This window comes from Pan paniscus, chromosome 18 (assembly GCF_029289425.2).
Source record: "Pan paniscus chromosome 18, NHGRI_mPanPan1-v2.0_pri, whole genome shotgun sequence".
In the NCBI taxonomy this organism is placed as follows: domain Eukaryota; kingdom Metazoa; phylum Chordata; class Mammalia; order Primates; family Hominidae; genus Pan; species Pan paniscus.
This window is the reverse complement of record NC_073267.2, coordinates 38,043,019-38,331,376: the sequence shown is the minus strand read 5'-3', so window position 1 is coordinate 38,331,376 and position 288,358 is coordinate 38,043,019. Positions and strand designations below refer to the sequence as shown.

At 42.2% G+C, this 288,358-nt stretch overlaps 3 protein-coding genes, 3 pseudogenes and 1 gene segment (V, D, J or C); 5 read left to right on the top strand and 2 right to left on the bottom strand.

Annotated features, from left to right (window-relative positions):
- Nucleotides 1-7,762: 7,762 nt before the first annotated feature.
- LOC117974249 (sodium- and chloride-dependent creatine transporter 1) lies at nucleotides 7,763-15,379 on the top strand. The gene is given in 14 exon segments (XM_055100216.2): nucleotides 7,763-7,954; nucleotides 7,956-8,058; nucleotides 9,596-9,727; nucleotides 10,518-10,767; nucleotides 11,211-11,343; nucleotides 12,280-12,414; nucleotides 12,502-12,605; nucleotides 12,726-12,820; nucleotides 13,139-13,248; nucleotides 13,361-13,501; nucleotides 13,578-13,680; nucleotides 13,767-13,867; nucleotides 13,953-14,123; nucleotides 14,305-15,379. Coding segments are annotated over 14 exon segments (2,031 nt in total). The 5' UTR covers nucleotides 7,763-7,792; the 3' UTR covers nucleotides 14,596-15,379.
- A 29,652-nt stretch (nucleotides 15,380-45,031) lies between these two features.
- LOC117978178 (immunoglobulin heavy variable 2-26-like) lies at nucleotides 45,032-45,608 on the bottom strand. The segment is given in 2 exon segments: nucleotides 45,032-45,476; nucleotides 45,563-45,608. Coding segments are annotated over 2 exon segments (456 nt in total).
- An 82,077-nt stretch (nucleotides 45,609-127,685) lies between these two features.
- On the top strand, nucleotides 127,686-131,172 carry LOC129394104 (ATP-binding cassette sub-family D member 1-like; annotated as a pseudogene).
- Nucleotides 131,173-160,699: 29,527 nt separating this feature from the next.
- LOC117978419 (polyadenylate-binding protein 1-like) lies at nucleotides 160,700-166,860 on the top strand (annotated as a pseudogene).
- Nucleotides 166,861-169,534: 2,674 nt separating this feature from the next.
- Nucleotides 169,535-242,057, bottom strand: LOC129393047 (sodium/hydrogen exchanger 9B1-like). 4 transcript variants are annotated; one of them, XM_063597972.1, is made up of 13 exons: nucleotides 241,770-242,057; nucleotides 241,119-241,256; nucleotides 240,536-240,651; nucleotides 239,443-239,527; nucleotides 220,918-221,035; nucleotides 217,460-217,630; nucleotides 214,818-214,960; nucleotides 213,578-213,705; nucleotides 200,590-200,765; nucleotides 179,862-179,968; nucleotides 178,881-179,030; nucleotides 173,937-174,074; nucleotides 169,535-169,767 (listed from the first exon to the last, which is right to left on the bottom strand). In XM_063597972.1, the coding sequence occupies exons 6-13, from the start codon at nucleotides 217,602-217,604 to the stop codon at nucleotides 169,552-169,554; spliced, it is 1,203 nt and encodes a 400-aa protein (XP_063454042.1). In that variant the 5' UTR covers nucleotides 217,605-217,630; nucleotides 220,918-221,035; nucleotides 239,443-239,527; nucleotides 240,536-240,651; nucleotides 241,119-241,256; nucleotides 241,770-242,057; the 3' UTR covers nucleotides 169,535-169,551. The 4 variants fall into 4 exon arrangements, 3 of the variants coding, with proteins under 3 accessions (XP_063454042.1, XP_063454043.1, XP_063454044.1); XM_063597973.1 differs by having other exon boundaries at nucleotides 241,946-242,051; XM_063597974.1 differs by lacking the exons at nucleotides 169,535-169,767; nucleotides 173,937-174,074; nucleotides 220,918-221,035 and having other exon boundaries at nucleotides 178,720-179,030; nucleotides 241,770-242,039.
- Nucleotides 225,457-230,121, top strand: LOC117980019 (actin-related protein 3B-like; annotated as a pseudogene).
- A 24,321-nt stretch (nucleotides 242,058-266,378) lies between the features above and the next one.
- Nucleotides 266,379-275,137, top strand: LOC117978609 (uncharacterized). Its single transcript, XM_055099309.2, has 3 exons — nucleotides 266,379-266,775; nucleotides 266,823-267,035; nucleotides 272,175-275,137. Exons 1-3 carry the CDS (start codon nucleotides 266,379-266,381, stop codon nucleotides 273,113-273,115), a joined length of 1,551 nt encoding a protein of 516 aa, XP_054955284.2. The 3' UTR covers nucleotides 273,116-275,137.
- The last annotated feature ends 13,221 nt before the right edge of the window (nucleotides 275,138-288,358 follow it).

The following is a 288,358-nucleotide window of genomic DNA, read 5'->3' as shown; positions in this document are numbered from 1 at the left end:
ATATTTTAGAATCTGGAGGTTTCTGGAGAGAAAGTCCAGAAACCTTAGAAGTATAAGACCCTCTGGAATGGTCACATTTACCGAGTCCACATTTGTCTTTCAGACGTCTATAGTGGTTACCATGTAAGTGCCCTCAACAGCTTGTGGCTTCTGCAGCTTCTGCAGTTTCTGCACCAGTTAAGCAAGTGCTAACTGCAATTCTGGACATGCCCATCTCTCCAGTTTTTGGAGTGGGTAATATTTCTTGCAATTTCAGTTATTTAGTAGATTCCAAAATGTATTGACATTCAGATTATGCAGATTTATTTTGACATAAAATATGACAGTGATGAAATTTATAATCAATATTTTGGAGCATAAACCAAAAGTACAATCAAAGGTCACCTTTGATGTGTTACTGGAGGCAGAATTCTGACCTTATTACATATAGGTGGCACATCTGACATAAATAAACAGGCAAGAAAACAGAGAAAGGACATGGCACAACACTGTGCCATGGCACAACTCTGGTTGCCCTTAAAACTTTCTCCTTCATTTCAACCTTGGTGAATCTGACAATTATGTGTCTTAGGGTTGCTCTTCTCAGCGAGCATCTTTGTGGTGTTCTCTGTATTTCCGGAATTTGAATGTTTACTTTCCTTGCTAGGTTGCAGAGGTTCTCCTGGATACTATCATGAAGAGTGTTTTCCAACTTGGTTGCATTCTCCCTATCACTTTCAGGTATACCAATCAAACTTAGATTTTTCTTTTCACATAGTACCATATTCCTTGGAGGCTTTGTTCGTTCTTCTTACTCTTTTTTTGTCTAAACTTGTCTTCTATTTTTATTTCATTAATTTGATCTTCAATCACTGATATCCTTTCTTCCACTTGATCAAATCAGCTGTTGAAGCTCATGCATGCATCACAAAATTATTGTGCCATAGTTTTCAGCTCCCTCAGGTCATTTAAAGTCTTCTCTACACTGTTTATTATAGTTAGCCATTCATCTAACCTTTTTTCAAGGTTTTAGCTTGCTCGTGATGGATTAGAACATGCTCCTTTAGCTTGGAGAAATTTGTTATTACTGACCTTCTGAAGCCTACTTCTATCAACTCGTCAAAGTCATTCCCATCCAGCTTTGTTCTGTTGCTGGTGAGGAGTTGTGATCCTTTGGAGGAGAAGAGATGCTCTGTTTTTTAGAATTTTCAGCATTTCTGCTCTGGTTTCTCCCCATCTTTGTGGTTTTATCTAAGCTTTGTCTTTGATGATGGTGACCTACAGATGGGGTTTTGGTATGGATGTCCTTTTTGTTGATGTTGATGCTATTCCTTTCTTTCTTTCTTTCTTTTTTTTTTTTTTTTTTTTTTGAGACAGAGTCTTGCTCTTGCCCAGGCTGGAGTGCAGTGGCGCGATCTTGGCTCACTGCAAGCTCCGCTTCCCAGGTTCACGCCATTCTCCTGCCTCAGCCTCCCGAGTAGCTGGGACTACAGGCACCCGCCACCACGCCTGGCTAATTGTTTTTTGTATTTTTAGTAGAGATGGGGTTTCACTGTGTTAGCCAGGATGATCTCGATCTCCTGACCTTGTGATCCGCTTGCCTCGGCCTCCCAAAGTGCTGGGATTACAGGCATGAGCCACCGTGCCTGGCCATGCTATTCCTTTGTATTTGTTCATTTTCCTTCTAACAGTCAGGTCCCTCAGCTGCAGGTCTGTTGGAGTTTGCTGGAGGTCCACTCCAGACCCTGTTTGCCTGGGTATCACCAGCAGAGGCTGCAGAACAGCAAATATTGCAGAACAGCAAATATTGTTGCCTGATCCTTCCTCTGGGAGCTTTGTCCCAGAGGGGCACCCGCCTGTATGAGGTGTCTGTTGGCCCCTACTGGGAGGTGTTTCCCAGTTAGGCTACACGGTGGTCAGGGACCCACTTGAGGAGGCAGTCTGTCCATTTTCAGAGCTCAAATGCCATGCTGGCAGAACCACTGCTCTGTTCAGAGTTGTTGGACAGGGACGTTTAAGTCTGCAGAAGTTTCTGCTGCCTTTTGTTCAGCTATGACCTGCCCACAGAGCTGGAGTCTGTAGAGAGAGTAGGCCTTGCTGAGCTGAGGTGGGCTCTGCCCAGTTCGAGCTTCCCAATGCAGTGGCTCATGCCTGTAATCCCAGCAATTTGGGAGGCCAAGGCCCGGGTAACAACAGTGAAACTCTGTCAAAAAAAAAAAAAAGCTGAGGGGATTGAGGGGATTTCTATGCAAAGTGTGGATGGTGTGTTTTAATTTCTCCTTGCTTAATATAGTATAATGTGAGAGGAGATTGATAAAGAGGAAACTATTGGAAAATGTGGAATCAGGTATTTTATAAATAAAGAAGGTTCTCCCATCTTCTGGAAACCCCATAATCTTTTTAAAAATGAAGGAATTTTAAGATTTATTTCTACATTCTAGATACATGCCTAATATAAACTTGGATTTAAGTGCAAACAGAGATACATAGAAGATGAAAATTCTGCAGCAGATCATTTGCCAAATAGGCAGTTTTATACCAGTTTGTAATTTTACCTAAGATTCAAAAGATAAATGACAGAGAGATCCAAATAATAAATGATAACATTTCAATGCTAGACAACTGGTTGAGAGGCACTTGAACTGACATTATTCTGATGAATCATACCTCAATAATAAAACTGTATTGAATGGTGCACTGGTTCAAGAGGCTGCTTGAGTAAATAGTTTCTACCTCCCCTACTTAGGAGTCCTGCCACAACCCAACATGCTCTAAAACCTGGGGGCCACTAAGAACAAAGACAGAAGTTTGAATATTATGAAGTTATTATGAAGTTTTTGAGAGATCCACAATCACTGATGGGGTGATTGGTGAGGGTTTTCTCTAAGGGCCTAGGCTTGGAAGAGTATGGCTCTTTGTTATGATGAACAAAGAGCTGTTTTTTTTGATGAGTAGATGGCAGCAAAGACCATCAAGGAATATGAAGAAATGGGGAAATATGGTCCAAATAGAGGGACAACATAAAGGTCCAGAAACTGGCATCAATGAATATAAAAGCATATGGATTTCTTGGCAGAAAATTTAAACATTACAATCTTGTTTAATAAGCTAGTGGCAGCATGCTAGAACACTGTGAGAATTTTAAGAGATAAAAAAATTTAAAAGAGAACTAAAAAAAATTGGTGTTGAAGAATACAATAAGTCAGCCAAAAATTTTTAGCCAGCACACTGTAGGAGAGGCTCAGGCTTTCCTTTCCCCTACAGGAGGTAGCCCTGCAATTTCCTTAGACGTGAATCACTGTTTCCTCCCACCCACCTTCTAGATTCTCCTCAGAGATTCTCCCGACTCCAGAGCTCATGTTCTCACATGTTGTGCGACTTTGGGTTAAAACACACCTGAAACATTTAATGGCTGTTGTCCTTGATCATTTGATCATCATCTGCATTTTAGTTGATGTGATTTTTTTTAAACCTCAGTTTGAAGGAAAGAAAAAAAAATCTATAGACTCTATCTAGGCCAGAATTACTTCTCTTTCCCTTGGTAGCTGCGAATGTAGCCCCAAATATGATAGGAATCAATAAACACTGCAGCTGTTAACAACACTTTCTTGGTCAGCTGTTCCAACAGTATGAGAACCACGGCAGCACAATTATTTTATGGGACTAATTCTGTTCCTACTGGAGACACATTTATTCTTATGTACCAAGACCTCCAGTCCATCGCAGCCTATGATTATGGAGAAGGAAAGAAACATTCTTCAAATTTTCATCATACATGTGGCAAGAGAAACCGATATTTCTGTCCACTGCTTTCTAGACCCAGGTATTGTAGCTCCTGGCCATGGGACACTGTAGTGCTCTCTGTCTGGGGGCATTTAAGCATCCTAGAGAATAGTATTATCCCCAAAATGGCCCTTCTTTATTAAATTTCCTACTATAAAACGGAAGCATAAACTACCTGCTGTTTATCTCACATCAGACTGTGGAGACCTAAGTCAATGTTTCCATTGTTCTGCTGGGGCCTTGTTTCTGGTCAACTGTGAGGGAGAAAGAACTGCTGGATCACAGACTCTTGTTCCCGTGATCACATCTCCTGTCCCTTAACTATATCTACAACCCCTCGTGTCAGAACACATTGTGCAGTGTCTCATTCTAGGAATAAGATATTCAGTAACTTGGACAGTGACTCTAGTAGCTTCTCTATGATTAAGAAAAATACATGTGAAGATAAGAGTTAATTCTTCTAAGTATAAATGACTACCTATCAGGTTTGGGCTTTGACTAAATTTTTTAAATTGTCTCCTTATGACTGGTGGGTATCCTTACAGGGTGTAATGATTTTGTTAGACAAATGTGATATCTATCACTATCAGCTCAGGCACTCGGTGAGAGGTGCTGGTCAGTCTGGTTGGCGGTATCTGTGCTCAGTCTTTATTGTACGTTAGGGAATGTGCTGATATAAAGAGAGAGGATGCTATCACTTGTGTGGCAATAATGATTAAACTGCAGAAAATCATCGTATTATGAGGTCTCCATACCCTCCTATGCAGCAGAAGAGATTTCCCTTGCTTTCAGCTGCTGGTTTCCTTACATTAAAATTTATTGCATTTCCTTTTACTGCACATTTTTTTTTAATTCTAAGATATTGTCTGCTTATTTAATTAAAGTAAGCACCAATAAATTTTAAAATTATCAATTACCTGTATAAGAAACATAAAATGGGTGTGGCGAAGATGCCGAGTAGAGATACCAGAAAACAAAACTAATAAAGAAACACATTGTGTAAGTTTAGAGTCATCACTGAGCACTGAAACCATGAGGAGCTTGTGTTGACTTTTATATTATTGAAAGTCTATTATATTTGACATCCAGAAGGCTGATCACACCAGTGAGAAAAATCTGTAGAGTGGTCCACACAGATCAGAAATTAGAAAGTGATAAAGTCACAAACTTGCACAACCTGCAGACATTCAGTGTATTCAGCATTCAGCTCTTCCCATTTCTTCAGTAAAATAGATGGGTTACATCTGCATGGAAAATGGGACAAGTATTTTGTAAGTTGATTCTCCTGGGAAGTTGCTAATGAAATCAGTCAAGTGATGCTCTGACACAGGATTGTGAAGAGGACGTTGACCCCTGGTGGTCGCTGTCATCAACACGGGATGCTCAACGCTGGTGGGTGTCTTTGTTACTGTTTTGTTCACAAGAGATTTTAAGCTGTCATGTGCTGCATGCAGGTGAGTTTTTAAGCCTCAGATGAGGAAAATAACATGACCACACAGTAGATGAGAAAATTGAAGACCTCACTTCATCAACCACATTCCACTGATGAGAACTGTTCACACAGAAAGCCAGGGATGAGCTGGGAAGAGGAAGGGGCTGGGGAAGATCATCCATAGATGGACCCATCCAGCCTGCTTGAACTCCCTGTGGAAGGAGGGTGTAAATGTTTGTCCTCAACTGATAGCGAGTATTTCAAGACCTTCACAAGCTTTCAGAAAAACAGTTTTCATGAACAAGTGCCCATACATTACTCAGAGATGTACTTGTCATCATTTATCCTTCCTCTCTAGGCAGCACCACAGTAGCATGTTCTCAGAATTCTCCCTGATCCTCTGTGAGTTCCTGGTGCAGCTCCTGGAGGAAAAGCCTGCATGAGGGAGGGAGCCCTCCTCAATTGCAGCCCTGAGGCTGTCCCCAAAGTGCCATCAGCTCTCCTACATCCCTCTCCAGCCTCTGCTCTCTCTCCCTTCCACCCCCACCCCTTGGACAAGCAACATCTGAAAGTCTTCCCTGCCCTCGGCTCCCAGAGCTCTCTGGCGGTGGCCTGCACTCTCCCTCAAAGCGGCCCTCCCCCAGGTCACTGTCCTCCCTTCGATGACATCACACGCCCACCCTGCGCTCCTGCTGGGCTGAGGCCCTCGGAGCCTACTTCACCGGGTCCTCTTCTCTCTTCTCTCAAAGGCCATGGGGTTTGCCTGCGGTCCAGCTGGGTTGGCCCTCTTCCCTCTGTCCTGGGTCCTTGAGTGGCCCCGCTTCTTTAGGCCATCTATGAGTCACTTCTCTAACGCCCCTGTCTCCAGACCAGCTTCAGTCAAAGGCTGGGCCAGAGAAGACCCTAGTGAGAAACTTCTGATGAGCAGTGTGACCTTGCCACCTCAAGGGTACCCGCCCACCGCCCCTGGTCTAAGCACAGGTGACACCGCCTGTCTCCCCCAACCACACACACCCCTTGGGGCTCCTCCTCCAAGCCTGGGTAGGGACACTGCCCCTCCCTCACCCAGGAAGCTCAGTCTGGCTTGGGCCAGAACTGCTTTTCTTCCTAAAGCTGGAGGGATGGCCGAGGGCTTAGCTTAACGGGATGAGCCATCTGGGGACTGCAGTGTCCACGATCAGATCAGGGAGCTTGAAGTTGAGGGGGGCACACTTTACCTCCCAGGCCAGGAGAATGACCACTTCCTTCCCCACCCCACCCCCAGGCTACTCTTGCCCTAGAAAATTCTAACCAAGCTGCTCAGCTGGTGGCGGAGAGGCAGCCCAACAAGCTGGCTCTTGCTGGGTAGGCCTGGGGGGTCCTGGGGAGAGGAACACGGGGTGGGTGGGGGGCGGGCAGCCAGGACCTCAGGCCTGAGGCCTTTGGGGAAGGGTCTGTGCACCCGCCAGGCACCAGGGGGCAGCCTTGCCTTATTCCCGCTCCAGTCCCCTCAAGTCCGAAGCCCCTACCCACTCTCATGCCAGGCAGGGGTGGGGGCCACCGGGGTCATTTACCCGGGCCCCTTCTCTGCCTTGGTGACAAAGTGGAGACTTGCTCATCAGTCAGGCAGGCTCCCCTCTGGCCACTGTGGTGACACAGAGGCCTGTCACCTGAAGAGCTGGTCCCAGCCTCCAGCTTCCAGGGTAGCCGGGAAGCTCTAGCCCCCAGTGGGCAGCGGTGGACAGAGCTCAAGGAAGGAGCGAGCACCGGGAGGAGACGGCTGCAGCCTGCCAGGAGCGGGGAGAAAGGGAGAGAAGGGGAGGCGGAGGGCTGAGGGGGCCCGGGGGACGTCTTCCTAAGGCTGGGAGGGGCAGGCCGGGAAGCCTGGGCCACACTAGGAGCGGGCGACCCTGGGGCGAGGGGCGGCCCGGAGCCCTGCGGGAGGAGCTGGCGGCCGCCCCAGGTAGCAACCATCCTGCCTCCCGCTGGAGCGGCGTCTCCTCCCCGGGAGGAGGGCAGGGACGAGGTGGGCGGACTGTGACGAGGAGGGCGGGAGGGAGAGGGGGGCCGGCCAGCCGTGGGGGTGGGGCGATAGTGACATCACCCGGGAGTCGGTTTTTAAGCGGCTGCCGGCCGGGAACCGGGAAGAGAGGGACGCCACCGGAGTCTCGGGTGAGCCGGGCAGCCGCCGCGGGCCCCGGCCGGGGCCGGGGGCGCGGGCCGCAGGCCCCTGCTCCAGCCGCCGCTTGCAGACTGCGGGCGCCGATATCGCCCGCGCCCCGCTAGGCTGAGCCTCGGGTCGGGTGAGGAGCCGTGGCAGCCGCCACCGCCGGAGCCGCGGGCAAGAGCCTCCAGAACCGCTGCCGCCGACGCCCGGCCGGGCCCCGCCGACGCCCGCGCGCCCCCGGGCCCCTGACACACAGGAGATTCTTCAGGCTCACTTTCAAGTGCTTCGTGGACTGCTTCTGACTGCGCCGCCTGTGACCCGCACCCTGCCGCCCGGCCCCCGGCCGGCCCGCGCCCGCGGGGCCCTCCCCGGTGCCGCCGGTGCCCCGCGCCTGACCGCAGCCCCCCGCAGGGTGCCGCGACCCCAGCCCGGCCGTGAGGCCCGCTGGGGCCATGGCGAAGAAGAGCGCCGAGAACGGCATCTATAGCGTGTCCAGCGACCAGAAGAAGGGCCCCCTCATCGCGCCCGGGCCCGACGGGGTCCCGGCCAAGGGCGACGGCCCCGCGGGCCTGGGGACACCCGGCGGCGGCCTGGCCGTGCCGCCGCGCGAGATAGACCTGGACGCGCCAGATGGACTTCATCATGTCGTGCGTGGGCTTCGCCGTGGGCCTGGGCAACGTGTGGCGCTTCCCCTACCTGTGCTACAAGAACGGCGGAGGTGAGCTCCCCCGCCCCCCGCGGCCCCCTCCCCCAGCAGGCCGCCGGCCCCCGACGCCCGACCCCCAACCCCTGGAGCCGCCGCGGAGGGGTGAAGTCCGGGCAGCGGTTGGCCCCTGGGCACGCGGGGTCGGGGCCGCCCCTGGTCCACCGCTGCTGCTCGGTGGCTGGGCCGGGCGCCTCCACCCCTCTCGCAGTCATGTGCCTGGCAGGGTGAGGGGCGGGGGCCGGCGATGCCCACGAGGCTGCCCCCCAGACTCCTGGGCTGGAAGGAGCGATTGGCCGCCGAGGTGGGAAAGCAGGCCTGCGCCTTGGGGTCTCCTCGAGGTAAGGAGCCCTGGCTGCCCCTGCGGGTCGGGCACACAAGCGGCACATTGTGTGGGCCCCCCACGTGTGCACACACACGAACACACACACACACACACACAATGGGCCACTCTGTCCCTCTCCCTGCCCTCCCCTCCCCTCGCGGCCCTCCCGCCCCTCCCGTCTGGCCCGGGCCTGGAACACTGGGTACCTGAGCCAGGCTTGGGAAGCCTGCGGCCTGGCCCGCCTGGTGCCGCCACGGACACACTGCATGCACGTCCCATACCTGCCCGCCTGCCCGGGCCCAGCTTAGCAAGAGCGATGGGCACGCGTGTGTCCTGTGACTACAAAACAGCACTGGGGTTTCTGGAAGCCGAAGTGACCCGGTGATGGGTGGGAAACAGAGGTCCAGAGCAAAGGCCTTTGCCCAAGGTTAGGAGAAGGATGCTGGGACCTGGAGTCAGGCAAGTTGTAGCCAAGCTCGGCCTCTGAGTAGTGGAGCGAGCCCAGCCAGGGCAAGGGTAGGAGGCCCAGAGAGGAGAAGGGGGTAGTGGCACCCAGCTCTCCCTGCCCTTTTGCCACCCCCACCCCAGCCTGCTGGCCAGGGCCTGTGTCATGCCCTGCCTATCTCCTGTAGAGCCTGACTCCCTGGGCTTGCTAAGGCCGGCCTGGCCCCTCTTCCCGCACCTGTATCCCTCTGTCCTTGCACGTGGCCATCCCACCAGCAGGGGACTGTGACCCACCCGCCCTCTGCCTTGGACCTCACACTTGCAGGCAAGCGTCCAAGTGCAGGACAGTCGCGCTCCCTGCCTTTGGATGAGGCCCTCAGGCCTGATCACCCAGCCTTGGCGCACATGCACACACGCACGTGCCCTCACTGTGCTGCCTGAAACAGGGAATTGCAGCACTAGGGACAGGCTGCATGTCTGAGTGTGCGTGTCCTCCATGGCCGTCACCCCAAGTGACCGTGGGGGTGGAAGCCCTGTGGGCCTAGCGCCTCTCTGCCACCCAGGGAATAGGGCTTCAATGGCCCAGGGGCTACCGTAGCACGTCTTCAACACACTGAACCCAGCCCCTCAAGACCCTACGTGGGGCCCGAGTCAGTGGCCACCCCTACACTGACTCACCCAGTGGGAAGTTGTGATGGGGCCTTTGGAGTCTGGGCTGGCCCGCTGGGCCTGGGCAGCCTGGCTGGGGGCCACCCTGAGTCTACCCTGTGCCTCCACCCCCAGGTGTGTTCCTTATTCCCTGCATCCTGATAGCCCTGGTCAGAGGAATCCCCATTTTCTTCTTGGAGATTTCGCTGGGCCAGTTCATGAAGGCCGGCAGCATCAATGTCTGGAACGTCTGTCCCCTGTTCAAAGGTGAGCAGCCGTTGGCCAGCCTCAGGGACTGCCCCCTTTTCCCAGCTGGCTCCCACTTGAGAAATCTTTTCCTGTCCTGAGCACCAGGCCTGGGGCCACGTGATGGCGTCCCAGTCTCGAGGGGGGAGCCTGGAGGAGATGTTCAGGCCACACAGTGAACTTGGGGAAGCAGGGACTAGAGGGGGCATAGGCAGCTCCACAAGGCAAGGACAGGACAGGCATAGCCGGGCTGGGGATGGGACCTGCCCAGCACACTTGGTTCTCTAGGTAGGTCCTACTATTACTGTCCCCAAGGACGCTGGGGCACAGACAGGTGGAGCGACGTACTGAGGTTGCCCACTACGGGGGCAACTGTCTCCAACATTACCTCAGGCTACTAGAAACTCCCCCCCTCCCCACCACCACCACCACCAGCTGCTGAGGACTGGAGCTACTGGGTGGCCAGGTGGAGGCTTGGACCTCCTGGAACCGCCATGGTGGCAGTGGGACCCACAGAAGGGGCCAGGTGTGTAAGGCTGGAGACTCAACAGCACTTGGTCAGATGGGGACAGGAGGAGAGGGGCTCGCTCTGCCTTGGGTCTAGGGGGCAGCTGGAGGAGAGGAGAGAGGCTGGGGAGTCAGCCCAGTGTTGGGGCTCACACAAGGGGAAGTCCAGGGGAGTCAGGAGCACCACAAACAAGGCTCCAGAAGGACAGATGGTGGGAGCACTGCCAGCCTGGGTGGGGAGATAAAGGGGTGGCGGGGAGGTGGCCAGGAAAGAATCTACATGGCAAGGACTTCCCGGCCCCAGGCCTGGGCTATGCCTCCATGGTGATCGTCTTCTACTGCAACACCTACTACATCATGGTGCTGGCCTGGGGCTTCTATTACCTGGTCAAGTCCTTTACCACCACGCTGCCCTGGGCCACATGTGGCCACACCTGGAACACTCCCGACTGTGTGGAGATCTTCCGCCATGAAGACTGTGCCAGTGCCAGCCTGGCCAACCTCACCTGTGACCAGCTTGCTGACCGCCGGTCCCGTGTCATCGAGTTCTGGGAGTGAGTCCAGCACCTCTGGGCCAAGCCCATCCCATCCCCCAGGTCTCCCTCATGTTGCCCGGCTCCAGGGGAATGTCCCTGAGAGGGGACCAGGGTGTTTCTTGGCAGTCCCTCCTGGACCCTGCCTGCCCTTGTCTGCCCTCGGAGAGTCCTGGGGCCAGCCCCAGGGGCTGCGCCAGGTCAGCCTTGCTCCTGGGTTCGGCAGCCTATCACTGTCCTGGTCACTCCCGCCTGATGGGGGAGCTGGGGCTGCATGTGGGGTGGGATGGGAGTGGCCTCCCAAAGGCCAGGGGCTCGTGGGCTCCAGGCCCAGCCCAGATGGACAAGAGGGCCCGCTGAACCCTGGGCTGTGGGAGAGAAGGGAGCCACGACTCCTGGGGGTGGACCCTGTGGCTCCATCCTCTGCTGGCACAGGCCTCATGGGACCTCCCTCCCTCCCCTAGGAACAAAGTCTTGAGGCTGTCTGGGGGACTGGAGGTGCCAGGGGCCCTCAACTGGGAGGTGACCCTTTGTCTGCTGGCCTGCTGGGTGCTGGTCTACTTCTGTGTCTGAAAGGGGGTCAAATCCATGGGAAAGGTACCACTAGAGGCATGCAGGGGGGAGGGTGGCTCAGCCCTGGGAGCTGGATGTCTGTGCCAGGCACACCCATGGCAACGGGAGGTGACCAGACAGAGTCTAGCCCTAGGGAAGGGGGAGGTACTGAAAGCCAAGCAACACTCCCCACCCTGCAAATCCAGGGCCCAGCAGCCTTTGCTCCTGTGGGGAGAGGCCCCGGCAGGCACTGTCCCTTCCCTGTGCCCATCACCCCCACCGGTGCCCTCCTGCCAGTCTCTGACTCTTGTGACAGTCTGCTGGACCTGGTCTGGCCATCTGTTACCTGCCTATCTTGCCTTGGGGACACAGAGTAGAGTCTGGCCACATCTCTTGGGGGCTCCTGGTCAGGCTGGGGAGTCACCTGAACAAAGAAGACAATGTCCAGAGCTGTGGGACATGGCCAGTTCCCTGGGGGACAAGGTCCCCAGAGCAGCATGTGGGAAGAGGGGGCAGACAGTGTGGCAGCCGCGTCTTGCCTGCCTCTGCCTGGCCCAGTTCCACTCTCCACCTGCTCAGCCCCGACCTCTCTCCAGAAGAGGAGGGGGACCCGGCCCTGATCCAATATCCCGCTCCCTGCCTGGGCCTCCCACGCGTGCACTGCCCACACACTCACACAACTCTCACTCTCCACATGCTCCACGCCTCCTGTCCCCACCGAGGAGAGCTCCCAGAGGCTCGCCTGCTCCCCACTGACATGCGTCCCTGCAGACAAACGAGGCGCCCAGAGAGCTTCCCCACTGCACTTGCCAGGGCTGCCGGGGCCCAGCCTTGCCCCTAGCTTCCTCTGGCAGGAGCCATGGCTCGGAGGAGAATGGGGACTTCTGAACATACCTGCCCGCAAGGGGGACCGGAGGTGCTTGGAGTGGGCTTGTGAGGGAGGTGGTGCCACAGCCCCCGCTGAGCAGCCTGGCCCCCCAGATCGTGTACTTCACTGCTACATTCCCCTACGTGGTCCTGGTCTTGCTGCTGGTGCTTGGAGTGCTGCTGCCTGGCGCCCTGGACAGCATCATTTACTATCTCAAGCCTGACTGGTCAAAGCTGGGGTCCCCTCAGGTGAGGTGGAGGTGGGGAGGCTGCAGCAGGGCGTTGTGGGGGAGCCCTGCAGGCCCCTCATGCCTGCGCTCTCTGGCCCTCCTCTAGGTATGGATAGATGTGGGGACCCAGATTTTCTTTTCTTATGCCGTTGGCCTGGGGGCCCTCACAGCCCTGGGCAGCTACAACCGCTTCAACAACAACTGCTACAAGTAAGCACTGCTGCCCTGCCACCCGTGCCCTGTCCCGCCCTGCCCTGCCCAGCAGCCTAACCCATCCACTCTGGCCCCTCCACCCCTCCGGGACGCCATCATCCTGGCTCTCATCAACAGTGGGACCAGCTTCTTTGCTGGCTTCGTGGGCTTCTCCATCCTGGGCTTCATGGCTGCAGAGCAGGGCATGCACATCTCCAAGGTGGCAGAGTCAGGTAGGGCCCTACCCCCAGCCCCGCCTCCAGAGCAGCAACTGCCACCCAGATGCATGATGTACAAGAACACACAATAGAAATGCTGAAAAGTGACGAGGATTCAAACAGAACTTGTCAGATTGTGGGCCTGTGGGGGCAGGTCCTGGGATTTTTCAGTGTTGACAGAGACAGGACCTCCCAGCCCCTGCTGCATGACCCAGGGTTGACAGCACCTCAGAGGCAGGCGTGGGCATGGGCGCGAGTGTTGCAGGCAGGGCTCAGGGTGCGCGCAGGGCAGGACATCGGCTGCAAGGTCTAGAGCCTGCACCTTTCCCACAGGGCCGGGCCTGGCCTTCATCGCCTACCCACAGGCTGTCACACTGATGCCAATGGCCCCACTCTGGGCTGCCCTGTTCTTCTTCATGCTGTTGCTGCTTGGTCTCGACAGCCAGATTTGCATGGGGCTCTGGGACAGGGAGCCAGGAGAGGGGCGGAGTGAGGGCTGCGGGCAAGGAAAGGGGTGGAGGGTGGTGCGGGGCTCGGCCTGAGCTGGCCTGGCCACAGTTTGTAGGTGTGGAGGGCTTCATCATCGGCCTCCTCGACCTCCTCCCAGCCTCCTACTACTTCTGTTTCCAAAGGGAGATCTCTGTGGCCCTCTGTTGTGCCCTCCGCTTTGTCATTGATCTCTCCATGGTGACTGATGTGAATGGGGTGGGGGGTCTGCCTGTGACCTCTGGTGGCCGTCCGCCATCCTCCCTGACTGGGCTCTGTCCCCCAGGGTGGGATGTATGTCTTCCAGCTGTTTGACTACTACTCAGCCAGCGGCACCACCCTGCTCTGGAAGGCCTTTTGGGAGTGCGTGGTGGTAGCCTGGGTGTATGGTAGGTCATGGCTGAGGGCTGGGCTGGGGCACGGTGGCGGGGAAGGCAGGTCTCCAGCTTGGCCCTCCCGCCTCGCCTTGCCACAGGAGCTGACCACTTCATGGACGACATTGCCTGTATGATCAGGTACTGACCTTGCCCCTGGATGAAATGGTGCTGGTCCTTCTTCACCCCGCTGGTCTGCATGGTAAGGGCTGGGGGAGGTGGGGCTGGGTAGCGGGGGAGGCGGGGCGGGGTGGGGGCCCCATTAACCACGGCATTCTGGTCTGTAGGGCATCTTCATCTTCAGCGTTGTGTACTACGAGCCGCTGGTCTACAACAACACCAACGTGTACCCGTGGTGGGGTGAGGCCATGGGCTGGGCCTTCGTGCTGTCCTCCATGCTGTGCATGCCACTGCACCTCCTGGGCTGCCTCCTCAGGGCCAAGGGCACCATGGCTGAGGTAAGGCTCCCTCCCGGCCTGCCCTCCCCTCCCCTGCTGTGAACATTCAACCCAGCCTGCTTCCTAGCCAAGGAGTGGCCCTGACTAGGGTGGCAGGGAGTGGGAGCTGGAGAGAGGCAGAGGAAGTCACCGTGGGGACGAGCAGGTGACCCTGGGGGCTTCAACATGTCCTCTCCTGCAGTGCTGGCAGCACCTGACCCAGCCCATCTGGGGCCTCCACCACTTGGAGTACCGAGCTCAGGATGCAGATGTCAGGGGCCTGACCACCCTGACCCCAGTGTCCGAGAGCAGCAAGGTCGTCATGGTGGAGAGTGTCATGGGACAGCTCAGCTCACATCACCAGCTCACCTCTGGTAGCCATAGCAGCCCCTGCTTCATCCCCACCCCACCCCTCCAGGGGGCCTGCCTTTCCCTGACACTTTTGGGGTCTGCCTGGGAGAGGAGGGGAGAAAGCACCATGAGTGCTCACTAAAACAACTTTTTCCATTTTTAATGAAATGCCAAAAATATCACAACCCACCAAAAATAGATGCCTCTCCCCCTCCAGTCCTAGCCCAGCTGGTCCTAGGCCCCGCCTAGTGCCCCACCCCCACCCACAGTGCTGCACTCCTCCTGCCCCTGCCACGCCCACTCCCTGCCCACCTCTCCAGGCTCTGCTCTGTAGCACACCCTTGGGTGACCCCTCACCCCAGAAGCAGCAGTGGCAGCTTGGGAAATGTGAGGAAGGGAAGGAGGGAGAGACGGGAGGGAGGAGAGAGAGGAGAAGGGAGGCAAGGGAGGGGCAGCAGAACCAAGACAAATATTTCAGCTGGGCTATACCCCTCTCCCCATCCCTGTTATAGAAGCTTAGAGAGCCAGCCAGCAGTGGAACCTTCTGGTTCCTGCGCCAATCACCACCAATATCAATTGTGTGAGCTTGGGTGCGAGTGCACACGTGCGTGAGCACGTAGAGTATATATAGATCTCTATCTCTTAGCAAAGGTGAATACCAGATGTAAATGGTGCCTCTGGGCAAAGGAGGCTTGTATTTTGCACATTTTATAAAAACTTGAGAGAATGAGATTTCTGCTTGTATATTTCTAAAAAGAGGAAGGAGCCCAAACCATCCTCTCCTTACCACTCCCATCCCTGTCAGCCCTACCTTACCCCTCTGCCCCTAGCCTAGGAGTGTGAATTTATAGATCTAACTTTCAGAGGCAAAACAAAAGCTTCGAGCTGTTGCGTGTGCGAGTCTGTTGTGTGGATGTGTGTGTGTGGTCCCCAGACCCAGAATGGATTGGAAAAGTGCATGGTGGGGGCCTCGGGGCTGTCCCCACGCTGTCCCTTTGCCCACAGGTCTGTGGGGCAAGAGGCTGCAATATTCCATCCTGGGTGTCTGGGCTGCTAACCTGGCCTGCTCAGGCTTCCCACCCTGTGCCCTGGGCTGGGCACACCCCCGGGAAGGGACCCCGGACACGGCTCCCATGTCCAGACTTAAGGCGGATGCACTTCCTGCACCTCCAGTCTTCTGTGTAGCGGCTTTAACCCATGTATGTCTGTCACGTCCAGTCCCGAGACGGCTGAATGACCCCAAGAAAGGCTTCTCTGACACCCGGACAGAGGCTGGAGGGCTGGGGCTGGGTGAGGGTGGTGGGCCTGCGGGGACATTCTTACTGTGCTAAAAAGCCACTGCAAACATAGCAATAAAAACCTGTCATTTTCCAAAGCAGGCCTCTGCTTCTGCCTCTGCTGCTCTAAGGGGTCGAGGTGCAGGAAATAGGGGGAACCTCCTCCAGCTGGAGCTGCTGCAGTGGGCAAGGCTCTACTCTGGAGGCCTCTGAAGCCGGCACCCTTCTGGGGACTGGGAAGGGAGCAGGGAAGGCAGCAGCCCAGGGAAAACCTTGTCACCCTGGAGCCGAGGCACCTGGGGAGAGCAGGATGAGAGAGCTGGAGAGCAGCCACACCCGCGGGGAAGGGTGGGTGTAAAACCATGGGTGCTGAAATTTTCAAAATGTTACCCCAAGAATTTGTCACTGAACAGGTGCCTTGTGTCACTTGGGCCAGGCTGATAGCAGCAGAGGGGATAACTCTTTGCATCAGGGATCAATTTTGAAGGTGGAGCCAGTAGGGGTTGTGCATGACCAGGATGCAGGGCTCAAAGAGGAGTTAAGGACAACAGATTTGGCCTGAGCAAGAGGAAGGATGGAGCTGCCAGGTCCTGCAATGGGGAGGCAAGGAGAGAATGGTCCAGAGTCAGCCTTGGGTGTGTCATGCAGGAAGTGTCATCCAAGTGGAGATGTCTAGTTGGCAGGTGGACACAGGAGTTCCAGAAAGTACTGGAGATGGAACTTTGCAAGTTCTTACCACATAGAGATGACACTGAAAGCCCTGAACCTGGGTGAGCTCACAGGGACGCTGCAAGTCCCGGGACACAATGAGAGGGGCAGAGGGAAGATGCGGCAGCAATGGGGGAGGATGCCTGAGAGCTCCTGGTGGGGTCCTGCAACCTGAGCCAGTGAGGACCCCTCACAGGTCAGGGAGGAGCAGTGGCTGGCTCCATCTGTCCAGTGCTGCTGCTGCTGCTGCTGCTGCTGCTGCTGCTGCTGGTGAAGGACAGTGACCTGCAAATGCTCACTGAGTCTGGCAAGGGTCACAGGGGCCTGGTGAGGGTGGCTTGCATGAGGGGTTGCGTGTGAAAGGCTGGTTGGTGTGCGATTGAGAAAAGGAGTGGCGGCAGCCCATTGTCATCTGCAGACGAAGGGAGAGACAACAACGTAGTTTACCCAGACAAGGAAATATGAGCCGGCCTGGAAAGGGAAGGCACTCCAACACATGACACAACATGGCTGACCCCTGGAGGGCATTTCTGTGAAATGAGCCATCATAAAGAGACACTTGCTATAGGGTTCTGCTCCTGTGAGAGAGACAGGGCCTTACATGAGAGGAGGGAGATCCACAGAGACAGAGGGCAAGGGTGGGTGCCAGGGGCTGGGGACAGGGTGGGGAGTATTGAGTGGGGACAGAGTGTCAGTTTGAGAAAATAAATTCTAGAGGTGGACGGAAGTGGTGGCTGCGCACACTGTGACTGCACTTAATGCAGTCACACTTAACGATGGTGAAAATGGCTCATTACATATGCATTGATGACACTATATATATGTGTGATATACATGTGTTTTACCATGAGAAGAGGCGGAGAGGAATTGAAGACAGTGAGTACAGACAGGTCCTTCAAGGGGCGGGACCCGTGCACAAGATGAGCATGTGGCACCCCACCCTGAAAGGGCTGGGCACCATGGCAGGGCACAGCAGGCAATGCAGTGGGTGGCTCAGGCAAGCACAGAGAGCATCAGGGATCGGAGCCTCTGAAGGGGGAGCAGGTGACCCCTCAGAGCAAAGTGACAGCTTGGGCTGCTCCCTTTGCGTCCTGCCCAGGACTGCTATCGTGCTATGGGAGAACCCCCAGAGGCCCTGCTCCTCAGCAGGCAGCACCCCTTATGGAGGGGCTTTACCCCTAAACTTCTGGAGCCAGGAGAGGGACCTGGCTTAGAATATGGCCAACCAAGAGCCTGGGTGAGAAATACATGGACCAGACAGGGAGCAGAGAAAGGAGTGGCAGCGCAGTCCCACCCTAGCTCAGCTGGGGGCTCTGGAGCCTGTCCTGCGGTCCCTGGCCCCCATCTCTTCGGCAACCACTGTTTCTAGTTTTCTTTTTCTCCCCGAGAAGCCTGTCCTCTCACCATGCCTGCACCTTCAAGAACCCCACCTGGCTGGCAGCTCCCAGATCTCCAGCCTGGCCCTCCTTAGCTGCAAAGGTGCTTCCCAATGTCGGCAAGACCTCTCCCCAGGGTGCCCCAGGCCTTCACACAGCCCCTGTCCCCAACCGACTCCAACTGTCCTGCAGCCCACGGTCACTCTCAGGACCCCTGAGCTCAGGCCAACTGCTTTATACACTGTCAGCCAGGTCTCTGCCTGGATGACAATCACCCTCTGCTAATTGTTCTCCACACCTCCAGGCCAAATGCCCTCCAAGCCACCTCATGCACCACAATGACACCAAACACACAGAAAAAAGACATTGAAAAAAGGAAACTTCACAGAAGCATGTCATTTAAAGTGGGTTCTGAAATGGAGACACCATTACCTCAGGACTTAGCTCCCGCATGAGGGGTTAGGACACAGAGATCAACAAGCAGCAGGCTTTGCCCTCAAGCAGCTCACAGTCTAGTGGAAGATGGGTAAGAAAACAGATCAGGATGCCCACGGGTGCAGATGCCCTGGAACAGAAGCTGATTCAGGAAAGCACGAGCCTGCAGGCCGCCCTCCAGTCTAGGCTGGGCAAGTGCCTCAATTTTCATCTCTAAGAGCCTGTGCCCACACCCCCTGCCCCAATGTTGTTCCATCACTCCACTAGAAAGGGCGCTCCAGAAGCTGGCCTTGTGCAGCTTTCTGTCTGCTGCTAGCCTAGGCAGAGCAGCGGAAGAAGCCATCAGGGCTGGTGAAGGAAGCACCCATTTGGACTTTAGCCTTTCAAAGCTCAGAGAAGGGTGAGCTCAGGGAGGCCCAAGGTAGCCGAGAACACTTCCTGGAGAAGTGGTATCAGCCTTCGGCCTTGACACAGCAACCAGAGGGTATTGCCCACGTGTCCCCTACTCCCTCAGACACCACCTCTCAGACCGCCTGGAAAGGGACAGAACTTGTCACGAGGCGGCTGTGCTCTGAGCACAAGGGAAGGGCGACAGGATGCTAGAGAAGGGAACCACTGGCCTGGGCCTGGGCAGGGCAGGCAGAAGCAAGCATGCACAGCAGGCCATCAGCTACCCTGCCAGCATCAACATCCTTCAGGGGTCCCCCCAGTTCCAGGAGACACACCTCTAACCTGCTCCCCTGACCCTTCCGCCCAGTCCTCATGCAGACACCAGGCATGGCAGAGGCCCTGCAGGGTGGGAGCACTGTGCTGCGGGCGGGGACTGCCTTCCTCATGTGCTACTGGAGAGCAGCACAGTGCAGGGGCCTGGGCACTGGCGCCAGGCAGGAAGCCTCGGTTCTGGCCTGGCTTGCTGTGGGCCTGGAAGACACAGCTTTGAGGGAGCCACGGGAGGGACGCCCTGGAGCCAGCACCAGCACAGCGCTCTGGTGGCAGTCACACACCCAGCACGTTCTCAGGGCCAAGGGCCCCAGCCCCTTTCTGCCTAGCTCTGCCCTGGGCCAGCTCCAGGTCACTGCCAAGGACAAGTCTCCTCTCCCAGCTGGCATTAGTCAGAGGTCATCCTGCAAACCTTCAGGATGGGGTGGGGCAGGGAGTGACTAGTGGCATTCTGCCACGTTCTGTCTGTCCCAAATGTGATGAACAGGAACCCAGAGAAGGCAAGCGAGTCCTCTACCCAGAAGCCCTGCCGGTTTACTGAGCCTCCCAAGCTGCCCACACCCAGGGAGGCAGACAGGACACACACTCGGTGGGTGGCCCTGAAGCGAGGCCTGGCCCAGCCCGGGGAGCAAGAGGACAGAGAGGGCAGGGCCTTCGAGAACAGGTGTGAGCCTGGCCTTCAGTGGGGGAAACAGGTTGAAGGCCTGTGGCCCCTTGGGGGCTCCAGGCAGGAGAGAAAGCAGAGCCCTCTCCATGGCCACAGTCACACACCGCACCACATACACACCATGACAACTTTTATTGCCCTCAAGAGAAACTCCAGTCCACCTGCTCCACCCACCCTCCTGCGGGACCAAAGAAAACACCCAGAGGGCAAAACAAAAAGGGGCTCAAACCAACAGGAAGTCAGCACCACCGCAAGCCAGACTACAACTAACTCGTGCCCTCCACGCTCAGGCGTGGAAGCCAGGGCCTTGCCAGGCCTGGCCAGGCCAAGCAGGATGACAGCAAACGCATTCTGAACGTGTAGCAATCAGGTACCCTGTAATGTGCTTGGAGAGTGTGGACAAGGGCCGAGATGACGAGCTATGAGCTGTGGAAGGGAATGGGGGAAGCGAAGGGCACAAACAGAAGTACTGGAGGGAGAGGCTGGGCTCTCAGGAAGCAGCAGGCACGTGCCGGGTGGAAGCCAGCTGCAGGCAGGAGAGGAAGGAGGCCCTTACTCTTTCTTCTTGTCCATGGGACCAACTACTGTAGCCTGGAAAGGGACAGAAATCCCACAGCAGTAGGTTGGCCAGGTCCACTCCTCCCCTGCCATCTCCAGCCCCATGCCCCAGAGGTCCAGCTCGGTTCCCCTCTCCCCTAATGAGAGCTATTCAAGTGAGCAAGGGGCCCCCTCCCCGGCTGCACCCAAAGGCCTGCCAGGGTGGGAGCATCAGCCCTGGCCCACGCTCTAAGGAAAGCCCTGGACCTAACGCCAGCCAGGGAGGACTGCCAGGACCTCACTGGGGGCTGAGTCCTGGCTGCAGGGAACAGCAAGGTATCCAGTACCCTTCAAGACCTGATCAGGCCCTTCCCAACTCTGCACACCTTTGACAGGTGCCCTCGAAGCCCAAGTCCCGTCTGCCAAGCCTGCCCTATACAGAGGGCATGGGTGCCCTCTTTGAGGCTGGACCCTTCCTCCCCACCTGCTGTGGTGCCCAAACTTGGGCCACCAAGCACTGAGGCCAGCTGTCCAAAGTTAGGAGTATTTATGTGGCCCTCACTCCCAACGTCAAGACCGCCTGGCTTCCAAATGCGGCCTGGTGCACCCAAGCTAGTCTGAGGACTCGGATCAGGCCTAGGGCATCAGGTGATGGCCACAACTAGTGCCTGCTAGGGGAGGTGCCTTTTTGACACCTTGTGCCCTTACTTGCCCAGGGATCTTTGCCCTATGTCACCCCCCAGCACTCTAGGAAAGAAGGCCAGCAGTGGGTCCCAGAGTTTCACCTGCTTCTTTGTTCTTGACTGGGCCCCAAACCATGGAATGAGCCTGAGCACGAAGGTAGGAAGGCTTAGAGCCTAGTGAGCCAGTGCCACTCCTGAGGGCTGCCTCGGCAAGTGCCTACATCTGCTGCCAGGCCACCCCTCTCCTGCCCGGTGAATGGTCCCACTCGGTAGGGCAGAGGTGGCCAGGGGGAGTGGGGGAGAGGGCAGCCGGCCCCTGGGCCCCTGGAAGGTTCCCTCCGCACCCGCAGGGGCTGCCTCATCCTGCTCTGCTTTCCTGCACTGGGCGCAGCGATACGTGAGGGCTGACCTGCAGCTTTGCGTGCTCCTCCAGCAAGCGGTCGTACTCCTTGGTGAGGCCCTCAGACTGCTTCTGCATGGCCAGAACCTGGTTTTCAGCTTTCTCTAGTTCTTGAAATGATGTAAATGACCAAGAAAACAGAAATGAAAAGACAGGAATCGGGGGTAAAAACCCAGCTTCTACAGACACCAGAAACTGGCCCAAATCTATCTCAAACGAGGTTATACAGGAGCCTACTTCTCAAAATAAAGACCCTCTGCTTTTGCAGGCCCCCAAAGTAGAGGGAAGGGCTGACAAAAAAGCTCAAGATAAAGCAAAAGAAATACAGAGGACATCCCCCAGTCCCTTTAATGGAGGGGAACTCTAGTGGCTCTCGGCAAGGGTAACCTCCAGGGAGGCTGAGAGTGGGAGACAGGGAACAAGATCCCAGCCTGAAAGCGAGACCCAATGACAACCATGCCTTGCAGACAGCAGCAGCAGGCAAGGCCTGTGGTATTGTGGGAAAACGCCCCAGACTTAAGTCTATGCATGGGAGACCAAAGACAGGCAGGCCGCCTGGGAGCTGCCCACTCCCCTCCTGAACACCACTCCCACACTCCCCTCATTCTAAGCCCCCAGGCAGGCTGGGGCTACCGTGCCACACTCTGGATGGGAAAGCCCCAGTGTGCACTGCTCTAGCGCAGGGCAATCGAGTCCCACCAACTGCAGCCTGGTTCCTCCTGAGCCCCATTCAAACCACTTAGCCTCACTGGCCTGCCGGCTAAGCATGGCTGCATTGGGGTTGGAGGCATAGGGTGCTATTTGTTTGTTTTCACGCAGCCCTCGAGCATGCGTGCAAGGCTTGTTACTAATACTTTGGCACAAAATGGGCAGCAGCAGGCAGAGGACGCTCCTCTGGACTTCCCTGCGGGGAAGGACATGAGGTCAAGCCTCACTTTGCTTAGTGCTGGCCAGCTCGTCCTTTAGCTTCCGCAGCTCAGCCTTCAGGCTCCTGTTCTCTTCCTCCAACTTCACCTCAGCATTCCCGACATCCAACTTGCCTCCGTCAACAGCAGCTCACTGGGAAAAGTGCCAAAGGTCAGGGTTACTCAGGAGGGAGGGAGGGAGAGGTTCCAGCCCCATCCTCCCCACCGAGCTGCGGTTCCTCAAGCTGCCCTGGCCACTCGCCCCTTCGGAAATGTCAATACGGAACAGAGCCACCACTTGCTCCCAGCTCCTAGGCAAAGGCCAGGGCGTGGCTGCCCGCCGAGGGGAAGAGAAGCGCCAGTGGGGCCACCCGCTGCAGCTCGCCGGGCACGCCTTGCCTGCCCTGGCCCCTGGCCCTGCCTCCTTCCCGAGCAGCAGGGCTCAGCAGCTCCATGGTGCTCACCAACCCCTCCGCGGATGGCGGTGCCTTGTGCTCTCTACACGGTGCCGCTCACTGCAGTCAGGAGCCCCCAGTCGGCCTGGCCAGCTCTATCCCACCTCTGCATCCACATCCCTCCGAGCTTGCCTTGCAGCTCACCTCCTGACAGGACTTCTAAGACTGGCCAACTACCCTGGCCCCACCTCCTCTCCAGCACTGAGGGATGCCACAGACCCCGAGTTCCAGAGGGGGTGCGGCAATCTTGCAGGGAACAAGGGCCTAGCTGAGGGCTTTCAGTTCACAGCAGAGGGCCTGGCCCACTGAGGGGCCATTTTTCTCAGGGAAGGGTCTGACTGGAAGCAATGGATGGAAACGTGAGCAGCAACACCCTCCTCCTCACCAGGACCCCCACACACAGGCGCCTCCATCAGGCATACTGTCCCCACTGAGCACTTCCCCTCTGTGCCTCCACCCAACTCTGGCTTTTCAGGCACATTTCCCAGGGTGATAGGCTAGCAGTGGCCACTGAGGCCCTAAAGAATATGGCTCCTGCAGTATAACACCAGGACGCCCCATGGTGGGTTGAGAAACTGGACTCACCTTCTTGAGCTGGTCATTCTCCATGTACTTCTTGGCCGCCTCACTAGCACTCTCCACCTGCTTTTTAAAGGCTTCATTGGAGGCCAGCAGTGTGGCCTGCTGCGAGATGAGAGTCACCAGGCATCTAAGCAGGCGTGATTATTTACAAAAAGGAGGGAAAAGTGAGAAAAAGTGCATGAAGGGCTGGCAGGAGCACCTCCTGGTTGCTCCCACTCAACACCTGGCTCCAGCCTGGACCTGCCCTCTTGCCAAGGCAGCTGAGCGAGAAGCCGCCAACCTGGTGCTGGCAGCGTGAGGGAAAAGGTGGAGCCCAGGAGCTGTCCTCTGCCGCTGTGCCCAATGGCCACCCTCAGCTCTGGGAGGGGCTGGAAGCAGGAGCCTGGGGGCTGGGAAGAGCCTCGATACAGCATGAGGTCCCGGAACGTGGCACTTTCCGGGTCGGGGCCTAGACGTGCCAGACAAGCCACAGCACCACCTTCCTCCCCTCTAGCCTGTGCTTGCCTTGGTAAGGTAACGAGAGAAGCTAATCAATCTGAGCACTTCCAACATGCCAGGCCGCATCCTCACATCTACCTGATGAGGAAGTTACTATCACTGCCCCAGCTTATAGAGAAGGAAACTGAAGTTCAGCAGCATAAATCAATGTACCCAAGGCCAAAACCAGAAACGGACATGGCTGGAATTCCAAATTATGTCTGCCTGACTCCAGAACCTGAGCTTGGAACCACTCTACTCTATAAACTAACAGGGAACGGCTCCCAGGTCCCAACGTAAGATAGAACTCTCTTCTCTGGCCAGCCTCCTTCCCAACCCATCATTCAGGCTGCACTGGAACACATCCGTTATGTAACAGCACCCCAAATGAGGTCTTCTTGGGCTGGAGGGTGTACAGGAATCAGGACACAGGCACACGCTGCCTATCTGAAGAAGCCAGGAGAGACAGGCAAACACGTGGCAGCTGGAGGCAGATGCTAGTCCCCAAACAGAGATTGGAATGGCCACTTCATTTCCCTTGGTTCACCCTTGCCCCGAGATGTTAGCTGGCAGGAAGAGAGGAGGGAAGTACTCGTTCAAACAGCCAAAACAAGGCAGAGGTTCCTTTCTCACACACCTCAGAAGGCAAGGGTCACACAGGGCCTGGGGGAAGGAAGAGACAAATCTGCTTAGTCTAGGGTGCTTCAACAACAGCTTACTCAGAAGAGTCGAAGTGGCCTCCTGCCCCAGCCAGGCCTTCATACTTCGCAGCCTCTGCTCATGGCCAGGGGCAGCCCGGAAGGGCTGGAGAAAGTAGAGAGCAGACAAAGTGAGCTACCTCCCTGGCCCAAGCCATGGCTGTCCAGGGCCTCGGAAGAGCCCCTTTCAAGATGTACTCAGGACAGAAAGTACCCACCCAGGCCAGGAGACATCCCTGAGGTTCCCGGTTTGGGGAGAGGCTCCCAGGGGCCCCTGGCAGCACCAGGAGAGCCAGGCCATTGATTCTTGGCAGAGGAGGAGAGTTTCCAGTGACATGTGCTTTCTAAAATTAGCGGCCCAGGACCTCGTGGCCTAGGGCTCAAGTTTCCCTGCCTCAGCCCCCAGCTGCCCACCAGCCTGCCCCCGACTGGGCTACAGCCTGAAGGTGGAGGAAGCTACTGAGCACCCTAGGAGCCAGAGAGAAACAACGCATCTGACTCACATCGGCGTGGCCAGAAGTCACTGGAGAGGCCTAGAAAGAAAGGCAAGTCTAAGACCCAACCCCTGGCAAGGAGCTGCCCAGCCCCAGAGCAGATCCCAGTGATGTAGAGAGGAAGAGGACCACTACTCCTAGCTGGAATTGAGGGGTGGGGGTCATGCCACCTGGTGGTAGAGAGAGGACCAAGCAAGACTGAAGGCTATACTCCCCGCCACCAGGCCAGGCAAGCGGCTGCTGGTGAGTGCCCATGGCTGTCACCCCAGTACCCAGGGAAATAGCTAACACAAATGCTTCCATGGCAGTGCAGCAGAGGCCCAGCTCTTTTCGGACTGTTCCAGGCCTTTCCCGGCTATTGAGAACCAGGGCTTCTAAGATAGGCCAGGGCATACACAAAGTCCAGCACAAGATCCACGCCGTGTCTGTCTGAAAGCCTGACCCTGCTCAGCCCCAGCCCAGGCCTTTAGTTCCCAGCCTTGAGACAGTCTGGGGCTCCCCTCTGCCAGGCCCTGGTTCCCCTTCCTCTTGCCAACCCTCACAGGCGCTCCCCACCCCCACAGCACCCTAGGCATACTCCTCCCACTGCACCCCCAGCCCGATAGTTCTTTTTCACACCTTCTAGGTCCTCTCTCTTCCTGCTGGATGACCCGGGATCATTCTCCCCCCAGGAACCTCACCTTCAACTGCTTCCTTCCTGGAAAGCCCTGCCCAAGCCCCTGGTCTTTTCCCTCACATGTATTCCTCAATCTAGGCTGGTCAAAGCCTGCCCTTCCAAGCCAGCAGCAGGGCCACCAGTGGCCTCCTAACCACCCAGGCAGGCGGTCACCCTGAGCTCCTTGCTCTGCTGCTAAGTTACCCTCCTGAGGTCCCCTCACAACACCCTCCTCCCGCTGTTATTCTGCTCCCTCTGGGATCTGCACTCTTCAGCTGACACCCTATACCTTCTTCCCAGCCACTCTTATCCCTGAAAGGGTTTTCTCTGCGGCCCAGACTCATACCTAACCTCCTGCTAAACATTGGCTCCTGGATGTCCCCAGAGACATTCTAGACTCAGCTTGTCCAAAATGGGCCTTCCCTTGTCCTGCCTGACCTGACCACCTCGTGTAGCCCCTGCTTTAGTCGTAGGCAGGCAAACCACCTTAGAGTCGGCCCTCTTGGCCCCCTAGCCCAGGCCGCAACCCAGCGCTTTCCATGTCAACTGCAAACATGCCCGCCATCATCCCCACTGCTGGTGCCTCCTCCCTATCTGCCACCATACGGCTTTCCCATCCACCTGCCAGAGCAAGGCAAATCCGACCACGTCAGCCCTCTGCTTAAGCCACCTGCTGCCAGCACGCATGCCCTCAGTGAGCTCTCCTCCCTCACTAACCACGTGGCCCCCTTCTCTAGTAACACCTAACCCCTCACCATTCCTGGAACACACCTGGCTCTGTGTGGCAGTCCTCCAGGCTGGAATGTCCTCTCGACCCAGCTCAATCCTCACCTCCCCCCCAGAAACCCTTTCGGATCTCCCACCCCATCAGAGGGATGCCTTCTGGGGGCTCCTGCAGCAGCCCCTTAGGCACCTGCATGTAACTACCTCATTCTCGGTTCTCTGCGTGGCTGCCATCCATTTATATGGCTGCCCTACCAGGCTATGAAGGTCTTTAGGCTGGGCACTGTGCCTTCATCTCTGCACTCCCATACCTGGCACACTGAAAAGGTGTCTTGCGCCCACTCCAGCAAGTATAGCTAAAAAAAGGGGGGTGGGGGGCGGGACTGGGCTTCCAGATGACCGGATCCCACTCCCAGGAGAGGAAGTGCTCCCTGATAGGTGAGGGGACAGATTTGAGGCTGCACGTAAGGCTGGACAGAATCTCCCTGGGCCTAGATTGCACCTGTGTTCACCTGGGAGCCTGGCACCAAGAGTGGCAGAGACAGACACAGAGCTGCTCAGTCTAGCAACAGAGGAGACAGAAGACAGGGGTGGGAAGGCGCCATCTCAGACCCGTGCTGATGGGCAAGCCAGGCTCATGGCTGCAGGGAGAAAAAACATTCAATGCCACGACCTGAAGGCACAACCCAGAGCTCCAGCCTCTGCATCCTCACACCCTCAGACCCCACCCAGGGCCCAAGCAATGCAGACCAGGTCCTCTCTGATCACTGGCATTTTTCAGCCTGGGAGCCAGCCTTCTAGAACATTTTCCTGCTCCCTCACATTGGGTCACTCAGGCACATTAACTTGCGCTTCTGTCTGTTCCCTTGCAGCTTCCCAGGCCCCCAGGACAGTGCACGGAACATGGTCTTTAGCTTCTGCCTCTGCTGGATCTCCCAAGTAATCTTACCCGAATCACTGTTCTTAGCTATTCATTTCCAGAAAACAGGAAAGAACCTAAGAGCCAAAGGCATCTCCTACAGATACAGGGTGGTCACCAATAGAATGGCCTGGGGTCCAAAAAAAGGCCAGTGAATGAAACTTAACAGAATCCAGATGTGGCCTTGGCAGACACACGGCAGCCCCAAATGCCTCAATCTGACTGGGCTTCCTTGATAGAATGTTGTTGGACACTGAGCAGGGCTGTCGTGCTTTTATAAAGGGTTGAGTAAACCAGAGAAGGCAGGAGAAACAGATCCTCTCCACAGACTCTAGAGAAACAGGGCCAACCATATCAAGTGGGGAAAGCCACGGCTCATAAGCACTTTTCGGCAGCCCTGTCTTCCCCCATGAGCAAGGGGAAGAGGACATGGGCTTAATAGGAAATGGGGAAGAAGCAAGTCCCGACCAAAAGATTCCATGCTGTGGCCACCCCCGGCCCGCCCTGCTGACCTGACGGGTTTCAGGTGAGTCAAGTCATTCAACCCCCAGCCCCTGTATATACATGGCATTCACACAAGCTCACTCCTCTGCCCCCAGCCAGCAGAAAGCTGGTGTCCAAGCACCACCTGCTGACTTTCCAGGCCTACCGCAGGGTGGCCAGTGGACTCTGTGTGAACATGCCCCAACTGTGGAAGAGAAAAATGAGGCAGCGCCCAGGCAAGGAAGCAAGTCAGGTGACGCCTCAGGAAGGCTTCAGTGAAGAATGACTAACACCAGGGCTTCCACTGCCCTGAGCGACTCTTACCCACCAGTCTGGAATCAGGAAAACAGGTTACAACTGGGAGAGTCACCTAGAGCAGACCCGAGAAGGCTGCCCCAAAGGGCTGCTCCAAGTCCATTTTGGTACAGCTGCGTTGCCTTCCTTGTAGCCTCCCAGCACACAGACACTGGAGAAGATGGGAAGAGGAGGGCTAGAGCTGGGGGAAATGGAGGCCGTTTCAAATGAGAACATGCCTTGTGGCAGCTCCAGCCCACGACCCAGATGGAGCTCGCCCATCCTGAGGACAGTGCAGTAAGCACAGGGCAAAGGGGCAGGTGTGGGTCTCACCTGTCCTCCCTTCTTCTTGAGAACAAGTGACATAGACCAGCTGGGTTTCTGGGGTTTTGCTGTGTATCTTTTTTAAAACCAGCTATCTGAGCAGTTTGGGGTAAGCTGGAGGGTAGAGAGCAACCGAGTGAGGTAAGACAACTTAGGCAAAGGTAGTCTGTGATTAGATGACTCCACCTAAAAAAGAAGAAAAAGCAGCTCAGCAGACAAGCACGGGCAGCTCCATCTGGGCTAATGACAGCGATGGGATTCTACCCTGGAGGGGTAAGGAGGAAACAAAAGATGCCTGTGGATCAAGTTCAGATCAGCAAAAATTCAGGGGGCTTCCACACAAACAGGGGCCCTCCTGTGACTGGCTGCTAACCAGCACTTTGGGCCTAACCTTGACCACCATTTAAGCTGAGTAAGGCAGAGAAGGCAGTGCAGGTCCTCTGAACACACAAACCCCAGCCCAGAGGGAGCTGCTGTCCCCAACACACTCCAAGACTCAAGAGGGCCTCTCGCTAGCTGTGCCCCTGAAGTGCAAGGTTGGCAGGAAGGGAAGAGGAGCGACTGCCAGAGTTTTCCACAAGCGGAAACCAGTGGCTCATCCAGTGTGGTCCCCTGGAGGTGGCCCCGATGCATCCATCTTCACAAACTCTCATAGCTCCTAAGACCTGAAAAGCTGGACTGCTTGTCTAAAAAGCCCGACAAGTTCAACCCAGACATGCACCTAAAGCTGTCGCCGTCAGCCTGGGACAGCCCATTCATCACCAAAGGTTTCAGCGGCCCTTCATATGTGCCAGGCCCTTGGCACTGAGCTTAACAGTCTAAAGGGGAAGAGCTCAGGTTTTCCATGATGGGCAACCCTGCCAAGTGCCACGCCTCAGAGCTGCATATGCAGGCTGCCCTGAGACCCAAGGACAGCACTATGGGTCAGCCAGGGACATGGTGTGGGCCCCTCGGAACAGGCTCCACAGGGAAGCCTCAGAGATTCATGAAGAGGAGGTTCTGGCTGGGCCGGCAGCTGGAGGGGGTGTTCCGCACAGAGACCCCCAAAATGCTCAGAGAACTGAGTTGGGGGAGAGCATGTATTACGTGAGGCTCTCCCATGAGACCCACATGGCTGCTTCGTGACAGGGGGAGGCCGAAGCAGAGACTGTGGGGGAGCCGCGTCCTGGAGGATCCATGTGATAGCAAGCCACTGGAAGTGGGGTGCACAAGCCAAAGGGGGGAAGGCAGGTGGCAGGGAGCCCACTTGGTCTATATGGGATGGTGGTGGCCCCACCACAGCAGTGGTCCCAAGGGTTGTGAGAGAGAGGCTTAGGAGGTGACATCTACAGGCTGTTTCATGGGTGGAGTCCAGCTCTGCAGGCTGAAGACTTCTGGAGGTTGGCTACCTGAAAACGTGAAAGTGCCTCACCCTGCTAGGCCACACACTGAGAAATGGCCACGATGGTTGGGCAGTCACATGGGACAAGAAGAAAGGGCAGATCAGCCCCAGGCTTCTGGGTCAAGTGATAGGACTGAGATAGTAGTGGCAGAGGCAGGACAAAAGCTCAGAAGGCTTTGGCTGGGAAGCTGGGACTCTCCCACTGCTATGCCAGGCAGCAGCAGCAGATTATGGGGGCCAAGGGTACTGGCTTGCTTCTAGGTGTGATGTTTCCTTTCAGGCCAGGCCCCCTTTCCCAATTACAAGGGCTACTCAGGGGTTCTCAGGCTAACCTCCTATGTGTCCTAAGCCCAGTCCCGCTGAAAACTAGTGCTAAGCACCAGGCTTTCTCCGGAACATGCTCCCCTCCTTGGCCACTAACCTGCTCACATCCTCCTTCTTGATCTTGCTTCCCTCTTCCTTCTGCTCCCCGATCTTCTATCGCTCTGCTGGAGGCTGGAATCCATCCTGTCATCACATTCCCTCTGTCCCAGCCTCAATACCTCTGTGAAGCCAGCAACCCAAGCTCAACTGCCCGGAAGCACCCTATCCTGATCATCTGCCAGGCCTCCCCTGCTCAACCCTGCTCTCCCTGTCCCCTCCTTTCCTTGCTGTCCCCAGGCCTGGCCAGAAGTCCCACTCTGCAACCAGCCCTCACACCTAGCACGATAGTGTTACTCCATGGGCAGCCAGAGCTCCCTTTCCAGCAGGGGGCTGCGTCCTCGCATTCCGAAAGTCCAGAGCAGAACCAAGATCATCTCAGACTCCCAGAGACTGGAAAAGCCTGCTGATTCAACTCCACGTGGGCCTCTCAGCTCTGCCCCCTCAACCCCACTTCTGCTACCACTGCCCCAGTTCAGGTTCCCAGCAAGTCTCACTGACAACCTCCAACTTGGTCTCCCCACTTCAGGCTCTCCTGCTCCACTCCATCCCATACACCCTTGCAAAATATTAATCCACACAGGTGACTGCATCCCAGGAGTACTGGAATACCCACTAGGCAGGCTCTCTACCACTCAGAAAAGTTGCATACGAAGTCTGGAGCCCTTAACTCCTAACCATCTAACCTGCTCAGGCCATGAGTACCTGCTCACGCCATGAGTACCTGCTCGCGTTCAAGAACTGAGCCTCTCCGTGGGACATAAAGAACGTGGAAAGAAAGGGGGTGGGTGTGGTGGCTCATGCCTGTACTCTCAGCACTTTGGGAGGCTGAGGTGGGCGGATCACATGAGGACAGGAGTAGGAGACGACCAGCCTGGCCAACATGGCGAAACCCTCTCTCTACTAAAAATACAAAAATTAGCCAGGCGTGGTGGCATGTGACTGTAGTCCCAGCTACTTGGGAGGCTGAGACATGAGAACTGCTTGAACCCAGGAAGTGGAGGCTGCAGTAAGCCGAGATTGTGCCACTGCCCTCCGGCCTCGGCGACACAGAGAGACTGTGTCTCAAAAAAAAAAAAAAGAAAAAGAAAAAAGAAAAAAAATCAACAACAACGACAAAGAAACAGACAGATAATAGGAGTGGCACGGGTGCTCCAAGAGGATCAGGAGGCCCAAAGAAAATGGACTAGCTGAGGCCACTGTTTATGACGTCAGAAACAGAGCTGCAGTCTCGACGTCCACCATTGAGGAATTGGGTAGACACTCAGGAACACTCAAGAACGCTGGAGAGGCCAGGCACAGTGGCTCATGCCTGTAATCCTAGCACTTTGGGAGGATGAGGTGGGAGGATTTCTTGAGCCCAGCAGTTTGAGATCAGCTTGGGCAACAGAGCAAGACTCTGTCTCTACAAAAAATTTAAAAATTAGGACGTGGTGGCACGTGCCTATAGTCCCAGCTACTCGGGAGGCTGAGGCAAAAGGGCAGGGCTGCAGTGAGCCATGATCACACCAATGCACTCCAGCCTGGGTGATGGAGCGAGAACTTGTCTCGAAAATAAGTAAATAAATAAATAAATAAATATGCTGGAAACAGGTCAGTTGTCCCAGAAAAACATTCATGATAAACTGAGTAGAACATTCAAGTCACCAAGGCGCATTTAAAGCATGTGGTGCTTTAAAGCCCCATGGTTAACTTTTTTTAAACACGGGAATGTTTTTGAAAAGCATGTGGAGGCTGGGCGTGGTGGCTCAGGTGCCGCATCCTCCTGTGTTCCCATCCAGTAGCCTGATCCAAAAAAGCCATGAGGTTGGTCTTGCGTGACTTCTTAGAAAAGGAAATGGTGATCCCAGGGATCAGTGTGGATTCACCAGTTGCCCATAAGCGATCTAGTTAATAATTTCTGGAATTTTGCCAGAAATATATACTCCTTGCTAGTCTAAGAGTTAAGGCTAGAACCAAGACAGGGGCAGAGGCCGGGGCAGATCTAGGGCACAAGAAGGGCAGGCTAGGGCAGGGCAATGGCAAGACCAGGCCATGGCAGGGCCAGCCCAGGATAGAACAGGGCACAGGCAGGGCAGGGCCAGGGCCACGGCTGGGGCAGGACAAGGACCAGGATTGGGGTCCAGGCCAGGGCAAGGGTATGGCCAGGGCAGAGGTAGGGCCAGAACCAGGGTCTGGGCAGGACCAAGGCAGGTCCATTGCAGGGCCAGGGTTTAGACCAGGGCCAGAGCAGGGCTGGGACAAGGCCAGGGCCAGGACCAGGAAAGGGCAATGTCAGGACAAGGGCAATGGCAGGACCAGCAACGGGGCTAGGGCCAGGACAGGGACAGGGACAGGGTCAGGGCTAGGGCCAGAATAGCATGCCAGGGTAGAGCCAGGCCAAAGTAGGGCCAGGACAGGGTCAGGACCAGGGCTGGGACAGGGTATGGCCTTAAGTAGCAAAGGGCCAGGGCCAGGGTCCATGCCAGTGCCAGCGCCAGTCCAGGGCAGAGGCAGGGCCATGGCCAGGTCTAGGACAAGACTAGGGCAGGGCCAAGGTCTGGGTCAGGGTCAGCATGAGACCAGGACAGAGCCAAGGGAGGGACAGGGCCATGGTAGGGCCAGGTTAAATCAAGGACAACACACCTGCAAATCCACTTCAGGGCCAGGGTCAGGGCAGGGCCAGTTCAGGGCCAGGGCCAAGACAGGGCCAGGGCCAGAGCTGTCAGGGTCATTGGCAGGGCCAGAGCCATGGCAGGACCAGGGTCAGGAGCAGGGGTCAATGCCAGGCCAAGGCCACAGATAGGACCAGGCCTGTGCTAGGGCCAGTGTGAGGGCCAAGGCGGGGTCAGGGCAGGGCCAAAGGGAGGGCAGGGCCAGGGCAGGGTGGAGCAGGCCCAGGGTAGCACAGGGTTAAGGTAGGGCACGACCAACCAGGGCAGGTCTATGGCTGGGGCAGGGGCAGGGCCAGGGCCGGGGCAGGGCCAGAGCCAGGGCAGGGCCAAGACAGTGGCAGCTCCAGGGCAGGGCCAGGGTTACGACCATGGACATGTCCAAGGCCAGTGCCAGGGCAAGGGCAAGGGCAGGGGCAGGGCCAGGGTCATCTAAGAACCAGGGATAAAGCCAGGCCCAGAGTAGGGCCAGGACAGGTACCTGGCAGGGCTAGGGTCTGGGACAGGGTCATGGCAGGGCCAGGACCAAAACCAGGTCTGTGTTATGGCCAGGTCCAACACAGTGCCCAGGTAAGGCTAGGATGAAGGCCAAGGTAGGGCCAGGGCAGGGTCAAAACCAGCCTAGGGCCAAGGCAGGGCCAGGGCCGGCAAGGCAGGGCCAGGAAAGAATAGGGCCAAGGCAGGGCAGGGCCAGGCCAGTGCCAGGACCTGGGCAGGGCCAGGGAACAGCCAGGGCAGGGCCAGGGCCAGGGCCATGGCCATGGCCTGGGCAGGACCAGGTTCAGGGCAGGAGCAAAACAAGGGCAAGGACAGTGCAGGTTCTTGGCACAGCCAGGGTCCAGGACAGTGTCAGGGCATGGCCAAGGCAGGGTCTGGGCCATGGTAAGACCAGCAACAGGGCTGGGGCTAGGCCAGTGACAGGACCAGAGTCAGGGCAAGTGCCAGAGCAGTGCAAGGCCAGGGTAGAGCCAGGCATTTCAGGGTCAGGGCCAGAGGAGAAACAGGGCAAGGTCTCAAGCAGAGAAGGGCCAGGGCCAGGACAGGTCCAGGGCAGGGCCATGACAGGGCCAGGGGCTGCGTTAGGGCAAGGGCAGGGCCAGAGCAAGGTAAGGGTCATGGCCAAGGCCAGGGTAGGGACAAAGCAAGAAATATGGCAGGAACAGGGGCAATGCCAAGGCCAAGGCTGGGCCAGGGCTGAGTCAGGGCTGAGTCAGGGCAGGGCAGGAGAGGGCATGGTATGGCCATTGCAGGACAGGACAAGAGCCGGTCCACAGTGAGAGCAGGGCTGATGCCAAGAAAGAGCCAGGCTAGTGCCAAGGCTGAGGCAGTGTCAGAGCATGTCCAGGGCAGGGCTGGGGCCAGGGCCAGAACCAAGCCAGGGCACAGCCAAGGCAGGGTAGGGCAGGGAAATATTATGGCCGGGTCAGTACTGGGACAGGGCAGAGCAGGGCAAGGTGATGGTAGGGGCAGGGCAGGGACAGACCAATGCAGAGCCATGTTACACCGGGGCCAGGACACCTCCAAGTCCACTTCAGGCCCAGAGCTATGGCAGGACAAAGACCAGGGCCAGGGTCAGGGCCAGGTCTGTGCTAGGGCCAGCTCCAGAGCAGGGCCTAGCGAAGACTAGGGTGAGGGCCAAGGTAAGGCCAGGGCAGGGTCAAAGGCAGAGTAGGGCCAGGGCAGGGTCAAAGGCAGAGTAGGGCCAGGGCAGGGTGATGACACATCCAGAGCACAGCAGGGCAGGGTGATGGCAAGACCAGGGGCAGACCACTCTCAGCTCAGGGCCAGGGAAAGGCCAGTGCAGAGCCAGGAAAGGGACTGGGTCTGGGTCAGGGCCAGGAAAAAGGCAGAGGAGGGCCAGGGCCATGGCAGAGTCAGGGCAGGTCCTTGACAGGACCAGGTTCCAGGCCAGAGCCAGGGCAGCAGCAGGGGCAGGGCCTGGATAAGGGCAGGGCCAGGGATATGGCAGGACCAGGGCTAGGACCAGGGCCAGGCCATAGTGAGGGCAGGGCAAAAGCCAAGGCAGGGTCAGGGCAGGTCCAGGGAGCGGCCAGCACCAAGTGGGGCCAAGGCACAACCAGCGCAGGGTAAGGCAGGGCAATGGCACCACTGGGCCATGACAGGGCAAGGTCAGTGTCAGGAGAGGGCAGAACAGGAAGGCCCATGGTGGGGCCAGGGCAGGGACGGGCCAAAGCAGGGCCAGGACATGTCCAAGACCAGGTCAGGGCCAGAACAGGAGCAGGACCATGACCATTGGCAGGGCCAGCGCCATGACAGGACCAGGGTCAGGACAAGGGGCAGGGCCAGAGCCAGGGCCAGAGCCAAGGTCAGGCCAGTGCAGGTTCAGGGCAGGGCCAGTGCCAGGGCAAGACCAGGGCAGGGACAGGGTAGCACAGGGTCAAGACAGGGTCAGGATGGGACCAGAGCAGGACAGGGCCTAGAGTCCAGGTAACAGTAGGGCAGGTACAGGGCAAGGCAGGGCAGTACAGGGCCAGATCCACGGCAGGGGCAGGGCAAAGACAGGCCCATTGCCAATGCACCAGCCTTCCCTACAAAGCTCCTACCGCCTGGCCACTGCTGCAGCCCATCCATCGCTGTAAGGCTGACCCCCAACCCTGGCTGCAGCCGCCTGCCCTCCTAGCGCGGCCACTCTCCTACCGCTCTGGCGCACTGCAGTCTCCGTCGCTGCCACCCACCCGCAGTGAGGCAAGTCGTGGTGTCGCAGGCTCTAGGTGTCTCCTCCTCCTCCTGGCACGGAGCAGCTGGGCAGGCAAAGCCAGAAAAGCCTAGAGGAAGATGTGAGGGGTGGGAGGGTTAGAGCCTCAACTTGTCATGCTGGCCACTGGGTGGCAGGGGCCAGTTTCAGCAAAGGCACTCACATCCACCCTCCAAAGTCCAGCCTCTCCTTTTGGCCCAAGCTGGCTGGGAACGGGGGTCTGGGGTGGGTGCTGGAGACACCACAGCACCCAGCTCCCCACTCCACAGAAACCAATGGGCCCACCGGGTCTGCACTCCTTGGGGAGCAGGAGAAGCAGAAAAATTCAGACCCAGCCAGCCCTCCACACGCAGGTGCCAATTCCTGTTCTGGACGCCTCCACACACAGGGCCCTGTCTCCTGTGGTGTCCCCAGGGGTGCCTGGCAGCCTCTGAGGCACAGACCCAGAGTGCACAGGCCCAGGAACCACGGTGGGTGTGGGGGCTCTGCTGTGCTCAGGATTCCCATGCAAACGCTGTGTGCCTGCCGCACTCCAGTATGACCAAGTGTGGGTCACCCTCTGGAGTGTGGAGTCAGGGAGAGGAGAACCACTCCTTCCTTGGATGCCAACTCTGCTGACCTCTGCCAGCAGTACAGCCCCTGATAGCACCAAGCTCACCCCCCCACAGCTAGTCCTGCCCTCAGTAGCACCCCCCACCTCCGTCCCCCAATGCCACCAGTAGCGTATATCAAATAGTGCCCTAACCTGTCCTCCTCCACGGGCATTGCAGCCCCAGAAAACACCCATAACCCACCCTCTCTGCCGTGGGCAGTGCAGCCCTGTACAGTGCTACCAACCAGTACCCCTAATGCAGGCAATGACACCCTGGATAGCGTGCCCAACCCACCCCACACTGTGACCTAAGGTGCAGCCCTGGATAGCCCCTGTCCTGCCACTCTGGTCGTGCTGCACATCAGCCATCCAAGAGTGAGATGCTAATGCTCCAAGTCCTAATCTCACTTGAGGAAATGCATGCCCTGCTCCACTTCCAAACACTTTGTAGACAGAGGTCCTTTCACTGAAGAACAAGCACCCACAGGACATGCTCCTCACAGTGAACCCACATTTGATTAGCATGGAGACAATTGGGATCATTTCTGGGACCATTACTGTCTATGACACTGAGCAGATGCCTTTGCCTCATCCTGGTTTCATCAGGCACTAGCACAGCCCACTGGGGGCTCTGATGAAGTGACCGCTGGATGTCCCCTGTGAGTATCCAGCAGGCCCCATGGACAAGCTCTGAGATCTGCAGGGTGCTACTGAGACAGTGTCTTCAGCATCTGCCTGAGATCCTAAGATCTTCAATAGAAGACTCTTGGTTTACTGATTTGGCTTGTGATGTGTGATTGGTGCTGATTTTCTCATAGACTGACAATGGCAATGAGGTGTTGGAATAATAATTTGGAGTTCTTCATGAACTCCCAGCTCTCAAAATAATTTCCAAGGAATTGGTGTTTTGAGTAAGTTTGGGTTTTATTTCTCATTCTATTTAAAATAATTTTGTGACATATTTATATCAGGAAACACAAGACACTCCAATGAGAAAGCTGTTTTTATGTGAGGTACAAAGCACTGGAGAGATGGAGGTGTCCTTGAATTCTCAGAATTGCTAGAACTTGAATACCAAGGTCACCTCTGAAAGGCAGTAGTCTGTCTGTGAGGACATCAATCAGCTCTGCCTTTAGGAATTTTTGAATGTGTGGACAAGATCAAGAGTGTGATTTATTTTTATCCATCCTGGTTAGAGGGAAACTTCCAGTCCCAGGAAGTGGGTGATTTTAACTGAAGCACCTGAGAGCTGCCATTCTGAGCAGTTTTGAACCCTGAGATCTATTGAAGATCTTCAGAGAAAGCAGTGGGGCCTATCTGCATTCTCCTCAACGTGTGATCCTGAGGATGTGGCCTAATTTCTGTACACTTTCATGTTAAAAGATGTAGATGGCAGACTGAAGTGACAATTTCATATGTAAACTCTATAATAGGTCATAACTGGAGAATAGTCTCATCACCAAGATTACTTCACTTACTTTCCTGGGAACCAGGGAGAACCTCCGTGAGCCCTCCCATCTGAGCACACAAAGAACTCTGCTCCTGCCCTGACAGATCACACCTGTGACACGGGTACTTGAGGACAACAAGAATCAAGTCTATTGTCCTCATTCATATATTGACCAATCTAGCTTGATCCTTCTGTCTCTGAAAGGCCTCTCCTCCACTGAATTGCATGAACATACCTTCTGGTGAGGGGCATTGCAACTTTGGTATTTGATATTAGTTTAGTGAATTACATAATAAATATGCATCCATGGATTTTGGTAACAGGATAGTCATCAGAAGCTGGGTGAGTCATATAATCAGGACAAACCTGGGCTCTCTTCTTAGTACCTGGAAAGAGTGGGCTGACCTTCTGTGGGGCAACAGAGGGGAAGAGACAGACCAAACATCCAGAACCAGGTGAGCTCCTCACTTTCCAGGTGGTCTCTGAGCCTTTTGTTTGAACCCATGCAGAAGGACCTGTCCTCACCTTCAGTGAAATGGCAAAGTTGCAGAAAAGATCACAGTGACCAATAATTTTTATTTACAGAGATAAAAGTGTCATAGACCTGTAAACATCAATGTGGGTGTGTATACGGTTTGCTAGGGTGTTCTCATACACCCACAAAAAATGAAATTATATTTTCTGGAAAGAAAACCAAAGGGCTTCTGAATTTGTAGGTTTTGTTATTCTCATATATGCCAGCTCCCATTTTAGGATGCTGCTCCCTAGGAACCAGGACATTGGCCCTCTGACCCTGCTGAGAGAACGAGCTGCTGAGGCTCAGTTTTGGACAAGAGCTACTGATAAGAGACTCACTTCCTCCACACAGCCCCACTCATGGCTGGAGGCTCTTCCCTGGGTGCAGCACCACGGAGGACATTGGGTCCCTGGTTCACAGCCCTGCTCCTGTGGCAGAGTCCACCCCAGCAAGAACTGCTTGCTGATAAAGTGGGAAACTTCTCCCCAACCCTCCGCTGAGCAGTCAGAGCGTATGCTGAGGGAGGAAAAAGCTCATCTGTCTCCATCTGCAGAAACTTACTTAGGAGCTCTGTCCCAGGAAAGAGGGGCTGCTGTAATTTAGCCACAATATAGAATCTTGAATCTGGTCTTTACCTACATTCATTTACAATAGAATGTGGAAAAGTTCAAAGCTTGAGTGTGCTCTCCAAAATATTGGAGGCTGTGGTGAAAGGAAGGTCCTTGGAAAGAAACAGGTGGATGCATGGGAGACAATGGCTAAACTGCAGGCCTGCTGGCTGGCTGGCTGGAGAAAACCAAGGAGGGAGAGACCTGGAGTTCTTCTGGGGTCAGAACAAATATCAGACACTCTTCAAACGAGCCCAGTTTTGTCTGTATTAGTCTGTGATGCAATTCAAACCTTAGTGCTTTGTTGAAAAGAACAGAATTTTCAATCTGCAAGTAGTGGAATTCAACATCTGGGCCTGGTCAGGAAAGAGACAGAGAAAGCTCAGCCCATACAACTGATATCTGAGAATGGCAGTGTTTCTTACAACTATGTCCCTTTGGTCGTTGAGACTGGCTTCTCTCAATTAGCGTAATGTCTGGAGTTCACTTGTAATAGTTTGTGTATCGGTCATTTGTTAGTTTTTATGCTGATGGTATTCAATGTATAGATGGTGCCTACCTTCTTTGCCCATTCGAATTTTCATACATTCATGTTATTTTTAGTTTCTAACACACACACACACACACACACACACACACACACACTATGTTGAATATTTGCGTAGAGGTTTTGTTTGAATATAAAATTATATTTCTCTGAAGCAAATATTCAGGAGGGGGATTTTTAGGTAATGTGTTAAGGGCATATATAATTTTCAAGAAACTAAAACTTATTTTCCTGTGTAGCTGTTTCTATTTCCATTCCCATTAGCAATGTTTTAGACTCTAGAAACCTGGTATGCTCACCAGCATTGGTGTGATCCATCTTTCTTCTTAATTTCAGCCATTCTAAAAAGGGTGTTTGGGTATCTTATAGTGGTCTTGATTTGAATTTCTCTGATGAAAAATCCTGTTGAGATCCTGTTTATATGCCTATGTGTAATCTGTACATCTTCTTTAATGAAATGCCTGCACAAAACTTTGCCTATTTTATCCATGGGTTGCCTCTTCTTTTATTCACTGTTGAGTTTTGAAGTTTCTTACTATAATTACACAGGTGGTGATATGATTTGCAAATCTTCTCATCTAAAACTTGACATTCATTCTCTTAAAATCACTTGAGTACAAAAGGATTTTAAGTTAAATAAAGTTCAACTGATATTAATTTCATTTGTTGATCATGATTTAAACTTTAATTTTCAAGATCTTTGGTCAACTATTTTTTATTTATTTATTTATTTATTTATTTTTATTATTATACTTTAAGTTTTAGGGTACATGTGCACATTGTGCAGGTTAGTTACATACGTATACATGTGCCATGCTGGTGCGCTGCACCATCTTGTCATCTAGCATTAGGTATATCTCCCAATGCTTAATAATTTTATATTTTCAATTGTAATTGCTTTTATCTTTATTTGTATAAATTTAAGGGCTACGGGTGCAACTTTGTTACATGGAAATATTACAGTGGTATTGGCTTTAGTGTACCCAACACCCAAGTAACGTACATTGTACCCATTAGGTGATTTTTCATCATGCTCCCAACTCCTACCCTCCCATTCTGCTAAGTCTCCAATGTCCATAATCCCTCTCTCCATATCCTTGTGTACACACTGTTTTCCTCCCACTTATAAGTAATAATGTGTGATATGTGGCTTTCTGTTTGTGAGTTAGTTCACTAATTATAATGTCCCCCAGTTCTAGGCATCTTGCTGCAAAAGACACAGTTTCATTCCTTATTGTGGCTGACTAGTATTAAATTGTGCATATATGCTATATTCTTTTATAAAATCATCTGTCGGTGGACACTCAGGTTGTCATATATGCTATTGAGAATAGATTTGTGGTAAACATAGAAGTGTGGGTATCTTTTTGAAATAATGATTTCTTTGTCTTTGGGTAGTTACCCAGTAGTGGGATTGGTAGAATAAAGGCCCGTACTGTTTCTCATTTTTTGGAAAGTCTCCATACTGTTTCCTCTCTCTCTCTCTCTCTTTTTTCTTTTTTTAACTATACTTTAAGTTCTGGGATACATGTGCAGAATGTGCAGGTTTGTCACATAGGTATACATAGGCCATAGTGGTTTGCTGCACCCACCAACCCATCATCTACAATAGGTATTTCTCCTAATGCTAACCCCTCCAGCCCCCCACTCCCCAACAGTCTCCGGTGTGTGATGTTTGTTCCCCTCCCTGTGTCCTTGTGTTCTCATTGTTCAACTCCCACTTGTGAGTGAGAACATGTGGTGTTTGGTTTTATGTTCCTGAGATAGTTTGCTGAGAATGATGGTTTCCAGCTTCATCCATGTCCATGCAAAGCACATGAACTCATCCTTTTTATGGCTGCATAGTATTCCATGGTGTATATGTGCCACATTTTCTTTATCCAGTCTATCATTGATGGGCATTTAGGTTGGTTCCAAGTCTTTGCTATTGTTAACAGTGCTGCAATAAAAATATGTGTGCATGTGTCTTTATAGCAGAATGATTTATAATCCTTTGGTATATACCAAATAATGAGATTGCTGGGACAAATGGTATTTCTAGTTCTATCTAGATCCTTGAATAATCACCACACTGTCTTCCACAATGGTTGAAGTAATTTACACTACCAACCACAGTGTAAAAACGTTCCTATTTCTCCACATCCTCTCCAGCAGCTTTTGTTTCCTGACTTTTTGGTCATCACCATTCTAACTGGCATGGGATGGCATCTCTTTGTGGTTTTGATTTGCATTTCTCGAATGACCAATGATGATGAACTTTATTTTATATGTTTGTTGGCTGAATAAACATCTTCTTTTGAGATGTGTCTGTTCATAACCTTCCCTCAATTTTTGATGGGGTTGTTTGTTTTTTTATTGTAAGTTTGTTTAAGTTCCTTGTAGATTCTAGATATTGGCCTTTTGTCAGATGGATAGATTGCAAACAATTGCTCCCATTCTGTAGGCTGCCCATTCACTCTGAAGATAGTTTCTTTTGCTGTGCAGAAGGTCTTTAGTTTACTTAGATCTCATTTGTCAATTTTGACTTTTGTTGCAATTGCTTTTGGTGTTTTAGTCATGAAGTCCTTGCACATGCCTATGTACTGAATGGTATTGCCTAGGTTTTCTTCTAGGGCTTTTATGGTTTTAGGTCTCACATTTAAGTCTTTAACCCACCATGAGTTAATTTTTGTATAAGGTGTAAGGAAGGGATCTAGTTTCAGTTTTCTGAATATGGTTAGCTAGTTTTCCCAACACCATTTATTAAATAGGGGATCATTTTCCCCATTGCTTCTGTCAGGTTTTTCAAAGATCAGATGAGTGTAGATGTGTGGCATTATTTCTGGGACCTCTATTCTGTTCCATTGGTCTATATATCTGTTTTGGTACCAGTACCATGCTGTTTTGGTTACTGTAGCCTTGTAGTATAGTTTGAAGTCAGGTAGCATGATGCCTCCAGCTTTGTTCTTTTTCCTTAGGATTGTCTAGGCTATATGGGCTCTTTTTTGGTTCCATATGAAATTTAAGGTAGTTTTTTTCTAATTCTGTGAAGGAAGTCACTGGTAGCTTGATGGGGATAGCATTGAATCTATAAATTACTTCGGGCAATATGGCCATTTTCATGATATTAATTCTTCCTATCTATGAACATGGAATGTTTTTCCATTTGTTTGTGCCCTCTCTTATTTCCTTGGGCAGTGGTTTGTAGTTCTCTTGAAGAGGTCCTTCACATCCTTTGTAAGTTGTATTCCTAGGTATTTTATTTTCTTTGTAGCAATTGTAAATGAGAGTTCACTCATGATTTGGCTCTCTGTCTTTCTATTATTGGTGTATAGGAATGTTTGTGATTTTTCCACATTGATTTTGTATCCTTAGACTTTGCTGAAGTTGCTTATCAGCTTAAGGAGATTTGGGGCTGAGATGATGGGGTTTTCTAAATATATAATCATGTCATCTACAAACAGAGACAGTTTGACTTCCTCTTTTCCTATTTGAATACCCTTTATTTATTTCTCTTGCCTGATTTCCCTGGCCAGAACTTCCAATACTATGTTGAATGGGAGTGGTGAGACAGGGCATCCTTGTCTTGTGCCGGTTTCCAAATCCACCATGAACAAGTTGGCTTCATACCTGGGATGCAAGGCTGGTTCAACATATGCAAATCAATAAACATAATCCATCACATAAACAGAACCAATGGAAAAAAAACACATGATTATCTCAATAGATGCAGAAAAGGCCTTCAATAGAATTCAACACCCATTCATACTAAAAACGCTCATTAACTAGGTATTGATGGAATGTATCTCAAAATAATAAGAGCTGTTTATGAGAAATGCATAGTCAATATCATACTGAATCCATACTGTTTTCTATAGAGGTCGTACTCATCCACATTCTCATCAACAGTGTCTAAGAGTTCACTTTACATTTCATCCTCTCCAACATCTGTTATTTTTGACTTTTTAATAATAGCCATTGTGAATGGTATGATATCTCACTACAGTTTTAATTTGCATTTCCCTGATGATTAGTGATGCTGAGCATTTTTTATGTATCTATTGTCCATTTTTATGTGTTATTTGCAAAAATGTCTACTCAAGTTGTTTGCTCATTTTAATGGGGTTATTTGGTTCTTGTTTTCTTTCGTAGTTGTTTGAGTTTCTTGTTAATTCTGCATATTAGTACTCCGTCAGAGGCACAGTGTGCAAATATTTTGTATCATTCTGCACTTTGTCTGTTCACTCTGTTGCTGTGAAGAAACTTGTTAGATTCATTAAGTCCCATTTGTCTATTATTTGCTTTTTGCCTTTTGGTTTTTGGCTTGTGCTTTTGAGTTCTTAGTCATAAATTATTTACCTAGGCCAGTGTCCAGAAGAGTTGTCCTGGTGTTTTATTTGAATACGTTTACAGTTTGAGGTCTTACATTTAAACCTTTAATCTATTTTGTGTTAATTATTTACATGTTGAGGGTGGGTGTCCAGTTTAATTCATGTGCATATAGCTATCCAATTTCCCCAGCACCCTTTATTGAATGGGGTGTCCTTTCCCTGGTGTATACGTTGGTTAATTTTTGTTAACTTTGTCAAAGATCACTTGGCCATAGATTATGTGGCTCAATTCTGGGTTCTGTAAAATGTACCCAAGAGCCTTGATTTTCCTGGGGCCTCAATACTGATCTGCTCACTGCTTGAACTCCGTTGACTCAGTGATGCTCCTATCATTGTAGTGGTTTGTTGTCATGCAATGGCTTTCCTAAAATTGTGGACAATTTTGTTTTCTTTTTTTTTTAATTATTATACTTTAAGTTTTAGGGTACATGTGTACAATGTGCAGGTTAGTTACATATGTATCCATGTGCCATGTTGGTGTGCTGCACCCATTAACTCATCATTTAGCATTAGGTATATCTCCTAATGCTGTCCCTCCCCCCTGCCCCCACCCCACAACAGTCCCCAGAGTGTGATCCCCTTCCTGTGTCCATGTGTTCTCATTGTTCAATTCCCACCTATGAGTGAGAACATGTGGTGTTCGGTTTTTTGTCCTTGTGATAGTTTACTTAGAATGATGGTTTCCAGTTTCATCCATGTCTCTACAAAGGACATGAACTCATCATTTTTTATGGCTGCATAGTATTCCATGGTGTATATGTGCCACATTTTCTTAATCCAGTCTATTGTGGTTGGACATTTGGGTTGGTTCCAAGTCTTTGGTATTGTGAATAGTGCCGCAATAAACATATGTGTGCATGTGTCTTTATAGCAGCATGATTTATAGTCCGGTTCAAACATGAGCTAGGAATTTCATAAGAAAAGTGTTGTCGAATTTTTCATTTCTTTTCCACATTGCTCCTCAGACTTACTGAGATGGGTTTCTGATGTCAAGCTGAGGCATTTTACTTTCCAAGTGTTGGATTTTATACTTACCTGGGTATTTAATCACCCCCTGTGTGGAAATCAGCCTCATCTATCACACCTTCCCTATAAAATTTCTAGAAATTTATTTGTGCACTGCAAGTGTGACACTCCATGATGACACATTCCATCTTTCTTGTTGTTTCATAAAATTACTTTATTAGTGTAAATTTGTCTCTGCAAGAAAAGATGGTATCTGGATTTTAATTAATCATCCTGCTCTTTTATCTCCACATTCTTCTCCAACACTATTTCCTGCAGTTTAAGAATGTCATATGTTATAGATATTTGTATTCAGCCCCTTGGAAGGATATGAGCTCAAGAAATAAGTGGCCACATATCAGTGATGCATGTGGCCGAGGTAATGGGACTCTTAGATGCTCAATCTTTGTCAAACAGGATACAGCCTCTGCTTACATGGATCACTAACAGGGAGCATGCCATTTAATAATACAGAATAGGAAAACAGACAGGGCTCTGAGTCTGGTTGGTATAGGAAACACAAGCCCTGGCAGGAAATGGCATCTCAGTCACACTTTCCTGTTCTGCAGAGGTAGGGAGGGAGCACCACTGAGACGCAGCCTGGGTTCTTGTACAGGAGGCATCCTGGGCTGTGTCTCTGTGCTCTCCATGCACAGTAATACGTGGCTGTGTCCACAGGGTCCATGTTGGTCATGGTAAGGACCACCTGGCTTTTGGAGGTGTCCTTGGAGATGATGAGCCTGTTCTTCAGAGACGTGCTGTAGGATTTTTTGTCATTCGAAAAAATGTGAGCAAGCCACTCCAGGGCCTTCCCTGGGGGCTGACGGATCCAGCTCATACCCATTCCAGAAGTGCTGAGTGAGAACCCAGAGAGAGTGCAGGTCAGCGTGAGGGTCTCTGTGGGTTTCACCAGCGCAGGACCAGACTCCTTCAAGGTGACCTGGGACAAGACCCCTGTGGAGAAGACATAAGAAGATGAAGCCCACAAAGGAGAGAACTGATGTTTCACTTCTGAGGAAGTCCCTGACCACAACACTCACAGGAAGGGGTGGTCAGCAGCAGGAGTGTGGAGCAAAACGTGTCCATAGTGGGGCACAGGAGTCACTGAGCGAGGCCCCATTCTCGGCTTTTGAACCCAGAGGAGGGTGGAGCTGGTGGAGATTTGCATCCCCTCATCTGAGTCCTACTCTATGGGGTGCACTCAGGTCTCAGGACTCAGTAGGGGAGTGCATCTGTGGTGAGGAGCAGTGAGCCCTCAGGTGTGGACTTCCACGTGTGCTCTCCATGGGGGACTCCATCTCATTTCAGGACCATGCCTCTCAGCCAAGGCTCTGAGATTCCTGCTCCTACAGACAGGGTCTTCTCTAAGTCTCACCCAGGCAGCATGCAGCTTTCTGGTTTTAGTCCTAGAGGATGAGAGGAGAAATCAATAGAGATGGTTTTCTTTCTTCCTTCAGGAGAAATGAGAGTGGGAATCTGGTAGAGCAAGGGGCTTCCCATAAGTTTCTGATAAAAATCCTCTTTGTTTAGGGGGAAAGTGATGATTTTTTTAAATGATAGAGAATACATCAACAAAACATTTAAAAATGTGTAAAGAAGTGTAAATAGCATCTCAGCCATTTACACACTGCAAGACACACTGCTTATTAGTGTGTCTGCACATAGGTGCATTCCTGTAGGAATGTTCCATGGATAATCAATCTTGTCTTTATGCCCTGTCAGCCCTTTAGGAAGAGTAGACTGCATCTCTGACATCCCTCTTCCAGCGCATGAGTGAGCAGAGGCTTTAAACAGGGTAATTGGAGGAATCCCAGGGGAGCAGCGGGCTTTTTAATCCCGACTCCACGGCTTTTTGTGGCTTTTGGCCGCCGCCGCAGGTTTTTGCCGCCGCCGCCGCAGGTTTCTCCCGCCGCGGCTTTCTGCCCCCCGCCGACGAAGCTTTTTGCCGCTGCGGCTTTTTGCCCCCGCCGCCGCGGCTTTCTCTGCCGCGGCTTTTTGACCTCGTCGCCGCGGCTCTTTGCCCCTGCCGCCGAGGCTTTCGGCCTCGTCGCCGCGGCTTTCTGCCCCCGCCACCGTTGCTTTTTGCTCCCGCCGGCACGGCTTTTTGCCTCCGCCACCGCGGCTTTTTGCCCCCGAAGCCACGGCTTTTTGCGGCTTTTTGCCCCCGCCGCCACGACTTTTTGCCCCCGCCGCTGCGACTTTTTGCCCTGCCACAGCGGCTTTTTGTGGCTTTTGGCCCCCGCCGCCGCGGCTTTTTGCCCCCGCCGCCACAGGTTGTTCCCACCGCGGCTTTTTGCCTCCGCCGCCTCGGCTTTCTACACCCGCCGCCGCAGCATTTTGCCTTTGCGGCTTTTTGCACCCGCCCCCCCATGCCACTTTTTTGCCCCCGCCGCCGCGGCTCTGACTGCGGGATCCGCCAACTAGGCTGCCAGCTCTACCGGCGTCCTGGCTTGGGCAGCGCCGAGGGGCGCTCCTCGTCCAGCTCTCCCGGCTCAGGGGTTCCTTGCCTAGACGCCCGCGCCCCTAGCTCCCCGCCTTGACCGCTGCAGCCTGCATAGAATGGCGCTGCGCCTGGCTGCGATGGGAGAGAAGAAGGAGGGCGGTGGCGGGGGTGATGCGGTGGCGCAGAGGGAGGCGCAGGGGCCGCCGCTAGCCGGGTGCTGCAGTAGTGCGGGCAGCTCCAGAAGTTCATAGGCATCTCCATCGGCAGCCTGCTCGGGCTGCGCACCCAGTGCGCTGTGTCCAACGACCTCACCCAGCAGGAAATACGGACGATGGAGGTAAGGGGGTCCGGGATCCCGGCTGGGCTCGAGGAGCGGCCTGGACACCTCCCTTGGGGCCCCTGTTCACTCCTGGCCGAGTTGCATCCTTGAGCCCGCGTGGCCCCTTTGGAGGCTTCTCCTCCCTCCTGCACTAGGTGATGCGGCAGCCAGAGGACCCCGGACCAGCCCTCACCTTGGGCAGGATTTGTGGGGCGGGTGCGTGGTGGGAATTTGGATGGAGGCTCGAGGGGCCCGTGGGCAGGGTGGGCTGCACACAGACATCCCCTTACAACCCGAATTTCCATCTGGTCCAGCCCTCTCGTCTTGTAGGTGAGGAAACCGAAGGCCTGAGGGAGAACTGACTTGCCAGGAACCTCTCTTAAAGAGAATTAACAAAGTGTGGTTATTAAAGGAGAACTGAGTTGGGAGTCAGACCTGGAAGACCACACCCTTGGTTAAGACATTATACCACCTTGAGTCTGGCCTGTTGACTGAGGGTGAGCCACTCCATCCTCGTCTGATTGTGGGGTCTTGACCTCAAGGGGTTTCCTGCAGGAAGAAGCAGATGGGTTTGCTTTCCTAGCTCTGTCCACTACCTTAGGGACCCTGAGGACTGGAGAGATTCTTGGAGAGCTATCTAGTGTATGTTATGGGTGGGCCTTTTTTGAAGGTCAGTCTGCCCAGTGGGCTGGCTCAGCCCGAATGAACTGTCTTGAATCTTTGGAGTTGTCTGTGTACTTTTAAGGGCTTCTCATCCTTGCACCAAAAGATCCCCTGGAAATTAGGTGGGAAAACCTTAACTTTCATGGGGCCATTTTCATGCACATGGCCAGATGTGGTGGCTCACACCTGTTATCCTGTCCTGGATCCCTTGAGTCAAGGAGTTTGAGACCAACCTGGACAATATAGTGAGACCATGTCTCTACAAAAAATAAAATGTTAGCCAGGAGTGGTTGTGCGCATCTGTAGTCCCAGCTACCACTGTGGCTGAGGCAGGCGGAGCACTTGAGCCTGCACTGAGCTGTGATCTCACCAGTGTACTCCAGCCTGGGCCACTGAGCAAGACCTTGACTCAAAAAAAAAACAAAAAAACAAAAAAACAAAAAATATTCTTGAAGATTTTGCATTCTGTCCCACTATCCATTGGTTTTCATGTCTAGATAATGTCAGAAATTCTTTACAATTGCTTCCAGAAGGAGTAGCCTTTTGATCTAGTCCACAGGTGTCCAGTCTTTTGGCTTCTCAGGGCCACATTGGAAGAAGAATTCTCCTGGACCACACATAAAATACACTATTGCTAACGATAGCTGATGAGCTTATAAAAAAAAAAAAAGGTTTGTGCATAATTTTCATGATACCCAACACCACAGATAGGCGGAAAAGTCCTTTTAGTCAAAGGGTTGGACACGGCTGATCTAGTGTCTTGTCATCTGTTTTGGCTTTCTCCCTGAATCTAGAATGCAGGTAGAGATGTAGAGACGTGCTCTCAGGACAGCTGTTGAGATAAAAAAATTCGTTGTCATTTATTCCCAAGCACACCTGTTTGTCATTTGCATTAAAAAAGTCTCCATTCAAACTGCTGTCACATATAAAACCTGTTTATATAAGTCTGTATTTTTCTGTTGTCTTGACATTTGTGGGCAGTAGTGTGTTTTAACCGAGCAAACTGTCCTTCAAATAATGAAGCCGAAGTCAGCTTACCTGCTTGCCATGTTTCTTCCCCTTCCATTTTTCTAACCTCAGGATAATTGTAAGAATGAATTAAGATTTGTGTTTAAGGCCAGGCACAGTGTCTCAGGCCTGTAGTCTTAGCACTTTGGGAGGGGGAGACAGATGTATCGCTTGAGCTCAGGAGTTGAAGACCAGCCTGGGCAACATGCTAAGACTCCGTTTTGTCCAATTAAATTAAAATTTAAAAAAAGAAGAGGAAAAGACTTGTGTTTCAAATTTTAAAAAAGTGGGGGGAAGTGTAATGCAAAATGTGGACTATGCCAGCTATGATTAGGAAAAATAATTTTTCCTACAGCATTATCTGTAGACTTGTATTAGCAGCATACTGGTCATAAGCGTTTTGCTTTCCTCAAATATGATGAGGTAAGCTACTTTAAAGTGTGGTGGGGCTTTCTTCTGCGTGGCTCCTGGAGGTGTTCAGTCCCAATTTAGCCAATTAATTTGGGTTTAGTTTTGATATGGATAAGGGAGACGAGCTTCATTCGTGGTGCACACACAGTTTTGCCAATAAGGAAAAAAAAAGCAACCTGAATGTTCCTACTCATTAGATGCTATCTGGAGAGCTCCTACCCCACCCCCACCAAGGCCTGGGCCCTTAAAAAGACTCAATGCAGCCTTTCTGTATCTCATACTGTATTCTGCAAGATGCTCCTGTGAAAGAAAGTTGTGCTGCATCAGCCATCTCCCTCCTGAAGATCCCTGCGGATGAGGATCTGCGTTTAAAAGGTTCTGAGAACTTCTGCAACAACAGTTCTCAAACTTATTTGTCCAGGGGATCTTTTCTTCCACTGAACATAGTTGGGGAGACATGGCCTTAAGCCTTGAGCAGAGAAAGAGACAAGAAACAGTTGGCTCACTTACAACCAAGTGTTGTGTTTATGTTTTAGGTTTTTATGAAACTGAGGTGCTGTTTGAAGTTCTAAATGAAATTGGGTGGTTGAAGAGAGGCTGGTATCCCTGTAGACTTAGCCAGCCATGTGAGGTTGCCTTTTGTTGAAGGAGGTGTTTTACAAAGGGAAATAGGGTGTCTCCTGGGCATCACATTAGCACTTAAATGCATGTATCACTGAAATGAAATGAAATGATTAAATGATTAAATGAAATGAAATGATGAAATGAAATGATGAAACGAAATGAAGAAATGAAACGATGAAATGATGAAATGATAAAATGATGAAATGAAATGATGAGATGAAATGAAATGGTGAAATGTTGAAATGAAATGATGACATGAAATTAAATGATGAAATGATGCAATGAAGTGATGCAATGATGAAATGGAATGATGAAATGAAATGATGAAATGATGAAATGAAATGAGGAAATGAAATGATGAAATGAAATGATGAAGTGAAATGATGAAATGAAATGATGAAATGAAAAGATGAAATGATGAAATGAACAAATGGGATGAAATGATGAGATGAAATGAAATGATGAAATGAAGTGAAATGATGAAATGATGAAATGATGAAATAATGAAATGAGGGGTGGAGCCAAGATGGCTGAACAGGAACAGCTCTGGTCTACAGCTCCCAGCGTGAGCAACTCAGAAGACAGGCGATTTCTGCATTTCCATCTGAGGTACCGCGTTCATCTCACTAGGGAGTGCCCAACAGTGGGTGCAGGACAGTGGGTGCAGCACACCGTGTGCAAGCTGAAGTACAGCGAGGCATTGCCTCACTCAGGAAGTGCAAAGGGTCAGGGAGTTCTCTTTCCTAGTCAAAGAAAGGGGTGACAGACGGCACCTGGAAAATCAGGTCACTCTGACCCTAATACTGTGCTTTTCCAATGGGCTTGGAAAACAGCACACCAGGAGATTGTGTTCCACACCTGGCTCAGAGGGTCCTACGCCCACAGAGTCTCTCAGATTGCTAGCACAGCAGTCTAATATCAAACTGCAAGGCAGCAGTGAGGCTGGGGGAGGGGTGCCCACCATTGCCCAGGCTTGCTTAGGTAAACAAAGCAGTCAGGCAGCTGGAACTGGGTGGAGCCCACCACAGCTCCAGGAGGTCTGCCTGCCTCTGTAGGCTCCACCTCTGGGGGCAGGGCACAGACAAACAAAAAGTCAGCAGAAACCTCTGCAGACTTAAATGTCCCTGTCTGACAGCTTTGAAGAGAGTAGTGGTTCTCCCAGCACGCAGCTGGAGATCTGAGAATGGGCAGACTGCCTCCTATAGTGGGTCAGTGACCCCCGAGCAGCCTAACTGGGAGGCACCCCTCAGTAGGGAGAGACTGACACCTCACTCGGCCGGGTAGTCCTCTGAGACCAAACTTCCAGAGGAACGATCAGACAGCTGAATTTGTGGTTCACGAAAATCTGCTGTTCTGCAGCCACCGCTGCTGATACCCAGGCAAACAGGGTCTGGAGTGGACCTCTAGGAAACTCCAACAGATCTGCAGCTAAGGGTCCTGTCTTTTAGAAGGAAAACTAACAAACAGAAGGACACCCACACCAAAAGCCCATCTGTACATCACCATCATCAAAGACCAAAAGTTGATAAAACCACAAAGATAGGGAGAAAACAGAGCAGAAAAACTGGAAACTCTAAAAAGCAGAGCGCCTCTCCTTCTCCAAAGGAACACAGTTCCTCACCAGCAATGGAACCAAGCTGGATGGAGAATGACTTTGACGAGCTGAGAGAAGAAGGCTTCAGACGATCAAACTACTCCGAGCTACAGGAGGAAATTCAAACCAATAGCAAAGAAGTTATAAACTTTGAAAAACAATTAGATGAATGTATAACTGGAATAATCAATGCAGAGAAGTGCTTAAAGGAGCTGATGGAGCTGAAAGCCAAGGCTCAAGAACTACATGAAGAATGCAGAAGCCTCAGGAGCAGATGCAATCAACTGGAAGAAAGAGTACCAGCAATGGAAGATGAAATGAATGAAATGAAGCAAGAAGGGAAGTTTAGAGAAAAAAGAAAAGAAATGAACGAAGCCTCCAAGAAATATGGGACTATGTGAAAAGACCAAATCTATGTCTGATTGGTGTACCTGAAAGTGACGGGGAGAATGGAACCAAGTTGGAAAACACTCTGCAAGATATTATCCAGGAGAACTTCCCCAATCTAGCAAGGCAGGCCAACATTCAGATTCAGAAAATATAGAGAATGCCACAAAGATACTCCTCAAGAAGAGCAACTCCAAGACGCATAATAGTCAGATTCACCAAAGTTGAAATGAAGGAAAAAATGTTAAGGGCAGCCAGAGAGAAAGGTCGGGTTACCCACAAAGGGAAGCCCATCAGACTAAGAGCTGATCTCTCAGCAGAAACTCTACAAGCCAGAAGAGAGTGGGGGCCAATATTCAACATTCTTAAAGAAAAGAATTTTCAACCCAGAATTTCATATCCAGCCAAACTAAGCTTCATAAGTGAAGGAGAAATAAAATACTTTACAGACAAACAAATGCTGAGAGATTTTGTCACCACCAGGCCTGCCCTAAAAGAGCTCTTGAAGGAAGCACTAAACATGGAAAGGAACAACCAGTACCAGCCACTGCAAAACATGCCAAATTGTAAAGACCATCGAGGCTAGGAAGAAACTGCATCAACTAACGAGCAAAATAACCAGCAAACATCATAATGACAGGATCAAATTCACACATAACAATATTAACTTTCAATGTAAATGGACTAAATGCTCCAATTAAAAGACACAGACTGGCAAATTGGATAAGGATTCAAGACCCATCATTGTGCTGTATTCGGGAAACCCATCTCATGTGCAGAGACACACATAGACTCAAAATAAAGGGATGGAGGAAGATCTACCAAGCAAATGGAAAACAAAAAAAGGCAAGGGTTGCAATCCTAGTCTCTGATAAAATAGACGTTAAACCAACAAAGATCAAAAGAGACAAAGAAGGCCATTACATAATGGTAAAGGGATCAATTCAACAAGAAGAGATAACTATCCTAAATATATATGTACCCAATACAGGAGCACCCAGATTCATAACGCAAGTCCTGGGTAACATACAAAGAGACTTATACTCCCACACAATAATAATGGGAGATTTTAACACCCCACTGTCAACATTAGACAGATCAACGAGACAGAAAGTTAACAAGGAACCCCAGGAATTGAACTCAGCTCTGCACCAAGTGGACCTAATAGACATCTACAGAACTCTCCACCACAAATCAAAAGAATATACATTTTTTTCAGCGCCACACCACACCCATTCCAAAATTGATCACATAGTTGGAAGTAAAGGTCTCCTCAGCAAATGTAAAACAACAGAAATGATAACAAACTGTCTCTCAGACCAGAGTGCAATCAAACTAGAACTCAGGATTAAGAAACTCACTCAAAACCGCTCAACTACATGGAAAATGAACAACCTCCTCTGGAATGACTACTGGGTACATAATGAAATGAAGGCAGAATTAAAGATGTTCTTTGAAACCAACGAGAACAAAGACATGACATACCAGAATCTCTGCGACACATTCAAAGCAGTGTATAGAGGGAAATTTATAGCACTAAATGCCCACAAGAGAAAGCAGGAAAGATCCAAAATTGACACCCTAACACCACAATTAAAATAACTAGAAAAGCAAGAGCAAACATATTCAAAAGCTAGCAGAAAGTAAGAAATAACTAAAATCACAGCATAACTGAAGGAAATAGAGACACAAAAAGCCCTTCAAAAAATTAATGAATCCAGGAGCTGGTTTTTTGAAAATATCAACAAAATTGATAGACCGCTAGCAAGACTAATAAAGAAGAAAAGAGAGAAGAATCAAATAGATGCAATAAAAAATGATAAAGGGGATGTCACCACCGATCCCACAGAAATACAATCTGCCATCAGAGAATACTACAATCGCCTCTATGCAAATAAACTTGGAAATTTAGAAGAAATGGATAAATTCCGCAACACATACACTCTCCCAAGACTAAACCAGGAAGAAGTTGAATCTCTGAATAGACCAATAACAGGCTCTGAAATTGTGGCAATAATCAATAGCTTACCAACCAAAAAGAGTCCAGGACCAGATGGATTCACAGCTGAATTCTACCAGAGGTACAAGGAGGAATGGTACCATTCCTTCTGAAACTATTCCAATCAATAGAAAAAGAGGGGATCCTCCCTAACTCATTTTATGAGGCCAGCATCATCCTGATACCAAAGCCTGGCAGAGACACAACCAAAAAAGAGAATTTTAGACCAATATCCTTGATGAACATTGATGCAAAAATCCTCAATAAAATACTGGCAAACCGAATCCAGCAGCATAGCAAAAAGCTTATCCACCATGATCAAGTGGGCTTCATCCCTTGGATGCAAGGCTGGTTCAGCATACGCAAATCAATAAATGTAATCCAGCATTTAAACCTAACCAAAGACAAAAACCACATGATTATCCGAATAGATGCAGAACAGGCCTTTGACAAAATTCAACAACGCTTCATGCTAAAAAATCTCAATAAATTAGGTATTGATGGGACGTATCTCAAAATAATAAGAGCTTGTATGACAAACCCACAGCCAATATCATACTGAATGAGCAAAAACTGGAAGCATTCCCTTGGAAAACTGGCACAAGACAGGGATGCCCTCCCTCACCACTCCTATTCAACATAGTGTTGGAAGTTCTGGCCAGGGCAATCAGTGAGGAGAAGGAAACAAATGATATTCAATTAGGAAAACAGGAAGTCAAATTGTCCCTGTTTGCAGATGACATGATTGTATATCTAGAAAAACCCATTTTCTCAGCCCAAAATCTCCTTAAGCTGATAAGCAACTTCAGCAAAGTCTCAGGATACAAAATCAATGTACAAAAATCACAAGCCTTCTTGTACACAAATAACAGACAGAGAGCCAAATCATGAATGAATTCCCATTCACAATTTCTTCAAAGAGAATAAAATACCTAGGAATCCAACTTACAGGGGATGTGAAGGATCTCTTCAAGGAGAACTAGATTCAATGCCATCCCCATCAAGCTACCAATGACTTTGTTCACAGAATTGGAAAAAACGACTTTAAAGTAAGTATGGAACCAAAAAAGAGCCTGCATCGCCAAGTCAATCCTAAGCCAAAAGAACAAAGCTGGAGGCATCGCACTACCTGACTTCAAACTATACTACAAGGCTACAGTAAGCAAAACAGCATGATGCTAGTACCAAAACAGAGATATAGATCAATGGAACAGAACAGAGCCCTCAGAAATAATGCCGCATATCTACAGCTATCTGATCTTTGACAAACCTGAGAAAAACAAGCAATGGGGAAAGGATTCCCTATTTAATAAATGGTGCTGGGATAACTGGCTAGCCATATGTAGAAAGCTGAAACTGGATCCCTTCCTTACAGCTTATACAAAAATCAATTCAAGATGGATTAAATACTTAAACGTTAGACCTAAAGCCATAAAAACCCTAGAAGAAAACCTAGGCTTTACCATTCAGGACATAGGCATGGGCAAGGACTTCATGTCTAAAACACGAAAAGCAATGGCAACAAAAGCCAAAATTGACAAATGGGATCTAATTAAACTAAGGAGCTTCTGCACAGCAAAAGAAATTACCATCAGAGTGAACAGGCAACCTAACCTACTCATCTGACAAAGGGCTAATATCCAGAATCTACAATGAACTCAAACAAATTTACAAGAAAAAAACAAACAACCCCATCAAAAAGTGGGCAAAGGACATGAACAGACACTTCTCAAAAGAAGACATTTATGCAGCCAAAAAACACATGAAAAAATGCTCATCATCACTGGTCATCAGAGAAATGCAAATCAAAAGCACAATGAGATACCATCTCACACCAGTTAGAATGGCGATCATTAAAAAGTCAGGAAACAACAGGTGCTGGAGAGGATGTGGAGAAATAGGAACACTTTTACACTGTTGGTGGGACTGTAAACTAGTTCAACCATTGTGGAAGTCAGTGTGGCGATTCCTCAGGGATCTAGAACTAGAAATACCATTTGACCCAGCCATCCCATTACTGGGTATATACCCAAAGGACTATAAATCATGCTGCTATAAAGACACATGGACACGTATGTTTATTGCGGCACTATTCACAATAGCAAAGACTTGGAACTAACCTAAATGTCCAAAAACGATAGACTGGATTAAGAAAATGTGGCACATATACACCATGGAATATATGCAGCCACAAAAAATGATGAGTTCATGTCCTTTGTAGGGACATGGATGAAACTGGAAATCATCATTCTCAGTAAACTATCGCAAGGACAAAAAACCAAACAACGCATGTTCTCATTCACAGGTGGCAATTGAACAATGAGAACACATGGACACAGGAAGGGGAACATCACACTTTGGGGACTGTTGTGGGGTGGGGGAGGGGGGAGGGATAGCATTAGGAGATATACCTAATGCTAAATGACGAGTTAATGGGTGCAACACACCTACATGGCACATGAATACTTATGTTACAAACCTGCATATTGTGCACATGTATCCTAAAACTTAAAGAATAATAATAAAATAAAATAAAATAAAATAAAATAAATATATACACTAATACAGATTAACGAACTAAAAAAAAAGTAGAGAAAGGTCATTTAAAAATATAAAGGATACAGTAGTAATCTAACACGTTGAAATCTAAGAGGGAGAAAAAACTGGTCTGAACAGCATTTTAAGTGGCAATGTTAGAGGTTTTATCAAAATCGATCAATAATATTCAACCACAGGTTCAGGAGGCTTTGCAAACCAAAGGAAAACACACACAGAGGACACACCTAGAAACATAGTGGGACAATTTCTAAAAAGTAAAAGAAAAATGTAAGGAGCACTTGATAAAAAAATTGGGCTAACTACAAACAGAAAGAGTTGACTGATAACCTCAAATGAAACAATGAAAGCCAACAAGTGAGGTATTGATATCTTTCAAGTCCTGAAATAAAATAAGTGCCAACCTAGAACTGTCTACTTGGTGGACATATCCATCAAAAGCGAAGATACAATAAAGAATTTCTCCCAAGCAGACCCACAGGAAAGGAAATACTAAAGATTATTCTTCAGGTAGAAGAGTCATGATCCTTGATGAAAGTTTGCAGTTAGAAGAACGATTTTTTTAATGAAAGAAATAAACATAGAGAGAAATTTAATTGGATATCGGCTGTATAACAGAATGCTATCTCATAAAGTTTAAAATGTATCTTCCATACAATAGCAGAAGCACATAAGTTGTGAGTTGGATAAATTAATTTTAAAATATTAAGTATTTTTTTTGCAAATAGACAAGTGTACCAATTATATTAGACCCTGAAGTCAAGAATGCACTTTGTAATAAACCAGTTAAAACATAATCAGACCAGATTTTTTTAAATGGACTCTCTTAAAGTTTTTATAATTTATATTTATATTTTACATATGTTGAAAGTAAATAATGGAAAAGCACGCAATGCGAATATTAACCAAAATATAGTTTTCGTTGTACTTATATTCACATTTCAAAAGTTGGACACAGTTAAGTCTCAGTGATTTTTTTACACAACGGAGGCAAGCTGTGCAGTTATAACTAGTATTATATTATGCTCTTGGCCTGATTACAGAAGGGAAAGAGGCGATCATACCAGACAATGGCAGAATGAAGCAACAAGGAGTAGAGTTACAGAACATGATGCTGTAACTGGGACTGGAGTTACTCTTTTAGAGTTAAAGAATAGTAAACTGGACAAAATATATGAAACTTTTTTTGAAGTACTGAACATCAGGCAGCACAGGACTGTGCTCTGCAAGAGAAGAGAAGGAGCCAGAATGAGTCCTGCTTTATTCCCAGGTTCTGCATGACAGCAGTAGAGAGGAATCACAGAGAGAGCAGACATTGTCATTGCACTGAGGAACCAGATAAAAATCAAAAAAGGTTGAGCAGCTGGAATGTGTAGTAGAAGAGAAAGTTTACAGAAAAAGGAACCAAGAATAAGCCTAAGGTTTCTCCCAAGTCCCTAAGCGAAATGTACACAGGATGAAATTCTAAGGAGCTCAGCAAAGGACTCTACCAAGGAGTTGGAAGAAGAACAGTTCCCTGGCATCACATGACAGGAAGACATGTTAGCTCTGACCAGCCAGAGAAGGGAATCCCCTCTGTATATCCAGGGTATTCAGTAAAGACCACTGGAGGTTCATGCCCTAGTGACAGTGCTCATTTAGCTTCAAATTACAGATGGCTCTAGACTAACTCAACAAAGTTTAAAGAGAAGATTTAAAACAACAACAGAAAATCAATCATCCTGAAGTTACTGAACTGCCTGCCACAACATTGTTCAAAGGTAGCCAATAAAATCTAGATATTCAATAGCATAACATCAAAATACCCCCCCAAAAAAACTCTGACATGCAAAGAAGCCGGAAGATATATATTATTAAGATATATGTTAACAGGATAAATATAAGTCATTTATAAATGACAGAGAAGAAGGAATTTTCAAGGTCCTTAAAGTAATATATTTTATAAATACATATAGATAAATACATATATATGTCAAATTACTTAAATGAAAATTGAACATAGGAGAAAATAGAAGTTATAAAATGAAAAATGTGACATGTATAGATGAAAAATAAATATTTGAAATAAAAATTCCACGAGATAGAATAAGTAATTGATTTTACCCTAACATCAGAAAATTTATAGAAAAAAATAGAAGCTTTACAAACTAAAGGACAAAGGGTAAACTAAAATAAGAAAGCCAGAATCTCACTGATACATGAGACAATATGCAGCAGTGTAACATACATGTAATTAATATCTCAAAAAGGATGGGTGGGGCAATTATAGTTGAATAAAGAATGGTACACTCATTCCTGAGGGCACCAAGGAGGGAGGATAGCTTGAGATTCCTAAGGGAGGGTATTATCCATTCATGAAAGTCCATCCCCATGACCCAACACCTCCCAGTAAGCCCCACCTGCAACATTGGGGATCAAATTTTAACATGAGATTTGGAAGGGGCAAGCATTCAAACCATAGCAAGAGTTAAATTTCCTTTTAAAAAAATCACTGATATGATTCCATTTCACCGTAGATAAAAAGTAGTATTTCAGCCTACCATTGAGTGTACTTATAGGTCACCAAAAGGGCACTCTGTCTCGGAAATACAGATTTGCCTAGAGGTATCCTATTGCAGTCAAAGAAACAGCAATGAGGGATAGAAAAGGTTAGTGATGGAGACACCAACGCTGCATTTTACAACAAACAATGTAAAAACTTTACGGATTGCTTCTGCTAACTTACTACAGTTTACATTCCTCTCAGGTGGGAGAATTGTTGAGTTTTTTCTTAAGATAGAAAAGCAATTCAGATAATCTGAAATCTCCACAAGAAGGATAAGAAGAACAGCAGAAACTATTCTAGGCAGGAAGTCAATCCTTTCAACTGTCTGTGATCCATAGAAACCATTGTCTGCACTGGGAGTCATATGAGGTACAGACAACAGCCAGACCTCTGATCCTCTCATTAGTGATTTCAGAAGAAATTACCAGTCAACTGAGTAATTCACTGAGTAAAGTAAACATTTGGCACTGAAAGAGATTAGACGGATAACTATTTGTATCACCATGTCCATGAAGCTGGAATATTTTCCATTACTGGTATCACATCCGAATGGAAGTTGTTAAAAGGTCTCTCATCTTGTAAGATGGATATGAAATAACATTTTCTGTGAAATGAAATTATTAACACACCTACGAGGTGGATGGAAAAGAAAAATAGAATAATCAGCTTGAGTTCTTCTTCTTGATAAGACAACTTACTAAAAACATAAAGAGAAAAATACAAGTTTAAAATAATTAACCAGAAGAAGAAAACTCTAGATTTTTTAAATTGCTGATAAGATTTTAATTTGCTCTAAGTTGAAAATAACTATATTGCTTGTGTTTTAGGGCACATAATGAGCAATTATATCACACATGATAGATTCAGCATTAAAATATTATCCGTTAACAGCTGGAACTCATAAAAGCATAGCACAATGTGAAGATGGAATTTGCTAAAATAAACCATCTGCTGAAAAATACTATTGTGCAAATTTAAAAATAAAGTTTAAATTTTATTTGTCTTATTTAATAGGTCTGTGAAAAAAATGCAATATTTGAAAAGTAGATGCTACCTTAATTGGTTCTTTATGTTAGACAGCTGGTTACAGTAATGCACAGTAAGGCGCTACATACAAATATTGCTAAATTTTCTGCATATACCATGCATTTAGCTTAAATTATTTGAAATTTTATAGTTAAAGTAACAAATGTATATTTAAATGTTTTGACACAAATTGCAAATATATCTTTAAAAAGCATCTTACACACTACATATTATTTGTCACATATATATTTTTCTTTTCTCTATAGGAAAGTTTAAATTTTTCCCTTGAAGCTTTAATTTTATGAGTCTATAAAACAAACTGATAATGTACAAATTAACAGGAAAAAAGGTTTACAGATATAATTATGTGCACAAGTATGCACTTGGACTTTACATAATATATAAATATATATACAAATATTTGTATATTATAAATAGATATACAAATATATACTATATATATAAAAACTCCAGGAAAAGCAAGGTAGTCAACATGCCTATGCTGTCTTGAGATTACAGAAAACACAGAGCTCTAGGTTGGTAAATCAGGCTTTGCGGAAGAGAGGTGATGACAAGGAAGAAAGAGGAGCCTGGCAGCAGAGGTGGTCTTGTTACATAGATGAAACCTCACAGGGAGCAGCCCTCCTCTTGGGAAGTATAGATAGGAAATGGTTTTTACAAATGTAAACGTGCCAGACTCAGTTAATCTTTCCTAAACCCAGACAAGGGAGTATCTCAGGGAAAGCCTGTCTATATCAATGCAGATTTTCTGTACAAATGCAAATCTCCCCAACAAACGCAGCTTTTCAGCTATTCTTGTAGAAGAAGCTATTTCCAGTCTTCTGAGTAGCCATCTTGAAATATGTCAAAAAGTTGGCCAGGCGCATGCCTGTAATCCCAGCACTTTGGGAGGCTGAAGTGTGTAGATCACCTGAAGTCAGGAGTTCGAGACCAGCCTGACCAACATGGTGAAACCCCGTCTCTACTAAATACAAAAAATTAGCCAGTGTGGTGGCGCATGCCTGTAATCTCAGCTACTTGGGAGGCTGAGCTAGGAGAATAACTTGACCCTGGGAGGCTGAAGTTGCAGTGAGCCAAAATTGTGCCATTGCACTCCAGCCTGGGCAATAAAAGCAAAACTCCATCTCGAAAAAAAAAATGTATTTTAGGATAATATTTTGAGTATCTTTACCTCCATATGTACAATAAATATTATTGTGATTTTTAATCTTTAGTCTCTGTGAAGAAAACACAGGTGTGATTTCTAGTGTAGCTGAACATCACGTTTATTTGACAATATTGCATTTGTGTGTGGGTGTATGTGTGTGTAGCTACTCTTTACCTTTGTTCTCACTTAATGATTAGATATTAACAATTAATTCAGTAAAATGTATGTTTTGCAATATTTCTCCGTGTTATTATGCTTTAAATTAGTTTAATCATGACCCTATAATGTGTACATTTTAACCTTTTACTATAGGTCTCAATCTTACTTTGGTTCCTGTATTTGAATTTATGCTAATAAAGTCCTACAGCTAAAAAGGATTATATAAACATCTACATTTTTACTAGTATTCTGGTGTCATTTTAAATTATGTAATTAAATCAAATTTTAATTTGTATTATTATCTGAGTTCAGGATTTAATTTTTAATTTTCTTATAAATATTACGTAATTATTTCTGAACCATATATTGACTAATCTGCCCTTTATATGATGTGCATTATAGGAGCTTGGGATTGATTCATTTGCAAAGATGAATGCTTGAGAAGTAGATATTTAATCATAACATTTCAAAATCTACTGGATAACCTAGAATTGAGAAATAGCCTATAGGTTGAAAAACTCCTGTAGTGAAGAAAGAAGATAACTAATATACATTGACAATATAAATATTATAAGTATTTATTTTATTATCACCCTGAAATTTGATAATACAAACATGTAATATCTACGTATCATCCATATATCAGCTCATAAAAAATCAATACATTCTTCAAAAATTTAGCATAACAGAGAATGCACTCTCTCTCCTTGAGGGAATTAAGTTACAAATAAAAGTAAAACTAAGTAGATAAGTACATGGAAGTAGATGTTTAAAAACAGAGAAAAATATTTCTTTTGGATAACATAAAAACTCAATTGACAATTCCAATATTTCAAGAAGTTTGGCTGTGAACTGGGTTAGAGTTTTCCCCAGGAGACATTTGTCAATGTCTAGGGTTATTTTGGAGGTGTCAAGACTAGTGGAGGTGTGAAATTTAGAGGTCAAACGAAACACCTAGCATTGCTAGGGCAGCCTCCCACAACAAAGAATTCTCCGGTCCTAAAGGTAAGTTGCACCAAGGTTGAGAAACCATAATCTTTAAAGTAAACACTATGTAGCTATTCCAAGTGCTCAGGAAAACACATCAATGCTCTCGTAGGGAAAAGTGCAAACAGTTTAATTGCTGTACATGGTGACACAAATCCATGTTGTTAATCTAAGTGGAAGAGGCTGAAGCACAAAACGTAATTCAAAGAGTTTACTTGAGCCACAATGAGGACAGCTGCCTGGAAGAAACAGACCCAAGTATCCTTGGATATGAACTCCCTTTGGAGCTTTCCAACAAGCAGTTTCTTAAAGGCAAAAAAGGGACAAGAAGTGGGATGATGCAAAGAGGTTTGTCACAAATTCTCATTGTCTTATGGAAATAACATTTATTAGTGACTGGCTATACACTGTTAACACTATTATTGGGCGTGGATTATAGTGTCTGGTGTGGCATTATTGGTTAATTTATAGCTACTGTGGCAACAGCAAGCGGCCTAGATGAACACACAGCTCAAAGAGGAGCAGGACAGAACTGCTGTCTCATTTGAATATCTCTCTGGGCCTGATTATTTAAAAGGACTTGCGTTTCTCACATGAAAGTTATTTTCTTTTCTCAATGTCAATAAATGAGAATAAATAGACATAAAACACATCTTTTCGAGGATGAAGTAAATGGAATAAAAAACAAAACCCAAGCTGAGCAGAAATCATAGAGGGAAGAAAAGGTTATAAATGTATGGATTTTTCAAAGTGATTTTAGGCTATTAGGAATCAGTTAAATGTTGCGGGATTTTGTCTGGGTATGGGCTAAAAGAGAATGTCCCTTTTGCCTTCTGAAGTTTCCCTGAAAATCACTAATAGGAGGCAGATAAATAGTAGAAAAGTCATACAGGTTTCTGCAATGTGTGTACACTGGAGCCCTTAGAATGAAGACCCAGACACACGATGGGTGCAGAAGCTTATCTACCACATGAAGTTTACAGAAAGAATGGGGTCTTGGATCACAGGGGGGGAAAAAAAAGAAAAGTTATGTGAGAAAAGGACCCTGGCTAGCAGCAGTGGACTTATTACGTAGGTGAAACCTCACTGGGAGCAGTCCTCAGAGAGACGAGACAGAAAATGTTTCTTTCAGAGACCTCAGACTCTCAGTTAACGTTTCCTAGATCCAGACAAGGGGACAGACTTCAGAGAAAGTCTGGCTGCCTCAAGGCAGATTCTCTACCAATGCAAATCTCCTCAAGACAGCTTTGCAGCTATGTTTGCATTTCCAGCCCTTCTGAATAGCCATTTTGAAATATATCAAGGAAATATATTTTGGGGTAAAATATATTAGTTTCCTTCATACAGGTATAAAACGTACAGGAATAATTTTTGTCAATGTCTACTACAAATCCAATATAGCTGTAATTATAAAACCCACAAAATATTGAAGAAAAAATATGTAGAGTACATCACTTACAAATATTGATACTAAAATGCCAAATAAAAATAATATCCAACAACATTTGAAACAGTAAGACAAGAAATTGGCAAAAAATAAAACAAATATCCACCTTGGGGATGAAAGTGTGATTCCAAATTTGGTAATCCAATAATATTAATAATCATATTGATTAGCCCAAATAAAAAATAAATAGGGGATTCTCAGTACATGCTAAAGTATATTTGTTAAAAGGTAATATTCATGTCTTTAAAGATTTTAAATGCTATAAAGAGTCTGATATTCTATATGCAAACATGTGTATGTCCATTAGAAGAAGAGAGGCCTGATTTTAATGTTACTACATAGAGATAGAGAAGTGGATAGATTAATTTGCATATGCATAGAGAAAGCATAAAATAGAAATTTACTACCATACTTAAAGGAATTTAAATTCAACAATAAAATAATTCAAAGGTAAAATTTTATATATTTTTCACAGGTACATTAATATTAGATAATATTTATAATAATTGTGAAAATATTCAATGCTAAAATAAGATAGAATGTCTAAACCTCAGTGTTAAAACTAGTATAAATATTTGCTTGTTTATACAAAGGAAATTCAAGCTCGACCTAAAATTATATAGGAAATAAAATAAAAATTTTAAGGGAGCTCTTTAATAACACAAACATATATATATACACACACACATATAACATGTATATATGTTATATGGGATAGATATAGATTTAACATATTATATCTATGTTTGTATCCATCTGTAACTACAGCTGTATGTATGTACATTTCTATATATTTACTCAGTGATATAAATATAGACTGGAAGAAATATAAAGGCACATATGATTCTTGGATTAAAAGGATTTAGTATCATAAAGACAAATTCTTTCCAAATTCACCTATGAATTCACAACAATATACAGTTTCATTTGTATAATTTAAACTTTTTAAATAAATTCCAAGACTCATTTAAAGGAATATACATGTAAACCAGCAGTAAAGAAAGAAGCAAGAGTGCACTAAACTAACTTGCTATTAAAATACATTTTTAAACTTAGTAACTAAAACTGAGCAGTACTGACTTGGAGTACTGGAATTTAGGTATATGGGATCTCAAAAGCATAGAGCTCAAAGGAGACCCCTGTATGCACGAGAGCTTAGGATGTGCTTTAGAAGGCATTACCAAACTACGGGCAAAGTTACTTTAGTGTCTCAGTCTTACTAGGTTTGAAAAGCCAGAGAAAAGACTCAAGGCCACCATATAAGAGCAAAACAAAAGGACAGGGAGAGAATGTGAAGACACTGAAACATTTTACATAAAGTTGTATAAAACATACTTTAAAGAAAATGTAAAGTTTAGGATATACATCAAAATTAGCAGAACCACTAAATAAATAAATAGGCATTGTAAAATAGCAAGAGAAAATTTAAATGGATTTCTAAAAAATATTTACACCAATGATTTTTAAAATATGTTTAAGAAATTCCGTATTTCACAGGGCAGCCTTTCACAACACAGATATGTTAAGACATAAAGGTCCTTCTGTTTTGAATTTACTAGTGTTTTTAGGGTTATAAATTCTTCTACCCTTGTCTTTTGTCTGATGGTGCAAAAAATTTTCATGAGCATGTAATTCTGAATGCCTGATGGATTGACATATATAATATGCTGCTAGTATTAAAATATGTGACGGAAAACGCATCCAATCTTCTCACTGTTTACATAAATTCTAGGTTTCTCCTATTTACCTCAAGCACGTATGGAGCAACTTCTTACCTTTTAATATTGCCATGGCATTCACATTGAACGTAAGTTGAACTCTCTCATATGGTAGCTGGGTTCAGATTCCCTTGACAATTTCCAGTTCTAACCCTCACTGTTCCTCAGTGTGGCTGGCCCAGATATTGACCCTACACAGTTGCCTCCTCCTGGTGACTACCCGCTATGGAACCGTTGGATACAACCTACATGACTCACCCCACAGACCTCACAGCCCACATGGACAGTCCTCACATGCCAGAGTGACCTGCTCAGTTGCAGCGGGAGCCAAGAAATGTGCCTGCTAGCACTCACCCCACCGACTAGAGCCCCGTGGAAAGCTTATTTGGGTAAAGTTCTGGGCCAAATAAAGGCTGGAGTCCCACAGACCCCTTTTCTCTCTCTTGCTCACCACTCATCTTCCCCATTTTGTTCAGCCCTATGAGGTGTGCTACTGTATTAGTCCATTTTCACACCGCCGGTAAAGACATGCCCAAGACTGGGTAATTTCCAGAAGAAAGAGGTTTAATAGACACACAGTTCCACATGGGTGGGTAGGCCTCACAATCATGGCACAAGGTGAAAGGCACGTCTCACATGGCAGCAGACAAGACAATAGAGCTTGTGCAGGGAAACTCCCCTTTATAAAACCATCAGATCATGTGAGACTTATTCACTATCAGAAGAACAGCATGGGAAGGACCTGCCTCCATGATTCAAATACCTCCCACCTGTTCCCTCCCACAACATGTGGGAATTCAAGATGAGATTTGGCTGGGGACGCAGCTAAACCCTCTTCTCAGCTACCCTCTTCTCAGCTACCCTCTTCTCTCTGGATCTGTGAGTAATAAACCTACTTCTGTGATTTCCCATGTTTGGTTCTGTGGCCTCCATGTGTCTGAGCTGACCTACACTGGAACCTAACTCTCCTCCTGGCCAGGGTCTCTCGGAGTGGCTCTTGTCAGAAATACACAGGACACAGGTCAGGCAACAGTGACCAGGCAACTCCTAGTCTCAACAGATGTTCTGTGAGAGGGAGGCCTGGTCTTGGGATGCACACCTGGCCACTGCTGGGCTAAGGAAGTGTCCTGTGAAAGGCACATGTTAAGCATCCACAACCCACTGCCTAGAACCCCAGAAAGGCAGGGCTCCAATTGACAGTCACTCTCCAGAGACAAACCTCAAGCCCTAACTGGAGGAAAATAAAACAATGTAAAAATTTGAATTTATCTTACTACTTCAATGATCCAGTAAGACATTCTATGCCTGTACACCACATATTTTCTTCGATTGTGGATATATTTTAGATAGAATTTTATGTCTGGCTTTCACTTTAGCCTGGTCCCTACCTCAAGCATAAGGTAAAGATTTTCCATGTGTTCTTTTCTGGTACTACTACCGGCCAGTGTGGGGTCATGTCCTAGTCTATCTTGAGGGAACCCCCCTATTCATTATTGTCAGAGTGAGACTGTTAAGTCTTGATTTCCCTGGACAACTTCACTGCATGACTTTTAATATGATTTTTAAATATACCCTTTACTGGACAATAAATTATATCCTTATATGAGTAAGAGATATGGTCAGGAAGAGGCATTGCCTTATTGAGCTTTTCTGTTTGGTGAACTCTCATATGTTCTCCTCACCCACCCGTCACCTCTAAACCGTATTGTTCCAAGACAACAAACAACTCGAGTGTGTATCTTTCACCACTGGATTTGTCTTTGCTCCATAAAGCTTAATGCTTAATAGGGTTTCTGTTAGCATTTTCTCTATTTATTTTCCCATAAAATATCACAGGCCTTCTTAATATGGAATTATGGGTGATTTCCTTCAATCTGCATCATATCAAGTTGAGGTTCATGTTGATGGAAAGTAAAACATACGTTTAAATTATCAGTAATGATGTTTTCCCCTCCTTTTTAGCACATGTGCCTGTGATACAAGCACATTGTAATACAATTCTAGTCTCATGCTTTGATCATTCCTAAGATGAAAATAACATTTTTAGATGAAATATCTGAGTTTTATGAGGCCTTTAGTATGTGATGTGATAGAATATCAGAAGACCATACTTTTTTCTAGTTTTCCATGGAATTCTATCATTGTTTCATCTTTACTCCTACCAGAGTAATTTTCCAAAATAGATATCTTGTCATTCTTCTTGTTGTTATCAGTAAATAAGTTAAATGAAAAGCTAGATTATATAATTTATCTGGAACAAGAAAGTAGAATTGAATCTATAATCATTAATGAGACTAACCAGTCAATTACACAGATAGGCATTTTACATTTTGAAGGTCATATGGACCCATTGTCAGATATATAATTATTTATGTCTGCATGGACATCACCTGTGCATATTTATGTAGCAATCAATGAGTGCCGATTTTTATTTTTATTATATATATTTTTTGAGATAGGTTCCTGCTTTGTTGCCCAGGCTGGAGTGCAGTGGTGCAATCACTGCTCACTGCAGCCTCAACCTCCCAAGCTCAAGCAATCTTTCCACCTTGGCCTCCCAAATAGCTAGGACAACAGGTGCACATCACCATGCCCAAGTTTTTTTTTTTTTTTAACTTTTGATAGAGACTGGGTCTTGCTATGTTGCCCAGGTTGCTCTTGAACTACTGGGCTCCAAGAATCCTCTCATTTCAGCCTCTTCAACTGCTGGTATTACAATCATGAGCCATCATATGGGCTGGAAGCTGATTTTTAAAATACTGAGATCATATAGATCACAGCACCTGAAAAAATAGACAACACCAAGCTTTATGTTAAAAGGTGTGAGGGTATCAATATTGTTGTGGCTATTGGGGAGGAAAGCATTAGTAAAACCAGTGAGTTAAAGCTGTTGCTTTAAACTTTGGCTTTAATTTAACAATTGTTCTCTGGGGTGACAGTATGTATGTAACCATGCTATGCCCATTCACAGATGCACTAGAGGGAAGAATTTCTCAAAGACAACTGTTCTAAGATTGAAATTAAACCATACTGGGTTTGAAAAGAGAAAGTCCAGGAATTACCAAATATTTTAGATATCAAATAAAAGAGAATGCCAGGTATGCGATGATAATCAGCAATGCTTGTTCACACAATACATCAAATCAGTATTTGAATGAGCTTTTGAATTACAAGGGCAAATGGATCAAGTCTTGACTCTTTGGTAGATAAATCTTATTAGGCTGAGATGTGTTTTCCTGTGTTTTTCCACAAGGAGATTACAAATTTGCAAACCTCAGCTGCTCTCATTTTATGCTGTCACCAAGCCAAAAGCTGAAGTTCATCAATCAATGTGTCTAAGTGTTCACTAGTTATATACCATTTTGTAGTTTAAGCTATCTTTCCAACTTCCTAAATCATCACCTTCATTTGATCTTTTTCCACTATCACTTCTTTATTGACCATATAAAGAATATACATAAGTTCTTATTTTGTTATTGTTCATTTTAGTCTAATTTCATCAAAATATCATAATCTTTTAATTTCATTTTAATTTCAAAGATTAAATCAAACCTACATAGAAATGAGTGTAAGATTTTCATTTGCAAGATTGTTATTTTGGCATGAATTTGCTATCCTCCCTCCTGCACATAGAGATCATTTCCATATGCGTGATTTCAAACATCCAAGTGCAGTATTAAAAGCAGTTGTAAATTATGGTTCTCCTTTTCATGATACAATTACTATATAAATTTCCTCTTGCCACTGTAACCAATTACCACAATCTTCATATCTTACAATAAAGTGACGGTTAATCCTACAGTTCTGGAGTTCAGAAGCCTTAAATGAGACTCACAGGGCTAACATCAAGTTTTGGGCAAGGCTGCAGTCTTTCTGAGGGCTATGTGGCAGAATCTATGTACTTGATTTTTTTCAGTATCCAGAGGCCACCTTTATTCTTTGGAACGTGACCGCATTCTTATATCCATTTTTTTTTTTGAGATGGAGTCTCCTTCTGTTGCCTAGGCTGGAGTGCAGTGGCACGATTTCAGCTCACTGCAACCTCTGCCTCCCGGGTTCAAGCGATTCTCCTGCCTCAGCTTCCTGAGTAGCTTGGACTACAAGCACGTGGCACCATGCCCACTTAATTTTTTGTATTTTTAGTAGGGATGGGGTTTCACCATGTTAGCCAGGATGTTCTTGATCTCCTGACCTCGTGATCCACCCACCTCAGCCTCCCAAAGTGCTGGGATTAGGCGTGAGCCACCGTGCTGGGTCCTCATTCTTGTATCTTAAAAGTCAGTGATGTTGGGTAATTTCGCATGCCACCACCTCCATGGTTGCCTTTCTTCTGCCTTCTTCTTTCACTTATAAGGAAGCTTGTGATTTCATTGATCCCACCCATTTAAGATAATCTCTCCATCATTTTATCGCAACCTTAATTTCACTTGAAATCTAATTTCCCACTGCCATGCAACCTAACATATTTTTATGTTAGACTCTGGGTATTAGGACGTGAACATTTTTGGGAAGCCATTCTTTTGTCTACAGCAGACATAATCTATTTACCTGCAGATTAAAGTTTTCTTTATTTTTCTGCCTCCCTCTCTTAATTTTTTTAGATAATATGAATTGTAGTAAAAAGAAAGAAAGAAAAGAAAGAAAGAAAAAAGAGGAAGGAAAGAAGGAAGGAAGGAAAGAAAGAAGAAAGAAAAGAAGGAGGAAATGAGAGAAGGAAGGAAGGGAGGGAGGGAGGGAGAAAGGGAGGAAGCGAGAAAAAAGAAAGCAAGAACACAAGAAAGAAAGAAAGAGAAAGAAAGAAAGGAGGAAGGGAGGAAGGAAAGGAGGAAGAGAGAATGATAAAAGGGAGGAAAGTGAAGAAACAAAGAAAATAAAGAGAAGGTAGGAAGGAAGGAAGGAAGGAAGGAAAAAGGAGGGAAGGGAGGAAGAAAAGGAGGGAGGGAGGAAGGGAGAAAAAAGGAAAGAAAGCAAGAAAGTGAGAAAGAAAAAATAAGAGAAAAGAAGGAAGAAAAGAAGGGAGGGAGAAAGGAAGGGAGGGAGGAGGGAAGGAAGAATAAGAGGAAAGAAAGAAGAAAGGAGAAAAAAGAAAGAAAGGAAAAATAAAAGAAAGAGGAAAAGAAGAAAGGAAGGAAGAAGGCAAGGGAAGGGAAGAGAAGAGAAAGGAAGATGGAAAGAAGGAAGGAAGACCGCAAGTATTAGAAATTCTGGGTTTATTAGAGAATATGCCATACTGTTTTTCTTTTCACTTGAAAGGAAAGAGTATCTGCCATTGAAGATTTGATGTCTTGTTGGTGATATTGTTGTTCTTATCTTCCATATGATTAGTGAGTTTGTGCCTAGTCTGTCCATTACTAAGACAAAAGTATTGAAGTCTGCAAATGTAACTTTGAATTTTTCTAGTTCACCTTTGATTTCTTTTGTGATTTGCCTCATGTATTTGGAGGTTCTGTTGTTAACTGCATATCCTAATTAGTAGGATGTTTACATCTTCTTGAGAATTGATTATTATATTATCTATTATCTCTCATCTCTGATACTATTTCTTGTTCTGAACTCTGTTGTGTCTAATATCAATGTGGTCCTTCCACAGCCTTATTTTAGTGTTTCCATGATATGGCTTTCTCCATATCTTGATGATAACCTATTTATATCTCTATATATTTGGAGCAAGATATAAAATTTAGAGTTGATTTTTTAAAGATTTTTCAAGATGTAATTCTTATTTGTTTTTGTTCTATTTGACATTCTCCGAGTTTCCTATATCTGAAGTTTGATTTTCTGTCACTTCTTTTAGAATATTTTTGGCAGTTATTTTGAAAAATATTTCTTTTGGCTGCATAAATGTCTTCTTTTGAGAAGTGTCTGTTCATGTCCTTCACCCACTTTTTGATGGGGTTGTTTGTTTTTTTCTTGTAAATTTGTTTGAGTTCATTGTAGATTCTGGATATTAGCCCTTTGTCAGATGAGTAGGTTGTGAAAATTTTCTCCCATTTTGTAGGTTGCCTGTTCACTCTGATGGTAGTTTCTTTTGCTGTGCAGAAGCTCTTTAGTTTAATTAGATCCCATTTGTCAATTTTGGCTTTGGTTGCCATTGCTTTTGGTGTTTTAGACATGAAGTCCTTGCCCATGCCTATGTCCTGAATGGTAATGCCTAGGTTTTCTTCTAGGGTTTTTATGGTTTTAGGTCTAACGTTTAAGTCTTTAATCCATCTTGAATAGATTTTTGTATAAGCTGTAAGGAAGGGATCCAGTTTCAGCTTTCTACATATGGCTAGCCAGTTTTCCCAGCACCATTTATTAAATAGGAAATCCTTTCCCCATTGCTTGTTTTTCTCAGGTTTGTCAAAGATCAGATAGTTGTAGATATGCGGCGTTATTTCTGAAAACACATGAAAAAATGCTCACCATCACTGACCATCAGAGAAATGCAAATCAAAACCACAATGAGATACCATCTCACACCAGTTAGAATGGCAATCATTAAAAAGTCAGGAAGCAACAGGTGCTGTAGAGGTTGTGGAGAAATAGGAACACTTTTACAATGTTGGTGGGACTGTAAACTAGTTAAACCACTGTGGAAGTCAGTGTGGCAATGCCTCAGGGATCTAGAACTAGAAATACCATTTGACCCAGCCATCCCATTAGTGGGTATATACCCAAAGGACTATAAATCATGCTGCTATAAAGACACATGCACACGTATGTTTATTGTGGTATTATTCACAATAGCAAAGACTTGGAACCAACCCAAATGTCCAATGATAGACTGGATTAAGAAAATGTGGCACATATACACCATGGAATACTATGCAGCCATAAAAAATGATGAGTTCATGTCATTTGTAGGGACATGGATGAAATTGGAAATCATCATTCTCAGTAAACTATCGTAAGAACAAAAAACCAAACACCACATGTTCTCACTCATAGGTGGGAACTGAACAATGAGAACACTTGGACACAGGAAGGGGAACATCACACTCTGGGGACTGTTGTGGGTTGAGGGGAGTGGGGAGGGATAGCATTGGGAGATATACCTAATGCTAGATGACGAGTTAGTGGGTGCAGCACACCAGCATGGCACATGTATACATATGTAACTAACCTGCACAATGTGCACATGTACTTAAAGTATAATAAAAAAATAAATAAAAATAAAATAAAAAAAGAAAAAGTCTCCATTCAAACTGCTGTCACATATAAAATCTATTTTATAAGTCTGTATTTTTCTGTTATCTTGGCCTTTGTGGGCAGTAGTGTGTTTTAACCGAGCAAACTGTCCTTCAAATAATGAAGCCGAAGTCAGCTTACCTGCTTGCCATGTTTCTTCCCCTTCCATTTTTCTAACCTCAGGATAATTGTAAGAATGAATTAAGATTTGTGTTTAAGGCTGGGCACAGTGTCTCAGGCCTGTAATCTCAGCACTCTGGGAGGCAGAGACGGATGTATCGCTTGAGCTCAGGAGTTCAAGACCAGCCTGGGCAACATACAGAGACTGTCTTGTATAATTAAATTAAAATTTAAAAAAAGAAGAGGAAAAGACCTGTGTTTCAAATTTTAAAAAAGGGGGGAAGCGTAATGCAAAATGCGGACAATGCCAGCTATGATTGGGAAAAATAATTTTTCCTACAGCATTATCTGTAGACTTGTATTAGCAGCATACTGATCATAAGCGTTTTGCTTTCCTCAAATATGATGAGGTAAGCTACTTTAAAGTGTGGTGGGGCTTTCTTCTGCGTGGCTCCTGGAGGTGTTGAGTGCCAATTTAGCCAAATAATTAGGGTTTAGTTTTGATATGGATAAGGGAGACCAGCTTCATTCATGGTGCACACACAGTTTTGCCAGTAAGAAAAAAAAAAAGCAACCTGAATGTTCCTACTCATTAGATGCTATCTGGAGAGCTCCTACCCCACCCCCACCAAGGCCCGGGCCCTTAAAAAGACTCAATGCAGCCTTTCTGTATCTCATACTGTATTCTGCAAGATGCTCCTGTGAAAGAAAGTTGTGCTGCATCAGCCATCTCCCTCCTGAAGATCCCTCCGGATGAGGATTTGTGTTTTGAAGGTTCTGAGAAGTCCTGCAACAACAGTTCTCAAATTTATTTGTTCAGGGGATCTTTTCTTCCACTGAAAGTAGTTGGGGAGACACGGCCTTAAGCCTTGAGCAGAGAAAGAGACAAGAAACTGTTGCCTCACTTACAACCAAGTGTTGTGTTTATGTTTTAGGTTTTTATGAAACTGAGGTGCTGTTTGAGGTTCTAAATGAAATTGGGTGGTTGAAGAGAGGCTGGTATTCCTGTAGACTTAGCCAGCCATGGGAGGTTGCTTTTTGTTGAAGGAGTTGTTTTACAAAGGGAAATAGGGTGTCTCCTGGGCATCGCATTAGCACTTAAATACATGTATCACTGAAATGTAATGAAATGATGAAAAGACGAAATGAAATGAAATGATGAAACGACATGATGAAATGAAGAAATGAAATGATGAAATGATGAAATGATGAAATGGTGAAATGAAATGATGAAATGAAATGAAATGATGAAATGAAATGAAGTGAAATGATGAAATGAAATGATGAAATGATGAAATGAAATGGTGAAATGAAGAAATGATATGAAATGATGGAATGAAATGATGAAGTGAAATAATGAAATGATGAAATGACGAAATGAAATGATGAATTGATGAAATGAAATGATGAAATGAAATGAATGACGACATGAAAAGATGAAATGAAATGAAATAATGAAATGAGATGAAAGGTTGAATTGATGAGATGAAATGAAGTCATGAGGTGAAATGATGAGATGAAATGAAATCATGAGATGAAATGATGAAATGATGAGATGAAGTGAAATGATGAAATGATGAGATGAAGTGAAATGAAATAAGTAAATGAAAGGATGAAATGATGAGATGAAATGATGAAATGGAATGATGAAATGAAATGATGAAATGGTGAAATGAAATGAGGAAATGAAATGAAATGATGAAATGAAATGAAGTAAAGTGATGAAAGGAAATGAAATGAAACAAAAAAAGAAATGAAAAGTTCAAATGATAAAATGAAAAAATGATATGAAATGATGAAATGAAATCAAATGATGAAATGAAGTGAAATGATTAAATGATGAAATAATGAAATGAAATGATGAAATGATGGAGATGAAATGAAATGATCAAATGAAATGAAATGACGAGATAAAAGATGAAATGAAATGAAATGATGAAACGAAATGACGAGATTAAAAGATGAAATGAAATGAGATGAAATGAAATGATGAGATGAAATGAAATCATGAGATGAAATAATGAAAAGATGAGATGAAGTGAAATGATGAAATGAGATGAAATGATGAAATGATATAATGAAATGAAAGGATGAAATGATGAGATGAAATGATGAAAGGATGAAATGAAATGAAATGATGAAATGAGGAAATGAAATGATGAAGTGAAATGATGAAATGATTAAATGAAAAGATGAAATGATGAAATGATATGAAATGATGAAATGAAGTCAAATGATGAAATGATGAAATAAATGAAATGAAATGATGAATTGATGAAATGAAATGACGAGATGAAAAGATGAAATGAAATGATGAGAGGAAGTGAAATGATGAGATGAAATGAAATCATGAGATGAAATGATGAAATGAGATGAAGTGAAATGATGAAATGAAATGTTGATATGAAATGATGCAACGGAATGATGAAATGAAGTGATGAGATGAAATGATGAGGTGAAATGATGAAATGAAATGATGAAATGAAAAGATGAAATGAAATGAAATGATGAAATGAAATGAAATGAAATGATGAAATGAAATGAAATGATGAAATAGATGAACCAAAAATACTTATTCATTTTTTTCTTGGCATCCTTCTAAGAGTATTTTAGTGAGGTTAATTTCTAAGAATAAATTGCTATTCAATGGCTATACAGGTGGCCTTTGCACCACAGGGGTTTGAAATGTGCAGGTCCACTTTGCAAAACCAACAATTCTACATCCTTCTCCACACCCTGCCCATGAAAAGGATGAGGATGAAGACCTGTTTGATCATCTACTTCCATTTAATAACTAGTAAATATATTTTCCTTCTGATTTTCTTTTTCTTTTCTCTGACATGTTTGTTAAGAATACAGTATATAAGACATATAACATATTAAATATGGGTTAATTGAGTGCGTGTGTTATTTGTAAGGCTTACAGTAGGCTATTAGTAGTTAAGTTTTGGGGGAGTCAAAGTTATAGTGGATTTTCTACTGTGCAGTGGGGCCAGCACCCCAACCTCCATGTTGCTTAAGGGTCAACTGTACATGTTATTTCCTTTCCTGTAAGAGAAAAATGAGGAGAAGGTCTTTTCTCCAATAAGTGTATTCAAAATGTAGCAGACCTGAAATGTGTTGGCGCCACCATTTTGCGTCTCACTTTGAAAACTTATTATTAAAAATCGTACTAAAGCCTACCTTACTTTTCCAAGCTTAGAAAAAATGTTACAAAGAAAAGGGGTGAAACCATGCTAGTTTGCACTGAAATTTGAAATTATCTTTTAAAAATATATTTTTACTTTAATTACTTCCAAAATAGAGATCAGTTGCAAACAAATGGCAGGTCACTCTAATCCACCCTATGACTGCACTTAGATTCATGAGGAATTGTGCCATCTAGAAAGGTCAGAGAAGAGGAATGGAGTGCTCTGCGTCTTGAAATATAAACATGCACATAGCCACATGCTTTGATTCTCTTATCACTGTGTACTTAATGATAGGAAGAGGACATGTTTGTGTATTTTTATGCTAATTATTATCCAAGTTGTTAATGATTTAGGCTTTCAGAACCATATAAAGATTTTTTCTTTCTTATATAAACTATCTTGCATTGTTCTTCTGATCATATGAGGGATAAATTTGCCTAAATATTCTTCAGACCATAATATGATGTCCATATAAATGCCAGTAGCCAGAGTAGAATCAACCACAACTGCCTTTGTAATTATTTAAAGCATGTGTGCCTATAAGTAATTGGCATTTTATATAATCAAGAATCTTTGAAATAATACTCTCTCAACTATTTGAAATATGGGTCACATATATTAATTTTATATGCAAATATATATATAATATCATTGTATATGAAACTAAATTTTGGACTTAAAACAGCTTCTTAGGATCTTGATTTAAATGTTCACAGTAATATTTGACTTAAAAAAATTCAGCACACTGTCACTATGATGATAAAAATTACTATAAAATTATTTAAAAATTTTTTCCACACTAACATTTAGAACATTCTCACATTTGTGGTTAAAACCTATTGTGATTGTTCTTAGAATTTAGATAAAAAATGTTCCAGAAAGTTTGAAGAGAAGCACTTTAGTCAATTTTTATTTGTTCAAGCATGAAGAAACGGCATTTCATTGACATTTTAAAAGCTATTCAGATTCCCTCTTTGAATTGAAGTGTTTCAAAGATATCTTATTTTAAAATACCAAAATAGGAATAGAATATGAAGGGCTGGTTATGAGTAATATGATACACTTTTATGAGAGGATGAGATTACAATAACAATACCTCCTCTCATAGAATAGCCAGCAAGTCTCCACTAAATAACAATGCCTTGATTTTATAGATGTTTAATCATGGATATTGAGTTAATGTGAACCATTGATAGACACAGGAGTTTATTAAAGAATTATGTAATATCTTTCAAGTATTTAGAATAGTGTTCAAATTAAGCCTGCATCCCCATGATTTTCAGAGTTGCTGATGCCTAATAAACTCAACCCCTTGTATGCCAAAATTGGCTTAAAGCCCACCCGTTACCCAAGCTACACTTCAAGTATCAAAGTTCAAAAATGTAATTTTTAATATGCAAGAGTTTGAAGAATTCACTACTCACACTTTCTTGAACAGTCTATCCAAGTGCATCAAGCAAAATGTGAGTAAAGAAATTTTGACCAAAGGATTGATAGTAATGTTGAATACATTTAATAGTAGATCTAAGATTAAAAGGTGAGAGTGAGGGTGAGAAGAGTGTATGAATGCTTTGTGTTCTGACAAAGAGAATGTAGCACCCATGCCCTACCTGCTTGGTTGCATTGCCAGTGCCCACGGTAGGCTATTTTATCCAGGTTTTTAGTTTTTGTTTTGTTTTGTTTTGTTTTTTTCTTTTCAGGAGAGTTAGTCCAAGACCAATAACTCCATAACTGGTAGAATTGGAAGACTTTAATAGTGCTTAACATTTTGTACATAACTTTATAACAGTTTTCTTTTTCTTTTTTTCTGACAGATTCTTTTCAATATACCCTATCATGGTTGAACTCAAAGTCATTGCTTATTTAAAATCTACAACTGCTGACGTTTTGTAACCTTCGCGTTCCAAGTAATTGGTTTTTTGTTCATTTTCTGTATTTTTCTCCATCACTCTACCTAGATATTTGTTAGATTTAATATTTTAATTTGAGATGGAGTCTTGCTCTGTCGCCCAAGGTGGAGTGCAGTGGCGTGATCTCAACTCACTGCAACCTCCAACCCCCACGTTCAAGCAATTCTCCCACCTCAGCCTCCCAAGTAGCTGGGATTACAGGTGCATGCCACCATGCCAGGCTAATTTTTGTATATTTAGTAGAGAGTGGGTTTCACCATGTTGGACCAGGCTGTTGTCGAACTCCTGACCTCAGGTGATCCACCTGACTCGGCCTCCCTAAGTGCTGGGATTACAGGTGTGAACCATGGCGCCTGGCTATTTCCTTCATTCTTTATGTTTATTTTACTGGTTTTATCTCTCTCTCTCTCTCTCTCACTGTTTCTCTCCTTCTCACATTCACTTTGCAGTTGTCAAATAGCCCAGGTGATGTTACAGATTTACTCCTTATAAAAGGAGGCATTACACATTACACATGCATCTTAGTGGCCTTACAAAAGTGTTTGGTTCATTTGTATTGACTTTAAAATATTTCAATATTCATTAAAATAGCTTTGAACCAATATTATTAGACCTACATTTCTAGCTTTCTTTTTTGTATTGTTATCTACCTTCATTGCTGTCTGTTTAAGAAATATATTCTATGTCACGTTATTTCCGTGAAAATTGTTTGAATTTGTGGTATGGTCTAGAAAATGTTAATTTTTGTAGGTATTCTGTATGAACATGAAAATAACATGAATTATAATATTCATGTTTCTTATATAACATTTGCCCTTTCTAAAATCCACTAGCTTTTTTTAAAACTTACTCTTTTAATTTTTTCTTTTATGTATTACTGAAAGATGTGTGTTTGAAATGTCTATAATGATTTGAGAGCTTATCCATTTCTACTTACTTTCTGATATTTTTGCTTTATATAATTTGACTCTCTCTCTAAATACATGTGTGCGTGTGTGTGAGAGAGTGTGTGGTGTCTGTGTATATATGTATATATGTATCAGGCTAATGCACATTTAAGTCATCACATCTTCTTAATAACTTAAAACTTTTGTCACACTGGTTAGACTAACTTATTTTAATACATATTTCTAACTTACATTCTATTTTGTCTATATAGCAAGTTTTAAAAAATTATATTCATGTAGTATGTTTGTATGTATATTATATATACACAGTATCTGTATTGTATGAACTTCAAAGTTTCTGTAAATTTATATATTAGTTGCCTCTCTTGTAATTATGATAGAGATGTTTTTTTTTAATTTTGCCAATCATTGTATTTTAACAAAAACATTGTCTACTTAGGTTTAAGTTAATCTTTGATCATTTATACTTAATTCGTTTTATTAATTTGTTGCATATGTATATATGTAATGTCTCATTTTCTCCTATCAGTTTCTGTCTTCTTGTTTTTAAATTATGACTTTTATTTTTATTGTTTTCAAAAATAACAACAGAGAAATGCATAATGTCCAGTGAATTTATTAAAGTTCCAAAGTCGGTCGCCCGCATGGCTCATGCCTGTAATCTCAACACTTCGAGAGGCTGAGGCATGTGGATCACGATGTCAGGAGTTGGAGACTAGCCTGACCAACATGGTGAAACCCAGTCTCTACTAAAAATACAGAAATTAGCCAGGCATTGTGGCATGTGGCTGTAATCCCCGCTACTCAGGAGGCTGAGGCAGGAGAATTGCTTGAACCTGGAAGGCAGAGGTTGCAGTGAGCCTAGATGGCACCACTGCACTCCAGCCTGGGCAAAAGAGTGAGTGAGACTCCTTCTTAAAATAAATAAATAAATAAATAAAGAGTTGCAACGTCATACTCACCTTTCTGCTCTTATCAGACAATTAAGGGGTCTTTGAATACTTCAGCCCTAATAATTTGCTTCCTAACATACATATTGCAGTGCTTATCTAATTTTAAATATCTTTTGGTTTCAACACCTAATTTTTTCTTTAGATCTGTCTGTATGTTTACAATATATTTTGCTCTGTGTTCATACTTTGATTTCAGAACTTTAACCTTTCTGAAGCATGTTTTCAGAGTTTCTTTTTAGTTTCTTTAGTGGAATTCTGCTGGAGGCGTTTTGTTTTTTGTCTCTAAATATGTTATTTAGCCATAGGTTGATGAATATTTTTCTTGGTTAAGAATTTCAGAATGGCATTATTATTCTTAACAAATAATATCGTTTATTTTACCTTTCATTCTTTCAGATTTCAATTTGATTAAAAGTAATTTGATTTTTCTAGTGCTAATTGAGACATTTTTCAGTTCCTGATTATTTACTATTTCTCTAGGAGATAGGTAGGTGTGGGATTACCTCCATTGTAGCTTGCTTAGAATGCATGGAATTTTTGAATATGCAGATTAGTGTCTTACAAAAGTCTAGAGAACTTTCAGCCAAAATACCATCACATATTGTCCCTTCCCAGTTCCCTTCTTCTATGAGAACACTCACTAAACACATGCTACATTTTCTCACTGTGTCTTCCATGTCTCTTAATGATTCTGTCCACATTTTGCATTTTTTTAAATTTTCTGTAATGCATTCTGAAATATTTATGAACTCTCACCATGGCCATGTCTAATCTGATGAGTTCATTTTTGAGTTTTTAATTTAAAATACTATATTTTTATACAAACTACTTTTCAAATTTGCTACATCAATTTTTTAGTCTCCTAAAATATATTCTTTTTATTTTAAATTTTTTTAAAGCAAATGCGCTTTATAATCTAACAGTGATATTTCTACTAATGAACCTTTGTGGATCTGTTTGTACTCTTTTTCTGCTTTCCTTTCAAATGGTGGAATATCATTTCCTTGTGTACTTAGATGCCTTTGAATGACAAATATTTATTTTTCTCTGAAAATTATTTTTGTGCACTTTTGAGTATTAGTAAGAAGAAAACTTGCCAAAGACAATTTGAATTTTTTTGTGAGTCTACTAAAGGCACCACCATTCTGGGACCTCATTACATTAATTCTTGGCCTAAAGGTGTTTGGACGTATGTTTGGACGGCATATCTAAACTATTTTTAAATTAATTGCTGTAAATCATTAATGATTGGGTTTCTTCAAATCTGTTCAATCTCAAGACATTTTTCTTTGCCATTTCCAGGGAATGTGAAATGGGATTAATTTACCTCTGATTCTTCTTTATACTGAGGATAGAAATTTTGGTCCTAGCTTTAGGGAGGAGCTCCTGTGTGATGCCCTATCTTGGGAAAAACTATGTATTTCTTTACTGTCCTATGTGATGTATGACAGTAGGAATCTGCACTCATTCATTTTGGTACATGTCCGTAGGGCAAAATCAGTTTCGGTGTTTAGGTATATTTTGTCTGCTCACTGCATTCCCATGGTTTTGATATTATATTTTACTATTTTTTGTGAACATATCAATGCTTCAGTTTTTTTTCCAGTAATATAATCAACTATATTATGAGAAAGAGAAAAATTTTGATAAAACACAAATTTCATGTTTTCCTACTCTAATTGGCTTTTACGTAAAAATACAGGTAAAGTTTATTTGTGCTTTTTTGCTATTTCTGTTTTGCTATTCTCTGTTTGTCTATGTCTTCTCCACATAGACACAATTAGGGAATTTTGTACACTCTTGTGAGAACTGCTTTGATATTAACAAAATGTATTTCTCGAACTCCTAGGTATAAAACTCAAGTATCTACAATTTAAATTCTTTTTCGCTCACTTCTATTATGTTTCCAGTCTCAATAGAAATCTTTGCCCAACCAGGAATTCAAGCATTATTCTAATATTTCTCACACATCACAGATACAGATTAAATTTTCTAGATCTTCCTAAATACTATCATTTTTCACTACTTGAATCTTAACTGTTAAGTTCAAGGCTGGGTGACAGAGTGAGATATTCTCAAAACAAAAAAATGGAATGGAATGCAGTGGAATGGAATGGAATGGAATGGAGTGGACTGGAGTGGAATGGATTGGAGTGAAGTGGAGTGGAGTGGAATGGAGAGGAATGAAATGTGATGGAATGGAATGGAATGAAGTGGAGTGGAGTGGGGTGGACTGGAGTGTAGTGGAAAGGAGCGGAAAGGAATGGGACAGAGTGGAATGGAGTGGAGTGGAGGTCAGTGGAGTGCAGAGGAGGGGAATGGAGTGGAATGGAATCGGATGTAATGGAATGTAGTGGAGTGCAGCAGAGTGGAACGGAGTGGAATGGAATGGAATGGAATGGAATGGAATGGAATGGAATGGAATGGAATGCAATGGAATAGAATGTAATGCAAAGGAAAGTTGACATGTAATGTGAGCTGAGATTGTGCCACTGCACTCCAGCCTGGGTGACACAGTGATATCCTGTTGAAAGAAAGGAAAGAAATGCAGTGGAGTGAAATGGAATGGAATGGAATGGGATATAGTGGAATGGAGAGGAATGGGGTGGAGTGGAGTGGAGTGGAATGGAGTGGAGTGGAATGGAATGGGGTGGAGTGGAGTGGAGTGGAATCGGATGGAATGGAAAGGAGTGGAGTAGACTGGAATGGAGTGGAGTGGAGTGAAATGGATTGGAGTGGAGTGGAGTGGAGTGGATTGGAATGGAATGGAATGGAATGGTGAAATGAAATGTGAGCTGAGGTTGTGCCACTGTGCTACAAGCTGGGTGACAGAGTGAGATACTCTCGAAAGAAAGAAATGGAATGGAATGCAGTGGAATGGAATGGAATGTACTGGAGTGGACTGGAGTGGAGTGGAGTGGAGTGGAATGGAGAGGGATGGAATGGGATGGAATGAAGTGGAGTGGAGTGGGGTGGAGTGGAGTTCAGTGGAGTGGAGAGGAGTGGAATGGAGTGGAATGGAATAGGATGTAATGGAACATACTGGAGTGGAGTGGAGTGGAACGGAGTGGAATTGAATGTAAAGGTATGGAATGGAATGGAATGGAATGCAATGGAACGCAATGGAATAGAATGCAATGCAATGGAAAGTTGACATGTAATGTGAGCTGAGAATGTGCCACTGCACTCCAGCCTCAGTGACACAGTGATATCCTGTTGAAAGAAAGGAATGGAATGCAATGGAGTGAAATGGAATGGAATGGAATGGAGTGGAGTGGAGTGGAGTGGAATGAAGTGGAGTGGAGTGGAATGGACTGGAGTGGAGCAGAATGGAATGGAATGGAATGGAATGGAGAAAAGAAATGTGTGCTGAGATTGTGCCACTGCGCTACAGCCTGTGTGACAGAGGGAGATCCTGTCAAAAGAAAGGAGTGGAATGGAAGGGATTGGAATGAAATGGAATGGAATGGATTGGAGTTGAGTGGAGTGGAATTGAGTGGAGTGGAGTGCAGTGGAATGGAATGGAATGGAATGAAATGGTGAAATGAAATGTGAGCTGAGATTGTGCCACTGCACACGAGCCTGGATGACAGAGTGAGATCCTGTCCAAAGAAAGGAATGGAATGGAATGGAGTGGAATGGAATGGAATGGAGTGGAGTGGAGAGGAATGGAGTGGAATGGAATGGGATGGAATGGCAAGGAGTGAAGTGGACTGGAATGGAGTGGAGTGGAGTGGAATGGAGTGGAATGGAATGGCATGGAATGGAAAGGAGTGGAGTGGACTGGAATGGAGTGGAGTGGAGTGGAGTGGAATGGAATGGAATGGTGAAATGAAATGTGAGCTGAGATTGTGCCACTGTGCTCCAGGCTGAGTGACAGAGAGAGATACTCTCGAAAGAAAGGAATGGAATGGAATGCAGTGGAATGGAATGAAATGCAGTGGAATGGAATGAAATGGAGTGGACTGGAGTGGAGTGGAGTGGAGTGGAGTGGAATGGAGAGGAATGGAATGGGATGGAATGGAATGGAATGAAGTGGAGTGGAGTGGGGTGGACTGGAGTGCAGTGGAAAGGAGCGGAAAGGAATGGGACAGAGTGAAATGGAGTGGAGTGGAGGTCAGTGGAGTGCAGAGGAGGGGAATGGAGTGGAATGGAATCGGATGTAATGGAATGTAGTGGAGTGGAGTGGAACGGAACAGAGAGGAATGGAATGGAATTGAATGGAATGGAATAGAATGGAATGCAACGGAATGCAATGGAATAGAATGCAATGCAAACGAAAGTTGACATGTAATGTGAGCTGAGATTGTGCCACTGCACTCCAGCCTGGGTGACATAGTGATATCCTGTCGAAAGAAAGTAAAAGAATGCAATGGAGTGAAATGGAATGGAATGGAATGGGACATAGTGGAATGGAGTGGAATGGAATGGAATGGAATGGAATGGAATGGAATGGAATGGAGAAAAGAAATGTGTGCTGAGATTGTGACACTGTGCTACAACCTGTGTGAAAGAGGGAAATCCTGTCAAAAGAAAGGAGTGGAATTGAAGGGATCTGAATGGAATGAAATGGAATGGATTGGAGTGGAATTGAGTGGAGTGGAGTGGAGTGCAGTGGAAGGGAATGGAATGGAATGTAATGGTGAAAGGAAATGTGAGCTGAGATTGTGCCACTGCACACCAGCCTGGGAGACAGAGTGAGATCCTGTGAAAAAAAAGGGATGGAATGGAATGGATTTAGAAGGGAATGTAATGGAGTGGAGTGGAATGGAGTGGAGTGCAGTGGAAAGGAGTGGAATGGACTGGAATGGATTGGAGGGGAGTGGAGTGGAATGAATTGGAGTGGAGTGGAGTGGAGAGGAGTGGAATGGAATGGAATGGTGAAATGAAATGTGAGCTGAGATTGTGCCACTGCGCTCCAGGCTGGGTGACAGAGTCATATAATCTCGAAAGAAAGGAATGGAATGGAATGCAGTGGAATGGAATGGAATGGAGTGGACTGGAGTGGAGTGAAGTGGGGTGGAGTGGAATGGACAGGAATGGAATGGGAAGGAATGAAGTGGAGTGGCATGGGGTGGAGTGGAGTGCAGTGGAATGGAGCGGAATGCAATGGGATGGAGTGAAACGGAGTGGAGTGGAATGCAGTGGAGTGGAGAGGAGTGGAATGGAGTGGAATGGAATCGGATGTAATGGAATATAGTGGAGTGGAGTTGAGTGGAGTGGAACGGAGTGGAATAGAATGGAATTGAATGGAGTGGAATGGAATGGAATGCAAAGGAATGCAATGGAATGCAATGGAATAGAATGCAATGCAATGGAAAGTTGACATGTAATGTGAGCTGAGATTGTGCCACTGCACTTCAGCGTGGGTGACACAGTGATATCCTGTCGAAAGAAAGGAATGGAATGCAATGGAGTGAAATGGAATGGAATGGAGTGGAGTGGAGTGGATTGGAGTGAAGTGGAATGGAGTCGAATGGAATGGGATGAAGAGGAATGGAATGGAGTGGAGTGGAGTCTAGTGGAGTGAAATAAATAGAGTGGAATGGAATGGGATGGAATGGAATGCAATGAAATGGTGAAAGGAAATGTGAGCAGAGATTGTGCCACTGTACTCCAGCCTTTGTGACAGAGTGAGATCCTGTGGAAAGAAAGGAATGGAATGGAATGGAGTGGAATGTAATGGAATGGAGTGGAATGGAATCGAGTGGAGTGGAGTGGAGAGGGGTGGAGTGGAATTGAGTGGAGTGGAATAGAGTGGAGTGGAATGGAGTGGAGTGGAATGGAGTGGAGTGGAATGGAGTGGAGTGGAGTGGAATGGAATGGAGTGGAGTGGAATGGAATGGAGTGGAATGGTGTAGAGTGGAGTGGAATGGAAAGGGGTGGAGTGGAGTGGAGGGGAGTGGAGTGGAATGGAATGGAGTGGAGTGGAATGGAATGGAGTGGAATGGTGTAGAGTGGAGTGGAGTGGAATGGAAAGGGGTGGAGTGGAGTGGAGGGAAGTGGAGTGGAATGGAGTGGAGTTGAGTGGAATGGAGGGGAGGGGAGTGGAGTGGAATGGAATGGAGTTGAGTGGAATGGAATGGAATGGAGTGGAGTGGAGTGGAGTGGAGTGGAATGGAATGGAATGGAATGGAAGTGAATGGAATGGAATCGAATGGCATCAAATGGAATTGAATGGAATGCGGTGAAGTGGAGTGGAGTGGAATCGAGTGGAATAGAATGGGGTGGAATGGAATTGAATGGAGTGGAGTGGAGTGGAATGGAGTGGAGTGGAATGGAATGGGAAGGAATGGAGTTGAATGGAGTGGAGGGGAGTGGAGTGGAGTGGAATGGAATGCAATAGAATGGAATTGTGAAATGAAATGTGAGCTGAGATTGTGCACTGCACTCCAGCCAGGGTAACAGAGTTAGAACCTGTTGAAAGAAAAGAAGGGAATTGAATGGATTTAAAATGGAGTGTAATGGAATGGACTTAGATTGGAATGTAATGGAAAGGAGTGGAGTGGAGTGGAATGGACTGGAATGGAATGGAGTGGAGTGGAATGGAATGGAATGGAATGGAGTGGAATGGAGTGGAGTGGCATGGAATGGAATGTAGTGCAGTGGAGTGGAATGTAGTGGAGTGGAGTGGAATGGAATGGAGTCGAATGGATGGAATGGAGTGGAATGGAATGGAATGGAGTTGAATGGAGCGGAGTGGAGTAGAGTGGAATGGAGTGGAGTGGAATGGAGTGGAGTGGAGTGGAGTGGAGTGGAGTGGAATGGAATTGAATAGAATGGAATGGAATGGAATGGAATCCAATGGAATGGAATGGAATCAAATGGAATCGAATGGAATGCGGTGAAGTGGAGTGGAGTGGAATGGAGTGGAATGGAATGGGGTGGAATGGAATTGAAAGGAGTGGAGTGCAGTGGAGTGTAATGGAGTGGAGTGGAGTGGAATGGAATGGGAAGGAATGTAATTGAACAGAGTGGAGTGGAGTGGAGTGGAATGGAATGCAATGGAATGGAATGGAATGGAATGGAAGTGAATGGAATGGAATCGAATGGCATCAAATGGAATTGAATGGAATGCGGTGAAGTGGAGTGGAGTGGAATCGAGTGGAATGGAATGGGGTGGAATGGAATTGAATGGAGTGGAGTGGAGTGGAGGGGAGTGGAGTGGAATGGAATGGGAAGGAATGGAATTGAATGGAGTGGAGGGGAGTGGAGTGGAATGGACTGGAATGGAATGGAGTGGAGTGGAATGGAATGGAATGGAATGGAGTGGAATGGAGTGGAGTGGAATGGAATGGAATGTAGTGCAGTGGAGTGGAATGGAGTGGAGTCGAATGGATGGAATGGAGTGGAATGGAATGGAATGGAGTTGAATGGAGCGGAGTGGAGTAGAGTGGAATGGAGTGGAGTGGAATGGAGTGGAGTGGAGTGGAATGGAGTGGAATGGAATGGAGTGGAATGGAATTGAATAGAATGGAATGGAATGGAATGGAATCCAATGGAATGGAATGGAATCAAATGGAATGGAATAGAATGGCATGGAAGGGAATCGAATGGAATGCGGTGAAGTGGAGTGGAGTGGAATGGAGTGGAATGGAATGTGGTGGAATGGAATTGAAAGGAGTGGAGTGGAGTAGAGTGTAATGGAGTGGAGTGGAGTGGAGTGTAATGGAGTGGAGTGGAGTGGAATGGAATGGGAAGGAATGTAATTGAACAGAGTGGAGTGGAGTGGAGTGGAATGGAATGCAATGGAATGCAATGGAATGGAATGGAATGGTGAAATGAAATGTGAGCTGAGAATGTGCACTGCACTCCAGTCTCAGTGACAGAGTGAGATCCTGTCGAAAGAAAGGAATGGAATGGAATGCATTTAGAATGGAATATAATGCAAAGGAGTGGAATGTAGTGGAGTGGCGTGGAGTGTAATGGAGTGGTATGGATTGTTATGGAATGGAATGGAATGTAGTGCGGTGGAGTGGAGTGGAGTGGAATGGATGGAATGGAATGGGATGGAATGGAATGGAGTGGAGCGGAGTGGAGTGGAGTGGAGAGGAGTGGATTGGAGTGCAGTGGAATGGAGGGGAATGGAGTGGAGTGGAATGGAGTGGAGTGGAATGGAATGGAATGGAATGGAATGGAGTGGAAATGAATGGAATGGAATAGAATGCAATGGAATGGAATGCAATGGAATGGAATGGAACGATATGGAATGGAAAGGAATGGAATGGAATGGAATCAAAAGGAATGTAATCGAAACGAATCAAATGAAATGGAATGGAATTGAATGGAATGAAATGGAATCGAATGGAATTGGATTGAATGGCATCAAATGGAATTGAATGGAATGCGGTGAAATGGAGTGGCGTGGAGTGGAATGGAGTGGAAGGGAATGGAGTGGAATGGAATTGAATGGAGTGGAGTGGAGTGGAGTGGAATAGAGTGGAGTGGAATGGAATGGGAAGGAAAGGAATTGAATGGAGTGGAGAGGAGTGGAGTGGAATAGAAAACAATGGAATGGAATGGTGAAATGAAAAGTGAGCTGAGAATGTGCACTGCACTCCACTCTCAGTGACAGTGTGAGATCCTGTCGAAAGAAAGGAATGGAATGGAATGCATTTAGAATGGAATATAATGCAAAGGAGTGGAATGTAGTGGAGTGGCATGGAGTGTAATGGAGTGGTATGGATTATTATGGAATGGAATGGAATGTAGTGTGGTGGAGTGGAGTGGAATGGATGGAATGGAATGGAGTGGAGTGGAGTGGAGTAAAAAGGCATAGAATGCAATGGAATGGAATGGAGTGGAGTGGAGAGGAGTGGATTGGAGTGCAGTGGAATGGAGTGGAGTGGAATGGAGTGGAGTGGAATGGAGTGGAAATGAATGGAATGGAATAGAATGCAATGGAATGGAATGCAATGGAATGGAATGGAATGATATGGAATGGAAAGGAATGGAATGGAATGGAATCTAATTGAAAGGAATGTAATCGAAAGGAATCGAATGAAATGGAATGGAATTGAATGGAATGAAATGGAATCGAATGGAATTGAATTGAATGGCATCGAATGGAATTGAATGGAATACAGTGAAATGGAGTGGAATGGAGTGGAAGGGAATGGAGTGGAATGGAATTGAATGGAGTGGAGTGGAATGGAATAGAGTGGAGTGGAATGGAATGGAATGGGAAGGAAAGGAATTGAACAGAGTGGAGAGGAGTGGAGTGGAATAGAAAACAATGGAATGGAATGGTGAAATGAAATGTGAGCTGAGATTGTGCACTGCCCTCCAGCCTGGGTGACAGAGTGAGATCCTGTTGAAAGAAAGGAAGGGAATTGAATGGATTTAGAATGGAATGTAATGGAATAGATTTAGAATGGAACGTAATGGAATGGAGTGGGGTGGAGTGGAGTGGGGTTTAGTGGATTGGAGTGGAATGGAATGGAGTGGAGGGAAATGCAACAGAATGGAGTGGAGTGGAATGGAATGGAATGTAGTGGAGAGGAGTGGAGTGGAATGGAGTGGAGTGGAGTGGAATGGAATGGAGTGGAATTGAAAGGAATGAAGTCGAATGGAATGGAATGGAATGGAATGGAATGGAATGGAGTGGAATGGAGTGGAGTGGAGGGGAATGAATTGGAGTGGAGTGGAGTGGAATGGAATGGAGTGGAGTGGAGTGGAATGGAATGGAGTGGAGTGGAGTGAAGTGGAATGGAGTGGAATGGAGTGGAGTGGAATGGAGTGGAATGGAGTGGAATGGAATAAAGTGGAGTGGAGTGGAGTGGAATGGAATGCAATGGAATGGAACGGTGAAATGAAATGTGAGCTGAGATTGTGCACTGCACTCCGGCCTCGGTGAGAGAGTGAGATCCTGTCAAAAGAGAGGAATGGAATGGAATGGATTTAGAATGGAATGTTATGTAATGGAATAGAATGGACTGGAAAGGAGTGGAGTGGTATGGAATGGAGTTGAGTGGAGTGGAGTGGACTGGAGTGGAGTGGAGTGGAATGGAATGGAATGAAATGGAGTGGAGTGGAGTAGAATGGAGTGAAGTGGAGGGCAGTGGAGGGGAGTGGAGTGGAATGGAATGCAATGGAATGGAATGGAATGGAATGGAATCAAATGGAATCGAATGGAATGGAATCACATGGAATTGAATGGAATAGAAGGGAGTTGAATGGAATCGAATGGAATCGAATCAAATGGAATTGAATGGCATCAAATGGAATCGAATGGAATGTGGTGAAGTGGATTGGAGTGGAGTGGAATGGAATGGGGTGGAATGGAACTGAATGAAGTAGAATGGCATGGAGAGAAATGGAGTGGAATGGAGTGGAATGGGAAGGAATGGAATCAAACTGAGTGGATTGGAGTGAAGTGGGGTGGAATGGAATGCAATGGAATGGAATGGTGAAATGAAATGTGAGCTGAGATTGTGCACTGCACTCCAGCCTGGGTGACAGAGTGAGATCCTGTTGAAAGAAAAGAATGGAATGGAATGGATTTAGAATGGAATGTAATGGAATAGAGTGGAGTGGAGTGGAATGGAGTGGTATGGATTGTTATGGAATGGAATGGAATGGAAGTGAGTGGAGTGGAGTGGGGTGGAGTGGAGTGGAATGGAATGGAATGGAATGGGATGGAATGGAATGGGATGGAATGGAATGGAGTGGAGTGGAGTGGAAAGGTGTAGAATGGAATGGAATGGAATGGAATGGAGTGGAGTGGAGTTGGGTGAAGTGGAGTGGAATGGAATGGAGTGGAGTGGAATGGACTGGAGTGGAGTGGAATGGAGTGGGTGGGAGTGGTATGGAGTGGAATGGAATGGAGTGGAGTGGAATGGAATGGAGTGGAGTGGAATGGAATGGAGTGGAGTGGAATGGACTGGAGTGGAGTGAAATTGACTGGAGTGGAATGGAATGGACTGGAGTGGAATGGAATGTAGTGGAGTGGAATGGAATGGAGTGGAGTGGAGTGGAATGGAGTGGAGTGGAATGGAGTGGGTCGGAGTGGTATGGAGTGGAATGGAATGGAGTGGAGTGGAGTGGGATGGAGTGGGTGGGAGTGGTATGGAGTGGAATGGAATGGAATGGAGTGGAGTGGACAAGAGTGGAGTGGAGCGGAGTGCAGGGAGTGTAGTGGAATGGAGTGTAGTGGAATGGAATGGAGTGGAGTGGAGTGGAGTGCAGGAAGTGTAGAGGAATGGAGTGTAGTGGAATGGAATGGAGTGGAGTGCAGTGGAGTGGAATGGAGTGGAGTGGAGTGCAGTGGAGTGGAGTGGAATGGAATGGAGTGGAGTGGAATGGAATGGATTGGAATGTAGTGGAGTGGAGTGGATTGAAGTGGAGTGGAGTGGAATGGAGTGGAGTGGAGTGGAATGGAATGGAATGAAATGGAGAAAAGAAATGTGTACTGAGATTGTGCCACGGCGCACAATGGAATCAAATGGAACCATCGAATGGAATCAAAAAGAATCATCATCGAATGGAATCAAATGGAATCATCATCGAATGGAATGCAATGGAATGGAATGGAACGGGAGCTGAGATTGTGCCACTGCACTCCAGGCTGGGTGACAGAGTGAGATACTCTCGAAAGAAAGCAATATAATGGAATGCAGTGGAATGGAATGGAATGGAATGGAATGGAGTGACTGGAATGGAGTGGAGTGGAGTGAAGTGGCGTGGAGTGGAATGGAGAGGAATGGAATGGGATGGAATGAAATGGAATGAAGTGGAGTGGAGTGGGGTGGGGTGGAGTGCAGTGGAATGGAGTGGAGTGGAATGGGATGGAATGGAAAGGAGTGGAGTGCAGTGGAGTGGAGAGGAGTGAAAAGGAGTGGAATGGAATCGGATGTAATGGAATGTAGTGGAGTGGAGTGGAGTGGAACGCAGTCAAATGGAATGGAATGGAATAGAATGAAATGCAACGAATATTTTACATGCAATGTGAGCTGAGATTGTGCCACTACACTCCAGCCTGGGTGACACAGTGAAATCCTGTCAAAAGGAAGGAATGGTATGCAATGGAGTGAAATGGAATGGAATGGAGTGGAGTGGAGTGAAGTGGAGTGGAGTGGAGTGGAATGGAATGGAATGGAATGGAATGGAACAGAATAGAATAGAATAGAATGGAATCAAATGGATTGGAATTGAATGAATCAAATCAAATGGAATCGAATGGAATCAAATGGCATGGCATGGAATGGAATGGAATGGAATGGGAGCTGAGATTATGCCACTGTGCTCCAGGCTGGGTGACAGAGTGAGATACTCTTGAAATAAAGGAATGGAATGGAATGCATTGGAATGGAATGCATTGGAATGGAATGGAATGGAGTGGAATGGAATGGAATGGAGTGGAATGGAATGGAATGGAGTGGACTGGAGTGGAGTGGAGTGGAGTGGAGTGGAGAGGAGTGGAATGGAGTGGAATGGAACTGGATTAAATGGAATGGAATGGAATGGACTCGAATGGAATGGACTCGAATGGAATGGAAGGGACTTGAATGGAATCATCATCGAACGGACTCGAATGGAATCATCATCGAATGGACTCGAATGGAATCATCATCGAATGGACTCAAATGGAATCATCATCGAATGGAACCGAATGGAATCATCATCGAATGGAATCAAATGGAATCATCATTGAATGGAATCGAATGGAATCATCATCGAATGGAATCGAATGGAATCATCATCGAACAGAGTTGAATGGAATCATCATCGAACGGAATCGAATGGAATCATCATTGAATGGAATCAAAAGGAATCATCATCGAATGGAATCGAATGGAGTCATCATCTAATGGAATCGAATGGAATCATCATCAAATGGAATCGAATGGAATCATCGAATGGAATCGAATGGAGTCATCAAATGAAATTGAATGGAATCATAGAATGGAATTGAATTGAATGGAATCGCATGGAATCAAATGGAATGGAATTGAGTGGGAGCTGAGACTGTGCCACTGAGCTCCAGGCAGGGTGACAGAGTGAGATACACTCGAAAGAAAGGAATGAAATTGAATTCAGTTGAATGGAATGAAATGGAATGGAGCGGACTGGAGTGGAGTGGAGTGAAATGTAATGGAGTGGAATGGAGAGGAATGGAATGGGATGGAATGAAATGAAATGAAGTGGAGTGGAGTGGGGTGGAGTGGAGTGCAGTGGAATGGAGTGGAATTTAATGAGATGGAATGGAAAGGAGTGTAGTGGACTGCAGTGGAGTGGAGAGGAGTGGAATGGAGTGGCATGGAATCGGATGTAATGGAATGTAGTGGAGTGGAATAGAGTGGAAAGGAACATAGAGGAATGGAATGGAATGGAATGGAAAGGAATGGAATTGAATGGAATGCAATGCAATGCAATGGAATAGAATGCAATGCAATGGAAAGTTGACGTGTAATGTGAGCTGAGATTGTGCCACTGCACTCCAGCCTGGGTGACACAGTGATATCCTGTAGAAAGAAAGGAATGGAATACAATGGAGTGAAATGGAATGAAATGGAATGGAGTGGAGTGGAGTGGAGTGGAATGGAATGGAATGGAATGGAATTGAAATGAATCGAATCAAATCGAACAGAATGGAATCAAATCGAATGGAATTGCATGGAATGGAAAGGAATGGAATGGGAGCTGAGATTGTGCCACTGCACTCCAGCCTGGGTGACAGAGTGAGATACTCTCGAAAGAAAGTAATGGAATGGAATGCAGTGGAATGGAATGGAATGGAATGGAATGGAGTGGACCTGAGTGGAGTGGAGTGGAGCAGAGTGGAATGGAGTGGAATGGAATCGGATGTTATGGAATGGAATGGAATGGAATAGAATGGACTGGAGTGGACTGGAATGGAATGGAATCAAATGGAATGGAATCGAATGGAATGGACTCGAATGGATTGGAATGGACTTGAATGGAATGAAATGGACACGAATGGAATCATCCTCGAATAGACTCAAATGGAAACATCATTGAATGGACTCGAATGGAATCATCATCAAATGTACACCAAAGAAATCATCATCGAATGAACTCGAATGGAAGTGTTATCAAATGGACTCAAATGGAATCATCATCGAACGGATTCGAATGGAGTAATCAAATGGACTCGAATTGAATCGTGATCACATGGACTCGAATGGAATCATCATTGAATGGACTCGAATAGAATCGTCCTCGAATGGAGTCGAAAGGAATCATCATTGAATGGAATTGAATGGAATCGTCATTGAATGGACTCGAATGGATTCATCATCGAATGGACTCTGATGGAATCGTCATCAAATGGAATCAAATGGAATCATCTCCGAATGGAATCAAATGGAATCGTCTTCAAATGGAATTGAATGGAATCATCATCGAACGTAATTGAATGGAATCATCAAATGGAATCATCGAATGGAATCGAATGGAATCATCATTGAATGGAATCAAATGGAATCATTATAAAATGCAATCAAATGGAATCATCATCAAATGGAATTGAAAGGAATCATCAAATGGAATCGAATGGAATCATTGAATGGAATATAATGGAACAGAAAGGAATCATCGAATGGAATCTAATGGAACAATCGTCAAATGGAATCAAATGGAATCATCGAATGGAATCAAATGGAATCAGCGAATGGAATTGAATGGAATCATTATCAAATGCAATCAGATGGAATCATCATTGAATGGAATTGAACAGAATCATCGAGTGGAATCGAGTGGAATCGAATGGAATCATTGAATGGAATCGAATGGAATCATGATCGAATGGAATTATAGAATGAAATTGAATGGAATCATTGAATGGAATCTAATGCAATCATTGATGGACTCGAATGGATTCATCAACGAATGGACATGAATGGAATCATCATCAAATGGACTCGAATGGAGTCATCATCTAATGGAATTGAATGGAATCAACATCGAATGAACTCCAATGGAACCATTGAAAGGAATCGAATGGAATCATCAAATTTAATCAAATGGAATCATTATCGAATGGAATCATCATCAAATGGAATCGAATGGAATCATCGAATGGAATCATCTAATGGAATCATCATCGAATGGAATCAAATGGAATCATCAAATGGAATCGAATGGAATCATCAAATGGAATTGAATGGAATAATCATAGAATGGAATCGAATGGAATCATCAAAAGGAGTCGAATGGAATCATCATCAAATGGAATTGAATGGAATTATCGAATGGAATCGAATGGAATCATTGAATGGAATTGAATGCAATCATTGAATGGACTCTAATGGAATCATCATCGAATGGACACGAAAGGAATCATCATCAAATGGACTCAAATGGAATCATCATCGAATGGACTCGAATGGAATCATTATCGAATGGACTCGAATGGAGTCATTATCGAATGGAATAGAATGGAATCAACATCAAATGGTCTCAAATGGAATCATCGAATGGAATCGAATGGAATCATCGAATTTAATCGAACAGAATGATTATCAAATGCAATCGAATGGAACCATCATCGAATGGACTCGAATGGAGTCATCATCAAATGGAATCGAATGGAATCAACATTGAATGGACTCGAATGGAATCATCGAATGGAATCAAATGGAATCATCAAATTTAATCGAATGGAATCATTATCGAATGCAATTGAATGGAACCATCATCGAATGGAATCAAATGGAATCGAATGGAATCATCGAATGGAATGGAATGGAATCATCATCAAACGGAATCAAATGGAATTATCGAATGGAATGGAATTGAATCATCATCGAACGGAATTAAATGGAATTATCGAATGGAATCGAATGGAATCATCAAATGGAATTGAATGGAATCATCATCGAAAGGAATCGAATGGAATCATCGAATGGAATTGAATGGAATCGAATGGAATTATTGAATGGAATTGAATGGAATCATTGAATGGAATCCACTGCAATCATTGAATGGACTTGAATGGAATCATCATGGAATGGACATGAATGGAATCATCATTGAATGGAATTGAGTGGAATCATCATCCAATGGACTCGAATGGAATCATCATCGAATGGACTCGAATAGAATAATCATCTAATGGACTCGAATGGAATCGTCATCCAATGGACTCGAATGGAATCATCATCGAATGGAATCGAATGGAATCATTGAATGGACTCGAATGGAATCATCATCAAATGGACTCAAATGGAATCATCATCAAATGGACTCGAATGGAATCATCATCGAATGGACTCAAATGGAATCATCATCAAATGGACTCGAATGGAATCATCATTGAATGGACTCGAATGGAATCATCATTGAATGGACTCGAATGGAATCATCATCGAATGGACCCAAAAGGAATCATCATGGAATGGACTCGAATGGAATCATCATCGAATGGACTCAAACGGAGTCATCATGGAATGGACTTGAATGGAATCATCATCGAATGAACTCGAATGGAATCATCATTGAATGGACTCAAATGGAGTCATCATCGAATGTACTCGAATGGAGTCATCATCAAAAGGACTCAAATGGAATCATCATCAAATGGACTCGAACGGAATCATCATCGAATGGACACGAATGGAATCATCACCGAATGGATTCGAATGGAATCATCATTGAATGGAATCAAATGGAATCATCATCAAAAGGAATCGAATGGAATCATCATCGAATTGAATCGAATGGAATCATCATCGAATGGAATCAAATGGAATCTTCGAATGGAATCGACTCAAATGGAATCCAATGGCATCAAATAGAATCGAATGGAATGGGAGCTGAGATTCTGTCACTGCGCTGCAGTCTGGGTGACAGACTGAGATACTCTCAAAAGAAGGGAATGGAATGGAAAGCAGTGGAAAGGAATGGAATGGAATGGAGTGGAGTGGAGTGAAGTGCAATGCAGTGGAATGGAGTGGAATGGAATGGGATGGAATGGAATAGAATGAAGTGGAGTGGAGTGGGGTGGATTGGAGTGCAGTGGAATGGAGCAGAATGGAATGGGATGGAATGGAAAGGAGTGGATTGGAGTGCAGTAGAGTGGAGAGGAGTGGAATGGATTTGAATGGAATCGGTGTAATGAAATGTAGTGGAGTGGAGTGGAGTGGAGTGGAACAGAGTGGAATGGAATGGAATTAAATGGAATGGAACGGAACGGAATAGAATGGAATGGAATGGAATGCAATGGAATGCCATGGAATAGAATGCAATGCAATGGGAAGTTGACACGTAATCTGAGCTGAGATGGTGCCAGTGTACTCCAGCCTGGGTGACACAGTGATATCCTGCCAAAAGAAAGGAATGGAATGCAATAGAGTGAAATGGAATGGAATGGAATGGAGTTAAGTGGAGTGGAGTGGAGTAGAATGGAATGGAATGGAATGGAATTGAAACGAATCAAATTGAATGAAATCAAATGGAATGGAATAGAATGGAATGGAATGGAATGGAATGGGAGCTGAGATTGTGCCACTGTGCTCCAGGCTGGGTTTCAGAGTGAGATATTCTCGAAAGAAAGGAATGGAATGGAATTCAGTGGAATAGAATGGAATGGAATTGAATGGAGTGGGCTGGAGTGGAGGGGAGTGGAGTGGATAGAAGAGGAATTGAGTGGAATGGAATCAGATGTAATGGAATGCAGTGGAATGGAATGGAATGGAATGGAATGGAATGGAATGGAATGGAATGGAATCATCAACAAATGGACTTGAACGGTGTCATCATCGATTGGACCCGAATGGAATCATCATCGAATGGACGTGAATGGAATCATCATCGTGTGGTCTCGAATGGAATCATCATTGAATTGACTCAAATGGATTCATCATTGAATGGACTCGAATGGAATCATCATCGAATGGAACCGAATGGAATCATCATCGAATGGAATCATCATCAAATGGAATCAAATGGAATCATCATCAAATGGAATCAAATGGAATCATTATCGAAAGGAATTGAATGGAATCATCATCAAATGGAATCAAATGTAATCATTGAATGGAATCGAATGGAATCATCGAATGGAATCGAATGGAATCATCGAATGGAATCATCATCAAATGGAATCAAATGGAATCATCGAATGGAATCGAATGGAATCGTCATTGAATGGAATCTAAAGGAATCATCGAATGAAATTGAATGGAATCGTCATCGAATGGAATGGAATGGAATCATCATCAAATGGAATCGAATGGAATCATCAAATGGAAACTAATGAAATCATCATCGAATAGAATCCAATGGAATCATCGAATGGAATGAAATGGAACCATCATCGAAAGGAATCAAATGGAATCATCATTGAATGGAATGGAATGGTATCATTGAATGGAATCGGATGGAATCATCATCGAATGGAATAAAAAGGAATCATCAAAAGTAGTCGAATGGAATCATCATCAAGTGGAATCCAATGGAATCATCGAATGGAATTGAATGGAATCATCATCAAATGGATTCGAATGAAATCATCATAGAACTGAATCGAATGCAATCATCGAATAGAAATGAATGGAATCATCATCAAATGAAATCAAATGGAATCATCGATTGGAATCAAATGGAAGCAATGAATGGAATCGAATGGAATCATTGAATGGAAGTGAATGGAATCGAATGGAATCATCGAATGGAATGGAATGGAATCATCATTGAATGGAATCAAAAGGAATCATCATTGATGGGAATCGAATGGAATCATCATCGAATGGAATTGAATGGACTCATCATCGAATGGAATGGAATGGAATGGAATCATCATCAAATGGACTCGAGTGGAAACATCATCAAATGGAAACATCATCGAAAAAAATCCAATGGAATCATCATCAAATCCAATCAAATGGAATCATCATCAAAAGGACTCAAATGGAAACATCATTAAATGTAATCATTATCGAATGGAATCATCATCAAATGGACTCAAATGGAATCATCATCAAATGGACTCGAATAGAATCATCATCGATTGGACCCGAAAGGAATCACCATCGAATGGACTCAAAAGGAATCATCATCGAATGGACTTGAGTGGAATCATCACTGAATGGACTCGAATGGAATCATCACCGAATAGACTCGAATGGAAACATCATAGAATGGAATCGAATGGAATCATCAACTAGAATATAATGGAATCATCAACTAGAATCGAATGGAATCATGGAATGGAATCGAATGGAAACATCATCGAATTGAATCGAATGAAATCATCCAATTGAATCGACCGGAAGTATCATTGAATGAAGTCGAATGGCATCATCAAATGGAACCTAATGGAATCATTATCGAGTGGAATCAAATGGAATCATCGTATGGAATCGAATGGAATCATCATCGAATGGACATGAAAGGAATCATCATAGAATGGAGTCTAATGGAATCGTCATCAAAAGGAATTGAAAGAAAACATCATTGAATGTAATCAAATGGAATCATCATCGAAAGGAATTGAATGTAATTATCATCAAATGGAATCGAAAGGAATCATTATCCAATTGAATTGAAAGGGATCATCATCAAATGGAATCGAATGGATTCATCATTGAATGGAATAGAATGGAATCTTTGAATGAAATCAAATGGAATCATCGAATGGAAGCGAATGGAATCCAATGGAATCATCGAATGGAATCTAATGGTATCATCATCGAATGGAATTGATTGGAACCATCATCGAAAGGAATCGAATGGAATCATCATGAAATGGAATCGAATGGTATCACTGAATGGAATCGAATGGAATCATCATCGAATGGAATCGAATGGAAACATCAAAAGGAATAAAATGGAAATATCATCAAATGGAATCTAAAGGAATCATCGAATGGAATCAAATGGAATCATCATTGAATGGAATTGAATGAAATCATCATTGAATGAAATCGAATGGAATCATCAAATGGAATCAAATGAAATCATCATCGAATGGAATCGAATGGAAACATCATCGAATGGCATCGAATGGAATTATCATCTAATGGAATTGAATGGAAATATCATCGAATTGAATCGAATGGAATCATCATGAAATGGAATCAAACAGAATCATCATATATTGGAATCGTATAAAATCATTGAGTGGAATCGAATGGAATTATCATCGAATGGAATCGAAAGTGACCATCATTGAATGGAATCGAATGGAATCATCATCAAATGGAATTGAATGGAATCATCGAATAGAATCAAATGGAATCATCGAATGGAAGCGAATGGAATCATTGAATGAAATCATTGAATGGAATTAAATGGAATCATCATAGAATGGAATCGAATGGAATCTTCTAATGGAATCGAATGGAATCATCAAATTGACTCAAATTGAATCATTGTCGAATGGAATTGAAAGCATTCATCGAATGGATTCAAACGGAATTATCAAATGGACTCGAATGGAATTATCGAATGCACTCCAATGGAATCATCATCAAACGGACTCTAACGGAATGATCGAATGGACTCTAATGGAATCATTGAATGGAAATGAATGGAATCATTGATAGGACTCAAATGGAATTATCAAATGGGCTCAAATGGAACAATCGAATGGACTTGAATGTAATCATTATCGAATGGAATCGAATGGAATCATCGAATGGAATTGATCGGAATCATCATTGAATGAAATCAAATAAAATCATCAAATGGAATCGAATGCAATCATCATCGAATGGAATCGAATGGAATCATCATCAAATAGAATAGAATGGAATCATCGAATGGAATCGAATGGAATCATCATTGACTGGAATCGAATGGAATCATCAAATGGAATCCAATGGAATCATCATCGAATGGAATCAAATGGAATCATTATCGAATAGAATCCAATGGAATCATTGAATGGAATCATCATCAAATGGAGTCCAATGGAATCATTGAATTGACTCGAATGGAATAATCATTGAATGGAATAGAAGAGAATCATCGAATGGAATCAAATGGAATCATCATCAAATGGAATCAAATGGTATCATCAAATGCACTCGAATGGAATCATCAACAAATGGAATCGAATGGTGTCATTGAATGGAATAGAATGGAATCATCTTCGAGTGGAATCTAAAGGATTCACTAAGTGGACTCCAATGGAATAATCATCAAATGGAATTGGGTGGAATCATCGAATGTACTCGAATGGTATCATCGAATGGAATCAAATGGAATCATTGAATGGATTCGAATGGAATAGTCATCAAATGGAATCAAGTGGAATGATTGAATGGACTCGAATGGAATCATCATTGAATGGAAATGAATGGAATCATCAAATGGACATGAATGGAAACATTGTTGAATGGAATCATATGGAATCATCAAATGGACTCGAATGCAATCATCGAATGGACTCGAATGGGATCATCATCGAATGGAATGAAATAGAATCATCGAATGGACTCGAATGGAGTGATCAAAAGGACTCGAAAGGAATTATCAAATGGACTCGAATGGAATCATCGAATGGACCCTAATGGAGTCATCATCGAATGGAAAAGAATGGAATCATCAAATGGACTCGAATGCAATCACCCAATGGACTCAAATGGAATCATCGAATGGAGTCTAATGGATCGTCATTCAATGGAATCGAATGGAATCATCAAATGTACTCGAACGGAGTCATCACTGAATGGAATCAAATGGATTCATCAAATGTACTCGAATGGAATCATCATCGAATGGAATCAAATGGAATCATCGAATTGACTCGAATGGAGTCATCATCAAATGGCATTGAATGGAATCATCAAATGGACTCGAGTGGAATCATCAACGAATGGAATTGAAAGGAATCATCAAATGGACTTGAATGGAATCATTGTATGGACTCGAATGGAATCATCATTGAATGAAATCGAATGGAATCACCAAATGGACACAAATGGAATCATCATTTAATAGCATCGAATGGAATTATCAAATGGACTCAAATGGAATATCATTAAATGGAATTAAAAACAATCATCGAATGGACTCCAATGGAATTATCGAATGGACTCGAAAGGAATCATTTTCGAATGTACTCAAATGGAATGATCGAATGGTCTCGAATGGAATCATCGATTGGACTCAAATTGAATTATCAAATATCCTTGAATGGAATGATCGAATTTACTCAAATGGAATCATTATCGAATGGAATCAAATGGAATCATCAAATGGAATTGAATGGACTCATCGAATGCAATTGATTGGAATCATCATCAAACGGAATCAAATGGAATCATCAAATAGAATCAAATGCAGTTATCATTGAATGGAATCGAGTGGAATCATCTTCAAATAGAATCGAATGGAATCATTGTCGAATGTAATTGAATGGAATCATTGAATGGAATCAAATGGAATCATTGAATGGAATTGAATGGAATCAGCATCAAACGAAATCGAATGGAATCATCATAGAATAGAATCGAATGTATTCATAGAATGGAATCATCATCAAATGGAGCCCAATGGAATCATCAAATGGACTCGAATGGAATCATCATAGAATGGAATTGAATGGAATCATGGAATGGAATCGAATGGAATTATCATCAAATGGAACCGAATGGTATCATCGAATGCACTCTAATGGAATCATCAATGAATGGTATCGAATGGTACCATCAAATGGAATCGAATGGAATAATCTTCAATTGGCATCGAAAGGAATCACCGAATGGACTCGAATGGAATAACCATCGAAAGGAATCGAATGGAATCATCACTGAATGGACTAGAATGGAATCATCGAATGGACTAGAATGGAATCATGGAATGGAATCGAATGGAATTATCATCAAATGGAACCGAATGGTATCATCGAATGCACTCTAATGGAATCATCAATGAATGGTATCGAATGGTACCATCAAATGGAATCGAATGGAATAATCTTCAATTGGCATCGAAAGGAATCACCGAATGGACTCGAATGGAATAACCATCGAAAGGAATCGAATGGAATCATCACTGAATGGACTAGAATGGAATCATCGAATGGACTAGAATGGAATCATCATCATATGGAATTGAATGGAATCATCGAATGGAATTGAATGGAATCATCATCGAATGTAATCAAATGGAATCATCATTGAATGTAATCAAATGGAATCACCATCAAATGGAATCAAATGGAATCATCATCGAATGGAATCAAAATGAATTAACATCAAATGTAGTGGAATGGAATCATTATAGAATGGAATCCAAAGGAATCATCATCGAATGGAACCGAATGGAATTGTCATCAAATGGAACCGAAAGGGGTCATTATCGAATGGAATTGCATGGAATCATCATCGAATGAAATTGAGTGGAATCATCATCGAATGGAATCTAGTGGAATCATCGAATTGAATTGAATGGAACCATCATTGAATGAATTGAATGGAATCATTGAATGGTCTCAAATGGAATTATTATCAAATGGAATTGAAAGTATTCACTGAATAGAATCAAATGGAATAATCATCGAATGGACTAGAATGGAATCATCATCAAATGGAATCAAAAGGAATTATTGAATGGAATCGAATAGAATCATTGAATGGACTCGCATGGAATCATCGAATGTAATGGAATGGAATAATCAATGAACACGAAAGGAATCATCATTGAATGGAATTGAATGGATTCATCGAAAGGAATCAAATGGAATCATCATCGAATGGAATAAAATGGAATCATCATCGAATGGAATCGAATGGAATCCTCGAATAGAATCAGATGGAATCATCAAATGGAATTGAAAGGAATCATCATTGAACGGAATCGAATGGAATGACCGAATGGAATCAAAGGCAATCATCATCGACTGAAATCAAATGGAATCATTGAATGGAATCGAATGGAATCATTCTCAAGTGGAATCTAGTGGAATCATCGAAAGAAATCAAATGGAATCATTGTCGAATGGAATGGAATCAAATAATGGAATTGAATGGAATCACCAATGAATTGAATCGAATGGAATCATCATCGAATGGATTCGAAGGGAATCATTGAATGGACTCGAATAGTATCATCATGGAATGGAATTGTGTGGAATCATCTAATGCGCATGAATAGAATAATCATCGAATGGAATCATCTAATGTACTCGAATGGAATCATCATTGAATGGAATAGAATGGAATCATCGAATGGAATCGAACGGAATCATCATTGTATGGAATCGAGTGGAATCATCGAATGAACTCGAATGTAATCATCGGAGAATGGAATCAAATGGAATCATCAAATGGACTCGAATGGAATCATCATCGAAAGGAATCAAATGGAATCATTGAATGGACTCGAATGGAATCATCACCGAATATAATCAAAAGCAATCATCAAGTGGATTCGAATAGAATCATTGAATGGACTCGAATGGAATCATCATCAAATGGAATCAAATGGAATCATTGAATGGACTCGAATGAAATCATCATCGAACGGAATCAAATGGAATCAACGAATGGAATGGAATGCAATGGAATCTTCATCAAATGGAATCAAATGGAATCATCTAATGAACTTGAAAGGAATCATCATTGAATGAAATTGAAAGGAATCACCGAATCGAAATGAATGGAATCATCATTGAATAGAATCGAATGGAATGATTGAATGGACTCGAATGGAATATCATGGAATGGAATCAAAAGCCATCATCAAATGGACTGAAAAGGAATTATTGAATGGACTCGAGTGGAATCACTGAATGGACTCGAATGGAATCATCATTGAATGGACTCAAATGGAATGATCGAATGGACTCGAATGGAATCAAGGATTGGACTCAAATGGAACTATGGAATGGGCTCGAATGGAATCATCGAATGGACTTGAATGGAATCATTATCAAATGGAATTAAATGGAATCATAGAATGGAATAAAAAGGAATCATCGAATGGAATTGATTGGAATCTTCATCGAATGGAATCAGATGGAATCATTGAATGGAATTGAATGCAGTCATCATCGAATTGACTCGAATGGAATCATGATCAAATGGAATCGAATGGAATCATCGAATGGTATCGAATGGAATCATCATCGAATGGAATCTAATGGAATAATCGAATAAACTCGAATGGAATCATCGAATGGAGTTGAATGGAATCATCATTGAATGAAATCGAATGGAATCATCGAATAGCATCGAATGAAATCATCGTCGAATGGACTCGAATGGAATCATCAAATGGACTCGAACGGAATCGTCACGGAATGTAATCGAATGGAATCTTCGAATGGACGCCAGTGGAATCATCATCGAATGCAATCAAATGGAATCATCATCTAACTTAATCGAATAGAGTCATCATCGTATGGAATAGAGTGGAAGCATTGAATGGGCTAGAAAGAAATCATCGGAGAATGGAATCGAATGGAATCATCGAAAGGACTCAAATGGAATCAACATCGAATGGAATCGAATGGAATCATTGAATGGACTAGAATGGAATCATCATCGAATGGAATCAAATGGAATAATCGAATGGACACGAATGCAATCATCATTGAATGGAATCAAATGGAATCATCAAATGGCATCAAATGGAATCATCATTGAAAGGAATCTAATGGAATAATCGAATGGACTCGAATGGAATCATCGAATGGAGATTAATGGAATCATCATCAAATGGAATAGATGGGAAACATCGAATAGCATTGAATGGAATCATCCTCGAATGGAGTCAAATGGAATCATCGAATGGACACAAATGGTATCGTTATGGAATGTAATCAAATGGAATCTTTGAATGGACTCGAATCAAATCATCATCGAATGCAATCGAGTGGAATCATCTTCGAATGGAATCGAATGGAATTATCATCGAATGGAATCGAATGGAATCATTGAATGGAATAGAATTGAATCTTCATCGAATGGAATCGAATAGAATCATTGAATGAAATGGAATGGAATCATCATCGAATGTAATTGAATGGAATCATCATTGAATGGAATCTAAAGTAATCATCTAATGGAATTGACCGGAAGTATCATCCAATGAAATCGAATGGAATCATTGAATGGAATTGAATGGAATCATTATCGAGTGGAATCAAATGGAATCGTGGTATGGAATCGAAAGGAATCATCATCAAATGGACTCTAATGGAATCATCATCGAATGGACTGGAATCGAATCATTGAATGGACTCGAATGGAATCATCATCAAAAGGAATTGAATGGAATCATCATTGAATGGAATCGAATGGAAACATCATTGAATGGAATCAAATGGAATTATCATCAAATGGAATCGAAAGAAATCATTATCCAATTGAATTGAATGGGATCATCACCGAATGGAATCGAATGGATTCATCATCGAATGGAATCAAATGGAATCATTGAATGGAATTGAATGGAATCATCGAATGGACTGGAATTAAAGTATCATCGAGTGGAATCGAATGGAATCATCGAATGCACTCGAATGGAATCACAATCGAATGGAATTGAATGGAATCATCGAATGGAATCGAGTGGAATCATCATTGAATGGAATTAAATGGAATCGTCATTGAATGGAATCGAATGGAATCATCATCAAATGGAATCTAATAGAATCATCATCTAATGGAAACAAATGGAATCATCAACAAATGGAATCAAATGAAGAAATAGAATGGATTCCGTTGGAATCATCATCAAATGGAACTGAATGCAGTCATCGTGGAATGGAATTGAATGGAATCATCAAATGGATAAGAATGAAATCATCAACGAATGGAATCAAATGGAATAATCAGAAAATGGAATCAAAAGGAATCATTATGGAATAGAATCGAATGGAATCATCAAATGGAATGGAATGGAATCATCAAGGAAAGGAATCGAAGGGAATCATCGAATGGAATCGAATGGAATCATTTAACGGAATCAAATGGAATCATCATCAAATGGAATCAGATGGAATCAACAAAGGGACTCAAAAAGAATCATCGAATGGACACGAATGGAATCATCATTGAATGGAATCAAATGGAATCATCGAATGGACTCTACTGGAATCATCATTGAATGGAATCAAATGTGATCATCATCAAAAGAAATCCAATGGAATCACTGAATGGACTCGAATATAATGATCAAATGGACGTGAATGGAATCATCAAATGGAATCGAATGGAATCACCGAATGGACTCAAATGGAGTCATTGAACGGACTCTAGTGGAATCATCATCAAATGGAATTGAATGGAATCATCAAATGGATTCGAATGGAATCATTGAATGGACTCAAATGAAATCATCGAATGGACTCGAATAGAATCATAATCGGATGGAATCGTATGGAATCCTCGAATAGAATCAAATGAAATCATCAAATGGAATCGAACAGTATCATCAACGAATGGAATCGAATGGAATCATCGAATGGAATCGAAGGCAATCATCATCTAATGGAATCAAGCGGAATCATCGAATGGAATCAAAGGGAATCATCATCAAGTGGAATCAAGTGGAATCTTCGAATGGAATCAAATGGAATCATTGTCGAATGGAATCAAATGGAATCAGTGAATTGAATTGAATGGAATCACCAATGAATGGAATCGAATGGAATCATCATCGAATGGAATCGAATGGAATCTTCGAATGCACTCGAACTGAATCATCATCAAATGGAATCCTGTGGAATAATCTAATGTGCACGAATAGAACCATCATCGAATGGAATCATCTAATGTACTCAAATGGAATCATCATTGAATGGAATAGAATGGAATCATCAAATGGAATCGAACGGAATCATCATCGTATGGAGTCGAGTAGAATCATCGAAAGGACTCGAATGTAACCATCAGAGAATGGAATCAAATGGAATTGAATTGAACCATTGAATAGAATCAAATGGAATCATCATCGAATGGACTCGAATGGAATCATCATGCAATGAAATAGAATGGAATCATTGAAAGGACTCAAATGGAATCATCGAATGGACTTGATTGAAATCATCAAATGGAATCGAATGGAATCATGGAATGGACTCCAATGGAACAATGATCAAATGGAATTGAATGGAATCATCATCAAAAGGAATGAATGGAATCATCATCGAATGTAAACGAATGGAATCATTGAATGGAATAGAATGGAATCATCATTGAATAGAATCATCGAATGAAATCGAATGGAATCATCATTGAATGGAATCAAATGGAATCATCATCGAATAGAATCAAATGGAATCATCATCAAACTGAATCGAAGGCAATCATCAAATGGAATGGAAAGGAATCATCGAATGGAATCAAATGGAATCATCAAATGGACTCGAATGGAATCATCATCCAATGAAATTGAATAGAATCTTCCAATGGACTCGAATGGAATCATCATCGAATGGAATCACATGGAATCATCTAATGGACTCGAACAGAAACAACATCAAAAGAAATCTAATAGAATCATTTAAAGGAATCGAATGGAATCCACATCTAATGGAATCATCTAATGGACTGGAATGGAATCCTCATCAGATGGAATCAAATGGAATCATCGAATGGACTCAAATAGAAACATCATCGAATGGAATCGAATGGAATCATCAAATTGAATCGAATGGAATCATCATTGAATTGACTCGAATGGAATCATCAGGGAATGGAATCGAATGTAATCACAGAACGGATTCGAATGGGATCATCGAACGGATTCGAATGGAATCTTTGAATGGAATCAAATGGAATCATCGAATTGCCTCGAATGGAATCATCATCGAATGGAATTGAATGGAATCATCAAATGGACTCGAATGGAATCATCACCGAATGGAATGAAATGGAATCGTCGAATGGAATCAAAAGGAATCATCATCGAATAAAAACGAATGGAATCATCAAATGAAATCGAATGGAATCATCATCAAACGGAATTGAATGGAATCATCATCGAATGGAATCGAATGGAATCATTGAATGGAATAGAATTGAATCTTCATCGAATGGAATCGAATAGAATCATTGAATGAAATGGAATGGAATCATCATTGAATGTAATTGAATGGAATCATCATTGAATGGAATCTAAAGTAATCATCTAATGGAATCGACCGGAAGAATCATAGAATGAAATCGAATGGAATCATCGAATGGAATTGAATGGAATCATTATTGAGTGGAATCAAATGGAATCGTGGTATGGAATCGAAAGGAATCATCATCAAATGGACTCTAATGGAATCATCATCGAATGGACTGGAATCGAATCATCGAATGGACTAGAATGGAGTCATCATCAAAAGGAATCAAATGGAATCATCATTGAATGTAATCGAATGGAAACATCATTGAATGGAATCGAATGGAATCATCATCGAATGGAATCGAATGGAATCTTCGAATGCACTTGAACTGAATCATCATCGAATGGAATCCTGTGGAATAATCTAATGGGCACGAATAGAATCATCATCGAATGGAATCGAATGGAATCGTCTAATGTACTCGAATGGAATCATCATTGAATGGAATAGAATGGAATCATTGAATGGAATCAGACGGAATCATCATCGTATGGAATCGAGTAGAATCATCGAAAGGACTCGAATGTAACCATTGGAGAATGGAATCAAATGGAATCGAATTGAATCATTGAATAGAATCAAATGAAATCATCATCGAATGGACTCGAATGGAATCATCATGCAATGAAATAGAATGGAATCATTGAAAGGACTCAAATGGAATCATCGAATGGACTTGATTGAAATCATCAAATGAAATTGAATGGAATCATGGAATGGACTCCAATGGAACAATGATCAAATGGAATTGAATGGAATCACCATCGAAAGGAATGAATGGAATCATCATCGAATGTAAACGAATGGAATCATTGAAAGGAATAGAATGGAATCATCATTGAATAGAATCATCAAATGAAATCGAATGGAATCATCATTGAATGGAATCAAATGGAATCATCATTGAATAGAATCAAATGGAATCATCATCAAACTGAATCGAAGGCAATCATCAAATGGAATGGAAAGGAATCATCGAATGGAATCAAATGGAATCATCAAATGGACTCGAATGGAATCATCATCCAATGAAATTGAATAGAATCTTCCAATGGACTCGAATGGAATCATCATTGAATGGAATCACATGGAATCATCTAATGGACTCGAACAGAAACAACATCAAAAGAAATCTAATAGAATCATTTAAAGGAATCGAATGGAATCCACATCTAATGGAATCATCTAATGGACTGGAATGGAATCCTCATCAGATGGAATCAAATGGAATCATTGAATGGACTCAAATAGAAGCATCGTCGAATGGAGTGGAATGGAATCATCAAATAGAATCGAATGGAATCATCATTGAATTGACTCGAATGGAATCATCAGGGAATGGAATCGAATGTAATCACAGAACGGATTTGAATGGGATCATCGAATGGATTCGAATGGAATCTTTGAATGGAATCAAATAGAATCATCGAATTGCCTCGAATGGAATCATCATCGAATGGAATTGAATGGAATCATCAAATGGACTCGAATGGAATCATCACCGAATGGAATGAAACGGAATCATCGAATGGAATCAAAAGGAATCATCATTGAATAAAAACGAATGGAATCAAATGAAATCAAATGGAATCATCATCGAATGGAATCAAATGGAATCATCGAATGGACTCTAATGGAATCATCATCGAATGGAATTGAATGGAATCATCGAATGGACTCTAATGGAATCATCATTTAATGGAATCGAATGAAATCATTGAATGAACACGGAGGGAGTCATCGAATGGAATTGAATGAAATAATACCCAAATGGAATCGAATGGAAACATCATGGAATTGAACCAAAAGGACTCACCATTGAATGGAATCGAATGGAATCATCGAATAGACTCAAATGCAATCATCAGTGAATGGAATTGAATGGAATCATTGAATGGGCTCGAATGGAATCATCGTCGAATGGAATCGAATGGAATCATCATCGAATGGAATCGAATGGAATCATTGAATGGAGTCGAATGGAATCATAATCGAATATAATCAAAAGCAATCATCAAATGGATTCAAATAGAATCATCGAATGGCTCGAATGGAATTATCATCGAATGGAATCAAATGGAATCTTCTAATGGACTTGAATGGAATCGTCATCAAATGGAATCAAATGGAATCATCAAATGGACTCGAATGTAATCATCATCGAATGTAAACAAATGGAATCAGTGAAAGGACTCGAATGGAATCATCATTGAATGGAATCAAAGGGAATCTGTAAATGAACTCGAATGGAATCATCATCAAATGGAATTGAATGGAATCATCCAATGGATTCAAAAGGAAGCATCATCGAATGAAATTGATTGGAATCACTGAATGGACACGAATGGAATCATCATCAAAAGGAATTGAATGGAATCATTGAATTGACTCGAATGGAATCATCGTTGAATGGAATTGAAAGCAATCATCAAATGGATTCAAATGGAATTATCAAATGGACTCGAATGGAATTATCGAATGCACTCCAATGGAATCATCATCGAACGGACTCTAACGGAATGATCAAATGGACTCTAATGGAATCATTGAATGGAAATGAATGGAATCATTGATAGGACTCAAATGGAATTATCGAACGGGCTCAAATGGAATCATCGAATGGACTCGAATGTAATCATTATCGAATGGAATCAAATGGAATCATCAAATGGAATTGATCGGAATCATCATCGAATGGAATCAAATAAAATCATCGAATGGACATGAATGGAATCATCATCGAATGGAATCGAATGGAATCATCGAATTGACTTGAATTGAATCATTGTCGAATGGAATTGAAAGCATTCATCGAATGGATTCAAACGGAATTATCAAATGGACTCAAATGGAAATATCGAATGCACTCCAATGGAATCATCATCAAACGGACTCTAACGGAATGATCGAATGGACTCTAATGGAATCATTGAATGGAAATGAATGGAATCATTGATAGGACTCAAATGGAATTATCGAATGGGCTCAAATGGAACAATCGAATGGACTTGAATGTAATCATTATCGAATGGAATCAAATGGAGTCATCGAGTGAGTTCGAATGGAATATTCATCAAATGGAGTCAAATGGAATCATCATCGAGTGGAAATGAATGGAATCATCGATTGGACTCGAATGGAATCATCATCAAATGGAATGGTATGGAATCATCGAATCGACGCTAATGGAATCATGATAGAATGGAATTGAATGGAATCATCAAATGGAATTGAATGGAATCTTCATCGAATGGAATTGAATGCAAACGTCATCGAATGGAATCAAATGGAATCATCATTGAGTGGAATCGAATGGAATCATTGAGTGGACCCGAATGAAATCATCATCAAATGGACTCGAATGGAATCAATATAAGGAATTGAGTGGAATCATCATCGAATGGTATTGAATGGAATCATGTTCGAATGGACTCCAGTGGAATCATTATCCAATGGAATTGAATGGAATCATCATCGAATGGAATCAAATAGAATCATTGTTGAATGGACTGGAATGGAATCATCGAATGGACTTGAATGCCATCATCAACAGTGGAATCGAATGGAATCATCATCAAATGGAATCGAAAGGAATCATCATCGAAAAGAATCGAATGGAATCATCATCGAATGGAATCGAATGGAATCATCGAATGGAATTGAATGGAATCATCCTCAAAAGGAATCGAAATGAATCATTGAATGGAATCGAATGGAATCATCCAATGGTATCGAATGAAATGATCATTGAATGAAATCAAATGGAATCATCAAATGGAATCGTACAGTATCATCACATGGAATTGAAAGGAATCATCGAATGGACTTGAATGGACTCATCATGAAATGGAATCATCATCGAATGAAATCAAATAGAATAATCATCGAATGGAATCTAATGGAATCATCGAATGGAATCGAATGGAATCATGATCGAATGGAATCAAATGGAATCATTACCTAATGAAATCGCGTGGAATCATAATCGAATGGAATCGAATGGAATCATCAAATGGAGTTGAATGGAATCATTGAATGGACTCGAATGGAATCATCATCGAATGGAATCGAATGAAATCATCGAATAGACTCTGATGGAGTCATCATCGAATGGAATCTAATGGAATCATCATCGAATGAAATCGAAAGGAATCGTCAAATGGCATTGAATGGAATCATCATTGAATGCAATCAAATGGAATCATCGAATGGACGAGAATGGAATCATCATTGAACAGAATCGAATGGGAATATCTAATGGACACAAATGGAATCATCATCGAATGGAATCGAATGCAATCATCACCAAATGGAATCGAATGGAATCATCATCAAATGCAATTGAATGGAAACATTGAATGGACACGAATCGAATCCTCATCAAATGGAATCAAATGGAATCATCGAATGGATTCAAGTGGAATCATCATCGAATGGAATCAAATGGAATCATCGTCAAATGCACTCAAATGGAATCATCGAATGGACTAGAATGGAGTCATCGAATGGACTTGAATGCACTCATTATCAATGGAATCGAATGGAATCATCCACAAATGGAATCGAAAGGAATCATTATCGAATGGAATCAACTGGAATCATCATCAAATGTACTCGAATGGAATAATCATCAAATGGAATTGAATGGAGTCATCTAATGGACTCGAATGGAATCATCATGGAATGGAACTGAAATGAATAATAGAATGGACATGAATGGAATCATCATTGAATGGAATCGAATGGAATCATCATCGAACAGAATTGACTGGAATCATCATCAAATGGAATCGAATGGAATCATCAAATGGAATGGAATGGAATCATCATCGACTGGAATCGAAAAGAATCTTCGAATGAAATCGAATGTAATCATCATCGAATGGAATCAAATGGAATCATTATCAAATGGAATCGAATAGAATCATCTCATGGACACAAATGGAATCATCGTCAAATGGACTCTAATGGAATCATTGAATGCAATCAAATGGAATCATAATGAAAAGGAATCGAAGTGAATTATCGAATGGAATCGAACGGAATCATTGAATGGTATCAAATGGAATCATCATCGAATGGTCTCGAATGGAATCATCATCCAATGGAACAGAATGGGATCATCAAATGCAGTCGAATGGAATCATCAAATGGACTCGAATAGAATCACCAAATGGAATTGAGTGGAATCATTGAATGGACTTGAATGGAATCATCGAATGGAATCAAATGGAATCATCGAATGGACTCGAATGGAAATATCATTGATTTGAATAAAATGGAATCATCAAGGAATTGAATCGAATGGACTCAGCATCTAATGGAATAGTATGGAATCATCAACAAATGGAATTGAATGGAATAATCATTGAATGGAATCGAATGGAATCATCAATGAATGGAATTGAATGGAATCATCCAATGGAATCTAATTAAATCATCATCAAATGGAACCGAATTGAATCATCATCAAATGGAAACTAATGGAGTCCTCATCAAATGGAATTGAATGGAATCATCATCAAATGGAATCGAATGGAATCACCATCGAATGGAATTGAATGGAATCATCGAAGGGAATGAAAAGGAATGATCATCGAATGGAATCCAAGGGAGTCATCAAATGGAATCAAAGGGTATCATTGAATGGATTCAAATGGAATCATTGAATGGACTCGAATGGAATCATGACATAATGGAATCAAATAGAATCTTTGAACTTGCATGTAATTATAATTGAATGGAATCGAATGGAATCATTGAATGCAGTCGAATAGAAACGTCATCGAATGGAATCGAACGGAATCATCAAATAGATTCGAATGGAATCATCATCGAATGGACCCAAATGGAATCATCATTGAATGGAATCAAATGGAACCATTGAATGGACTCTAATGGAATCATCGAATGGACTTGAATAGAATCATCGAATTGAATTGAATGGAATCATCGAATGGACTCAAATGGAATCATCATCGAATGGAATCGAATGGAGTCATCATCGAATGGAATCGAATGGAATCATCATCAAATGGAATGAAATGGAATCACTGAATGGACATGAATCAAATCCTCATCGAACGGAATCATATGGAAACATTGAATGGATTCGAATGGAATCATCATCGAATGGAATCAAATGGATTCATCGTTGAACAGACATGTATGGAATCATCAAATGGAATTGAATGGAATCATTGAATGGACTCGAATGCAATCATAATCAATGGAATTGAATAGAATCATCATCAAGTGGAGTTGAAAGGAATCGAATGGAATCATCATCGAATGGAATCAAATGGAATCATCGAATGGACTTGTATGTAATGATCATCGAATTGAATCAAATGGAATCAGCATCAAATGGAATTGAACGGAATGATCGAATTGAATCAGATAGAGTCATCATCAAATGAAATCACATGGAATCATCAAACGGATACTAAAGTTATCATCATCCAATGGAATCAAGTGAAATCAATCAATGGAATAGAATGGAATCATCATCAAATTGAATCAAATGGAATCATCAAATGGACTCAAATGGAATCATCATCGAATTGAATCAAATGGAAACATCATCAAATGGAATCGAATGGAATCATCGAATGGACTCGAATGGAATCATCATCGAATTGAATCGAATGGAATCATCATTGAATGGAATCAAATGGAATCATCATAGAATGGAGTTGAATGGAATAATCATCAAAAGGAATCGAATGGAATAATCATAGAATGGAGTTGAATGGAATCATCATCAAAAGGAATCCAATGGAATTATCACGGAATAGAATCAAATGGAATGATCATGGAATAGAATCAAATGGAAACATCAAATGAAATCAAATGCAATCATCATCAAAAGGAATCAAAGTGAATCATCGAATGGAATTGAACGGAATCATCGAATGGAATCGAATGGAATCATCATCAAATTTACTTGATGGAATCATCATAGAATGGAATCAAATGGAATCATTGAATGGACTAGAATGGAATCATCATTGAATGGAATCAAATGGAATCATCGAATGCAATCAAATGGAATCATCATCAAATGGAATCGAATGGAATCATCAAATGGAATCGTGTGGAATCATCATCAAATTGAATCGAAGTGAATTATCGAATGGAATCAAACAGAATCATCAAATGGTATCAAATGGAATCTCATCAAATGTTATCAAATGGAATCATCATCAATGGACCCGAATGGAATCATCATTGAATGGAACAGAATGGGTTCATTGAATGCACTTGAATGGAATCATCGAATGGACTCGAATGGAATCATCAAATGGAATCGAATGGAATCATCGAATGGACTAGAATGGAAACATCATTGAATGGAATCAAATGAAATCATCGGATGGACACAAATGGAAATATCATGGAATTGAATCAAATGGAATCATCAAGGAATTGAATGGAATGGACTCTTCATCAAATGGAATGGTATGGAATCATCAACAAATGGAATAGAATGGAATCATCATCGAATGGAATCGAATGGAATCATCATCGAATGGAATCGAATGGAATTATCAACTGGAATTGAATGGAATAATCATCGAATGGAATCGAATGGAATCATCAATGAATGGAATCGAATGGGATCATCCAATGGAATCTAATTCAATCATCATCAAATGGAACCGAATTGGATCATCATCAATTGGAACCTAATGGAGTCCTCATCGAATCGAATCGAATGGAATCATCATCGAATGGAATTGAATGGAATCATCATCAAATGGAATCAAATGGAATCATCATCAAATGGAATCGAATGGAATAATCGAATGGAATCAAAAGGAATGATCATCGAATGGAATCAAAGGGCACCATCGAATGGAATCAAAAGGTAACATCAAATGGAATCAAAAGGAATCGCTGAATGAACTCGAATGGAATCATGACATAATGGAATGGAATGGAAGCTTCGAATGAACTCGAATGTAATTATAATTGAATGGAATCAAATGGAATCATCCAATGGACTCGAATAGAAACATCATCTAATGGAATCAAATGGAATCATCGAATAGAGTTGAATAGAATCATCATCGAATGGACTCAAATGGAATAATCATTGAATGGAATCGAATGGAATCATCGAATGGCATTGAATGGAATCATCATTGAATGGAATCGAATGGAATCATCGAATGGCATTGAATGGAATCATCATTGAATGGAATCGAATGGAATCATCATCGAATGGAATCGAATGGAATCATCAATGAATGGAATCGAATGGAATCATCTAATGGAATCTAATTCAATCATCATCTAATGGAACCGAATGGAATCATCATCAAATGGAACCTCATGGAGTCCTCATCAAATGGAATCAAATGGAATCATCATCAAATGGAATCAAATGGAATAATCATTGAATGGAATCAAAAGCAATCATCAAATGTATTCTAATAGAATCATCGATTGGAGATGAATGGAATCATCATAGAATGGAATCGGATGGAATTAACGAATGGAATCAAATGGTATCTTCATCGAAATGAATCAAATGGAATCATCTGATGGACTGGATTGGAATGCTAATCAAATGGAACTGAATGGAATCTTCGAATGGACACGAATGGAGTCCTCATGGAATGGAATTGAATGGAATCACGGAATGGAGTCAAATGGAATCATCATCAAATAGAATCGAATGGAATGATAGAATTGAATCAAATAGAGTCACCATCGAATGAAATCACATGGAATGATTGAAAGGATTCAGAATCATCATCCAATGAAATCGAATGGAATCAACGAATGGAATAGAATAGAATCATCATCAAATGGAATCGAATGGTATCATCGAATGGACTCGAATGGAATCATCATTGAATTGCATTGAATGGAATCATCGGATGGAATCCAATGGAATAGTCATCGAATGGTATCCAATGGAATTATCATCAAATAGAATCAAATGGAATGATCATTGAAAAGAATCGAATGAAATCATCAAATGGAATCGAATGGAATCATCATCAAAAGGAATCAAAGTGAATCATCGCATGGAATAGAACAGAATCTTCAAATGGAATCCAATGGAATCATCATAGAATGGACTCAATGGAATGACCATCGAATGGAATCGAATGGAATAATCGAATGGACTCAAATGGAATCATCATCGAATGGAGTCAAATGGAATCATCGAATGAAATTGAATGGAATCATCATTGAATGGAATTGAATGGAATCATTGAATGGCATCGAATGGAATCCCTTTTGAATGGAATCGAATGTAATCATCAAATGGACTAGAATGGAATCATCATCAAATGGTATCAAACAGAATCATCATCAAATGGAATTGAATAGAATAATAGAATGGACATGATGGAATCATCATGGAATGGAATCGAATGGAATAATCATCGAATGGAATCAATTGGAATCATCATCAAATGGAATCGAATGGAATCATCAAATGGAATGGAATGGAATCATCATCGAATGGAATCAAATAGAATCTTCGAGTGAAAATGAAAGGAATCATCATCGAATGGAACCAAATGGAATCATCATCTAATGGAATCAAATGGAATAATCAATGAATGGAATCGAAAGGAATCATCATGGAATGGAATCTAATGGAATCGTCGAATGGAATCAAATGGAATCATCATTGAATGGACTCGAATGGAATCATCATTGAATGGAATCGAATGGAATCATTGAATGGACTCGAATGGAATCATCAAATGGACTCGAATGGAATCATCGAATGGAATCTAATAGAATTAACGGATGGAATCGAATGGAATTATCATCAAATGGAATCTAAAGGAATCATCAATGAATGGAATCGATTGGAATCATCATTGAATGGAATTGAATGGAATCATCAGTGAATGGAATCCAATGGAATCATCATCAAATGGAGCCGAATGGAATCATTGAATGTACTTGAATGGAATCGTCGAATAGACTCGAATGGAATCATCATCGAATGGAATCAAATGGGAACATCAGATGGAATCGAATGGCATAGTCATGGGATGGAATCAAATGGAATAATCAAATGGACTCGAATGGAATCATTGAATGGATTAGAACAGAATAATCAAATGGAATCGAATGGCATCATCGAATGGCCTCAAATGGAATCATCATTGAATGGAATTATATGGAATCAACGAATGGAATCAAATGGTATCATCATCGAAATGAATCGAATGGAGTCATCTAATGGACTGGAATGGAATCCTAATCAAAAGGAATCAAACGGAAACATCGTATGGAATCGAATCAAATCATTATCAAATGGAATCGAATGGAATCATCAAATGGAATTGAATGGAATCACCATTGAATGGAATCGAACGGAATCATCATCAAATGGAATTGAATGGAATCATCGAATGGACTCTAATGGAATCATCTTTGAATGGAATTGAGTGGAATCATCGAATGTACTCGAATGGAAATATCATCTAATCGAATCAAATGGAATCATCAAATGGACTCTGATGGAATCATCATCAAATCAAACAGAATGAAATCATTGAATGGACTCAAATGGAATCATCACCAAATGGAATCGAATGGAATCATCGAATGGAATTGAATGGAATCTTCATCAAATGGAATCAAGTGGAATCATCATTGAATGGAGTTTAATAGAATCATCGAATGGAATCAAATGGAATAATTATCGAATGGATCTGAATGGTATCATCAACGAATGGAATAGAATGGAATCATCATAGAATGGAATTGAATGGAATCAACACAGAGTGGAATCGAATGGAATCATCATCGAATGAAATCGAATGGAATCATCAAATGGAATTGAATGGTATCATCATCAAATGGAATCAAATGAAATCATCATTAAATGTTGTCGACTAGAATCATCGAATGGAAACAACTCTAATAATTATTGAATGGATTCGAATGGAATCATCATTGAATGGAATCTCATAATCATCTTGGGATGGAATTGAATAGAATCATTGAATGGACTCGAATGGAATCTTCATTGAATGGAATCTAATGGAATCATCAAATGGACTCGAAAGGAATCATCATCGAATGGATTCCAATGGAAGCATCGAATGGAATTGAATGGAATCATCATCGACTGGAATAGAATGGAATCATCCAACGGACTCGAATGGAATCATTGCAGAATGGTATCAAATGGAATTATCGAATGGACTCAAATGGAATCAACTTTGAATGGAATCGAAGGGAATCATCAAAAGGAATTGAATGCAATCATCATCGAATGGAATTAGATGGAATCATCGAATGGAATCGAATGGAATCACCATTGAATGGACTCGAATTGAATCATCATCGAATGGAATTGAATGGAATCATCGAATGGACATGAATGGAATCATTGATGGACTCGAATGGAATAATCGAATGGACTTGAATGGAATCATCATCGAATGGAATCAAATGGAATCATTGAATGGAATCAACTGGAATCATCAAATGGAATCAAATGGAATCATCACCAAATGGAATCAAATGGAATCATCGAATGGAATCAAAGGAAATCATCATCGAATGGAATCAAATGGAATCATCATCGAATAGAATCCAATGGAATCATCGAATGAAATTGAAGGGAATCATCACTGAATGGAATCATCATCAAATGGAATCGAATGGAATCATCGAAAGGAATCAAATGGAATAATCATGTAATGGAATCTAATGGAATCCTTGAATAGAGTCAAATGGAGTAATCGAATGGAATTGAATGGAATCATCATTGAATGGAATACAGTGGAATAATGGAATGGAATCCAATAGAATCATCATCACATGGAATCCAATGTAATCATCGAATGGAATCTAATGGAATAATCATTGAATGGAATTGAATGGAATCATCGAATGGAATCGAATGGAATCATGGAGTGGATTCAACGAATGGAACCGAATGGAATCATCATTGAATATAATCGAATGGAATCATCATTGAATGGATTCAAATGGAACCATCTTCGAATTCAATTGAATGGAATCATCGAATGCAGTCGAACGGAATCATCACCGAATGGAATTGAATGGAATCATCGAATGGAATTGAATGCAATCATCATAGAATGGAATCAAATGCTATCATCATCGAATGGAATCGAATGGAATAATCATCGAATGGAGTCGAATGGAATCATCATCGAATGAAATCGAATGGACTCATTGAATGGAATCGAATGCAGTCATCATCAAATGGAATAGAATGGAATCATCATCGAATGAAATCGAATGGACTCATCAAATGGAATCAAATGCAATTATCATCGAATGGAATAGAATGGAATCATCATCAAATGTAATCAAATGGAATCATCGAAAGGAATCAAATGGAATCTTCATTGAATGGAATCGAATGGAATCCTAGAAAGAAATCGATTGTAATCATCTTCGAAGGGAATCAAATGATATCATTGAACGGAATCATCATCAAATGAAATTGAAAAGAATCATTGAATGGAATCAAATTCAATCATCTTTGAATGGAATAAAATGGAATCATCATCGAATGGAATCAAACAGAAACATCAAATGGAGTCGAATGGAATCATCATCAAATGGAATCGAATGAAATCCTAGAATGGTACCGAATGGAATCATCAAATGGAATAGAATAGAATCATCGAATGGAATCTAATGGAAATATCATCAAATGGAATCGAATGGAATCATCGAATGCAATCGAACGGAATAATCATCGAATGGAATCATCGAATGGAATCAAATGGCATCATCAAATGGAATCAAATGGAATCATAGAATTGAATCGAATGGAATCATCATCGAATGGAATCGAATGGAATCTTTGAATGGACTCGAATGGAATCATCATTGAATGGAATCGAATGGAATCATCAAATGGACTCGAATGGAATCATCATCGAATGGAATCAAATGGAATCATGGATCAGAGTCGAATGGAATCATCATCGAATGGAATCAAATGTAATCATTGAATGCACTCGAATGCAATCACATTGAATGGAATCGAATGGAATCATCGAATGGAATCGAATGGAATCATCATCGAATGGAATCGAATTGAATCATTGAATGGAATCGAATGGAAACATCATTGAATGGAATCAAATGGAATCATTGAATGGGCTCTAACGGAATCATCATGGAATGGAATCGAATGGAATCATCGTAGAGTGGAATTGAATGGAATCATCATCGAATGGAATGGAATCGAATGGAATCATCAAATGGAATCTAATGGAATCATCATCGAATGCAATGGAATGGAAACGTCATCGAATGGACACGAATGGAATCATCATCGAATGGAATGGAATGGAAATGTCATCGAATGTCCTTGAATGGAATCATCATTGAATCGACTCGAAAGGAATAATCACCGAATGTAATTGAGTGTAATCATGATCAAAAGGAACTGAATGGAATCATCATCAAATGGACTCTAATGGAATCATCATCAAATGGAATCAAATTGAATCATCATCGAATGGAAATGAAAAGGAACATCATCGAATGGAATCGAATAATCATTGAATGGACTCGAATGGAATCACCATAGAATGGAATCTAATGGAATCATCGAATGGACTTGAATGGAATCATCATCAAATGGAATTGAGTGGAATCATCGAATGGACTCGAGTGTCTGTTCTGACATGTCTGGGGGATATCTAAAGGACTCATGAAAGGCTTTATTTTCTGTGTTGCTAGAATACAGAACAGATAAGGAATGGACATTTTTAAGAAACTGCAAGGAGTCCTAACAAACCACAGATGCTTAGGGCAAAAATTAGAGTTTACACATATAGTAGATCACCTTGAGCACAGGAAGAAAAGTTGGAGAAGAGTATTTGGAAAACTAAGACATTCAAAATCATTCACATACATGGGAGGGTCTGGAAAGTCACATGTATGCATAGGTTAAGCCACATGCTGACAAATGTCATAAGAAGACCCTACACTTTTACCTTGGCTGATCCCTCTCTTCAGTGCAAGCTCTGTGCAAGAGTGAACTTGAACTTCACTCAGAGCAAGAGTGAACACACACTTTGTGCTGGCTTTAAAGAACCCGGCACAAAGCCAGTCTGCATGGCCTAGAGACATATTTTGCTGGATAATGATTACTTGTTTTTCTTTTTCTTTTTGTTGTATTTTCCTGTTTGCTTAGTTCCTGACATACAAGAAAATCACTGTCAAAACATTAGCTTAACATTTATTAAGGAAACAAAAAGACTTCGGTGACCACACCTTATAAAGCAAAGAGTTTTGTAAATCACTTTGGAAAATTTCACTAAAAAATATCCTTAACAATATAATAAGTAAAGAAAAATTAAAACCACAAAACATTACTGTGTTTGTGGGGGGGGTCTGATTTACAGAGCAACCATATAGTAATTATAATTATTATAATGTCCAGTTTTCAAAAAAAGTTACAAGGCATACAAATAACGGGAAAGTATGGCTCATTATATGTAACTAACCTGCACAATGTGCACATGTACCCTAAAACTTAAAGTATAATAAAAAATAAAAAAATAAAAAAAAAAAGGAACAAAACAAAATGACAGAGAATATCTCTAAGGGAACACAGACATCAAACTTACTAGACAAAGACTTTAAAACAACTCTCTTAATTATACTCAAATGTCAAAAGGAAAACATAAACAAAGAAATCAAGGAATCAGAAAAAATATTAAAAAGTAGGAATATCAACAGAGATAGCAGAAATTCTGGAGTGGAAAACTACAATGATAAAAATTTAAAAATCACCAGAGGGATTTAAGAGTATATTTGCACACACAGAAGAAGTCATGAGCTTGAAGATAAGAAAATGGAAAATATTGACTCTGAGAAACAGATAAAAAATGAGCAGAGACTAAGGAATCTGTGGGACATCATCAAATAGACCAACATTCATATTCTAGAAGGATAAATTATGTTGTTGAAAACTTTAGCATTCTTTCTTTTCACCTTTTTTTCTCCCTCCCCCTCCTCCTCCTTTTTACTTTTCTATCTCTTCCTTTATCTTCTTCCGTCTCTCCTTCATTATCCCTTTCACTCTGTTTCTCTTTCTCCATTTCTCTTTTTTCTTTTCTTTCAATTATCTCAATTACTAAGAGATGTTTAAATACCCTTACCATGTGAGTTGATATGGTTATTTCTCCCTTTAGTTCTCTTTTGAGTCACTCTAAGTAAAGAGATAACCCAAACATAAGCCTCACAAACAGGCTTCCATACCATTCTTAATTTAGTCCTGTAATTCTTCATTGCTGTATTAACTTTCTGATGCTTTTAAGGATGTTTTATAACAAATTGTTTAGTTTTTTCCAATGGAATGTTTATTCTGAATTATCTAATTCATATTGTAAGTATATAGGGAGTTTAATATAAAATTATTAAACTAATATTTGTGAAAGAATGTATTTGTGCATTTAACAAATATGTTAATCCTCAGACTGTTACTGGGCAGCTGAGCATACAGCAATAAAAATAACACAATTTTTATGTGTACAATATTTATGGAATACGTTACTGGAACAAACAAATAATTTAGTTAATAACACGTCAAAGAACAGAAATTGTATAGACTATAGAGCATAGTAATGGAATAATGAATGATTAAAGTTATTAATATTAGGTAGAAAATGAAGGGTATCTTTGAGAGCAGAACTCAAGGAAGCAAGCAATTAGCCTTATGAGGAAAGAGTTACCTGTGGATAAAGGAGAAACTGAAAAATTTACAAGTCAAGACTTTTTGAGCAAAAACAAAAATATGACTATTAGTCACCAATTCAGTACAGTGAAAAAAAAGTTGAAGAGTTATCTTGGAAGTAAACCATGTTGTGGAAGAGCATGTAGGGTTTTGATAATCATGGGATGATTCTGAATTAATTTTAAATGCGATAGGAATATATGAGATAATTTCACCAGAGAATAACATGATTGTGTTTGCATTTCAAAGGGGTGTATCTGGTGCACTGTGTAGAATAAATAGGTTATGTGAGCAAATAAACTGGGAGGCTACCGTAATCCCGAGAAAAAAGGTAGTGACTTAGGTGAGAATGCTGTCAGGATGAGTGGTAGTAGTGGTGAGGAGTCGTTAGGCCATGGATGTATTTCATAGGACTGGCCAAGAGAACTGCAGCTAAATTGGAGTGTAGGGAGTGAAATGGAGAACTCAAAGATGACTCTCAGCAGTGGAAGGTGACAGCTGTCACTGAAGCATGCTGATGCCTCTCACTAAGAGAGTTACTTGGGAATGGCAAGATCAAAACTTCTCACTTTCAAATTTATGAAAAATATTGTTTTCAGAACGAATGACTTTGGGATCAGAAAGCCACCATTCTAATTGATGGTTCCATGACTACACAGGCTCACACTCCCAAGAGCAAAAGTAAATCATCACAAAGGTGTTTCCTGATAATTCTAGAGAATGGAGAATTACTGTAACATCTTTCTGATTTTAGGAGAGGTAGCAGTTCCCTTTTTAGCCTAAACGCTATTTTTTTTTAAAGCTCAGCCAAGAGACTCCATTATAATTTTCAAATGTGTGTAACTTAAATTCTCATATGAAACACCACTATGCTTAAATTACTCAAAACATTTTCCCCATCTACAACTCTATCTTGTCATTGCAATCATTTTCACAAAAGTGACTGCAGCTCACAGACCCTAAAAGGAGAAAATCCAGGGTAGGTTATCTGATCTAGTTAGTTTCGAAGACAGGATCTAGAGATTATTTAATATGAAATAGGTCACCTGAAATGAAGCGTTTACTGAAAACAGCTTGGATCAGCCCAGTTTTCTACCACTGAACCATGCATTTGGTTTAAAAAACACAACAACTCTGGGGAATATCGGCTGCTTCCAACTGTGTTGAAGGTGTTAAAGTAAAGAGCATAAAATTAAAAATGATCATCTGAGGCTTTTATAGTCTCTGCTCAAGAGACTAGAGTCTTCCATTCTTAATGAAACACCCAAATATCTTAATAATTGGGCAAAATCTAAGTATCAGAGATAATTTTATCTTGAAGATTGTTAAATCATAATGGCGATTCACTACCTTGTCACGTCTCTCAGTCAAAAATTAGGTCTTTGTTTAGGAATCAATGGTACTCTGCAACTTGGAAATAGGAAGATTTTAGAAGACTCAAACATGGACTTTCTTGTGGGCAAAAAAAAAGACGTATTGAGATAAGACAAGCCTTTCCTTGCAAGGATACCTCTAATGCTCATACACCACCTCCCCTAACATTAATAGAGCTTCCAGGTCACTAACCAGTGTCAGAGAGCAGCCCATGCAACTAGAAATTCAAAAGATGTCGAACACAGGGTCAAGCCTAGAATAAGAAGTCTTAGCTAATTAAGTATGCTTTTTTCCCCAAATTCATATTAACAAAAACTTGGATATGTCAGAGAATGCATTCTAAGTTCACTCAACCTAGGAGGGAGAAGCATAATTTTAAATTAAGAGCTGAAGCATTCTTGTCCTAACAGAAAGCAAGGAAAATGAAATATCACACCACAGGAGGGATTTCACAAATTTGTGTCAACATCAAAACCTTAAAATAGGCAAGGAGAATGCAGATTCACAATGAACTCTTGTACTTGTTTTGTTCAGAGAAGAGATGGTTCTGAGAGAATGACAGTGAACTAACCCCAGCTGGTTTAGTTGGTGCTTTCAACTGCTGCTTCTAATCAACTCCTTTAGCTAGAATAAATTGATGAGGATTTTGGCATGTGGTATTAGAGATGGTTATTAATTTTTTCCTCTTATTTGCATTGTTCAATGTAGTAAATACTAGCTGTATATGGCTACTTCAATTCAAATTAATTACAATGAAATATACTTAAATATTGAATTTTTTAGTCACTGTTGGTTCATTATTGAATATCTTCAGCTAAGATTTCCCGTTAAATACACTAAGAGGTGGCTTAGTTAACTGGTCGTCCACAAATATTGAAGCTGTTGTTAACTCCTGATATATTCTCTGCAAAGAGAATATTCATGAGCCTCCTCCTGAAACCAGCAGCCTAGAGATAGTTTTATAAATTGGATACAAGTTGGAAACCTATACTCTTTAAGTGTTTGAAATATTAGCTTCCCAGGGAAGAAAATCAAATTCATAAGATATGTTAGGACAATTTAACTCAAGATGTTCAAAACTGAAATGACATATTCTACAATATGTGATAAAACCACCCCTTAACACCTTAAAGCAAAACAGGGATTCACCTTAAAGACCTGCATTTTCCTCATCCCCCAGCCAATCAGTTTTCAAATCTTGCATTTTATTTTGAAAGGTCCTTATCCCCCTGGTCTCTTGTTTCTAGACTTGGCACATATTTAAGTTTGTTACCTCTATCTACTGAATTTTCTCTCTTCAAACAGTATCTATGCCTGCCAAATGTGAACATACAAACAACAAATCAGAATGTGCCATTCTGATTTAAACTGCTTATTAGTTAATACCCTCAAGATAACATCTGGGTTCTTAGCTGCAATGAGTCAAGCCTACTTACATCTTTTTTTGTCTTTGGCTGCACATTTCCTATCACATCACACTCCAGCAATGCCAAGCTGTGCTGGTCTTCTACCCCATCTCCACTATTTTGCCCTCCGCTGCCGTGGCTTTTTGCCCGCCCTGGCTTTTTGCCCCTACCCGCTGCCACGGCTTTTGGCCCCCCACGCCGCCGAGGCTTTTTACCCGCTGCGGCTTTTTGCCTCCACCCCGTCTCAGCTTTTTGCCCGCCAAGGCTTTTCGCCTCGCCGCAGCTTTTTGCCCCCCCACCCCGCCGACGCGGCTTTTTGCCACCATGGCTTTTTGCCCGCCACAGCTTTTTGCCCCCGCCGCCGCGGATTTTTGCTGCTGCGGCTTTTTGCTCCCGCCATGTTTGCAACCTTAATTTCACTTGAAATCTAATTTCCCACTGCCATGCCATCTAACATATTTGTATGTTAGACTCTGGGAATTAGGACATGAACATTTTTGGGGGGCCATTATTTTGTCTACAGCAGACAGAATCTACACTGCCTGGGAGGTGCAGAGTATCTTGGGGGAGGCAGGGCTGGCCCTTCCCTCCGTGGACACCCAGCTTTCCCACAGGCCCTACATGTCTGTGGGTTCCCTGCGTGACCAGGTGACCTACCCAGACTCAGTGGAGGACATGCAAAGGAAGGGCTACTCAGAGCAGGACCTGGAAGCCATCCTGGACATCATGCACCTGCACCACATCCTGCAGCGGGAGGGAGGTAGGAGGCCTGGGGCTGGCAGCCGCCCTTTGTCCCACACTGGCCTCTCCCTTGGCCTCCAGGCAGTGAAGATTATCTCAACATCCAGGAGTCTAAAGTGCCAGGTGCCACAGGGGCAGGGCAGAGGGTGCTACCTCTGAGGCCCGCCTACCAGGGAGGACCAACACCACACAGATGGCCCCAGCTGGCATGGGTGCTCTAGGGAAGGGGGAACCTAGCAGGGATGCGCACCTCATTGGGGGACCCAGGATACCCTCTCCCAGAGAAAAGGGGTCTGAGCTGAGCCCTGCAGAATGCTGAGTGGTTACCCCGTCCAGGAGCCAGGGGCAGCAGGGCAGAGTGTGGCCCGCAGGCTTGGTGGTGTGAGAGGCTGGCTCACAGAGGGCCCTCCGGACCAGGCGGGAGCCTAGGCTTTCCCTGAGCGGGATCAGACACTCTTGGAAAGACCATGGGGCGGTGGGCAGGGGCAGCTTGGGAGGGGCAGGCACATGTGTGCAGTGATGGCTACCGTCAGGAGGTCTGTGCAGAAGCTTGGAGGGGGCTGGGGCCAGCAGAGTCGGGTGGATTCAGAGATGAGTTCACTGAAAAGGAGGCCAGACTGAGCTGTTTTCTTGTCCTGGGCTTATCAAGGAATACTGCTTGTCCACAGTGTCTGTCGGGCCGGGAGAGCGGCGGAGGAGAGGGGGGTGCAGCTACAGGGACACAGTAGATGGAGCGTTCAGTTCTGTCTTTGAATTCTGAGCCTCTGGGTTCTGCTTCCAGCCCCCACTGCTGGGTGCGAGATGGCCCTGGGCAAGGACCTCGCCTTGCTGGGGCTCCCCTTCATGGTTCAAGGGAATGGGCACCAAGCCCTCCCTCGGTGGCAACATGAGAAGTGGCTCCTGCAGGAAATGACCAGGGTGTTGTCACCTGCCTGTGGAGGAAGCGGGAACACAGGTGGCGAAGGTGGTGGAACAGCCCCTGGCCCGGCCCTGCCTCTTGCTCCTGCTGCCCTCAGCCTGGGAGCACATGGCCCCTCCCGCCTCTGTGGCAGCCTGAATGCCCAGGGCCTGTGGCCGGCCAGCATGAGCCGTTAGGATGGAGTTGAGCTGCGAGGAACAGAACCGGCCTCCCCGCAGTAGTGGCTAAGATCATCTGTGAGTTTATCCTACTGAGCTGTTAGGTCCCAAGAGAGCCAGGCCACAGTTGCCAGGGCTGGCCCTGCTCTGTGAAGGCCCCAAGGCTCTAGGATTTTCTACCATGTCACTCTGCTGTGTGTGGCCTCCATTCCCAAAGTCACCTCATGATCCAGGAGGGCTGCTGCAGCCCTCACATCATGTCCCAGGCTATAGGATGGAGGAAGTAGAAGGGAAGGGGCAAAAGGTACGTGCCTTCTATATTTTAAGGAAGGTTCCAGAAGCCGCCATATTGAATACTTACGGTTATATCTCATTGGCCACAACTTAGTCTCATGCTTACACCTCACCACAAGGCCACCTGGGAAGTGTAATCTCTACTCTGGGTGGCCATATACCCTGTCGCCACTTCTAGCCCTGGGCCGCTGGGGAAGGCAGCATGGGTGAGAAGACAGGAGGGGCCACTTCTGCCACAGCACCCCGGCCTAATGGAGCAGCCAGCTCACCTGCTCGTTCAAGCAGCCCACTCAAGCCTTGCCAAAGTGCTGGCACGAGGCAGTGACAGGAGGCCCAACCCCTGTGGGTGACAAGCCCCCGGTCTGGGGAGAGCACTCAGGCCGCTCTGGAGCTCTGTGCCAAGGAACTGTATGGGTGTCCTGGGGCTGCCATAAACCACAGGGGTGGATCATCTCCTGGATCCAGCAGTCCGAGATCCTGGTACTAGCAGGGTGGGTTCCTTCCAGGTGCCATGACAGAAGGATGTGTTCCAGGCCCCTGTCCTTGGCTCGCAGATGGTCCACTTCTCCCTGTATATCTTCACCTCATGTTCCCCTGTGCACGTCCTCTGCCTGCACACCCCCTTTTTATGAGGACACAGTCATATTGAATTAGGGTCCGCTCTGATGACCTCATCTTAGTGTGATCACCTCTGCAAAGGCCCTGTCTCCAAATAAGGTCACACTAAAGTGTTGGGGCTTGGACTCCACCATATCTCTTCTAGGGGAAGGCACGATTCCAGTCCCCACTCCTCCATGATTAATGTCTGTCAGACAGACAAGGATGCAGAGGCACAGGGGCCCTGTCGTCACAGCTAGCTCATTCCCACAGCTGCCCCAGCTCCCCGGCTGGCCCCCAGGTCTGGGTACTGGTGGAACTGAGCCAAGACCATTGCCCCTGCCTAGGTTGGGAGGCTATGTGTGACTGGAAGGACGTCCTGCCGGGTGGCGAGAAGCAGAGAATCGGCATGGCCCGCATGTTCTACCACAGGTGAGCACTCCAGGCCGGCAGGCTCCCTGGGGTCCCCTGGAAAGAGAAGTAGCAGCTGTGGGGAGGCCTGGGCTCAGTGGAGCCTGAGCCAGGCTGGGGTGTTGGGCCGTGGAGGGTGCACAGACTCTCCTCTCGGCCCGGAACCCCAGGCCCAAGTACGCCCTCCTGGATGAATGCACCAGTGCCGCCATGAGAATCGACATGGAAGGCAAGATCTTCCAGGCGGCCAAGGACGCAGGCATTGCCCTGCTCTCCATCACCCACCGGCCCTCCCTGTGGTAGGTGCCCTGTCTCCCTGCCTGGGGTCAGTGGGAGTGGCTGCCTGAGGGGAGGAGGTGGCCTGTTGGGCCCGGCGGCAGCAGCAGGCGGCTGTCATCAGCAGCCCTCGTGCCATGCACCTGACCCTGTCCCTCTCCTGGCCAGGAAGTACCGCACACACTTGCTACAGTTCGATGGGGAGGGCGGCTGGTAGTTCGAGAAGCTGGGCTCGGCTGCCCGCCTGAGCCTGACAGAGGAGAAGCAGCGGCTGGAGCAGCAGCTGGCGGGCATTCCCAAGATGCAGCGGCACCTCCAGGAGCTCTGCCAAATCCTGGGTGAGGCCGCGGCCCCAGCGCACGTGCCCGCACCTAGCCCACAAGGCCCTGGTGGCCTCCAGGGTGCCTCCACCTGACATCACTCTCCCCAGCCCCTGCCCCGCCCCCAAGCTCGGATCACATGAAGGAGACAGCAGCACCCACCTGCGCAAGCACCCCGACCCTGCATGCCTGGCCCCTCCTCCTAGAAGACCCTTCCCGACCTCAGGAAAGTAGATGAGGCGGGTGGCGCCCTGCGTAACCCTCGCCCTGTCCCTCCCACTCCCTGGGAGGGGCTGTTCCACAGTTACTGGGCCCTGTCCAGGGCAGTGAGTCCTCTACTTTGCTCCGTGGAGGAAGCTGGAGTACAAGGAGCCCAGTGCTGGCCGCACAGCAGCGCAGCCGAGCCTCAGGAGCCCCTCAGGCCACAGCCCCTGGCGCTGCAGGTGGCATCCCTCCTCGTCAGTCTCTCAAAGACCCCACGATCCATCCCCTGAGGGTGGCCAGCCAAGGCTCCCATCCCATGCGATGCCATAAAAGCCACCCAGTGGTACCCACGGTCACACAGAGCGCCTCACCTGCATCCTCTCCCCCACAAGAGCCCCAAAGATACCACGGGAGAGGGACGCACAGCACTGCCTGCCGAGCGAGAATGTAGGCCCCGCCCCCTCGGCCCCTCACCTCCTCTTTCTACAGCCTAATTTATTGGATTCCCTATTCGTAGCCATCTCCGTGGCCAATGTGACTACCCTGCCAGCAGCGGGGGCTGCCCAGCCTCTGAGTCCCCTGGGGCCCCGGCTCCCACTGGTGCCAAACCCAGCCCCTGTGGCCGTCACCCCACCAGCCTACACTGCCAGCCACCACCTGGCCACACAGGCCTCTGCTTGCTAGCCGGGAGTGCGGACACCATGTTCCCAGCTCAGTGCCAAAGAGGGGTCACCAGGGGGAGCTGTCTGCAGAGCCAGCGCCTGCCTGAGAGAGACCCCACTGCCACCGTGTGCCTTTCCCGGGCCCTCAGCCCTCAGGCCGGGCGCCATCCCGAGTCCCCCCCAGTAAAAGCCTCCATTGGCAAATGCAGTCCTTCCTCCCTTCCTCAGAGTCTGGTGGTGTCTGCTGCGGGTCTTGGGGAGAGATGGAGGAGAGGGAGTGGGTTGCCTGTGGGGGAAAGAGTGAGTTTGGGAAAGGAGTGGGCCTGATCCCCAAGCCCCTCCGTGGGGGAAAGTCACCAGAAGACATGGCCCAACATGCCCTCCACCGAGCCTCACGCCAATGTTCTTAGGATTCCTGTGACGGTGGTGGGGCAGAACCTGCAACAACATTGCACAGAAATACTGGCTGAGCCCAAATAAGACTAGGGGACGGGATCATGCTGGTCCCTGTGGGAGGAGCACGAAGGCAAGAGAAGGGATGTCTAAGCTGCCACACAGGGTGCTGCTGGCCCTTCTAGGGAGAGGAGGCCACTTGTGCAGGGGCCTGGGGGGAACTGGGAGCACATTGCAGGGTGTTCGTGCTGCATGCAGGGGAAGGGAGGGCAGGGGAAGGGTGGGCAGGGGAAGGGAGGGCTGTGGCTGGTGGGCCCTGGAGGCCACACTACAGAGACAGGACTTAGCCCAGAGGCCACCGAGGAGCTTTCAGCAACAGGGAAGCAGTGTCGAGTACTGCAGGCCACTTGGCTGCATGTGAGGGTGGCTGGTGGGAATAGGGTGCGGCAGCCCATCTGGCCTCAGAGGCATGAGAACTGAGAACAGCTGTGCGGCCATACCTTTATGCGTGGATGGCCATAGCCTCCCAAAAGTGGGACAGCCTGAGTGTTCATCAACAGACAAATGGACAAACAGCCTGTCCATAAGGCACGGTGCCATTCCACCATAACACGACAGATAGACCTCAAAGAGTTCGTGCTGGGTGAAAGAAGCCAGACACAAATGTCCAGAATAGGCTCATCGGGACAGAAAGCAGATGAGTGGGTGTCAGGGGCTGGGGCAGGGGAAGGAAAATGGGGCAGGGGCAGTCCTTTTTAAAATTTTTTGTATTTATTTTTTATTTTTTAATGAGACAGACAGGGCCTCACCCTGTCACCCAGGCTGGAATGCAGCGGTGCAGTCATAACTCACTGCAGCCTTGATCTCCCGGGCTCAAGCAATCCTGCCCCAGCCTCCTGAGTAGCTGGAACCACAGGCGTGTACCACCATACCCTGCTAATTTTGTGATTTTATTTTTTGTAGACAGGATCTCACTATGTTGCCCAGGCTGGTCTCAAACTGCTGAGCTCAAGCGATCGTCCTGCCTCAGCCTCCCACAGTGCTGGATTACAGGCATGAGCCACCACACTCAGCCTCGCATTTCTTTTTATTTTGAAGAAAATGTTCTGGAACTATAGAGCATACTAAATGCCACTGAATTGTGCACTTCAAAGGGATTGATTGTAATTTTGTGAATATCACCTCAAAAACAGACAGATAGATGATTGATGGATAAATTGATACATAGATATATAGATATATAGACATGATATAGATGATTGATAGATGATGGATGATTCATAGGTGTTAAGTGACAGATAAAATACATGATAGATACATGGATAGATAGATGAATAGAGAGCGATGATAGATGATTTAAAAATTTTTTTTAGAGATGAGATCTGACTATCTTGCCCAGTCTGGACTTGATCTGCTAGCATCAAGAAGTCCTCCTGCCTCAGCCTCCTGAGTTACTAGGACTACAGGCACATGCTACTGTGCCTGGTGATAGATAAATTATTGAAAGATAGACATGATAGAGGCATAAATGATAGATAGATGGATAGACATGATAAAGGGTAGATAGGAAGATACATGGGATAGATCAATGATTGATTATAGAAGTAAATGATATAGATTAATAGATTATTGATTATAGATTAATAGGTGGATAGCTGATTGATAGATGACTGATCGATTGATTGGTTGACTGATTGATGGAGAGAGACAGAGAAGCAAGCTTAGCCATTGCAGCCACCCAGACAAGACATGCTGAGGCCTGGAGTTCCAGAAGGTTTGAGCAGTTGGAAGAACTTGACAGGCATGGGGGCAGCTTCTTCAGGGAGTGGAGGGGGCAGCAAGGTACCACTGGGTTCTGGTTGGAAGGTAAGGTGAGCGACAGCACCCTTGGTGGACAGAGGCAGCTCCAAAGGAGGGGCAGGCCTGGGGAGCAGGTGCAGCCCGAGGGGATGGTGCATAGGCAGTTGGTTCAGAGCTTGGGGCTCCTCAGTGGGACATGGGTCAGCAGGGAGGCCAGTGGTCATTGAAGTTTGGATGGAGACAGCCTGGCTGAGGGGAGGGGCATGCTTGGCATCTCATTTAGGGGACAGGAGGTAGACTGCTTACCTGTATTTTGAGATTAGGATTTATTCCTGATCCCAGGAGGTGGCCGATTCGGAGGGCTGGGAGTTGTTCCTCCATTTCTTTTGACGATTGTGTAAGTTGCCCATGCTTGGTCATAAGCCCCTTTTGTTTATTTTTGACACATAGTTGGAATGGCTCTAATTACTACAGATAGAAGGAGACACATCTGGCAAAGACCATCCAAAAGGAAGCTAGTGGAGAGAAGCTCATATCGCACAAAGTAGGCTCCAGGGCAAAATCATTAGTAGGATTAAAAGTGGTTGCAGCATACTGATGAGTATTCATTCCAAAGCATTCACTGGTGGGGGAGGGGTGGGGGAAAAAGAATAAATACATAAATAATTTAATTATTTTAAAAGAAGTATTAGCGGCCAGGCATGGTGGCTCACGCCTGTAATCCCAGCATTTTGGGAGGCCAAGGCAGGCAGATCACCTGAGGTCAGGAGTTCGAGACCAGCCTGAACAACATGGTGAAACCCCATCTCTACTGAAGTACAAAATTAGCCAGGCATGGTGGCTCATGCCTGTAGTCCCAGCTACTAGAGAGGCTGAGGCAGAACTGCTTGAACCTGGGAGGCGAAGGTTGCAGTGAGCCAGGATCATGCCATTACACTCCAGCCTGGGCGACAGGAAAAAAAAAAAATGGAAGCATTAGCCATTCTGATCTTGTGTGCGCCTGCATAACAATAGAGCCTCAAATGACTACAAAACAAAAAAAGTGTCAAGAAAAGGAAAAATTAATAAATGAGCACATTCTCTACGCAGGAAATTATACCACTTCTCACTGGAACTGCTCGTTTAAGCAGACTCAATTAGGAAGAATATAGAAAAATTGGGCCAGGCATAGTGTTTCATGCTTGTAATCCCAACACTTTGGGAGGCGAAGGCAGGCAGATTACTTGAGGTCAGGAGTTTGAGACCAGCTTGGCCAACATGCTGAAACTAAAATAAAAAATATAAAAATGAGCCAGATGTGGTGGCTCATGCCTGTAATCCCAGCTACTTGGGTGGCTGAGGCAGGAGAATCACTTGAACTTGAGGTTTCAGTGAGCTGAGATCGTGCCCCTGCACTCCAGCCTGGGCAACAGAGTGAGACTCTGTCAAAAAATTAAAAAAAAAAAAGAATATGGAAAAGTTGAACAAACTTGATTTAGTGGACATCCAAAAACTACAGACTACACATTGTTTTCAAGTTCACCTTGGACATTTACTAACACTCACCATGTCCTAGGCTGCAAAACAAGACTCAACAAATAGCAAAAGAACTTGCATCACACCAGCCATGTTCTTGATGCAACAGAATAAAGGCATAAATTGGCAACCAAACTAAAATTAAGGGCTCCCCTAGGTTTGGAAATTTAAAGATACACTACTGGCCAGGCACGGTGGCTCACACCTATAATCCCAGAGCTTCAGGAGGCCAAGGCAGGAGGATCCCTTGAGCCCAGGAGTTCAAGACCAGCCTGGGCAACATAGTGAGACACCCCATCTCTATAAAACTAAATTAAATTATTTTTTAAATTAAAAAAAATAATGCACTGGTCCGAGAAGAATTAGAATGAAAATCTAAAAGCATTTAGAACCAAACAATGAAAACTATGTACAAAAGCTTAAGCCATGTAGCCCAAGCAGTACTACAAGGAAACTAAAAAAAAAAAAAAAGTGTGGCCAGGTGCAGTGCCTCACGCCTGTAATCCCAGCACCTCGGGAGGCTAAGGCTAGCGGATCACCTGAGGTCAGGAGCTAGAGACAATCCTGGCCAACATGATGAAACCCTATCTCTACTAAAAATACAAAAATTAGCTGGGTGTGGTGGTGAGCACCTGTAATCCCAGCTACCTGGGAGGCCGAGGAAGGAGAATTGCTTGAAACTGGAAGGTGGAGGTCGCATTGAGCCGAGATCATACTGCTGCACTCCAGCCTGGGTGAGAAGAGTGAAAATCCATCTCAAAAAAAAAAAGTGTAAAAAATAGAAATAATATTATGAAGTACAGAGGGATCTCCCTGCAGGCATCACTGGGAGCTGAAACATCAGGGGCACCTGGGGAGCGAAAGACATGAGTGGGAACAACTTCAGCCCTTGCTTCTCCTCCAAACACCACTAAAAGGAATGCAAAGGGATTGCAGATGTAAAAGGGAAGAGTTCACAGCAGAGAGTGAGAGGAGCGCCTGCCAGGAACATCACAGAAGCTGGAAAACAAGAGGGGGAGTGATAACTGATTCAAGGGATCAGCGTGAACTTGGAAAAAAGTGGTGGGAAGCACCAAGGGCATGTGCCCACAGAGAAAAGGCCACGTGAGGCCACCACCCAGAAGAGAGGCCTTGGAAGAAACCAACCTTGCTGGCACCGTGATCCTGGGCTTCCAGCCTGCAGGACTGTCAGACCATTATGGTGTTAGACCGACACTGTAAAGAAAGTAGTGATAACACACATGGTTGTCTCACTCCAGTTCTAAAAGGGGGAAGGATGCCGGGTGTGGTGTTCTCCAGAAGGCCCTTCCATGTTTCTCTGTGGCACCCGCAGTGCCTGGATGTCAGCACTGGGAGAAACCGCCTCCAGATTCATCTGTAAAATCCGAGCATCAGTGAGCTCAACTCTCCTGCTTTCTCAGCTCTCTGTTTCCATTAGGTTTGGTTGATCTGGGTCAGGGCCAGCATCAGAGGTAAACCCAAAGCTGTTCTCTGTGGACTGACCTCTTCTCCCTTCTCTTACATGTCTGCCATGTCCACTAGCCTGTGAGCTTCAGGAGACAAAGGAGCATGTTTCTTCTTCCTGATACCCCCGAAACTTGCATAGTACATGCTATAAAATGCAGATTCAATGAGGGCTCTTTGCATTACAATTTTGAGAAAGAATCATGAAGCATGATTTAGCGTCTCTGCCCATCAAACCCCAGGCCCATAGAGCAATTGCCTTTACCTGTGATGCACACCTCCTACCTGTCCTCCCCGCAGCCTGGCATCTCTGTCCTGCAGACCAAACACAAAACTCATTGCCATCCCTCTTCAACCTGGCTTCCTTTCTGACTTCCCTTCAGGTGCCCCAGGCAGAACCATGGGGATCATCTGACCCTCTGTCTCCCTCATCCTTCCCTATCCCACCAGCCCATGTCCTACTGACTCAGTCCTTAAAGTCCCTCTCGCTCCCCACCGGATCCTCAGTGTCTGGTAGTACAGTGCCTGACGTGGGAGGTACACAGCGACCACTAGGTGAATACAAGAATGATGTGATTGGCCAGGCACGGTGGCTCATGCCTGTAATCCCAGCACTTTGGGAGGCTGAGGCAGGCGGATCACGAGGTCAGGAGATCGAGACTATCCTGGCTAACAGGGTGAAACCCCGTATCTACTAAAAATACAATTCTGGTCATGCGCAGGTACTATTCATCAATAAAGGTATTACAACTTCAGAAATGTGTTCAAAATGTATCCATACTTTGACATATTAATGAAGTAATCACTTTCTACACAAAACTACTCCATGTGGAATATTGGGGAGGGCGTGTTCCAAATAAAGAGACAGGATTTCTCATGAGAACTCAGTGTCCGCTAGAAAATATCTAAGTAAAATATTTTACTTATGCAGAAAGTGTGGATGTTTGTGCATCAAAAATTTCAAGAATCCCTAAAATGAACAATGGAGATGAGGAGAAAATATCAGAATTTCCCAGCATCAGAAATGAGGCAAGAAAAAATTCAGAGGAGTTGTAAATGTGAAAAGCCAATGGCTGGTCACACAGCAACATTGATAACCTTGTGCCAGGACAACTAGAATAAATACATAAACATACAGATTGAAAATATTTCCAATATTAGATCTCCCTCATGTGAGAACTAAATTATAAAGATTGAAGATATAAGAAAATAAGCTACCAGAATTTAGGCTACCAGAATAAATTTGATTATACATCAATTTCTGATATTGAAATTGTCACAAATGTTTAAGTTGGTAGTGGAAGACAAAGGACATATAATCTTGGGAGTCCTAGGTACCTGCCTACTGCCAGTACCTCCACACTACTACAGCTGATGCTTTCTGGAAAGCACCACCTCCTAGCAGTAGGCCAACCAGCACAAATATAGAGCATTAAACCACTAAAGCTAATGACCCTCACAGAATCTACTGCACCCTTCACCACATCCACTGGAACAGGCGCTGGTGTCCATGGCTGAGAGACCCATAGATGGTTCACATCACAGGGCTCTATGCAGACAACCCCTAGTACCAGCCGAAAGCCAGGTAGACCTGCTGGGTGGCTAGACCCAGAAGAGAGACAACAATCAATGCACTTCGGCTCACAGGAAGCCATGCCCATAGGAAAAGGGGGAGAGTACTACATCAAGAGAACACTCCATGCGACAAAAGAGTCTGAACAACAGTCTTCAGCCCTAGACCTTTCCTCTGACAGAGTCTACCAAAATGAGAAGGAACCAGAAAACCAACCCTGGTAATCTGACAAAACAAGACTCTTCAACACCTCCCAAAGAATCACACCAGTTCATCACCAATGGATCCAAACAAAGAAGAAATCACTGATTTATCTGAAAAAGAATTCAGGTTAGTTATTAAACTAATCAGGGAGGGGCCAGAGAAAAGTGAAGCCCAATGCAAGAAAATCCAAAAAATAATACAATAAGTGAAGGGAGAAACATTCAAGGAAATAGATAACTTAAATAAAAAAAATCAGGAAACTTTGGACGCACTTTTAGAAATATGAAATGCTCTGGAAAGTCTCAGCAATAGAATTGAACAAGTAGAAGAAAGAAATTCAGAATTCGAAGACAAGGTCTTTGATTTAACACAATCCAATAAAGACAAAGAAAAAAGAATAAGAAAATATGAGCAAAGCCTCCAAGGAGTCTGGCATTCTGTTAAACGATGAAACCTAAGACTAATTGGTGTACCTGAGGAATAAGTGAATTCTAAAAACCAGGAAAACATATTTGGGGGAATAATCAATGAAAATTTCCATGGCCTTGTGAGAGACCTAGACATCCAAATACAAGAAGCACAAATAACACCTGGGAAATTCATCACAAAAAGATCTTAGCCTAGGCACATTGTCATTAGGTTATCCAAAGTTAAGACAAAGGAAAGAATCTTAAGAGCTGTGAGACAGAAGCACTAGGTAACCTATAAAGGAAGACCTATCAAACTAACAGCAGATTTTGCAGCAGAAACCTTACAAGCTAGATGAGATTGGGGTCCTTTCTTCAGCCTCCTCAAACAAAACAATTATCAGCCAAGAATTTTGAATCCAGCAAAACTAAACATCATATATGAAGGAAAGATACAGTCATTTTCAGACAAACAAATGCTGACAGAATTTGCCATTACCAAACCAGCACTGTAAAAACTGCTAAAAGGAGCTCTAAATCATGAAACAAATCCTGGAAACACATCAAAACAGAACTTCATTAAAGCATAAATCACACAAGACCTATAAAACAAAAATACAAGTGAAAAAACAAAAACAGAAAACAAAAACAATGTACAGAGGCAACAAACAGCATGATGAAAGCAACGGTACCCCACTTTTTAATAGTAATGTTGGTTGTAAATGGCTTAAATGCTCCACTTACAAGATACAGAACCACAGAATGGATAAGAACTCACCAACTAAGTATCTGCTGCCTTCAGGAGACTCACCTAACACATAACAACTTACATAAACTTAAGGAAAGTGGTAGAAAAAGGCATTTCATGCAAATGGACACCAAAAGTGAACAGCGGTAGCTATTCTCATATGAGAAAAAACAAACTTTAAAGCAACAGTAGCTACAAGAGACAAAGACAGACAGTATATAATGGTAAAGGCCTCATCCAACAGAAAAATATGACAATCCTAAACATACATGAACCTAACACTGGAGCTCCCAAATTTATAAAACAATTACTAGTAGACATAAGAAATGAGATAGACAGCAACACAATAATAGTGGGGGCCTTCAATACTCCACTGACAGCACTAGACAGTTCATCAAGACAGAAAGTCAACAAAGAAACACTGGATTTAAACTATACTTTGGAACAAATGGACTTAACAGATACATACAGAACATTTCGTTCAACAACCACAGAATACACATTCTGTTCCACAGCACATGGAATTTTCTCCAAGATAGACCATATGATAGGCCATAAAACAAGTCTCAATAAATTTAAGAAAACTGAAATTGTATCACGCACTCTCTGAGATCACAGTGGAATAAAACTGAAAATCAACTCCAAAAGGAATCTTCAAAACCATGCAAATACATGGAAATTAAATAACCTGCTCCTGAATGAGCATTGGGTGAAAAATGAAATCAAGATGGAAATGTAAAAAATTTCTTCGAACTGGATGACAAAACCTATCAAGACCTCTGGGATACAGCAAAGGCAGTGCTAAGAGGAAAGTTTGTAGCCCTAAACACCTATGTCAAAAAGTCTGAAAGAGCACAAACAGACAATCTAAGTTCACATCTCAGGGAACTAGAGAAGCAGGAACAAGCCAAACCCAATCCCAGCAAACAAAGGAAATAACCAAGATCAGAGCAGAACTAAATGAAATTGACACAACAACAACAACAAAAAAAATACAAAACATAAATAAAACAAAAAGTTGGTTATTTGAAAAGATAAATAAAATTGATAGACCATTAGCAAGATTAACCAAGAAAAGAAGAGAAAAAATCCAAATAACCTCACTAAGAAATGAAACAGGGGCTATTACAACTGACACCACTGAAATATTAAAGATTATTCAAGGGTACTATGAACACCTTTGGCACATAAACTAGAAAACCTAGAAGAGTTGGACAAATTCCTGGAAAAATACAACCCTCCTAGCTTAAATCAGGAAGAATTAGATACCCCAAGCAGACCAATAAAGCAAGCAGCAAGATCGAAATGGTAATATTAAAATTACCAACAAAAAAGCCGAGGACTAGACAGATTCACAGCAGAATTCTACCAGAAATTCAAAGAAGAAATGATACCAATCCTTTCACACTATTTCACAAGACAGAGAAAGAAGAAACCCTCCCTGATTCATTCTATGAAGCCAGCATTACCCTAATACCAAAACCATGAAAGGACATAACCAAAAAAGAAAACTACACACCAACATCCTTGATGAACACAGATGCCAAAATCCTTAACAAAATGCTATCTAACTGAATCCAACAACATATCAAAAAGATAATCCACCATGATCAAGTGGGTTTCATACCAGTGATACAGGAATGGTTTAACATACGCAAGTCAATAAATGTGATACACCCAATAAACAGAATTAAAAAAAAAACTCACATGATTATATCAACAGATGCAGAAAAAGCATTCGACAAAATCTAGCATTGCCTTATGATTAAAGCTCTCAGCAAAATAGGCATACAAGGGACATACTTTAATGTAATAAAAGCCATCTGTGACAAACCCACAGCCAACATAATACTGAATGGGGAAAAGGTGAAAGCATTGCCTTGAGAACTAGAACAAGACGAGGAGCCTACTCTCATCACTCCTCTTCAACATAGTACTGGAAGTCCTAGCCAGAGCAATCAGACAAAAGAAGGAAATAGAGGAAATCCAAATCGGTAAAGAGGAAGTCAAACTGTCACTGGTTGCTGATGATATGATCTTTTGCCTTGAAAACCCTATGGACTCTTCTAGAAAGCTCCTAGAACTGATAAAAGAATTCCGCAAAGTTTCCAGATACAAGATTAATGTACACAAATCAGTAGCTCTTCTATACATCAACAGCTACCAAGCAGAGAATCACACCAAGAACTCAACCCCTTTTACAATAGCTGCAAAAAACAAAAAAACAAACAAAAAAAACTTAGGAATATACCTAACAAAGGAATCAAAAGACCTCTACAATGAAAATTACAAAACACTGCTGAAAGAAATCACAGATGGAGCCAAGCATGGTGGCGCATGCCTATAATCCCAGCTACTCGGGAAGCTGAGGCAGGAGAATCGCTTGAACCCGGGAGGCAGAAGTTGTAGTGAGCTGAGATCACACCATTGCACTCCCACCTCAGCGACAAGAGCGAAACTCCCTCTGAAAAAAAAAAAAAGACCAAGAAAGAAAAGAAATCATAGATGACAGAAACAAATGGAAATACATCCCCATGCTCAAGGATGGGTAGAACCAATATTGTGAAAATTACCATTCTGTTAAAGGCAATCTACAAATTCAATGCAATCCCCATCTGAATACCATCATCATTCTTCAGAGAATTACAAAAACAATTCTAAAATTAATATGGAACCAAAAGAGAGCCATGTAGCCAAACCAAGGCTAAGCAAAAAGAACAAACCTGGAGGCATCACACTACTTGATTTCAAACTGTACAATAAGGCCATAGTTACCAAAACAGCATGGTACTGGTTTAAAAATAGGCACATAGACCAATGGAACAGAAAAGAGAACCCAGAAATTAACCCAAATACTTACAGCCAACTGATCTTCGATAAAGTAAACAAAAACATAAAGTGGGGAAAGGACACCCTTTTCAACACATGATGTTGGGATAATTGGCGAGCCGCATGTAGGGGAATAAAACTGGATTCTCATCTCTCACCTTACACAAAAATCTACTCAAGATGATTAAGAACTTAAACCTAATTCATGAACTATAAAAATTCTAGAAGGTAACACTGGATAAACCCTTCTAGACACTGGCATAGGCAAGGATTTCATGACCAAGAACCCAAATGCAAATGCAATAAAAACAAAGCTAAATAGCTGTGACTTAATTAAACTAAATAGCTTTTGCATGGCAAAGGGAACAGTCAGCAGAGTAAACAGACAACTAACAGAGTGGGAAACCTGACCCTGACCCCTGACCCCTAACCACTGACCCTGACCCCTAACCCCTGACCATAACCCTAATCCCTAACCCTAACCCTTAACCCTAACCCTAACCCCTAATCCCAACCCTCACCCTCACCCTAACCCAACCCTAACCCCAAATACCTAACCCCTAACCTCTCTTAACCCCTAACTCTAAACGTTGACTCCTAACCCCTAACTCTGACCCCAACTCCTATCTCCAAACCCTAACCCTAAACTTAACCCCTAACCCCTAACCCTAACACCAACCTTAACCCTAGGTTCGTTACTACGTTTGTATTGACTATGACTATGTTGATTATTATGATCGCTGTCTTAGGGCTGCACAGCAGAGAGGGGATTGTGGATCTTATATTAATGTTTTTGTATTGAGGCAGTGCATTAGCACTACAGGTGCTGGTTACATAAGCAATGAGGGTGTCATATTTTGCGTGTCATGTCTGCATTAGGAATGCTGCATTTGTCTTCCGAGACTGCGGTGTGGATCTCGCACTGCCGCCGCCTCGCCTTGGCAGGGGAGAACCTCGGTGGGCAGGATTCAGAAGGGCTTTTGGTTTCCGGTTTTCCACACTGAACCCTTCTAACTGGTCTCTGACCCTGATTTTTCAGCGCTGCAAACAGGAAGGATTTTATTCACCGTCGATGTGGCCCCGAGTTGTCCCAAAGCGAGGCAGTGCCCCCAAGGTCTGTGCTGAGGAGAACGCTGCTCTGCCTTCGCAGTGGCTCCCCGGGTCTGTGCTGAGCAGAACACACCTCATCCTGTGCTGAAGAGAAAGCAGCTCCACCCTCGCAAAGGCACACAGCGCCGGCGCAGGGCACCGAGAGGCGCACCCGAACCCGAATCCTAAGCCTAACGCCGTCCTAAGAGCCCTGGAGAGACCTTAGGGGACAAGCATTAAACTGACACTCGAGTCCGTAGCCGGCTCTGCCAAAAGACTTGGGGTTGAGGTGATATGAGGGCAGGGGTCAGGGAAGAAAGCGTTCTGGTTTTAGACCCACAGGAAGATCTGTGAAGCGCAACTGGGTAGAGCACATGTTGCCTGGTGTGCGCTTGAAAAAAGCCTAAGAAGAGGGGGCGTCTGGAAGGAACCGCGACGCCAAGGGAGGGTGTCCAGCCTTCCCGCTTCAACACCTGGAAACATTCTGGAAAGTTTCCTCAGAAAGCCAGAAAAATAATAATAAAAAAAAAAATCCAGAGGGCGGGGAGTGGGGGGTGTGGCTAATGGGGCTTTACCGGGACTATCTGTCTTAATCCTCCAAACAACCCTGCCATAGCAGCCCATCAGTCCTCTGAGACAGGTGAGGAACCTGAGGTCACAGGAGGACACCCAGAAGGTCCAAGCAGAGCCCCCTAGGCCCCCCACACCTCCCCCCGTGCCAGCTCCAACCCCAGCTTTTTCACTAGTAAGGCACGCCTGCTGCTGGGCCACGCCACTCCCCCAAGCGGGAGTTTGATAAACAAACTGTTAATTATTATTACCTATATCTGGATGGGTTATGAGTGAATTTTTTAAAATTTATTTTTATTTATTCTTTATTTATTTTTGCGGGGACAGAGTCTTGCTCTGTCACTCAGGCTAGAGTGCGATGGCATGATCTCAGCTTACTGCAACCTCCACCTCCTGGGTTCAAGGAATTCTCCCACCTCAGCCTCCCAAGTACCCGAGACACAGGCGTATACCACCACGCCCAGCTAACTTTTGTATTTTTAGTTAGAGATGCGGTTTTGCCATGTTGGCCAGACTAGTCTTGAACTCCTGATGTCAAGTGATTTGTCCATCTCTGCCTCCGAAAGTGTTGGGATTACAGGCATAAACTACCACACACAGCCTAAAATATATTTTTATTTTCAAAAATTGTGTGGTATGCATGAGTTTTATAGCAAGAAAAAATTATAATTTATTTTGAATTAAATTCCATTGTTTTAAAATTAAGCAATAGGTGAGCTGGAATTTTAAGCTCCACAAATGACCAATAACTTATTTGATTCCCTTTTAAATCTGTTGTCTGTTTTAATCACTCATATGGAATCATTCATATGTTTTTACTTAAAATCTAAACCAAATAATGAAGTAACTGTTTAAATTGTTAGATTTTGAATATGGTTCAGTTGGATGTAAAATGTAACTATTACTCAGGAAAACGATCTGATTTTTTTTAGCATATTCTTTCTTTCTGAGAGCATTTCACAAACGTTTCTACCTAATGAATCATATTTTAAAATTAACACTTGTAATTCTTTTTTCTTTTTAGTTTCCTGCCTGCGATGGTTCACATAATAAACACAATGAATTGACAGGACATAATGTGGGTCCACTAATACTGAAAAAGAAAGAAGTATAATAATAATATTATAACAATATTTTCTCATTCTTTGTGTATAGAAAATTTTAAAATGGTGGTCTTAATTATTACTACTGGTTGAACAAATATTTCTTCCAATTTATTTTCTTCCTGCACTACTGTTTGTATTTGATCCTTTGTCTATTCAGTCTCTTAATTAGAAATTAAATTGTCAAGCCTCTTATTCTGATTTCAAAGAATTAATGTATCTTCCAACAATAAAATCACTTCTGATTTTAATCTAGGAAAACCTAAATTGTGGCTATGGATCCAAAGCTGTTTGTTTCTTTGAATATCAATATTTTCAACAGGATCTTGTATTTAAAATTCCCACCTACATTGTTAAATATGTTATTTTTTCATATCTCTTTTGGTTTTGATAATCTGAAGTGTTTTTTTCTCCTTTTGGCCTTCCAAACTGCATTTGTTTAGGTGAATTAAGAAAAATATTGCCATCAAGAATTACTTGTGTTTTCACAGAGATAGACTCTTTGCTTTATAGAGGTTGTTGGGTATTTAATATGAATATCCCAGCTTTAGAAAAGAGTAAACTGGATACAAAAAGTTCCATTGAGGAACAGTTATTTACAGTAAAAAAGATTTGTTTACTTTACAAAAGGCTTGTGTCTGCTTCTGTGTGTGTATATTTTAAACTGTTTGACTCAGTGAGAGCTGGGGTGGCATGGCAAGAACACTTACAACCTAACTCATGGGCTGCTGCAATTTGAAGATCAATTGGTAATAAATATAAGACATATCAATTCATATTAAAATAGTTCAGTGTTCAAAATTGTGGTTACGTGGACATTTTTCTCTTTTTAACACTATAAACCATTAAAATACAGTCATCCCTTGTATACACTGGGGACTAGTTCCAGGGTCACACATATACCAAAATCTGCCCATACTCAAGTCTCACAGAAAGTCTTGCAGAACCCATATGTAGAAAAGTTGGCCCTCCAATTGACCCTCTGTACACATGAGTTTCACATCCCATGCACAAATGCTGATCTGTGTGACCTCACCTGCATTTGATTGAAAAAAGTATGCGCATAAGTGTACCCACCCAGTTCAAACCCATGTGAAAGGGTCAACTGTACAAAAAAGTTTGTGAAATAAATGTACCGGAGAATCTTTAAAATTTTTGTGCTTTTTAATCCTACTATTATGAGTCTTTTTAGTTTCATCTTACATTACTACTCTCATAATAGCTATCCTTAGCCAGGTGCCATGGCACAGGCCTGTAGTCCCAACTGCTGGGAAGATTGAGGTGGGAGGATGGCTGCAGTGCCGGAGCCCAGGAGTTCAAGGCCAGGCTGGGCAAAATAGTGCTCTGCCTCTGCTGGACTCTGTAGGGAATCCTTTCTGTTCTGAAAGAGTTACCATTTAACCCTCTTCACTGAGTACATTTCTGAGACCTTGCTAGGCACTATGGAAACTGCTTAGTTGAGAAAAGGCAAATACAAAAGCTTTTCTTTAGTCTATTTAAGATACAATTTATTCAGTTCATTTTGCTTTCTTTTTATAAGAATGTACAAGAGGCAGAGGTAATCCTTCTAGAAATAAAACTAATTGTTATTGAGAACTTGTATGTACCAGGCAGTACACTAAGCATGGTACTTGTGTTTTTAATTTATTACATGTAATGTCAGTAGGTTCAATTATATGATCAGAACATCTTCATGACCAGCAGCATGTATTTTAGAGTTAGAAATGTAGTCTGGTTTCTGAGAAGTTTTACAAGGTGTATGCCCAAAATTATTGTTCTTTCCTCACATGTCAGTGGGGGTTAAATACAGCATTGCTCTCACTTCTTTGACTCTGGGCACTTTTTTGGATACATTTTCTTCAACACTGTTAAGGGGCCTCACTGTCAGATTAACCAATTATTTTTCCACAGTTGGTCACCAGACTTTGGAAAAAATCCAGCTCACCAAAATTTTGGATATCCTGGTCTGTGGTCATGAAATGCTTTTCTTTTTGTAAAATCTGTCACTTCGTCTCACAGCAACTTGTTTTCACACATGCTCTAGTCGTTCCCATAACTTAGATTTTACAGGAGGCAAATTTACTAAAAATGAGGAGACTAAAATGAATGACCAACTTTGAATTTTGTCAAATAACATTGAAAATGAATTATCTCATAAAAGGTAATTTTAATACCCCAAAAGTAAGATGGTTATACTCTCAGAATAAAGACTTTTTCCCTGCCACATTTTCAGTTGTTAAAATATGCTAAGAACTATGCCCATATCTTTTCCCACCTGTGCAAATTTTTCAGAAGCCTACAGTTGGTAGTAAGCTGTTGCTTTAATAACTCTTTTAAATAAGCATTATTAGCAGTTTCCATTACTTCTTGTAAATTTACACAATTTTATCTTGTCCATCTTTAAAAAATAGATATCTAATAACCAAATGTATTTGAATTGATACAGTATAAGTAACTTGTAGAACTTGAGGATAAGTGGTAAAGGAAAAAAAAGTAACTTGACTCTTGAAATACGTCTTGGGTTTCTAGAGCCTTCAAAATACAGCCCTGTTGTTACTGTGTCACATTATGACTGTTTTGAGGGCTACTTCTGCTTACCTAGGAAACTACTCATGCCTTACTCAGCAAATGAGCACCACCATTACATAAACATCAGGTATCCAAAAGTGTTAGCAGGCTTGAGGTATGAATGATTCATTCATATGGGTAATTAAGCAAGTTGAATTATGGAAAGCATCTCACAATTCACACAATTCAGCTTTGAGTTCAATGCCAAATATGATGATTCATTAAGTTGCCTTTGTATTTTGTAACCTAATTTGTTAATAAGTTACAGGAAGCCAATTAAGCCAGCTGCTGATCTATATAGTACTACCTTCCTCATTGTGATTCCATAGTCTTCCAATAGAAATGTGCTATCAGAATCTGTATAAAGAGTTTGTAAATTGTACTATTTAACAAGGTTCTTAAGAATTTAGGTGGATGTTTTATTTGATACCTACCAAAGAAACTTAACTAATTGTATAACACTTAACCCATTTAGAATTCAGTTGTGGCAGCATAACCAATCTGGAGAGACCAGGGGAGATGTTACTAGTGCTTGTACTTTATTCAGAAGTGATTGCCTCATTGGCTTGGTGCAGTGACTACACACCTGTAATCTCAGCACTTTGGGAGGCTGAGGTGGGTGGAGTACTTGATCTCAGGAGTTCCATACCAGCCTGGGCAACATGGGGAGATCTCATCTCTACAAAAAAATACAAAAATTAACCGGGCACCAGTGGCACACCCGTAGTCCCAGTTACTCGGGAGGCTGAGGCACAAGAATCTCTTGAGTTGAGGAGGCCAAGGTTGCAGTGAGCCAAGATTGTGCCACTGCACTCCAGCCTGGGCAACAGGAGTGAAACCCTATCTTAAAAAAAAAAGTATTTTTTTCTTCATCTAATCAAATTTATTGGGGCAGAAATCAGTACAAAGTTCACAGGACAGGAGGAAACCAATATAAACATCTCAGCATTGTAGGAAATTTAACCCATGGAAAGCAGGGCTGAATTAAAGACCACTTTGAAGGCCAGGAAAAGCAGATAATTTAGATATAGTCAAAGTATGAAATCATTGATAGATCCAGAACAAGGGAATGATGTATGTGTTTACATATTAGACCTACTTTATTAACAATTTTCCCTCTGTTAAACTAATATCGACTAATAGTAGTCTAGGTAAGTCAAGTTCAAATTGAGTGGTAATTGAAAAGTCTTCCTTTTTAAAAATTTTTAATGGTAGAGGCAGCAGCTACCCAGAGTCTACTTATTCTCACTTCACATAGAATTCTAACAAGTTAGGTTATCTGATTTCTGCTTCCTAACAAATCACAAGTATCAAAAGGGTCTTGCAGAAGGGGTGAACTATAAAATGTGACAGCTGACAGCAAGGCATGGGAACAAAAATAAACTTAAGGTGAACATTAAAAGCATAGCAGCTTGAGACAATTTATAGGATTCTGCATACAACCATCTCTGAGGACATCACTGTGATCAAATTATACAAGTGATGTTTAGTGATGAATTGGAATCAAGATAAGTAGTATGTGTTATTTAAAAAGGCAGTATATGTGTTGCATTCGGTGGCAACAATTTCCCCTTAGCTATTTAGTTAAAAGCTTAGTGCTTAACATGTTGGAAAATTTATGCGTAAAATATATTGACTTATTCCTTGATGATTGGAGGCTTTATCACAGGAAGTTTTCCCATTCAATTGAAACATTTTTCAAGCTTAATGACTATAATTTACCATATAATTTATTTTGTTAAAGTTTGAGGAAAACTAAATAAAGAAGTAGCAATTTAAGTCATAATAAATTTTGTTAGATGACTTCTTCCACTTTAGGGGGAATTATAGGCCGGGCGCGGTGGCTCATGCCTGTAATCCCAGCACTTTGGGAGGCCGAGGCGGGCGGATCACGAGGTCAGGAGATCGAGACCATCCTGGCTAACACGGTGAAACCCCGTCTCTACTAAAAATACAAAAAAATTAGCCGGGCGTGGTAGCGGGCACCTGTAGTCCCAGCTACTCGGGAGGCTGAGGCAGGAGAATGGCGTGAACCCGGGAGGCGGAGCTTGCAGTGAGCCGAGATCGCGCCACTGCACTCCAGCCTGGGCGACAGAGCGAGACTCCGTCAAAAAAAAAAAAAAAAAAAAAAAAAACCACATGTGCAGCAGTTCTGTGACCGCCTCAACACCTAGTTGGCCATATAATCCCTTTGCACCACAGAGGTTGGAGTATAGAATATGCCCAAAGCTGTTTTGTTTTGTTTTAACTATGCTGCATCACCTGAGGTTGTGTTAACATAGTTTGTCCTAATAGTCTTTTACTGGAAAGTTGCTATATTTGATTATGTTCAGCAAGTAAACTAATTTTATCTACTTTCATATATTTTGAGACAAAGTCTGGCCCTGTCATCCAGGCTGGAGTGCGGGGGCGTAATTGTACCTCACCACAGCCTCAGCCTCTTGTGCTGAAGTGATCCTCCCACCTCAGCCTCCCAAGTAGCTGAGACTACAGTCATGCTTCATCATGCCCGGCTGATTTTTTACTTTCCTAAGAGACAGAGTCTCACTACGTTACCCAGGCTGGTCTCGAAGTCCTGGACTCAAGTGATCCTCCCTGCCTCAGCACTCCCAAAGTGCTGGGATTGCAGGTGTGAGCAACCATGCCTGGTGTTTTATCTTTTGCAGAAATCCAATTTAGTTAAGTCATGTTGTAGCAAGCATCATTTTCATATAAAAAGTGTACAGTTCATATTATTAGCAAATGTATTCTGTAATTTTATATTAGTTATGGTCTTGAAGGACATTGAAAATCTGTTCAGAAAGACTGTGTTTTTCAACCAGAGATGACATCACTCTAACTTTCCTTTGGTTTAAATGCTTGATTCTTTGCTTACAAAATTTCTGTTTTGAACAATTATGGTGAGAAAGTATATTTGTGATACTGTTTTCTTAGAACACTGTTGTCAGATAGATCAGCCATAATGTTAACACATTTCTGATCTCTATTATAAGGCTGTAATTTTCCAAAATAAGATAGAAAAGGAGAAAAGGGTAGTACATTTCATAATTACTGAGATGAACCCTGTACTAGTGAGAAAATAAAAATGCCAACAATTCATTAAACTTTCAGATTTCCTGTAATTTTCCATCACTATCTCTCATACATTTCTCTGCATGATCACACTAAAGATATAAATCAATCACATCCATTCAACAAATCAAGAAACTCAAAACTCACAAGTACAATCTTCAACTCTGTAGAATGCTACCAAGAAGTAAAATAAGATGAAGGTAGAAAGATTCTCTTTGAGGGCCAGGTGTGGTGGCTCACACCTGTGATTAATTCCAGCACTTTGAGAGGCCAAGGTGGGCAGATTGCCTAAGGTCAGGAGTTCAAGACCAGCCTGGCCAACATTGTGAAAACTCGCTCTACAAAAATACAAAAATTAACTGGGCATGATGGCAGATGTCTGTAATCCCAGCTACTCGGGAGGCTGAGGTGGAAGAATCACTTGAATCCAGGAGGCAGAGGTTGCAGTGTGCCAAGGTCATGCCACTGCATTCCAGCCTGGGCCAGAGAGCAAGACTCCATCTCAAAAACAAAAAGAAAAGAAAAGAAAAAGGAAAGATTCACTTTGAAATGCTGCATGCAACTATATGGCCACACATTGGAAAATTTAGAGAAAATGGGTAATTTTCTGGAAAATATAAATGACCAAAACTAATCCAAGAAGAAATTGAAAATGTTAGTAGACCAGTTACAAAGAAGAGAATGTAAAGTGATTTTTTAAATCCATAATTTAAAAAGTACTAGGGTTGCAAGAAGGATAATTCCAATGTTATTTAAAGTATCCCAAATTTTTTTAAAAAAGAAAAACCAATTCATTTCACATAGGCAGTGCAGCATTAATATGAAAACCTGATAAACATAAGACAAAACTATAGGCCAGGTGCCATGGCTTACACCTGTAATCCCAGCACTTTGGGAAGCCAAGGCAGGTGGATCACTTAAGGTCAGGAGTTCAAGACCAGCCTGAACAATATGGTGAAACCCCGTCTCTACTAAAAATACAAAAATTAGCCCAGCATGGTGGTGCATGTCTGTAATCCCAGCTTGAACCCAGGAGGCAGAGGTTGCAGTGAGCCAAGATCACGCCACTGCACTCCAGCCTGGGTGACAGAGCAAGTCTCCATCTCAAAACAAAAAAAACAAACAAACAAAACAAAACTATAGACCAATCTGACTTATACATGTGAATGAATATTCTAAATAAAAACCCAGCATTGTTATCAACAATTGCAACAACATAAAAGAGTAATACAGTATGCAAAGAGCATTGTATTTCAGGAATTCATGGGTATTTCAATATCAGTTAAGTATATTAACACAATTACATAATTGACATCAAAGAAGAGGAAAATGTGATTATATCAATAGATGCTGAGAGGGCTATTGTTAAGATTAAACATCCACTCCTAATGAAGATTCTTGAGTAAAATAGAAATTGAAAGAAAGTGTCTAAACATAGCCGTTATTTATGAAATGCCTACAAAACAAGTATTTTAAATCATAAAGGAACATTTCAATTAAAACAAGGAACAAGTAGGAATAGCTGCTGTCATTATTTGTTATTAAAGATTATCTTGGAGGATCCATGAATGTAACAAGATTTTTAAATGAAATAATCAGTATAAACATATAGAAAACTTTTTGTGGATATGATTATATGCCTAGCAAATCATAGAGATTAGGACAAACAGAACTTTCAAATATTTTAAAGAGGAATATTGGTAAGGTATTTGGAAATAAGATCATAATACAAAATACATTAGCAATAAGCACCTTGAAATGCTAATGGTAAAAATATTCACAATAACAAAAATAATAAAGGTAAAATAAATTTACCAAGAAAGAAGATCTATAAGAAAAAAACTGTAAAAATGTTAACAAAAGCTATTAAATAAGAAACACATGGGGCTAGGTGCAGTGGCTCATACCTGTAATCCCAGCACTTTGGGAGGCTGAGGCAGGAGGACTGCTTGAGCCCAGGAGTTCAAGACTAGCTTTGGCAAATTGTGAAATGCTATATCTAAACAAAACAAAACAAAACAAAAAACTAGTTGGGCTTGGCGCATGCTTATAGAACCAGGTACTTGGGAGGCTGAGGTGGGAGGTTGGGGCTTCAGTGAGCTGAGATACCACAACTGCACTCCTGCCTGGGTGACAAAGTGAGACCCTGTCTCAAAAAAACAAACAAAACTCTTGTAAAAACATAAATCTCCTAAAATTATATATAAATTCAATTAAATTCACATTAGAATCACAAAAGCATTTTAAAATTGGATTAAATTATCTTAAAGTTCATGTAGAAGAATAGTCAGAAAATTGTACCCAAAAAAAGGCTATTGAGAGGAACTTTTCTCACCAGATATCAGCACCTACTATAGAACTATTGGAATCGATCAATTAAGAAAAACAATTGTATTAATTAAGAATAAGCAAGAGTAGTAAAAAATTGAGAATCTACATGTAGATGAAAAATTAATATATGAAAATAAACAATTCAAAGAAAACAAAATTGGACCCTCAATTTACACTGAAGGCTTTGAAGTGATACATAAAATGATTTTTAAAATGATTTAAATACGTACATAAATGGAGAGAGGAAGGGTGGGAGAGAAGCGGGAGAGAGAGAAAATAGAAGACTAAAGACAGGAACACCTATGTGGAAAAAGATAACACTTAATGACAAAATATGTTTTATGTGAATATCAGTTATACATAATAAATGTTGGGGACATTGCATTGTGGGTTACAGTAAAGCATTAAAAAACAGAGTAAGTGAACAAAAAAAGGAAAGAAAACTACCAAATTCCATGTATGATACCCCGTTTTGAAATTACATAAATTAAACATGTGTACACATAAGAAAATTTTAAACATTAAAATTTTGTTAACAAAATGGATTTGATAACATGAAGGCCATTGATGACCTTACCCACAGCAGCTTTGTTTAAATGGGGATTAAGGATGGAGCAAAATTTTTATTAGAACACTTTGAATAATGAATTAGCAAACTACAATAAACTGAAATCTTACCTACCAAATAATCTCAGTAAAGTAAACAAATCTAAAAGAAATGAATAAAACAATTGTGAGCAAAAAAGGATAGAGTCACTGCATATAATGTAAATGAGACAAGGATGGCCTCTGTGTATTGGCGCCTAGGTTATTTCTTCACAGCAAGCTGAAACCCATTAGCTCAAAAACCAACTGGCACCAAACTCAAATTTTTAAACATCCAATTGTGTTAAACATAGCCCAGACATGCAGATTTGTAGGCATTTAGAGCCTGCCTGATTTACATGCCCTGGGAAACTACGTCCAAAATCTGCTTGCCACAGATAAACTCTAGGCTGTAAAGACCCCAAGCTGCTTCTCCTCTTTGGAACTCTGTGAACTACAGACTCCATGCCATGCTGCTGAGTGATATCACTGAGACATGAAAGCCTCCTCTCTGATACTTTCCTCCCTCAGGAGTTCCTTTGCCCTCCTCCCCTTCTGAGTGGTGGCCCCCTTGTCTCAATCCTCTGGTCCATCTCTTGCTGTGAAGGCCTTCCCGAGGATACACACCTGACAAGAGATCATCCAGATAAAGCCCATGTGTGCTTCTGTCACATCATTTTCTATATTTTTCTAATTTTTTTCTAAACTTTTCTAATTTTTTCTTAATTTTTATAAAATTGTGGATACCTAATAATGTAGTCTCAAAATAAATAAAGCCAAAATTAGAATTGGAAAGAGCAATAAAAAAATCTACACAGTGAGAGATTTTAACCTTTCATTTTTAGTAATTGAATAAATAAACGTAAAATTAGTAAGGCTAATCAACAGTTAAAGAATTTCTATTCTTTTCAAGCACACTTGGAATATTTACAAAAATTGACCAGATATTAGGCCTAAAGGTAGTATCAAATGTTTACATTGGTATAACAAATGTGTAATAGCACTATTAAAAATCAATAACAAAAACTTATCCAAAAGTAATCCATGAATTTTAGAAACTACAAACAGCTTCCAAATGATTCATGGAAGCAAGAAGAAATTATAATAAAAATTAGAACATGCTTAAAATTGAATTAAAATGAAAAGATTACCAATCATTATATATGTAAAATAACTGAAGCAGTACTTAGAGTGAAATTTACCAGAAGTAATTCACATTCATGGGAAGGACAACAGCATGCATTTAGAGACTTGTCCAAGATGTATATTAGTTCTTTGACTCTCTGTCCTAATGTAGTCCAGAGACGTGAGCTGTCTGGACATTCTGTAGCATGTTACATTTGTCCATTTTATTTACCAGTTAAAATAGACTGGGTAAGAAATAGCATGTTGGATGGCCTAGTGAGACACATGCATCCCTGAGAGAGAAAATCATCTGAAGATTTAAGGACCTGTGACACCAGTCGCAGAAGATTTTAGGGGGCCCATTGGTCCCCCTATACTAAGGAATACTGTTCTGACACATTTGCTGAGTGACACAGAAGGCTTCCACCTTTGACAAAAGCTTAGGGCAGAAAAGGCCTCTGCAGCAGGTCCAGGATACAGGGCAAGCAGCCCTACTGTTTGAGCCATACAATCTAGTAGGCTCTATGGTATTAGAAGTATATGCAGTTGGAAAAAGCACCATGTAGAGTTTATAGCAAACCCTAATAGATGATTCACACATAGTCTTGTGGGGTTCACTAGCATGGTCATGCTATCTGCAAGTAATTGTATATTGTATAAATATATAGCATAATTGTGTACTTTAATAGCTCCTAGCATGCTACTGCACCTAGGTAGAGATGGATTATCTGACAACAAATATTAAGTGACCATGTGGCTAAAAGTTCCCACCATGAGTTTGGTTTTGTTAGATCTACCAGATCATAAGGACAGGCTGGCCCAGCAACAAATCATAATAAAATAGAAGTAGCACATTGAATTAGTCCATTTTCACATTGCTATAAAGAACTACCCAAGACTGGGTAATTAATAAACAAAAGAGGTTTATTGACTCACAGTTCCGTATGGCTGGAGAGGTCTCAGGAAACTTACACTTATGACTAAAGGCAAAGGTGAAGCAGGCACCTTCTTCAGAAGGCAGCAGGAGAGACAGAGAGCAAGAGGGGATGTGCCAAACACTTTTAAACTATCCACTCTCATGAGAACTCACTCAATATCATGAGAACAGCATGAGGGAAACTGCCCCCATGATCCAGTCACCTCCCACCAGGTCCCTCTCTCTACATGTGGGGATTATAATTTGAGATGAGATTTTGTAGGGACACAGAGCCAAACCATATCACATCAAGGATTGGGCATGAGAAAGACTAGAGGACACAAGTAAGCAGTATGATCAGGTGATCCAGGTCCCCACATTATCCAAATTGTGACAATAGATTCTCTCCCTCAGCTGGCAACTCTGCCTATGTGGGAGTTCCAATATTGCTAAAGGAGGAAAAAAGCTAAGCTTGTTCACTGGAAGATCAACTCAGGATGCGGATGTAAGTAAAAAATGATAGCAATCTACTTCAGCTATGGAAAGATAGCAGTAGATTAAATCCTCCCAAGGACGGTTCAACATATATGAATCAATAAATGTGATATACACATTAACAGAATGAAGGACAAAAACTATATGAATATCTCCATGGATGCAGAGAAAGCATTTGACAAAATTCAACATCTTTCTGTAATAAAAACTTTCAACAAATTAGGTATCAATGTCCACATAACACAATAAAGGCATATATGATAGGCCCACAGCTAACATCATACTCAATGGTAAAAAGTTGAAAGCTTTTTCTCTAAGATCAGAAACAAGATGGATGCCCATTTTCACCACTTCTATTCAAGTTCTAGCAATTAGTCAAGAAGAAGAAATAAAGGCATTAAAGTCAGAAAGGAAGAAGTGAAATTGTCTCTGCAGACAACATGATCTTAAATGTAGAAAACCCTAAAGAGTCCACCAAAAAAAACTGTTGGAACTAGTAAATTAATTCAGTAAAGTTGCAGGATGCAAAATCAACATAAAAAAACGAGTAGCATCTGTATACACTAACAATGAACTATCTGAAAAAGAAATCAAGAAAGCAATTTCATTTATAATGGCTACACAAATACTTAGGAATTAATTTAACGAAGGAGGTGAAAGACCCGTACACTGAAAACTATAAAACATTGGTGAAAGAAATTGAAGAAGACACAAATAAATGGAAATATATCCCATCTTCATGGATTAGAAGAATTCATGCTGTTAAAATGTTCTTAGTACCCAAAGTGATCTACAGATTCAATGTAATCTCTATCAAAATTCCAATGATATTTTTTATGTAAACAGAAAAAAGTCCCCAAATTCATGTGAAACCACAAAAAACTCCAAATAGCAAATTGTGAGCAAAAAGAACAAAGTAGGAGGCATCACATTATCCGGTTTCAAAATATACTATGATGCTATAGTAATCAAAAATATAACATGATACTGGCATACAAACAGACTGGTAGACCAATGGAATAGAATAGAGAGCCTCAAAATACATCCACGTTTAAGGCCAATTGATTTTCAGTAAATATGCCAAGAATACACAATGGGGAAAGGACAATCTTTTCAATAAATGGTGTTGGGAGAACTCCACATGCAGAGAAATGAAATTAGACCCTTATCTCATACCATATACAAAAAAAAATAACACAAATGGACTAAAGACTTAAATATAAAACCTGAAACCATAAATCTACTAGAAGAAAACATTCAGGAAAAGCTCCATGAGACTGGTCTGGGCAATGATTTTCTGGATATGACCCCCAAAGCATAGACAACAAAAGCAAAAATAGACAAGCGGGATTATATCAAACTAAAAAGCTTTGCAAGCAAAGGGAGCAATCAATAGAGTAAAGAGATAGCCTACAAAAAGGGAGAAAATATTTGCAAGCCATACATCTGATAAAGGATTAATATCCAGAATATATAAAGTATTCATACAACTCAATAGCATGAAAACATATAACCTGATTAATGAAAGGGAGGCAAAGTACCTGAATAAACATTTTTCCAAAGAAGACATACAAACGGCCAACAGGAATATGAAAAAATAACCAACATCACCAGTCATCAGAGAAATGCAAATCAAAACCACAATGAGACATCCCTTTTAGAATGGCTACTATGAAAAAGACAAAAGATAACATGTGTTGGCGAGGATGTGGAGAAAAGGGAGCCTTTGTATACTGTTGGCAGGAATGCAAATTAGTACAGCCATTATGAAAAATAATATAGAGGTTTCTCAGAAAGTTAAAAATAAAACTACCATATGATCCAGCAATCCTAGTACTATTTATATACCCAAAGAAAATGATTCAATATGTCAAAGAAAAATCTGTACCTCATGTTCATTGCAACATTATTCACAATAGACAAGATATGAAATCAATCTAAGTATCCTTTAACAGATGAATGATTAAAGAAAATGTGGTGTATATATACATAATGAAATATTGTTCAGCCTTAAAGAAGGAAATCCTGTCTTTTGTAATAACATGGATGAAGCTGGAGGACATTATTTTAAGTGAAATAAGCCAGGCACAGAGAGATAAATGCCATGTAATCTCGCTTATATGTGGAATCTAAAAAAGTCAAACACATAGAAGCAGAAAATAGAATAATGGTTATTAGGGGAGGGGAAGGAGGGTAGAACTGGGGAGATGTTGGTCAAAGGATACAAAAATTAAGATAAGCAGGAAGAACAAGTTCAAGAGACCTATTGTACAACATGGTGACTACAGTTAATAACAATGTATTGCATACTTGAAAATTGCTAGGACAGTAGATTTTAAGTGTTTTCACCACAAAAGAAATGATAAGTATGTGAGGTAACACATGTATTAATTAGCTTGAGTTAGCCATTTCACAGTGTATCCATATTTCAAAACATCAGGTTGTACACTACAAATATATACAATTTTTGTTTGTATATTTAAAATTTTTTAATATTTAAAAATTCAACTCAAAAATAAATTCTTGGCCAGGCACAGTGGCTCACACCTGTAATCTCAGCACTTTGGGAGGCCAAGGTGGTGGATCATGAGGTCAGGAGATCGAGACCATTCTGGCTAACATGGTGAAAACCCATCTCTACTAAAAAAATACAAAAAAAAAATTAGCTGGGCATGGTGGCGGGCGCCTGTAGTCCCAGCTACTTGGGAGGCTGAGGCAGGAGAATGGCGTGAACCCAGGAGGCAGAGCTTATAGTGAGCTGAGATCACGCCACTGTACTCCAGCCTGGTGACAGTGCAAGACTCTGTCTCAAAAAATAAAAAAATTAAAAAAAAAATTCAGTAGGCAGAACTTTGCACTACGCACCTTGTCATTCACTTTGCATGGAAAGAGAAGAGACTCAAAGTAAGAATGTACTGACTCGTGGTCAAATGGCTTGGCTACAGGTCAGGGGGATGGAAGGAGAAAATTTGGAAGACTGGAGAAAAAGACATCTGAGAAAAGGACATATGGGTGGACTTATGGGGATGTACAAAAAGTATGAAGATCTTTGTTTCACATGTTAACACCTACAAGAGGTATCTATCAACAACCAAGGAGAAAAGTGACTCAGCCAGATGATGTTAGCCAACCTCTTCCATTGGCCAGCTCAGTACTGGCACAATTGGTGAATAAATATAGTGACAAGGATGGAGGCTATGCAGAGGCCCAAACAGCAGAAGTCTCCACTGTCTAAGTCTTATCTAGCTACTGCTGCTTCTGAATGTCAAAGTTGTCATCAAGACAGAGCAACACTGAGGCCTCAAGATAGCATCATCCCTCAAGGACACCAAGTAGCCACATGGTGGCAAGCTGAATGCTCTGGATTCTTTCCATCACAGGAAGGGTAATGATTCATCTTGGCTGGAACTGATACTTATTCTGAGTATGGATTTATCTTTCCTACTTACATGGCCTCAACCAGCACCACTATCCAAGGGTTGACAGAATGTTTAATCCTCCAATATGGAATCCTACACATCCTTGCATTGTACTTTATAGCACTGTATAAAGGGAATGTACTTTGTAGCACTGCAGTTGCAGTGGTGGACACATGAAAATGCATTTCAGTGATCCTAGTACAAATCACGAAATCACAACAACTAGAAGCTGTCAAACTGATGGAGTGATGGAACAGCCTCCAGTAGCCCTTTGAAGCTGCAGGGATGGGATACAAGCATATATCCTAGATCAGTAACCATTATATGGTCCCATGTCGCTAATAGAAAGAGGACCATGGATTGAAGAAAGAGTAGCACTATTTACCGTCACCCCCAGGGATTCACTTGGGAAATTTCTGCTTCTTATCTCTGCAATTCAATGCTGTTACACAACGGAAGTAGACAGGAATGTGTTTGGCAGCCAAGGGATGTTTAAGTAGTCCCTTACTAAATTTTGATTGCTCAATTTAAAAGGACAAGTCTAGGAGCCATGGCTACTACACCCCCCTCTCCTATCACCAGGTAAGTGACCTAGACCAGTGGAGGTGCTAGCTGAGGGTAAGAATGTAAACCTGATAGTACCTGTATAGTAGGAAAGGCAGATGATCAGTTTAGGGTGAAAGACCAGTTGAAGAGCCAAGGAGCTATTTTTCCCTCCATGAATGTTACTTCCACATTTCCCCAGCAAAAGAAACCAACCAAAATCCTGGAGGAGCTATTCCTAGATGGAGAGAAGTTATATGAAGTCATGGATCCAAATGACACGAGGGATGGACAGAGTAGTGTCTTCTGTGGTGTGTAGTCCAGGCCTCCCTGCAGAATGGAGACCCTCATTCCCCAGCTTCCTTAGAGTGCTGTCTGTTGAGGGCACATGACTAAGTTCATGCCCTAGGAATTGCCCTCAGGCCAAAAGAAACTGTGTAGTAGAAGTCACATCCTTGGGGCAAGAACTTAATTTGAATTCATATTGATTGTTGTCAACAGAATTTTAAGTACTGTATGGTATGTGCGTGAAAGGAAAAGAACATTTGAAATGAGCTAATGTAGAGTGGATCTATTGGGGAACTATTGGTGAATAATGGTGATGCGGTCAGTGAGGTTCACTGAAGTTCACAGGGTTATTTGAACAGAAAACAACTGGGAGAGGTGGATTTGACACTCAGATTGGGGGACTGCACAAATAATAAGGTATCTGGGCTTCAGTTTTCTCATCTAGAACATGAGGGACTAAATGACTGCCAAGTATCTTCCAGCTTCTATATTCTGTAATGCTTAAGTACTCTGCAGAATATTAAAATGAACAGCACTGGGAGATAGCCCATGGGCTTGAAAAGTGAGGAAAAACAGAAACTGCCAGAGAGAGTTTGTTAAAAACCTGCACACGGCTGTTTATAACAGTTGTATTCATAACTGCCAAAACTTGGAAGCAACCAAGATATCCTTCAGTAGGTTAATGGCTACACAAACTGTGGTACATCCAGACAAGGGAATATTATACAGCACTAAAAAGAAATCAGATATTAAGCTAAGAAAAGACATGGAGAAGACTTAAATGTATATTGCTAAGTAAAAGAAGCCAGCATGAGAAGGCTATATATTGTATGGTTCTAAGTGTATGACTATCTGGAAAAGGCAATACTATAATGTAGAAACATCAGTGGTTTTCAGCAATTTGAGGAAAGTAAGAGAGGGATACATAGGTGGAACACAGAGGATTTTTATGGTGATGAAACTATTCTGTATGATACTGGTGGATATCTGTCATTATAGAGTTGTCAAAATTCACAGAACTTTAAAACACAAAGAGTGAACGCTAATGTAAACTATGGACTTCAGTTATAATAATGTATCAATATGTATCAATTGTAACCAATATACCACATTAATACATGGTGTTAATAATAGGGTAAATTGTGTACAGAGGTAGGGATTGGGTGGAGAGTGGGATAGGAAGGTAGTGTTACACGGGAACTCTGTGTACTTTCTGCTCATTGGTTTCTGTAAACCTAAAATTGCTCTAAAAAACAAAGTCTACTAATTTTGAGAAATTTGATGAAAAATGAATATTCATGTAGTACCAAGGTATAAACTCAGAGATCACTGGCTAATTACAGAGGAAAATATACCATTACAATATAGACATCTGGCAATCACCACCTTAATTTAGGAATGAAAATTAGCATCACTGGCAGTGGGACAACCAGACATAAACTTCGTAATGTGCCACTATTGGAAGTATACGACATCACCTTTGAATGATTCTGGCCAAAAAATTTAACCTGAATGTAACCAAGTCTTTAAATTTAACTTCAAACTTCAGAAAATTGAGGGGATAGACAAACAAACTAAATGAAACCATGAACAGTCCCACAAATCCAGAATGTGAGATATTCTACGTGACAACTAGCATGGTTAATACCGGCTGGGCACGGTGGCTCGCACCTGTAATCCTAGCACTTTGGGAGGCTGAGGAGGGTGCATCATGAGGTCAGGAGATTGAGACCATCCTGGCTAACATGGTGAAACCCTGTCTCTAGTAAAAATACAAAAAATTATCCAGCCGTGGTGGCAGGCACCTGTAATCCCAGCTACTCAGGAGGGTGAGGCAAGAGTATCTCTTGAACCAAGGAGGCAGAGGTTGCAGTGAGCCAAGATCATGCCACTGCACTCCAGCCTGGTGACAAAGCAAGATGCTGTCTCAAAAAAAAAAAAAAAAGTCTATGCCATTTAGCAAGGGATTAAGTGTGGAGAAATCTACTGGATTACAAAATAAGAGACAAAAACAAAATGTAGTGTCCAGTTCTCGATTGGATCCTGGCTTTTAAAAACTGCTATAATTGGGAAACAATTAAGAAAATGTGAATCATAGGGTGTAATTATGCAAACCTAGATGCTGTATATACGTATATTTTTGAGACAGAGTCTCACTGTGTCACCCAGGCTGGAGTGCTGGTGCGATCTCAGCTCACTGCAACCTCAGCCTCCCAGGTTCAAGCAATTCTCGTGCCTCAGCCTCCTGAGTAGCTGGGATTACAGGCACCTGCCACTGCACCAGGCTAATTATATTTTCAGTAGAGATGGGGTTTCACCATGTTGGCCAGGCTGGTCTCAAACTCCTGACCTCAGATGATCTGCCCACCTTGGCCTCCCAAAGCACTGGGATTACAGGCATGAACCACTACATCCGGCCCTATATATTTTCACTTATTTATTTTTTATAAGGAAAATCAAATGTTCCAGCACCACTACTGAGCATCAGTCATTTCCTCTACTTGAGCTGCAATGCCAATATCAAGGGCTATATACTGTTTATCAAGTTTCTATATATGTTCCAGTTTAATCTTATGAGACCACCACAGTGTAGATGGTCGACTAGTTGACTGAAATGTGTTACATGGGGCATGACTGTTTATATTTGAAAATATTTGGGAGTTGAATAATTTTAAGGAATTACTGATAACTTGGTGTGAAAGGATAAGGGAATTGTGGTTATGCAAGAAAATGGCTTTAGTTTTTGAATATGCAGGCTTAAGTATACAGAGGCAAATTAGCATGATGCCTATAATTTACTTTTAATTCAAATTGAAAAATTACATAAGGAAAACTTGACAAAATATTAACAATTAATGGGATTTAGGTGGTGGTTATGTGGGTGCCCATTTTTTCTACCTTTCTGTAGGCTCCAATGTTCCATAATTAAAAGGGAAAAAATGGGGCCACAAGAGAAGGTACAATTAAACATTAATGGGTCCCTTCTCCCAAGCGGTTAGTGCTGAGAGTGTGGAGTGTGTTCTCCAGGATCAGCACATATTTATTATCTTGAAAAATCTATTCCCCCGAAAAAAATCCCATGAAAAAAACTTAAAAAAAAAAAAGGTTTCTGTTTTAACACCGGTCACCCCTGCAAAACACTTTACAAAAAAATCCTTGTCTTCACTGCCACAGACATTTTCCTTTTCTTGTATAAGATTACCCGGTGAGGCAGCCGAGAGCGACCCACCCGCCCCCTCGCAGCTCTGAAGCAGCTTCAAGAAGGAACAGGATCCCGAGGCCTGGACGCTGGACCCTACACCGCCACCCTCGTCCCAGGCCTCTGCGGGTCGCAGTTCCTTGGCCGTGGAGTAGTTTTGGATTCCAGGTGATTTTGTCTTTGTGCGCTGGCCCAGGCTTCCGCCCCAGCCCTTACTCTCCTTTCACGGAAAGGTCGCAGCCTGTGGCCCTACCGGCAGACAGGTGCAGAGGTGAGCCCAGCGTCCCAGCCATCCCCTGTCCTCGCACCGCACATGACCAGGCCTGCTGGCCGGTCCTCTCTATCCCAGGCTACAGGAACCAGATCACCGGCGCTCCTTGGGAAACGCAGGATGTGGAATGTGGTTAAGACCCCATGAATTTTGATGTTATAAAAGACTAGCCAATACACACTAAGTGGTCTCGGTGTGATCCATCACTCCGCAAAAATGGAGTGGGCAACATGTTCATAAAAAAATTGGACAAATCTATTGATTATAAAGCATTGCATGATACATCTGCTTTTGGTAACATCTTTTTGTTGCAGAAAAAACCAGGTTCTTGTCATACCACCAGGAAAAGGCACGCAAACACTTGAAGGGTGAGGGGGAACGGAGTTTATTGGGTGGAAAGGAAAAAGCAAAAATAACTCTCAGCAAAGAGAGAAAGAGTCCTGCTAGCAGGTTTCCCGCCTCATAGATTAAATCCTAGGTCACTACATGGGAACAGGCCAGACTCCTCTCCACTGCACACCGCACAAACTTCCCAAGGCTCCACCCCGTAATCCCAGTGCACAGGTGGGCATTATTCAGAATCAGTGAGGAAAGGGCGGCTTCAACCAGGACCTGCAGTCCAGTTTATCAGCCTTCAGGCTGTTTTAGTCTTGAAGGTGGTGTTTTACCAGAGGACCCTTGGCTGCCTCCTGTCTCTATCACTTTCACATTAGGTGCTTTGTGGTGAAAATGGTTTCAAGGGTGATGGCATTGTACATTTTGAGACACAGAAGCAGCTGAAAGATCTATTCAAAAATGAAATGGATGCTTCTAAATGATAGCAAAGTCTTTGTTGGATTAAGTCTTGTAAACAACGAGAAGCAGAACTCAGAGTTAAAAAGTTCACCAATGTTTACAGGAAGATTTTTGGAGAAGACATGGATGGTAGGTGCCTTAAAGATCTCTTTGGCAAGTTGGGATCTGTCTTAAGTGTGATAGTAGTGGTTAATGAAAGTGGAAAACCCAAAGGTTTTGGATTTGTCAGCTTTGAAAGGCATAAAGATGCACAGATGAGATGAACAGAAAGAAGCTCAATGGAAAACAAATTGATGTTGGTCAAGCTCAGAAAAAAGTAGAATGGCAGATGGAACTTGTGTGCAAATTTGAAAAGATCAAGCAGTATAGGATCACCAGATAACAAAGTGTTAACATTTATGCAAAAAATCTTGATGGTATTGATGAATGTCTCTGGAAAGAACTTTCTCCACTTGGTACAATCACCAATGCAAAGGTTATGAAGGATGGTTGTCACAACAAAGGGTTTGATTTGTGTATGTTTCTCCTCTCCAGAGGAAGCAACTAAAGGACTTTCAGAAATGAATGGTAGAATTGAGGGCACTGAGCCATTGTATTTAGTGTTAACTCCATGGGAAGAAAAGCAATGAAGAGCACCAGGCTCAGCTCATTAACCAGTGCAGTATGTGCAAAGAATAGCAAGTGTAAAAACTATGCTCAACCTGGGAATCAGTCCCTATCAGCCAGCACCTTCTTCAATTGACTTCATGGCAGTTATCCCACAGACTGAGAGCCATGCTGCAAAGTATTCTCCTAGCCAAACTGCTCAACTAAGTTCAAATCCTCCCTAAATTGCTCAGGGTGCCAGACCTCATCCATTGAAAAATATGCCTAAGCCACTCCTAGCTCACTACATTTAGTAGTAAGAGACCAGCTTCTTCACAGCTTCCATGAGTCATGTCAACACAGCTGTTGTAACACATCGAAACAGACAATAGGAGCACATCCTGCAGTTGCCGCTACTGCTACTACAGATACTCCTGCTTTTTGTACCATTTCACAGTATAAATATGCTATGGAAGCTCACAATCCTCAATGGCATTTTCATGCACAGCCCCAGGTTACCTTGAAGCAGCCTGCTGTTCATGTAGAAGGTCAAGAACCTTTGACTTCCATGATGGCATCTGCTCCTCCTCAAAAGCAAAAGGAAACGAGTGAATGGCTGTTTCCTCTTCTTCAAGCCATGCCCTAGTCATGCTGGTAAAATCATTGGTATGTTGTTGGAGATTGGTAATTCGGAACTCCTTCATATGCTTGAATCTCCAGACCCTCTCTATACTAAGGTTGACAAAGGTATAGCTGTACTACAAGACCACCAAGCTAAAGAGGCTGCCCAGAAAGCAGTTAATGGTGCCACTGGTGTTCCAATTGTTTAAAACTGATCAGGGACCACAGAAAGAAACTTGAGCATCACTGAAGAAAAATATCTCAATATCAAAAACCTTAAATACTATGGAAAAAATTTATAAAGTATAAAATAAATTTAAAAAGGAAACTTTGAACTTTACATACCAAGCAGATGTCAGATCTAACAAATGCAATGATAGTCCTAGATTACTTATTGATTTGAAAAGAAAAAAATCCTCCCAAAATAATAAAATATAGAAACACTGTAATGCTTTTCAGACTCTGTGATAAATAATTTTCAGCAAAGTATAAAAATTTAAAGCATTCCTTTAATTTTGTAATTCAGTAGTGTGGAATAGCTAAGAATGTCACTTCTGTTTTAAGTAACAGAATTGATAACTGAGCAAGGAAAGGTAATTTGGATTATAAAATTTTGCTTTAATAAAAATTCCTTAAACAGTGAAAAAAATAGGCAAAGATACAAAAAAAGTTTATAAGAAACAACAATCTTGTATTTATTTGTTTTTTATTTTATTTTATTTTATTTTTTTGAGATGGAGTCTCGCTCTGTCACCCAGGGTGGAGTGCAGTGGTGTGATCTTGGCTCACTGCAACCTCTGCCTCCCAGGTTCAAATGATTCTTCTGCCTCAGCCTCCCAAGTAGCCGGGACTACAGACACCTGCCACCATGCCTGGCTAGTTTTTTGTATTTTTAGTAGAGACAGAGTTTCACCATGTTAGCCAGGATGGTCTCCTTCTCCTGACCTCCTGATCCATCCGCCTTGGCCTCCCAAAGTGCTGGGATGGTGTGAGCCACTGTACCCAGCCTTATTTGTTTAAATACTATAAACACTAATATCATACACATGGTTAACTGGTTGTAATTTTTAAATTATATTAATAAATTTTTATAAAAACTTTTTATAAATAAAAAACTTAAAATTTCAAATAAATAACAACATCTGCCACACTACCTTAAAACGGCGACTATTTCAGTATTATAAACATATATCACAGACACTTAGAGAAAGTTCAATAAATAAAGAATAAAAAGAATAGGTACAACAATTTTCCTCCTAATCAAAAACACAATTCCTCATTTTGAAAATTATTTCTTATCTCTTTTATTAAAATAAACTTTCTACTTTGAAATCTAATCCTCTTGTGAATGTAAAATACTATCTTGTAAATATATATATATATATACACATATATTTTATTATTATTATTTTTGAGACAGAGTCTTGCTCTGTCTCCCAGGCTGGAGTGCAGTGGTGTGATGTCAGCTCACTGCAACCTCTGCCTCCTGGGTTCAAGCAATTCTCCTGCCTCAGCCTCTCCAGTAGTTGGGACTACAGGCACGCAGCACCACACCCAGCTAATTTTTTGTATTTTTAGTAGAGATGGGGTTTCACCATGTCGGCCAGGATTGTCTCGATCTCTTGACCTCATGATCTGCCCACATTGGCCTCCCAAAGTGCTGGGATTACAGGCATGAGCCACAACATCCTGCCTATATTTTTATTTTTTTATAAGTGACAATGAGATGTCCTCATGATTTAAATAGTAGTCAAAACACTGGCACAGTTTAAATTTTTAGAATTTGAGTACTAGAATTACAATATTTGAAAATGGAGTCTGCACTTTGTTGTAAAACTATAAAGAGAAAATGTCACTAAAACAGTAGCTATTTTATCTTTTCCCAGAGTTATTCTCCCAGAGTGTATTTTCTAAGAGTTATTTCCCAGACGGTTTTAGAACTTTTGGCAGTTTCGGTGATATATTCTGTAAAAGCCCTTAGTCTTAATAGGAATAACACATAGTTTTGATTGCCTTAAATTTTAATTGCTTCACTTGGCAAATTTATGTGTAAATTTCATATTCTGTGGTATTTTAATATCTTGCTTGTGAGAAGAGGAAAAAGAGGAATGAAAGTAATATTCAGTCCTTGCATTGAGCTTTTGCCAAAGAAGTCTAAAGAATTTCTAAAATGCCATTCAATAAGGCCATTTTAGAAGTGTTTATATGACTCTTATAACTTTAAAATAAAGAGTCTTGAAGTTAACTAAAACTCACTTTGCTTGTGATGGGTTCTACATTAACATGGCAGATTTAATCAGCCAGAATTAAAAGGTAATTCTATATTACTAAGGAGAAGAAACTGCCACATGACAGTAGTCTTCAAATCTTTCATTTTTGGAGGCTGCCTTTTACGTCTAGATTTTTAAATACTAATTGAAAAAAATATAGTTTACTTCCATTTGTGATTTAATTTTATTTCTATAAATAAAAATATAGATAGTGTTTCATCTAAAAACTGCTAAACCAGACTTTCATTTTAAGGGCATGGCAGAAATAAGGAAAGACTAACTTGGTTCTATTACTTAACATATTATTCATTCAGGTAGTCACCAAAACCAGAATTTAAAATCTATTCGGTTAACCCATTTAAAGTTGATGTGTTTTACTCCCTTTTTTTTCTTTTTGTAGTGATCTTTTTAACTGAATTACTGGACATCATAGGGAGTTCTACTCCTCCTATTTGGAAACTTAGGCTATCTTACCAAGTTCAATATTCGAAGTTTTTCTTTCTGCCGTTAAGTTTGTTTAATTTTATATTAAGCTCAGTTTGTATTATGATATCAAATTCAGCCTGAGGGATTACTTTAAACTTTCCTAGGGTATTTACAGATTTAATTTGTTCTTACAGTATGTAAATACCAAGACAGCATTCCATTTAATATTATTTTTATTAAATTAACTTTGGAGTAAAAAGTCCAAGAAAAGCCCTGTACTGAAATCACATGTTTACTAAATCCTGGATTTTCTGTACAGTCCCTACATATTTCTACTTTAAAATTCTTCTGTCATGTGAAATAATTCATTAAAAGAAGCAGGCAGATGATGACAGGTAAACTTTTTAATGACGTTCTAATGTTGGCAATTGCAGTTTTATTTTGCTTAGATCATAATGGCGTGTAAGCATTTTAGGCCCCAGAATGCCCATAAGTAGAACTCCATTTGGAGCTGTGATCAAGATGGCTAAAAATGCTACTGTCATCACATCCTTTGCATATGGTTCCAAGTGGGGTGCGGAGACTGTTGCTGTTTCTAGAGCCAGAGGACCTAACACAGCCTACATTTAGGGGTAAAAATGGGGCATAAAGAAAAATATTAAACTGAGTTAATATATAATGTAAATGGCTCTGTTAAAATAAACAAAATCTAGTACTAGACTATTAGAAAAAAAAAGTACTCAGTAATTTTCATAAGTTACTCATCAGTTCCATGTTCTTCCTAGCAAATATAAGTGGAGGAAGAGTACAATAGTGACAAATCAGCATGCAAACATTTTTCGGCTGATTTTGCACTCTTGTCCTCTCAGTGTTCCTCTATTCAAATATCTCTTTTGAGTGTTGCCCTCATAACACCAGGAGTTCTAACGAAACCAGTTTTGCTTAGTTGCCTTTATCGTGTTCCAGTGGTTTTTGACTACAAGAAGACAAAATAAAATATTAAGTTTTCTTATGGTTCTCTAGGATTTGTTGCCCTTCTTCTCATTGTTCTCCTTATTAGGGGGCACTGGGTTATAGCAGAACTGACAGCAGGCTTGGAATCTAGCAAACTGGGTTTGAATTCTATTTTTGCTGCAACCAGGCTAGTGACCTTGTACAAATGACTCACACTCTCTAACCTTCTACTTACTTACGTGTAAAACGAAGAACAAAATACTTATCTTACTGGACGGTTGTGAAAATTAAATATTAGGATGTGAAGAATACCTGGCACAGAGTAGGTATTCAGATAGTAGTAAGTTTCTTTCTCCTTCACTCCTCATCCCCTGCCAGGTCAGAGATTGAGTTCCTTTGAAGTTTTTGTTTTAGAATGACTCTACTGGGTCACAGGTTTTTTTCCCTAGTTACCTTCTACCACATTATTTTTAATAACATAAAGCAAATTTCTTGCTAACTCTCTTTCCTTGTGTTTAATAACTAGGCATCACATTGCCTTAAAATTTGGGGGAATTAAATACCAATATATAACATATTTTCTATGGAGTTGCAAAGTAACAACATAATAGTAGAAACATTACCTCTGATATGGAACATTATGGCAAAAGAACCCCTCAATTTAAGATCAATTTCTATATCCTAAATCAATAATTTAAAATGGTATTATTTTTATATCATAACTTTTAATGTACTGAACATGATCCAGTATGCTGGAGGATGCTAGGGAGAAAAAAATAATCATGCAGAAAACCACCTTGAAAGAATCTTACAGTTTAGAAGAGGATTTGAACATAAAAGAACTGCCAACAGAAAAAACAAAAACAAAAACCAAACCCATTGACTTTTAAGAGATGATGACGATAATGGTGAAACTAGAAATAATATTTTTATAGTTATATGGCATTCATCATATGTCAGGTATCATTCTTAAAGCTTTCCATTTATCAATTCATTTAATTCTTATGACAACCTTATTATGTGAGGACTTTTATTAGATGATAAATGATTTCCTCCTAGTGACTGAGATTTAATATTATTTCTTTAAAAAAATCCAATTGCCAAGCTGATCTTACATTTGTAAATTAAATTATTTATTTACTCTCCTAATAGCTTCTATTTTTCCAGTCTAATTTTTATCAGTAACTCAAAACTAAGGAACAAGAGAAAGCTGATCCTTAGCCAATTTTATTTTAGCAGCAGAGAACGGCGGAAGAGGATAAAGGTGAAAATAATTTAAAATTGAAATTTAAATATTTGTTGATCGTATTTACTTGTGACATTATTGTTATCTATTATTGCTGTTGTGACTCTACTTGTATAAATAATTAATTTTTTATGTCTTGCCAGTTCCTGGAACCAGCTTGATATTCTTTTTGTAGAAGCTAGCCTGGAGCCAGCAGACAGGAATAGGCAGAAGCAGAATAATACTGCAGGACTTGAGTGAGTGGTCTCTTTCCTCATACCTGCTTTTCTTTTTTCCCTGCTTTATGAAAATTATGAAATAATGAAACAAAATTGCAAGAGTATTGTTGGAAGGAGAGAGAACAGATACTCCTTTTGCAGATTTATTATTCCCTACAGTAGACATTAAAAATAAAAAGTTATTATTTATATTTCTTGAAGGTAAGATAAAATAACAGCATTGTTTTTTAACTGAGCACCACCATATGCCAGAGAGAGTGCTAAGCACTTTACATGGATTATCTCATTGAATCCTGACAACACTGCTAAGAAACAGATACAGTCATAGACTTCATTGTAAGATGAGAACACTGAAGGACTGAGAGACTAGAAAATAATTTTCCTGAGGTTATAGGCAAGTAACATGGTATTCAAAACAGGTAGTCTGGCCCTATGAACCTGCTTTTCTAACATGATAATAGAGGTTTTTTTGCATGAAAATTTAGGAGCTTCTATTTTGGAATAACAACTAAGAAAAGAGTCACAGGAAATTAAGGTATATTATGCTGCCAAGTTAAACAGTCTAACAAGAAGTAGCAATATATTTTAGTAGGAGGAGAATATCCTTGAATAACAGGGCAAAATTACAAGGTTTCCCTTTCCGTTCATTCATCCTTGCAGGCATGCAATACATATTTGCCTCCTGCATGTCAGGTACTGTGTTAAGTGCCAGGGAGAAATAATGAAAAACAACAGCAACAACCAGACACTGTCCCTGTCCTTACGTAGTCTATCAAGGGGGCGGGGGCAGGGATTTAGCCATTAACCAAATAGTATACAAATAAATGTGTAATTAAAAAAATGTATGTGCATTTGTGTGATGGAGTGAGTGGCAGGGTAGGAAAAGTATTTTTTAAAAAATCAATGTGTCTCTATTTTACTTTACTTTTTTTTGCAACAGGGTCTCACTTTGTCACCCAAGCTGGAGTGAAGTGGCGTGACCTCAGCTCACTGCAGCCTCAACCTCCTGAGTTCAAGCAATCCTCCTTCCTCAGCCCCCAAGTAGCTGTGACTACAGGTGCGTGCCACCACACCTGACTAATTTTTTTGTATTTTTTGTAGAGACAGGGGTTTTACCACGTTGCCCAGGCTGGTCTTGAACTCCTGAGCTCAAGTGATCTGCCTGCCTCAGCCTCCCGAAGTGCTAGGATTACAGGCATGAGCCACCATGCCTGGCCTGTGTCTCTACTTTTTAAAATCATAACATTTAGCTTTGTTATATTCAGCAAAATATAAAAACTCCAATTTTCAGATATATTCTTATTATATATTTTAGGAAAATAAAAAACATATTTTCATAAACTTAGGAAGTACTTATTGAAAGAATACTTTTTGATTTCAAAATAATTGCTTTTAAAACTGAGATTTCAAAAGGTAACATTGGCTGGGCCCAGTGGGTTATGCTTGTAATCCCAGAACTTTAGGAGGCTGAGGCAGGAAGATCACTTGAACCTAGGAGTTCAAGATCAGCCTGGGCAACATAGCAAGACCTCCTCTTTACAAAAAAATCAGAAAGAAAAGGCCAGGTGCAGTGGCTCATGCCTGTAATCCCAGCACTTTGGGAGGCTGAGGTGGGTGGATCACTTGAGGTCAGGAGTTTGAGACTAGCCTGGCCAACATGGTGAGACCCCATATCTACTAAAAATACAAAAATTAGCTGGGTGTGGTGGTGTGTACCTGTAATCCCAGCTACTGAGGAGGTTGAGGCAGGAGAATCGCTTGAACCTGGGAGGTGGAGGTTGCATTGAGCTGAGATCATGCCACTGCACTCCAGCCTGGGCAACAGAGTAAGACTGTCTCAAAAAAAAAAAACAAAAAAAAAACTGAAAAAAAGCAGTTGGGTGTGGTGGCAGGTGACTGTGATCCTAGCTACTCAGGAGGCTGATGTGAGAGGATTGTTTGAGCCCAGGAGGTTGAGGCTGCAGTGAGCCGTGATCATGCCACTGCACTCCAGTTTGGGTGACAGAGTGAGACCTGGTCTCAAAATGAAAATAAAAATAAAAATAGAAAAAGGTTACATTGAGTTTCTTTGTTTTTGTTTATTTATTTATTTTTTTGAGATTGAATCTTGCTCTGTCACCCAGACTGGAGTACAGTGGTGCCATCTCAGCTTACTGCAACCTCCGCCTCCTGGGTTCAAGTGATTCTCCCATCTCAGCCTCCTGAGTAGCTGGGACTGGTTACGTTAATTTTAATGAATAGTTATGATCAATCAAACATTTAAAAAGTAAGGATAATAGCTCATATTTTGTGATTGGAGTAACATTTTTCATTTTAAATTTTAAAAGCATCAAAACAAAAGCATTAAGCAATAGGCTTAATATGTTCTTACCTGTACTGTAGCTTTGGGCATCCATGCTACAGCAATAAATATTTTCTCCTTAAAACTAAAACCAGCAAAGCACATCAATAGATATGTGGTTAAAATTTGAACACATAATGCCAAACTCAAGAGTGGCAACAGATATGCCTACAACAGATGAAAAAAACATAAATAACAAAATATTTGTGAAGAAGTGTTCTTTATGCCCAGGAATATGATTTCTAAAACTTTTGAAAGCATTTTAAGGCTATCGTCTCTTCATGTGTTTAATTTTTACATAAAACAATGATAATAAAAAATGAATATGATGGAGGATTCTCTGTAAAGTGCAAGATAGTATCTGATGGTGGAGGTTCCATGAAAAATAAGACAGATGACATTTATACAATTCTGAACTAATAGACTTTTTCTGAATACTTTTATTATTATTAATAATAATTTACTTTTTGAGAAGGATTCTTGCTCTGTTGCCCAGGCTGGAGTGCAGTGGTACAATCTCAGCTCACTGCAACTTCCGACTCCCGGGTTCACGTGATTCTCCTGCCTCAGCCTCCTGAGTAGCTGGGATTATAGGCGCGCACTATCACACCTGGCTAATTTTTGTATTTCTAGGAGAGATGGGGTTCCCCATGTTAGCCAGGCAGGTCTTGAACTCCTAACTTCAAGAAGTGTGCCCGCTTCGGCCTCCCAAAGTGCTAAGTTTACAGGCATGAGCCACCATACCCAGCCAATAGTTTTAAATGAAAGTACTCAAAAAGTGCTGATCGTATCAAATATGTTCCCTCAGGAAAGAAATCTTATATTTATTTCCTTAGATAACTCAGGGAAAATATTCAGGGCTGTCCTTGGTTTAAAAAAGAAAGAGCACACAGTGTAAAGGAAGAGCAATATGAAAATATGACACTGTATCAACATGTGTTTCTGAAGAAGGTCCTTGTAGCCAAAGATATATTGTAAATAAAAATAAATGCATTTATAATTTTCTTAAATATTTTTGAATTTCATATTTTTTGTGCTCTATTTATTCTTACCAACAATATTTGATTCAAGCAATTAAACAGATACTTCTGCTCCAACTAAACCAAAAAGAAGTGGTTGAAAAATATCCCATACATTTGTAATAATCTTTTTGACTTTCATCTATAGAAAAGAGAAATATATTTATAATTATTTTGGCACATAAATATATTTCAGAAAGTTAAGTTCTCCCTCACCTTTTTTTTTTCACATTTAAGTATTTTAGAGATGGGGTCTTGCTCTGTTGCCCAGGCTGGAGTGTAGTGGCATAATCTTAGCTCACTGTAGCCTTGAACTCCTGGGCTCAAGTGATCCTCTCGCAGTCTCCCAAGTAGAACTACAGGTGTGTACCACCATGCTGGGCTAATTTTTAAATTGTTTATAGAGACGGGGTCTCGCTATATTGCCCAGGATGGTCTAGAACTCCTGTCTTCAAGTGGTCTCTGGCTGTGGCCTCCCAAAGCACTGGCATTATAGGCATGAGCCACCATGCCTGGCCTAAAGTCACTTAACATTTAATAAATTTAAGACACTTTATTTTAATAAAAATGTTAAACTTAATTAATAAAAACTGAGCACTTCAATAGTTTTACTTAAACACTTAGGTAGAATTTGATTAAAAGAAACTCACAAAGCAATAAAATAATACTATTTGGCCATTTTGTCACAGAATAAGTGATGTCCTTAGGGTTCTAGCCATGTTTCGTATGAGTTCCAGATTTTGTCTCTAAGTTAACTGAACAGAGATAGAACTACATCATGCCTGATGAGAACATACCCAGTTCATGCAAACATTTGGGATCTCAGAAGGAGGTTGGGAAGCCTTCCACTAACAACCATCCTGGAACTCAATCCCATTAAAGTGAATCCTGATATATATAGCATATACTACTAGGAAAAACAATTTGGAAGTCTACTAGGCCTGCTTCCAAAGAACCCATGTTGAATACTTTAAAGTTACTTTTTCCTTAAAACAAAACAAAACATATATTAGATTCTCATTTAGCTGCCTATCCAGCTTCCCTTTCTGGAAACGAATGCCTCCCAGTACTACTTCCCCAATTAAAAGGTTACAGGAAAGGCCCCCTATTGGCCTACATTACTCTGGCTCTTCTCCAGGAATTTGGATGAAGAGATTTCAGTCTCAGTCTGGGTTTAATTTTTTTTTTAAACAGAAGATACATAAGAACTTTGATGTCTCTTCCTTGAGGCATAAACTATCTTCATAACTATTCCCCTTATGGCTGTGTTTTCTGATCCCCACTTATTATAGTTTAAAAAGAGAAAAACAAAGAAAAACGATGTTACTACTCTTTACAGCATAATTATCCTGTTTGTTACTTTTAATCTTTAAAACTTGTTTTAGTTCTGTGTCTTTTACCATTTAAAAAAATTCTAGCAGTTTTAATTTTATTTATTGATTTGCATTTCATTCATTTCTTTTATAATTATGATTATATAAGAATACTAAGCAAAATGCCACTATGATTTTTGATTAGGGAACTTCTCAAGCTGATTCTAAAATGTATCTAAGAAAGAATATGTGTAGGAACAGCCAAAAAATACTTTAAAAAGAAGTATAATCTATATTAGATTTTGACACATAAAAGTGCAGTGATTTAAAACAGTGGTGTTGGCATAGAAATAGAGAAGTAGGATTAAATAGACTTCAGAATTAATATATATGGGAGAATTTAGTTCATGTTAAAAAACTGAATTATTAATGAATTGGTCAATAAATAAACAATTTGGCAAAAAATGACTGTCTAGTTTATGTGCATATATATGTATGTACATATTCATCACATGCAAGTATATGTGTGTGTCTGAATATGTATGTATATTTATGTGTGTGTATATATATATATACACACACACACATCAGGCATGATGTAGTTCTATCTCTGTTCAGTTAACTTACAAACTGTATGTGTGTGTGTGTGTATATATATATAGTTTGTAAGATACACATATGTATATATGTATAACCTTACCTCACAGCATTCACAAAGATAAATTCCAGATAGATTAAAAGACTAAATGAAAAAACAAATTAAACAAACAAAAACTACCAAAATATTAAATGATAATACACAAAATAGTATATCTTTGTAATGTTTATATGTTATAATCTTCAGTGAGAAAGTCCTTCTTAAATGAGATGCAGAATCCAAAATCAAAAAAGGAAAACCCAATAGGTTTGGTCATAGGAAATTTTACTTTCATACACCAGACACCATAAACAAAGTTGAAGATAAGCAAAAATTATATGCAATATATACATAACAAAGGATCAGTAGCCCTAACACTAAGAGAAACTATAAATTAGAAACAAAAAAATAAATAACCCAATAAAAATGGTCAAAGAAGATCATAGGTATTTTAAAAAGAATATATGAAGAGAAGCTTACTATACTACTAATCAGAGAAATGTAAATAAAGAATAACAACATCACATAATTGTAAGAAACTATAAGAATTGGATGGTGAGGTCATTTAATAGTAAAAAGAATAGAACTAGTGATAATATCAAGTGCTGTTGATGAGTTAAGGTATTAGATATTGTTGTGCACTGTTGGCAGAGTGTAAATAACCAAAATTTTTGAAGGGATAATTTAGCAGTGTCCATCAAAATACAACACAGATCGTTTCCAGCCAGGTGTGGTAGCTCATGCTTGTAATCCTAGCACTTTGCAATGTCAAGTTGGGAGGATCCCTTGAGCTCAGGATTTTGAGACCAGCCTGGGCAACATAGATAGAGACACTGTCTCAAAAAAAAAAATCATTTCTAGGACTCTATTCCTACAGATGTACCTGTAATCCCAACACTTTGGGAGGCCGAGGCAGGAGTATCACCTGAGGTCAGGAGTTCAAGACCTGCCTGGCCAACATGGTGAAATTCCGTCTCTACTAAAAACACAAAAATTTGCTGGGCGTGGTGGTGTGCGCCTGTAATCCCAGTTACTAGGGAGGCTGAAATAGAAGAATCACTTGAATCCATGAGGTGGAGGTTGCAGTGAGCCAAGGCTATGCTACTGCACTCCAGCCTGGGTGACAAGAATGAAAGTGTGTCTCAAAAAAAAAAAAAAAAGACATGAACAACACTGTTTATGACAGCACTGTTTGTAAATAACAAAAAGTGGAAACGATCTTAATGTCTATAAATAGAATACTGGTTACTTAAAAAAATGTAAAGGGGTTCGATATTTGACAGTGGTGGGGGATAAAGAAATCTTTTACATTTTATTCTATATGTTTTATTCTTTTACAAGCATTTCTATTTTTATTATTTATTTGTTTATTATTATTTTGTGTGTGTGTGATGGAGTTTTGCACTTGTTGCCCAGGCTGGAGTGCAATGGCATGATCTCAGCTCACTGCAGCCTCTGCCTCCTGGGTTCAAGCAATGCTCCTGCCTCAGCCTCCTGAGTAGCTGGAATTACAGGTGCCCACCACCACGCCACCATGCCTAGCTAATTTTTGTATTTTTAGTAGAGATGGGGTTTCACCATGTTTTGGCCACGCTGGTCTCAAACTCCTGACCCCAGGTGATCTGTCCACCTCGACCTCCCAAAGTTCTGGGATTACAGGCATGAGCCACCGTGCCTGGCCTTTTACAAACATTCTTCATGGATTAATTGTATAATTAAAATTTCAATGAATAAAATAATTAGATTGATATAAGTAATATAATAATATTATATGAAACTTGGGGAAAAGAGAAGCCTGATGTGATTAACTCAACTTCTGATTCCATATTAGTATATATCCAGCTGCTTTTCCTAAATATTTTATTTCCTCGATTGATTCATACACTTTCTTGAGGATATCAAATCTTTTGGAATATTTTCCAACCAGAATGAGGGGATTTCCTAAATATATGTAAAAAATTCAGTTGTCTTAGCTTTTAAAATATAGCATATTAAAAATATTCACCTTTTCTTGGGACCATTTTGTCCCTGCAATGAAACTCAACACTAGTGTGCATAATCCTCCAGATCCATGTAAACCAATACGTTGGCTGCCTAAGACAGCAGAAACACACGTAGTCAAAACAAGGAATCCTCTCTTCAATGTAAGTTTTTTCTAGAATTAGATAGATATTTAGAAATTAGTTTATATTAAATATATAATACAATATTTGACATTATCTATTATATATGTTTGACCCTTTGATATTATGTCTTTAAATGTTATATTAAATGTCTAAAATTTTGATTTTCTTTCTCACCATACATTTTAGTAGACTTACTACCAAGTAACAAAATTTCCAATTAGTAACGTTTCATCTTCTGCCACATCTCTGATACTAGTATCAGTAAAATGGTTTAAGTATTACTTTAAGTGAAGAAGAAAAGAGACCCATAAAATCTCCAGTTTCATATAACATATCCAATGAATTCTTAAAAAATATTTGAATTACTCTTTGGTCAATATGTTACAGCTAAATTTGGACGGAAATTACAGAAATACAAAAGTAATGGCATGTTTTCCTTTAAGGCAGGAAATGGCTAAGTTTGAGTGTTGCCTTTGTCAAAGGATAGCAGGAGTGAATTTCAGTCAGAAAATATGCAGAAATAAATGGGAACCTATCTCCCCCTAAAATGTTTAAGGGGAAATTATCAAACCTCAATAGGCAATTTAGTAGAGAAAGGGAAAGTATAATTCAGAGGGATACTCTGCATTAAGTATATTTTTTGACATTCCTTATTTGCCAAATCAGGAAGCAGAGACTTTAATCAAAGCCATTGACCTGTATCAATCACTGCTGTGCTCAGTTTTAAATACAGAGTAGGCATTGGAGGCTAGTTTTAGAAAAATAGAGTTAAGTATTAAATTTCATGGATCTTACCAAAGTTTAATATTTTGAAAAAAATGTCTAATACTATACTTCTATAAAATAGATTTTGTATTTACCTGGTCTTCACTTGGAAAATATCGAACAAAAAATCCAAAAACAATTCCTGCCAGCAGACTAATACATACGTTCCTCATAGAGGCTATGGCATTATTAAGCATACCACCTGTAGGGGCACACAATAAAAAAAAATTCACAAAGAAATATTTTCACATACACTACATATCAGAAAAGCAAATCTAGGTGGTTCATGAAGAAAAGTAAGCATTTTATAGAACAAATATGTGCAAATGGTCTTTTTATAGTGACATGTATGAAAACACATAGATCTATTTAGTACATTAACTATATACTCTCAAATAATTTAATATATACACACAACTCAGAAATGTCCATTATATAAATAGGCCAGAAAACAAAGACTTAACAAGCACAAGATGCTCCCCTTACATAGCCAATTTAAAAGACAGATTGAGGTAGTCCAGGCGCAGTGGTTCATGTCTGTAATCCCAGCGCTTTGAGAGGCTGAGGAGGGTGGATTACATGAGGTCAGGAGTTCAAGACCAGCCTGGCCAACATAATGAAACCCCATCTCTACTAAAAATACAAAAATTAGGTCGGCATGGTGGCACACAACTGTGGTCCCAGGTACTCAGGAGGCTGAGGGAGGAGAATCACTTGAACCCGGGAGGCAGAGGTTGCAGCGAGCTGAGATCGTGCCACCACACTCCAGCCTGGGTGAAAGACTGAGGCTACACCTCCAAAAGAAAAAAAAAAAGACTAAGTGAGGTACAAGAATGGAGAGAGACCGAAACACTTGTGGCACTTAGCATATGGCTGGTAAGGGCTATATTAACAATTCTTCTTTGATGTACTATATGAAAAAAAAAACAAATGATTTTAACATGAAAAGAACAATGTAATAACAACATAAAAAATTTTGTTCCAGGGTCAGTCCTAGGAACATTCAAGGGTCATTTAAGATTTCCATATATTTAAGTTTCTGCTTTTGGTGAAGAAAAAAGAAAAAAAAAATACAAAAGATTCCAGTATATTTTATATTAATTAATATTAATATATCCATACTTGTAGTTCATTGTAATAAGTAAAAAGCAAAAAATAAAAAAACAGAATGAGTCACACAAATAGTTCAGTTAAGCTCTGGGTAGTGGATTCAATATAGTATGTAAGTATATTTTTAGATATATTTTCTACTAAATATAACAGGCAGTACATGGTGGGCTCACACCTTTAATCCTAGCACTTTGGGAGGCCAAGGCAGAAGGATTGCTTGAGCCCAAGAGTTGAGACCAACTTGGGCAAGAGAGTGAAACCCCATCTTCACAAGAAAATAAGAAATTAGCCTGGTATGTGGTGTGTGCCTATAGTCCAAGTACTCAGTAGCCTGAGGGAGGAGGTCCTTGAGCTCAGGAGTTCGAGGCTGCACTCTAGCCTGGCTGACAGAGCAAGATCCTGTCTCAAGAAAATAAAATATAATAAAAATAAAAAATAATATAAACAGAGTGATGTCAGCCAGATGGTGGAATGGGAAGCTCCAAACCTTGATTCTCCATAAAGATACCAACTGAAAAACAATATATGGTCTAAAAGCCTTTATGGAGTTCCATAAACCATTAAGAAGTTGTAGTAGTACAGACAAGTGCAAAGCCAAGAATAGTGGCATTGAACAAATAAGAAAAGCTGTTGCATTATACTGATGATACCCCTTCCCCAAGCTCGAACAGGTTGGTTTGGCTGGGAAGCACTCAACTTGCAGCTTCTCCGTTAGCAGGGAAAGAGACGACTGAAACGGAATAGTTTTATGAGGTTACCTGAAGCTCTCTCACTCTCTCTAACTTGACGCCCAACTGGCATACTTTGGATGCATGGGAGCCACTGGGAATAAAGGAGAGGTCAGAGATGATGCAGCACCAGGGAACCTGCAGTACCACAGACAGATACCAGAAGGAGCAATAGCTCCAGAAAAAGAAACTGGCAAACCTCTACTTGGGATGTTGCACTATATAAACCCAAAGAAGATGCATTCCCAGAAAAAGTTTGAGAGGCTGCTGGAACCTATAGCCATGTTGATTCAGGTATGAAGGTCTTCTGTATGAAGCCAGCTGATAAAAACTGGGAGAAGTGGCAGTTTTTTCAAACGCCCAAATATTGGCAAAAAGAAATAAAAAATAAAAAATAACAAGACATAAGAAGAAACAGACAAACCTGATGACTAAATTAAAGGAGCAAAATAAATCTCCAGAAACCAACCCTAAAGAAATAGGTAAATGAGTTACCTGACAAAGAATCCAAATTAACTCTCTTAATGAAGCCCAGTGACAACAGAAATAGACAACTAAGTGAAAGCAGGAAATAATTCATGAACAAAATGAAAATATTAACAGAGATAGAAACTAAAAAAAAAAAAGGAACCATACAGAAACTCTGGAGCTAAGGAATACAATAGCTCAATTGAAAAATTCACTATCGGAAATCACCAATAGACTGTGTAACTGCCCAATGGGTTCACCTCGTGCCCTGCTTAGACAGAGCTGATTTATCAAGACAGGGGAATTGCAATGGAGTAAGAGTAATTCAGGCAGAGCTGGCTGTGTGAGAGATCAGAGTTTTATTATTACTCAAATCAGTCTCCCTGAGCATTCGGGGATCAGAACTTTTAAAGATAATTTGGCAGGTAGGGGCTTGGGAAGTGGGAACCGCTTATTCATCAGGTTGGAGATGAAATCATACGGGGTTGAAGTGATGATGTTTTCTTGCTGTCTTCTGTTTGTGGGTGGGCTGGCAGAACTAGTTGAGCCATATTACCAGTCTGGGTGGTGTCAGCTGATTCATCCAGTGCAGGGTCTGCAAAATATCTCAAGCACTGATTTTAGGTTTTACAATAGTGATGTTATCCCCAGGAGCAATTTGGAGAGGTTCAGACTCTTGGAGCCAGAGGCTGCATAACCCCTCAACTGTAATTTCTAATGTTATAGCTAATTTGTTTATCCTGCAAAGGCAGACTGGTTCCAGGCAATAAGGGGATCTTTTTGGGAAATGGCTATTATCAACTTGGTTTGAGAGTCAAACCATGAACTGAATACCTTACCAAAATTAGTTCATCCTACTGCCAGGAATGAACAAGGACAGTTTAAATGCTAGAAGCAAGATGGAGTTGATTAAGTCTGATATCTTTTGCTGTCATAATTTCTTCAGTTATAATTTTTGCAAAGACAGTTTCAATAACATCAAGCAGAAGAAAGAATCAGTGAAACGGAAGACTAGTCATTTGAAATTATGGAGTCAGAGGAGCAAAAGGGAAAAGGAGTGAAGAGTGAAGACAGCCTAAGAGACTTACAGGATGCCATCAAGCAGACCAATGTATGCATTATGAAAGTGCCAGAAGGAGAAGAGAAAAATAAAGGGGCAGAGAGCCAGTTAAAAAAATAACGACCAAAAACTTCTCAAACTTAAAGAAGGAAATGGACATACAAATCGAAGAGGCTCAAAGAACTCCAAGTTGGATAATTTGCAGAAGACCTACAATGAGACACATTACAATCAAACTGTCAAAAGTCAAAGACAAAGAGAGAATTTTGAAAGGAACAGGATCAAAGCAACTTGTCACGTACAAGGGAGATGCCATATGGTTATCAATGGAATTCTCAGCAGAAACTCTACAGGCCAGAAGAGAATGGGATGATATATTAAAAGGGCTGAAAGAAAAAAAAAAACTGTCAACCAAGAACTGTATAGCCAGTAAAACTGTACTTCAAAAATGAAGGACAAACAAAGAGTTCCCCAGAGAAGTAAAAGGTGAGGGAGTTGATCACCACTAGACCTACCTTACAAAAAACATTAAAGGGAGTCCTCCAAGTGGAAATGAAAAGGCATTGGATAGAAATACAAAAGCATACAAAATATAAACTTCTTTGGTAAAGGTAAATATATGAGTGAACATAGAATCCTTTAATACTCTAATGGTGGTAAGCAAAACACTTTTTTTCCTTTACTTTTTTTTCTCTTTTTTTTTTTGAGACAAAGTCTTGCTCTGTTGCTCAGGCTGGAGTACAGTGGTTTGATCATGGCTCACTGCAGCCTTGCAGTCCTAGGCTAAAGCAATCCTCCCACCTCAGCCTCCCGAGTGGCTGGGACTACAGACATGCACCACCACACTCAGATAATATTTTTAAATTTTTAGCAGAGATAAGGCCTTGCTGGTCTCAAACTCCTAGGCTCAAGCGATGCTCACATTTTGGCCCCTCAAAGTGCTGGGACTACAGATGTGAGACACCACACCCAGCCTGTAATTCACTTTTAATTGAAGCATAGAATTTAAAAGGTAAAAGCATAATATTACTGTATTAAATTATGTGAATAAACAATATAAAATATATATTGTGTGACATTGATAACAAAATGAAAAGGAGGTGTAAAGAAGTAGAGTTTTTGTATGTTATTAAAGTTAAGTTGTTGTCAATTTAAAATAGATTATTATAACTATAAGATGTTTTCATGTAATTCTACAGTAACCACAAAGAAAAGACCTACAGAAGATACACAAATAAAAATGAGAAAGGAACCAAAGCACGTCCCTACCAAAAAAAGAAATCAGTGAAACATAAAGGGAGGCAGAAAGAGAGGAAAAGTGGAAAAAAATACCTGCAAGACATGTATAAAACAGTGAACAAAATGACAATAGTAAGCCCCTCCCTATCAGTAACTATTTTAAATGCAAGTAGGCTAATTTTCCAATCAAAAGACAAAGAATTGGCCGAATGGATTAAAAAAATCTAAATATATACTATATGCAAGAGACTTATGTTAGATCTAAACACACACAAAGGTTGAAAGTGAAAGGATGGAAAAAGATATTCAATGCATTTGGTAACCAAAAGAGAACAAGGATGGCCGTACTTAGACAAAATAGAGTTTAAGTCAAATAATAGCACAAGAGACAAGGATATTACATAATAATAAAAGGGCCAATTGACCAAGAAGATATAGCAATTATAAATGTATATGCAACTAACAGTACAGCATCTAAATATATGAAGCTAACATAGACAGAATTGAGGGGTAACATAGATAACAACATCATAATAACAGAAAACTTCAATATTCCACTTTCAATTATGGATACAATAACCAGACAGAAGATCAACTGGAAAACACAGAACTTGAACAACATTGTAGACCAATTGGACCTGTCTGACATATACAGAACACTTCACCCAATAATAGCAAAATATGCTTTCTTCTCAAGTACATACCAAGACTTTTCCAGGATAGATGGCATGCTAGTCCACAAACAAGTTTTTAAAAATTTAAGAAAACTGAACTCATACCAAATATCTTTTCTGACCACATTAAATGAAATTACAAATTCATAGCAGAAGGAAAAAGGAAAAGTAATAAATATGTGGAAATACAAAAATATACTCTCAACCAATTGGCCTGTGTGGTTAATATTAATTGTCAATTTGATTGAGGGATTCTCAGATGCCTGATGAAGCACTGTGTGTGGGTATATCTGTGAGGGTGCTGCCACAGGAGAATGATGGATAAGTTAGTGGACTGAGAGAGAAAAATCCATCCTCACTGTGGGTAGGCATCATGCAATTGGTTGCAAGTGTGACTAGAACAAAAAGGCAGAAGAATGGGAACATTCAGCTTGCTTGGATTTCTTTTTTATGCACCTTCTCTCTCTTCCAGAGCAGTATGCCTTTTTCTCCTCTTGCCCTTGCACATCAAACTCTAGGTTCTTTGGCCTTTGGACCCTGGGACTTGCATCAGCAGCCTTTTGGAAGCTCTCAGGCCTTGGGCCTCAGACTAGTGGCTGCACTGTCAGCTTCCCTGGTTTTGAGACTTTCAGATTTGGACTGAGCCATGTCACTGGCTTCCTTGGGAGCCATGCTGTAAGCTTCTCTCATTTTCCAGCTTATAGATGGCCTATTGTGGGACTTTGCCTGTGTAATTATGTGAGCCAATTCTCCTTAATAAATTATATTTCATATACATGTAAATATATTCTCTTTTAGATGCATGTATATGTATCTCTGTCTATTATCTATTATCTATATCTATATCTATATCTATATCTATCTATTTCTTATTGGATCTGACCCTCTGGAGAACTCTGATTAATACATAGTCAAAGAATAAGTCACAAGGAAAATTAGAAAATGTCTTGATACAAATAAAAATGGAAACACAACATTCCAAAGCTTGTGGGATGCACCAAAATGAATATGAAGAGGACAGTTTATATATCTACCTACCTACCTTAAAAAAGAAGAAAGATCTAAAATCAGCAACTTAACTTTACACCTCAAGAAACTGGAAAAAGAAGAACTCAACCCAATGTTAGCAAAAGGAAGGAAATAATAAAGTCTAGAGCAGAAGGCCGGGTGCAGTGGCTCACGACTGTAATCCCAGCACTTTGGGAAGCTGAGGCAGGTGGATCACCTGAGGTCGGGAGTTCGAGACCAGCCTCAGCAACATGGAGAAACCTGTCTCTACTAAAAAATACAAAATTAGCCGGGCATGGTGGTGCATGCCTGTAATCCCAGCTACTCTGGAGGCTGAGGCAGGAGAGTCACTTGAACTGGGAGGCGGAGGTTGCAGCAAGCGGAGATCACGCCATTGCACTACAGCCTGGGCAATAAGAGTGAAACTCCATCTCAAAAAAAAAAAAAAGGCTAGAGAATAGAAAAAACCCAATGAAACTAGTAGTCGCTTCAAAGTTCAACAAAATTGACAAATCATTAGCTAGAATATTTAAGAAAAAAAATAATGAAGACTCAACTTCTTTTAGGAACAAAAGAGAAGACACTGCAACAGATATTTACAGAAATAAAAATGATTCTAAGAGTCTACTATGAATTATTATATACTGACAAGTTGGATAACCTAGGAGAAATGAACAGATTCCTAGTAACATGCAAGTTACCAAGACTAAGTCACAAAATAAAAAATCTTAATAAACCTATAACTAGTAACTGAATCAGGAATCAAAAACCTCCCAGCAAACCAAATACCTGATAAGGGGTTAATATCTAAAATATATACAGAACAACAACTCAATAACAAAACAACCTAAATGAGAAATGGTCAGTTGACTTTGCTATGGTCCAAATGTTCTCCCAATATTCATATGCTGGAGCCTAATATTCAATGTGATAATATTAAGAGGTGGGGCATTTTGGAGATGATTAGTTCATGAAGTCATAGCCCTCAGAAATGGGACTAGGGCCTTTATAAAAGAGGCTTAAGGGAGTTTGTTTTCCCTTTTGAACATGTGAGGACACAGAGAAGGTGCTATGTATAGTGAACATAGTGACCTCACCAGTCACTGAGTCTGTTGTAGCCTAAATCTTGGACTTTTCACACTCCAGAATGCAAGAAATAAATTTCTGTTGTTTTTAAATTACCAGCCTAAGGTATTTTGTTATAGCAGCAGGAATGGACTAAGATAGACTTGAATAGACATTTTTTCCAAAAAAAATACAAATGGCCAACTAGCATATCAACCCAACACTACGTGGAAGCTGCCAAGCCTTGGGGATTGAACTCTGAAGCAATAGCCTGAGCTGTACGTTGGCTCCTTTTAGCCATGGCTGGGACACAGGGCACCAAGTCCCAAGACTGCACAGAGCAGCAAAGTTCTGGGCCTGGCACACAAAACTATTTTTTCCCTCCTAGGCCTCCAACCCTGTGACAGGAGGGGCTGTCGTGGAGAACTCTGACATGCCCTGGAGAAAATTTCCAAATTATCTTGTCAATTAACATTTGGCTCCCTGTTACTTCTGCAAATCTCTGCAGTAAGCTTGAATTTCTCCTCAGAAAATGGGTTTTCTTTTCTATCACATCATCAGGCTGCAAATCTTCCAAACTTTTATGCTCTGCTCCCTTTTAAACATAGGTTCTAATTCCAAACCATATTTTTGTGAACGCATAAAACTGAACACTTTTAAGAGCACTCAGGTCATAAATTGAACACTTTGCTGCTTACAAATTTCTTCTACCAGATGTCCTGGATGGGTTCCAAGATGGCCAAATAGGAAGAGTTCCGGTCTGCAGCTCCCAGCATGATCGACACAGAAGACGGGTGATTTCTGCACTTCCAACTGAGGTACCTGGTTCATCTCATTGGGACTGGTTGGAGAGTGGGTGCAAGCCCACAGAGGGTGAGCTGAAGCAGGGTGGGGCGTCGCCTCACCCGGGAAGCACAAGGGGTTGGGGGATTTCCCTTTCCCAGCCAAGGGAAGCTGTGACAGACTACTTGGAAAAACAGGGCACTCCCGCCCAAATACTGCACTTTTCCCAAGGTCTTAGCAACTAGCAGACAAGGTGATTCTCTCCTGTGCCTCGCTCAGTAGGTCCCACACCCATGGAGCCTTGCTCACTGCTAGCGAAACAGTCTGAAATCCATCTGCGAGGTGGCAGCCTGGCTGGGGGAGGGGCGTCAACCATTGCTGAGGCTTAAGTAGGTAAACAAAGCGGCCAGGGAAGCTTGAACTGGGTGGAGCCCACCGCAGCTCAACAAGGCCCATTGCCTCTAGACTCCACGTCTGTGGGCAGGGATAGCTGAGCAAAAGGCAGCAACTTCTGCAGACTTAAACATCCCTGTCTGACAGCTCTGAAGAGAGCAGTGGTTTTCCCAGCATGGCGTTTGAGTTCTGAGAATGGACAGACTGCCTCCTCAAGTGGGTCCCTGACCCCTGTGTAGCCTAACTGGGACACACCTCCCAGTAGAGGCTGACAGACACCTCATATAGGCAGCTGCCCCTCTTGGACGAAGCTTCCAGAGGAAGGATCAGGCAGCAATATTTGCTGTTCTGCAACATTTGCTGTTCTGCAGCCTCCACTGGTGATACCCAGGCAAACAGTGTCTGGAGTGGAACTCCAGCAAACTCCAACAGATCTGCAGCTGAGGGTCCTGACTGTTAGAAGGAAAACTAAAAAACAGAACGGAATAGTGTCAACATTAACAAAAGATCATCTACACCAAAACCCCATCTGTAGGTCAACAATATCAAAGACCAAAGGTAGATAAAACTAAAAGGATGGGGATAAACCAGAGCAGAAAAGCTGAAAATTCTAAAAATCAGAGCACCTCTTCTCCTCCAAAGGATCACCACTCCTTGTCAGCAATGGAACAAAGCTGGACAGAGAATGACTTTGACGAGTTGACAGAAGTAGGCTTCAAAAAGTTGGTAATAACAAACTTCTCCAAGCTAAAGGAGGATGTTGGAACCCATTGCAAGGAAGTTAAAAACCTTGAAAAAAGATTAGACGAATGGCTTACAAGAATAAACAGTGTAGAGAAGACCTTAAGTGACCCAATGGAGCTGAAAACCATGGCACGAGAACTTTATGACTCATGCATAAGCTTCAATAGCTGATTCAATCAAGTGGAAGAAAGGGTATCAGTGATTGAAGATCAAATAAATGAAATAAAGTGAGAAGACAAGGTTAGAGAAACAAGAGTAAAAAGAAATGAACAAAGCCTCCAAGAAATATGGGACTATGTGAAAAGACCAAATCTATGTTTGATTGGTGTACCGGAAAGTGATGAGGAGAATGGAACCAAGTTGGAAAACACTCTTCAGGATATTATCCAGGAGAATTTCCCCAACCTAGCAAGGCAGGCCAACATTCAACTTCAGGAAATACAGAGAACAACACAAAGATACTCTTTGAGAAGAGCGATTCCAAGACACATAATTGTCAGATTCACCAAGGTTGAAGTGTAGGAAAAAGTGTTAAGGGCAGCCAGAGAGAAAGGTCAGGTTAGCCACAAAGGGAAGCCCATCAGACTAACAGCTGATCTCTTGGCAGAAACCCTACAATCCAGAAGAGAGTGGGGGCCAATATTCAACATTCTTAAAGAAAATAATTTTCAATCCAGAGTTTCATATCCAGCCAAACTAAGCTTCATAAGTGAAGGAGAAAATAAAATTCTTTACTGACAAGCAAATGCTGAGAGATTTTGTCACCACCAGGCCTGCCTTACAAGAGCTCCTGAAGGAAGCACTAAACATGGAAAGAAACACCCAGTACCAGCCAGTGCAAAAACATGCCAAGTTGTAAAGACCATCAATGCTAGGAAGAAACTGCATCAATTAATGGGCAAATAACCAGCGAATATCATAATGACAGGATCAAATTCACACATAACAATGTTAACTGTAAACGTGAATGGGCTAAATGCCCCAATTAAAGGACACAGACTGGCAAATTGCATAAAGGGTCAAGACCCATCAGTGTGCTGTATTCAGGAGACCCATCTCATGCGCAAATTCACACATAGGCTCAAAATAAAGGGATGGAGGAAGATCTACCAAGAAAATGGAAAACAAAAAAAGGCAGGGGTTGCAATCCTTGTCTCTGATAAAACAGACTTTAAACCAACAAAGATCAAAAGAGACAAAGAAGGCCATTACATAATGGTAAAGGAATCAATGCAACAAGAAGAGCTAACTATCCTAAATATATATGCACCCAATACAAGAGCACCCAGATTCATAAAGCAAGTCCTTAGAGACCTACAAAGAGACTTAGACTCCCACACAATAATAATGGGAGACTTTAACACCCAACTGTCAATATTAGAAAGATCAACAAGACAGAAGGTTAACAAAGATATCCAGGACCTGAACTCAGCTCTGCAACAAACAGACCCAATAGACATCCACAGAACTCTCCACCCCAAATCAACAGAGTATACATTCTTCTCAGCACCACATCTCACTTATTCTAAATTTGACCACATAATTGGAAGTAAAGCACTCCTCACCAAATGTAAAAGAACAGAAATCACAACAAACTGTCTCTCAGACCACAGTGCAATCAAATTCAAACTTAGGATTAAGAAGCTCACTCAAAACTGAACAACTACATGGAAACTGAACAATTTGCTCCTGAATGACTACTGGGTAAATAACAAAATGAAGGCAGAAATAAAGACGTTCTTTGAAACCAATGAGAACAAAGACACAATGTACCAGAATCTCTGGGACACATTTAAAGCAGTGTGTAGGGGGAAATTTATAGCACTAAATGCCCACAAGAGAAAGCAGGAAAGATCCAAAATTGACCCCCTAACATCAAAATTAAAAGAACTAGAGAAGCAAGAGCAAACACATTCAAAAGCTAGCAGAAGGCAAAAAATAAGATCAGAGCAGAGCTGAAGGAGACAGAGATACAAAAAACCCTTCAAAAAAGCAATGAATCCAGGAGCTGGTTTTTTGAAAAGACCAACAAAATTGATAGACTGCTAGCAAGACTAATAAAGAAGAAAAGAGAGAGGAGTCAAATAGATGCAATAAAAATGACAAAGGGGATATCACCACTGAGCCCAGGGAAATAAAAACTACCATCAGAGAATACTATAAATACCTCTACACAAATAAACTTGAACATCTAGAAGAAATGGATAAATTCTTGGATACACACACCCTTTCAAGACTAAACCAGGAAGAAGTTGAATCTCTGAATAGACCAATAACAGGCTCTGAAATTGAGGCAATAATTAATAGCCTACCAACCAAAAAAAAGTCCAGGACCAGATGGATTCACAGCTGAGTTCTACCAGAGGTACAAAGAGGAGCTGGTACCATTCTTTCTGAAACTTTTCCAATCAATAGAAAAAGACAGAATCCTCCCTAATTCATTTTATGAGGCCAACATCATCCTGATACCAAAGCCTGACAGAGACACAACAACAAAAAAAGAGAATTTTAGACCTATATCCCTGATGAACATTGATGCAAATATCCTCAATAAGATAGTAACAAACTGAATCCAGCAACACATCAAAAAGCTTATCCACCATGATCAAGTTGGCATCCCTAGGATGCAAGACTGGTTCAACATACGCAAATCAATAAACGTAATCCATCATATAAACAGAACCAAAGACAAAAACCACATGATTATCTTAATAGATGCAGAAAAGGCCTCTGACAAAATTCAACAGCCCTTCATGCTAAGAACTCTCAATAAATTAGGTATTGATGGGACGTATCTCAAAATAATAAGAGCTATTTATGACAAACCCACAGCCAATATCATACTGAATGGACAATAACTGGAAGCATTCCCTTTGAAACCTGGCACAAGACAAGGATTCCCTCTCTCACCACTCCTATTCAACATAGTCTTGGAAGTTCTGGCCAGGGCAATCAGGCAAGAGAATGAAATAAAGTGTATTCAACCAGGAAAAGAGGAAGTCAAATTGTCCCTGTCTGCAGATGACATGATTGTATATTTACAAAACCCCATCATCTCAGCCCAAAATCTCCTTAAGCTGATAAGCAAATTCGGCAAAGTCTCAGGATACAAAATCAATGTGCAAAAATCACAAGCATTCTTATACACCAATAACAGACAAACAGAGAGCCAAATCATGAGTGAAATCCCATCCACAATTGCTTCAAAGAGAATAAAATACCTAGGAATCCAACTTACAGGGGACGTGAAGGGCCTCTTCAAGGAGAACAACAAACCACTGCTCAACAAAATAAGAGGACACAAACAAATGGAAGAACATTCCATGCTCATGGATAGGAAGAATCAATATCGTGAAAATGGCCATACAGCCAAAGGTAATTTATAGATTCAATGCTGTCCCCATCAAGCTACCAATAACTTTCTTCACAGAATTGGAAAAAAACAACTTTAAAGTTCATATGGAACCAAAAAAGAACCTGGATTGCCAAGTCAATCCTAAGCAAAAAGAACAAATCTGGAGGCATCACGCTACCTGACTTCAAACTACACTACAAGGCTACAGTAACCAAAACAGCATGGTACTGGTGCCAAAACAGAGATACAGACCAGTGGAACAGAATAGAGCCCTTGGAAATAATACCACACATCTACAACCATCTGATCTTTGACAAACCTGACATAAACAAGAAATGGGGAAAGGATTCCCTATTTAATAAATGGTGCTGGGAAAACTGGCTAGCCATATGTAGAAAGCTGAAACTGGATCCCTTCCTTACACCTTATATAAAAATTAATTCAAGATAGATTAAAGACTTAAATGTTAGACCTAAAACCATAAAAACCCTAGAAGAATACCTAGGCAATACCATTCAGGACATAGGCATGGGCAAGGACTTCATGACTAAAACACCAATAGCAATGGCAACAAAAGCCAAAATTGACAAATGAGATCTAATTAAATTCAAGAGCTTCTGCACAGCAAAAGAAACTACCATCAGAGTGAACAGACAACCTACAGAATGGGAGAAAATTTTTACAATCTACCCATCTGACAAAGGGCTAATATCCAGAATCTACAAAGAACTTAATCAAATTTATATGAAAAAATCAAACTACCCCATCAAAAATTGGGCAAAGTATATGAACAGACACTTCTCAAAAGAAGACATCTATGCAGCCAACAGACACATGAAAAAATGCTCATCATCACTTGCCATCAGAGAAATGCAAATCAAAACCACAGTGAGATACCATCTCACACCAATTAGAATGGCGATCATTAAAAAGTCAGGAAACAACAGGTGCTGGAGAGGATATGGAGAAATAGGAACGCTTTTACACTGTTGGTGGGAGCGTAAACTAGTTCAATCATTGTAGAAGACAGTGTGGCAATTCCTCAAGGATCTAGAACAAGAAATACCATTTCAACCAGCCATCCCATTACTGGGCATATACCCAAAGGATTGTGAATCATGCTGCTATAAAGACACATGCACACATATGTTTATTGCGGCACTATTCACAATAGCAAAGACTTGGAACCAACCTAAATGTCCATCAACGATAGACTGGATTAAGAAAATGTGGCACATATACACCAAGGAATACTATGCAGCCATAAAAAGGATGAGTTCATGTCCTTTGTAAGGACATGGATGAAGCTAGAAACCATCATTCTGAGAAAACTATCGCAAAGACAGAAAACTAAACACCACGTGTTCTTACTCATAGGTGGGAATTCAACAATGAGAACACTTGGACACAGGGTGGGGAACATCACACACTGGGGCCTGTCATGGAGTGGGGGGAGGGGGGGATAGCATTAGGAGACATATCTAATGTAAATGACGAGTTAATGGGTGCAGCACACCAACATGACACATGTATACATATGTAACAAACCGGCACATTGTGCATATGTACCCTAGAACTTAAAGTATAATAATAGAAAAACTATGACACTCTCCTACATACCATATCTGTACAAAAATTATAAATTTTAGATAACCATCCAGAGATATTTCTCTAATTCTTGGAAAAAATATCAACATTGAAAACGTCAAAAAAATTAAACAGTTCTTTCTTCATCCAAAAAAAAAAAAAAGAATGATAGGGAATCCTCCCTAACTCATTTTATGAGGCCAGCATCATCCTGGTACCAAAGCCTGGCAGAGACACAACAAAAAAAGAGAATTTTAGACCAATATCCCTGATGAACATCAATGCGAAAATCCTCAGTAAAATACTGGCAAACAGAATCCAGCAGCACATCAAAAAGCTTATCCACCACGATCAAGTGGGCTTCATCCCTGGGATGCAAGACTCGTTCAACATATGCAAATCAATAAACGTAATCCATTACATAAACAGAACCAAAGACAAAAGCCACATGATTATCTCAATAGATGCAGAAAAGGCCTTTGACAAAATTCAACACTCCTTCATGCTAAAAACTCTCAATAAACTAGGTATTGATGGGACGTATCTCAAAATAATAAGAGCTATTTATGACAAACCCACAGCCAATATCATACTGAATGGGCAAAAACTGGAAGCATTCCTTTTGAAAACCGGCACAAGACAAGGATGCCCTCTCTCACCACTCTTATTCAACACGGTGTTGGAAGTTCTGAAAAGTGGAATCAGGCAGGAGAAAGAAATAAATGGTATTCAGTTAGGAAAAGATGAAGTCAAATTTGTCCCTGTTTGCAGATGACATGATTGTATATTTAGAAAACCCCATCATCTCAGCCCAAAATCTCCTTAAGCTGATAAGCAACTTCAGCAAAGTCTCAGGATACAAAATCAACATGCAAAAATCACAAGCATTCCTATACACCATTAATAGACAAACAGAGAGCCAAATCATGAGTGAACTCCCATTCACAATTGCTACAAAGAGAATAAAATACCTAGGAATCCAACTCACAAGGATTGTGAAGGACCTCTTCAAGGAGAACTACAAACCACTGCTCAATGAATTAAAAGAGGACACAAACAAATAGAAGAATATTCCACGCTCATGGATAGGAAGAATCAATATCATGAAAAAGGCCATACTGCACAAAGTAATTTATAGATTCAATACCATCCCCATCAAGCTTCTAATGACTTTCTTCACAGAATTGGAAAAAGAAACTACTTTAAAGTTCATATGGAACCAAAAAAGAGCCTGCATTGCCAAGACAATCCTAAGCAAAAAGAACAAAGCTGGAGGCATCACACTACCTGACTTCAAACTATACTACAAGGCTACAGTAACCAAAACAGCATGGTACTGGTGCCAAAACAGATATATAGACCAATGGAACAGAACAGAGGCCTCAGAAATAAGACCACACGTCTACAGCCATCTGATCTTTGACAAACCTGACAAAAACAAGAAATGGGGGAAGGATTGCCTATTTAATAAATGATGCTGGGAAAACTGGCTAGCCATATGTAGAAAGCTGAAACTGGATCCCTTCCTTACATCTTATACAAAAATTAATTCAAGATGGATAAAAGACTTAAATGTTAGACCTAAAATCATAAAAACCCTAGAAGAAAACCTAGGCAATACCATTCAGGCCATAGGCATGAGCAAGGACTTCATGACTAAAACACCAAAAGCAATGGCAACAAAAGCCAAAATTGACAAATGGGATCTAATTAAACTAAAGAGCTTCTGTACTGCAAAAGAAACTGCCATCAGAGTGAACCAGGCAACATACAGAATGGGAGATAAATTGCAATCTACCCATTTGACAAAGAAAGAATTCAAACAAATTTACAAGAAAAAAACAACCCCATCAAAAAGTGGGCAAACATATGAATAGACGCTTCTCGAAAGAAGACATCTATGCAGCTAACAGACACAAGAAAAAAAGCTCATCATCACTGGTCATCAAAGAAATGCAAATCAAAACCACAATGAGATACCATCCCACCCCAGTTAGAATGTCAATCATTAAAAAGTCAGGAAACAACAGATGCTGGAGAGGATATGGAGAAATAGGAATGCTTTTACACTGTTGGTGGGAGTGTAAATTAGTTCAACCATTGTGAAAGACATTGTGGCAATTCCTCGAGGATCTAGAACTAGAATTACCATTTGACCCAGCAATCCCATTACTGGATATATATCCAAAGGATTATAAATCATGCTACTATAAAGACACATGCACATGTATGTTTATTGCGGCACTATTAACAATAGCAAAGACTTGGAACCAACCCAAATGTCCATTAATGATGGACTGGATTAAGACGTGTGACACATATACACCATGGAATACTATGCAGCCATAAAAAAGGATGAGTTCATGTCCTTTGCAGGGAGATAGATGAAGCTGGAAACCATCATTCTCAGCAAAACTATCACAAGGACAGAAAACCAAACACCGCATGTTCTCACTCATAGATGGGAATTGAACAATGAGATCACTTAGACACAGGGCTGGGAACATCACACACTGGGGCCTGTTTCGGGGTGGAGGGCTGGGGGAGGGAGAGCATTAGGAGAAATACTTAATGTGAATGATGAGTTGATGGGTGCAGCAAACCAACATGGCACATGTGTACCTATGTATCAAACCTGCACGTTGTGCACATGTACCCTAGAACTTAAGGTATAACAACAACAACAACAACAAACGTTTCTTCTACCAGATGTCCTCAGTCATCTCTCTCAATTTCAAAGTTCCATAAATCTGTAGGGCAGGGGCAAAATGCCACCATTCTCTTTGCTAAAGCATAGCAGGAGTGACCTTTACTTCAGTTCCCAACAAGTTGTTCATCTCCAACCCGGACCTCCTCAGCCTGGACTTCACCGTCCAAGTCACTATCAGCAGTTTGGTCAAAGCCATTCAACAAGTCTCTAGGCAGTTCCAAACTTTCCCACATCTTCTGGTCTTCTTCTGAGTCCTCCCAACTGTTCCAAACTCTGCACATTACACAGTTCCAAAGTCACTTCCACATTCTCAGGCATCTTATAGCAATACTCCATTACCTCAGTATCAAAATCTGTATTAGTCATGGTTCTCTAGAGGGATAGAACTAGTAGGAGATTGTATATATATATATATATATATATATGAAAGGGAGTTTATTAAGGAGAATTGAATCACACCATCACAAAGTGAAGTCCTGCAACAGGCCGTCTGCAAGTTGAGGAGCAAGGAATCTAGTATTGGCTCAGTCCGAGTCCCAACACCTCAAAAGTAGGGAAACCGACAGGCCAGCTTTGAGTCTCTGGATGAAGGCCTGAGAGCCCCTGGAAAACAACTGGAGTAAGTCCAAGAGTCCAAAAGCCAAAGAACCTGGAGTCTGATATTTGAGTGCAGGAAGCATCCAGCATGGGAGAAAGATGAGGGCCAGAAGGCTCAGCAAGTCAGCTTCTCCTAACCTTCTTCTGCCTGCTTTATTCGAGCCATGCTGGCAGCTGATTTTATGGTGCCCACCCACATTGAGGGTGGATCTGCCTTTCCCAGTCCACTAAATAAATGTTAATCTCCTTTGGCAACACCCTGACAGACACAACCGGGAACAATACTTTGGATCCTTCAATCCAATCAAGTTGACACTTACTTAATATTAACCTTCACAATGTAATATTCATCCCATTTGTAATTTTTCTTTAATATACAAGCTCCTTGAGAACATGCACCATTTTATCTTGTCTCTCTGTTGTGTTGGGAGGCAGTGGAGAAGAGAAGAGTTAAATGTGTGGGTGTGGAGTGAGACTGTCAGATTTGCATCTTGGCTCCCCTACTTATTGGATCTCTGTCCTTGAGTAAATTACTTAACATCTTTCTCAGTTTCCTTACCTGTAAATGAGTGGTGACATATATGGAACTTAGAACAAGAGCCAAGCAAGTATTCAATAAAAGCTAATGTTGTTGCCTACTGTTTATTCTCAGTGTTTGGCATAGTAGCCAGCAAAAGGAAGAGGAATTTTTTTTTCTTTTTTTCAGACAGTCTCCCTCTGTCACCCAGGCTGGAGTGCCATGGTGTGATCTTGGCTCACTGCAACCTCTGCCTCTTGGGTTCAAGTGATTCTTGTGCCTCAGCCCCCTGAGTAGCTGGGATTACAGGCCTGTGCCACCACACCCAGCTAACTTTTTGTATTTTTAGTGGAGATGGAGCTTTGCTATGTTGGCCAGGCTGGTCTTGAACTCATGTCCTCAAGTGATCCACCCGCTTTGGCCTCCCAAAGTGTTGGGATTATAGGCGTGAGCCATTGGGCCCAGCCTGGAAATATTTTTTTGAAACATGACTGATAACAATATTTTTTGAAAGAATGACAGATACCAATCATGAAGGAAAAGATTTTGACAATTGACAATAAAAAACTTTAACTTCTGAATGGTAAAAAGAGTGAGAAAATTAAAAGCCAAATTACAAATTGAAAAAACTAAAGTATATAAAACAAAGGTTTTCATTCTCAATTTAATGCAGAATCTTGACAAATCAAAAAGAACAAAAGGTGAACCCACCTAAAAGAAATAGGCAAAAAACTTTCAAGAAAAGCAGTTTACAAAATGCCAATGACTAATAAACATGGATATTTAACATCACTAGTATTCAAAGTACTTCATTTACAGAGATCCCTCCTTCACCTATCAAATTAGCAAAGATGAAAAAGGCTAGTAATACCAAGTTTTGAAGAGAGGTGAGAGGAAATGACAAGTTTATGTACCCTGGTAGGACATGACATTGTGGCAATATGTTTCAGAACACTCATAAATGTATACACCTTTTAGATCAACAATTACACTTTTAAGCTTAAGAAAATATGAAGATTAGGTACAAATATTTCTCTATATGTTCAACTAAGTATTATTTTTTTAAGTAAGAAAAACTTTTTGAGACAGAGTCTCACTCTGTTTCCCAGGCCGGATAGCTCACTACAGCCTCCACCTCCTGGGTTCAAGTGATTCTTTTGCTTCAGCCTCCTGAGTAGCTGGGATTACAGATGCCCACCACCATGCCCGGCTAAGTTTTGTACTTTTAATGGAGATGGGGTTTCACCATGTTGGTTGGCCAGGCTGGTCTTGAACTCCTGACCTCAAGTGATCCACCCTTCTTGGCCTCCCAAAATGCTGGGATTATAGGTGTGAGCCACCATGCCCGGCCAATTTTTTAATTTAAAAAAATATTTTTATAGCAGCACAACTAAGCATTATTTTAATAGCAAATATTGGAGTTAACTTTAATTTTGAACAGGATGAGTAATCATGATGCAGCACATTGAATACTCTTTCATTAAGCTAAACAACTATTTAAAATGATATACAAACACATTTACTGAAAAGAAACATGTTTGTGATATACAGTTAAGTGTAAAACAATTCAGGTTCTAAGAACATATTAGGCCGGGTGCGATGGCTCACGCCTGTAATCCCAGCACTTTGGGAGGCCGAGGCAGGCGGATCACGAGGTCAGGAGATCAAGACCATCCTGGCTAACACGGTGAAGCCCTGGATCTACTAAAAACACAAAAAAAATTAGCCGGGCGTGGTGGCGGATGCCTGTAGTCCCAACTACTTGGGAGGTTGAGGCAGGAGAATGACATGAACCCGGGAGGCAGAGCATGCAGTGAGCTGAGATTGTGCCACTGCACTCCAACCTGGGTGACAGAGCAAGACTCTGCCTCAAAAAAAATAAAAATAAAAGAACATACTGGTCAATATTCACTGATTTTTATAAGAATATTTGACAGAGAGAGAGGGGTAAGGGAAGGGAAGGGGGAGGAGAGGGGAAGGGAAGGGAAGGGAAGAAGGGAAGAAGGGAAGGGAAGGGAATATGGGTGGGTTTATATCAAAAGGTTCAGAAGGAAATGATTCTTTTCTTCTGGATGTGACTATTGCAGATTTTATTTTTAACTTTTCCTCTTTTTCTTATTTATTTATATTTTCTTATTTTAAGAGAAACTATAAAACTATATATATTACTTTTCAACTTAAAAATAGTTTAGTGCTTCAATAATACAGAAGACTCAAACATTGCAGATAATTAAAGCATTACTTAATGTGGAAATATTTAGTTTCACAATTTCTGTAGTGATATTCAAGACCAGATATCACCTTGGGAATCAGAACTGGTGCAGGATCTTGTCCTAACACTACCAAAAAGGCATATGGCTGTCCCAGCTCTGTATGTTTATGTCGTCTTATAATAGAGCAACCATTTGTTTATTAGGATGGCCAAAAAGGCACATTTCAAAAATGCCTATTAAAATATTAGTAGTACAAATAATACTGCTGCTTAATTTTTTCTAATGAGAACTGATAAAATTCAAAAGCAACATAAACAGATAAATAGTAATAATATGGTTAATCAAATTAATTGTCACATGATTATTAAAGTGAGATCATGTGTGTTAAGTAGTGGTATCTTAAGCCACTGAAATATCTTCCTTGGTTGGAATGAGCTTTCTATGGAGATTAAAAAGATGTTAAATTGAACAGTCTTGGTTAATAAATGAAGAAGCAAAGCCAGAAACCCTGTTTAAAGAACTAACAAAAAAGGTCATGAATGATCTGGTGGTTGTTATATTTTCTTGTTTACCCGAGGAGAAGACTATGCTCAAGCATGTATTGAATCCAGTGATAGCCAGAATGTCATCCATACTGCTAGCAGCCATTAGTAAGGTTGGAATGTCTTCCTCAACACCATATCCATTTTCTTGCAACACCATCGTGTAAAGGACAACAACAGCAAGAGAGACAGCACCTAGAACAAAACTGAAAGAAAGAATGAAAATTAATTTAAAAGCATCTTTTTAATCAAGTAGTGTTTTATAAGTACAAGTAGTTTATAATAAATGTATAACAAACATTGTTTAGAAGGATTTCAAATTTGAGTGAATGCAATTTAATGGTGATAAAACTTTTCATGCATTGTTTAGTGCTGGCTAAAATTTTATACAGACGTGGTTTAAAATGTTGGGCTGAGCACAGGTTGCAGCCTCTCCCTCTATTCCTAAATCCTTTGAAGTGAAGATGTAAAGGTCATAGAAAAATTCATAACCTAACTAGAAAGCAAAAGGTGAATCATCAATGGACAAGAAACTAAGTATATGCCAGAAAGATAAGAGACAGACAATTTAGCATTGAAAAAAGGAAACCATAAACCAAAATGTGTGTAAATAAGATTGCCTCAAAAGATACATGTGCTTCTAAAAGTGGTCCAAGCCCTGAAATGACAGATGCTGGGAGCAGGAGAGACCTCTGGGGAAACCAAATAGTTGATTATTTGGAGTAGCACTGTAAGAATGGTCAGACAAATCTACCTTCCACACATTTCCTACCTCTTGAGTAAATAAGTAAGGAAGGAAGGAAGGAACAGAGTTGTCTGCCCAAAAAAACAAGTGTGGCCACCTACGTTACAAAGGCAAATGAGAACATTTCTGGAGTGGTTGATGACACCCATGAGGAATGGGGAGGCTCCTGCTCAGAATACCTTCTATTGGCATATCTTATCCAGAATTTCACCTCATCTCTTCTACATTTACTTTATAAAGTGTGAAGTATATCCTGTGTAAAAATGCTTTTGGTGCTCCTGCCAGAATCCATTTACCAGGTCAATGAACACATCTCCCAGTGCTTCTTGTTGGCTGCTAATATCTGCAGGTTTCTAGAACCCTTGTCCTGCTGACAAGCACCTACCTGGGAATACTAGAGAGGTTGTGCACCCCTCTACTTTCCCTCCAGACAGCATCTGCCAATGACGGACTGATGTGAGATTTGCTTCCGGCTGTACAACTCTATGGCACAGTTTATGCTACAGATTTCCCTGTGGGCTCAAGAAGAGACTAGACTTCTCTAAGACCACATACTGGTCTAGTTCAGTGGTTCCTGAACTCTGCTGCACATTGTAATCACCTGTTGTATTATTTTTCTCATTTTGCTTAACAAGTCATCCCCAAACACAGCAGCTTAAAACAACAAATATTTATTGTCTTATGCTTCTGTGGGTCAGGAATCTGGGCATGGCTTAGCTGTATGCCTTGACTTAAGATTTCCCATGAGGTAGGGTGGGGTGGAGAAGATCTGCTTCCAAGTTTACTCATGTAGCCATTGCAGGCTTCAGCTTTTTCCAATGGGGTTTTCCCCACAGGGCTGCCTCAGGACATGGCAGCTGGCTTCCCCAGGAATAAGTGATCAAAGAGAATTTAATCCACAACATCAATTAAAAACACAAAGTATCTAAGAACAAAACTGTGAAGACAGTCTGTACTTTTATAAAAATTGTGAATAATATAATAAAGATAATACCTGAATACTTAGAGAGACATTTCACAAGTGTGAACTAAAAAGCCCCAATTTTACCATTGCCCAACACCACGCCTGGCTAGTTTTTGTGTTTTTAGTAGATACAGTGTTTCACCATTTTGGCCAGGCTGGTCTTGAACTCCTGACCTCAAGTGATATGCCTGCCTTGGCCTCCCAAAGTGCTGGGATTATAGGTGTGAGCCACCATGCCCAGCTAAAGCCTCAATAATATAAAGATGTAATCTCTCCCCCAAATGAATTAATCAGAGATACACCAATCAAAATCTTTGCAGGGACTTTTACTGAGCTTGACAAGCTGATTATAAAATTCATTTGGAAGAATAAGATCTTAGAATGAAAGATCAAGTAAACTTAAGAAAACCAGACATTGTTTCTGTAAAGGTGAAATAGTTAAAACTGAAAAATAGTGACATATAAATAGACAAAATAAATTGGAAGAAAAGAGAATACAAAGTGTGGAAACAAATCTATGGGATTTGTTACATCATAAATTGGTATTTTAAATCAGTGGGAGAAAGAAAGAAATCTTTCACAAATGGTGTTGAGATAACTATTTATGTGGAAAGGAATATAGATAGATCCTTACACATAATAAATGTTAAAAGCTCAAAAGGAAAAGTAGTAATAAGAAAATGTAGTGGGCTAGGCGTGATGGCTCACACCTGTAATCCCAGCACTTTGGGAGGCTGAGGCGGACAGATCAGGAATCTGAGACCAGCCTGGCCAACATGGCAAAACCAATAGCTGGGTGCAGTGGTGCATGCCTGTAGTCCCAGCTACTTGGGAGGTTGAGGCAGGAGAATCACTTGAACCTGGGAGGTGGAGGTTGCAGTGAGCTGAGATCATGCCACTGCACTACAGCCTGGATGACAGCAAGACTCTGAACAACAACAACAAAAAGATGTAGAATAATATATTTGTGACCATGAGGTAAAAAGGACCTTTTGAATGATACATACAAAGGCATTAGACATAAAAAGAGATTTTGATACATACAAAGGCATTAGACATAAAAAGAGATTTTGATACATTCAATTATATTAAAGTAGTACTTCAAAAGCAACTTCAAAAGTACTATAATAAAGTACTACTTCAAAAGCAATTCTGCTCTTTCTCCCCCTTTTTCTCTTTTTCATTTTCAAAGTCAAGTGAACGGTGTTGTGTATTGGCAATTCTGTCTGTTGAAAATAACAAAATACACTTCTTAGAGTGAAAAAAATCATCACAAACAAAATTAAATATCTACTGATATTTGCAGTACATATAATTTACAAATGCATATAACAGATATAATTAATAAAGAAGACCAACTCAACAAAAAAATGGACAAAGATATGAACAGGCTAGTTACAGATAAGGAAAAGCTGAAGGACAACACATATATAAAAGATATTCAAGCTTGTGAATAATCACAGAAATGCAAATTAAAATAACAAAAATATGCCATTTTTTCAATCATCAGACTGGAAAACATTATAAAATTTAATAATATCAAGGATTTGCAAGGATTTTCAAGAACAACAGGTATGCTCATAAGCTACTGGTATTAGGGCAAATTAAAGTGGCCATACCGAAAGGATTTTGGCTGTATATATCAAACTAAAAATGCATGTAACCCAGGTAACTATTCTAGGCAAACTTATATTTATGTAAAATGAGACAAATAAAATGCTATTTTTGTTATAACATTGTAAATAAAATCTGCTGTTGACATACAATGTAATCTTATACAATTGAAAGGAATAAATACATGTGTATCCATCTTGAGATGGATAAACCTCGAGACTATTGTTGAGTGAAAAGAACAAATTGTAAAGTAAAATTTTCTTGGGTATGATTACATAAAAATGCACAAAATAATACTCTTTTTTTCTCTGGGTTCACAAATACATTTGTTAGAAGTCCAGAACATTATTTTTAAAGCTCTAGAATGATAACATAAAACTCATGAAGATGCTGCCACTCTGTCTCCAGCGGCACATGAGTGCACCCCACAGCACCATTGCCCCGGCTGGCAAGTGCAAGTATGCAGAACACCCCCATCCCACTCCTGCCGGCACTGCACCCCTGCCAACACATGCATACCTGCTGTGTGCTGCTGCTGCTGGCACATATGTGTGAGTGGGGACCTTGCTACAATCACTACAGTGAAGCACTTTGGCTGGCATACCCCATCAGAGTGTTGTTGCCAGTGGACTGGGAACACCTTAGTGCTTAACATTGAAGGGCCAGACAACAAATCTGTGGGTATGGTACCAGCCTTACAAAGTTAGAGCATGCAGTTCAGGAGTGCTGAGCTGAGCCTTTGCCCCCTGAAATCTTCCAGAAATGAAGCCATTTGACTGAAACTACCTTGTGCCACAGTCAAAACCTCAAGAGCATTAAAGAATATAAAAAAGGAAAAAACTCCATCCAAAGGACAGCGAGTCAAAACATTAAAGGAACCTTAGCCCACACAGATGTGAAAGAACCAGTGCAAGAACTCTGGCAATGTAAAAAGCCAGAATGTCTTCCTGTCTTCAAGCAATCATACTAACTCTCCAACAATGGTTGTTAACCAGGACTAAATGACAGACATAGATTTCAGAATCTGGATAGAAACAAAGATCATTGAGATTCAGAAGAAAGTCAAAATCCAATCCAAATAATCTAAGGAATCCAATAAGATGACATAAGAGCTGAAAGATGAAATAGGCATTTTAAGAAAGAACCAAACTAAACTGATAGAGCTGAAAAATGCACCTCAAGAATTTCATAATGCAATAACAAGTACTAACAGTAGAACGGACCAAGCTGAGGAAAGAATCCCAGATCTCAAAGACCACTTCTTTGAATCAACTCAGTCATATGAAAATAAACAACAGAAAAGAATGAACAAAACCTCTGAGAAATCTGAGATTATGTAAAGAGACCAAACATATGACTCAAGGCATCACTCAAAGAAAGGGAGAAAGAACAAGCAAGTTGGAAAACATATTTGAGGATACTGCCCACAAAAATTTCCCAAATCTTGCTAGAGAAGTCACCATTTAAATCCAGGAAATGCAGAGAATCCTGTGAGATACTATACAAGATGACCATCCCCAAGACAGAGAGTCATCAGATTCCCCAAGGTCAACATGAAATAAAAAAATATGAAAGGCAGCTAAAGTGAAGGGGCAGGTCACATACAAAGGGAATCCCTTCAGGCTAACAGTGGAACTATAAGAACTATAAGATACTCTACAATCCAAAAGAAATTGGGGGCCTATATTCAGCATTCTTTTTTTTTTTTTTCGAGACGGAGTCTCACTCTGTTGCCCAGGCTGGAGTGCACTGGTGCTATCTCGGCTCACTGCAACCTCCACTTCCCGGGTTCAAGCAATTCTTCTCCCTCAGCCTCCCAAGTAGCTGGGACTACAGGTGCACACCACAACACCTGGCAATTTTTTGTAATTTTAGTAGAGACAGGATTTCACCATATTGGCCAAGGTGGTCTCAAATTCCTGACCTCGTGATCTGCCCACCTCGGCCTCTCAAAGTGCTGAGATTACAGGTGTGAGCCACCACGCCCGGCCTTCAGCATTCTTAAAAAAAAAAAAATACTTGGCCGGGTATGGTGGCTCATGCCTGTAATCCCAGCACTTTGGGAGGCTGAGGGGGGCAGAACACAAGGTCAAGAGATCAAGACCATCCTGGCCAACATGGTGAAACCTCATCTCTAATAAAAATACAAAAATTAGCTGGGCATGGTGGTGCGTGTCTGTAGTCCCAGCTACTCGGGAGGCTGAGGCAAGAGAATCACTTAACCCAAGAGGTGGAGGTTGCAGTGAGCCGAGATAGCACCACTGCACTCCAGCCTGGGGACAGAGCAAGACACTGTTGCAAAAAAAAAAAAAAAATTCAACCAAGAACTTAATATCCAGCCAAACTAAACTTCATATGTGAAGGAGAAGTAAGATCCTTTTCAGACAAACAAATGCTAACGGAATCTGTTACCACCAGGCATGCCTTACAAGAGGTCCTTAAGGGAGTGCTAAGCATGGAAGTGAAAGACTGTTAATGGCCACCACAAAAATACATTTAAGTACATAGACCATTGACGTTGTAAAGTAACTACACAATCAAGTCTGCATAATAACCAGCTAACAACATAATGGCAGGACCAAAGCTATAAATACAAATATTAACTGTGAATGTAAACAGTATAAATGCCCTGCTTAAAACTCACAGAATGGCAAGTTGGATAAAGAAGCAAAGCCCAACTGTATCTGTTGTCAAGAGACCCAGCTCATATGCAACAATACCCATTGGCTTGAAGTAAAAGGATGGAAAAAAATCTACCAAGCAAATGCAAAACAAAAAAGGGTAAGCATTGTTATTCTAATTCAGACAAAATAGACTTTAAACCAACAACAATCAAAAAGACAAAGAAGGGCACTACGTAAGGATAAAGGGTTCAATTCAACAAGAAGACTTAACTGTCTGAAAGATAAATGTGCTCAAAACTGGAGCATTCACATTTGTAAAACAAGTTCATAGAGACCTACAGAGAGACTTAGATAACCACAGAATAATAGTGGGAGACTTCAACATCTCACTGATGGTACTAGACAGATCATAGAGACAGAAAATGCACAAAGATATTCAGGACTTGAAGTCAACATTTGGCTAAATGGACCTAACAGCCATCTACAGAACACTCCACCCAAAAACAACAGAATATATCTTCCTCTCATCTGTACATGGCATATATTGTAAAATTGATCACACTATCAGTCTAAAATTATTTTCAATAAATTAAAAGAAGCCCCTGAAATCATGCCAACCACACTCTTGGACCGCTCAGTGTAGCAAAAATAGAAGTCAACACTAAGAACAACTCTCAAAACCATACAATTACATGGAAATTAAACAACCTGTGCCTGAATGACTTTTGGGTAAACAATGAAATTAAGGCAGAAACCAATATATTCTTTGAAACTAATTAAAACAAAGATACAATATTCTAGGCTCTCTAAGACACAGGCAAAGCAGTGTTAAGGGAAAAGTTTATCGTGCTAAATGCCCATATTGAAAAGTTAGAAGGATCTTAAATTAACAACCTAATATCATACCTAAAGGAAACAGAAAAACAAGAGGAAACCAACCCAAAGCCAGCAGAAGAAAATAAATAACCAAAATCAGAGCAGAATGGAATGAAATTGAGTCATGAAAAGCCATACAAAAGATAAATGAAACTAAAAGCTGGTTCTTCAAAAGAATAAATAAATTTGATAGGTCACTAGCTAGACCAATAAGGAAAAAAAAAGAGAAGATACAAAAAACACAATCAGAAATGGTAAAGTGGACATTACCGCCAACCACACAGAAATACAAAAAACTCTCAGAGACTAAGATGAACATGTTTATGCAAACAAAGTGGAACACCTACAAGAAATGGGTAAATTTCTGGAAACATACAACCTCCCAAGATTGAACTAGGAGGAAACTGAAATCCTAAACAAACCAAAAATGAGTTCTGAAACTGAATGAGTAATAAAAAGTCTCTGAGCCAAAAAAAAAAAAAAAAAAAGCAAGCCCAGGACCCAACAGATTCACAGACAAATTCTACCAGAAGTGTAAAGAAGAGCTGGTACCAATGCTACTGAAATTATTCTGAAAAAATGAGGAGGAAGGATCCCTCCCTAACTCATTTTATGAGGTCAGCATCATTCAGATATGAAAACCTGGCAGAGACACAACAAAAAAGAAAACTTCAGGACAGTTATCACTGATGATCATAGATGCAAAAATCCTCAACAAAATACAAGCCAACTGAATCCAGCAGCATATCAAAAAGCTAGTCCACTATGATCAAGTAAGCTTTGTTGCTGGGATGCAAGTTTGGTTCAAGATATACAAACCAATCAATGTGATTCATCATAAAATAGAACCAAAAATAAAAACATCCCTTCTTGATATAAACCCTCAACAAATGAGTTACTGAAGGAGCATACCTCAAAATAATTGAAGCCATTTATGACAAACCCACAGCCAACTTCATACTGAATGGGAAAAAGCTGGAATATTCCCTTTGAGAACTGGAACAAGACAAGGATGCCCACTCTCACTACTCCTATTCAACATAGTGCTGGATGTCCTAGCCAGTGCAATTAGGCAAGAGAAAGAAACACAGACATCTAAATAGGAAGAATGGAAGTCAAACTATGCCTCTTCATAGGTGAAACACTTTTATACCAAGAAAACCCCATAGTAGCCTCTCGAGAGCTCCCAGATCTGACAAATGACTTCAGCAAAGTTTCAGGATACAAAAATCAATGTACAAAAATCTGTAGCATTTCTATACACCAACAACATCCAAGCTGACAGCCAAATCAAGAATGCAATCCCATTCACAGTAGCCACAAAAAAACTACAAAATACCTTGGAATACAGCTAAGCAGGGAGCTGAAAAATCTCTAAAATGAAAATTACAAACGAGTGCTCAAAGAATCAGAGACAACAGAAACAAAAGGAAAACATTCCATGATCACAGATAGGAAGAAGCAATATTGTTAAAATGGCCATACTGTCTAAGGCTATTTACAGAGTCAATGCTATTCTTATCATATCACCAATGACATTTTTCACAGGATTAAAAAAAAGCATTCTAAAATTCATTTGGAGCCAAAAAAAAAAAAAAGCACAAATAGCCAAAGCAATCCTAAGCAAAAAGAACAAAGTCAAAAGCGTCACACTACCTGACTTCGAACGGTACTACAATGTAGCTACAGTAAGCAAAACAGCATGATTATGCTCAGCAAAATAAATAATCAGCAGAGTAAAAAGACAACCTATACAGTGGGAGAAAATCTTTACAAACTATGCATCCAGCAAAGTACTAATATCCAGAATCTATAAGGAACTCAAAAACAGACATAGACCAGTGGAACAGGTTACAGAACGCAGAAATAAAGCCACACACCTATAGCCATCTACTCTTCAACAAACGTGACAAAAACAAGCAATGGGGAAGGGAATCCCTACTTGGAAATTGTGCTGGGATAACTGGCTAGCCGTATGCAGAAAATTGAAACTGGACTCCATACGTTTCACCGTTTACAAAAATCAACTCAAGGTAGATTAAAGACTTAAGTGTAAAACCCAAAACTATAAAAACCCTGGAAGATAGCCTAAGAAATACCATTCTGGATACAGGCCATTCTGGACATATCCTAGGAAATTTCAATTCTGGAAAACACTTTATGACAAAGATGCCAAAAGCAATTACAACAAAAACAAAAATTGACAAATGGGACCTAATTAAACTAAAGGGCTTCTGCACAGCAAAAGAAATCATCAACAAACAACCTATGCAATGGGAGAAAATATTTGCAAACCATGCATTCGACAAAAGTCTAATATCCAGAATCCAAAAAGAACTTAGAAAAATCAACAAGCAAAAATCTAACAACCCCATTAAATGCGCAAAGGACAGGACAAGACACTTCTCAAAAGAAGACAAACACGTAGTCAACAAGTATACGAAAAAATATTCAACATCACTAATCATTGGAGAAATACAAAACAAAAGTGCAATGAGATACAACCTCACAGAAGGCAGAATGCTTATTATTAAAAAGTCAAAAAGTAATAGATGCTGGCGAGTTTGGGGAGCTACTCCCAGGTCTTTGGAAGGCTGAGGCATGAGAATTGCTTGAACCTGGGAGGCAGAGGTTGCAGTGAGCTGAGATTGGGCCATTGCACTCTAGCCTGGGCAACAGAGCAAGACTCCATCTCAAAAAAAAAAATACAGAAAGAGAAAGAAAGAAAAACCCACAGCCAACATTATACTGAATGGGGAAAAGTTGAAAGCATTCCCCTGAGAACTGGAACAAGACAAGGATGCCCACTTTCACCACTTCTATTCAACATAGTACTGGAGGTCCTAGCCAGAGCAATCAGACAAGACAAAGAAATAAAGAGCATCTAAATCAGTAAAGAGGAAGTCAAAGTGTTGCTGTTCCTGATGATATGATCATATAATGAGAAAACCCTAAAGACTCATCCAAAAAGCTCCTAGATCTGATAAATGAGTTCAGTAATGTTTCAGGATACAACATCAATGTACACAAATCAGTAGCACTGGTATACACCGACGGTGACTGAGCTGAGAATTAAATCAAGATCTCAACCCCTTTTAAAACAGCTACAAAAAAACCAAAACAAACAAACAAAACCAAAGAAAAAAACCCCAAGCAAACCAACTTAGGAATATACCTAACCAAGGAGGTGAAAGACCTCTACAGTGAAAACTACAAAGCACTGCAGAAAGAAATCATAGATGACACAAACAAATAAAAACACATCACATGCTCATGGATAGGTAGAATCAATATTGTGAAAATGACCATACTGCCAAAAGCAATCTACATCATCATTCTTCCCCGAGCTAGAAAAAGCAATCCTAAAATTCATGTGGAAGCCAAAAATAGTCTGCATAATGAAAGCAAGACTAAGCAAAAAGAACAAATGTGGATGCATCACATTGCTTGACTTCAAGCTATATTATAAGGCTATAGTCACCAAAGCAGCATAATACTGGTATAAAAATAGGCACATAGACTAATGGAACTGAATAGAGAACCGAGAAATCAAGCCAACTACTTAAGCCAACTGATCTTTAACAAAGGAAACAAAAACATAAAGTTGGGAAAGGACACCATATTCAACAAATGGTGCTGGGATAATTGGCAAGCCATATGTAGAAGAATGAAACTGCATCCTCATCTCTCACCTTATACAAAAATCAACTCAAGATGGATCAAAGACTTAAATCTAACACCTGAAACTATAAAAATTCTAGAAGGTAACATTGGAAATACCCTTCTAGACATTTGCTTAGGCAAAGACTTCATGACCAAGAACCCAAAAGCAAAGGCAACAAAAACAAAGATAAATAGATGGGACTTAATTAAACTAAGAAGCTTCTACACAGCAAAAGAAATAATCAGCAGAGTAAAAAGACAACCTATAGAGTGGGAGAAAATCTTTACAAACTATGCATCCAACAAAGTACTAATATCCAAAATCTATAAGGAACTCAAATCAGCAAGAAAAAACCAAATTATCCTATCAAAAAGTGTGCTAAGGACATGAATAGACACTTCCCAAAAGAAGATATAAATGGCCAAGAAACATGAAAAAATCCTCAATATCACTAATTATCAGGGAAATGCAAACAAAACCAAAATGCGATACCATCTCACTCCTCCAAGAAGAGCCATAATCAAAAAATTTAAAAAAAATTGATGTTGCCATGGGTGTGGTAAAAAGGGAACACTTTTACACTGCTGGGGGGAATGTAAACTAGTACAACCACTATGGAAAAGAGTACGAAGATTTCTTAAATAATTAAAAGTAGATCTACCATTTGATCTAGCAATCCCACTACTGGGTATCTACCCAGAGGAAAAGAAGTCATTATATGAGAAAAACACTTGCACACACGTTTTTTGCAGCACAATTTGCAATTGTGAAAGATATGGAACTAGCTCAAATGCCCATCAATCAATGAATGCATAGAGAAAATGTGGTGTATATATATGTGTGTATATACACACATATATGTGTATATATGTATATATGTGCATATACACATATATATGTGTGTATATATGTGTATGTGTGTATATATATACACACACAGACCATGGACGGAATACTACTCAGCTATAAAAAGGAATGAAATAATGGCATTCACAGCAGCCTGGAAGGAGTCGGACACCATTATTCTAAGTGAAGTAATTCAGGAATGAAAAAACCAAACATTGTATGTTCTGACTTATAAGTGGGAGTTATGCTATGAGGATGCAAAAGCATAAGAATGATACAATGGACTTTGGGGACTTAGGGGGAAGAGTAGGAGGAGGGTGAGGGATAAAAGACTACACCTTGGGTGCAGTGTACACTGCTCTGGTGATGGGTGCACCAAAATCTCAGAAATTACCACTACAAATATTTTCCATGTAAACAAACACCACCTGTTCCTTAAAAACTAATGAAAAAAATAAAAAAGACATGAGATCAACCTAAATGCCCATCAATGGTGAACTAGATAAAGAAAATGTGGCACATATACACCATAGAATAATACACAGCCATAAGAAAGAACGAGATCATGTCCTTTGGAGCAACGTGGATGGAGTTGAGGCCATTATGCAAAGTGAATTAACACAGGAACAGGAAACCAAATATCCCATATTCTCACTTATAAGTGGGAGCTAAACACTGAGTACACATGGACAGAAAGAAGGGAACAATCATCACTAGGTGAATTTGAGGGTGGAGGGTGGAAGGAGGGGGAGAATAGAAAAACTACCTATTGGGTATTATACTTACAACCTGGGTGACAAAATAATCTGCATACCAAACCCCTGTGACATGCAATTTAGCCATATAACAAGCCTGCTCATGTACCCCTTGAGCCAAAATAAAAATTGGAGAAGAAAAAAACTCCTAAGAGTTGTCACTTTGGGTAGAGTTATGGGCATTATGATTTGAAGGCATAGTTTAAGGTCATTCCTCCTTTATTTATAAAGTTCTAATTTTTAAAATAAAAGTGCATTTGAGTATTTAATCATAAACATTAAAAATTCACTGGATTTTGTAGTAACTATGTAATGGATGAACTTTGCTATGAGTGTCATTGGAATGGATAAGCAGAGACAAAAGTTGATGAATTAAGAAATGAAAAGGAGTTAGGATCTAGAGACAGTAGCTATAGACTTATTTTGAGGAATTCAAACATAAGATAAATGGATGGTAGATAAAGATGGATGGGGCATTGGATATACGGCAAGAGTTTTTGTTTGCTTGCTTTCTTTAAAATGGGAGAGTTTATATTTATACACCTATGTCTATATAAAATGTTTCTCAAATATATATATACACACACATACATATATATGAAATGTGCAACTGTATTTACATATAGCTATGAGGAAGAGGCCATTAGATAGACTAAAACATACAGATACGTTATAATACAGATGAAAAGGAATAAATTGATCACGTGAATTTTCTTTATGATAAACATTTAGGGGCTATGAATGTTTGTTAAAAAAATTTCGTGCAATTTGGGACATTCTCTGCTTTTAATCAACTGCTTTCCAAGGATTTTAACACTGTGAAATGAATTTTAATAGAGATTTTCTATACAATATTCTGAATGTTTTAACAGTTTTAAACAAGCATCCTTAATTGAATATTTTCATAAGAAAAAATGAGAAAGAAATTACCCTAATAGAATTGCCCATTGCCAGGGAAATTTCATAATGAAGTGGGAAAAAACAGCAGCAGCACTTGCCTCCATGAGGCATGGACCTACAGCCAATCTGAAACAAACCACCTTCAAATGTCTCAAAGCCTGAAACACAAAACAGTCACATTTGATGCATTTACAATGGCCAACAAGAAAATTATTTTAACAAATGTTGGACTATAAAGTCTTTTTTCATAAGAAGCTTTCACTAAACAAAATCTCATTTCAACAGATTGTCCCACTGGACTTTGAACTCTATTATATTTTATATGTCATCATAGGTTGGATTATAAACAATTTCATCTTTTATAAAATATTATTGTATTTTAATTATTAAAATATCAATTTTACTGTGATTAAATAGCTAATGCTACCTTCCTGAACTTTCCTAATACATAGTATAATAGTGTCCTAGTAGTGTTTTCCCATTAACTTTTTGATATGAACTCTTTGATTAACTTAATAAGTATAAATACAATACTAACATGCCAAAGAAAATAACTTAAAAACTGCATAATTCATTTTAAAAGGGAGAACTTTTCAATTTTCTCCTTGGTTCACAGTTTCTGCTGGAGAATATAATCTCATTGGCTATAATTATTTATGCTCTTGAGCTATTTCTATTAAACCACATTTGCCACATTTATTTGAGTGGCTGTCATATTCATGAATAGTCATCTTCTTATAGATGGGATTTATGACCCCTAGAATGTAATATTTTAAGAAATGCTTTAAAAGATTAGATTTTACAATAATGCAAAGATAATCAGGAACATAATCCTGTAGAAAAAACGTCATAAAAAATTACTGAAATCCTTAATCTCCCTAAAAAAAGAAAAAGAATTGTATAAGGTTTTTCTTATAAAACGTTTGTTTGTTTTGTTTTGTTTTGTTTTTTGAGACGGAGTCTCACTCTGTCCCCCAGGCTGGATTGCAGTGGCACTATCTCAGCTCACTGCAACCTCTGTCACTCAGGTTCAAGCGATTCTCTTGCCTCAGCCTCCCGAGTAGCTGGGATTACCAGGTAAATGCCACCATGCACGGCTAATTTTTGTAGATTACAGGCATGAGCCATCATGCCCGGCCTTTTTTTCTTTATCTTAGGTTTGTTTACAGACTCCACTTGGAACAGGTAAATAAAATTTTTGCTTCCTTTTCTTTCTCACCATCCTCTAATATTTGAAATAACCTTACTCGATTTGTAATTGTAAATCTACCTGTGGATCGAGTCCAAGCCCAGCTTGTATTAGAATAATGTTAAGAGCAATGCTTCTTAAAATTGAAGACCATGCGTTAGGAACATGGACATGTTCACTGATGAATGGAACATTCCTAATTGTAAATCCAGCCAGTAACATCCCTTAAAAGAAAGAAAATAAACATACATGACAGTTCATTTTTCTGAGAAAGAAAACAGAAATGTTTACTTTATTTTCTAATGCACTATGTCTCTCATTATTTTGGTAAAGGGCAGGTTACAAGCAAGTAGAGAAGGCAGCATGAATAAAGGAATGGCGATAAGAAACAATACACCTAAATGGGGTTCAACAAGTAATTTAGTGTTGCTGGAACACACAGGGCAAGGAAAGGAGGGAGGAGAATGAGCTTGGTGGGCCAGATCATAGAAAGGTCTCCTCCCACTTTGGCAAAGTAAGGCACCATGGGAAGGTTTTAGGCAGGAAGTAATATAATGAGTCTTGCGATTTTTATATGAGGGTCTTGGTGACTTAGTTAGGGATAAAACTGGAGACAGAGACCAAATTGAAGGCTCTGTCACAGTCCACGCAAAAGTTGGAAACAAATAGCCTAAGCTAGAGCAAAAGAGAAAGTTTGGAGTGGAGGAAAATGATTCAATAAATACTTAGAAGGTGCTGTAAGAAAACTGTGGATACAGAAGGGACAGCAGAGATAAGATGTAGAGATTATCTCTACTGACAGTGTACTGAATATATATTTATTTTTGGGGACAGGGTCTCATTCTGTTGCCCAAGGTGAGTGCAGTGATGCAAACATGGCTCACTGTAGGCTTAACCTCCTGAGCTCAAGTGATCCTCTTGCCTTAGCCTCCTGAGTAGCTGAGACCCAGAAAAATTTTTAATATTTTGTAAAGACAAGGTCTGCTATGTTGCCCAGGCTGGTTTTGAACTCCTGGGCTCAGGTGATCCTCCTGCCTTGGCCTCCCAAAGTGCTGGGATTATGGGCATGAGCCACCATGCCTGGCCCACTGTACTGAATATTTAGATATATTTGAATACAGTAAGTTCTCACTTAACATCGTCGATAGGTGATTGGAAATGGCAACTTTGAGTAAAATGGTATATAATAAAACCAATTTTAGCATAGGCTAAATGATATAAACAAGAGTCAATTTCCTACAGCATATTTCTGGTCACAAAACATCATCAAACTTCTCAATAAAGATCCAAAACACTTCTAGTATTAAACAATGAAATAAATGTGAGCTCTACATACATTTTACAAAGTTTTATAAAATAAATAAGATAATTCTTTACTTAATTTTTGATGAATCCACGAGTGATGGTGGTTATAGCAGTGATGGTTAAAATCAAAGAATAAATGTTTACAAAGTGAAAATTGTAAGGAGCACCTCCTCCCACTATACAGTTCAAAAACAAACACAAATATGGTAGGCTGGCTGAGAGTTTTCACATCACATTGTTTATTGTCTTGCATTTGTATGGTTATCATATACTTAACAAAATTTTATTTTGCAATAATTTATATTCATTCATTTATTCATTGTACAATCCACTAGTTCAGGGTCATTGTACAATCCACTAGAATACTAGTTCAGGGTCAAAGGTGACTGAAACTTAATCCAAAAAAATCAAGGAGGGACTCCCTCTCTAACACATTCTATGAATCTAGTATCACAATTATACCCAAATCAGGCAAAGCCATACACACACACACACACACACACACACACACACACACTACTGGTCAATATCCCTGATGAACATAGATGCAAAAATTCTCAACTAGCAAAATGAATTCAATAGTACATCAAAAAGATAATATAGTTAAGTGGGTTTTACTCCAGAAATACAAGGATGGTTCAACATGTGAATCATTCTTCCATAAAGACATATACACACATATGTTCATTGTGGCACTATTCACAATAAAAAGACATGGAATCAACTTAAATGACTAAATAAAGAAAATGTGTTACATATACACCATGGAATACTATGCAGTCATAAAAAAGAATGGCATCATGTCCTTTGTAGCAACATGGATAGAGCTGAACACCATTATCCTAAGTGAAATAACTCAGAAACAGAAAACTCCAATACCACATGTTCTCACTTATATGTGGTAGCTAAACAATGGGTACATATGGACATAAAGATGGAAATAATAGACACTGGGGAGTCCAAAAGGAGAGAGGGTTGGAGGGTTAAGGTTGAAAAATTTCCTATAGGGTATAGTATTCACTGTTTGGTGATGGGTTCACTAGAACCCAAATCTCACCATTATGCAATATATCCATGTACCAAACCTGCACATGTACTCCATGAATCTAAAATTTTTAAAGATTCTATTAAACAATAAAGCAACAGGAATAATGTACTAAGGATATTAAATTTATTTTAAAAATAAATTTTGGATAAAACTTGTGTGTGTATATATGTAGACAGAGAGAGAAATAAATGGCCCTATAAAAGAGCTATACACACACACACACACACACATACAGCAAATACACACATGAAGAAACTATATAAAACATACTACATTGAAATATTTCTGAATTATGACTAATTCAACAAGAAAATGTTCAAAATTTGCATATAGTCAATAATAAAGAAAAGAGAGTTAATTATATACTTACCAAGAAGAGGTGGAAGTGGAGGCACTAAAGGTATTCTAATGAGTTGTAAAATTTTTCCCCCAATAATGGCACTATAAAAAATAATTAACAATCCAAATAAATTTCCACCAGGGAGAGCTTCAGAGCCTAAGATTGACCAGGTCATACACCATATCACAAACAGTGTAACTCCTGAAATACAAAAAAGTGTACAGCTATATATCCACATACACATAGATGTATACAAACAAAGGATCAATTCTCTTTTATCGTATATACTAATAGCCAGTTCTATAAAATGATACATGGTATAGATCAACATTGCTTACTAGTTTGGTGAAAGAGATATCTGCTTAACATATATTCCAAATAACCTGTCAATTTATGAAGTAGGTTTTAAACAAAGTGTTTTCACTTTAAAAATATTTAAAAACTATATGTGGGCCAGGTGCAGTGGCTCACGCCTTAATCCCAGCACTTTGGGAGGCTGAGGTGGGCTGGATCACATGAGGTCAGGAGTTTGAGACCAACCTGGCCAACACAGTGAAATCCCGTCTCTACTAAAAACACAAAAATTAGCCACGCGTGGTGGTGCGTGCCTGTTATCCCAGCTACATGGGAGGCTGAGTCAGGAGAATTGCTTAAACCCAGGAGGTGGAGGTTGCAGTGAGCCAAGATTGTGCCACTGCACTCCAGCCTGGGTGACAGAGTGAGACTCAGTCTCAATAAAAAAATTAAAAAAATAAAAAAAAACCTATATGTGAACTCTTGAAAATGCTAACTTATAATATATGATAGTTAAAAACATCATGGCAATATGATGAGATTTACTTCGTTTTATATTTTAAAATAGCTTTTTCATCAGGATGAAAAATAAGAGGATGATTGGCTGTGATAAGAATTCACAACCTTATTGAAGATCACAGTGTCAAGGTGCCAAATCTTTTAACAGGAACCTGCTAAATCTTTTTATTGAAAGGATAATTCAACTGATATTTGGCATAAATGTATTATAGGAGGAAATGGCTGGAAGAAATGAACCTAGATTTTGTGGGAATAAATATAAAGTATCTTAGATTAGGTGTAGGAGGTAGAGGTAGATTAAGATGAGTAGATATAAGTTACTAGACATCTTGTTTCTGACAACTAGGTGCTACTCACTGAGGAATCCACAGGTTTCTGTAAAGGACAGACAATAACGTGGTAAATTTCCATTTGCTAATTAAATGGCTACCTTTATTTGCTATGAATCATAATTGCTAATGCTTTTAATATTCTTAAAACAGCTTACATGAATTTTTTAGCTATGACCCCTTTCTGGCTGTATAGAATTTGCCAGGGTAGAAGAGGAGGATTTTGACTCACTCCAGGCAGAAAGTTAGAACAAAGTTTTTTTCCTCCTCCCCTCTGATTATTGTCATCCTGCAAAACTGGAAGCCTTGGAGGGCTAAACTCTTACTAAAATAATGGACCAGGCTGGGCATGGTGGCTCGCGCCTGTAATCCCGGGACTTTGGGAGGCCGAGGTGGGTGGATCACCTGAGGTCAGGAATTCAAGATGAGCCTGACCAACACGGTGAAACGCCGTCTCTATTAAAAATACAGACAATTAGCCTGGCCTGTTGGTGCATGCCTGTAATCCCAGCTACTTGGGAGGCTGAGGTAGGAGAATTGCTTGAACCCAGGAGGCGGACATTGCAGGGAGCTGAGATGGCGCCACTTCACTCCAGCCTGGGTAACAAGAGCAAAACTCCATCTCAAGAAAACAAAACAAAACAAAAAACAAAAATAAAAAACACGGACCAGAAAATGTCATCCTACTGACAAATTGAGAAGACAAGGCAGTTTGTCTTAGCTGGTCTCTGGGTGGCAAAGTCTTTTTTGAGAATTCATATGTAAAACTGGACTCATCCAACTTATGCGTAGGGCTCAAATTACATTACGTGCACAGGTTAGGGATCCCAAAGTTCTAAACCTACCATAAAAGTGTCCCTGCATTGAAGTATCCCTAGAACACTTAGTAGATGCTAATTCAAAAAATCTCTAATAGACACTCCTGATCCCAGACTGCATAAAGTCTCAAAGGTAAAGCCAAGTGAATCTGAACTTAAAATAAGAAGAAATATCCCATGAGCAAAAGTTAACAGACAACAATAAAGAATGGGATTAGATGTCTAAAATCCTCAGCTAATAGAACCACTAGATAGACACTATAAAATATGTATTTTCAAAGGGACTAGAGACAATTTTTAAAAATTGGAGACATGAGAAGAAGAAATTACTTGAAAGTATTGTAAAATAATTAAATAGAACATCTAGAAAAAACTTTAAAATTTACTCAACTGAAAAAAACCCACTAAGTACCCAAATAGCAATCTAGACAAAGCTGAAGAGAGAACACAGCAAAGTAGTAGATATGAGGAAATTATTTAAGAGCATAGCACACACACAGAAAAACGAGGTGGAAAATGAGAGATTTAGATTATGGAAAAGATCTAAAACACAACTAATGGTAGTTTCAGAAACATCCATTGAAAGAATGAAGAAGATATAATATTTGAGAAGAAAACTGGCTTCAAATTTTACAGAATTGATTAGGGTTTTTATTGATTTGGACACAGGAAGTCAAATGAGTTCTAATCATGATTAAGTAAAAATAGATACTTAGATAAAATGTTGAGAAACTATAGACTACCAAAGGCAAAAATAAAATCTTAAATAATCTAGACAGAGAAAGAGAGATTAATCATAATTGAATAAACAATAGAGCAGATTCTCAATTCTTATCAGCAACAATAGAAGATGGAAGATAATTAAATAAAGTCTTCAAAGTACAGAGATAAATAAAACATTCAATCTTGAATTCTGTAGCCAGTTAACTGTCACTCGAACAAAAGACAAATGAAAGATATTGTCAAACCAATACATTTAAGAACATATGCCATTTTTTACCAGGGAAAAATCTACTGAAAGATATGCTTTAGAAATATGACATAGAACCAAAAAAGACAGGACAATGTGCAAAGAAATTGGTAAAATGTAGGTTAGTCTAAACAAGTATTTGTTGTGTAACACATTACTAATGAAAGTTGTTAATCAGAGGATATAAAGATAAGGTTGGGAGGTGACATGAAAAGGTTGGCAATTTATTTCCACACCACAACTCCCCCCAAAAATTGCAGAAATACCAAAAACAATCATTTCAGGACCCTGAAAACTCATCAAAGGCAGTTATCAAATTTAAGAAGCATTTATTCTTGAAAAAAGTGTTAGGGTTTTGGGTAGGATTGGTAAAAGTCTGAGCCCTTCCTGACTGGGGTTTCTCCCTGATATAGTTTGGCTTTGTGTCCCCATCCAAATCTCATCTTGAATTGTACTCCCATAATTCCTATGTGTTGTGGGAGGGACCTCGTGGGAGATAATTGAATCATGGGGGTGGTTCCCCCCCATACTGTTCTCGTGGTAGTGAATAAGTCTCACAAGATCTGATGGCTTTATCAGGGGTTTCCGCTTTTGCATCTTCCTCATTTTCTCTTGCCGCCACCATGTAAGAAGTGCCTTTCACCTCCTGCCATGATTCTGAGGTCTCCTCAGCCACCTGGAAATATAAGTCCAATTAAACCTCTTTTTCTTCCCAGTCTTGGGTATGTCTTTATTAGCAGAATGAAAACGGACTAATACACTCCCATCTCTCTTCTCACCCCCAAGCTCAGTTGGGAAAAACTGTAGTTTTACCAGTTTGAAGCTGGATGTAAAACCCAGCAGCTTTCCTGTTAGGGCTGGGGGCACCGGTGGATTTGGTATGGAGCAGAGGGAAGAAATCAATGGTTTTGCCAGTTAAATATAGCAGAGTGGTTTGGGAATGAACAGAGAGAATTGCAGATTTGCTAGTCTGAGGTTGCAGTTTCAACTGGGGAAGTGGAAGACAAGACAAAAATTTAAATGAGAGATCCTGAGGGTCAATAGGTGCAGCAAACCACCATGGCACATGTATACCTGTGTAACAAACCTGAATGTTCTGCACATGTATCCTGGAACTCAAAGTAAAAGAAAGAAAGAAGGAAGGAAGGAAGGAAGGAAGGAAGGAAGGAAGGAAGGAAGGAAGAAAGAAAGAAAGAAAGAAAGAAAGAAAGAAAGAAAGAAAGAAAGAAAGAGAGAGAGGGAAAGAAAGAAAGAGAGAAACAAAGAAAGAGGAAGAAAGAGAGAGAGAGAAAGAGAGAAAGAAAGAGAGAGAGAAAGAAAGAAAGAAAGAAAGAAAGAAAGAAAGAAAGAAAGAAAGAAAGAAAGAAAGAAAGAGAAAAGAAAGACCCACATGCTAGGCTAGAGTTTTCCAGTTCCAAGTTCCAATTCTCTCACTGAGAAGAGTGGCTCACTGTGCCTAAACTGTTTATACAAACAATGTGGTTTACTCTGAACAGCTGCTTTTCCTCTGAGAGTCTGGAATTCTGGTACATGTGAAGGAGAGTAACCTCCGTAAAATCCTGAGAACTGAGTCTCTAATGAGACTCTGGTCCTGGTAGATGACATTGCACATGTGCTGTCAAAATTTCATGCTGGGAAAGAGAAACACATCCTTGTAACTCCACAGGAGATGATTCCAGGAAGCTCGTGCCTGGTATCCTCCAGACTTTACCACATACAACTTTTTCCTTTGCTAATTTTGCTTTGTATCCATTCACTATAAAAAATTAAAAACCTGAGTATTACTAAAAAAAAAAAAAGAGAGAGAGAGAGAAATCCTGGAAAGGAGAGAATCATAAAAAGTTTGAGAAAAGTTCTCCACACATATTGCTGATTGGAAAAGTATGGAAGTGCAGGAAAGACTCAAGATAGTATGACAAAAAGTAAAAATGAAGTAAGACTTGAGTATTAATTGCAACTTTGAATGCATTCACCCACCCACCCACAGATTATTTGGCAGAGAGTGGAAGCCTTACTAGCTTTAATACAATGTCTCTCAAAAATCAAGCTATGCAACAGACACAAAGGAAATCCCTAGAAAGACAGGCTAAAACAACAGTAACAACAACAACACAATATAAAAGACATCAATGCTGAAAACCACTGGGCAGAAGGATTACACAGCACAAGTATAGGCCAGTTACCAAAACATAACAACAACAAAGACAATAACAAATAAAAACCAAATCCAGATTTGCTATAATGTGTAATTAAAGTGTTTAGTTTTCAATTAAAAATTATCAGACATGTAAGGAAACAGGAAAATATGGCTCATACTCTGGAAAAAAGAGCAGTGAATAGAAACTGTCTCAATTCAGATATTGGATTTAGAAAGAAAGTTTTCAAAGTATATATTATAAATGTGTTCAATTTAAAAATATGATAATGTGCTGTCTAATAGAGAATATGAATAAGGAGACAGAATATGTTTAAAAATAGAATCTAGAATTGAAAAGTACAACAGTTAAAGTGAAAAAATCACTAGCGAGGTTCAACAGCATATTTGACCTTGTGAAAGAAAGTATCAGTGAACTTGAAGATAGAACAATAGACGTTAATCAATCTGAAGAACCAAAAGAAAAAAGAATGAAGGATAATAAACAGATCCTCAGAAACTTATGGGATACCATCAAGAGCACTACCATATGCATAATGGGAATTCTAGGAGAAGAGAGAGATAAGAGGACAGAAAAATATTTGAAAACATAATGTCTGAAAACTTCAAAAATGCTATGAAAAATATTAATCTTCAGATATAAGAAGTCCAACAAATCTCAAGTAGGATAAACACAAAGAGATTCACACCTAGAGCCACCCTTGTCAAATTGGTGAAAACCAAGGATAATAAGAAAATCATGAAAGTAGCAAGGGATGACTTATCACATGCAGGGGAACAATAATATTATCAATACTGGCATTTTTATCTGAAAAAAATGGAGACCTTATGAAGCGACATTTCAAAAGTGGAGGGAAAAATAACTGTCAATTAAAAATTCTGTATCCATTTAAATGATCCTTCAAAAATGGAGCTGAAATAAAGACATTTCCAGATAAATAAAAATAAACTTATCCTTGCTAAAGAAACACTACAGAAAATGCTTTTAAGATAAAAGGATATGACACCAGATGGCAACTTGAACCTATAAGGAATAAATGGCACGGGAAATGGTAAATAAATTTGTAAGTATAAAAGATTGTATGTGTGTATGTGTGTGTGTGTGTGTGTGTATTCTGATTTCATCTCTTTTTTTAAAAAATCATCTGATTATTATAGGCAATAACTATAACAATACTGCTGAGTTCATAGCATATAAGACATACATTGATCAAAGTTGCTATATAACACTGGAATTAAGTAAAAATTATTAAACCAAAGTAGATTGTAAAAAGTGAAGATGATTGATTATTATAATCCCCAAAGGTACTTGGGAGGCTGAGATAGAAGTATTGCTTGAGGCTAGGAGTTTGAGACTAGCCCGAGCAACACAATGAAACTCTGTTGATATAGTTTGGATATGTGTCCCTGCCCAAATGTCATGTTGAATTGTAATCCCCAAAGTTGGAGATAGGTCCTGCTGGGAGGTGAATGGATCATGGGGGCAGGTTTCTCATGAATCGTTAGTACCGGCTAATTTGGTATTTTTAGTAGAGACAGGGTTTCTCCATGTTGGTCAGGCTGGTCTTGAACTCCTGACCTCAGGTGATCCACCCGCCTCAACCTCCCGAAGTGCTGGGATTACAGGCAGGAGCCATCGTGACTGGCCTAAGCTTTACTTTCTAAAAATTATATTAAAATTTATATTTCTCTATTATCTAATCATAAATTATATCAAATATGCTGTTTTGAATTTTATTTTTCCCTTTAAACATAAAGACACACATTCAGTTCATTGTGCTAGATAAATTACCAGTGTGATCACAAATTAAGAAATGCAATTCAAAGAGTTTTGCATACAAGGAGTCCTGAAAGTGTTAATAATTTTTGATGCAAAGATAATTTTATGAAAGTAATAGAAGACTAAAAAAAGGTACAAAACAATTATTATGTAAGTATCTTCCTTTTTCTGAATCACCCATGATTACTTTTTCCACTAAGCAAAAACTGACTACATACTTCAGACCTGTCTCAAATCTCCCCAGCCTCTTTTCCTAAACCTCCCCAGCCTCTCAGGACAGACAGGATGCTCCTGTACTTTGTGCATTCTGCTGTTTTTAGCAAGAGGCCTATTTTGTCGGTGTTGTCTGAATAGTATTTGCCAACTCTCAGACTTTCAGTCACTTATTTGTTTATTTATTTATTTATTTGTCTCCTTTTCTTGTATTTCCCTTTTCCTTTTCTTTCCTTTCTTTTTCCCTTTCCTCCTCCCTTCCTTTGCTTACTTATTTTTCTTCCCTTTAATTCCCATTCACTATTTCCATGACTGTCAAATAGTAGGTTGATCCTTTAAAATATTCCTTTTTTAAAATTTATTGTACTTTAAGTTCTGGGATACATGTGCAGAACGTGCAGGTTTGTTACATAGGTATACACGTGCCATGTGGTTTGCTGCACCCATCTACAATATATCTTAAAATGAATAAAAGTGGAAACACACAAGAGACAGGATGTATGGGGTGAGTGGGTTGCCAAGTGGATGGTGGCAGGGTGCTCCAGGGTGGCCAGTGGGGCTAAGTGTTGTGTATTCCAAGCATGGTGGGGTTCCTGCCTTCCTGTGTGGCAGACTGTGGCATCAGGTAAGAGCCACTCAGTGCCCACCCTGGCTCCTTGCTCTCAGCCCCTGACATCCAGCCCACACCTGGAGATTGAGTTGTACCTACTGCTCTGGGTCTCAGCCCTGTGATCACCTCAGTAGATATTCTGAGCTTGGCTATGCAGGCAACACTGAGCCATAGTTTACTATTCTTTCATGCATTTCTATCAGAGAGTCAGCAAAGGTAGTTGACAAAGCCCAAGGGAGAATGTTGAGGGGAGTTGATGACCTTGACTTTTTCATACAGGATGAAGCCATTGATAAATCTATGTATGCTACAAAGTGGTCAATATGACATGGAATCACTGAAGACTGGGATATTATGGAAAGGTTCATGGAGCAAGTGGTTTTTAAATATCTTTGAGCAGAATCTGAGGACCATTATTTTTTAATGACAGAACTTCCACTGAATACACTAGAAAATACAGAGCATTTTTGCAGAAATTATGTTTGAACTATTTAATGTACCAGGATTCTACATTGCAGTTCAGGAGGTACTAGCCTTGGAAGTATCTTGGATATCTCAACAAGTGGGTGAATATATGTTAATGAGTACAGTCATTGACAAAGGAGATGGAGTCACCCTCGTTCTCCCAGTTGTAGAAGGTTATGTAATTGAGAGATGCATCAATCACATCCTGATTGTAGGTGATACTGTGTATTTCATTCAATGACTACTAAGGGAGAGGGAGGTAGGAATCCCTCTTGAGCAGTCACTGGAGACCACAAAAGCCATTAAGGAGAAATACTGTTACATTTGCCCTGATATAGTCAAGGAATTTGCTAAGTATGATGTGGATCCCTGGAAGTGGATCAAACAGTACACAGGTATCAATGTGATCAACCAGGAGAAGTTCATAATAGACGTCGGTTACAAAAGGCTCCTGCAACCTGAAATATTTTTTTACCCAGAGTTTGCCAACCCAGACTTTATGGAATCCATCTTGAATATTGTTGATGAATACAAAACTGTCCCATTGATGTGCATTGTCCACTGTATAAGAATGTTGTTCTTTCAAGGGGTTTGGCCATATTCAGGGATATGAATCTCAACTACAGAGAGATTTGAAGAGTGGTACATGCCAGATTAAAACTCAGTAAGGAGCTCAGTGGCAGGATAATCAAACCTAAGCTTACAGAGGTTCGGGTGGTAATCCGTCACATGCAGCACTATGCCTTATGGTTTGGAAGCTTAATGCTAGCCTCAACTCTGGAGTTATTTCAGGTCTGTCACACCAAGAAGGACTATAAAGAATATGGCCCCAGCATCTGCCACCAGAGCCTTCTCTTTGGAGTAATGTCTTAGTGTCTGCCTTGAAAGCATCATTTAATAGTGTCATGTTGGGGAACAAGTGTCCTTCAGAACCCAGAGAAGACTACCATTTCTAAATGACATTTGGTGTTGATGTCTGAGCTGCATGCTTGCATCACCTAGTGCATGAGGCACAGGGCAGAGTCATTTCAGTAAAAGCCATTTCTTTATGTGTTGACTGTTGTATGCCCACTCCTTCTTCTCTCACTCCCTTTCTTCATGCTTCCCCAGTTTCCCTCTTCCTTTTCACTTGAACTTTTTTGTTGACAAATACCATTCTGAAGGAATTCAAATGTGACTCTGAAAATTGTTAAGAGGAAAAAAAATTTCAAAAATGGCCCAAAATAGTTCTCCCCCAGGAAAGAATGCAGTGGTATAAATCCTTTTCCCCCAGCCTATTTTAATAAATAAAATGTTATAAACTTAAAATACAAAAAACCAAAAACATAGCAATATTTACAGGATGCAATTAAAGCAGAGTATAGAGGAAAATGTATAGCTTTAAAAACAGAAAGAAAAAGTAATCTAAAATTGATAATTAAAACTTCCATCTTAAGACTCTAGAAAAAGATGAGTAAACCAAGCCGAAAGTAAGTAGGATGTATGAAATAAAAATGTCACAGTGGAAAATGAGAAATACAGAACAGGATAACATTAAAAACAACCAAAGAAACCCAAAATTGCTTATTTCAGAAAGTCAAGAAGATAAATAATATTTAGTTAAATTGACCAAGAAAAAAGAAAGAAGACACTAATCCCAAAATCAAGAATCAAAGAGAAATATCACCACAGACCCTACCCTTAAAAGGATGTTAAGAAAATAGCATAATAACTTTAAGGCAAAAAATTTGACAACTTAGATAAAATAGAACAATTCCTAGAAAGACACAAATTACCAAAACTGACTCAAGGAAAAAGAAAAAAAAAACAAATACCAATATCAAGTAAAGAAATTGCATCAGTAATTTCAAATCTTCCTATAGAGAAAAAATATACTTCACTGGTGAATTCTATCAAACTAGTAAGGGAGGAAATAATACCAATGTTACAAAAACTTTATTCAGCAAATAGAGGATGAAGGAAACTTCCCAACTAACTTTATTTCATTTGATATCAATATTACCCTGATATCAAAACAAGACAAAGACATTACAAGCAAACACAGCTATATACCAATATCCCTTGTGAACCTAGACATAAAAATTCTTAACCAAATATTAGCAAATGTAATTGAGCAACATATGAAAAGGATTTTATACCATAATCAAATGAAGTTTATCTCAGGAATGTGAGGTTGACTTAACATCCGAAAATCAATGTAATAAACTATATTAACAGAATAAAGGACAAAACCATATGATCACCTCAATAGATGCAGAAAAGCATTTGACAGAATTCAACAATCATACATTAAAAAAAAATCTCATCAACTTATGAATAGAAGGGAACTTCTTCAAATGATCAAGGCATCTACCAGAAGCCTATAGCCAACATACTTAATGGTAAGACTGTGCTTCCCTCTAGATTAGGAAACATGCAAAGATATCTGTGTTTACCACTTCTATTTAACAATGCACCACAGGTCTTAGTTTGTGCAATAGTCAAGGAAAAAAGGTATGGAAAATAGACAACTCTTTTTATTGTTAGCCTTGTATGCAGAAAATCCTAAGGAACACACCCACACACACACCCACATACCACACCCCCTCCCAGACTTACTACAACTAAGAGGGGGGCTTAGTAAGTTTGTAGAGTATATGATCAATATACAAAAATTGGTTATATATATAGTAGCAACAAACAATACAAAGATGAAATAAAGAAAACAATTCCAATCACAATAGCATCAAAAATAAATGTCTTAGTTTGTTTTATGTTGTTATAATAGAATACCTGAGACTGTACGAAGAGGTTTATTTAGCTCATGTTTCTCCAGACTGGGAAGTTCAAGAAGCATGGCACCAGTATCTGCTTAGCTTCTGGTGAGGGCTTTAGCAGTGCATCACAACATGGCAGAAGACCAAAGAGGAAGTGGGAATGTGCCAAGAGGCCAAACACAAGGTACAACCTTGTACAATGGGTTGCTTTATAACAATCCATTCTCAGGGCAACTAATCTATTTCCACAGGAACCAATCCAGTTTCATGAGAGCAAGAACTCACTCACTATATGAGGACTGCACCAAGCTGCTCAAAATGGCAGAGCCCGCATGACCCAAGCATCTCCCATTAGGCCCTACCTCTTAAAGGTTCCAACATGATTTTTGACAGAAACACAGAAACCATGGCATTTCACCCTTGGAACCCCAAACTCATGTCCCTCTTACACTACAAAATGTAATTATTCAATCTCAATGGTCCCCAAAGTGTTAATTTATTCCAGTAACAATTCAAAGGTCAAAGCCCAAAGTCTCATATAAGACTCAAGGCAAGTTCCTTCTAGCTATGAGCCTGTAAAATAAAAATAAAAATAAAAATAAAAAACAAGTTATTTACTTCCAAGATACAATGGTGGAATAGTCATATGGCAGACAGTCCCATTCCAAAAGGGAGAAATAAGCCAAAAGAAGAAAGAGGTGACAGGCCTCGAGCAAGTTCAAAACTCAGCAGGGCATACACTAAATCTTAAAGCTCCAGAATAATTCTCCACTCTATGTGCTACCTCCTGGGCACAGTGGGGAGTTTTTATCCCTAAAGCCTTGGGCAGCCCCACCTCCATTGCTTTGTTGGGCATAGCCACATGGCTACTCTCACTGGTTGGAGTTGGATACCTGTGGCCTTTCCAGGCTGAGGTTGCATGGTGGCAATGGCTCTATAGTTCTGGAGTCCCAGTGGTGGTCCACTTCGTGGATTCACTAGGCATTGCCCTGGTACAGACTCTTTGTGGCAGCTCCAACCCTACATTTCTCCTCAGCTTTGCCCTAGGGGAGGTACACTGCAGTGGCTCTGGCCCTGCAACAAGTCTCCACCTGAGCTCCCAGTCTTTTCAGTACATTCCTTAAAATCTAGGTGGCAGCCACCATGCCTCCACTTCTCTTGTATTCTGCACATCTGCAAAACTAGTACCACAAGGTTGTAAAAGCCATCAAGGCTTACCGCTTGCACCCTCCAGTGTGCTGTCATGAGCTGTATCTGAGGCTGCTTGATCCATGACTGCGTGTCACCAAGGTTTATGGTTTGTATCTTGTGGAATGGCAGCCTGAGCCACACCTGAGTATGATTGTGCCATGGGTTGGGTGGCTGCTGAGGGCTGTGCCAGAATTTGGGGAGCAGGATCTCAAAACAGCACAGGGCAGTGATGCATGGGTTCTGCCTCTTAAAACCATTCTGTCCTCCTAGACCTCTGGAGAGGCAACCTCAAAAATTTCTGAAATGTCTTCAGGGCCTTTAAAAAAATTGTCTCAATAATTGTCAACTGGCTTTCTTCTCTCAGTGCTAATCTCTTTAGTATTGGTTGTTCTGCTGCACCCTTGGATTCTTCACCTGAAAATGCTCTTTCATTCTCTTCCACATGGCCAGGCTATTAATTTTCAAATTTTTGTGTTTGCTTCCGTTGTCATTTTGCATTTCACTGAATGTAGTAAGGAGTAACTACATAGCTCCTCTGTATTTTGCTTAGAAATTTCTTCTGCCAGTTACCCTAGTTCATCACACTTAAGTTTGGCCTTCCACAAAACCTTAGGGCACAAAGCCTTAGAAACAACACAGCCAAATTTTTGCTATGGTCTAACAAGGATGACTTGGTCTCCAGTTCCTAATACCTTGTTCCTCATTTCTATCTGAGATCTCATTAGAATGGCCTTTGCTGTCCATATTTTTATCAGCATTGTGGTAATGACTACTTAACCAATCTCTGAGAAATTCTAAACTTTCTCTCATCTTTTTGTTGTCTTTTGAGCCCTCACTGAAATTATCCTTAATGCTCTGTTTATGGCAATACAGTCTTTTTCTAGTCTGCTCCTTCAAACTTTTCCAACTTCTGCCCATTACCCAGTTCCAATGATGCTTCTGCATTTTTGAGAATCTAAATAGCAACATCCCACTTTCACTACCAATTTTCTGTCTTAGTCTGTTTTGTGTTGCTAAAACAGAATACCGGAGACTGAGTAATTTATAAAGAGGTATATTTGGCTTGCAGTTCTGCAGGCTGGAAAGAATGACACTGGCATCTGCTTGGGTTCTGGTGAAAACTTTAGTGTTGTGTCACAACATGTTAGAATAAGGTCAAAGGGGAGTAGGCAAGTACCAGGAGGCCAAGCATGAAGCGTGACCTCACCGTATAGCAACTCATTCTCATGGTAACTAATCCATTCCTGAGAGAACTAATCTCACAAGAGTGAGAACTCACTCACCAGTGTAAGAATAGTACCAAGCTGCCCACAAAGGAAGAGCTCCCAAGACCCAAACACTTCCCAATAGGCCCCACCTCTTAAGCGTTCCAACATGAGTTTTGGTAGAGACACTCAAACTATAGCAATAATAATTAGGAATGAATTTAACAAAATAAGTGTGAAACCTTTGCACTGAAAACTAAGAAACATCACTCAGATAAATGCCTAAATAAATGGAGAGATATATCATGTTAATGGATTAGATGACTCAATATTGTTAGATGTCAATTGATCTACAAATTAACTGAAATTCCTGCCAAAAGTCTAGAAAGATTATTGGAAAAATTGACACGCTGATTTTAAAATTATATAGAAATACAAAAATACCTAGAATAGCCAAAACAATCTTGCTAAGTAAGAATGAAGTTAGAGTACTTAATACTACCTTATTTTAAAATTCAGTGTAAAGCAACAGTAGTTGAGACAGTGTAGAATCCACATTAAGAGAGAGAGATAGATCAATGGAACTAAGTGGAGTTCAGAATCCAACCCACATAAATAGTCAATTAATTTTCTTCAAAGATGCTAAGACAATTCAATAGGAAAAAGATGTTCTTTCAACAAATGATTCTATAAGAACTGGTTATTCATTTACAAAAACTAAACCTAGATCCTTAGGTCATATACGAAAATTAACTAAAATGGATCATAGACCTAATTGTATGAGCTAAAACTGTAAAACTTCTAGGAAAAAAAAATAGGAGAAAATATTTATGACCTCGGACTAAGAAAAGGTTTCTTAGATATAATATCAAAAACATGTTCCATAAAAGAAAAACAGATAAATTGGACTTCACCAAAATGATGAAATCTTTGCTTTTCAAATATTTCTTAAATAAATGAAAAAAGAGGATCGTTCCAAGATGGCCGAATAGGAACAGCTCCTGTCTGCAGCTCTCAGCATAATTGACATAGAAGACAGGTGATTTCTGTATTTCCAACTGAGGTACCTGGTTCATCTCACTGAGACGGGTCGGACAGTGGGTGCAGCCCACAGAGGGTGAGCCAAAGCAGGGCAGGGTGTTGCCTCATCTGGGAAGCAGCACAAGTGGTCAGGGGATTTCCCTTCCTAGCCAAGGGAAGCCGTGACAGACGGTACCTGGAAAATCTGGACACTCTCACCCTAATACTGTGCTTTTCCAGTGGTCTTAGCAAACGGCACACAGGAGATTATATCCCATGCATGGCTCGGTGGGTCCCATGCCCACACAGCCTTGTTTACTGCTAGTGCAGCAGTCCGAGATCGAACTGCAAGGTGGCAGCCTGGGCTGGGGGAGGGACGTCCACCATTGCTGAGGCTTGAGTAGGTAAACAAAGCAGCTGGGAAGCCTGAACTGGGTGGAGCTCACTGCAGCTCAATGAGGCCTGGCAGCCTCTGTAGACTCCACCTCTGGGGGCAGGGTATAGCTGAGTAAAAGGCAGCAGAAACTTCTGCAGACTTAAACATCCCTGCCTGACAGCTCTGAAGAGAACAGTGGTTCTCCAGCATGGAGTTTGAACTCTGAGAATGGACAGAGCTGCCAGTAGGGACTTACTGACACCTCATACAGCCAGGTGTCCCTCTGAGATGAAGCTTCCAGAAGAAGGATCAGGCAGCAATATTTGCTGTTCTGCAGCCTCCACTGGTGACACTCAGGAAAACAGGGTCTGGAGTGGACCTCCAGCAAACTCCAACAGACCTGCAGCTGAGGGTCCTGATTGTTAGAAGGAAAACTAGCAAACAGAAAGGAACAGCATCAACAAAAAGGACATCCACACCAAAACCACATCTGTAGGTCACCATCATTAAAGACCAAAGGTAGATCAAACCACAAAGATGGGGGAAACCAGAGCAGATGAGCTGAAAATTCAAAAAAACAGAGTGCCGCTTCTCCTCCAAAGGATTGCAGCTCCTTGCCAGCAATGGAACAAAGCTGGATGGAGAATGACTTTGATGAGTTGACAGAAGTATGCTTTAGAAGGTCAGTAATAACAAACTTCTCTGAGCTAAAGGAGGATGTTCGAACCCATTGCAAGGAAGCTAAAAACCTTGAACAAAGATTAGATGAATGGCTAACTAGAATAAACAGCATAGAGAAGACCTTAAATGACCTGATGGAGCTGAAAACCATGGCACAATAACTAAATGATGCATGCAAAAGCTTCTGTAGCCGATTCAATCAAGTGGAAGAAAGGGTATCAGTGATGGAAGATCAGATGAATGAAATGAAGTGAGAAGCGAAGTTTAGAGAAAAAGAGTAAAAAGAAATGAACAAAGCCTCCAAGAAATATGGGACTATGTGAAAAGACCAAATCTAAGTTTGATTGGTGTACTTGAAAGTGATGGGGAGAATGTTTTAGACATGAAATCCTTGCCCATGCCTATATCCTGAATGGTACTGCCTAGGTTTTCTTCTAGGGTTTTTATGGTTTTAGGTCTAACATGTAAGTCTTTAATCCATCTTGAATTAATTTTTGTATAAGGTGTAAGGAAGGGATCCAGTTTCAGCTTTCTACATATGGCTAGCCAGTTTTCCCAGCACCATTTATTAAATAGGGAATCGTTTCCCCATTGCTTGTTTTTGTCAGGTTTGTCAAAGATCAGATAGTTGTAAATATGCGGCATTATTTCTGAGGGCTCTGTTCTGTTCCATTGATCTATATCTCTGTTTTGGTACCAGTACCATGCTGTTTTGGTTACTGTAGCCTTGTAGTATAGTTTGAAGTCAGGTAGTGTGATGCCTCCAGCTTTGTTCTTTTGGCTTAGGATTGACTTGGCGATGTGGGCTCTTTTTTGGTTCCATATGAACTTTAAAGTAGTTTTTTTCCAATATTGATTCTTCCAACCCATGAGCATGGAATGTTCTTCCATTTGTTTGTATCTTCTTTTATTTCATTGAGCAGTGGTTTGTAGTTCTCCTTGAAGAGGTCCTTCATGTCCCTTGTAAGTTGGATTCCTAGGTATTGTATTCTCTTTGAAGCAATTGTGAATGGGGGTTCACCCATGATTTGCCTCTCTGTTGGTCTGTTATTGGTGTACAAGAATGCTTGTGATTTTTGTACATTGATTTTGTATCCTGAGACTTTGCTGAAGTTGCTTATCAGTTTAAGAAGATTTTGGGCTGAGACACTGGGGTTTTCTAGATATACAATTGTGTCATCTGCAAACAGGGACAATTTGACTTCCTCTTTTCCTAATCGAATACCCTTTATTTCCTTCTCCTGCCTAATTGCCCTGGCCAGAACTTTCAACACTATGTTGAATAGGAGTGGTGAGAGAGGGCATCCTTGTCTTGTGCCAGTTTTCAAAGGGAATGCTTCCAGTTTTTGCCCATTCAGTATGATATTGGCTGTGGGTTTGTAATAGATAGCTCTTATTATTTTGAGATATGTCCCATCAATACCTAATTTATTGAGAGTTTTTAGCAGGAAGGGTTGCTGAATTTTGTCAAAGGCCTTTTCTGCATCTATTGAGATAGTCATGTGGTTTTTGTCTTTGGTTCTGTTTATATGCTGGATTACATTTATTGATTTGCATATGTTGAACAAGCCTTACATCCTAGGAATGAAGCCTACTTGATCATGGTGGATAAGCTTTTTGCTATGCTGCTGGATTCTGTTTGCCAGTATTTTATTGAGGATTTTTGCATCAATGTTCATCAAGGATATTGGTCTAAAATTCTCTTTTTTAGTTGTGTCTCTACCAGGCTTTGGTATCAGGATGATGCTGGCCTCATAAGATGAGTTAGGGAGGATTCCCTCTTTTTCTATTCATTGGAATAGTTTCAGAAGGAATGGTACCAGTTCCTCCTTGTACCTCTGGTAGAATTCGGCTGTGAATCCATCTGGTCCTGGACTGTTTTTGGTTGATAAGCTATTGATTATTGCCACAATTTCAGAGCCTGATATTGGTCTATTCAGAGATTCAACTTCTTCCTGGTTTAGTCTTGGGAGGGTGTATGTGTCGAGGAATTTATCCATTTCTTCTAGATTTTCTAGTTTATTTGTGTACAGGTGTTTGTAGTATTCTCTGATGGTAGATTGTATTTCCGTGGCATCAGTGGTGATATCCCCTTTATCATTTTTTATTGTGTCTATTTGATTCTTCTCTCTTTTCTTCTTTATTAGTCTTGCCAGCAGTTTATCAATTTTGTTGATCTTTTCAAAAAACCAGCTCCTGGATTCATTAATTTTTTGAAGGGTTTTTTGTGTCTCTATCTCCTTCAGTTCTGCTCTGATCTCAGTTATTTCTTGCCTTCTGCTAGCTTTTGAATGTGTTTGCTATTGGTTTTCTAGTTCTTTTAATTGTGATGTTAGGGTCAGAAAACACCACAAAGATACTCCTCGAGAAGAGCAACACCAAGACACATAATTGTCAGACTCACCAAGGTTGAAATGAAAGGAAAAATGTTAAGGGCAACCAGAGGGAAAGGTCGGGTTAGCCACAGAGGGAAGCACATCAGACTAACAGCAGATCTCTTGGCAGAAACCCTACAAACCAGAAGAGAGTGGGGGCCAATATTCAACATTCTTAAAGAAAAGAATTTTCAACTCAGAATTTCATATCCAGCCAAACTAAGCTTCATAAGCGAAGGAGAAATAAAATACTTTATAGTCAAGCAAATGATGAGAGATTTTGTCACCACCAGGCCTGCCTTACAAGAGCTCCTGAAGGAAGCACTAAACATGGAAAGGAATAACCAGTACCAGCCACACAAAAACATGCCAAATTGTAAAGACCACCAATCCTAGGAAGAAACTGCATCAACTAATGAGCAAAATAACCAGCTAACATCATAATGACAGGATCAAATTCACACATAACAATATTAACCTTTAATGTAAATGGGCTAAATGCCCCAATTAAAAGACAAAGACTGGCAAACTGGATAAAGAGTCAAGACACATCAGTGTGCTGTATTCAGCAGACCCATCTAACGTGCAGAGACACACATAGGCTCAAAATAAAGGGATGGAAGAAGATCTACGAAGCAAATGGAAAGAAAAAAATAGCAGGGATTGCAATCCTAGTCTCTGATAAAACAGGCTTTAAACCAACAAAGATTAAAGAGACAAAGAAAGCCTTTATATAATGGTAAAGGGATCAATGCAACAAGAAGATCTAACTATCCTAACTATACATGCACCCAATACAGGAGCACCCAGATTCTTAAAGCAAGTCCTTAGAGACCTACAAAGAGACTTAGACATCCACACAGTAATAATGAGAGACTTTAACACCCCACTGTCAATGTTAGACAGATCAATGAGACAGAAGGTTAACAAGGATTTCCAGGACTTGAACTCAGCTCTGCAACAAGCAGACCTAATAGACATCTACAGAACCCTCCACCCCAAATCAACAGAATGTACATTCTTCTCAGCATCACATCTCACTTATTCCAAAATTGACCACATAGTTAGAAGTAAAACACTCCTCAGCAAATGTAAAAGAACAGAAATCACAACAAACTGTCTCCCAGACCACAGTGCCATCAAATTAGAACTCAGGATTAAGAAACTCACTCAAAACCACACAAATACATGGAAACTGAACAACCTGCTCCTGAATGACTATTGGGTGAATAACGAAATGAAGGCAGAAATAAAGATGTTCTTTGAAACCAACGAGAACAAAGACACAACATATCAGAATCTCTGGGACACATTTAAAGCAGTGTGTAGACGGAAATTTGTAGCACTAAATAACCACAAGAGAAAACGGGAAAGATCTAAAATCGACACCCTAACATCACAATTAAAAGAACTAGAGAAGCAAGAGCACACAAATTCGAAATCTAGCAGAAGGCAAGAAATAACTAAGATCAGAGCAGAACTGAAGGAGATAGAGACACAAAAAACCCTTCAAAAAATCAATGAACCCAGGAGCTGGTTTTTTGAAGAGATCAACAAAATTGATAGACCACTAGCAAGACTAATAAAGAAGAGAAGAGAGAAAAATCAAATGGATGCAATAAAAAATGATAAAGGGGATTTCACCACTGATCCCATGGAAATACAAACTACCATCAGAGAATACTACAAACCCCTCTACACAAATAAACTAGAAAATCTAGAAGAAATGGATAAATTCCTGGACAAATACACCATCCCATGACTAAACCAGGAAGAAGTCGAATCCCTGAATAGAACAATAACAGGCTCTGAAATTGAGGCAATAATTAATTAGCCTACCAACCAAAAAAATTCCAGGACCAGATGGATTCACAGCCGAATTCTACCAGAGGTACAAAGAGGAGCTGGTACCATTCCTTCTGAAACTATTCCAATGAATAGAAAAAGAGGGAATCCTCCCTAACACATTTTATGAGGCCAGCATCATCCTGATACCAAAGCCTGGCAGAGACACAACAAAAAAAAGAGAATTTTAGACCAATATCCCTGATGACCAATATCAATATCAATGCAAAAATCCTCAATAAAATACTGGCAAACCGAATCCAGCAGCACATCAAAAAGCTTATCCACCACTATCAAGTCAGCTTCATCCCTGGGATGCAAGCCTGGTTCAATATACGCAAATCAATAAACCTAATCCATCACACTTCAGCCTTCGAGTAGCTATCAGGTGCGCCACCATGCCCAGCTAATTTTTGTGTTTTTAGTAGAGATGGGGTTTCACCATGTTGCCTAGGTTAGTCTTGAACTCCTGGGCTCAGGTGATCTGCTCGCCTTGGCCTCCCAAAATGCTAGGATTACAGGCGTGAGCCACTGTGCCCAGCCAATCTATGTAACTTTTCATGGAAGGCAAATCTATAAAGAAAGCAGATCATTTGTTACTTGGGACTTGGGTAGGTGGGAGTGAGGATTTAATGCAAATAAGCATGAGGAAACTTTTTGAGATTATGTAAGTATTCAAAAACTGAATTTTTGTAATTGTTGTACAACTCTATAAATTTGCCAAAACTCATCGAAATGTGCATTTAAAATAAATAAATTTTGTGCACTGTGTATTATACCTCAAAAAAGCTGATAAAATATAAATTGGAACAAAAGTACTGGAAAACAGTAAGTTGGGGATGAATGAGGGTGATCAAAATTAATGCATCCTTCAAGATGAAACTAGTGATTTTAATTTTACAATTAGTTTTTTTAATTACTTGTTAATTCAAGTACACATATTACATTTCAAGGGTAATCGTGAATAGAACTAGAACATACAACTTTTAAACAAATAGAGAGGAAAAACCTTGATCAATCTAATAGAATGCATTGGGGAAAAGAATTGGAGAAATAATATGGTTAACAGAAAGCACAATATATGATGACAGAAGTAAATATAAATTTATCCATAACCACAATAAACTTAAATGGTCTAAATTAGTTAAAGACAGACACTTGAAGACTGGATAAAAATGTGAAAATCCAGGTATAACCCGTAATAGTTAAAAACATGAAGACACAAAATTCTGAAGGCATGAGATGAGTAAATGATAAATAAAACAAATATTAACCAATATATGGCTGATATAGCTATTTTCATATCAAAAACTATAATTTAAGACAAAAAAAATTCTGAGGAATAAAAGTCATTATGTAAAGACATGTATGCATGTAACAATTCAACCGTAAAATATATGAAGCACAAATTGGCAGAATTACAAAGAAAAATGGCTAAATCCTCAACCTTGAAGAAACTTAAACCTCTGAGTCAATGATAATCAAAATGTAGTAAGATTATCTCAGATTTTTACCACTGTATTTAAAAAGCTTAATTTAAAGGAAATATATAGACTTCTGTATGCTCAAATTAGAGAATATATATATACTTTGAAGCCTGATAAAGTCTTAGGAGAACTGAATCTATGCTAGCCTATGAATCAAATCACAACAAATAAACAAACATTATAACATGCGGCCTATACTCTGTAACCAAAATGCAATTTATTAGAGAAAAAAATGTAAATTTCTTTCATCTTCAAACTAAAGGCATACCTTAAATAATTTTTCAGTCAAAGAAGACATGAAAATGAAAATCAGAAGATATTTGGAAGTGAAATACTACATAACAAAACTTGTGAGATAGAGCTGAGGCAGTACTGAAAGGGTAATTTATATCTTTACATGTTTATATTGAAAAATAGGCTGAAAATTAGTTAAGTGTCCACCTTAGGAAGTTTAGAAAGAGAAAAAGAGATTGGGCATGGTGGCTCAGGCCTGTAATCCCAGCACTTTGGGAGGCGAAGGAGGGTGGATTACCTGAGGTCGGGAGTTCAAGACCAGCTTGGCCAACATGGTGAAACCCCTGTCTCTACTGAAAATACAAAAATTAGCTGGGTGTGGTGGTGGGTGGCTATAATCCCAGCTACTTGGGAGGCTGAGGCAGGAGAATCACTTGAACCTGGGGGGCAGAGGTTGCAGTGAGCTGAGATCGTGCCACTGCACTCCAGCCAGGGAGACAGAATGAGAACCTGTCTCAAAAAAAAAAAAAAAAAACAGGTTGTAACCCATCCGCCAAGATATTCCCCCAGTACATTAAAACAATTAAACAGATTCAACAAAGTAAATATGTTTCTGTCCTCTGTCTCATGTCTCTCAGGCAGCAGGGCTTCCCATGTATTTTATGCTAGCAGGCACTGTCCCACACCCACCTGAAACCATGGTGTCTTCAGGCTTCTTCTGTCGTAAAACGTGCCTTTGGATCCACTACCAACAACTTCTTGACAAGGTCCAGTGCTAAAGCAACAATTGGGCAAATCACAGTGAAAAGGATAAATATATTATCAGTAACAGTATGCCAGAATTAACAGGCCACCATCCAGAAAGAGCAGAGAGGGTCTGAGATCATCAGGGAGTCAGCAGACAGGGCCCCCTAATCTTCCTCATTCTCTGTATTCAGAGTACTGTGAGAAGACCAGGAATGACAATGACACTCCCTGTCTCCTGCTGCTGGGACATCAGTCACTACCTCTTCGTTGCCTGTTCCCTCTCTTGTTGCTAGACTCAAGGTCAAACTAATTAAAGCTAAACTTCTACCCAATTCTAAGATAACTGGGATGCACAGCAAACTCTCCCTGACATCTACAGATGGATGGGTGACAGTTACTCAGCCAGGGAGAGGCTCCCTGGAACTGCAGACTTGTCAGAAATAAAACTTGACTACTCCAGCAAGCAACAAATGCACGCTGGCCTGTATATTACAACATTATTATTCCTTAAATATTCTGACATTTAACACAATCACCTATGTTATGTTATTTGACATTTAATTTTCTACTTTCTCTTCAGGGAACTAAAGTTGCCAGGATAAATTATAAAATACAAAGTAACTAAAGACATCTAGTTTTTACACGCTTGCTTACTCAAAGGAAACCTTGTAACTAAAAAGTTACAAGTGCATTTATTTTGCTCATTAAAATAGGTACCAGGCACTTGTGTACATTATCCCTAACCCTCAAAAAACCTTTTAAGGTAGGGATTATTGAGGGTCCCTTTACACAGAAAGAAATTGGAGACAGAGGTTAAATAACTTGCCTAAGGCCACACAGCTAAGTAGTAGCAGACCCAGGACCTGAGTACATGCTCTTAATAATTTCCAGTGCCTCTCAAATGGTGTGAAACTAACGATAGAAAATAAGAACAGAATTGACAGGAGAAAACACCATGGAATTTGGAGAGAAACTCCCACCACAGGACACCCACATTTTAGAATATCACAAATTCTTAACCCTTTCATATTCATACCTTTCTCTGAGACTTCTGCCCAGACTTTAGGAATGAAGTTGTGTTTTCCACTGGAGATCTGATCCTTCAGTGACACTTGAGTCCTATGCTCAGAGAAAGGTGGATACCCACTAAGGCTTAATAATGGTAGAGAGAGAAAGGAAAAGAAATCAAGTGGCATTCTCAGTGGCATTCAGATATAAAGATTTCTTTTTCAGCATAATGAAAAGTCTGATTTTTCTTTAAATCAATGGTCAAAAAGTGAGCTAGGCTGGGCACAATGGCTCATGCTTGAAATCCCAGTACTTTGGGAGGCCGAGGCAAGAGGATCACTTGAGCCCAGGAGTTCAAGACCAGCCTGGGCAACATGGCAAAACCCCATCACTACAAAAAATAGAAAAATTAGCTGGGCATGGTGGTGTGCGCATGTAGTCCCAGCTACTCAGGAGGCTGAGGTGGGAGGATCACTTGACCCAGGAGGCAGAGGCTACAGTTAGCCAAGATCAAGCCACTGCATGCCAGCCTGGACAACAGAGCAAGACACATTTGTGACTTCATCTAATCACCTCCTACCAGTCTGTGAAGCAATGAAAATATTTCTTACCAGATAAAAAGAATAACTCCTAAAACCCAGCAGTCCAACAGAAACAAGAACTTCAGGAGCCAAGCAGGTGGGGGTTCCACATAAGGTTCTCACGAGAGAGGTCTCTCCCAAAATCTTGGAGTGCCCAAAATCAGTAATCTAAAATTCAGTACAAAAGGGAATAATGTTGAACTTGTCATAAAATAAAAAGATTAACATAGTCTGCCAGTCCAAGAAGACACGTAGGCTAGATCAGTTTCTATTGTACAATTCACACCTGCCATTAATCTGGAATCTACAGATTCATGTCTTTGCAAGTTAAGACATTTAACTGTGCTTAAATTAAAATTCCTGAGCCTAGGAATCTCAACACTCAGGCTTTCCAACTTAACCTATGTCCTCTGTAATCTTACAAAAAGCTTATTACCTTTATCACAGACACTTCAGGATTCTAATTAGTTCTACATGGTTCTTAGACCCCACTGTCTCAAACATGGCTGCGCTATGGAATACCTGGGGAGCTTGAAAAAACATGCTTATACCTGAGTGCCACGCTCAGCTTCTGAGGTAAAGCCTGGGTATCATAAATCCTAACAAGAGATTCTAAAGTGATGCCAGGCTTGATAAACAGGGAAAGGCAGGGCATGTGATTACACTCATTCATTCATTCACCTGTTCTGCTCAAAGGGAGGCAGTGTCCCCAAGGTCTGTGCTGAGGAGAAAGCTGCTCTGCCTTCGAGGTGTACCCCGGGTCTGTGCTGAGCAGAACGCAGCTCCGCCCTCGCGGTGCCCCCGGCCCGCCCGCCCGGGTCTGTGCTGAGGAAAACACTGCTCCGCCTTCGCTGTACCTCCGAAGTCTGTGCAGAGGAGAACTCAGCTCGCCCTCAAGATGCAATCTGGGTCTGTGCTGAGGGAACGCAGCTCCGCCCTCGCAAAGGCGCCCAGGGCGGGCGCAGGCGCAGAGAGGCGCCCAGGGCGGGCGCAGGCGCAGAGAGGCGCCCAGGGCGGGCGCAGGCGCAGAGAGGCGCCCAGGGCGGGCGCAGGCGCAGAGAGGCGCCCAGGGCGGGCGCAGGCGCAGAGAGGCGCCCAGGGCGGGCGCAGGCGCAGAGAGGCGCCCAGGGCGGGCGCAGGCGCAGAGAGGCGCCCAGGGCGGGCGCAGGCGCAGAGAGGCGCCCAGGGCGGGCGCAGGCGCAGAGAGGCGCCCAGGGCGGGCGCAGGCGCAGAGAGGCGCACATTTTATGAATAGCAAATCAATTTCTCCCTGCTCCTCTTACATCGAGGCTGGACACACGTTTACAGGGGATCAGTGTGAAGGGAAGCTGGTGAGGCTTCCTGGGAAGCCCCCTGCCTGCGTCTCCCAGTGGACTCCTTGGGAGCGCCCCCTCCCCCGCTCTGCCCAACAGCGCCTGAACTGTGGCCGCTTGCACTCCTGTTGCCTCCCCAGTGGCTTGAACTCCAGAACTTGCCACCCTTCAGTGGAATTCCTGGAGGAGTGAGGAGCTCTGTGCTATGCTTGGCCACCGAACATGGGCCATCTCTCCTATTATGGTTTGAAATGTACCGTAGTGTCTTGTTTGGTAATTGTATAATAATATGGGGAGACTGTGCGGGTGTCTGCTAGCTTGTCTGCTGGTTCTTACTCATGGTGCCTTCTTCCCTTTCAGACTCGGATATCTTTGTGTGCTTCTTGGGGCCCTTGGAAGGGTGTCTGTGGGGTTTCCATGAGGCCAGAGACAGAGGTTCCTTCTCACGAGGATGGTGTTTGCTTTCACATGGACAGCCCAGACCACCTGGAACCAAGTGCACAGAAGCCCCACCATCCCCGGGCCTCCCAGGTGTGATGGGTGAGCGGTCCAAGTCCGCAGGAGGCCAGAGGCTCTTTGTGGTTGAATCTGTGAGTTTCCTTTCCTTTTTTCCTCCCACTCCTTTTAATGCTAATGAATTCCATGTTTTGGGGCAGGGGCCAGGGTTATCTCTTCTTCTGTCTTCACCCAAGGTGAGGCCTTTCAGGCTCCCAGCTTGATATGGGGGTGAATCCCCTATCAGCCTCCTCATGCCTTGACCTCTGTCTACCCCCCTACTCCCTCCAAGGTCGAAGCCCAACTTGCCAGGTTGGCAAATGCTCACAGGCAACAATGGCCCCAGCGCTCCTCCCTAGGTTCTTGATTTTCCCCTGAAACTTGGCCTGGAGGTTTCCCACTAGCTTAGCAGCCCTTTGATGCTTTTAACGTAATTTTGTTATTGTTTTATCCAAAATTCTTGCTTGTTTTCAGAGGGAAAGCAGGTCGGCCATTACTGCACAGAGAATCTGGGACAGTTATTATAACCATAGAAATTTATTTTCCATGTGCTGTCCCATCTTCTTGATGAGACAGATGTTTAACAGCTGGAGAACTGGACCCCGTATTTGTCCCCATCTTGCCTAGCAACAGAAGGTAGTCACTAATCAGGGATTTTCGAGCCCATTGCTTAAGGCCTTCGTTGACCCAAAGGATAGTGGGTCCCTGCTCCTCTTCCTGCGGAGAGGCCCAGGTGCCCAGAGGGCCCTCCTGGCTTGGCTGCCTACAGAGTGGCTGATGAAGTGTCCGCTGTGCGCACAGGACACCCAGCCCCACTCCTCCCCAGGCAGCCCCTCAAACAGCTGTTCCTCTGCCTGCTTCGGCTGTGGACCTGAGGCTGAGAGGCTGAGCCATCGCCCTGAGCCGCATGCAGGGGAGTGGCAGGCCTGGACCCGGTGCCCAGACCTGGCTCACGTGACCTTACTTTTTCCACTGTGCCTGCTTCTCCCTCCCAGGCTCTGTGACCTTGGGCAGCCATGGCCATCCTGTGCCCATTCCCAGCTGTAAAATGAGAGGCTGGGCTGGCTGATCTCAAATGTCCCCTGCCAGCCTGAGATTCTGTGTTGTGTCCTGGGGTGTGACTGTGACATGCCTCCGAAGGCAGCTGCCAGTGCTCATGAGGGAGGCCTTTTTCCTGAGTTAAGGCAGGTGGGGGGACTGGGGGTGAGTTGAGGGACTGGGAGGTGGGGGAAGCACACAGACAGTCCTCCCCAGCTGAGCGCTCGTGGTGAATTACCTTCAGTCCCAGGCTCAGTGCTTTGGAAATGCTCTCAGGCCCAGCACCCAGGCCTGGAACCAGCCTCCAGGCCCCTGGCCCTCCCTTTCTCTACTGGAATCTTCCAGACCGAGGCAGGTCAGCTGAAAGTCACCGACTCTGCCTTCCACAAACTCATAGCTGACAGACCATTCCATGTCCCCTCCCAGCCCCGTCCCAGGAGCGGAACTCACTTTGCCTTCCCACCGTCCAGGCCGACTCACTGTCCGTCACTCTCTGGGTCCCACCCACTGTCCCACCGACTTCATTGGTCTAAAAATATGCTCTGGCATCTTCTTGGAAAGCAGCAGGAATGATGGGCCCTGCTGATAAGGTGAAGAAAGTGACCCGAGGGGGCAAACTTACGGACGGGACATACTTTGGCAAAATAACAAAACAGCGGGACCTGAAGGCTGGCTTCCCAAGCGTCCTCAAGGCCTTGTGCTAGGAAGAGGACCCTCGGGCTTAGGAAAGTGAAAACCAGGCTCAGGTCCCTCACCCAGACCCTTCTGCCCGCTTTGGGAGGGAGCCCAAGAAGTCAGCTAGGGAGGGACCTCCCGGTGGGACCTGAGTCCTGATTGGAACTTTCTGGGGGCTTTCTTGGCATTTTACGTGTGTTGTCACAACTCCTTGACGGGAGAATTAAGCATGGTCTGTGGGATTCCACTGGGAGAGGACCCCTAAAAGCCTGGGCCGGGCCTCCTCCCAATTTCACCCCATATGCCTTTCCCTTTGCTTATTACGCTTTGTGTCTTTTGCTGTAGTAAACCGTAGCCATGACTTTTGCAAGTCCTCCTAGATTAACACTGAACTTGGGGGTGGTTTTAGGGACCCTGACGTACCTTTGGATGTCAACTTGCTTTAGCACTATTTGTTGAAACAATAATCTTTTCCACATTGAATTGATTTGGCACTTTTGTTCAAAATCAATTGTAAAGATTTGCTACATGAATGTAAACATTTATTCCTGGACTCTTGTTTTTTTTTTCATGAGACGGAGTCTCGCTCTGTCACCCAGGCTGGAGTGCAGTGGTGCGATCTCAGCTCACTGCAAGCTCCGCCTCCTGGATTCACACCATTCTCCTGCCTCGGCCTCCTGAGTAGCTGGGACTACAGGTGCCCACCACCACACCCGCCACCACGCTCTACTAAAAATACAATTTTTTTTTTGTATTTTTAGTAGAGACGGGGTTTCACCATGTCAGCCAGGATGGTCTCGATCTCCTGACCTCGTGATCCATCCGTCTTGGCCTCCCAAAGTCCTGGGATTACAGGCATGAGCTACCACACCTGGCCTATTCCTGGACTCTTGTTCTGTTTAATTGCCTATCTTTATGTCAGTACCATGCTATCTTGATGACTATGGCTTCTTAGTAAGTTTATTTTTTATTTTTTATTCTTTTTGGGGATGGAGTTTCTCTCTTGTTGCCCAGGCTGGAGTGCAGTGGTGTGATCTTGGCTCACTGCAACCTCTGCCTTCCAGGTTCAAGTGATTCTCCTGCATCAGGCTCGCGAGTAGCTGGGATTATAGGCGTCTGCCACCACACCTGGCTAATTTTTTGTATTTTTAGTAGAGATGGAGTTTCACTGTGTTGACTAGGCTGGTCTCGAACTCCTGACCTCAGGTGATCTACCCGCCTCAGCCTCCCAAAGTGCTAGGATTACAGACGTGAGCCACCATGCCCAGCCCAGCTTCTTAGTAAATTTTAAAATCAATATGTTTTCCAACTCTGTTCTTATTTTTCAAAATTATTTTGCCTATTGTGGGTTTTTTTTTTTTGCATTTCCATTCAGCTTGCCGAGTTTTATTAAAAAGGTTACTGGGATTTTGATTGAGGTTGCATTGAATGAATGTGCCAACTGAGGAGGCTTGACATCTTGACAATAATGAGCCTTCCCATCCGTAAACATGGAATAGCTCTTCTTTTAATATATCTCAGCATTGTTTTGTAGTTTTCAGTTTACATGTCTTGTGATTCTTTTGTTTATTCCTGAGTATTTTATTCTTTTTGATGCTATTGTGAATGGAATGGTTTTCTCAGTTTCAAGATTGTTCATTGCTATTATATAGAAGTTGAATTGGCCAGGCACAGTGGCTCATGCCTGTAATCTCAGAACTTTGGGAGGCTGAAGCAGGAAGATTGCTTGAGCCCAGGATTTCTGGGCCAGCCTGGGCAACATAGTGAGACTCCATCTCTACAAAAAAAATACAAAAATCAGCCAGCGTGGTGGTGTGCACCTGTAGTTCCAGCTCCTTGGGAGGCTGAGGCTGGAGGATGGCTTCAGCCTGGGAAGTTGAGGCTGTAGTAAGCCATAATGGTGACATTGCACTCCAGCCTAGGTGACAGAGTGATACCCTGTCTAGAGAAAAAAAAAAGAATTGATTTTTGTATATTGATTATACCCTGTGACCTTGCTAAATTTATTAGTACCAATATTTATTTTATGGATGCCTTAGGATTTTCTATATATAAGATAATGCCATCTGTAAATAAAGACAGTTTTATTTTTTCCTTTCTAATCTGGATGCCTTTAATTTCTTTATTTGCCTCATTGATTAGAAATAGCAAAGGTGGGCATCTTTGCCTTGTTTGTGGTGAGAAGAGGAAAGCAGTCATTCACCACAAAGTGTGATGTTAACTGTGGGTTTTTATAGGTGTCTTTTATCAGATTTCATAAATTCTCTTTTATTCCTACTTTGTTGAGAATTTTTATTATGAATCTGTGATGGATTTTGTCATATAGTTTTTCCAATATCTGTTGAAGTCACCATGTGTTTTTTGTCCTTTATTCTGTTAATATAATATATTATATTGATTTTCAGATGTTAAACCAACCTTGCATTCCTGGGATAAATCCCACTTAGTTATGGTGTATAATCCTATTTATATGTTGCTAGGCTTGGGTTGCTATTACTAGTTTACAGAATGAATTGGGAAGCATTACCTCTCCCTTCATTTTCTCATTCATTCATTTTATTTTACTATCATATATATATATATATATATATATAATTTCATATTATCATATTTTAGTTTTTAGAGAGAGTGTCTTGCCCTGTCACCCAGGCTGGATTGCGGTGGTGTGATCATAGCTCACTGCAGTATCAACCTCCTGGACTCAAGCGATCCTCCTGCCTGGGACTATAGGCATGCACCACCATGCCCAGCTAATCATCCATTTCTTTCTTTTTTTAAAACAAATTTTATTTTTTTGAGAGGGAGCCTTGCTCTGTTGCCCAGGCTGGAGTGCAGTGGCACAATCTCAGCTCACTGCAACCCCTATCTTCCAGGTTCAAGCCTCAGCCTTCTGCATAGCTGGGACTACAAGTGTGCGCCACCACACCCAGCTAGTTTTTGTGTTTTTTATTAGAGACAGAGTTTCACTATATGTTGGCTAGGCTGGTCTCGAACTCCTGACCTCAGCTAATCCACCTGCTTCGGCCTCCCAAAGTGCTGGGATTACAGATGTGAACCACCATGCCTGACCAGAATCATTCATTTCTTTTCAAGTGGCTATCTTACGGTATTTTAGGGCATGGCTAGGAGCAGTTTTGTTTTCTCTTCTCAAGACAGAGTTTTTGTAGGATGTCATAGAGTTCATGTCTGCAGCTCACAGTGTCATTGTCTGTGTCCCCAGCTCCACGTACTGGCAGGTGTGCTGCAAGCTGGGCAGGTGCTCTGTGTCCGTGGGATACCTTACCCGACACTCCCGGCCCTCCTCTGCAAGCCGTGCCCTGATCCTCCCTGCAGGGACTGGGGATTGGGTCTGTTCACCCAGAAGCTGGGATACCTGGCTGAGGGCACTTCTCTCCCTCTTCTCTTTGAACAGAGTGGCCGCAAACCCAAAGGTGCGGGAGCAAGTGCGGCTGGAGCTGAGCTTCGTCAACTCAGACCTGCAGATGCTCAAGGAAGAGCTGGAGGGGCTGAACATCTCGGTGGGCGTCTATCAGAACACAGAGTAAGTGGGAGCAGCACACCTTCCAGAAGCCTCTGAGCCAGAGATCCTTCATACATCCAGGGTATGAAGAGGTACCTGGGTACGAACCTTATCTGCACAGAGGCTAGATAGGGTTCTAGACTGGGGTATGGCAGCCTCAACTTTGGGAAGTGAGAGAACCATCAGGTTTGGGGTTGAGTGAGGTGCTAGACTGGAAGGGATGAGCCCATTTGTTGGGAAATATCTGCAGTGTTGAACAAAAAGGCATTTGTGAGGCCGGGCACAGTGGCTCACTCCCATAATCCCAACACTTTGAGAGGCTGAGGCATGTGGATCACCTGAGGTCAGGAGTTCGAGACCAGTCTGGCCAACATGGTGAAACCCCGTCTCTACTAAAAATAAAAAAAAATAGCCGGACATGGTAGTGCACACTTATAATCCTGGCTTCTCAGAGGCTGAGGCAGAATTGCTTGAACCCGGGAGCTGGACGTTTCAGTGAGCCGAGATCACACTACTGTACTCCAGCCCGGCTGACAGAGCAAGACTCTGTCTCAAAACAAACAAACAGACAAAAAAAAAAATGAAGACAGTATAAAATCTAGTGTAAATATACGTGATGAACCAAGATAAGTTTAAAAGTTAGATGCCTTGGATTTTATAGTTAATTTTCAGTAATTCTGCATAGTCACATTTCATAGACATGCAAACATTAGCAAGATATGTTATTAAATTCAACTGAACAGACATTGAGCAAGGATATTTTAGTGAGTCACCATAATTTTCCTAAGAAACATTAAAGGGCCATTGTTAGGACAATACCTTTCCAATGTTGGCTAATTATTTTCTCATTTATTTGCCAAGGAACAAAAAGCATACGCAAATACTTCGGGATTAAGGCCAAAGGCCAAAATTGACCCTGTAAGGGGAGGCCACTATGCACACACAGAGATTCTGTGCACTGTATTTACGTTGGACTGCAGTCTGTTTCCTAGCTGGAGGTGACAAACTGAAACAGAAAAATCCAAATTAAAACAAAGTAACACACCAGTCTCCTTTTAAGGTTGTATTTCTTTTTTTTTTTTTTTGACACAGAGTCTCCCTCTCTCACCCAGGTTGGAGTGCAGTGGCGAGATCTCAGCTCACTGCAATCTCCACCTCCTGGGTTCAAGCGATTCTTGTGCCTCAGCCACCTGAGTAGCTGGGATTGCAGGTGTGTACCATCACACTTGGCTAATTATTATTATTATTATTATTATTATTATTTTTTGTAGAGACAGGGTTTCATCATGTTGGCCAGGCTGGTCTTGAACTCCTGGTCTCAAGTAATCTGCCTGCCTTGGCCTCCCAAAGTGCTGGGATTACAGATGTGAGCCACTGTGCCTGGCTCCTAGGTCAATTTTGAAGGCACTCTATCATATCATTCTCCATAACTCAATTTTGGAATCGATTTCTGCAAGGTGAAAGCCAACAACACCATCCCTCAGAATTGCAATACATCTCCAAAAATGGAGATCTAACTATGAAAGAAATGCCCCTCTTGCCTCATGCCTGTAATCCCAGCTCCTCAGGAGGCTGAGGTGGGAGATCGCTTGAGCCCAGGAGTTCAAGGCCAGCCTGGGCAACTTAGTGAAACCCCATCTCTACAAAAAATAGGAAAATTAGCCGGGCATGGTGGTGCACACCTGCAGTCCCAGCTACTCAGAAGGCTGAGGTGGGAAGATCACTTGAGCCAGGGAGGTCGAGACTGCAGTAATGGCAACAGAAAGAAGTCCTGTCTCAAAAAACACAAAAACAAAACCAAACCCTAAGTGAAATGCTTCTTTTTAAGGAGAAATAACTTTGAGACAGTTCAAAGAAGGGTTTACGTGCTTTTTCAGTGTGGGCATGAGACTTCTCAAAAAGTAGGTGGGCCCCAGGGGAAACTCAGTCGGAAAATAGCTCCCTGGATTTGGAAACCTTGAGTCACCTATGGAATGTGTGTTTCCTGGTGCTGGTCCTCCACAGGGCACCGGGGTGGTTTCAGAGCTGGAGGGGAAGCGTCATAAGTGTCTGTCGTGGATATTCTTTGAAATTTAAAACTTACATCCTCTTTTATTAATAGTGTATTTTTTTCTTAAATCATGTATCCAGTTTAGGTTATGTCTTTGGAAGAATAGCTAAAGTTTTTTCTCTAACATTTTATTATGAAACTTTCCAAACTTTTCAAAAAATTTTAAGAATTTTCTAGCAAACCCCTGTGTACTCACTTCTTCCAAGAACATACTGTCAGCATTGCTTCCTGACATATTTGTCCATCTGTGTATTCTTGTGTCTGTTAGGTTGGTTTGAAGGTAATTGCAGTTTTTGCCATTGAAAGTAATGGCTAAAGGCTGGGCACAGTGGCTCATGCCTGTAATCCCAGCACTTTGGGAGGCTGAAGCAGGCGGATCACTTGAGCTCGGGAGTTGAAGACTAGGCTGGCATGCAATAATGGGGTTCCCTGAAAACTTGGAAAAGCTACCCTCCCCTCTCTGCTGCACACAAAAACTTACTTGTCTCAGATCCATAAGATCTGTGATTTCATCTTCATATAAATAGCCATCTTCACTGTAATGTTCCAGGATAAAATCCTTAAAGAAAAATGAGGTTAGATACTATAAAATGTGATTGAAAACCATGTATGTGCATAACAGTAATATGTCAATTGTGAACCTGTTTCTAAAAAGGCAGAATAAAGAAAAACTTAGAGTGATTTTCAAAGTGGGGGGATTTATTTTCTTAATTTATGTAGTTTTTTTTATATGGAGTCTTGCTCTGTAGCCCAGGCTGGAGTGCAGTGGCACAATCTCGGCTCACTGCAACCTCTGCCTCCCAGGTTCACGCAATTCTCCTTCCTCAGCCTCTCAAGGAGCTGGGGTTACAGGCGCCCACCACAACGTCTGGCTAATTGTTGTACTTCTGACCTCAGGTGATCCACCCACCTCAACCTCCCAAAGTGCTGGGATTACAGATGTCAGCCACCGTGTCTGGCCATAGATTTTTTTTTTTTTTTAAACAGGGTTTCACTCCTGTTGCCCAGGCTAGAATGCAATGTTGCAATCTCGGGTCACTGCAACCTCCACCTCCCAGGCTCAAGTGATTCTCGTGCCTCAGCCTCCCAAGTAGCTGGGATTACAGGCATGTGCCACCATGCCCAGCTAATTTTTGTATTTTTAGTGGAGATGGAGTTTCACCACATTGCCCAGGCTGGTCTCAAACTCCTGGGCTCAAGCAGTCCATCTGCCTCAGCCTCCCAAAGTGCTGGGATTACAGGTGTGAGCACTGCACCCCATGCCTATGTTTTTAAATGCTGTGTTGCTTCAGTAAAAGTGAGAGTTGAAGTTAATTTTTTGCTTAAAAATGTCTTTGTGTCTGCGCATCATGGCTCACATCTGTAATCCCAGCACTTTGTGAAGACAGGGCAGGTAAATCACTTGAGCCCAGGAGTTTGAGACTAGTCTATGGACTATACATTCAACCATACTGCAAACACTGCAGATATTCAGGGGCTCAGACTTGCAATTCTGGGCCTCCCTCAGGACCCAGACAAGTTTCCCAGCACAGACCCTGAGGGTAGGACTGTCATAACAGTCCCCAGATACAGGTTTCCTTTGCCAAGAAGACCCTTAACCATGTTATAAAGGCATTTTATTTTATTTTATCTTTGAGGCAGGGTCTCACGTGGTTGCCTAGGCTGGAGTGCAGTGGTGCAATCGTGGCTCACCGCAGCCTCGACTTCTCTGGGCTCAAGTAATCCTCCTACTTTAGCCTCCCAAGTAGCTGGGACCACAGGCACGTGCCACAAGCTAATTTCATTTTTGTATTTTTTAATAGAGATGGGGTTTTGCCCCGTCACCCCACCGCTGCCTCTACAAGTGCTGGCTCCCCCAAGCTGCAAGAAAGGTGATCACATAGATCGCTCAATTATGTCTTCCCAAGTGACTGTGTAACCTCTTTACACAACTTCTACATTAAAGCTCCTCCTGTTTTTGTGTGTTCAATGTACAGACACACAGACAAACACTTGTCTTACAAAAATGGATTTGTACTAAATATACAACTTTGTTGTGCCTTCTTTTTCTTTTTCTAAGAGATGAGGGTCTCGCTCTGTCGTCCAGGGTGGAGTGCAATGGTGCAATCATAGCTCACTGCAGCCTTGAACTCCTGGGCTCAAGTCATCCTCCCACTTCAGCTTCTCCAGTAGAGGGGACTATAGGTGTGCACCATCACACTCAGCTAATATTGTTATTTTTCGTAAAGACAGAGTCTTCCTATGTTGCCTAGGCTGGTCTTGGACTCCTGGCCTCAGGTGATCCTCCCACCTCAGCTTCCCAAAGTGTTGGAATTACAGGTATGAGCCACTGCGCTCGGCTGACTATGCCTCTTTTCTTTAAACTTGGCCATGGGCTGGGTATGGTGGCTCACACCTGTAATCCCAGTGCTTTGGGAGGCTGAGGTAGGTAGATCACTTGAGGTCAGGTGTTCCAGACCAGCCTGGCCAACATGGTGAAACCCTGTCTCCATTAAAAATTAAAAAAATAAAAAAATAAAATAGCTGGGCATGGTGGTTAAAAGGGGTCAGGTGTAGTGACTCATGCCTGTGATCCCAGCACTTTGGGAGGCCAAGGTGGGAGAATCACTTGAGACCAGGAGTTTGAGACCAGCATGGACAACATAGTGAAACCCCATCTCTACAAATAATAAAAAAACTAGCCAGGCGTGCTGAGGCAGAAGGAGGATCACTTGAGCCCAGGAGGTTGAGGCTGCAGTGAGCCATGATCACGTCACTGCACTCCAATCTTATGTTCACCTCATAAAAGTCAAAGAGGATTTTGATTAAATTATATATGTGATCCTGAATTTGAAACTTAGTAAACTAGGGTAGATTAATGTACTTAGTGGGATAAAAAAAATTATCTAACTGGCCAGGCACGATGGCTCACCCCTGTAATCTCAGCACTTTGGGAGGCCGAGGCAGGTGGATCACTTGAGGCCAGGAGTTCGAGACCAGCCTGGCCAACTTGGTGAAACCCCATCTCTACTAAAAATCCAAAAATTAGCCAGGCATGCTGGCAGGTGCCTGTAATCCCAGCTACTCAGGAGGCTGAGGCAGGAGAATAGCTTGAGCCCAGGATGTGGAGGTTGCAGTGAGCTGAGATTGAGCCATTGTACTCCAGCTTGGATGACAGAGCGAGACTTCATCTAAAAAAAAAAAAATAATAATCCTAACTCACTGTAAACATTAGGGACAAAACGAGAATTTCTACCATCACTGTTATTACTTAGCCTAATTCCAAACATTCTCTAGCCCACACATTAAGAAAAATAAGAGACATAAAATCTTGGAAAGAAACAAAATAATTTTTTGCAACACAACAGCATGTTTATAAAACCCAATAGCGTCAACTGAAACATTACTAAATTAATAAGAATTCAATAAAGTGGCAAAGAAGTTAACACATGAAAGTCAATAGTAAAAAAGAAAAGTCAATATTTTTCCTTTCTTATACAAGCAATAACCAATTAGAAAAACTTAACAGACAGCCAGGTGTGGTGGCTCACATCTGTAATCCCAGCAGTTTTCAAGGCTGAGGTAGGCGGATCATTTGAGGTCAGGAGTTTGCGACCAGCCTGGCCAGCAAGGTGAAACCCTGTCTCTACTAAAAATACAAAAAATTAGGTGGGTATGGTGGCAGGTGCCTCTAATCCCAGCTACCCAGGAGGCTGAGGCAGGAGAATCACTTGGACCTGGGGGGCAGAGGTTGCAGTGAGCCAAGACTGCACCACTGTACTCCAGCCTGGGCGACACAGTGAGACTCTGTCTCAAAAACAAACAAACAAACAAACAAAACCTAACAGAGAAACAATACCTTTCACAATAGCAACAAAAATACATTTCTAGGGATACAATTAATACGATTAAGCAGAAAACTATTAAACTTTACTGAAGAACAGATGTGATTTCATTTTCTTTCATTGATTCGAATTTTTTTTTTTTTTTTATGAGACAAGCTATCATTCTGTTTTCCAGGATGGACTGCAGGGGCTCAATCACAGCTGACTGCAGCCTCGACCTCTTGGGCTCAAGCAAGCCACCTCAGCCTCCTAAGTAGCTGGGACTAAAGGTGTGAGCCACTGTCCCTGGCCCTATTTCCTCAAAATAAAACAAAATCAGCCAGCTGCAGTGGCTCACGCCTGTAATCCCAACACTTTGGGAAGCTGAGGCGGGTGGATCACTTGAGGTCAGGAGTTCGAGAACAGCCTGGCCAACATGGTGAAACCCTGTCTCTACTAAAAATATAAAAATTAGCTGGGTGTGGCGGTGGATGCCTGTAATCCCAGGTACTCAGGAGGCTGAAGCAGGATAATCGCTTGAACCCAGGAGACAGAGGTTGCAGTGAGCCAAGACTGTGCCACTGCACTCCGGCCTGGGCTTCAGAGCGAGACTCCCTCTCTAAATAAATAAATACATAAAATAAAACAAAATCACACTGTGAAGCTTCACTGATTATTAAAAAAATCACACGGACACACAAGTCACAGTTGAAATGGAATTGCCCTAATTCAGTCTGCTGAACCACTTCTGCAGTACCTGTGTTTCTCTCAAATATGGAAGGGAAAAAATACAACAGAAAGTCCCTCAAACGTTCTCATTTTCATATGACTGACATTTGTAGAGTCTCTTTTAGGCTAAAATGACATGGTTGGAAGCCTGTGCTGAATGGCAGTTGGCCATGTCCACAACATGTGAATATTTTCATTTGCTTTAATGTGGAATTCGGAACATGACCCAGTTGAATCCTTAAAAATGCCTATAAAATTCCTAAGTTTCTCCAAGAGACTCTTCCTTTGAAATGCTTGCATTCTTGGCCGGACGCGGTGGCTCACGCCTGTAATCCCAGCACTTTGGGAGGTTGAGGCAGGCGGATCATCTGAGGTCAGGAGTTCAAGACCAGCCTGGCCAACATGGTGAAACCCTGTCTTTGCTAATAAAAATTAGCTGGGTGTGGTGGCACATGCCTGTAATCCCAGCTACTTGTGAAACTGAAGCAGGAGAATCGCTTGAACCCAGGAGGCAGAGGTTGCAGTGAGCTGAGATCATGCCATTGGACTCCAGCTTGGGCAACAAGAGTGAAACTCCATCTCAAAAAATAATGCTTACATTCTTGTAGCCCAGCACCAAGCAACAGACAAATTAAATCGTAAAGAAACTTCTACAATAGCAGCAACAGACATTTCCAAACAGGTGGATTGTTTTGAGTCCCACAGGCCAGTGGCAAGTCACATCTATTTTTGCATTTATATATACACACGTATATTTTAAATAAAAATAGAGATGGGGCTGGGTGTGGTGGCTCACATCTATAATCTCAGCACTTTTGCTGGAGGTGGAAGCAGGAAGATCGCTTGCGGCCAGGAGCTGAAGACCAGCCTGGGCATCGTAGTGAGGAGACCCCATCTCTTAAAAAAGAAAAAGAAAAAGACAGAGAGAGAAAGAGATGACTGTGCATGATGGCTGACGCCTGTAATACCAGTACTTTGGAAGGCCAAGGTGGGCAGATCACCTGAGGTCAGGAGTTCAAGACCAGCCTGGCCAGGATGGTGAAACCCTGTCTCTACTAAAAATACAAAAATTAGCCTGGCGCAGTGGCTCACACCTCTAATCCCAGCACTCTGAGAGGCCGAGGCAGGTGGATCATGAGGTCAGGAGTTCAAGACCAGCCTGGCCAGGATGGTGAAACTCTGTCTCTACTAAAAATACAAAAATTAGCCGGCGTGGTGGTGGGTTCCTGAAAAACCCCAGCTACTCAGGAGGCTGAGGCAGAGAATTGCTTGAACCCGGGAGGTGGAGTTTACAGTGAGCCGAGATCACACCACTGTACTCCAGCCTGGGCGACAGAGCGAGGCTTCATCTCAAAAAATATACATATATACACACAAAAATTAGTTGGCCATGGTGGTGCATGCCTGTAGTCCCAGCTTCTCAGGAGGCTGAGGAAGGAGAATTGCTTGAACCCAGAAGGTGGAGGTTACAGTGAGCTGAGATTGCACCATTGCACTCCAGCCTGGGCAACACAGTGAGACTGTGTCTCAAAAAAAAAAAAAAAAAAAAAGAGAGAGAGAAGGCCTCATTCTGTTGCCCAGGCTGGTCTCCAACTCCTGGCCTCAAGCTGTCCTCTTGCCTCAGCCTCCCAAAGCGCTAAGATTATAGGTGTGAACCATTGCATCTGGGCATAAGTCTCACGTAAAAGTTCAGGCAGGCTGTGGCAGTGTGGCATAAAGCTGCAATTCTTGGATTGTTTTCATTGCTTTCTACCCAGAACATAAACTTTCCGGCAAACTTGAGTCCTGAAACACTCAGAATACCAACTTCCCTTCTCCAGTCCCAAAATAAACCCCAAACTCACAGGATTTAAACAAGGCAGCAGTCAAAAAGGCCTCTATTTATGTCAAACAACTCACTGTCTCTGAGAATGAAGGTCAAGTGCTTCCAAAGTATTAACCAATTGCTTTTAAAAGTAGTAGTTGGCCAGGAGCGGTGGCTCACACCTGTAATCCCAGCACTTTGGGAGGCCGAGGCGGGTGGATAGAGTACGAGACCAGCCTGGCCAACATAGTGAAACCCTATCTCTACTAAAAACACAAATTAGCCAGGCATGATGGCGGGTGCCTGTAATCCCACCTACTCAGGAGGCTGAGGCAGGAGAATCACTTGAACCCGGGAGGTGGAGGTTGCAGTGAGCTGAGATGGCCGTCACTGCCCTCCAGCCTGGGCAACAAGAGCGAAACTCCAGCTCAAAAAAAAAAAAAAAAAAAAAGAAAGAAAGAAAGAAAAAAAAAGTAATAGTCAAAATGTCATAAGATGTTTTCTTTTCTAAACTAAAAGTAGTCCAAGATGAGCCAACTAAGAGGATTATCATGGAAAGTAAAATAAGCCAGGCACAGTGGCTCATGCCTATAATCCCAGCACTTTGGGAGGCTGAGGCAGGAGGACTGCTTGAACCCAGGAGTTTGAGACCAGCCTGGGCAACAGTGGGAAACTCTGTCTCTACGAAAAATACAAAAATTGGCCGGGCTTGGTGGCTCACGCCTATAATCCCAGCACTTTGGAAGGCCAAGGCAGGTGGATCACCTGTGGTCAGGAGTTCGAGACCCACCTGACCAACATGGAGAAACCCCGTCTCTATTAAAAATACATAATTAGCCAGGCATGGTGGCACAGGCCTGTAATCCCAGCTACTCGGAAGGCTGAGGCAGGAGAATCGCTTGAACCCAGGAGGTGGAGGTTGTGGTGAGCCGAGATCATGCCATTGCACTCCAGCCTGGGCAACAAGAGCTAAACTCCATCTCAATAAAAAAGAAAGAAAAATGCAACAATTAGCCAGGCACGGTGGCACACGCCTGTATTACCAGCTACTCAGGAGGCTGAAGTGGGAGGATCAACTGAGCCCAGGAGGCAGGGGTTGCAGTGAGCCAAGATCATGCCACTGCATGCCAGCCTGGGTGAAACAGTGAGACTCTGTCTCAAAATAATAAAGAAAAAGAAAAAAAAAAGAACATAAAATATTTCTTCGAAGCAATTTTCGTGATGCTAGGATTAATTCCTATAACCAATGCCTGGGCTGCATGATGCAAACTTGGGCCACCCTGCATCTCATCCCTTTTCCCTTCCTTGATGGAATTTGGAGGTGACTGGTTAAAAACTCAAATTGATGGAGTTGAAGAGGGAAGGAAGAGGAGGGTATTCCAGGCACAGGACGGTCTCCCGGCCCCAGCCTCAGGGCACGGTCTCTCCTGTGTTCTCCATTGAAGCACCCCTTCCACTTCCCACTTGAATCCCCCACTGACCCAAGGGCCCCGCAGGCAGGGCTTGTGGCACCTCTGGCACCCAGCACAGTGCCAGGCACAGGTGGGCTTATGAGGATCTGCCAAATGGGAGAGGAGTCCAGATACGCAGGAACGTGGCAGGGGGACACACAAGCAAAGACTGGTTATTCAAATATTTAATGGGAGTGAATTGACATCTTTGATTTCCTTTGAAATTGCATCACAAATAAGACAGACTGATATTAGCCATTAATTTCATTCTCTTTTTTTTTTTTTTTTGAGACAGTTTCACTGTTGCCCAGGCTGGAGTGCAGTGGCACAATCTCAGCTCACTGCATCCTCTGCCTCCTGGGTTCAAGCGCCTCTCTCATGCCTCAGCCTCTCGAGTAACTGGGATTACAGGCAAATGCCACTATGCCCAGCTAATTTTTTTTTTTTGAGATGGGATCTCACTCTGTCGCCCAGGCTGGAGGGCAGTGGCATGATCTTGGCTCCCTGCAACCTCCACCTCTACCTCCCGGATTCGAACGATTCACCTGCCTCAGCCTCTCCAGTAACTGGGATTACAGGTGTGCACCACCACGTCCAGCTAATTTCTGTATGTTTGGTAGAGACCCCACTTTACTGGAAGTACATTGAGGAACTTTGATAATCTTAAAGAAGCCAGTGTTTTTCTTTTGAACATTTCTCCATTTTCCTTTATTTTCAGCCTTCTACTAGTCGAAAGCGGCCTCCTGAAGGGGAAGCCGAGGGTGCCGAGACCACAAAGCGCCCGGCTGTGTGTGCTGCTGTGTTGTGAACTCCGTGGTTTGAACATGAAAGAAATGTACCTTCTTTCACTCTGTCATCTTTCTTTTCTTTGAGTCTGTTTTTTTATAGTTTGTATATTAATTATGGAAATAATTGCTTTTTCACAGTCACTGATGTACAATTAAAAACCTGATGGAACCTGGGCTTTGTGCTTCTGCTTGATAATCGGTTCTTTAGTTGAATGGCTTTATTATTTATTTATTTGAGACGGAGTCTCACTCTGTTGCCCAGCCTGAAGTGTAGTGGTGCAAGCTTGGCTCACTGCAACCTCTGCTTCCCAGGTTCAAGCGATTCTCGTGCCTCAGCCTCCTGAGTAGCTGGGATTACAGGTATGCGCCACCATGCCAAGCTAATTTTTATATTTTTTTGTAGAGACAGGGTTTTGCCATGTTGGCCAGCCTGGTCTTGAACTTCTGACCTCAGGTGATCCGCCTGCCTCGGTCTCTTAAAGTGCTGGGATTACACACGTGAGCCACTATGCCTAGCCTGAATGGCTTTTTTATATTTAAAGTTGTTGTGTGCCTTTCATCTGGAGCTACACCTTGGCTATCACTAGGCAGGTTTCCCAGGACGTCACCCTGGTCTCAGCCTGTGAGAGCTGAATGCAAATTCTAAGGGCCCCTTGGAAAGTTCCAGGGAAAGGAGCATAGCGAGGTTGGGGGAGGAGTTTGTAGAGACTGGCTGGCTGGCTGCTGACATCTTCATGAGAACAGCAGGTACCTTGGTGCATAATAACAGGCCAGGTTATATTCTCATCCTTGCCCTCATAAAGATACAGGTCTACAGTCTCTGAAACCCTTGGGCTAGATAAGTTGTGAAATTTAATTACCCAATTTTAGGAAGGTGGTAAGGCAGATCTACTATGTGTATGTGTAGCACCCCAGTGGAGTCCTACACATGTGGAGTCCTACCCTAGTGGAGACCAAACATGTTAATATTTCCACAGCAAATATTCACAGTAAGAGGGATAGAGAAAGATTATAGGTAGTTGCATATTGATTCATATCAGTCTTTTCTTCCAAATGAGCTACAATGACTCATTTTTGAGAGCTGTTTGGGTTTTGGAAGTGGAGATAAGGCACGGTTATGTCTTGATGACCCAATAATGACCGGGGAGGCCCTGTGCAAAGACTTACCCTTGGCTGCTCTTGTCCTCACAGTGATTCTATGAGGTCCTCTAGCCACTGTCATGTCACAGGTGAGGAAACCAAAGTTGGAGGATGAAGGTAACTTTTCTGATGTCGCGCAGCTGGTAAATGGCAGAGCTGGGACCCAACCCAGGTCTTTTTGACTCTAAAACTAATGTTCCTTATTGTCCACTGAATCTGCTTTTATAACTTTGCTTGGTCGATGCTAGGACACTTTGTAGCTCACTGGCCATGCCATGAATTGAGTGCCGTGGTTCAAAGGCCACTGGTGATTCAGTCAAGGCAGGCTCGAGGGCACACAGCCATTTCCTTAGGAAATAGGGATGGTGGTTGAAAATTTCTATTAAAGGGTATATAAGCATTCTGAGACTTGGCTGGCCGGGTGTAGGGGGTTTGTTGGGAATTTAGGTGGTTTGCATGTTTAAAGGAATAAGACTGAGATTGCCAATTAGATGGGTTTTAGCTCATTTGAATATTTAATGTGGAGGCTGTGGTTTCCTGGGACATTTTTCCCACTGTGGAGAGTTAGCCACCTTTTCTCTGTTTCTTTTTTCTTTTTTTTTTTTTTAATCGAGATGAAGGTGACAATCATCTTACGCTTGTCACCCAGGCTGGAATGCAATGGTGCGACCTCAGCTCACTGCAACCTACGCCTCCTGGGTTCAAGCGATTCTCCTGACTCAGCCTCCTGAGTAGCTGGGATTACAGCCACCTGCCACCATGCCCAGCTAATTTTTGTATTTTTAGTAGAGATGGGGTTTCACCATGTTGGTCAGGCTGGTCTTGAACCCCTGACCTCAGGCAATCCGCCCGCCTCCCTCCCAAAGTACTGGGATTAGAGGCATGAGCTACCATGCCCAGCTGCCCTTCTCTGTTTCCAGAGCATTTTGTATTAACTCCCTCTCATGATATCTTCCATGGCAGGCTGAATAATGGCCCCTCCAAAGTGTCCTCAACTTAATCCCCGGAATCTGTGACTATGTTCCTTTCCATGACAAAAGGGACTTTGCAGATGTGATTAAGCATCTTGAGATGGGAACTTATCCTATGTTGCCTGTGGGCCCAGTGTCCCATCACAGTGCTTTTTTTTTTTTTTTTTTTGAGACGGAGTTTTTTGCTCTTGGTGCCCAGGCTGGAGTGCAATGATGCAATCTCAGATCACTGCAACTCCACCTCCCAAGGTTCAAGCGATTCTCTTGCCTCAGCCTTCTGAGCAGCTGGATTACAGGTGCTCGCCAACATGTCCAGCTAATTTTTGTTTTTCCAGTAGAGATGGGGTTTCACCATGTTGGCCAGGCTAGTCTCGAACTCCTGATCTCGTGATCTGCCCACCTTGGCATCCCAAAGTGCTGGGATTACAGGCGTGAGCCACCACATCCAGCCTACAGTGCTCTTTTAAGAGGGACTCAGCAGTCAGTGGAGATGGCAATGCGATGATGACTGAGTGTCTTAGTCTTTTTTGTATTGCTATGCAATATCTGAGGCTGGGTAATTTATAAAGAACAGGTTTATTTCTTAGAGTTCTGGAGGCTGGGAAGGTCAAGATCAAGGGGCCTGCTTCTGGTGAGGGTCTTCTTGCTGTGTCATCCCATGATGGAAGGTATCACATCAAGAGAGAAAGGGGGCTGAACTCACTCCTTTTATTAGGAACCCATCCCCATGATAATTAACCCTCTGCTGAGATAACATTATTACTCTATTAATGAGGGCAGATCTTTCATGACCTAATCTCCTCTTAAAGGTCCCACCTCTCAACACTGTTGCATTGGAGATTAAATTTCCAACACATGAACTTTGGGGAACACATTCAAACCATAGCACTGTGCAGAGATTGGAGTGATATGCTTTAAAAATGGAGGAAAGGGCCACAATCCAGGGTATATAGGTAACCACTAAAAGCAGAAAAAGGCAAGAAAACGGATTTTCCCTTCAGAACCTCCTGAAGGAATCAGTCCTTTACAACTTGACTTTAGCCAAGTGAAACTGATTTGAGGCTTCTGAACTATAGAACAATAAGATATTAAGTCTGTGTTGTTGTAAGCCAATCAGTTCGTGGTAATTTGTTACAGCAGCCATAGAAAACTAATTGACTCACCAATGGGAGAAATCAGCTGCTGATTGAAGGTTACCAAACATCTACTTCCTTTCCTAACGTCACTTTAATTTTATCTTGGAGGAATTCTTTTCCCTACCCCATTAAGTTATGGGAGATGGGGCCAGGCATGGTGGCTTAGCAATCCCAGCACTTTGGGAGGCTGAGGCGGGTGGATCACTTGAGGTCTGGAGTTTGAGACTAGCCTGGACAACATAGTGAAACCCCATCTTTACTAAAAATACAAAAATTAGCCAGGTGTGGTGGTGGGCACCTGTAATCCCAGCTACTCCAGAGGCTGTGGCATGAGAATTGCTTGAACCTAGGAGGCAGAGGTTGCAGTGAGCTGAGATTGCACCATTGCACTCCAGCTTGTGTGACAGAGTGAGACTCCATCTCAAAAAAAAAAAAAAAAAAAGTTATGGGAGAGGATGGTAAAGCTAAGTATCTTTTGCACCTACTCACCAGCCCCACCACTGCAGAAGCTGAAGGGGTTCCTAGAGGCTTCTTCTGCCATGGAGCTGTTCCCACTGGCCCCTAGCTAGAGGTGGGTGTAGGACTTTGAAACATGAACAAATGGAGCTGGGATGGCAATGGCGGGAACAATATTGTGCTAATCTGAACTCTGCACTTCCTAACTTTGGCTCTTGGTAAATTACCTCAAATTGCTGAGCCTTTGTTTCCATATTTATAAAATGGGTGCAGTAAGAGTACCAACCTCTTCTATGCTATTTGGAGGAGGCAGGTCCATAAGGTACCTGGCATGTGGTAGGGGATTCATGAATGTTGGCTTCTATCATTAAGGGTGGGGGAGCCACATAAGTAGCCAGAGGGAGTCATAGAAAGTTCTTGAGCCAGAGAAGTAAGATAATCTTTTCAGCTTTTTGTGCAGCATAAAAGGCGGGTAATTTTCTTGCCTTTGACCAAGGAAATTTGGGACGTGCCAGGCCTGGGGTGAATGGTGGGAACCCAAGTAGAGGGATATTTCTCATTGGCTGAATTCACTGTGATTCCATTTTGCGGAGCAGCCAGGTTGCTTCATGGTGGACCTGCTGCATGCCTACATGATGGTGCCGTGGATAGCTCTTGTTTGTGCCAGCCCTGTACCTGATACCTCCTGTGGTAATTGCATCCCTATTTTTCAGAAGGAAGCATCCCTCCTCCCACTTTCTGGTTTTCCCCATGTCCTTCTGGAGGGGATGACCCCAACCGCTTCCTGAAGTGGCTTCATGAAAGCCAGGTCTGGCCAGGCTGGATGTGGTGGTTGGCTCAGGCAGGGGCATGTGGCCCAAACGGGTCCAGTGAAAGTCAGTCCTGGGACTTTGGCTGGAACTATTGGGGAACAGGCTCTGCTTTCTTGCACAGATGTGAATTAGGAGCTGCTCAGGCCACTATGTGGAAAGAATTGCATGAGAATGAAGTAATCAAAGGGAAGCAAGCACTGAGAGATTAGAGAGACTTATCTTGTATAAGTGCCTGTATCCAGCTATGCCTGAGGTGAGGTACCACCCCAGGCCTTTTCAGTCATGCTATCAGTTTTGTTCCTTTTTTCTGTTTTACTCTTGGTGGAGTTATTTTTTTTTCCTTGTTACTTGAATAAGAAAAATACCAAACTAGAAGGCTGGGTGCAGTGGCTCACGCCTGTAATCCCAGTACTTTGGGAGGCCAAGGCAGCTGGATCATGAGGTGAGGAGTTTGAGATCAGCCTGACCAACATGGTGAAATCCTGTCTCTACTAAGAATACAAAAAAATTAGCCAGGCGTGGTGGTGCGTGCCTTTAATCCCAGCTACTCAGGAGGCTGAGGCAGGAGAATTGCTTGCATCTGGGAGGCAGAGGTTGCAGTGAGCCGAGATCGTGCCACTGCACTCCAGCCTAGGTGACAGAGCAAGACTCCATCTCAAAAAAAACAAAAACAAAAACAAAAAAAAAACCAGACTAGTAAATGCAACCATTTACAAATCCCAAGAGACTCTTGAAGATTCTTTTTGTTAGTAGGGAAAACATTCTCCATTTTTCTGCCCACTTTAGGGTTTTCAGAGAAGTTTGGGGGAGAGAAAGGAAAGCAAAGAGGTGGGAAGAAAGAGTCCTTGCAACCCCAAGTTGGGCGAACTCCTCCCAGCTACTTATACCACAGGGTTTTGGGAGCAGAGCCCCTTTCATTAAACTTTTAGGATTCTTGGATGGATAGGGTGGGAATTACACCAGTGAAACTCAGCTTTGTGTGTGCCAGGCATTGGGCCCTGGGATATGCAGTCATGTGTTGTATAATGACATTTTAGTCAATGACAAACCACATGTAAGTCAGTGGTACCATAAGACGATTATGGAGCTGAAAAATTCCTATTGCTTAGTGACATAGCCATTGTAATGTTAGGGTAATGCATTTCTGTGTTTCTGGTGATGCTGGTGTAAACAAATCTGTGCTGCCAGTTCTATAAAAGCATAGCATGTACAATTACATACAATGTATAATACTTGATAATGAACAACTACGTTACTGTTTATTTTATTTTTTTGAGACGGAGTCTTGCTCTGTCGCACAGGCTGGAGTGCAGTGGCGCGATCTTGGTTCACTGCAACTTCTGCCTCACAGGTTGAAGCGATTCTTCTGCCTCAGCCTCCTGAGTAGCAGGGAATACAGGCACCCACCTCCACGGCCAGCTAATCTTTGTATTTTTAGCAGAGATGGGGTTTCACCACACTGCCCAGGCTGGTCTCAAACTCCTGACCTCAAATGATCTGCCCACCTCAGCCACCTGAAGTGCTGGGATTACCCACATGAGACACTGTGCCCAGCCCTGGTGTATTTAGTGTTTTTCATAATTTTAGAATGTATGTCTTCTACTTACATTAAAAAATAGTTAACTATAAAACAGCCTCAGGCAGGTCCTTCAGGAAGCATTCTGGAAGAAGAAGGCATTGTTATCACAGGAGATGACATCTCCAGGCGTGTAATTGCCCAGGCGGGAGTGCAGTGGCACGATCTCGGCTCACTGCAACCTCCGCCTCCTAGGTTCAAGCGATTCTCCTGCGTCAGTCTCCTGAGTAGCTGGGATTACAGGTGCACACCACCATGCCTGGCTAAGTTTTGTATTTTTAGTAGAGATGAGGGTTTCACCACGTTGGCCAGGATGGTCTTGAACTCCTGACCTCAAATGATCTGCCTGCCTCAGCCTCCCAAAGTGCTGGGATTACAGGCGTGAGACACCACGACTGGCAAAATTTTTAAGATACATTTCAGTAAGCTAAGGTTAATTTATTGAAGAAAAGCTTTAAAAAATTTTGCTGTAGCCTAAGCATATGGTGTTTATAAAGTCTACAGTAGTGTACAGTAAGGTCCTATGCCTTCACACTCATTGACTCATCCACAGCATCTTCCAGTCCTGCAAGCTCCTTTCGTGGTAAGTGCCCTATACAGGAGTACCATTTTAAATTCTCTTATACTCTATTCTTACTGTACCTTCTCTATGTTCAGGTACACAAGTACTTACATTGTGTTACAACTGCTTATGGTACATTCAGTAAAGTATCAGGCGGTACAGGTGTGTAGCCTAGGAGCAATAGGCCATACAGCCTAGGTGTTTAGTAGGCTATACAAGGTTTGTGTAAATGCACTTTGCTGTTTGCACAATGCTGCAATCACCTAAGGAGGCATTTCTCAGAACCATCCCGTGATTAAGAGAGGCATGATCGTACAGTCATCATCTCCCTGAAAGCTCAGTCAACCCTGTGCAGTGCTACTGCCACACTCCCCTTTTGCACATGTAGAAATCAAGGATCTTTGGCTCCTCTGAGTGACTTGTTCAAGGTTTCTCAGTTTCCAAGAGATGGAGGTGGGACTTGAATTGAGATTTCCCTTTCTTGAGAACCTGTGGTCCTTAACCATTAAAACCACTTAAGAGGTCTTCTCTCTTGATCACTACCTACTAAGTGATAGGCGCGGTGCTGAGGCGTTCTCTTGATTATGATATTGAGTCTTTAGATTTCGGAGAAACAGGCCGAGCGCGCTGGCTCACGCCTGTAATCTCAGCACTTTGGGAGGCCAAGGCGGGAGGATCACGAGGTCAGGAGATGGAGACCATCCTGGCTAACACGGTGAAACCCCACCTCTACTAAAAATACAAAAATCAGCAGGTGGTGGCGGGCGCCTGTAGTCTCAGCTGCTTGGGAGGCTGAGGCAGGAGAATGGCATGAACCTGGGAGGTGGAGCTTGCAGTGAGCCGAGATCGCGCCACAGCACTCCAGCCTCGGTGACAGAGCGAGACTGTCTCAAAAAAAAAAAAAAAAAAAAAAAAGATTTAGGAGAAACAAGTCCCGAAGCCCTGATCCTAACACGCAAGGGTTAGTGGAGATGTGGGACTTCAACTCAGCTTCTCCGTTGAGTCTGGCTGTCTCCGGGACGCAGTCACCTGCTTGCACACCTCCACGGTGGCGATCCCGCCCCCTTAGTAGCGTCCTTAGCTCGGCACTTCTTGCAGGGAAGTTCCTCTTGGCCCAGACCCTCGTCCTAGGCCCCGCGTGGTGGGGGAAGCGAAAGGGGCAGTGTGGGGAAGTGGCCGAAGGGTCGGGTCCGGGGTGGTCTGCAGAGAGGCAGGCGGCGGTGCGGAGCCGGGAACCACGCGCTCACCCGCGGAGTCGGACGGGCCCGGCGGGGGTGGGCGAGACACTGGGAACAGCGGCCAGCTCCAGAGGGCGCGAGGCGGGGCGCGCGGGGAGGGAGGGGGGCGCGGCGAACGCGCGCGTGCGCAGTTCGTGTGTATGACCGCGGGAGCGCGCGCGGTTGGCGGGCAGTGAGGGTCGCCTCGGCGGCGAGCAGCACGGCGGGAACATGGCGCGCGGAACTGGCGCGCGCGCCTAGCTGGCGGGACCGTTAGCTCGAGGCGGACGCGGCCGGGACCCGGTGGATATGGAGCAGTCGCCGCTGCCGGCGCCCAAGCCGACCCAAGGGCCGACCGCCGCAAGGAGCTGAAGGAGGCGGGAGCCCCAGTCGCCGCGGGCGTCGGCGCCGGTGAGTACGTGAGGGGCTGGGGCCGGGAGACTTTCTTTGTGAAACTCCGGCGGTGGGAGCCGGGCCGGGCCTCAGCGGCTGAGGAGTGCCTGTGAGGCGGAAGGCGTCTCGCAGTCCGGGTTCCATCCCAGCCGCTAGCCGTCAGGCGGCGGGACCTGGTCCGCCGCCTGCCTGCCTCAGTTTCCACGGGAGTGTGTGCGGGTGTGTGAGGGTGTGTATGGGTGTTGGCCTGCGCACACCGGAGGGGGGGTCGGTATACTGTCAGCGCCTAATGTGCGCGGCCCCTCTCCCCTCCCCCCAGTCCCCGTGGGGCGGAACCTGGGGACTGGAGTCCCCCGGAGCAGTAGGCGGCACCCGCGGGGAGACAGGTGTCCGCGCAGCCCGGGAGGCTCAGGTGCTACCTTTCCCTGGTGGGGTTTGTGAGGAGTGAGCTCTTCGTTCCCGGAGGCGAGCAAGTCTGTCGGTGGCTCATCACAGAGCGCTGTTTTGGAAAGCGTTCCACCCACCTCAGCTTCGTGCTGTGTTTGGGCCACTAGTCAGGGGGAAGGATGCTGAGCGACATGGACTTTAGAGGTGGGGCTCCCGCTGGACGGGATGGGTCTGGGCTCTCGAGCTTACCCCCACCCTTTCCTCCCAAACCCGTTAGAGCGTAGGAATCATTGGGAGCGACTGATAAAAATGCCATGGATTGTGGCTCACCTAAGCAGGGAAGCCGATTTGGAACTTAAACAAGCTCCCAAGTTGTGATCAGTCGAGCTTGGCACGCACTGTTTTAGAGAGTAGGCTTCCCGCAAGCAGGAGCCGGTTTTGTGTATACCTCACCATGGCATCTTGGTACCTGGCACGGTGCCTGGCACACGGTAGATGATCAGAAAATATCTGTAGAAAGTCTAAATTATTAGGGAGAGTGCAGCATAGGAGTTCTTGAGACATTTTCAGGAGCTTCTTGAGATTAATATCTGTCAGATTTGTTTTACAGTATATTTTTCTCAGCTCCCAACTTTTGTGGTTGTTTTTAATGCCATGTTTTCAGTATGTTCTAGGCAAAAGCAGGGTATATGTTGCTTAGTATACACTATCGACTAGGCCGGTTGTGGTGGCTCACTCCTGTAATCTCAGCACTTTGGGAGGCAGATTGCTTGAGCCCAGGGGCTTGAGGCTGTAGTGAGCCAAGGAGTTAGAGACCAGTGTGGGAAACATAGCGAGGCTCGTCTCCGCAAAAATTAGCTGGGTGTGGTAACGTGCACTTGCAGTCCCAGCTACTCTGGAGGCTGAGGTGGGAGGATCGCTTGAGCTCAGGAAGTACAAGTTGTAGTGAGCCAAGGTTGTGCCACTGCATTCCATCCTGGATAACACAGCGAAACCCAGTCTCTGAAATAAGTAAATAAATACATAAATGATTATGTATACTCCAGCTAGGTTAAAATTAATTCTGAATCAAAATTCTAAATTAAAATATGCATGTTTCTTTGTCTTCATCATTTGAGAACACTAGGCTTTTAGGATTTCATTCCGTTGAGGCAGGTAAATATCTACATTTTTGACAAAGCAAATATGAATTACTGTTAATTCAAGAAAGGTGGGAATTTGCTTAAACCTGAGTATTTGTAGTCTTTGTGACTTTTTAAAATTTTAAATTTAAATTTTCTTTTTTTTTTCTTTTTTTTTTTGAGATGGAGTCTCACTCTGTCGTCCAGGCTGGAGTGCAGTAGCACAATCAACCTCCACCTCCCGAATTCAAACGATTCCCCTGCCTCAGCCTCTGGTGTAGCTGGCATTACAAGTGTGTGCCACCACGCCCAGCTAATTTATGTATTTTTAGTAGAGAGGAGGTTTCACTGTGTTGCCCAGGCTGGTCCCAAACTCCTTGACCTCAAGTGATCTGCCCACCTTGGCCTCCCAAAGTGCTGGGATTACAGGTGTGAGCCACAGCACCTGGCCTTATTTTTATTTTTTCGAGACAGACTCTCAGTCTGTCGCCCAGGTTGGAGTGCTGTGGCATGATCTCCACTCACTGCAACCTCCACCTCCCAGATTCCAGCGATTCTAATGCCTCAGCCTCCTGAGTATCTGGGGTTACTAGACCCGGGTAATTTTTGTTGTATTTTTTTAGTAGAGACTGGGTTTCCCTATGTTGGCCAGGCTGCTCTGGAACTCCTGGCCTCTAGTGATCCACCTGCCTCTTCCTCCCAAAGTGCTGGAATTACAGGCATGAGCCACTGCCCCCAGCCAATCTTTGTGATATTTTGAAATTGACGTTTATATTTTGTTCAGAGTCAAAGCTAAAATAGAATTGTTTGAAAATTAATATTTCAGGAACTATTTTTTAATTAAGTTGAATTTTATTTTATTAGTTTCATTTCAGTAGCGTTTTAACCTAAAAATATATATATATACATATATACATATATATGTGTGTGTGTGTGTGTATATATATATATATATATATATATGTTTTTTTTGTTTTTTTTTTTTTTTTCCTGAGACGGAGTCTTGCTCTGTCACCCAGGCTGGAGTGCAGTGGAATGATCTTGGCCTCACTGCAGCCTCCACCCTCCTGGCTCAAGCAATTCTCCTGCCTCAGCCTCCCAAGTAGCTGGAACTACAGGTGCCCACCACTACACCTGGCTAATTTTTATATTTTTAGTAGAGATGGGGTTTCACCATGTTGTCCAGGCTGGTTTTGAACTCCTGATCTCAAATGATCTGCCCTCCTTGGCCTCCCAAAGTGCTGGGATTACAGGCGTGAGCCCCCGTGCCTGGCCTAAAAAATATTTTTAAAGACAGGATCTAGCTATGTTGCCTCAGCTGGTCTTGAACTCCCAGTCTTGGCCTCAAGTGATCCTTCTTCCTCAGCCTTCTGAATAGCTGGAAGCACAGCTGTGAGCCAGCACACATGGCTTTTTTTTATTTCTAATAAAAAGGTTAATAGAGTTTCTTGTTTCACTGGACAAAATATGCATATATAGGAAGGAAAGACTTTTGGACTTGAGATTGCGCTGAAGAAGAAAAATGGAAAAATTAAGCATTTTAGTCTCTCAGTGTGTTATTTTTGTAGCTTATACAGATATGTCTTTTTAAAGTGTCTTTAAAAAGCTTTATTGAGATAAAGATAAATGAGATAAATTCACCTACCATGAAATCAACCCCTTGAGTGCAGAATTTTGTGGTTTATAATATGTTCACAGAATCGCACAAACAAGACAGGTATCTAGATACTTTCAGACTATTTTCATCAGTGCACAAGAAATCCCATACCCATTAGCAGTCATCCTTATTCCCTTTTCCCCTAGTCCCTGGCAATAACTAGCTTACTTTCTGTCTCTGAGTTTAGCTGTTCTGGAGGTTTCACAGAATGAAATCTTACTACATATGGTCTTTTGTGATTGACTTATTTCACTTGACACAGTGTTTTCAAGGTTTATCCATGCTGTAGCGTATATCAACACTTCATTCTTTTTTAATGCTGAGTAATCTTTTGAATGGATATATCATATTTTATCAGTTCCTCTGTTGATAGGCACTTGAGTTTTTTTTCCAATTTTTGGCTATTATGCACAATGCTGCTGTGAACATTTGTGTACAAATTTTAGTGTGGATGTATATTTTCATTTCCCTTGGGTATATCCCTAAGGAATACACTATCTGGGTCATATGATAATTGTTTAAGACTACAGGCACGTGCCACCACACCTGGCAAATATTTAAAAATTTTTTGTAGATAAAGGGTCTCGCTATTTTGCCCAGGCTGATCTTGAACTCCTGGCCTCAAGAGATCCTCTCACCTCAGCCTCCCAGAAAGTGTTAGCATTACAGATGTGAGTCACTGCACCTATAAAAGAGGCTCATACCTCTTTTTATGTATTTTTTTTTTTTTTGAGACAGGCTTTCGCTCTGTTGCCCAGGCTGGAGTGCAGTGGTGGGATCACAGCTCACTGCAGCCTGGACCTCTCTCCATATGATTCTAGCTGTGGGTGTCTTTCCTGTAGTTTTTATTATGTTGTGGTATGTTTCTTCTGTACCCGTTTCTTTGAGGATTAATAGCATGAAGGGATGTTGAATTTCATCAAATGCTTTTTCAGTTTCAGTTGACATGATCATACTGTTTTTGTCGTTTATTTGGTTGATATGATGTATCACATTGTATGTTGAGTGACCCTTGCATCCCAGGGATACATCCCACTTGATCATGATGAATTATCTTTTTAATGTTTTACTGAATTTGATTCACTGGTATTTCGTTGAGGATTTTTGCATCAATATTAGAGATACTGGCCTGTAGTTTCCTACTTTGATGCCTTTGTCTGATTTTGGTATCACAGTAATAATGGTCTCATAGAATAAGTTTGGAAGTATTCCCTCCTGTTTTTCAAAATAGTTTGAGTAGGATTTGTACTAGGTCATTAAATTGTTTGGTGTGAAGCCATCAGCAGTGAAGACATCAGTTCCTGGGCTTTTCTTTACTGGGAGACTTTTTCTGATGGCTTCAATCTCATTACTTGTTACCAATCTGTTCTGGTCTTGGATGTTTTCATTGTTCAACCTAGGTAGGTTGTATGCATCTAGGAATTTGCCAATTTCTACTAGGCTTTCCAATTTATTGGTATATAATAGCCAGTTATGATCCTTTGAATTTCTGAAGTATTAGTTGTAATGTCTCCCTTTTTTAATCTGTTGATTTTATTTATTTGAATCTTGTCTCTTTTTTCTTAGTTAGCCTGGTTAAAAGTTTGTCAATTTTGTTTTGCTTTCCAGAAAACCAACTTTTCATTTCATCTTGTGTGTTTTTCCTTTCAGTTTTATTTCTGCTACGATCTTATTTATTTTTCTTATTTTTGGTTTAGTTTGTTCTTACTTTACTAGTTATTTAAGATGTATTGTTTATTTGAAGTTTTTCTTTTGTTTGGATGGTAGGCACTTATAGCTGTAAATCTCTGCCTTTGTACTGCTTTCTGCATAACAAGTTTTGGTATCCTGTGTTTTCGTTACCCTTTGTTTCATGAAATTTTTGAATTTCTGTCTTAGTATCTTCATTGACGCGCTAGTCATTTATTCAGGAGGGTAGTGTTTAACTTCCATGTGATTGTATTGTTTCCAAAATTACTCTTCTTATTGATATCTAGTTTTATTCCTTTGTAGTCAAAGAAGATGGCCACGGAGACAGCAGTGTGGTCAGAGTGGTAGGAGCTGGCCATCGGCGAGAGCTGCTCCATGTCTGGCTGCTGGGTGCTAGAGCCTGTGGCCCACTGGCTTGCCTCACTGTGGTTGGTGGTGGCGGTGACAGAGACTGCAGCATGACCAGAGTGGTAGGACAGGGGCTATCCAGGGCTGCACCTTTCACAGTGTGGGGTGGGTTGGGGGTGCTATCCAGGGTGTCATTGCCTGCATTAGGGGTACTGGTTGGTAGCACTGTACAGGGCTGCACTTCCCATGGCAGGGAGAGTGGGTTATGGGCACTTTCTGGGGCTGCAATGCCCATGGAGGAGGACAGGTTAGGGCACTATCAGGTATACGCTACTGGCGGCATTGGGGGATGGAGGTGGGGGGCGCTATTGAGGGCAGGACTAGCCGTGGAGCGGGGGCGAGTTCGGTGCTATCAGGGGCTGCACTGCTGGCAGTGGTCAGCAGAGTTGGCATCCAAGGAAGGAGTGGTTCTCCTCTCCCTGACTCCACACTCCAGAGGGCAACCCACACTTGGTCATACTGGAATGCGGCAGGCACGCAGCGTTTGCATGGGAATCCTGAGCACGGCAGAGCCCCCACACCCACCATGGTTCCTGGGCCTGTGCACTCTGGGTCTGTGCCTCAGAGGCTGCCAGGCACCCCTGGGGACACCACGGGGGACAGGGCCCTGTGTGTGGAGGCGTCTGGAACAGGAATTGGCACCTGGGTGCGGAGGGCTGGCTGGGTCTGAATTTTTCTGCTTCTCCTGCTCCCCGAGGAGTGCAGCCCCGGTGGGCCCAATGGTTCCTGTGGAGTGGGGAGCTGGGTGCTGTGGTGTCTCCAGCACCCACCCCAGACCCCAGTTCCCGGCCAGCTTGGGCCAAAAGGAGAGGCTGGACTTTGGAGGGTGGGTGTGAGTGCCTTTGCTGAAACTGGCCCCTGCCACCCAGTGGCCAGCATGACAAGTTGAGGCTCTAACCCTTCCACCCCTCACATCTTCCTCTAGGCTTTTCTGGCTTTGCCCACCCAGCTGCTCCGTGCCAGGAGGAGGAGGAGACACCTAGAGCCTGCGACACCACGACTTGCCTCACTGCGGGTGGGTGGCAGCGACAGAGACTGCAGTATGCCAGAGCGGTAGGAGAGCGGCCGCGCTAGGAGGGCAGGCGGCTGCAGCCAGGGTTGGGGGTCAGGCTTACAGCGATGGACGGGCTGCAGCAGTGGCCAGGTGGTAGGAGCCTTGTAGGGCAGGCTGGTGCATTGGCAATGGGCCTGGCTTTGCCCTGCATTGCCCTGTACCTGCCCTACTGTTACATGGACTGTCTCGGCCCTGTCCTGCTCTGGTCCCATCCTGACCCTGTCTTGGCCCTGTGCTACCCTGTCCCTGCGCTGGTCTTGCCCTGGCACTGGCCCTGCCCTGAACCGGCACTGGCCCTGCCCTGAACCTGCACTGGCCTGACCTTGGCTCTGGCCCTGGCTCTGGCCCTACTCCTTGTCCTGACCCTGGTCATGTCATGGCACTGGCCCTGCCAGTGGTCATGGTCCTACTCCTGTTCTGGCCCTGACCTGGCCTTGGACATGTCCTGGTCTTGCTTTGGCCCATCCCTGCCCTGGCCCTACCATGGGCCTGCCTTTTCTGCCCTCTCCTGGCACTGACCTTGCCCTGTCATGGCCCAGTGGTGCCATTGCCCTGCCTTACCCTGCACTGGTTGTGCCTCGGCCCCGCTTGGTGCTGGCCACTCCCTGGACCTGCCCAGACCCTGCCTCGACTTTTGCCCTGCCCTCACTACGGCCTGGCCCTGGCCCTAGCCCTGGTCCTGCCATATCCCTGGCCCTGCCCTTATCCAGGCCCTGCCGCTGCTACTGCCCTGGCCCTGGCCTGGAACCTGGTCCTGTCAAGGACCTGCCCTGACTCTGCCATGGCCCTGGCCCTGCTCTGCCTTGTTCCTGGCCCTGACCCTTTCCTGGCTCTGCACTGGCCTTTCCCTGGCCCTGAGCTGGCAGTGGTCTGCCCCTGGTCTGGCCATCACCCTGCCCTGCTGTGCTCTGGATGTGTCATCACCCTGCCCTGGCCCTACTCTGCCTTTGACCCTGCCCTGGCCTTACCTTGGCCCTCACCCTAGTCTTCGCTAGGCCCTGCTCTGGAGCTGGCCCTAGCACAGACCTGGCCCTGACCCTGGCCCTGGTCTTTGTCCTGCCATAGCCCTGGCCCTGAAGTGGACTTGGAGGTGTCCTGGCCCCGGCGTAACATGGCTCTGCATTGGCCTGTCCCTGCCCTGCCCCTACCATTGCCTTGCCCTGCTCTGCCCTGTCCCAGTACTGACCCGGCCATGCTATTTCCCTGCCCTACCCTGCCTTGGCTGTGCCCTGGCTCAGTTCTGGCCCTGGCCCCGGCCCTGCCCTGGACATGTTCTGACACTGCCTCAGCCTTGGCACTAGCCTGGCTCTTTCTTGGCATCAGTCCTGCTCTCTCTGTGGACCGGCTCTTGTCCTGTCCTCTACTGGCCATACCATGCCCTGCCCTGCCCTGCCCTGACTCAGCCCTGGCTCAGCCCTGGCCCAGCCTTGGCCTTGGCATTGCCCCTGGTCCTGCCATATTTCTTGCCCTGTCCCTACCCTGGCCTTGGCCCTGACCCTTACCTTGCTCTGGCCCTGCCCTTGCCCTAACACAGCCCCTGGCCCTGCCCTGGACCTGTCCTGGCCCTGGCCCTTCCCTGCTTGAGACCTTGCCCTGGTTCTCCTCTGGCCCTGACCCTGAAATGCCTGGCCCTACCCTGGCCTTGCACTGCTCTGGCCCTTGCCCTGGCTCTGGTCCTGTCACTGGCCTAGCCCCAGCCCTGTTGCTGGTCTTACCATGGCCCAGACCCTGCCTTGGCCCTGCCCTGACACTGTCCTGGACCCTGGCTGTGCCAAGATCCTGCACTGTCCTTGCCCTTGTTTTGCTCCTGCCGCAAACCTGGTCCTGCCCAGGCCCTGGCCCTGGCCCTCCCCTGGCTGCTCCCTGGCCCTGCCCAGGTCTTGGCACTGGCCTGGCCCTGCCCTGCCTTGGCCCTATGCTTTCCTGGCCCTGCCTTGACGGCCCTGGTCCTGCCTTGGCCCTAGCCTGGCTTTGACCCTGCCCTGGCCCTACCTTGGCCTTCATCCTAGCCTTACCTGGGCACTGTGTTGTACCTGGTCATAGCACAGACCTGGCTGTGGCCCCGGCCCTGCCATGGCCCTGCCCCAGACCCTAGCCCTGCCAGGTACCTGTCCTGGCCCTGCTCTGGGCCTGGCTTTGTCCCTGGTTCTTAGATGACCCTGGCCCTGCCCCTGCCCTTGTCCTTGCCCTGGCACCGGCCTTGGACATGTCCGTGGTCCTAACCCTGGCCCTGCCCTGGAGCTGCCACTGTCTTGGCCCTGCCCTGTCTCTGGCCCTGCCCCGGCCCTGGCCCTGCCCCGGCCCCAGCCATAGACCTGCCCTGGTTGGTCGTGCCCTACCTTAACCCTGTGCTACCCTGGACCTACTCCACCCTGCCCTGGCCCTGCCCTCCCTTTGGCCCTGCCCTGACCCTGCCTTGGCCCTCACACTGGCCCTAGCACATACCTGGTCCTATCTGTGGCGTTGGCCTGGCATTGACCCCTGCTCCTGACCCTGCTCCTGCCATGGCCCTTGCCTTGCCAATGACCCTGACAGCCCTGGCCCTGTCTTGGCCCTGGCCCTGAACTGGCCCTGCCCTGACCCTGGCCCTGAATTGGATTTGCAGGTGTCTTGTCCCTGATTTAACCTGGCCCTACCATGGCCCTGTCCCTCTCCTGGCTCTGTCCTGGTCTTGTGCTGACCCTGACCCAGACCTTGGCCCTGCCCCAGCCTTGTCCTTGACCTGGCCATGGCCCTGCCTCTGCCCTGGACCAGTGCTGTCACTGGCATGGACCCTGGCCCTGGCCCTTTGCTACTTAAGGCCATACCCTGTCCCAGCCCTGGTCCTGACCCTGTCCTGGCCCTAATTTGGCCTGGCTCTACCCTGGCATGCTATTCTGGCCCTAGCCCTGACCCTGTCCCTGTCCCTGTCCTGGCCCTAGCCCCATTGCTGGTCCTGCCATGGCTCTTATCCTGACATTGCCCTTTCCTGGTCCTGGCCCTGACCCTGTCCCAGCCCTGTTCTGGCCCTGGTCTGAACCCTGGCCCTGCAATGGACCCTCCTTGGTCCTACCCAGACCCTGGTTCTGGCCCTACCTCTGCCCTGGCCATACCTTTGCCCTGGCCTGGACCCCGGTACTGGTCCTTGTCCTGCCCCAGCCGTGGCCCTGGCCCCGCCCTGCCTGTGCCCTGTTCTATCCTGGGCTGGCCCTGCCATGGCCTGGTCTTGCCATTGCCCTGCCCTAGCCTGCCCTGCTTGTGCCCTAGATCTGCCCCGGCCTTTGCCCCTGTCTTGGTTCCAGCCTTGACTCAGCCCTGGACCTTCCCTGACCTTGCCTCAGCCCTGGCACTACCCTGGCCTTGGCTTGGCATTTGCCCTACTCTCTCTATGGCCTGGCTCTGGTCCTGCCCTGCTCTGCTCTTATTCTGTCCTGGCACAGCCCTGGCCCTGCCGTATCACTGGCTCTGGTCCTGCCCTTATGCAGGCCTGACCCTGCCCCTGCCTTGGCTTTGGCCTGGACCTTGGCCATACAGTGACCCTGCCATGACCCTTTCCTGGCCCTGGCCTGGAACTTGGCCCTGCCAAGGACTCGCCCTGGCTCTGTCATGGCCCTGGCCCTTTCCTGGATTTGGATGTGTCCTGTCCCTTATTTGCCCCGGCCCTTCCCTGGCTCTGCCATACCCCTTCTCTGGGGTAGGGCCAGGGTCAGGACCAGGGTAGGGCCATGGTAAGGCCTGAAGATGGGAAGGGCTGGGGCAGCGGCAGGACCAGGGAAGGGTCAGGGCCAGTGATGTGGTAGGACTAGGGGCAGAGCCGGCACTAGGGCTGAGCCGGGGCAGAGCAGGAGAGATTACATTAGGCTATTACATAAAATTTTTATTTTAGATTTTTAAGATAACTATAGTAGTGGTAATAATGTCTATACTATGTTGTTTGTAATAGTAATAATGTTTGCAGTAAATAATCACTAAATTTTAACTAATACTATCTTTGCTTCCAGTAGTGTTCTATGAGTACAATTTTATCAATATGTAAATATGTGAGGCATTGATTCTCACAATAATTCTATGTGCTAGGTACTTAAAGCATTCCCATTTTCCAAATGTAGGAAACAGGCATAAAGAAGTTAAATACTTGGCCAGATTACTCCTGTAATCCCAGCACTTTGGGAGGCCAAGGCAGGCAAATGGCTTGAGCTCAGGAGTTTGGAACCAGCCTGGGCAACATTGTGAAACCCCATCTCTACTAAAAATGCACAAAAAGAGCTGATTTAAGTTTCTTGTAGGATTCTGGTTATAAAACACTGGTCAAACACACAGGGCATGGATAGGGCAGGGCCAGGGACAAGGTCAGGTCAGGAAGGGGCCAGGGCCAAGGCAGGGCCAGAGCTGGACTTGGAGGTGTCCTGGTCTGATTTGCCCTGTCCCAACGTTGGCCCAGCCCTGCTCTGGCACTTCCTGTCATGCCCTGTCCCTGGTCTGAGCATTGGCCCTGGCCCTGTCCTGCTTCTGGCCCTGGCCCTGTCCTGCTTCTGGCCCTGCCCCAGAGTTGACCAGGCACTGCCATGGCCCAGTCCTGCGTTGCCCTTCCCTCTTCTGCCCTGGTGCTGCCATGGCCCTGCTTGGGCCCTAGCTCTGCCTCGACTCTGGACCTGCCCTGACTCTGCTCAGCCCTGGATCTACCCTGACTCTGCCTTGGTGTTGCCCTCCCATCTCTATGGCCTGGCTCTGGCCCTGCCTTGCACAGGCCATGCTCTGCCCTGCATGTCCCAGCCTGGGCCCAGCCCTTGCCCTACCATATTTCTGACCCCAGCCGTACCCTTGTTCTGGCCTTGACCCTGCCGTGGCACTCTCCTGGCCCTTCCTTGGTCCTGCCCTGCCCTTCCATGCCCTGGCCATTCCCTCACCCTGCACTGGTCTTGCCCTGCCCTGGCAGTGCCTTGGCCCTGGCCCTGCCTTCTCCCTGGCCTTGCCCTTTCCCTGCCCTGGCCTGACCGCAGGCCTACCGAGTCCATGAAATGACCCTGGACCTGCCTTGCCATCATCTGTCCTGGCCCTGTATTGTCCCCACCATGCTCTGGTCCAGCGCTTACCCTGGCCCTGTTGCTAGTCCTGCCACTGCTATGGCCCTGCCCTGTTTTTGGCCATGACCTGTGCTACCCTAGCCCTGCCCCGCCTTGGCCTTGGCCCTACCGTGGCCTTTTCCTACCCTGGCCTGGCCATATACTGGCCATTTCTACCCTGGCCTTGCCCTTCCCTGGTCTTGCCCTGCCCTGGCCTTGCCCTGCCCTGGCCTTGGCTTTGCCTTATCCTGGTCCTGGTTCTGCCCTGGCCCTGCCCTTTCTCTGGATCGTCTCTGGTTCTGCCTTCTCCCTGGCCCTGCCCTTGCTCTGGCCCTGTTCCTGGCTCAGCCTTGACCCTGGCCCTGGCCCTGACAATCCCCAGGCCCCACACTGGCCATGCTTGGCCCTGGCCCCTCCTTTGGCCCTGCCCTGGCCCTGTGCTATCTTATTACAGGGCCTTGGCCTTGGCCCTGTGCTATCTTAGTCCTGCCCTGGCCCTGAACTTGCCCTGGCCCTACCCTCACCCTACACTGGCCCTGCCCTACCCTGGCCTTGCCCTGACCTGGCCCTGCCTTTGGCCTGCCCTGGCTCTGGTTCTGCCCTGGCCTTGCCCTTGCCCTGGACCCTCCCTGGCCATGTTTTTACTGTGGTCCTTCTCTGGCCTTGCCCTTGCCCTTTCCCCTTTCTGGTCCTGCCATGTTTCTGGCCCTGCCCTGTCCATGTCCTGCACCAGACTCTGGCCCTGGACCTCCCCGTCCCTGCCCTGCCATACCCTGGCCCGTTCCTTGCTCTACACTGACCCTGCCCTGCCTTGGCCCTGTGCTACCCTAGCCCTGCCCTGGCCTTCTGCTGGCCCTGATCCTGCCATGGCCCTGGCCCTGCCATGTCCCTGCCCTGGCCCTGGTTCTGCCCTACTTCTGGCCCTGGCCTTGGTCCTCTTATGTCCCTGGCTGTGACCCTGCCCCTGGTTTTTCTCTGGCCATGACCCTGCCCCGGTTCTGTCCTATCCCTGGCCCTGTCTCAGTTCTGTCCTAGCCCTGGCCTTTCACAGTGCTTTATGCTTAGTAAGGGCTCCATAGTGTCTGTGAGTTGAATGTTGTGTTCATAGTATCTGCCAAAACAGAAAGAAAAAAAACCAAAATCTGAAGATGAGAAGTTAAAGCTTTGTATATAATATGCCTTGAATTGTAAGTGCTTGTTATTAGTTGTATTACATGTAGGTCATGGTTTTGTACACATAACTCCAAACCATTGATACTGTTAAAAAAAAATGAATATATGAAAGAATATATAAACATAAGAATGTATGAGTATCTAATGACCTCTCCAAATTAATTTTTATTTTTAGCTCTATGAGATTTTTCTCAGTGTAACAAATGTTTATTCCTATGTAATTAAGGGCATATTTCCTGTACAGAATATTCATATTACTTAATTGAAAATTATATAATGCAAAAATATAATACTATTTTTAGGCCAGGCATGGTGGCTCATATCTGTAATCCCAACATTTTGAGAGGCCAAGTTTGGAGAATCATTTGAGTCCAGGAGTTGACCAGCCTGGGCAACATATTGAGACCTTTTCTTTATTCAGTAAATAAATAGGATGGGCACTGTGGCTCATATCTGTAATCCCAGCATTTTGGGTTGCGAAGGCAGGAGGATTGCTTGAGCCCAGGAGTTTGAGACCAGCCTGGGCAGCATAGCAAGACTCCATCTCTACAAATAATAAAATATTAACCAGGTGTGGTGGTGCGCACCTGGGGTCCCAGCTAGCTGGGAGGCTAAGGTGGGAGGTTTGCTCGAGGCTGCAGTGAACTGTGAATGCACCACTGCATTCCAGCCTAGGCCACAGAACAGGACCTTGTCTACCAATAAATAAGTAAAAATATAAATTAAAATAAGTAAAAAGAAATATAAGTAAATATAAATATAAATACATATAAATATAAAAATGAATACATGAAAACAAACAATTTTTAAATTTAACATCACTGAGGGCATCCTATCCATTTCATTTCATGATTCCATTACATCATTTCACTTAGATGAAATGATAAGATTACTTGAGATGAGATGAAATGATGAGATGAAATGATGAAATAATGAGATGAAATTTTGAGATGAAATGGTGAGTAGAAATGATGAGATGAAATGATGAGATAAAATGACAAAATTGAAATTGAAAGGAGATGAGATGAGATGATGGATGAAATGATGAGATGAAACGAGATGAAATGATGAGAAGAAATGATGAGATGAAATGAAATGAAATAATGAAATGAAATGATATGAAATAATGAAATTGAGATGAGATGATATGAGATAAAATGATGAGATGAAATGAGATGAACGATAAGATGAAATGATGAAATGAGATGATAAGACGAAATGATGAGATGAAATGATGAGATGAAATGAGATGAAAAATGAGATGAAATAATGAAATGAGATGAAATGAAATGAAATAATGAAAGGAAATTATGAAATGTAATGATGAAATAATGAAATGGCAATGATGAGATGAGATGAAATGATGAAATGATGAGATGAGATGAAATGATGAGATGAAATGAGATTAAATGATGAGATTAAATGATGAGATGAGATGTGATGAAATGAGATGAAATGATGACATGATATGATGACATGAAATCAGATGAAATAATGAGATGAAATGAGATGAAATGATGAGATGAGATGAAACAAGATGAGATGAAATGTGATGAGATGAAATGACATAATGAAATGAAATAATGAAATGAAATGATGAAATTGAATAATGAAATGGAAATGATGAGATGAGATGCAATGAGTTGAAATGATGAGATGAAATGAGATGAAAAGATGAGATGAGATGTGATGAAATGATGACATGAAATGACATAAAATGAGATGAAATAAGATGTAATGATGAAATGAGATAAAATGATGAGATGAGATGAAATGAAATGGTGAGATAAAATGATGATATGCAATGATGAAATGAAATGATGAGATGAATGATGAGATGAAATGATGAGATAAGAGATGATGAGATGAAATGATGAGATGAAATGATGAGATGAACTGATGAGATGAAATGAAATGAAATGAAATAATGAAATAATGAGATGAAATGATATGAAATAATGAAATAAAATGAAATTGAAATAAAATTGAAATGAGATGAGATGAAATGATAAGATGAAATGATGAAATAAAATGATGAAATGATGAGATGTGATGAGATGAAATGATGAGATGACATGACATGAAATAATGAAATGAAATAATGAAATGAAACTGAAATGAGATGAGAGGATATGAGATGAGATGAAATGATGAGATGAAATGATAAGATGAAATGAGTTGATGAGATGATGAGATGAAATGATGAGATGAAACGATGGGATGAAATTAGATGAAATGAAATTAGATGAAATGTAATGAGATGAAATGAAATGACATAATGAAATGAAAAAATGAAATAATGAAATGAGGTGAAATTAAATGAGATGATGAAATTAAATGATGAAATGAAATAATGAAATGGAAATGAAATGGAAATGATGAGATGAGATGAAATGAGATGAATGATGAGATGCAATGATGAGATGAAATGATGAAATGATGAGATGAGATGAGATGTAATGACGAGATGTAATGAAATGAGATGAATGAGATGAAATAATGAAATTGAATTGAGATGAGATGAAATGAGATAAAATGAGATGAAATAAGAAATGATGAGATGATGAGATGAGATGAAATGAGATGAAATGAGATTAAATGATGAGATTAAATGATGAGATGAGATGTGATGAGATGAGATGAAATGAGATGAAATGAAATGACATAATGAAATGAAATAAATGAAATGATGAAATTGAATAATGAAATGGAAATGATGAGATGAGATGCAATGAGTTGACATGATGAGATGAAATGAGATGAAATGATGAGATGAAAAGATGAGATGAGACGAGATGTGATGAAATGATATGAAATGACATAAAATGAGATGAAATAAGATGCAATGATGAAATGAGATGAAATGAGATGAGATGAAATGAAATGGTGAGATAAAATGATATGGAATGATGATATGAAATGAGATGAATGATGAGATGAAATGATGAGATAGGAGATGATGAGATGAAATGATGAGATGAAATGAAATGAAATGAAATAATAAAATAATGAGATGAAATGATATGAAATAATGAAATAAAATGAAATTGAAATAAAATTGAAATGAGATGAAATGAAATGATAAGATGAAATGATGAAATAAAATGATGAAATGATGAGATGTGATGAGATGAAATGATGAGATGACATGACATGAAATAATGAAATGAAATAATGAAATGAAATTGAAATGAGATGAGAAGATACGAGATGAGATGAAATGATGAGATGAAATGATGAAATGATAAGATGAAATGAGTTGAGATGATGAGATGAAATGATGAGATGAAAAGATGAGATGAAATGATGAGATGAAATGATGAGATGAAATTAGATGAAATGAAATTAGATGAAATGTAATGAGATGAAATGAAATGACATAATGAAATGAAAAATGAAATGAAATAATGAAATGAGGTGAAATTAAATGAGATGATGAAATTAAATGAAATGAAATAATGAAATGGAAATGAAATGGAAATGAGATGAGATGAAATGATGAGATGCAATGATGAGATGAAATGAAATGATGAGATGAGATGAGATGTAATGAGATGTAATGAAAGATGAAATGAATGAGATGAAATGAAATAATCAAAGGAAATTGAATTGAGATGAGATGAGATGAAATGATGAGATAAAATGAGATGAAATAAGAAATGATGAGATGAAATGATGAAATGATGAGATGAGATGAAATGATGAGATGAAATGAGATTAAATGATGAGATGAGATGTGATGAAATGAGATGAAATGATGACATGATATGATGACATGAAATCAGATGAAATAATGAGATGAAATGAGATGAAATGATGAGATGAGATGAAATGAGATGAGATGAAATGTGATGAGATGAAATGACATAATGAAATGAAATAATGAAATGAAATGATGAAATGGAATAATGAAATGGAAATGATGAGATGAGATGCAATGAGTTGAAATGATGAGATGAAATGAGATGAAATGATGAGTTGAAAAGATGAGATGTGATGAAATGATGACATGAAATGACATAAAATGAGATGAAATAAGATGTAATGATGAAATGAGATAAAATGATGAGATGAGATGAAATGAAATGGTGAGATAAAATGATGATATGCAATGATGAAATGAAATGATGAGATGAATGATGAGATGAAATGATGAGATAAGAGATGATGAGATGAAATGATGAGATGAAATGATGAGATGAACTGATGAGATGAAATGAAATGAAATGAAATAATGAAATAATGAGATGAAATGATATGAAATAATGAAATAAAATGAAATTGAAATAAAATTGAAATGAGATGAGATGAAATGATAAGATGAAATGATGAAATAAAATGATGAAATGATGAGATGTGATGAGATGAAATGATGAGATGACATGACATGAAATAATGAAATGAAATAATGAAATTGAAATGAGATGAGAAGATACGAGGTGAGATGAAATGATGAGATAAAATGATGAAATGATAAGATGAGTTGATGAGATGATGAGATGAAATGATGAGATGAAACGATGGGATGAAATTAGATGAAATGAAATTAGATGAAATGTAATGAGATGAAATGAAATGACATAATGAAATGAAAAAATGAAATAATGAAATGAGGTGAAATTAAATGAGATGATGAAATTAAATGATGAAATGAAATAATGAAATGGAAATGAAATGGAAATGATGAGATGAGATGAAATGAGATGAATGATGAGATGCAATGATGAGATGAAATGATGAAATGATTAGATGAGATGAGATGTAATGATGAGATGTAATGAAATGAGATGAATGAGATGAAATAATGAAATTGAATTGAGATGAGATGAAATGAGATAAAATGAGATGAAATAAGAAATGATGAGATGAAATGATGAGATGAGATGAAATGAGATGAAATGAGATTAAATGATGAGATTAAATGATGAGATGAGATGTGATGAGATGAGATGAAATGAGATGAAATGAGATTAAATGATGAGATTAAATGATGAGATGAGATGTGATGAAATGAGATGAAATGATGACATGATATGATGACATGAAATCAGATGAAATAATGAGATGAAATGAGATGAAATGATGAGATGAAATGAGATGAGATGAAATGAGATGAGATGAAATGACATAATGAAATGAAATAAATGAAATGATGAAATTGAATAATGAAATGGAAATGATGAGATGAGATGCAATGAGTTGACATGATGAGATGAAATGAGATGAAATGATGAGATGAAAAGATGAGATGAGACGAGATGTGATGAAATGATATGAAATGACATAAAATGAGATGAAATAAGATGCAATGATGAAATGAGATGAAATGATGAGATGAGATGAAATGAAGTGGTGAGATAAAATGATATGGAATGATGATATGAAATGAGATGAATGATGAGATGAAATGATGAGATAGGAGATGATGAGATGAAATGATGAGATGAAATGATGAGATGAAATGAAATGAAATGAAATAATAAAATAATGAGATGAAATGATATGAAATAATGAAATAAAATGAAATTGAAATAAAATTGAAATGAGATGAAATGAAATGATAAGATGAAATGATGAAATAAAATGATGAAATGATGAGATGTGATGAGATGAAATGATGAGATGACATGACATGAAATAATGAAATGAAATAATGAAATGAAATTGAAATGAGATGAGAAGATACGAGATGAGATGAAATGATGAGATGAAATGATGAAATGATAAGATGAAATGAGTTGAGATGATGAGATGAAATGATGAGATGAAAAGATGAGATGAAATGATGAGATGAAATGATGAGATGAAATTAGATGAAATGAAATTAGATGAAATGTAATGAGATGAAATGAAATGACATAATGAAATGAAAAATGAAATGAAATAATGAAATGAGGTGAAATTAAATGAGATGATGAAATTAAATGAAATGAAATAATGAAATGGAAATGAAATGGAAATGAGATGAGATGAAATGATGAGATGCAATGATGAGATGAAATGAAATGATGAGATGAGATGAGATGTAATGAGATGTAATGAAAGATGAAATGAATGAGATGAAATGAAATAATCAAAGGAAATTGAATTGAGATGAGATGAAATGATGAGATAAAATGAGATGAAATAAGAAATGATGAGATGAAATGATGAAATGATGAGATGAGATGAAATGATGAGATGAAATGAGATTAAATGATGAGATGAGATGTGATGAAATGAGATGAAATGATGACATGATATGATGACATGAAATCAGATGAAATAATGAGATGAAATGAGATGAAATGGTGAGATGAGATGAAATGAGATGAGATGAAATGTGATGAGATGAAACGACATAATGAAATGAAATAATGAAATGAAATGATGAAATGGAATAATGAAATGGAAATGATGAGATGAGATGCAATGAGTTGAAATGATGAGATGAAATGAGATGAAATGATGAGTTGAAAAGATGAGATGAGATGTGATGAAATGATGACATGAAATGACATAAAATGAGATGAAGTAAGATGTAATGATGAAATGAGATGAAATGATGAGATGAGATGCAATGGTGAGATAAAATGATATGAAATGATGATATGAAATGATGAGATGAATGATGAGATGAAATGAGATAAGAGGAGATGATGAGCTGAAGTGATGAGATGAAATGATGAGATGAAATGATGAGATGAACTGATGAAATGAAATGAAATAATGAAATAATGAGATGAAATGATATGAAATAATGAAATAAAATGAAATTGAAATAAAATTGAAATGAGATGAGATGAAATGATAAGATGAAATGATGAAATAAAATGATGAAATGATGAGATGTGATGAGATGAAATGATGAGATGACATGACATGAAATAATGAAATGAAATAATGAAATTGAAATGAGATGAGAAGATACGAGGTGAGATGAAATGATGAGATAAAATGATGAAATGATAAGATGAAATGAGTTGATGAGATGAAATGATGAGATGAAAAGATGAGATGAAATGAGATGAAATGAAATGATGAGATGAAATTAGATGAAATTAGATGAAATGTAATGAGATGAAATGAAATGACATAATGAAATGAAAAAATGAAATGAAATAATGAAATGAGATGAAATTAAATGAGATGATGAAATTAAATGATGAAATAATGAAATGGAAATGAAATGGAAATGATGAGATGAGATGAAATGAGATGAATGATGAGATGTAATGATGAGATGAAATGATGAAATGATGAGATGAGTTGAGATGTAATGATGAGATGTAATGAAATGAGATGAAATAAGAAATGATGAGATGAAATGATGAAATGCTGAGGTGAGATGAGATGAAACGAGATGAAATGATGAGATGAAAGGATGAGATGAAATGATGAGATGAGATGAAATGAGATGAGGTGAGATGAGATGAAATGAGATGAAATGATGAAATGATGAGATGAGATGAGAAGAAATGATGAGATGAAATGAGGTAAGATGAGATGAAATGATGAGATGAGATTAAATGAAATAAAGTGAAATGAAATGAAATAATGAAATTGAGATGAGACGAAATGAGTTAAACTGATGAGATGAAATGAGAAGAAATGAGATGAAATGATGAAATGATGAGATGAGATGATGAGATGATGAGATGAAAAATGATGAGATAAAAAAGAGATGAAATGATGAGATGAATTGAAATGAGATGAAATGAAATAATGAAATAATGAAATGAGATGAAATGATGAAATGATATTGAAATGAAATTGAAAGATGAGATGAGATGAAACGATGAAATGTTGAAATGAAATGATGAAATGAAGAGATGTGGTGAGATGAAATGGTGAGCTGAAATGATGAGACAAAATGAAATGAAATGAGATTAAATGAGATGAAAAATGATGATATGAAAAATGATAAGATGAAATGAGATGAGATGAATTGAGATGAGATGAGATGAAATAATGAAATTAGGTGAAATAATGAAATGAGATGAAATGAAATAATGAAATGAAATTGAAATGAGATGAGAAGAAATGATGAGATGAAATGTTGAAATGAAAGGAGGAAATGATGAGATGAGAAGAAATGATGAGATGAAATGTTGAAATGAAAGGAGGAAATGATGAGATGAGATGAAATGATGAGATGAAATGAATTGAGATGAAATGATGACATGAAAAATGATATGAAAAATGATGAGATGAAATGAGATGATATGAAGTGACATAATGAAATAAATGAAATTAGATGAAATTAAATGAAATAGTGAAATGAAATAATGAAAATGAAATGGAAATGAGATGAGATTTGATGAAATGATGAGATGATATGATGAGATAAAATGAGATGAAATGATGAAATGAGATGAAATGATGAGATGAAATGATGAGGTGAAGTGATGCACTGTCACGTGTGTGTCTGTTCTTTTTCCCAACCAACAAAAATTATAATTCATTTTAATTTTATTATTTAATAATATTCTTAAGAGTTGAAGGAAAAGTAATATCTACATTATGGGTTACAATCTAAGTATAAATAATACATAAATATATTAAAACTTACAAAGAATATGTTTTGGAATCAAATATACCATGCTTCTGTGATGACAGTTATTTCATGCTGGTTGTCACAATTTTACATGAAAAACTAATGAAAAAATGTTTTTAACTGTTTCTAAAAATAAGTTTCCAAAAGAGTTTTACATTCGAAATATGAAAAAGATGTCTTTGCGTTCCTTAATCTGATGAGATTTTCACACTCTGCACATGATAATTGTTAGATTTTTATTGTGTTGATAAATTGTATATCAAATAAAAAATGT

Bases quoted from the DNA above. Each gene is read 5' to 3' on its own strand.
- LOC129393047 (XM_063597972.1), bottom strand. From the start codon at position 217,604: ATGACCTGGTCAATCTTAGGCTCTGAAGCTCTCCCTGGTGGAAATTTA. The intron at 179,969-200,589 runs GTAAACAAGAAA...GTGCCCCTACAG, and splicing joins GAGCATAGTCTTCTCCTCGG to GTGGTATGCTTAATAATGCC. The intron at 174,075-178,880 runs GTGAATATTTTT...CATCTGTTGTAG, and splicing joins CAAAATGGTCCCAAGAAAAG to GCATATCTGTTGCCACTCTT.
- LOC117978609 (XM_055099309.2), top strand. From the start codon at position 266,379: ATGTGGGACTTCAACTCAGCTTCTCCGTTGAGTCTGGCTGTCTCCGGG. The intron at 266,776-266,822 runs GTTCGTGTGTAT...GCGGGCAGTGAG, and splicing joins GGCGAACGCGCGCGTGCGCA to GGTCGCCTCGGCGGCGAGCA. The intron at 267,036-272,174 runs GTGAGTACGTGA...ATTCCTTTGTAG, and splicing joins CGCCGCGGGCGTCGGCGCCG to TCAAAGAAGATGGCCACGGA.